The sequence below is a fragment of the Rhinolophus sinicus genome, linkage group LG03 (genome assembly GCF_036562045.2).
Source record: "Rhinolophus sinicus isolate RSC01 linkage group LG03, ASM3656204v1, whole genome shotgun sequence".
NCBI lineage: Eukaryota > Metazoa > Chordata > Mammalia > Chiroptera > Rhinolophidae > Rhinolophus > Rhinolophus sinicus.
This window is the reverse complement of record NC_133753.1, coordinates 158,318,134-158,596,446: the sequence shown is the minus strand read 5'-3', so window position 1 is coordinate 158,596,446 and position 278,313 is coordinate 158,318,134. Positions and strand designations below refer to the sequence as shown.

At 36.1% G+C, this 278,313-nt stretch overlaps 3 protein-coding genes across 6 annotated transcripts; 2 read left to right on the top strand and 1 right to left on the bottom strand.

Annotated features, from left to right (window-relative positions):
- Positions 1-38,690: 38,690 nt before the first annotated feature.
- On the top strand, positions 38,691-54,651 carry SHISAL2B (shisa like 2B). The gene is made up of 3 exons (XM_019743848.2): positions 38,691-39,175; positions 43,296-43,453; positions 54,483-54,651. Exons 1-3 carry the CDS (start codon positions 38,985-38,987, stop codon positions 54,605-54,607), a joined length of 474 nt encoding a protein of 157 aa, XP_019599407.1. The 5' UTR covers positions 38,691-38,984; the 3' UTR covers positions 54,608-54,651.
- Positions 54,652-54,711: 60 nt separating this feature from the next.
- On the bottom strand, positions 54,712-216,633 carry SREK1IP1 (SREK1 interacting protein 1). Of its 2 annotated transcripts, none has more exons than XM_074328901.1 (5): positions 216,504-216,633; positions 89,636-89,683; positions 75,632-75,775; positions 63,310-63,382; positions 54,712-61,001 (listed from the first exon to the last, which is right to left on the bottom strand). In XM_074328901.1, the coding sequence occupies exons 1-5, from the start codon at positions 216,529-216,531 to the stop codon at positions 60,812-60,814; spliced, it is 483 nt and encodes a 160-aa protein (XP_074185002.1). In that variant the 5' UTR covers positions 216,532-216,633; the 3' UTR covers positions 54,712-60,811. The 2 variants fall into 2 exon arrangements, with proteins under 2 accessions (XP_074185002.1, XP_019599419.2); XM_019743860.2 differs by lacking the exon at positions 216,504-216,633 and adding an exon at positions 97,196-97,372.
- On the top strand, positions 97,284-276,220 carry CWC27 (CWC27 spliceosome associated cyclophilin). Of its 3 annotated transcripts, none has more exons than XM_019743827.2 (15): positions 97,284-97,329; positions 97,811-97,878; positions 105,034-105,130; positions 112,087-112,199; positions 114,473-114,616; positions 116,038-116,136; positions 117,371-117,474; positions 119,320-119,389; positions 130,895-130,974; positions 131,939-131,972; positions 134,961-135,109; positions 192,623-192,723; positions 248,050-248,159; positions 252,261-252,364; positions 275,805-276,220. In XM_019743827.2, the coding sequence occupies exons 2-15, from the start codon at positions 97,837-97,839 to the stop codon at positions 275,965-275,967; spliced, it is 1,410 nt and encodes a 469-aa protein (XP_019599386.1). In that variant the 5' UTR covers positions 97,284-97,329; positions 97,811-97,836; the 3' UTR covers positions 275,968-276,220. The 3 variants fall into 3 exon arrangements, with proteins under 3 accessions (XP_019599386.1, XP_019599397.1, XP_074185001.1); XM_019743838.2 differs by lacking the exon at positions 97,284-97,329 and adding an exon at positions 97,420-97,486; XM_074328900.1 differs by lacking the exons at positions 97,284-97,329; positions 248,050-248,159; positions 252,261-252,364; positions 275,805-276,220 and adding an exon at positions 235,823-236,028 and having other exon boundaries at positions 97,577-97,878.
- The last annotated feature ends 2,093 nt before the right edge of the window (positions 276,221-278,313 follow it).

Genomic DNA, 278,313 nt, shown 5'->3' with positions numbered 1-278,313 from the left:
CTTTTTTCTACTCACACCCCCAACATGTGATACACAAATGGTCAGTCTTTCATTACCCTTTAAATGGTGGAAGATTAACATGACCCTGGGAACACAAAAACCAAGTCCAGTCTCTCAGGAGTTAAAGCTTTCTTTCTTCTCCCCAATAAATTAAGTTCTTAGGCAGGAAGCCATTATAGCCCCCAAAGAAAGGAGGAAGGGAGTGGGAAAGCTCCCTCAGAAAGAAGGATATGATGGAAAGGAAGTTCTAGCAAGCCAGGAACAAGTAGTGATTTTGACCCTTTCAGGCTCCAGGAAATGATGGAGAAGGAAAGAGGACAGAAGTAGAGAAAGCAAGACGAGATGTTTGCTGTCTGATTTATAAATTCTGGACTGATATCACAGAGAAGATAGGCTGAGAAGAGAGAAGCAGAGGTCATGGGGATACCTAAGGACCTTCATATCACACAGTGCCAAACAACTACATGAGCAGCCCTTTAAAACTTGAGGCAGCTGCTTTAGAGTAAAATTGGAAGGGTTATGAGATTGCATAGTCTTGCCAAGCTGCCAAATCTGCCAGCTACTGGTGGTATGGGAAGTTGCTAGTAGCTTCTCAGTGGCCTGTGGTAGAGCACTTGGATGTTGCCAGCTGGTAAGCTTTATGGGGTCAGGGAGAGCCATGTCTCCAGGACCATGACCCAGGATGAGAACCAAATAGGATTCACAGTTCTGTGAATCCCCCTAGTAGTCTCCCTGCAAATTAGAAGGAATATGCAGCATCACCAACAACTGAGGTGGGTCTGACTAGACTACTTCGAAAGAAACTGGATCACAAGTTCTCCAGGAACCTTAGCAGACTTCAGCAACAGGAGCCAGAGTTGGATCAGGGGCAAGATGCACAGGTGACATTCTTTCCACAGAAGCACAAGGATTTACTCACAGGTCGGAGCACTCTCCCCTCCCCTTCTCCCTGCCATTGCCACAAGAACACATAGGGCCATAACCCCAGCAGCCATCTTTGTCAGGGACAAAGTGGAGAGTGAAAAACTGTGAAAGAATAAACATTTACTGAAAAGGCATAGACCAAAATGAAACATTTGAAATCCGAATATAATGATAAATCCTTAATTTAAGTTCCCCTGGCCCACACTAACAAGTAGGGTAGGAGTTTGGGGGTGGGGAGGAGTGCTGCTAAGGATGATTGGATTAATTGTTGAAAATTAAAATAGCCACATTTTCTTTGCACTCGTGTGGTTGGAATGAGTGAATATGGCATTCTGCTGTAGTAGTCAATGGAATGAAGTTTTCATTGTACTGATAATTCAGCAAATAGGTCTTTTAATGAATTACTCAGTCAGCTAATTGCTAGTCCAGAAATTATGATTTTGGGAACTAGTACTCAGTAAATTGGTTTTTTAGCAAACTATTTGTTGATAAACTGTTGCTCAGTGAATTGATCAGTTTCAGCCTGCTGTCAAGAAAATAGAAAAAATCCCCACTTCCATGACGTTTATTTTGACTTTATATAGTCTTAGCAACTTAAAGTTTGCGCTCGTTGAACATACTTTAAGATACATTTATATTCTTTCCATATTAGCACCTGCAGCTTTAGCATTTTGGCATAAACACAAAATCTCAAGAACCATGCATGACTAGTCACAAAACTGGTGTGAGCGGCTCTCCAAATACACTTCTAGCCTTTCCAGAATCCTTCCAGGCATAATCAGAATGCAAACGAGGAAAGGAGAAAAATGGGGTGGGGGAGGAGGGTGGAGAGGTTGAATGATAAAAATAACCCTTAAGTAACCCCCACGGAAACCAAGAAAATCCAGAGAAAGAATACCATGCTCTCTCAGCAGGAACTCGCATGCTTTGTGCTTACTTTGAGATAATCTTCCCCACTTCAAGCCACTTTGTAGTTTCACCCCACACAGAATTCCTTCTCTTGGCTAAACTTTGTTGGTGCGTGTTATGCCACATTTTTTCTAAGGTCTACTTTGCGTAAGTGGAGACTTGAGAGTCTCTAACAAATCTGTAGTAAGATATTCATACAATAATAGTCATCCCAATGTCACATTCCACAGTGTGGAAGGAAAGCTCTCTCTGCCCGATTGCTCCTGGTTCTCTCTGCTCCAACTCAACACAAACAAGTCAGTGTCTTCGGTATCTCCCAGAGACCACAGGTCACTTCTGCCCCAGCAGTGTCTCCTGTTCTCCATGATCCTGCCCTGCCTACTCCCTGTTCAATTCCCTCTTTTTCAAGGCTCTCTGATCTCAACAACAGCATAAAACCTTCCATCAACTACGTCAACCCACACTGACCTCTCCATTCTTTGAAGACATTATAACCGCTGGCCTGCATCACTCCTTTTGGCTCTCAAACTTCATACTTCTCATATTTTACTTCCTTCATGTGTCACTTCAGACACCATAAACTCCTTGAATTGAGGTGTTGTGTCGGATATTCCAGTGCCTTGCGCTGTGGTGAGGACGTCCGCATCCCCTCTAATAAAGGTTTACGGAATCAAACGGCATTTTCAGCCATAAGTTAACACTTTGCTCTGATTTAGAAATAATTTTGCTTGTTCCTATGCTTCAAATGGACACTATATCAAATTATTTAGTAGAAAGAATGCTTTCAGAAAGATTTTTATAATGACAGGGAAAGATGGTATTCAGAAATGGAACTGAATTGATTCTTTGAAAAAACAACTTTGGAACATAATAATCTTCTTACAAATTTGTTGAACAAAGTATACACATCTAGCACATATGGACATTTCTGGGGGGGAAATAAATTTAGGACACAAATGAGATCATTGAGGAAAAAACTCAGTAATTCACTTAATGGGAAAAACTTTACAAAATTCAAGAAAAGAAAATAGAGAAATAAATTATCTTCATGTCACAATAGGTCATAAATTGAATGTAAGGGTACGTTAGAATGAATATGACATTGAGGTAGACTGCATAAGACATATAATACTAATGAACAGGGATTTAAAAACAAAATTTTTGACAAAGGGCTCATACATAGGTCTATCTTTTGTAAGTTTCTTTAAATGAACTTAAAATCAATTTGTTAATGTAGTTTATGCATATCTCAAGAATATACCTATTAAACACCTGGGGGCATTAAGATACATTCTTTATGCCCTGTTGCAATCAGTTAATCTATAAGGTATTGAATTTTCACTTGGGAAACTCATCCAGAGATGTGGAGAAATAAAGACTGAAAAAATAAAGCAGAGATTAAAGATTTTATAAGCATGATTTTTATCCATATCACTACCAAGAATATTTTTTATGTACATATAAGTCAAAATGTTACCACTATATATTTAGCAATATAGAGATAAATACCAGAAGAAAGAGGTAAAAGATTTGAAAATAATACCTCTATAAAATGGAATAGGATAGAGAACAGGGTCTATTTTTTTGTTGTCATTATAAGCTCTATAATATGAATGGATTCTAGAAACCATTCGTGTATTACTTTGAAAAAAAATTAAATTAAATATTTTGTTATGTGTAAGATGCTGAGGAGCTGAATGGCGGCTCCACAGCCCTGGTGGAGCTTCTCAGCTGGTGACCTTCAGTCAGGGTCATTGGGTGGACCGTGGGGATCATTGGAGGTATTTTTTCTGGGGCTATTTTTCTGAAGTAAGTTAATAATGTCTACAGTTGATCCTCAAATGTTCATGTGTAAGCATATTTTTAGAGCTATGGAGAGGATCACTAGAGTAAAACAGACTTTTCCTCTAAGAAGGAGGACAGAAGAGTAAATTGTCACTTTCCATTTCAAGCCCATTTTTACCATTTTCAGATACTATTGGGAACACTTAAGAGATTCAAAGCTTGGTCTGTGCTTGTGGGGGCTCTGAGCAACAGAGGGAGAGAGGGAGGGAATGGAGTGGTGGCAGTCCCAGCCCTGTAGCAGTGACCCCTCTGCTCCTCTGCCCTGACTCTTCACCCCACCTGGCCCTTCGCACTTAAAAAAAAAGGAAATGCTTTTTTGCTGCAATCCATTACGAATCATTTCCGAAATCTAAGTAACCACTTCCCATAGGAATTGTGCCATTTTCATATTTCTTTCACATTACTGAGTCCAGTGCTTTTCACATACTAAGTAATCAATAGGTGTTGAATGAATGAATGAATGAACCTTGCTATATACTCGTACATCTGCTGCATATTCTCCCTTTGCCCTTCCAGATTACTCTTGAACTGTATCACTCTCTCTGTTGGCTTCCAGTTGGCTCAGACATTAAGAGGCCCTTCCAGGAGATCTGATTATGGGAAGAGAAAGAGGTCCAGCTCCATCATCTGGTTCTCTCATCCTCTCTCTCTCTCTGCGAAGTCACAGTTTGGCAGTGGCTGTGTCCCCCACTCAAGTTCACAGCTCTTGCTAGGCAGCCTTTCTCCCACAGCTTCAGCTCTTGCCAGATTCCAGCAGCCACACCCTGTCTTGGTCCTTTCAGCTTGACAGCTTCTTGCTTTTTCTGGCCCTTAAGTGCTTCACCACCTTCCCTTAAATTAACCCACACCTTTGTAAATAGTCGTTTCTTTAAATTTCTTCTATTTTCATTTGATTCTTTTTCTTTTTGAATCCTCTCTTATTTCTGCTCAAACCTTGACAGGTTCAATACATACCTAACATTCTTAGTCCAATTCAATGCATTTTTAGTGTATAAAGCATTCTGCAAGGCAATACAAGGCATGCAAAGATTCAGTCTTGCCTTTCAGTTGTTCAATCCAGTACAAAACGAAAATGAGAGACACACAAATAATTATATATTCTACATAGAGATCAATTTTCTTCATCATAGAGAGACAATATATTAAAATAGAATAATTGGTTAACTCAGAGAGGGAAAACAGCTTTCAAGTTTGCTCTGGTCCCCATTTATCACCAAAGGAGCTCTTCAAAGGAGAGTGAATGAGTGGGCGTATAGCTCCCTTATCTTTTGTCATAACTAAGCTAGAATAATTACCTTAATATATACATTTCTGGACCTCAGACTCACTCCAGTACTTTCTGATATACATTTATGACTTTTGAGGGTTGATGTGAGGCAACAAGATGTATAGCAAAGGCCTAGATCCTTTAGTATTTATGAATCATATTTCTGTTGTTGTTGTTAAAAAGCAGAAAATACGAAGAACTCAAGGATTTACAGGATCAGAGATTTCCCAAGACGGGAAAAGAATATCAATTTCCTGATCTTATGCCCCTTTGTCTATCTTCCTCAGCTTTGTCATGTGAGTGGTTATGGTGCTTTGTTGTGGAGAGAATGGAATTTGTAGACCAGGATTTTTTAAATTATACAACAGGCAGTATGACTTACCAGTTTAAGGGCAGACCGCTTGGGTTCAATCTTGGCTCTGCTACTTCCTTAGAGAAGCTATTTAACGTCTCTGTTTTGCAGTTATCTTACCTAAAATAAGAGCAGTACTTCTAGGATCACAGTGAAACTTAGGTGAGTTAATATGCATAAAGAATTTGCACACAGGACATGCTATACAAGTATTCACTGTTGTTCTTGCATTTTTGGAGTTTATAAAGTCATTATGAAATCCTGTCTCTGAAATAGGTTTGGCCTGGCACATGATTGGCTTTCTTGATGGGAAGAATTCCATGTGGCCAGTAAAACTCTTCACATTTTACCCAGTATATGCTTCTGTCTCAAGATGTATTTCCCAAGATGAGTCCTGATTGGATATAACACTATGAAACACGGCAAAATTTAATATTAACTGAAGAACTCTTCCAACTGTAAGTTACAGAGGGCTCAAAGCAGGAAGACATCATTGATTGGGAACAGGTCAAAAGACACTTAACAAAGGTGGGTATTTGAGATAGGACATGAAAAAAATCAGTGGGACATAGAAGAGGGGGAAAGGAAAGGTACTCTTTCCTCTTAGAAAATGATTTTTAGTTCCCAGATTGTGCTTGTGTTTTGTTTATTCCAGGGTACACTTTCTAAAAGCACTTAATCTTCTCAAGGACAGCACTAATAGTCTCAGATGTTATCTATTCTGGGGATGGAGTGGAGTGGGGGAGGGGGTGGGGAGAAATAACGGTTATGTAACCATGTCATAAATTTAAATTCTTTGTGTTTCACTTTGCCAGAATTTCATTAAAGACTGTGAGTTTGCAATAGCTAGGTTCCAATTGTGTGTGTGTGTGTGTGTGTGTGTGTGTGTGTGAGAGAGAGAGAGAGCGAGAGAGAGAGCTCCCGATTCCAGCCCTTCCCTCCCTTCTTCTGTCCTTTTCTCCTAGTTTTGGGGAACAAGGAGGATTTGTCACTCCTTAAGGAGTGAATAAAGAGGAATAAGAAGGATACCTGTTCTGAGTCAGTTTCATGCCACAACTGCTTCTCTCTGTCTCTGTTAGTGTCCCCAGGACACTTGACCTATTACCCCCAAGAAAGCGTGTCACTAACAACTTTAAGTGTCAGCAAAAAGGTGACTATGGGGCTGGCATTTTTACGGCACTGACTTTTTATTTCCCCTTCACCAGCCCACAAGGCTGTTCTAACAAATTAAATTTGTACCGAAGACTCAGGGTTATAGGGAGTTTACTTCATAACAATACAACTTACAATTGCATATTAGATATCCTCAGTCTTAAATGTCTTTTGGCTACTCCACTATTAGGAATTTTCTTTCTTCTCTCATCTTATTGCCAAGTCTCTCTCCTCTCTCCTCTCTGAGTTCTCTACCCTTCTAGATTCACCACAGTGTAAAAATCTGTATTTATTATTATGCAGACCATTTTATCTATCTTTTTGTTTTATCACCTTCTTTAAAAACATGCCCTCAGGGTCTCTCCTTCCACCTTCAAATAGCTCATCAAGGCATTTTCCTAAACAAAGAAGCTAAGAAAACTCTGAAGACAATTCTGGCACCAGATGCTAAATGATAAATATATGTGATGGAGAAGAATTCAGACAAAGGAGAACTGTACAGGCAGACCTCAGAGAGAGTGTGGGTTTGGTTACAGACCATGGCAATAAAGCAAGTATAGCAACAAAGGAAGTCATGATCTTTTTGTTGGTGGTGGGTTTTGCCTTCAGTTCGTAAAAAAAAAAATGCAACATCGGTGAAGTGCAATGAAATGAGGTATGCCTGTAAGTGAGTACGAAAGGATCAGCCTGGACCCTTATCCCTCCATGGACGCGCTAGCTAATCTATATGCAGTAGCAAAGTGGAAGACCATCTTTGCTTAGTCAGGTTAAACGTTAGATGACTTTCTTAAGTTGGATTCCCTAGAAATAGAACTGAGATGGAAATGACTGTACAAGCGTTTCATTGAGAGAATGCCCTAAGGAAACGTGTAGAGGAACGTGGAAAGCAGGATGGGATCTGGGGAAAAGCCAGGTAAAGATGTGCGTTCAGTTAAAGTCTAGGCCTAGCCTGATCCTATGGGGAATTCTAGAGCAAGAATAACACCACAGAGTTATTCTAACTGGAAACAAGGGCCCAGGCGGTTGCACCGACATATCAGCAGACATTGACTGTGGGCCATCCTTGAGGGGAAGGTGTAAAGCATTTCCAGGTGAGATATTTCTTGTTGTCCTGGGCTGTTCTCAGAAGAAAGGTATGCCTGTGAGCTACTGCTGACTAACATGTAAAGCAGCTGGGGGACGGTTGCACCAGGCTGATGAAGGGGCTGGGGGCTGCGGCAACAATAGCATCTCCTACAAGGAGCGACACCTCACAGCAGAACTTACTGTCCTAGCGCCCAGGCCTGGAGCCAACTGAGGCAGCTCTGGAGCTGGGCAGACCCAGGAGAAGATCACACATACACCAAACTGCGTTCTGCCGTTCACTTTATGTTGCCTTTTATTCTTCTCTAATTCAATTCAAAATTTCTACCCCCCTCATATTTTTATTATGTTTCATATTTTTATTTTATTATGACTCACTAATCATAAACATTTACGTTCTCATGAGTATTGATTGGTTCTATAATAGGCACCACTACAGGTGAATTGCCAAAGTCTGATCGATCGCATGACTGGACATGTGAAAGGCTTACAGAAGAGCAAGGCATTGCTGTCTTCTGATTGGTCGACCCTTGAACATCATGGGGGTCAGAGGCACCAACCCCAGCATTGTTGAAATCCTACGTATAACTTTTGACTCTACAAAAACTTAACTATCAATAGTCTACAATTGATTGGAGGCCTTACCAGTAACATAAACAATCAATTAACATATATTTGTATGTTATATGTATTATGTACTGTATTCTTACAATAAAGTATACTAGAGAGAAGAAAATGTCATTAAGAAAATCATAAGAGAAAATACATTCACAGTACTGTACTGTATTTATTGATACCATAAGTTTACTCATAGGGCATCTATTTACAAGATGAAAAGAAAATCTACCTATATTCGGACCCAGGCCATTCAAACCCATGTTGTCCAAGGGACAATAGATTGATTGATTCAAATCTTAGCTGGAGAGGCACAGATTCACAAAAATTTGATTGCTCTTTCAAAAGAAGCAGATGTATTCACTTAATATTTTATATAGCAGTTTTTTTCCTAAGAAAGTATTTGACAATGTCCTATTCATCTGACAACTACAGATAAAAATAACCCAGAGCACAATTGTTCCCTATAACAAAAAAGAATGGAAAAAAGGATGTGCATAGTTATATAGTATAGTATTAAAGCCAATATTTATTTGTCAGTTGCAAAGAACAATCAAACTAATTCTACTAAAGAAAGAAGTTAATTTCAGGGACACAGAAACTTTAGACACTCCAAGGACAGACAATGACACAGAGGGCTGGAATCAGAAGCTCTCTATTTCTTAGTGATGATATGGTCTCCTTCATCCCTGATTCTCTACAGTTTAGTCCAATTGTCATGGCCTCTTAACCATCATTTTTAACTTCCTCACCTTATACAGAGCCATCAGCCCAACTCCACACTAGACCACTAATGACTAAAACCTCCCTCTAGGTCTCTTGGTTCAAATTCTTGAGAAAAAGAATCTGAGTGAGGTGACTATGTCTAGACCAGTGAACTTTGGACAGGATCACTGACTGTCCACTCAGCATGGCTGTAGCAAGAAAGTTTGCACTAAAAAATTAGATTGGGTACGAGAGATACATTGGTATTTATGCTACATAGAATTTATACAAACAACACACATTCACATTCTGTAACTGGGTATTCCACATTTTCCTGTTAAGACCAGAGGAAAGTTTATGCTGGTGTAGCCTAAGGCCTGAAGACTAATAATAATAAGGCCTTGAACAAATAAGCCTTTTACTCAATACAACTTAGAATGAGTGAATTCTCTGAGCAGAGTACGTCAGGAAATAAAGAAGACATCCAGAAGAAGTTTCAGTTTTGGACTATGTTTGTCTATTTTAATGACCCAGATGAGGTAGAAAAGTTAGGGTGGGGGAGGGAAGCCCGTATTTTTTTCCTAAAGTCATTTTTGTTTGAGGGCATTGAGGTTGAAATTAAGATGGTAGGTTCTTCTCTAATCACTCCTACTCAGTCTCATCCAGCTTCCTGAAGCTCCTGGCTCACAGGTCAGACTTATGTTTCTGAGGAACAATGTTATATACAGTGTGACTGGAGATTTCAGAAGGACGTGACTACTCCTGAAGTCCCCTTACAAAAATACTGATAGCAATGCCTGAAATTTCATCATTAAAGATTCATCTCTTTCCAGGTGAGTTTCTAGGTATCATTTCCCACTAAAAGGAATAGCCTGTCTTGGAAAATGGCTGATTCCAGATCAGGGGCAGGGAAAGATGAAGATTAGTCTGGGACATATTGTCTCACAAACAAAAAAATGCTTGAAAACTAATTGGGTCATGTCAAAGGGACATAGGAGCTGACTTATAGGGACTTTCATAGGTTAAATTTGGAACAATTTGAGCATTAAAGAGAATAATAATGACAATTCATTATACCCTCCAAAAGTCCATAGCTACACTTAAAAGAAAAAGGAAAGTTCTTCTTTATAAAAGAATGCAGGTAATAAATTTTGATGAAATAATAGAAGGAGGAAATCAACATTTTACAACTCTCAGTATAATAATTGTCTGAGACAAGGATCCTCAGTGGATTTTTCAATTATTATTATTATTGGTGGTGATATTGGTTCCTGGAATCCATGACTCCCTCTCACTTCTATAGTTACTCCAGAGTTGCTTTTGAGGGTAGGAGCTTGCAACCCAGGCTAGTTTGCCATCTTGGCAGGAAGCAGGAACTTAGACATTTTTATAGCTCTTGATCTATAGTGGATCCAATATTTTGGACCCAACATAGGGTCTAAGAATATTGAAGTAATTTATACAGCCACTAGACTGTACCATAGTGCCCACTATTTTGTACCCTCACAAGCAATGTGTATACTTATAATTTTTTCAGTTCCCGGGGAGGGGGCGGAGTATAGCTCATTGATCGGTTTGCATTTCTTTGTTTAAAAATGAAGTTGAAAGTTTTTCCAATATGTTTATTGAGTCCATGAATTTCTTCTCATGAGAATTTGACTATGCATAGCATTTGCTCATTTACTTTTTAAAGGCTTTAAGATAATGTTCTTTTCTCACTTATTCCATCTTCTATGATTTATTTCGGTTTATGATTTATTATGATTTATTGAGGATTTTTTAAAGTATATTATAAAAGGTCTTTATGGTATAATAAAAGCAATAATAGATCTGATGATATAACAGAGATGGGATTCTCCTCCAAGAGTTCTCTATGAAATAAAAACTGTAATTCCTTTTTGTTTTGTTTTTTGTGTAAAAATATTATTTGTATGCACTCAAAACTGTCAAAATTTTCTTTACTATTTTATATATTGTTTCTAAGCTTATAATTACAAAAATATTTCCGCAATTTTCACAGCTGTTAAATTATACTTTATTCTAATTTCTGAACTTTAACATTTTACTAGTCAATCTTTTAAATCCATATGAAATGGATTTGTGGGGTGAGAAAAAAATAGTTAAAAATGCAAAAATTACAAATTGACTTTCAAAATGGACTTTCTTTTTACCTTTTATCCAGCTAAATTTTTACTACAGTAGATGGCAGAAAACCATGAATCCAGGCATTGCAAAGAAGATAAATACACTGTTGTCAAAAAAGATTGCTCCGCCAAAATAGAATAATGATAGAGAAGAAACTCATAAAATGTTCTGAGAGACTGTTTTGGTTTCATTTTGTTGTTCTGATAGCTTGATTGTTGGGGGGAAGGGCTGGAAAGAGAAATGGAAAAGGCTAGCTGATTTTAACTCTTTTATCTTATTGCAAAATTGCCTGACTAATACAAAAGCAAGCTTGAATTGCTCCAGCTGGTGCAGCCTAGCCTAGACCACATGGAGTTTCAGGGATAAATTGAACCATGACTGTTACACTTTGCTGAGCTGATAATCCTTTTATTTCCTGAACACATTCAGTAGCTATGAATCACTTTTTCATTGTTTTCTGTTTTCCTTTGATTAAAATTTTAATGAATTTATAATATATACACTTTTATTCTTTGACGACCTTTATCATTTACAGATCGCACTCAGCTCCTTTCACCTTACTGAGACGTGTCTTCACCCCAGATGCTGATCTTGGCTTTAGGCAGTCTTTCTAAACCAAGGAAAAATCATGTGGACGCTTTTTGCTAATTGCCTGGAAAAATAAGATAACTAGGTGGCAGAAACATACTCATTACCCTTCCTGTGTGCTTTCCCCCTCTGGAAATAATTTGGTTTATTGAATTTATACAGTTCTTACCTTCGACCTGGTAGAAAGTATTTACCAAGACGCTTTCAGACTTCACACCTGGATAGTTCTGTTGCTAGAGCTCATTTTCACATTGGTTGTCAAATAATTTGAATTAAGTCTGATTCCTTCTTTGTACCTTAATGTTTTCATTTTCAATACCACGTAGCTCCTATCTATTGAGGATTCAATTATTCAAAACATTTGTATAAATGTTTGAGGCTCATAGTTGAATGACATTTCATAATTGCAAAGAAGAGGTTAGAAAAGAAACGAGGAAACTCATGGTTAGTTTTAGCCTATCAACCCTAATGAGGAACAGTGGCTGCTAATTTTTAAAGTGATATTATCTGGCCTTTGCTTTAAATGTATTTTTTTATTATTGTTGTTAAAAATCACAATGGTTAACATATGTAAGTATCCCTAAAATAAATGAATGAATGAAATCCAGCAATCCAAATTTTATACTCCAGAATTAACTAAAGACTATATAACAGCCTAAAATCCACCCATTACAGTGACTAATTTGAAGAAAGTACATTAAATCATTAGACAGATAAGTCTATGCCTCACTTGAAAAAATTTAATTCTATTTTACAACTTTAAAAGCTAATGCCATGAGAAGGCCATTATGAACAGCTCTGTGGTACTTTGATTTATTTTGGCCTGTTTTATTGTATTAGTAAAAGGTGATTAATATTCCTGTTGAATGTGTATAATTCAGATTAAATGAAGGAAAAAACCACACTTCCATATTTTCAGCTTCTCTTTCTTTTTCTTCTTTGTATTGTGAGATCTGGCGCCTACTGACCTTTACTATCCAGCGTTGGAATACATTTCTTACATAGATTTTACCCATTAAAATCAACTAAGAAATGCTAGGTTCCCAAATTGGACTTCTCAGATTAGATTACTTATCCTGTTTCTGAAGGAATAAGTTTAATGTGGGTAAATTGTGAAGCAGCTGAGGGGTAAAGGGAGGATGGGAAAAGCTGGGGCCGTCAGAAAGTAGCATCGGGCATCTGTCTGGGGGAGGGAAGGAAGAATTATAAAGAGAACAGGAGAAGACAAAAAAGGATAAGGAATATAAGAAATAAGGATAATTTCACCCTTAATGTTCATTTAGCCAGTCAGTCAACCAACATTTATTGAGTGCCTGCTGTATGCTGACACTGGCCAGCTTCCAGGGCAGCGATGCAGTTGTCAGACAGCTTCTTCCTGTCTTCAAGAAGTTTATAATCTAGAAAAGGAGATAAGAGGAAGACATAATGATGTTAACAGAAGGTAGAATGAGATAAAGGACATGGGTTCATTCATCTTGAATTCCTCTCCTCCCATTTTCTCTTAAAGCCACTCTCAAAAGGTTCTTACCCCCATCAATCCTCCAAAAGTGCTTTCATAAAAGTCACCAATGACCAAATGCTAAATGTAATGGTGAGTTCTCAGTCTTTATCTGACTTATTAGCAGCATTTATCACAATTCCTCATTCTTCCTGAAATATTGTCTTCCCTTGGCTTCTAGAACACTCTCTTGGTTTTCATCTTCTCTCTCTCCTGTCTCTTTTTGAATCCTTTGTTAGTTCATCCACTTCTCTTAGATGTCTTTATGCTAGTGTGTCCCAGAACTTGGTTGTTGGTCCTCTTCTCTTCTGTCTACACTCACCCCCTCAATGATCTCTTCTAGGCTTATGAGCCTAAATACCACCTTCTTGCTGATGACTTTCATATTTGTATCTCCAACCAAGACCTCCTTTCTGACCTTGAAATTCATATATCCAACTGGGTTCTTGATACCCCCGCTTGAATGTCTACTAAACATCTTATATTCAACCTGTTCCTAACTGAAATCCTGATTTCCACCCTCCAGCCCCCAAACCTACTTAACCTACAACTTTCCCATTCTCAGATTATGGCAAATCTATCCTTCCATTTGTTCAGGCTAAAAACCTTGGAGTCATCTGTGTTTCCTCTCTTTGTCTTACATCTAGTATGCAAACTGGCAGAAAATCCTGTTGGCTCTACCTTTTAAAAAAAAAATCCAAAATTTGATCATTTCTCACCATCTACAAAGCTACTACTCTGGTCCAAGCAACATGGTCCTGTCACGTTCTCTTCCCTTTGAAAGGATCTCTCCACTTCAACCTTTGCCCTCCTCCCTGTAGTCTATTACTAACCCAGCTGCCAGAGTAATTCTTGTAAAATGTAAGTCAGATCAGTCAGATGGTGTTCAAAACCCCGCAATAGCTTCCCTTTTCACTCAGCATAAAAGCCAAAGCCTTTAAAAATGGCCCTAAGGATTCCCAATGAGCTCCTCTCCTACTCCTTGTTCATTTGTTCCAGACACACTGCCTCCTGCTGTTTCCCCCAACACACCAGGGATTCTCAGGGCCCTTTCACTGGCCATCTCTCCTGAAACAGTCTTCCCCCTAGATGTCTGCATCATGACTTCCCTCAGCTCCTTCAAGTCTTTGCTCAAACGCCACAATTGCAATGGGACCCAACCTGCCCTCCATCTCATTTAATGCTGCAAATTGCATACCCACATTTTTCTTCATACTTTACTTTTTCATTTTACTTTACCTTGTCATTTGTCCATAGCACTTATCACTTTCTAACATATCATATAATTTCCATATTTAACATGTCTGTTGTCTGTTTCTCCTTGCCAGGATCTGAACTCCATGAGTGAAGGGATCTTTATCTTCTTTACTCATTGATACACCTAAGGAACCTAGAACACCATGTGGAATGTTGTAAGTACTTAGTAAAATTTGTTGAATTGAAATCGAATTCATTCAACATCCATATGGCAAATATATATTTAGCATCTATTATGGGCCAGGCACTGTGCTAAATGCTTAATATTCAGCAATGAAGAAAACACACTTGTCCTTATGGTCACAGAACTCACAGACCAGCAGGGATCACAGACTGAGCAAGTAATTGCAATGTGATGATTGGTGTAACAGAGGAGCAGAGAGCATTATGGCAATATATCTTGAGAATTTCACTGAGGCCTAGGAGTGAGAAAAAGCCTCCCTAAGGAAAAGATGGAAATTCAGACCTGAGTAAAATATGAAGGGGAACTAGCTGGTGGAAAGGGCAAGGAGAGAGTTCTAGACTGAGAACACATGTTGGGATGGTGTGATAAAGGCATGTCCAGACGGAATACTTTGCTTATTTATAGGGTGATGGGGGGAGGCCACGTGATTGAGATCACATTTAAAAGTAGATTGAATTAAGCAGGTAAGATGGTTAAGGATGGGTACGGGTGGAAGTGAGAGTGTGCCAGATGAAGGAACTTAAAATAAGCTTAAAATTAATAGGCAGGAAAATGTGAAGTTGATATGATTCCGTTTGCCTGGAGCATAGGGTTGGGTTCTCAAGGAAAACACTGAGAGAAGAAAAGTAGGTTGGGACCAGAAAACAGTGGGGGAAAGTCCTGGAAGATTTTTAAGCAGAATTGTAACATGCCCCAAACTGCAGTTGAGAGAGATCTAATGTGGCTAGCTGCAGGGGGTAGACAGTAGGAGCAGGTGAAAGGGGAGCAGAGGCTGTAGGCAAAGTCTGCTAAGTCTCACCTTCTACTTTGAAGGCCCCAGGCAAGGACCCTGTTTGCACTGAGGGGGTGAAAGACAAAACCATGATAATTAAACGCCACAGGAGACTAGAATGAACACAGGAATTCCAATTTATTTATTTATTGTGAGAAATATAACTGTCATAAGAACTGGAAATTCTCATGTTAATACTGACCACATTCTTTCTACGAATGGCAGGGAAAATCAATACAAGAAGCTCTTTTACAATGTGCAAGCACTTGAAGATTAGTTTGCTTGATGAGTGTGAACTCTTCCTATAGCTGAACTCCCGGCAATCAGGGCATGGCTTAATAAACAGGGAATCAGGATGAATTATTAGCTGGCTTGGGGCTAATGGCAGACATGAACCCAGGTAGCCTGCTAAGCCTGCTTAAAATTGGAATTTAGCATTTACCAGAGGTTTTCAAGCCTGGATTATAATCTCCTGAAGAGCATTTAAAAGATACCAACGCCACCCCCTCACCCCTCCCACACACACAATGAATGGTAACTATGTAGAGGTTGTGGATATGCTAATTAACTCAACTGTGGTGATCTTTTCACAATGTATACATATATCAAAACATCAAGTTGTACACCTTAAATACATACCATTTTTATATGTCAAAGTTATCTTAATAAAGCTCTTAAAAACTGCCAAAGCTGGGCACCACCCCAGGTGAACTGAACCAGAATCGCTGTGGGTGGAGCCCAGGCACTGGTCTGACAGTGGTAGTTGCTAAGAGCTCCCCAGAGCTATCCCTGCGGACTGGTCCAATCATGGACCTCGGAAGAGCACTTCTGCAGTAGCCTCTGGAACCTCCATGATGCCTATGATGCCTCCAGAGAAAACTAGTTTGGTCAATTTCGCACAGTCTGGTTCCCCACACTCTTTCTTGGGATATGTTAATTAATATTCTAATTATGTTATTTTTATGTGTTCAATAAATATGTTAATTATGTTTGGATATGGTAATTCATTCCAAGAGGTTCCAGAGGAGAGATTTCCTACAGGTTTTGGAGCAGTGCTGCTTTTACCTCATGTGTCTGTCTCTGCTCTTACTCATGCCTTGTTCACGGTCCTTCATTTTCAAATTCTTGGGGTGAGGGAGGTACCTCACTAGGGGACTAGATGAGCTGAAGGGAAACATGCCTGGAATACGAAGACTGGGTAGGAATCTGTGCAGTAGGAACTAGGTTGTAACTAGATAACAACAGTGAGACAGAAAGAGAATGAAAAGGACAGGGGAGGGGCAGGGAAAGGAATGGAAGATTAAATTAATTGTATTTGATTCAAATTATTCTCTTTATACTAAAATTAAAGAAAAAAGTTTACAGAGGAATAATTGAATTAGGAGGGGTGATTCACAAAGCATCATGAACATAGAAAATTATGTGGAAGTTGATCTCCATTACACTAATTCATTGACAACCTAACCACAGGTTGTAATTAACTGTTTGAATTTTTTTTCAAATGTAACTTTGAACATTTCACCTTTTCTGTCTCTAAATTACATATCATATAGCAATTAGACTATTATGTCACAGAACAGAAAGCTGAGCTACCAATAAATGAATTTTGGAAGAACTAGCAATCACTCCAGATATGCAGATTTAGAACACACACACATGCACAAGATATACCTGAATAACCCAAATGCTATACTTAAGATGATTTCTGATCCTGGTAGTATTTTAAATAATTTTTCAATACTTGGCTTTTCTTTGAATATGCAGGCAAAGGATTAAAAAAAAATAAATGAAACAATTTTTAAAAATTAACCTCTATGATGAGTGTCTCCTACATTGTTCAATGTTTCTTCTCCAGATAAGAAATATAATTGCTTGATGTACATTACTGTTCCGAGATACTTAAAGGCAACATGTTGTTTACCAATTCCCTTTCAGGATTTTTCGTCTGTGTTCAGGGGTCTAGCACAATTGCAGAACCATCTAAACAGCTATCCTGCTGAGTTAATAATACCACACTATTTCATTTTAGAAGTTTCCTTTTCACCATTTGGATTCAATGGCAACCATCTCGATTATAAAGTAAAACAAACTGAAAAGTTTTTGACAGAGGTAGAATATGATATCTGAAATTTTAAAAAAACTGAACATTTGCTAAGTTTTAAAACACAATAGCTTGACATGAATGGTTTTTTAAAAAAATCCTATTTTGCTAAAAACTTTACTGATGGTACTGAGAATTTTTCCAAAGTCAAACAGCAGGCATTGGGGACTAAGTGCTCTTGAAACACAGAATCCTCCAATACAATTATCTACGGGACTGGGCTTCAATCAGTCTCAGTGGGATTTGGAAACAGAATACTGACAGAAGTAGATACTCTTTGGGAACTTTGCTCTCTCACTGCTGTCCCCATTTGCATCCGCCAGCTTTTGCTGCAGCAACAATATACCCCAAAAACCTTGCAACTTACGACAATGAATATCTATTTCTTACTTTCAAGTTGGCAGGTTGATTGTGGCTCAGCTGGCTCTGGCCTGACTCTGGATGAGGTCTGTGTCTGTGTCTCATTCTGTGTTTTTCATTCTAGCAGGCGGGCATACAAGAGGGTACGTAGGAACACAGAATACCTCTTAAAGCTTCTGCTCAGAACTGGTAGTGCTCCTTCACCTCCTGTCCCACTGGTCAGAGCAAGTCACATGGGCAAGCCTACAGTGATTGAGGTGGCAACATATAAACGTGACAGGGGAGGGAGGGGAGGTCAAATGTGAAAAAAAGGAAGACCCACCATGCCATGTCTCTAAAAACTAACACGCTGTGTCCCCGGGGTTAGGGCAGAAATGTTTATCAGTACTGTTGGAACATAAAACCCAATTTTAAAAACCATTGTCACAATCATGATATTGTGCAGTCTTATCTTACCATTTGAAAAATGAAATAGTAAAGCTGCCTTACTTCACCACGTATGGTAGGCAGCCTCTAAAGTGTCCCCAGTAATCCCTGCCTGCAGGCATTTACACCCTGTGTAATTCCTTCTCCATGAGTGTGGGCTGGGCCTGATGACTCTAGGGAAAATACCCCTGTGTGTTTCTTTACTCACACACCTACAGTACTTCTGATAGCAGATGTGCGGGTTTTCCACACATCACACAGTTCTAGGCAACACCAGCTGGGTGTCCTATAATTCAATCAAATTCTGACACTATCTATCTGGAGTTAGTGCAGATCCCACAAGGTAAGAGCTCAATCCTTTAACGGACCCCACTTCAGGTGGCGATCGCAAACCCCAGGCTGTCGTCTGTACCTTTGACCAATCAGCGATAAATTGGGGTTCCCACAACCTCTTTTTGGGTTTGATAATTTACTAGAATGGCTCACAGAAATCAGGGAAACACATTTACTGATCTATTATAAAGAATATACTGAAGGATACAGATGAACAGATAGAGGAAGAGACACATAGGGCAAGGTGTAGGGGAAAGGGTGAGGAACTCCCATGCTCTCTCCAGGCACACACCTTTCTCCCAGCACCGCATGTGTTCACCAACCTGGAAGTCCTCTGAACCCTATATTTTGGGGATTTTTATGGAGGCTTCATCATCTAGGCATGATTGATCATTAACTCAGTCTCCAGTCCCTCTCCCCTGCCCAGAGGATAAAGAATAGGGTGGAAAGTTCTAAACTTCTAATCTGGTGACCAGTCCCCATCCTGACCATCCAGTTAGCCCACCCAGAATTGCCTCATTAGAACAAAAGATGCTCCTATAACCAGGAAATCCCAAGGGATCTAGGAGCTCTGTGTCAAGAACTAGGGTCAAACACCAAATATTAGGAAATTGCAAGAGTTTTGTTAGGTCTCTGAATGTTAGAGACCTTGACTTAACATTAGGTCTCTGTATGTTAGGTCTCAGAGACATTGACCGTGACCAGACAGAGCCATGTCTGCAAGAAAACAACAAAATATCTGTTGGCCTGCACCTGCAGACAGAGCCGAACTTGTGATAACAGAAGATGCCACAAAACAGCTACTGGCTTGCAGGCAGTCAGCATTTTCTGTTCAAACAATACTCCCTTGTCAGCACAGCCCCTACAAAACCCTCCTCACCCCCTTCTTCGGGGCTGCAAGTCTCCTTTAGGCGTGCAGCCTGGACAGTAGCGGTCTTTGCTCAGTCCGATAAACTTTTGTCTCTTACAATAAGAACTTTCTTAACTTGCCTGACCATGTGCGTTCCTCTACCGGCCGACCCATCAGGTTTTAGGCACTGTGTGCCAGGCACTGGGAGCAGAGAGCAATATGTATATTTTCCTATTACTTGGATTTCACAGACTCTTTTCTAAAAAATGAAAGATCGCAAAAGCCATGGGACATCACTTCTGAGATTAAGTCACAAAACATCTGGGGAAAGCAAGTTGCCATGTTGTGAGAGGCTGAAGTGACAAAGAACTAGTGTGCTCACCCAACAGCCAATAATGCCTGCCAGCAGCTGTGTGAGGTACCTTGGAAGCATGGGAAGGCCTTACGATGACTGTAATCATACATGCGACCTTGAATGCAACCTTTCCAGAGATCCCGAGGCAAAGACACTCAGTTAATGCTGCACCAAGATTCTGACCACAGAAACAGTGAGCTAATAAATGGTCGTTGCTTAAGCTACTAAGACTCCTTTGAGATCATTTGTTATGCAGTAATAAATAACTAGTACACCACATGAAAACATAAATACTTAAGTTGGTTAACCTTGTTGGGAATTTTCTGATTTATCAAGATAAATACTATTATTAAAAGGTGATATTTGAATCTAAGAAAAAAAGAAAACCAAATACCTAAGTTAAATTACAAAAAATGATATCATTCTACTCCATAGTTCCTGTAATAAATTTTGTTTTGTGATAATGGAATGAAGTACCAGTAGCTGTTTCACAAGGGATAAGAGAATGATGCTCATTATTGGCAAGATGATTATGATGCCACAATCAGCATTAAAAAAATTGCACATATTCTGACAGTGTAGCTAGAATGTATCACCTATGAACTTTCATTTAAATTCATTTCTATTTATTTAAACTTCATTACATTCTCCTGAAATTGGGTAGACAAGAGCTCCAGATCTTTAGGAGTCATTTTTAAGTTTGCAAATTTGTAAGTATTACTATTCAGTTGAGTTTTTTAGGGTTGTAGATATCACTTATCTAACAACCAAACTCTTCATCAGAAGTTTTTAGAGACACTTTGCGTTTACACGTCACAGGGCCCATCTGTGTTGGAAAACATGTTTCAAGGCCAAAACCAATTATCTACAGTAACAATGTTAATAGAATATTGCATGAAGTTTGTCTTTTTTGTATATGTCCCAGCAAAATATTTCAGTAGTTAACTTATTTAGTAATAATAAAAAAATACTGTATACAAGTTCGAATGAAAGTGTTTCAAAGGGTAAATGGTTCCAAATATATGGGAGCAGGCAGTAGAAGCAATCCTATGGTTTTGCTTTAGTTTAGATGAACTCATACTAGAAACTTCTACAGCTTTAATCACATAGTTCAAGCATTGTTCCTAAAAAAAGATCAGGTTCAGTGCATAAGAGACCCACGCAAAGAAGAAATGAAAGAGGCCAGTAAGCCAAGGACCAGATTGTCTCTGGATCTCCATGTGACTTCAGGTTCACTCACTTGTACAAGTAGAAGACCTAGCCCTCTTCGTTTTTCCTCATTCATTCCTTTATTTCTCCCTCTCCTATCTTGGGCTACAGGTCGCGACTGGCTCATTGTTAGTGTTTGCTAAATGCTTGTTGAATGAAGAAATCAAAGAATGAATGAAGGAGCCGAAGGTCAGAGACTGACAGGGTAAATTGATGTGGCATGCTTGACAGTAATCATTTTTTCTTTTTAGAAGCATACTCCTCAGGATCCTCACGTAAACTGTAAAAGTTGAACTATGAATATGAGATTTTTTTCTAAATAGTACTCAACATTCTAGTATGTACCTGTCTTCGTGTGTTTGCTTTCTGTTCTGAAATCGTGTACACTGTGAGTTCATTTAATTAGCCTCTGATAACTCTTTCCCTTGTTCATGCTACTCTCATTCCTTTACCTACTGGCAAATTCTTATTGGAATTGCCTTGGGTGAAAGTCATTCTTGTAAGAAAGTAAGTTTTCCTTAAAAAACAAAAAAAAAGTTAATAATGTTCTCGACAATCAGATGACTAGTACAAGCAATGGAAGATGTAATTCCTACACAAGGTCTGTAAGTTAAATATACTCGTACAATAGATCCTTAAATCGTATATAGCATTGCTATCAACCAGTTTCTGAAAAAGCAAAAAAAAAAAAAAAAAAAGTAAGAAAAGAAAAAGCCTGCCATACTAGATGGCCTGTGAGGTACTTGATTACCTTGTCCCTTTTACGAAGTTACTTTCTATTTCCTGCACATACCAATATCTGGCAGACTCCACACCGGGGAAAGAGTTCCCTTAACCTGGAATGCTTTCCCTCACCCCCACTTACCTTGCAGACTCCTACTCCTTTTTCTAAGCCCAACCTAAGGGATATCTTCTCTTGGACACTCACTCATTCACCTTCTACCGCCCAGATAGAGCTAGAACCCCCAGCCCCACAGTATACATGTCTCTATTAGAGTATTGCTAGTTTTTGCTGACATGGCTTTCTCTTCACGAGACCAAGAACTTCTTAAGGATAAAGGCTGTATCTCATTCAACTTTGTGTTGCCAGTGCCAGGTGTGGTGCTCAACATAAAAATGTTAAAGGACCGACAGAGTAACTTTCTCAATGTTGTTAGGAGTCCAAAATATTCCATCAGTATTCTCACTGAGGGAAAATCCTTGTAATATAAATAGTCACGTACGAAAAAATGTGATTACAAAAGCATTTTTAAAATATTTAATGGCTGGATAAGCCCCTCTTAACAGATCATTCTGGTAACTGAAGCGAGGCATGTGGCTTCGTAAAGGGGCCTCAGTGAGGCCTCTCTCTTCCTCTCCCCCCCCCCCCCATTGTCGTCTTTGCTGTTTTATCCTTCCTTTCCTCACAAAGCCAAAATTAGGACATTGCCACAACAGTGAGAAGAAAAGCCACTCCCCACCAGGTCTCCCCACCTCAACCAGGCTCCCTTGCCTGTGACTGGGGCATTAGGCTGGAGCCAAGATGCAAGTGGGAGGAGAGCAAACAGAAAGAACAGCCAGGCTTCACCCCAACTTCTCACAAGGGAAACACACCTTGACCCTCCTAATTGCCAGTGCCATGGATCCCGAAAATAGAACGCACAAAAATGTGTCACCCCTAAGCACCAATCTGTGGCATATAATGACCTTACCCCCTAGTAAAAATTGTCAGAGCTGACTCCCAGTCAACGTCAGAGCTGATCAGTCACGTTATCAACTTTCTCCCACAGGCAGGAGGCAATAAGGGGAGTGAGGGCTTAAAAAAAAAAAGAGGCCTGCAAGTGTTTATTCCCAAATTCTTCCCTGATGGTGTGTAAGTCCTTCAGGAAGCACAGGGAGGCAGAGTTATGAGTGTAACAGGAAAACAGGTAGGGGAGGGACAGGGCAACACCTTGGGAAAATACAGGAGAAGGAAGCAGGAATGGGCAGGAAGAATTTTTGGACCATGATTCTGATCGGATGTCTGTGAAAAGAAAGGGGGGAAGAATCAGAATTGTGAGGAAGACTTGGATTGCAATGCAGATTCAACAACCTCAGCCAACCCATTGAGGAATTCTAAAGGAAAGATCACTGTGATGGTTAATTTTAGCTGTCAATTTAGCTAGACTACAGTACCCGGATATTTGGCCAAACATTATTATAGATGTTCTATGAAGGTGTTTTTTAGATGAGATCAACATTCAAATCAGCTGACTTGGAGTAAAACATGTTACCCTCCGTAATGTGAGAGGTCCTCACCAAATTAGTTGAATGAAGCCTTAATAGAAAAAGACTGACTTCCTCAGAAGAAGAGGGAATTCTTCCAGCAAAATGCCTTTAGACTTGAAATTTATTTTGGTATATGTGAAATAATAGAAAAGGTATATGTTGGTCTCTGCCCCAGTTCCTAGCACAGAACTCTTAAAACCCTTACAATTTTCTAAATGATAAGAACATTAGGGGCATCTCTTACTCTACTTTTTGGTCTGCTGACACCTTGAATTCAGCACGCTATGAGAGAATTTCTACGAATTAGGATGCCCAATTTGTGGTAATTTGTTACAGCAGTCACAAGAAACTGATATGGCTCTTTATCATTTCCCCAAAACTAAAAAAGCAATCAGTAGTTTGGTTGGGGAACCTGCTCTGCCTTGCATCCAGATGATATGCTTAAGGATATGGGAGGAGATAGAGCTATTTCTCTGAAACAGCCAAGATGAGAAAATAGAAGTTTCCATCGGCCTATTCTTAAAATTGTAAGATTAACCATTTCTACTGTCATTATTTACAATTAGTCCTTAACAACAAATAACTCCCTAATGTATAATATGCATACACATTGAGATTATCATTTCATATATGAAATCCTGTGGTTTAGTCCATTAAGATGTATGAGTTCCTCGTAGTTTAATATCCTTTAGCTATTTATCTTTTTGGAAATTTCTGTTCTCCTTATTAATGTTTTTGAGAATTAAAAAGCAAAGTCCCTGTTACTGATTTTCTGGTTTTATTTGTAGGATGAAATAGAAGACTTTTCTAAACTTTATTTTAATCATATATTTATGAGAGATGGACTTTTTTCAAACCATGCTTATAATTTTCATTATATCGCATCCAAGATTTCATTTCTTATTACATTTTTATATGCATGTTTTATCATTACAATGTATTTCCTATAGTTATTTAAAGCCACAGTTTATTAAATCAGGAATGTAAGTGTGGCAGTGTTTTTTATTTACAGTGTGTATATATGTTACAAACACCATTCATTATAGAAATTGACTTTTATGTTTTTCTATTTTGGGGTGTATTATTTGTTTCAATCTTTAATTTCTTTGAGAATTATTCCTATGACAGTGACTTCTATAGAAAAATGAAACATTTACAGAAACTGATTTTCATTGCTGCATACATCCATATTATATCTCAGACTTTCATATATTTTATATATTAAGAAGTTTAAATTTGAGTTTCTAGTGTATACATTATTTTATTTATTGATATCAATGTGATTGTTCTCTGTAGCCTTTTTACTGTTTTATTTTTCATCTCCAATATTAAAAGCAAATTAAAATTATTTTATAAACACATATAGACCCACCCAATTTATTTCATTAGAAAAGTAGTGCTCACTTGTTTTGCACAGTTTTGATGTAAGGATCATCTTTTTACAGCTTTATGGAGATATAATTCACATACCATACAATTCACCCATTTAAAGTACATATTTCAATGGCATTGGATTGCATTTTCCATTCATGATCCTTATGTAGGACGCCCCATGAAACATTTTGATGGGAAGTGCATTGAGGATTGGAGAAGAAGTTAAGAAGAAGCTATAACCTAAGGTTTGCAGAGGGGTTACCAACCAGTAGTGATGAAAACACTCTCCCCTTAGACCACAGCCACTCACTGGAGGCATAGGTACTCAGGAGCCTGACACAGGACTCAGGTACCCCCTACCTGGAGGAGAAGCATGGATCTAAAAACAGGCTAATTAAGCACACTGAATGGTGGAATATGCAGCCTCCTTCACCCAATCCCCTACCCCAAATGGCAGCAGCCAGTATCACACACACACACACACACACACACACACACACACCTGGCACTTGTGGAGAATGAAAGAGATGTACAGTGAAGAACAAAAGAACTTCAATAAAACATTGTACAAGAAAGGAAGCATATTAGATAATTTACCTCAGTAGTGAACAATTATAATTATTATTAATTAATATATAATATGATTATTACAGTGTCAAAGCAGACTAAATAGGTAGATATGACTATATTGGGAGGGGAAGAGGAAATGAAGGAATATATTTGAAAAAAGCTAAATCATCTATGCCATAAAGTAAATTGACAGATAATGTCCAAAATGGGTAAACAAATAAATGGAAAATATGCTATTTTAAAATATGAAGAAAAGTATCAAAATTATCAAAATTAATAGCTAAGCCAATTGTAAGTTACTGCCTCCAGAAATTGAGATTGTATTAGGGTGAGGGAGGGGGCAGATAGGAAGGAAACTCGTTAAAGGACTACTGTTTTTCATCATAAGCCTTTTAGTACCATTGGAATTTTTACCTGTCCACATGCATTACTTTGATGAAGAAGAAAAATGACTATAAAAGAAAAAAAATCCAGGTATAGTATTTTAGTTGGCATTGCTTGATTTGTTTTCTGAATTACAGTTTTTAAACGGAGAGAGAAAAAACTTTTGGGCTAATTGCTATGCAAATTGACCAACCTTTCTAATATTTTTAAGTAAACTGGCTACATCCTGACATTATCCCTCAGGTGGGAAAATCTTAGTAATTTCTTGAAAAAACAAATTTTGACGTTTGAAAAAGAAATCAGGCAGTAATTTCTACTACAAGAAGGAAATAAAAACTTCCAAGGGTAGTAATAATAATAATTTTCTCAGACATATACCTGTGGTCTTGATCGCCTACAGAATGCGGGAGCCAGGTTACCTCTGCCCCTTTCACTCCAGTTTCTCACCCCCTTCCACTTTTTTTGCCTTCCTTTCCTTCCCCTCCCTTTCTCTCCTCCAGTCCCCTCTCCCCTGCTACAACTTTTACCAGCACTAGCCATAAAATGACCTGGAAGATTTCTCTTTTTAGGTATACCTCACTGAATAAATAAATGATGAGTGAAATGGCAAAAAAATTCTCTGTTTAAACAAAAATGATTTTTTAAAAGCCCACAAAGACCAAAAGAACTATGTACAATTTTTTTACTTGCTTGAGAATATTGATTTGAGTGGGAGCCTCCACGATATCTAATAATAAAAGATTCTACATCCCTGATTTAAAATAAGAAAAATGCATAGGCATATTTTCCAACGGGCTAAGGCTGATAAATACATGGTTTAAAGACTTTAATGGACAAACACAGAGACTCTTTCAACTCATGGTTCTTTTCCTAAGCATGGTACATCCAGATTCAAACTTGATCACTGGAGGTAGAATGTTTTCCATCTGATGATCTTTCCAGTGGGAATAGAACCTTAGATCTCTCCTCCTTTTTATTTTCTATTTATTTTATTTTTTTATTTTTGATCCCCTTTTCCCTCTTCTACCACCCCCAGATCTCCACTCTTGACTTTTCAAAACAGTCTGTGGCATTATGCTATCTGATTGACGATCTCGGTCCTGGTTCTATCTTTCAGAGAACAGAATTTCCCAACAGTTAAAAATGGTAGCATTTAATTTCTGCAATTCTTAAAAACCATTTGTGACCATTTTAATCTGGGAAGTTTTAACCTTTTGGAATGGCAAGGTATATGCTTTTCTCAGTGTTTGACAGAATTAAATAATCTCCATACTAGAAAGAGAATGATGAAGAAATTGTATTTTCATATACATTTAAAACATATATTATGATACTTAACATAATTGTATCTGATATTTTATTTACTTTCCTGCTTCATTCCATTTCTGATAACTCTGGGATTGATAGAATCATTAGGATTCCCTTCTTCCCTCTCCCTCTCTCCTGCTCCATATTTGGGGTGAGTGTGGAAGCAGCCTTGCTGCTCCCAATCTGAGCTTGTACTGAGAACACTTGCTGGTACTTTTAAGGGAGCTTGTATTTGGTTGAATAAGGAGGCCTTTGCCTTCTTCCTTGTAGGCCCCATGTACCCAGTTTCCGAGTAGATAGCTACAGAAAAACTATGACAACTCTGATAATCAAGGAGGTGGCTGTTGCTAGGCAACAGAAAGGCAAGCAAAATGCCTTGTACTTGGGTCTTGGCAGTGTACTAAGAATAAAGAAGACCAGTCAATCATTCTTTGTCCTCTGGGGACCAGTTTAATGTGCAGGTACAGGATGGGCCCAGAATGTGGAGATTCAGCACTTGCATCTGGGCTCTCTCTGAGGCCCTAGTTTGCTCATCACCATTCTCTACCCTAATGCCTCATTCTGATAATGGGCCTCTTGTGCCCAGAAAGCATCTCTTCCCCCCAATATGTTCTCCTTTCCCCTCCTGATACATTTTAGTTCGAAGGACCAAGCTTCTCATTGTTCCCAGTTGGAGATCCCATTTCATTCTCAAGATTCTGCTTGGGTTTCCAGTCTTAACCCCATCCAGGAATGCCTTGATAATGACAACTATACCTTCTAGCTATCATCACCTGCCCCAACTTCAATACCACTGAGCCAGACACCTGTTGGGGGCTTCCTATATTCTCCCAGGTCCATGACTGACAGTGACCATTGCCTAGCTCCTTCCTGAGTCCCACACCGGTTTCTGCCCTGCCTGACTAGAAGGGTCTAATACCAGGTCCCAGCCCTCACTATTGCAATCCTTTCCCCACATACACCCCAAATTCCAGCACTGACATCTCTTTAATAAACCCTGAGGTATGATGTTGCTATCTATTATATTTGTGCCTTGCTTTGATGTCCTTATTTTGAACCTTTGTTCTGAACATGGAGACCCACACTGTGCTTTGGGCATAGGCTAGAGCACATGGTCCAGACTATATATGAGATATCAAAGGGTTTCTCATTTATAAATGGTTTTTGTTCCCCAGAAAAGTCTATTCCTAAGACAATAATTGAGTCTACAGGAACAAACATTTCAGAGTTGATGTTTAATTGTAGTTGGGCTCTTATATCAGCCTATAAAAAGCCTACTTGATACAAAAATGCACCAGAGATAAGAGGTATTGCACTCAAGCACAATTTCAGCTCTGACAAAACTATTTCTGTGAAGAAATGGAATTTGGGTTTTAGTCTTCAAATCAAGCTCCTGAGCTTCAGCAGTTGAAAAGGGAACTTTATTAGTTTCTAACTAGGGTAAGTGGAATCAGAAATGCACTGATGGAATACAAAGAGTTAACTACAGTGGGAGTAGGAATGGAAGGGTAAGAAGCAAATAGACCTCATTAGTGCTACAGAAGCTGAGGAGTGGGGAGAGCTGGTGGAGAACGGGAGGTAAAGAAAACACTATCATTTGAGAATTCTCATGGCTGAGCCATCAATGTCATTGGTAAAGTAGAGAAACAGTGAACAAACACGACTCAGGATGGTGACAGGAGACTTGCTGTATCAAATCTGGGACAGGACCAAGACTGTGAGGAAGCGAGAGATAAGGAGTGGAAAAAAACCTATGGGAATTTCTGCCCAGAACCTCCTTTGAAGAAATTCTTCCTTACTCTCTATCCCTATGCATAGCCTTGTCATCCCAGCCTGGGGTCACTAGGGTAATTCAGTCACTCTGTCTGAAGCGAATAGATTAGACAAATGATGGACCTTTCACTCTCCCAGGAATTTGAAGATTGGCAGAATTGAGGTATTCTAAGTATGCCTGTATGTAAAATGAAAACTTGAGGGAGTAGATGTCAGCATGTTCTGCCATGTGGCCATGGAACAAAGAAAACTGGCATGCCCCAAGAAAGACTTCATTTGTTCATGTATTCAGTGAAGGGGAAAAGGAAAGACAGAGGAAGAGAACTAACGTTTCATGAGAGTTTATTATGTGCTACACAGCAGATCACACAGAGGTTGCAGAGGCAACCAGACGATGGTTCAGGAATGGGTGGTCTAGTCTAGGGAAATAATTTGGTTGTGATGGTTAATTGGGCACAAACCTAGAGTCAGAGCCTGAGGACATACCTTGGCTGTTTGGAGTATCCACCCACAGCTCCCAGTCCTACCATTAGAGGGAGATTTTCTTCTCTTGCCAAGTGTAGGAGACCTCACAGAATCTCCATGGATAATTTCTGAGGATTAGTGACTTGTGTTCTATATGCACACAAGAAAAGCTAACCCTTTAGTTGAGTAGCTGCGGTGTTGTAAAGGAAAACAGAGGGCAGTGTTGAGGAGAAGGGAGCATCCTGAGACAGAATCCCAGCAATCTGTAGGGTGAGTGAAGCACCTTGCATAACATTATCCACAACTGAGTGCTCAGTTAATAATGCATGGTTTAATTGATGAATTCTATTTTACAAAAATGTGATCTTTCTGCCACCTTCCAAGAAACACCATTAGCCACATTATACACAATAACATATTATACTATCAAGACTACAGAACAATAATATAATCAGTGAAGAACACAGCCATGTCCCGCAAATATAAAGCCAAACTGTAATTAACAACCTCAGTGACTCAAATGGAATTTAATATTTCTAAGCTTGTATGATTTAAGAGTACTACACATGCAGTCAGTTTTACTCCTTTAAATTGATAGTACTCACAAGAATTGCTGTTTAAATGCACTTCTGGGGTACGCTTGACAAAAGTGGCAAGATGACCAAAGAGGAAATTTAACTCTTTCATGTTTCTACTGTTCTCACGACAGAACGATGAGGTGTATTACTCCACGTTCCCTGTCCCCTATCCTACCCTATCTCCTTCTAATGACACACACAAAAGGATAGTTGTGCGTCTCTGCATCAGGGCTGTGTTATGAGAATTTTGTTTTCAAAAGCCTAAGCAACAAGCAGAAGAGTCCAGGAAGGGTAGGGTACTAAGGAAGGAAAGAAAGGGGAGTGGCCTGACCCAACACTGGAATAAGGAGTAGATGGCATTTCCTGATGGCCCCAACGTTGCCAACAGCAAGGCAGCAAGTGGCTATTTTATTGATGGACAGGACAGGAACACCCAGGAGCCACAGAAACTGTCCCATGACTCTGGTGGGTAGACCTGTCACCTTTAAACAGACCCTACTGCCAGAGCAGTGGCACCCACAACGGACTGAACACCAGGGCAGGGGCATAACTAGCACATTTGACACCAGGCGCTGATCGTTTTTAGGACATCCTTACCTCCATCAGCCAAATTTTTAAAAGAATTAATCACATAATAACGATTATTTTCTTGATTCATTTCTTAGTTTCAAAAGAGTTAACACTATAAAATATAAATTTTCAGTTTAAAAGTTACTGTGCAAACTCAACAGGATATTTCATGTAGGGATTAAAAGGCACTTATCAAACAAAAATATTATGCTCTGCCATTTGCATTCTGATTCACTGTTTTAAATTTTAAACCCGAATAAACATTCCAAGTTGACATATAGGATGGGAGAATTGAAGTGACTAAAGTTCTATTGCTTCATCTGTACGATGAGTGTACTATATTTACTTCTTTTGAATTGAATCTACTGTTTAAATGCAGGAGCATGTAGCACACGGCGATTCGTGCAAATGACTCCTTATATTTAGAAATGTATACTTAGATAAATGCATGTAACTGATGGCAGAGGTGGGAGTGGGGGAGCCGGGAAGAACTACATAACTGAAGATTCTTCTAATTGAAGTCCATGTAGAATAAAATATTTACTGAAGGATAAATAATAAAAGGCGCTAACTTGTAGTCTACATAAATATTATTAAAATGCACAGCAATTGTTTAAAATTTATAACCCCCAATTTCTTTTCACAATGGAATGTTTACCACTGTTTAAAATTGCCAGTGCGTGGTGATAATAAAAAGCAGAGCAACGCTTTCACCAGCATTATTATTATTCTTAATTACCTGCAAAAATGCACACTCTGTTTCCTGTACCTGGGGCACAGTGTTCCTACCAGCCCACTCTTGGTACTCACAAATTATTTGAAATTGCATAATCTCTCCAGACATTTGCATTGCCAGGAGAACAGGAAAAGGCTCCCTAAAATATAACTGAGATTAAATTTCCCTCTAGTTAGACTGGGGTTTGCCTCAGATTTCATTTGATTTTAAGAAATGATTTTCACCTGAGTGTTATAAGGTAAGTTTGTATCAGTTATAATAATATAATAATATTGCCATAATATAACTAGCATAAGGGATATACTACATGCTTAAACATTTGATTTTTCTAAATTAAAAATCTAAGCATTCTTGGGGGTTTTCCTGGTAACATATTGGAAAAGGCAACCAAATTTTCAAAAATTTATAAAACACATCAATCATGGAACTTAGTAACAATTTTTTTTTCTAGACAATTCTACCATAAAACCTTATATAGGTATGGTAAAAAAAAAATTGTTTATCTTTTCCCTCTCCAAGGTGGTAGTCGTTAAAAGCATTCCAGGCTTGAAAATTACTCAGCCTGTGTTTTTCCAGGTTGCACCATTCTAGTAGTAAAATGATGTATGAATGGTAATTAAAAGCCTTTCTTTGCTTCAGCTCCACCCACTATTTCAGCACTTCCAGTCACTTTCCATCTCCCAGTTACCTGCATTTATTGATAGGTGAATTCAAGAGGTAGCTAATTTTTTCAAATAAGCCCTCCTGTCCTTCATCAAGTCAGAGGTCTCTACTGCCCCCAAAGCTTTGGAGGCTTCTGAGGCCACCTGCGCTGCTATGATGATCCTCTGTTCCGCAGAGCACACCCATGTCACCTCCACAAAGCCGTTGCGTCACTGCTGTTGCCATAGCCAGTACTTGGCCCAGCTTAGACTTGACCTGTGAGGCCCCTACAGACATTTGAATATCGGTAGCAGTACTTGAAATTACATCCAAAGAATATGGACAGAAGTAGAACAAGGAAAGAATTTTCCCCAGGAGGAAAGAAGAATCTGAGATGGCCAAGAGGCAGCCTCAGGTCCCAATGTACAGAAGACAAGATCGTTTTTCCTGGTAGGAGCATTCCTCCCCAAGATATCCAAACTTTCAGACCAGCAGAGCCCATCCCCTCCTTGATTCCCAGGCCTACATAATCTAGCAGAGAGAAAGCAGACTCTTTGAGGAAATACTGGTTTAGACTAGTTTCTCCAGTCATATGTATCGAACAGAATCTTGGTAAACTGACTATTAATTTTTACACTGGTTCAATCGACCAAAGCTAAAGATCTAGATGTATTAGGTTACCGCACTTCTGCCACTCTCTGGGACCCCCCTGCGCCAGGACCACCCATTCTCATCATACTTAACAGCCTCAATTATGACAGTGCCTCTGCCATCCTTATACCAGACCCCAGGAACACAAACAACAAGTTTCACTTTAATCTGGGAGAAGGAGCAAGGATGAATTGCTCTTTATAACAGTACCTGATTCATAGGAAATGCTAAATGAATCAGAGCCTTTTTCTTTAGAGTGGGGAGGGCAGCTTGAACAGTGACTGTTAAAAGTAGGTTAATCACGATTAAATGCAGGTTAGCGCAGTAAGAGAAAACCTTTTAAAAATTAGAAAATAACATAGTGACAAATGAAACTCTAATCAAACTGCCTCCTCAAATGAAGGAGACTATTTTTCCTCTCCCCACATCCCTCAGGTACCAGGGAAAGAAGGTCAGAAATCAGTCGCTGGCTTGTGTTATGATACAGTAACCTTGTTTCACTTCTGCCCCACCTCAGGGACCAAAGGAAGACTGAGGCTCCTAGAGCTGGGAAAGGCTCTTCTCACAGTTCAAGTCATGAGTGTTACACAGTGTGCCGTGCTTTCCATGGAACATTCGTATCCCGATGAAGTGCTAGTTGTCTTCAAACTCACTGGCTGGGTCCCCTAACTCTCTCTGTTCAGTCACGTACTCGTGTGAGGGCACAAACTCTTTGAACATCTTGATACGGTGGTGCTCATCCCCAATGAGAGGACATAAATCAGCCACGTCCACTGGGCCGTGAGCCAGGAGCCCGTCCAGCTTACTCATGGGCCAGAATGTTCACCAGGTACATGCAGGTCTTGGATGAAACCTGACACTTCTTTCTTCATTTGGTTGTGAATTATAAGTTTACCTTGCAGCTTGTTCAGGAGAGGCACAGTGTTTCTTACCGTGTTTCCCCGAACATAAAACCTAACCAGAAAATAAGCCCTCGCATGATTTTTCAGGATGATATTCCCTGAACATAAGCCCCAATGCGTCTTTTGGAGGAAATATTATTATAAGACCCGGTCTTATTTTCAGGAAAACGTGGTAGGAAACTTCCAGTTGTAACAGAAAACCCAACTCAAACAGGTTTAAACAGCAGAAGCAATGAATGGGCTCCTGTAACAAAAGCCTGCTAGGGTTGGCTGATCCAGGGACTTAATGTGGGAAAAGAACCCAGTTTCTTTCTACCTCTCAGTCCTTCCATCTGCAGTGTCCGATTCATCCCAAGGCAGATTCCCATCATGGTTCCAGGATGGCAGATTACCAGCTGCATCGAGGCCTGTGCTTTCCTCCACAGCCAGGAGGTGACTGGCAGCTTTCCTAGCATTCAAGCAAGAGTTTGAAACTCACCCTGATTCGACATGCTTAGGGCTTATGTTTAATCCTTGACCTAATGATTGCAGCCAATCAGTCAGGGCCTGTCCCTGGTGCTCGGGTAGGGTCAACCACCTTTGAAGCTCAGGGGTTGTGTGGAGAAACTAATATATGCATAACCTTAGAAAGGAGGAAGGAAAGAATGGATGCAGGGAGGCAGCAACAAATATCCATTATAGGCATGATGTGGTTTGGAAATTGCGGAGGGAGGTGCGTCTTGAGGTTCTTCGACCTTAGTTGTGTGTTCCCAAAGAGTAAATGACAGCTGTTGTGTGGAACATATTAAGGAGAATTTCCATTCCAACCATGGGGCATTCATAGGAACCCAGGAATACCCAGTTCTCCTAGAGACTGCTACCTGAGGGATACAGCATAGCTCTAGCGACAGGGTTTGTTATTAACCCTTTCAGCAGCAAGAGCTCACCGACACCCTGCCCTCTGCCGCCATTATGTTCACAGAGTAACTCTCCTCTCTGCATCTAACCTCTTTTTATTGCCAATAAATCTTTTCACTCCTTTGGTCTTCCACATGTTTATGCATATATTCTGCTGCCTTATAACTTGTAAGCCACAATTTCAGCTTTCTTGTGACCCCTGTTTCCTCATGGTCTCTTCAGGTCTATCTTTTCAGGTTCTCCCCTACCTAGGTAGTAATTGCTCCATTTGATCAGTTGCAGGGAATTTGCGGGGAGTTACAAGGTGGGAAAATCCTGCAGCTGGACTTTGAAAACTGGCAGAGATTTCGAGAGAAAGAAGAAAGTCGTGGTATTTCGTGGATAGAGAAACATAACATAACGATGTTTCTGGGGCAGGAGGAAAACTGATTTGCCTGAGCAGGGAAGCATGCTACACAAGAGCAAGACCAATAAGGTTGGAAAAGTGGAGTGGCACTGATTACAGAAGGTTTGGAAATAAGGATCTATTGAAGGCTTTTGAGCTAAGTACCCATCTAGCCTCTTCATTATTTCTCCAGCCGAATCAGCTTCGTTTGAATCCTTATCTTGCTTTTATCCAATAGCCAGATAATCTTGTTCCTAACCTCTCTCCATTAATTCTATTGTGCCAGCTCATGGTGAAGCCTGTTTGCTACTCATTAGAAGTAAGAAGCGTCACTCACCTGTGAGACACACCATTTGCCACTGTCCTACTGAGACGTTATATCAGTAGTTCTCAAAGCTATCAGACTCAATGTTCCCCATTTTATAAGAAGTATTTCTATAATTCTTCTTTTACTATCTTGAAATAAAATTTATATATAATATGATGGATCTACATACCTAATCATATGGGATGAATCGTACCCCTCAAATTCACACAATGAAGCCCTAACACCCAGTACCTCAGAATGACTGTATTTGGAGATAGGATCTTTAAAGAGGTCATTTAGTGAAAATGAGGGCCTGTTGGTGGGCCCTGATCCATTATGACTTGTCCTTACAAGAAGAGGAAATTTGGACACAAGCACTTAGGGAGGGAAGAGAGTGTGAAGGCACAGGGAGGAGACAGCCAACTATAAGCCAAGAAGAGAGGCCTGAAACAGATTCTCCCTTCAAGGCCCTCAGAAAAACCAACCATGCTCACATCTTGATCTCACACTTCTAGCTCCCATAATTGTGAGAAAATAAATCTCTCGTTTAAGCCTGCCAGTCTGTGGTACTTTGTTATGACAGCCCAGCAAATTAGTACACTAATTATAAATAATGACTTTATTATAATGTAAAGAAGAAATAAATGGAATATAATCTACAATAAAATATGTATTTCCATTTATAAATGCTCCAGCACAACTGTCCCCAAAGCTATAACATTTACAACAATACTGTGCACGCAGTTAGCTATAAATCACCATGGAGTGACAGTACAAACGCAGGCTGACACAGATGGCATGTGGTATTGGCAACTCCAATGCAAAATTTCAAACAGCATTACCATTGGTACATCATTTTCTGAAAGAGTAAAAAACTCTTGGTAAAGTGCCAGAGAAAACAAAGAGTAATCTTCCCTCAATTTACATGGTAGTTACATTCCTGGAAAACTCAAGAAATACGTTGTGTTTATTTGTGTCACAGGAACAGGTGCTAGGCACAGATAATTATAAATTGGTTTTTCATCTACATGAATGTCCTCTGGAACATTTCAAAGTCACAGCCAGTTCTTCTTCTTTCTGTACCTGTTGCAGGATGTCAGGATGTCTGGCATCCCTGGCCCACATCCCTCTTTGCCAGTTAGGTACTCAATTATCATGGCAATCAAAATTGTCCGCTCATTTCCCAAATGTTCCCTAACTATTCCCTGAAGGGGAGTACAACCTTTGTAGAGAACCAGCAAGATACAAGAAAATAAAAGATGTGATTTATGGCTCTCTTTCGGTGTTGGCCCAGTCCCACCCTCACTCCCTGCCAGAACAGCTCCTGCCTGGCAGCAGAGACCTAGAGACTGGGTGATATGGGACCACACAGCAGGCAAGCCAAGCAAGTGACGTGCATCTTCTGAACTGGTATTGTTCAAAACCACAGTCTCGACACCACCCTTAAGCCTCATGTGTTAAAAGTTCCTTTGTTTGCTTGGACTTGAGAGGCCCTGAGGTACTTGAAGCTACCAAGGCTCTACCAAGAGTCTAGCAGCTGTGTGCCTGCCTTTCTCTGTGGGTGTTTTGTGTGTATTTGGGGTTTAGAAAGGGTTAAGGAGCTTTTTTGTGATTACAGAGGCAGTGGTGGGCCAGAGCACAATCCAGAGAATCATCCTGACAAATCCTGCTGTTCATTTCCCAGCCACGTTTCCTAGACTATTGAACATTCACTGTCAGAGAAAATGACATGAACCAACAAGTTAGTTCCACCAAAAAGCTATGATTTCTAACCATATCTGGACCCTCAACAATGTACCCAAGGCTTTGTTCCACTCACCCAGGCATGTTCCCCTCAGGGCTTACTCTTAACCTTTCCGTTCTCTTCAAGCACTCAAATTCCACCTTGTTGGCTCATGTTCTAAGGAACACTCTGTATAGTTTATTGAGACAACCAATATCATTGTTCAGAAGAATTTCCTTTCTTTTCATCTCAAAATTTCTTTTCCTTTTGCACAAGAAGCAAAGTCCGCTTGTGCTGCCTGTTGCTCCCCCATCCAAGGGAACATGCTCCATGGATTCAAGGGCTTCAGATTTTCCTTTCCAACTGCCTCCTCCCCTCACCTTGATCTGAAGATGGGCTATGTGAGCCAGATCCCTTTGGTTGCAAATAGAACCCAATTTGAATGCACTTTAGCCAGAAGGGATTTTACTCGAAGGCATGGATGGCTCAAAAAAACGCAGTGGTAGGAATGCCATGGTCTTAGGAAAGGACTTAAACAAGAACTGCAAAACCATCATCTCACTACCCCTCTTTTATGCTCCTCTTCATTTGCTTCAGTTTTCTCTTTCTTATACACTTGCTTCTTGTGGCTTCATGTCCACATGGCGGAATCCCAATTCCAGGAGACATAACATTAATGGCCTAGCTTGGATCAGGTCCAATCCCCTGACCAAGTCCAGCTAAAATGGCTTAACAGGGACTAGATTTATCCTCTAGCCAGAAACAAGTAAGTACACAAAATATAGAAACAATGGGTTTTGAACGTGGATATCAGGAGGTGCAGGACAGAGATCCTGAGAGAGGAAACAGATGAGGGGAGCCTAAGATTGCCCCATCTTGCTGCCTGGAGCTTCCAGGCTGCAGCACAGAGTGGGGGAACCCAAGTGGAGATCAGTGGTCTCCCCGAGTTGAGAAGACAGAGCTTGGAGCCCTGGAAAGCCACCGTGGCTAAAGATAGCAGGACAGAGTACCAGAGAGAAGAGAGCTGGAGAGAAAGAGACATCCAGATCACTAGAGGATCTCCTTGAGTCTGCAGCTGAGTACTGATCAGCACATTTCTATATGGAAACCACTGGAAGCTAGGAAAAGAGCCCCTTAAAAGGAGCAGAGGGAACACTCCTTGAATCTCTCACAGGGCTTGGAATAGTTTGTTTCTAGCAGTCCAAATGGTGAGCCTCACAATCCACAAGGTATCAGGTGGAATACTCAGAAGGGTGTCACCTCGGTCGTGGGGAAAAACTTACTCCTCAGGTCAAGTTTTTGATCCTGATCCTAACAGAGCTTAAAAGCAAACCTGAAGGAATCCAACTGTTTCCGAGTCTCTCAATTGCATCCCAGAACAAAGCTCAAGAATATTTACGGGAACACAGAAACACCCAGCGACCAACAAGGTAAAATTCATGATGCTGGCTTCCAATCAACCCTCTGGCCAAGGGAAGGAAGCAGAAAACGAAGAGGCAGGAACAACGCTCAATCTGTCTCAGACATTCTGTGAATTTTCGGGTTGCCTTCTCTCCCATCATTAGGCTATTATTATTTTCTCCTTTCCACACCAAAGTATTGGTTGACTTAATTACAACGAGCCTCCATTACTGTTGTTATTTAAAAAGACTTTGTGAACAAACGAATCACGAAATGAGAAAACCAAGCAAAAAAGGGAGTAGAATTTTCTGCAGCACTTTAAAATTGATGGTCTCTTTCTCCCTATTTCCTTTGCCTCCTCTTTCGGCTTGCCTCTGAAGAAGTTCTCATTTTCTTAACCTAATCTTTGGCCCTTCCTCCCCCTTCCAGATTGTTTAACTGAACACGGAGTGCATGGCTAGTTTTTGGAGGGAATTTTGTTTTTTGTCTTTGATTTTTACATTGGCAGATTTTAATGTTTCACGCGTACTTCTCAGAAAACAAGGGGTACTTCTCAATACCCCGTTGTTAGTAGTTCAGTTCCTTTTGTTCTGCCTACTAGCTCACTCCTTGGGTGGGTGGCGGGTAAAGGCTCCCCAGCCCTGCTCTACTTGCCTGGAAACCACCTGCCCTGCGCTTGGGCAGACAGAACAGCAACTTCAGCTGCACCTGTCCACGCGGCAAACATGTCCTACGTCTCCACTTTTCCCTCAGGCGAAATCTCTTTCTGTCATGGAGTGGGGACAGCTACGGTCCCCAGGCTGTTGATGAAGTGAGGGAAAGTGGAGAGGTGTCAGGTGAGCGCGAAGAAAGCAGACGAAGGGAGAGGGAGAAGAGGTACAGGGTCGGAGACCCGCAGATAAAAGGACCGACCACTCAGTAGCGAGAGGGAGATGCGCGAGTAAAGCGACCAGACACCGTGTGGACAAGGGGAGGAGAGAGAGCTGAGGAGGCGCGCGAAGGCTGCACGCCGACGCAGCAGACCCCAGATCGCAAGTGGGGAGCCCGGGTGGAGGGGGTCGGCGGGGCTCGGGAGCGCGGGACGTGTGCGGTCCGAGGACAGACCCGGGACCTCGCGTGGCCCTGCCCGCAGCCGCCCGCGATGGGCGAGGCAAGCCGGGTGTGCTCTGGCTACTACAGCGTCAACCACAGCTTCGTGGAGCCCTTCCAGTGCCCCCGGCGCGGCGAGGCGGCCTCTCTCCTCTACTGCTGCGGCTTCGCGGACCTCAAGTACTGCTGCAGCGAGCCGGGCAGCTACTTCCCCTACAAGCACAGCTACATGTGGAGCCTCAGGTGGGCAGGGCAGGCGGAGAGCGTGCCGGGGTCTGGGGAGGCTGCCAGCAGTGCCACACCGGGACCTGCTCAGGTCGCGTCCCTCCGGAAGGACGCGGAGCCTCCGAGGGCGGGTGAGGTCTCTGCAGAGAAACCTCCCCCGGCTCCGAGATGCCCCGGGAGCCGGGACTCGCCCGGCGAGGGTCTGTCTGTGGCAGCCAGAGGTGTGACTCCGCCCGGGGACCCCAGGCGAGGCGCGCGCGAGAGGAGGGCGGGCTCTGCGCCCCGCGCACACCCAGCTGCCCGGCTGGCCCGGCTCAGCTCCCCGCCCGCCTCCCCGGAGCGCACTGGTCTTCACTCTCGCCAGGGACCAGTCCCAAGGAGGCGGCTCTGCTGGCAGAGGCCAGACGCGTAAACTAAGGAGGAGGTTTTAATTCTCTTTATATGTTTGGGCATTTGCTGCATTTGAACAGAAAGCGGGCTCCTATGGGACCCATTTTAAGGCATTAAACAAGGATCAGAGTATTTTAAGTCTCTTTGGAGGGTAAGAATGAATTGGCTGTATTCTCTAAACTACCAAAAAGTTGTGTGTGTGTGTGTGTGTGCGTGCGCGCGCCTTCTCAAGTGACTGGATTTTATAATTTGCCCTTTTCATTCGATCTGCCCCTGATCCCGAACCGAATTGGAGACCCACAGAGAGGTAGAGCTTTAGGTGTTATGATAACACGTTCTGTAGAACATTTCCAGGATACTCCCTTTCTCAAAGCCTGAACCATTTGGCCATTGCTGAAAAGTGATGAGACTTTCTGAAGTGGGGTCTTTCTCACCTCTTTTTCCTATGGAAAATGTACTCATTCCAACTAGATATTTAAGCAGACATTTTTCATTATGAAGTGCTTTCTCCCCTTCCATTCCAAAGGATTGCAAACTTTGAACCTGATTCTTTCATTTTGCCTGGAGAACAAATGTTGTGTCAGGATTATAGGAAAGGACTCCCACACCACCTTAAATTGATGCTTACAAATCAGTTAGCTTATGTTTAGTTGAGAGAGAGAGAGAGAATGAAAAGGAGGGAGGGAGGGAGGAGGAGGGCGGGAGAGAGAGAGGAGAGACTGCTACTAAGCAGAAGAATATTATTTCTCCCAATCTCCTAAAATAATCCAGAATTTGGCACACATGCCAAGTGTACAGCAAAGAACTTTGTATGTTATTTCCTGAAGCAGTCAAATAACTTTTTTTACATATTGGTGAGCTTCAAAAAAAATCTCAGGAGTGACCGCTTACCAATGAGTTCAACTAACGAAGTTGTATTGTGTCAGAGTGGGGCAAAATCTCAAAATAATAATAATAATAATAATAACTTATCCTTATTATTTGGGGAAGCAGTCCATATGACACTGGCATATTATTTTTCCTTTTGGAAAATAATACCATAACCCAGCACTTAGTCTTTGGAGGTGTTAATAATGGTGGCAGCACCTCCAAAAGAGGCTGGCAACTCCTAAACCAAACTCGATTGAGAAGTGCCTGGGATTCTCAGATTCCTGACTCATTGCAAAGTGACAAGCAGCTATTAATTTTTCCTAAGATTTATGAGGGGACAAAGGAATGAACAGTTTGCTGGGGTCTCCCTTCCGCACTGACGAAATGGACAGTGCACCGCAGTTCCCCAGGAAAATACAAAAATCATTTCAACTGATCGCATCACTTGGCAATGCTAAATAAACCTGGGGGTTTTGTTAGTTTGAGCTCCGAGAACACACTGCGAAGGTAAAAATTTAGAGCTTCATTTCTCTCCTATTCTTTGCTCTCCATCCCTAATTTAAAATAGTCCAACTGGGAAAAATATCCCAGAAGTCACTAGCGTTTGTTCTGAGAGTCTGCAGCTGCTGGAGAAAGGGACAGGTGTGTAAATACTGCTAGGTACGTGAAGTTGCTGAGTAGGATAACTGATGCGTTAATGTGACTAAAGCTTCAGACCTTCTGTCAAGGATTGGAAAGCAAACTGCCATACGGTGCTGTGAGGAAAGAATAATTGGCCCTTTTCTGTCTGGCCCACTCCCATCTTTTCTCCTCTTACAGGTTCCTAACCTCTTAGGCTTTCCTTTGGTAGCCTTTTCAGGACCTAGGAAAGTAATGACTGTTGCTCAGGGTGACACATGAATTCAGTAAGTGTTTGTTGAAATGAATGTTTTAGGAGATTCCTAGAGCTCTATCTTTATCTAGAGGTTCGCATGCATAAAGCAACATTTGTATAAAGTGGAACTGTGACATTGTAACAGTCTGTCAAGATTATGAACAATCTCCTTTTATAACAGAAAGCAGAAAACAGCATGCATTGTTTTTGTTTTTCCTTCAAACTGTTTGGACTGGTTTTTAAATTGTGTACATTAAAAGCCCACAATATATATGTTGAATTTAATTAACCTGACAATTTTATTTTTAAATTGACTAACTTACTCTCTTACTTTGAAGATTTTTTAATAACTAGGTCTCATTTTAGGAATCTTTCCAGATGTGTGGCTTCGTAGAGTTCTTGTGCAGCAGATAATGTTAATTAAGTGGATTATGTTCCCATGTGTCTGTGTAGAGTCCTAACCCTCCCTGACATGTATGGTCTACAAAAGTCAACTCTGGTGCCAACAAGCATGAAAGAGGACTTGCCAGAGCCAGGAGTCTACCCCTTGGAAGAGAGTGCACCATGTGAGGGCAAACTCCATTTTAAGTATCTAACTATATACTGACTCTAGTCACAAAATTACCCAGTCTTCCCTTGTGTGCAGGTATAGGGAAACTGGGCTGACATTAATAAACCAAGCCCAAGAATCTCTGGAAGTCTGATTCCACATCTGCGGCAAAGCAGGCAATCTCTAAATTGCAAGGGTGATGTAGCTCCTTAAAACAGGAATAAGTTGGATGAGCTTAGCCCCTCACTTTCAACTCTGTTCTCCTTGCTCCCAAAGCAGTGACACAGCTAGCATCCCTACTCAAGTTCTCTCTTCCCTCCTTTTTGGTACATGTCAAACTAGTCAGGACCCTAATCTCTGGGAAACAGCAGAAGCCTACAGTCAAGCCTGGAAGATAATGAAGAAAAAGATCATTACTTTTAAATGAGGATGATTTTTCAATTGCTATAAGTGGATCAATCACCGGGAAATTATTATTTACCGCTATTTATGGAACATTTACTACAAGCTAAGTACTCTATTAAACATTTCTAATAAGTGTGCACAACACTATGGGAAATTCAACAGAAGCATCTGGTCTTGAGCAGGTTTAAATCTAATTTTATATACATAAACACACCCACACATACATATGGTTCATGAAAGTAATGTACATTTGCATGTTAGTCTTTGAAGATAATTCTCTTTTTGTCAAGCTCCATTTCCCATGTAAAAATATTAAGTTCACAGGTTTATGTATACTATGTTATTTCTCAAATGATTAGCCTTATAACTGTATCAGAAGGCATTATAACAAATTCAGTGCAGAGAAAATAATATCAGATATACACTTTATTTTTAGAGAAAAGTATAAGGGTTTCTTCCTTGATGCTAGAAGCCATTGGTGTTATGCTCTTTTAGAAAGCAAAAATTCAGACTGAAGGAACTTTCTATGAATTTCATAACTATTGCTTTCCTTTAATTAAACTTCTCTTTTGTAACAGTTGTGGTTTTGTATATTAGTAGACAATATATCTCCCATACATGTCTCCAAATGAAAAGTTCCACATTTCTGGTAAACATTTGCTTCACTACTTTTGTAGAAATAACTATTTTTCTATTAATCTTTTGTTGATGGTCCTGATCTTACCTCCTACAATATATTAATAACAGAGGTATATTTGATTGAGATGTTTTGAACTATCCCTAGAGAATTATGTGAACTTTTACCTGTTATATGAATTCACATGATATTCTATAGTAATATTAACAAATGTGTACACATGTTTAGAGAAAATATAATAAGAGTTTGATGATACAAAGGGGTGAGCTGTAGATTTCAATCATATACTGTTTATACTAAAATATAATTTGGTTATCAATGACTGAAGCAAGAATTAACAATATTTAAGCCTTTTTAGTTCCTATGTAAACCAGTCTGTTTGACAGTCCCAATTTTTCTCTTTTTTCCTCAGCATTGGTGCCCTGACTGGATTGGGGATTGCTGCCCTTGTTTTACTTGCCTTTGTCATCAGCGTCTGTGTCCTTTGCTATTTATTTCTGTACACAAAGCCTCAAAGATTAGACAATGGCCTTAAACTTCAACACCTAGAGGCTTCTTCCACTCAAGAAGGTAATCAGTATCCATTACTTGTGGCTAATTACCTGTCTGTTCAAAAAAATAACCTGTACCTGGGTAAGAGATCATAGTGTCAATGAATGCTTTTAAAAAAGTCAATTCATTATGCACCTTTATAAAAATTCACATTAAATTGGCCTTAGAGAAAATTGTGCCCAAGGAAATATAGTGGCAGGGTGTAAATTGTAAATGTGCTTGTGAAAAATAATACATTGATCCAATATATCCACTTTAATATATTTATATATCTCTCAGTTATAGAGGTTTTATACTCTTGGAATTTTTAAATTTTGTTTTTGATGGAGCCAAAGAAGTCCAATAAATAGAGGAACAAAGTATCTGATCATTAATTCTCAGCATTGCACTATTCCAGATGGGTTAGTCAGTGGTCAGTTAAGCATTTACTTGCCTTTACTTGCCTGTACACGTATGGTGTACAGAATTTGGAGTAGGCATATAAAATAATTCGGAGGCATATAAAAGAAATAGAAAAATAAATTAAAGACCGTCTCTATTCTTAAATAGATTAGGAACTAGTTAAGTTATAGTGGTGTGTGTAGCGTGACTACAAAGTAGAAAGAAATTTTTATGCATGAAATTGGGTCTCATTGTTATGTAAGTATAAAGTGCTACATAAATGCTAATTGCTAGCATTAAGAAACTCAGAATTGTTAAAATTTTGTGAATTTAAATTTCTATTGTATTTAAAAAGCAGTAATCATGAATTTTATTTTACATATATATTTAGAATATATTTTAATAAAAATTTAGAATATATATAGAATATATACCAGGGATGCCAAAAAATGTATACGCATGACTTACATTCTTTGTTATCGGTATATATCGAGTATTAAAATTTTAATACAGTTTTTCCTTTCTTAAAATGTGTATATATATTTTGGCACCCTCTGTATCTTAGAATATATACAATATATGTAGAATATATATATTTAGAATAAGACACAAATGCTCACTAACTTCCATTTAAAAAGTAAATGAACCACAATTGGACTAAGAACAACGGCTTGACTCGAAGTTGGGGGGAAGGGGGGTAGGGGAAAAAAAGTAAATGAAAACCGTTATTTTTAAAAATTGAGAAAATTATCTGCCCATATGCTCTATTTCAATCAAATCCTGAAACTTGTATTTATGGAACACATGCTCTGCGACCTTATCAAATACACCGCTACTGCATGATGGCATTAGCTGGGGTCTTCTCTGTACAGGAGAGAGCTCTCTCAGAGGGTATCCTGTGTCACAGAGCCAGAGGCCAAGATCCCTTTGGAGCTCTCCTTCTGAAGTTTGGAGATTGCATGGCCGAAATGATAGGTTGTTAGCCTAATTTAGTCCAATGGCTTAGACCCAATTTCTCCACAGGCAAAATGAAGCAGTGGATTAGTGATCATGAAATAACCAGATTGTAAAACCAATTTTTGTCTCAATTGCTTAGATAATTTAAGGTAGCAGTTCTTAAATTTTACTGTGTATAAGAATCACCTAGGGAACTTGCTAAAACTGCAAACTGGACTGTGCCTTTAAAAAAATAAGAGGTCCTCTTCCTACTCCGTCCTTGCTCCCCTGCTGTGTGTTTTCCACAGAACAGCCAGAGTGAGCGTGTTAAAACCAAAGTCAGGTCATGTCACTCCTCTGCTCAAAACCCTAATCACATCCCATCTCTCTCAGTAGATATGGCATCGTAACTGTGATCCACCAGGGCTTCTGTGCCCTCTCCACCCTTATTTCTCTCATCCCCATATGTCCAGCCACACTGGCCATTGGGCTGTTTCTGGAAATTCCTGCCTCAGGGCCTTTGTACATGCCATTACCATCGTCTAGACTGCTTTTCTTTTAGATACCTGTATGGTTTGCACTTTCACTTTCTTTGAATCTTTACTAAACGTCACCCTCCCAGGCAGTTCTTCTTTGGTCACTCTATCTGCATTTTTAACTCCCCTTCAACCTTTCACACTGCCTCCCTGCTTTATTTTTCTCCTAAGCATTTTACCACTCATATACTATATAGAGAGGGTGTCCAAAAAATGTATACGCATTTTAAGAAAGGAAAAACATTGTATTAGAATTGTAATACTCAGTATATACCGATAACAAAAGATGAATACAAGTCATGTGTATACATTTTTTTTGGCATTCTGGGTATAACTTATCTACTCTCTAACTTTTTCTCCACTCCAACTAGAAAGGAACAGGAAAGCAGCAATTTTTGTTCTTGTTTGCTCACTATTGTATTGCTAGTGCCTTAGAACACCTAACTGAATGTTTGTTTGCTGAATGAATCGAATGGGATAGCACTGCACCTGTATTGTAGGTGATCAAAGGATTGTTTCTTATCACCATGATAGTCATCAAACATTCATCGAGTGCCTCCTCTATACAATGCACTGTGCTAAATAAAAAGTGGTTATTCCCTGGTTTATCTCAGGGACTGCTCCAAATATTATTTCATGTTGGCTCTGAGAACCCAGCAACCAGAAGACCCCAGCTAATGCCATCATGCAGTAGCGGTGTATTTGATAAGGTCGCAGAGCCTGTGTTCCATAAATACAAGTTTCAGGATTTGATTGAAATAGAGCATATGGGTTAACCCTAATCTAATGCTGGAATTAGTTGGCTTGTTAATTCAAGTCTTGTAGTCTTATTGCTGTTTAGCTAAGGAGATCCATTAACGTACTTCCTAAGTAGTTAGATGAGGCTGCTTTCTTGCAATGAAATGTCCCCACTCTGCCCCTCTCAGAAACATTGTGTATAAGTCAGCAAATGAATTCAATACACCTTTCCTGAGGGCTTGCATTGGCAAAGCAGGATTTTATATGATCACTGCCTTCCTGCTGCTTTCAAATGAGGTGATTTTGGGGCCTTGGGTTGATTTTAACCAAATCAGACATAGCGGAGAGCCCAAAACAAAATAGGTAAACCAAATGTCACTGGAATAGTCAGAGAAAATGGTTTATATTTGAAAGCGCCCCTTTGAAGTGATAAAAACCATCGCTGTACCATTGTTAAATATGCTACTACTACAATGAGTCTCCCATCTAGGAATAGATGCCAGTGTTCTAACTATTGAGAAAACAGATCTACTCCATTTAAGGAATGCCTTCAAGATCAAGAACATGCTAAAATGTTTGCATAATAATCAAGTAAACATATATCAGAGGAAAACTGGTTTTACCAGTTACCACTCCTTTCTTTCAAAACTTTCTGTTCTTAAGAGTCAATCTCCCATTATTTTAAATTAGTTTTTATAATTGAGACTGCTTTCATTACAGGCAATTGGAATGACCTCAAGGGAAATAAATGTGTTTTTGTGCACATACGAAAACTGGCTTAGGACACTGGACTTCGTTGCTATAAATGACAATAAGTTTAAAATAGTCTAATCTTAAACCATTTTGCCAAGATTTTTCATTCATGTGTCGTTATTCTATTGGGTTTCATTCTTTTTTAATGTATATAATTTAAGGCTTTATACATTCTGAGTTGATCCTGAAAGAAGCAGGTCTCTGGTAGTGACTGTAGAGTTGAAGTGGACTCCTCCGGGGCTCACTTTGTGGAGAGGTCCTCTTGCTCAGCAATCAATTGGCCTTTAAATTGTGTGCCATAATTATTTTCTTGAATTATGCATGTTTCAAATGCCAATGTTTAGAAGAACACCACGGCTTATAAATTGTACTATATAGGACGGAAAGTTCTGGGCAGAAGATGGCTGTGTGAAGGGCATCTTTCTGAGGATGAGGGCTTAGCAAGATGTAGAAGAATGACTGGCTAACAGAGGAGCAATGACAGAAGTGAATGCCTTAGATCCCTGCTTCTCAAACATTTCCACTGGAGAATCCTTCAAGGTAGAGAAGAAAGGAACGCGTGCCTCCAGAATTCCAAGGCCTTGAGTGAAAAGGCCTACCTTACGTCTTGTGAGCTTTAAATTACTTGAAGTCACCTACTTTATTTTTTAAATGTATGGGAATTTTCTATAATGACTTATGTGACTTCTCCTTCCAATATTTGTGTAAAATAGAGGCTCCAGGAAGTAAAGCATATTCATCCTGTGGTTTGAAGTATCCACTGACAGACACCCTGCAGTTGAGGAGAGGGGTAGAGATTCAAGGAGAGAAGGGTTCTTAACAGCAGAGTTTTTTGGTGACATTTAGAAGGGCAGATTTTAGCAGAGCTGCCTGTGCAGATAAATAGTACAGTTGCATGGGAATAATAGACAACTCCAAGCCTGTAGTTAGTAGTTTCTTTTGTAAAGGCAGGTGATATAAATGAAAAAGCGTAAGCAAATCAGCAGTAAGACACAGTTGTCTAGGAGAAAAACATAAATTATATATGGAATACTGAGAAAAAAAGCAAGTTGAAGATCATATTGTTTATTCTGCCTGTCAGCAAACCAGGACTTGAAATGGCTCAGAATGGTCTGCTATATTTCTTCTTCTTAAAGGACAGCCCCATTAAAAACAAAAACAAAAACTTTCTTTCAATTCACTTTCATTGTAGGAAAATGAGAGTATATAGAGAAAAAATCAAATAACAGCATCCATGATCCCATCACACAGAGATAATAGGTATTATAATAGATATTAACATCATAGCGAATAGCCATGGATTTTTTTTCTATGCATCTATGGATATATATATATATCAATTGGCCTTTAAATTGTGTGCAATTGTGTGTGTATATATAACAAAATGGGGGGAAAATGATTTTTATAACATGCCTTTTTTTTCAGAGAACAATATTGATATCTTTGTATGCCAATAAATAAATACCTTTGCCATCATTTTTAATTGTTCCATTTTATTATCTTGATGGAATTCTGAGTTTTTGTTCTTTTATTTTGATACTTTGCACTTCCAGAACAGTTGCAAGTATAGAGAAGGTTGAATTCCTTTTCTCAGACTTACTAATAGTTAATATTTTGTCTCATTTTCTTCATCATTGACTTTCTCTCTATGAATATTTTCTGAACCATTTGAAAATAATTTGCAGATATCATGCCTTTAACCATAAATATTTCAGTACATAGTTCCTAGGAACAAGGATTTTTTTTTTCTTACATAATTACAGTGTAATTATCAAAGTCAGAAAATGGAACATTGATACAGTAATATTATCTAATCTGCAGTTCATATTCAAATTTTGCCAATATCTTTAATAGCTTTTCTTTTTCTTATCTAGGAGCTAGTCCAGAATTACATCTTGTAATTAGTTCTCGTATTTCTTAACTGTCCTTCAAGCCTCAGCCTTTCTTTGTCTTTCATGATCTTGGCTTTTTTGAAAAGTAAAAGCCAGTTATTTTATACAGTATCCTTCAGTTGAAGTTTGTCTGATATTTTCTCATGATTGGAAAGAGATTATAGATTTTGACAGGAACATCACAGAAGTTATATTCTCAGGGCATCATATCAGAAGCTCATAATATTGGTTTGTCCCATTATTAGTGATATTGACTTGGATTCTCTGAAGATTTTATTTGCTGGATTAATCTATTGCAAAGTGACTATTTTTCCTTTTGTACTTACTAAGCAATATGTGGGGAGGTACGCTGAAACTATGAAAATATCCTGTTCCTCCTCAAACTTGTACTCACCCATTAATGGTTAACGGATTTTTTTTTCATTCAAATTTCAAAATAACTTCAGAATTATTACGATACTTGTAAAGTGATGATTTTTCTAACCTCATCATTTCTTCAACATTTATTAGTTATTATTCATCTATGGGAAGAGCTTTCCCTCCTGCCCTATTTATTTACCTATTCATTCATTTATTAATATCAATACGGACTTGGATTCTTTATTCTAAAATATTCTACTAGTATCATTACTTATTGTGATCCTTGAATTATCTCAGATTAGCCTGTGGGAGCACTTTAAATCAGCCCGTGTCCTTTTAAAATGTGTCCATCATTATTTGAGCACTTTTTTGCAGTCACAGATGTTCCAGAGCATCCTATACCTTCCCTGTTCCAGCCCTGGAATCTGCCACTTCTCCAAGAAGCCTGGTTCATTTTAGTTGTGAATGGTGTTTAGAAACCAAAGTCCGAGTATACTATATCTTATTAAATCATTGACTTTGATCTAGCTTCCATTTTTTTCTATTACACACATACATTGAACATTTAAGTATTTTCTTTGCATAAATATGTGGCAGTGGAATTGTTGACCAAAGGATGGGTACATATTAAAGGCTTTGGGTACAAGTTGCTAACTGTAGTCCAGAAACATACTATTTCATGGGTATTATTACTTCAAAAGGTATCGAGTTTTACTAAGTTCATTGAAAGAAACAATGCAGTATTTTATCTTATCTAATTAGGAGTGAAAGTGGACATTTTAAAGTTTGTCATTTCTTTTGGGGCATATTGTTACTCATATCTTATACACACTTTTCTATGGGAGTGCTCATTTTTCATTGCTTTGTAGGAACTTTCCATACAGCAACTAAACTCTTTTTCACATATATTGCAAATGTTTTTCAGTTATTTCCTTTTTAATTTTGTATGTGACAATTTTTTCAATTTCAGTTTCTCCTTTTGTGATTTCTTCCTTTAGTTTTATACTTCGAAAGTTCTCACCTCACTATAAGATATAAATATATTCACCTATATTTTCTTCTAATTCATTTATTCATTAATTTTTAACATTTAAATCTTCCATAATCCTGAAATTTTAATTTTGGTGGAAAAAGTGAAGCATGGATCTGCCTTTATTTTTATTTTGCAAAAGCTGAGACTATTGTCCAAATATTTATTGAATAATCCATCTTTCTCTTGCCAATTTAAAATGTCACCTTTGTCATAAACTAAATTCTTACATATACTAGTATCTGTTTTTAGATTTTCTGTTCTGTTAAATTTATCAGTTTAGTAAGCTAGTAATATACTTTCCAAAACTTTTTATTTTGAAAGTTTCAGATTTACAGAAAAGTTGCAAAAATAGCACAAAGAATTATTGAATACTCTTCACTTAGAATCCCCAAATATTAATATTTCACCATGTTTGCTTTATCATTTTCTCTATTTTTAAAGATTTTTATTTTAAAAAATATATAGCTCACCTACACTATATCAGGTGTACACCAGAGTTGTTCAACATTTATAGCCCTAAAGAAGTGATCACCATGACTAAGTCCAGCAACCATCTGACACCACCCTATGCTATTAGACTATTATTAACTATACGCCCCATGCTGCATGTTACATCTCAGATTTGAACCTCTTATTCCCCTTCACCTTTTCCCCCCTTTTAAAAATTTTGAATTACAGTTAACATACAATATTATTTTGTATTAATTTCAGGTGTACAGCATAGTGGTTAGACATTTGCATCATTTAAGAAGTGATTCCCCAGACTAGTCTAGTACCTGCCTGGCACTATACATAGTTATTACAATATTATTGACTAGATTCCCTATGCTGTACTTTACATCCCCATGACTATTTTGTAACTACCAATTTGTACTTCTTAAGCCCTTTACCTTATTTACTTTTAAAGTTATTGTAGCTATATAGTTTTTAATATCTGATTAGGCAAGACTTTTCCTCCCTCCCATTATGCTTCTTTTTCAGTTTCTGGGCTACTTTTGTAAGGGTCAGGTTTCCAAATAAACATATGAATCACAATGTCAAATTTTTATTTTGTACTCGATTTATAGATAACTTTGGGAGCTATTTTTTTAGTAGGCTTAATACCTCCTTCTGCTTAAGATTCATTAATTAGGCTGCCAAATTATTTCATAACACCATTCTTTGTTTCAGAAAGGCTTTAAGAATTCATTAAGATATTAGGAGAGGACCAGGCAATTTGAGCTCAGTGGCAGAAAAGGCCACTTGTATCTCCTGAAGGGAACTTTCTACTTAAAATAATGAGCCTGGACCGTCCCCTGACTGTTTTGTTCCTAGAATGTAGAAAGTCACATTGCACAGCAGAGGTCCTGCTCCATTTAGCGTCTTTGAGTCCTCCTCAGGGTACAGGGTTAGGCAATTCTAGCAGACGCTGGAACCAACAAGAAAAATAGAAGCTAGTTTCTCGTGAAAACTCATTTAAAGGACTTAGAGTAACAGCTAAATCCCTTTGTTAGTTATGTGAGTCATCAATGTTTGGAAAAATTGAACAATGCTGAATAAGAAAAAAATGCCAATTGTGGAAAAAATAGGATAGGAAAAACATTTGTGGATAGAACTGCGTTCAGTAATTGATAGACAGGCAAAGCAAAAAGGCAAGTCTAAGATTCAAACTTTCACAATAAATTTTTAACTATATTTACGTAAGAGACCTGTGCATCCCTGAGGGGATGGCAAGGTATTGAAAAGAAAAGGTGAGCCCATCAGTAGGTTATAGACCTACTTATTTCATAATAGTGTTATGAAATAATTTTGTTCACCTCACTATTTACTTCAGATTCAGTCCTGTGTTTCATATTAAATTTTAAGGGAAAATGTCCTCTTGCAAAAAAAAAAAACACCAAAATCCTTTTACGATATAAAGATTGCTTGTTTCCACTACGAAGAACTGTGGGATGAATGGGATGTGTAGATTTTCTACTAAATGATAACATAAGCTAGCCGATTAGTAATTAGAAGCTGCTGTAGTTCTGCAGAATGGTTACACAGAAGCCAGGATATAGGCAGGCAGTGGCAGAAAAGCTTAAGTACAATTATGCCAGACAGCCAGGAGATGAAGACCGACAGAGGTCCTCAGTAGGTGTTTTTTTTTTGTTTTTTTTTGATATTTCGAAATGGCAGGCAAGAGCAGAGTTCATAGACGAGCTATAGAATAAATGGATCCCTGAGGAATGGTTTTGAAAATGAATGTAAAATTTAGCTCATCAGAAAAAACATATTGGCCGAATTTGTGATGAGGATAGATGGAAAGATCTTACTTGATGAATGATTTAAATGATGAATTGGATTTAAATAATGGAAGAGTCTAAAGCTTTAATTTAAATGCCAGTCTGAGAAATATAGGATTAAAGGACGGTTGAGATTTTCATATGAGCAGCCCCCCCACCCCACAGCACCCCCGAAGAATGAAAATGGGAAGTGAGCAGCAGAAAGAGCAACTATTGTCAACCCAGGAAAGCACAGTAATGTCGAATCTTTGCAATCTGCACTCAGGTAAAGAAAAGGCCTTCCGTGGGAGCTCAATGGAATGAGAGATTTCTTATTTTAAATCGAATCCAAATTGTAACCCAGTGACAGAAAAGAGGCAGCTGGTTTTATCTGTACTTTGTCAGTTAAGAAATTAGCTTTTATTTATGAAAGCAAAACTTGGAAAAGCTCAGGTTCCTGCTGCTTTACCTCCTTTCTCTTTTAAAATCCTTCCAAATGGATGCTGTTAGCTGGACTCCTGTCAGCACTACAGCTCCACTCATTGCACTTCACTTGTTTTTCCATAGGTCCCATTACTCTTACTCACCAGAGGGATATACATTGAAAACACCTTTGCATTTGTATTAGCCACAGGAAGAAAGTGAACATCATGGGTGTTAACTCGCTAATCAAAGCTCTTGCTTCAAATGATGTCAGTATTGTGTTTAACAAATCTCTTGTTTGTATAGTAAACTGGTTTTGTTAGGGGAACTGCCTTGCTTAAGAGGCCAATCTAAGAAATGATCTTTGTACCTACACAGTTCAGAAGGACCCAGTAGCCAAGGAAACAATGAGTCAGGGATGGAGAATGGGGATCTTGACACATCCTAGATGAAGAAAAATCTGTAATATTGGATGGAATGTACTTTGCGAGCCTTTAAATCTCAGAGGGCAGTAGATAGGTTAGAAAACTCTTTCAGTTGTTGCCAGAAAAATGCATAATGGAAACTAGATCTGTCAGAAAGGAGATGACAGAGAGAACCCCAAACTAAGTTGGGAAATAACTGCCTGAGTTTATTTACCATAAAAAAGAGAAAACAATGAAAACAGAATGTGACATGGTAGATTAAAAACACCTTGAAATGATTAAAATATTGAGAATTTGAGTATGTGAAAAGGAAACATGAAGGGCTTGAATTAAACATTACTTTTCGGACTTCCAGGAATTCTAATAAAATATTCAAAATTTAGATGTTTAAAGAAATGTTTATGTAAGGTACAAATTCTACCCAGATAATAAGAACTAATGCACATTTTATATCCTTGATCTGTAACCTTTACCTGCTATGATATTGAAGAGTACAAACAATACTAAACAAATGAAAAATAAATCTACATTTTGTTTTTCAAATATTATATGAGGAAAATAGTATCGAGCACTCATATAGATATCCCATTACTTAAGTATTTGGTAGTTAAATTTGAATCAAATACATTTTTTTAAGGAGTCTACTTTGCAAATAATCATCAAAAACTTATCAGATTATCAAATTTTCATGTCGACTTTCCCTACTACATTTATTTTAAACAGCTTTGCTTGGTGATTGGGCACAGGGCTAGAAAATGGTGTGCCTTCAACAAATTAACTTTTAAAAATCAAATTATATGGTTGAAACGTGATTGGATGTTTAGAAGTAGAACATTATCTTACCATCAAAAAAGTTCTCTAACCTTGTGCACTGTGGACTCATATTTATATATAGGTGAATGAGATTGTGATACAAATATGTTCTTTTTAAAAATTATATCTACATGGATGATGGCAAAGCCTTAAGAGTGTTGCAAATTATGAGTGGCTTTAGTATAGCTTTGTTCACTTTGTGCATAGGGACAGTTACACTGTTATTAAGCAACCCAGAAATTGTTATCTTCTTATTAAATGTGTAGTTCCCTCCACGGAAGCATGGAGAAAGAAAGGTAAGCATGGAAATAAAAGACTTCTGTTACTGAGTATTTCCCCCATTTAACTTCCAGGAGCAAATGCTTAAAGACAAATTTGAAATGATTCAATTCCCAATCATCTACATAGTATTTTCTGGACATCATGTTTTCAATATCACTACAAAGTTTTTTTTAAGTAAAATTTTATGTCATAATTTCACATAATTATTTCATTTTGTTCCGTGTATTTGCAGGCAACTCAAATAAGAAGACCAAAGCCCCCAATTCAAATTCAACAAATGAAACATCCTATGAAGCTGATGATGTAATTCAAGAAAAAACAATGGATACAACACAAATCAACATTGTGTATTATTAAAAATCCTGTGTTGTAAAAGCTCACTGGAGAGATGGAACAATAAAGAATGCATTTGAAACACTTTGTAATAATACTTTTCAAAAATTCGCCACTCACAAAGCAAGACATTTTTTATCATTCAATTAATTTATTAAACACCTAAGGTTCTGATAGCTTTTCATGTACATAAGTTTACTTTTATTTACTAATTAAGATGTGTGTACATTACACGAAATTATCCTAATACTTCAGGAGAAATTAAAAGATTTTTTTGTATTCTTATTTATTATTTATTTTTCAATTACAGTTGACATTCAATATTATTTTATATTAGTTTCAGTTGTACAACATAGTGGTTAGACACTTATATAATTTATGAAGCGATCCCCCCGATTAGTCAAAAAATTTATAACACAGACAAGCAAACCTATCTCAGTGAGGAACAATGAGGAATTTATGTCATATTACCAGCATTTCACAATTTTTTGGTACTTAGAGGCAGTTATTTTTATAAGAGATGGTCCTGGATAGGTAGATATCCGGGGGAATGGTCTTATAAACTAGAGGTGGCATGTTGTTAAGTCTTTTAGATTTCAACCCATGCCTTTTTTAGAGGATTTGCTGGGCACACAAACAACATATTGCCTTTATAAAAGCTAACATTCAATAACAAAATGCATCACAATGTATAATCAGCATAATAAATATTTTCTGCATACCAAGGGATAACCATAACAAAAATCCTTTAGTGATAAAGTTCCTAAGGAAGTTCTACAATAAAAGTTATCAAAACAAGTTCTCTTATCCCACCTAAGGCTATTGCAGTAATATCATTCAGACATCTAGAAATAAAACTACAGTTTCTGCAAATTATAATTGTCTTAAAAGATTTTTCTTTTAAGTATGATTTCTAGTATAAGAACACAGATGTGATTTTATAATGGAATTTAATAGGAAAAAAGGATTAATTTTAAACTGGCTCTGCTGAACACACCTACTGTGTTGTGCAAAGTTTCTATAGTTGGAAGACTAGCCTTTCAACATGTGATGAATACAGCTCCTCTGGTTTGATAGGGGGAAAAAAGGAACGCCTTTTTGCTCTCAGGCACGCAAAGCTCAGGGTTAGAAACATTTGATCATTAGGTTGTGAAAATTTCTACCAAGAACTGAAGATACCTTCTAAACCAGCACTGCTTGGTAGAAGTTTCTGAGAAGACAGAAATGTTTCCATACATGCACCGTCTGGCAGGACAGCCACTAGCCACATGTGACTACTGGGCACTTGAAATGTGACCAGTTCAACTGAAGAAATGCATTTTATTTATGTAATTAATTTAAATAGCCACATGTGGCTATATCGACAAAGTTCTAGATCATTATTGCAACATCCTACTGCCAGTGTTAGATTTCGCATTCAAAAAGAACACAATTTTGCCAATGATTTAAGACGAAAATTGCTTAGAGTACATGTGAAGTTTGAAAGTTAAAACGTTACCATTAGAAAAATGACATTTTATAATAGTCACAAAAGCAAAGAATTCTCATTCATTTTTGTGAAATTACATAAAATCATTTGTGGTACGTTTTGCTCTTTTATCTAGCTTGATTTTTAAAATCCGAGAAAAATCAGCTATCTTGATCCACAGACATTAACAATTACATTACTAATTAGATGTCGCCTCAGGTGAAAGTCTGGGCTGAGAAAGTTTAGGAAAGGCACTGGCATAGTTGTACGTTTGTTGCTCAAGAGCAAGGGCAGATGCCATAAATGCCACAAGGAGCAAGAAACTGGAGACTCAGGGCAACCAAATGCTCAGGGTCCTGAGACCTCCTCACCTGTGGGCCATGCATGGGGCCAGGTCTGGCTGGATGCATCGCGGTCGCGCTCTGGGGGAGGCACCCCAATTCTCTGGCACTCTGCACGTTTTGAGAGGAGTTGGGAGAAGAGAATTGAGGTCAGAAGACCCTGGATTCTGCAAGTGGGATTCTCATCATGCTGGCATAAGAATCTACGGCTCTTGGATGCCAACTGCCCAAGAAGACTGAACCCCACCACTACCGGTAGTAGCAGCTGGAGTCCTTGAAGCACTCCCAGCCACAGCAGGTTACCTGAAGGACAGCCATAGGCTCATCCAGTACAAACTGGCATGTGTCTCTGTAACTTTGAGGTTTCACAGACTGAGACAAAATGTTAAAAGCAAGAAGCCTTACCAAATTACCACAGTCTGTACACTGAAAAATATTTTTAAATGAGTTATTTGGACCTAACAAATGCTAACAGTGACCAAATTGTCAGTCAAAAATAATCTAAAATAAAATTAGAAACAAAACACATTTCTGGTCATAATCAGATCTCAGAAAAGTCGGTCTAGAAGAAGAGTACAAATAATAAAGCATAAGACATGCAGATTCAAATTATTTTCTACGTGGCCTTCTAATGACAGCAATTTCATCTTTTAAAACTTGTGGAATTGAATTATAAAATGGATGAAACCAAACCCCAACACAAATTGTTTCCTTAAAACTCTCTCATGACGTCTCACTCACTGCTTACAGATTCAAGTCCAAACTCCCAAACATGGAACGTAAGACCTCCTTCTTTTGTTCCTGAGAACCTAGACTGATAGTTTCAATTCTTACCACTTCCTGCCTTACATATTGCGTGTAATTCTTGACACACACAAAAACCCCCGAGTTTTCCTACTGTGGTCTTTGTGCACAGAACTTTCTCCTTCTTGAACTGTCATAACTGCCACCCTCATCCTCAGACAAAATGGACTCCAGGCATTACTTTCTCTAGGTAGCCTCTTCTAATTTTTCTAGACTAGGTTATGTACCTCTCTCCGTGTTTCTACAAACCCATGTTTGGATCAATAACTGCACTGATTACAGAACGATGTGTTCTGCTGTTTCTCCCACCCACTAAACTATGAACCTCCTTATGGAAGCAAATGAGGTTTTTTAATCTCTGTATCCCCAGTACTTAGCAGAGTGTTTGCCATTCTAGGCCCTCAACAAATGTTTGTTGAAGAAAAGATTCAATGGCGGTTTTGTCAACACGAGTAATAACTCTTCAACCTATTTAACTGAAGGTCACATAGGGTTATATAATTTTAGAGTAGTAAATATAGACACATACAGTTGTTTTACTCCTTATTTTCTGATGAACCAAAGATGTAAATAGGGATGTATTAAGTGTGAACAACCGGAGAATCTCTGAGAGATTTTAGCCAACAGATAATAAGGAGAAAAGAAACAGAGAATTGTGCAGGGAGAAGGTCCATCTATCCAAAAGCAATAGCTTCAAACTGTTTAGATAATCTGGTTACAGACACAAATCTAAACATAAATTCTGCCTGCATCTAGTGAAAATGACATACACTGGACGGTAAGCATATGAACTAAATATCAATTACCTACTTAAAGAAGTTGAATGTGTTTGATAGCTGTATCAAAAAAAAATCAACCTTTACCATCACAGAATGCTACCTGCTTATCTGTAGTAATTTCAAAAATGAATAATACCACTTGAATTTTACTAAAATATCATTACTCATATATTAACGGGCTGGAAGGGATCTCAGAGATAATGTGGTACAATGTTTTATAGATGAAAGACACCAAGGCCCAGAGAAGCTAAAATGACTTTGCTAAAGGTCACAGAGGTAGTTAGAAAGTACAGGACTTTTTGGATTTTTACTGTTCAATTCAGTTTTCTTTCTGCTACATACTGCCTGAGAGGAAACTTCATTAATTTTCTCCTAAAATACATCAGTGAGATTTGCATCCAATCCCAATAAGAAGAACAGGATCACTTTAGAAGAAAATTACTTTAGTAAAAATAAATGAATTTTATTCAGATGAGACATTCCAAAAACTAATCTCAAATGATGGAAAATTTACTTAAGAATAAATTCCAAGATTGTTTCTGGGAGAAAATAATTACTGAGCATTTATAAAATCTTTTAATTTGCATACTATATTAGTTAATGAGGGCTGAATTTATATAACTCTTCTGAACCGTTACTGTGTCACCATTCAGAAAACAAATGTAATGAGCCAAATTATAATCTCTACTACAGAAATAAAACTTACAATTAAACTTAAATTTGAAACAAAATTAAATTAACCCTGTTCACAATAATTATCATTTTTAACCATATTATACACTCAGTGGGATGAGGCTATCCTTTTGCATGCAGCATTCTCCAATCACTTTTTAAAGTTGTTTTTTTTCACTTATTTTTTTCATCTTGATAGCCAAAGAACTGTATTTCCGTAAAATAGTTTTCAAAAATACATAAAATACAGCAAAGGCAAAACAAATGCTTAAAAACCTAACAGCTCTGTGTTTTTCCCCCCAAACAACAGACAGAACTATTTAAACAAGGTAATTTCTTTTTGAGGAGGTCATATGACTAACTTAGTTTATGGAAAAGCTGGAAGTGTGAGAGCTCCCATGGCCATAATGCCACCATAGGGATGCGGGTGTAGCACTCGTAGGATTTGAGCACGGTGAGCATATGTTCAAAGGAGTTATGAGGGTCCTCCACTCTTACTGAGGTCATGCCAGATAGGGGTGTTGGGTGAAGAAAGAACCAGTACACCTTCCCAGCCTGTAAAGTTACATGTACTTACCATGTTTCCCCAAAAATAAGACCTAGCTGGACAATCAACTCTAATGCAGCTTTTGGAGCAAAAATTAATATAAGACCCGGTCTCCAAAAGATGCATTAGAGTTGATTGTCCAGCTAGGTCTTATTTTGGGGGGAAAAAGGTACCTGATTTCATCATAATAAACTCATCTACAGCCATATCAGTAGGTTACCAATTTGAAAATTTTTATTTGCACCACAGTGAGGTACTTGCAGTCTTTGGTGCTGTGCCATGATAACTGATTGACTTTTGATGCTGTTACAGTAAGTATTTAACTTATTGGGCATAAGGGATATGCAAGTGTTAAGCAAAATAACTAACACTGATCACTGCTGAAGTTAAAAACGTAAGAAACATTTATATCTACCAACATGTGTTTGAAAATGCTTACCTATATAAAATTTCCATGTTATAGAAAGACTTTCATGATGCAACTCCCTGGCTTTAAATTTTAAAAAGTACAGAATAAAATTCTTAATCCTAAATTTTTGTCACTGTTCCTGAGGTTTATGATTGAAGTAAAAGAGAAACCCCCCAAACTGGTCATTTATGAAATCATAAATTCAGTGTGAGACCTGCTTCAAAATTACAAATTATTTCAAATAAATACATATGTTCACATTTATAAAAATTTTCCACATTTCTCATAGAAACAAGCTTCATAAAATTTACATACTGAATACAATAAAAGTCAATTCTAATGAAGATTTAGCTGTCATTCTCCTAAATAAAAAGGTCTGTGTTTGAGGTATCATTTTAAGACATGCCAATATGGCACATTTGTACAACCCAGGTATTTATCCTAAAAATCCTGCCCAACACAGTATCATCTCTATGAGATTAATAGGCTGAACTAGACTCATCTTTTTAAACAGGAAGAAATATTTTAATTGCTACAAAAACAAAGGACGCAGGTACTAGAAACTCTGCATGTCATAAAACAGTGACACTTTGTTATATTTTCATTATCCTCTTCCTGCAAACACCATTCATTTAAAAGTCCTAATCAAGACCAATAAAGCAGCTTCATTTTCTGTCTCCTGTGACATCCAAAGAAAAGGCTAGAGATGTAGACACAGTGAAGAATTTCACTGTCTTCCTGCATTACCATAGGCTATAAAAAGGTATTAAGTTCATCAGTGTCAAGAGCAAAACATTATCCCCTACCTCACTGGATCATTGGAAGGTGGGCACTTGATTCCGCAATATCCATTGACCACTAGGTAGATTATCGGTGTTGACTTTAGTAAAGCCATTCACAAACAACTTATGAAGCAATAACACTAGTCAGACACACAGAAAACAAATACCAAAAAGGATGTGTTTTGTATGTACAGATATCCATACTTGTGGCATGGTTATTAAGCGATAACACTGATTCAATACTCTATAGTCATAACAATTAAAAATATATTGCCAGAGGATAATGGTCCCATATAAGAAAAAAAATGTCTATATGGAAAAGGCTGTGATTAACTGCAAAGCATAATTACATAGCAAATTCCAAGGAAGGTCAAGTGATTTTCAAAACCAAATTTTTAAATTTAATGACATAAGCCACAGTCTGAGTTACTTTTTGGAGATTTCAGATCTATCAGGAGTGGAAGAATGCTTTTCCTTTTTTCTCTTCTTTTTTTCCTTTTTGTGATGTTTCCCCTTTTTTGACTTACTCTTTTTTTCTTTTTTCTTTTCTTTCTTCTGATATTTTTGTTTCTTCTGTTTTGAAGTGTCGTCTTCAGTGGAACCAGATGAATAAGACCTATGGGCAATAATACATACTGACTGATAACTGCCTTTATAGCTGAGAGGTAAATTTAAATGGAATTTGAACTGCTTTAAACCCTTCTTGGAGCAAGGTGGGGGTATAAACAAAGAAACTCATGCTTTTACATTTGTATTCTCTTAAAATGCTGAATTTAGAATTTTTGTTACTTGGTCACAGAAACTAGCAAAACAAATATCTCTATCCTGCTTAACTCTAGTAATAAGTTTCAAATTTGGTAAGGATGAAATGATTTTTCTGATTTTCCGTTTTTCACCGCTTCGTACCCTTCAAAATCTTATAAGGCAAATACGAAGTGGCATTTACTGACCCTCATTATATACATAATTCACTTGCGTATGTAATAACTTGTTAGCATATTCTATTAAAAGAGCCACAAAAGGATGCAATTATATTAAAAGGGCTATAATTATACCTCAGTATAAATGGATGAAAGCTGAAAATTAGCAAAGTAAAAGCACTTTTGTTGATTCTTTTGATTTTTCAAGTTAAAGGACTTGATTCCTCTAGATACAGTGATACAGATGAACAACTGCATTCCAAAATAATTTCACTAGATACAGAAAAAATGCTTTAAATGAACACTCTATGTAAATGAATGAGGATGATTTATCATTATACTTTATTTTTCTAATGTCATTGTAATACTAAATTGGAAAAAGCTGTAGAATTCCTTCTAATATTAAAAAACAACACCACCACCAACAAAAAACAGAAAAAGCCATCTCAGTATTTTACATGGAGTGTGCAACAATCTACCCACACTCAAACCCAAAATATGTGTTACAAGACAGAAACTGAGCTAGTTTAAAATATAAAAAGCATCTCAAGAGATAGTTCAGTGATCTAGTCACCAGAAGTTAAAACCCAAGCTAAGAAAACCCGAGAGAGACATACAGGAGAGGAAACACTAACACGGGAGACCACAAGGCTGCGTCTGCAGAGTAACGTGTGTGAACTCCTGATTGCATCCCCTCCCCCCCCCCAGGTTTTCTGTGCTGTTGTGTTCCTTTCTCCTCTTCTCTACTTAGACTTCTGGCCATTCCCTGAGCTTATTTTCTCATGTATTCTCTTGCTCTCTCTTCAACTCTGTTATTCTCAACTCTGCTCTCTTTTCTTGTTCTCAAGGCGCTGCTTGACCTCAGGATTCTGACTAAAGCTTCTCTGCCTGCACATTTTTCTCTGGCTTTTTGGTCCTGGATTCTCATTTTTAAGACAAACTGTTAGACTGTGGCACAGCAACTCTATTAGGTGTCATTATCTCTGCTAAGCATGCCTAGAAAGGTTCATATAATTCCAGGCCAGAATAAATACTCTGTTACTATAAAACAAGTGTATTAGAATTTGGAAGAAAACAGATAATCTCACTTTTACTATAAGCAATCCACCTTACTGTGCTAATGCAAATGATTCAGCAACATACTAGTCAGACTACACGATACACTTAGCTCCAACTTCCTTTTAGTTTTTACGTTAAAGATTACTATTTAATTCCTAGCACTTGAAATAAGATAACTATTCCAATTTATAAAATAGTGGAGGTGTGAAAATGTATGTATTATTAAGTGCTCTATAAAAACTACAAAGTGACAACACCTGATTTGCAGAATTTACTGTCAAAGAACCAGGGTCTACGCCAGGTATTACCATTGCCAAGTGCCTTAAAAAATGTCTGCGTGTATATGTTTGTTCTAGTACAAATGAAACTGCACTCATTAACCACGGAAAAGTTGCTTCTTAATTATTTTCATCAATTTCTTTAACTATTTAATTGTTAAAAAAATTGATATAAAAATTCATAGGTGGCTGACAAAGGTTCTGAAAGACCTAACGGAATTTTTAGCACAACAAGTGAGTACATATATTCAATTAATAAATTAATTTCTTAGACATGGCAATGATATCGAGAATACAAATATTAGGCTCCAACTTCCTATATAGGAGGATCAAATATATTATATGAAGAATTTGAACATATATCCCATTAAAAGATTAGCTGATGTTCTAAAACTTAAAATAGAATACAAGTAGAATATATAAAAGAAGGGGAAGAGTGTTATTTATTTATACCTTAATTTGCTCCAAAAAGAAAATTTAAGGTGGCTGAGTGTTGACTTTATTTTTGATTCCTGACATGACAGACTTTATTTTATTGAAACAACAGAGCATCTAAGTCACATTAAAAAATATTAATGTTAAACAAACTGGACTATATATGAAAATATTTTATAATCTATCATGATTCACAGTCTTGCTTTTTAAAAAGTGATATTTAAAAAAATACCTTTTCCTTTTTTTTTTCAACTTGATTTTCTCTTTGCTTTTTGCTTTTTTCTTCTCCTCTTCTTCATTTATTCCTGTGTGTTGAGGGGAAAAAAATCATGTCATTCACCATGGGACTACATATAAATATGGTCTGTATACATTTTTAGATTTTGGTTGTGGGTAAATTTCACTGGTTAAGATATAGCACTTTTCTTGTAACAATTTCCACTTTCTTGATTTTTTTATTGAGTTCTAATTGACATATAATATTGTATTACGTTACATCAGGTGTACAACATACTGATTTGGTATTTGTACATGTTGAGAAGTGATCACCACAATAAGTCTAGTCACCATACTGTTGCAAAAATACTTTTTTCTTGTGATGAAAACATTTAAAATCTATTCTCTTAGCAGCTTTCAAATATACATTATTATTAACTATAGTCACCATGCATGACATTTATTTTATAACTGGAAGTTTCTACCTTTTGACTCCTTCACTTATTTCGCCCTCATTCCCACTCCCGGCAACTATTAATCTGTTCACTGTACCTATAAGATTAGTTTTCTGTTTCTTTTTTTTTTTTTTAATTTCACATTAAGTGAGATCAGATGGTATTTGTTTTTCTCTCCAACGTATTTCATTTAGCATAATTCCCATTGGTTATTTTGATTATGAACCTTATAGATTATAGGCTTTTTATAAAAAATTTCAAATACTACTACTCTCTTGAGTTTCTAAATTATGTTTGATGGTGGAAGAAAAAACTATAATACTATCTGATGTGGTCCTAAGTGCATGTGGAGGACATGCTTAAAAGAACTGTATTGTAAATGGGAGAGGGTAGAGGGACAGAAAGAGAGGTAAGGTGTCTACACTTCACTTGAACTGGTAAAATGACACCACCAATAGACTATGATAAATTATGCACATATAACACCTAGAGTAACCACTAAAAATACTATACAATCACCATAGAAAAATTTAAAAACACTATGGATATATTCAAAGACATTATAGATAAATCAAAATGGAATTCTACAAGTGTTCAAGTGACACCATAGATAAATCAAAGCACTACAGGTGCTTTGTTCAAATAAACCAAAGGCAGGAAAAAGAGGAAAAACAACCAAGAATGACAAACAGAAAATAAATAATAAAATGACAGTTAGCCCTAACATACAAATCTACAAGACTCTCACTTAAAATATAATAAAGGTACATTAAAAGTAAAATGATAGAATGGATATGTCACACAAACATTATCAAAGGAACATTTATGTGACATATTAATAACAGATAAAATGGACTTCAAAACAAAAAAATTAGCAGTGCGAGAGACGTTACATAATGACAAAAGTTTCAACTCACCAACAAGATACAGCAATCCTAAATGTGTATGCACCAAACAACAAAGCTGAGAAATACATGTAGCAAAACTGATAGATTGGAAAGGAGAAACAGACAAATCTACAATAGTAGTTGGAGACTTAATATCCCTCTCTCAACAACTGATAGAAACTATAGAGCAAGGATACAGAAGACCTTAACAACACTGTCAATCAACAGACTCAAAACAACATTTAAAAAAACACTCCACCCAACATTTTTCTTTCATGTGCTTATACATGAACTAAGATTTAATATACCCTGGGCCATAAAGCAAACGTCAACAAACTTGAATTGAAATAATATATAGTTTGTTTCTTCCACAATGGATTCATACGAGAAATCAATAAAAGATAACAGGAAAATCTCCAAACACTTGGAAACAAAACACACTTAAATAATCCAATGGGCAAAGAGAAAATCTCAAGGAAAATAAGAAAATACATTAAACTGAATTAAACTGAAATATATGAAAATTAGTGCAACACAGCTAAAGCAGTGCTGAGAGGGAAATTTACAGCACTAAATACTTAAGAAAAGAAGAAAAATCAAATTAATAATCTAAGCTTCCATCTCAAGAACCTAGGGGAACAAAGCTAAATAAAGCCAAAGTCAATAAAATAAAATAATAAAGATGAGGAATTAATAAAATTGAAAAAAAGGAAAAATGATAGAAATTACCCATATCAGGAATAAAACACTACAGACCCTGCAGACATCAAAAGGATAATTAAATACTATGAACAATTCTACAAACATAAATTTGACAACTTAAGACAATATAAACCCCTTTCTCAAAAAACAAATTGTCACAACCCATCTAATATAAAGTAGACAATTTTAATAAAATAGTCTGTCAGTTGTTTCCAAATTGATATATTTTCCAATTGATATATTGTTTAATGCAATTCTTATCAAAATCTCAGCAAGAATTTTTGTAAATATACACATCATTCTAAATTTTATATGAAAAGAGATTAGAATAGTTAAAACAATTTTGAAAAAGAATAAAGTGGGGAGAACTAATCCAGTTACATTAATCAAGGCTGTGTGGCATTAATAGAGGGATAGACATAGATCAATAGAACAGAATAGAGAACCCAGAAACAAATCCATACAACTATGACCAACTGATTTGGGGCAAAGTGAAAATAAGCAATTCAATGAAGGAAAGACAGCCTTTCAACAAATAGTGGTGGGACAATTGGTCATTCTAAACCAAATAATAAACTTTGACCTAAGTCTCACATCTTAAATACAAAAATCAACTCAAAATGGATCATGGACTTAAATGTAAAATGTAAGACTATAAAACCTTTAGAAAACAACACAGGAGATCATCTTTGGGGTCTAAAGATAAGCAAATAGTTCTTATACTTGACACAAAAAGCACAGTTTATAAAAGGAAAAATTGATAAACTGGACTTTATCAAAATTAAAAACTATTACTCTGTGAAAGACCTATTAAGCGGATGAAAAGATAAGCTACATATTGGGAGAAAATATCTGCAAACCAGATATCCAACAAAGGGCTAATATCTAGAATATATTAAGGACTCAACATTCAACAGTAATGAAATGATGGTTAACATTATTAGACATTAGGGAAATGTAAATTAAAACCACATTGAGATACAACTACAGAACTACCAGAATGCTAAAATAAAACAAATATTGACAATACCAAATGCAGATGAGGATGCAGAGAAACTGGGTCACTCATACATTTGCGGTAGGGATGTAAAATAGTATAGCCACTCTGGAAAACAGTTTGGCAGTTTATTAGAAAGCTAAACATGCAACCACCATAAAACTCAGCAATTGTACTCTTGGGTATTTATCTCATAGACATGAAGTTTTATGTTCACCCAAATCATATTAATAGAAGTTTTATTTGTAATAGCCCTAACTGGAAACAACTCAGAGGTCCTTCAATGCGTGAATGATTAAACAAACTGTGGTGTAGTTATGCCATATTATTCAACAGTAAAAAAGAATAGACTATTGATATATGCAACAACTTGAGTGAATCTTCAGAGAATTATTGCTAATGAAAAAAGCCAATTTGAAAAGGTTACATACTGCATGATTCCACTCATAAAACATTTTTGAAATGATAATTTTATAGAAATAGAAAGCAAATTTTTGCTTGCCAGAGATTAAGGTAGTAAGGTCAAGGGGGAAGTGGATGTGTCTATAAAAGGGCAATATGACTGATCCATGCTGTGATACAAATTCTCTGTATCTTGACTTTACCAGTGTCAATATTCTGGTTGTGATACTGTATTACAATTTTGGAAGATGTTCCCAGTGGAGGAAACTGGGTAAAGGGTACACAGTACTCTGTATTATCTCTTACAGCTGCATGTGAATCTATAATTACCTCAAAATAAAAAGTTTAGATAAAAAATAAATTGGCCATATATGTATGGGCCTATTCTGTTCCACTGATCTATCTTCATATCAATACTATCTTGATTACTTGTAGTTTTACAGTCATTCTTGAATTTAGGTTGTGTTAGTCCTCCCTCCAACTTTATTATTGATTTTCAAAGTATTTTTGCTATTCTAGGTTCTTTACATTCGCACAACAACTTTAGAATTGGCTTGTCAATTTCCAAAACAGCCTGTTGGAATTCTGATAATGAGTAGTTTAAAATCTATAAATCAAGTAGAGAAGAACTGACATCTTAAAAAGGCTGAATCTTCTGTGCCATGAATATGGTATATCTTTTGATTCATACATTTCTTTAATTGCCTTCAGCAATGTTTTGTATGTTTTAGTCTTGAACATCTATTGTCAGATTTATCCTTAAGTATTTCATATTTTTAATGCTATTATAAAATGTATTTTAAAATTTTTAATTTCTGATTGTTCATTGCCAGCATACAAAAATACAATTGATATTTTTTGCCTATTGATTATCTTGTACTCAACAACTTCATTAAACTCAGTTAGTAGTTCTAAAAGTTTGTTGTTTTTTTCTTTCTTTCTCTCTCCCTCCCTCCTTGCCTCCCTCTTTCCTTCCCTCCCTCCCTCTCTTTCTTTCTTTTTTTCTTTGGTAGTTTCCATAGGATTTCTACAGAGGTGATCAAGTCAACTGCAAATAGACAGTTTTTACTTTTTTCTTTCCAATCTGGATGACTTTGATTTCTTTTTCTTGCCTTATTGCATGGCTAGAATCTCTACTACAATGTTGAATAGAAGTGGTAACAGTGGACCTCTTTGCTTTGTTCCTTATGCTATGGAAATGTTCAGTCTTTTATTATTAAGTATGACATAATCTTTCAGGTTTTTTTTTATAGACATCCTTTAACAAATTGATGAAGTTCCCTTCTTTTCCTAGTCTGCTGAGAATTTTTACCAGAAATAGACAAGAGACTGCCTCAAATAACTTCTTAAAGTGTTGTAATTACTATATAACTGCTCTTTTTTAATCTGTTAAAATGGTAAACTACATTGACTGATTTTTGAATGTGAAATGAATCTTATATTCCTGGGATAAACTATACTTGGTCATAATACTGTATTATCATTTTTACATATTGTAAGATTCGATTTGTTAAACTTCTTTTAATTGCTTAAAATTTTGTCTATTTATAAAGTCTACTTTTCTTATAGTGTCTTTATCTGGTTTTCTTATCAGGGTAATGCTGGTCTTATAATTGAATTGGCAAGTATTCCTACTTTAACTTTTAAAAGATTTTATTTAGAAATGGTATTATTTCTCCTTTAAGTGTTTGGTAGAATTCATGAAAGATGCCATTCAGCTTTGGAGTTTTCTTTGTTGAAAGTTTTAACATTAAAGATTTAACTTCTTTAACAGATGTAGGTCACTCAGTTTACCTGCTTCTTTTTGAAAGTTTTGGTAGTTTGTATCATTCAAGTAATTTATCCATTTCATCTACATTGTCCAATTTATTGGCATGAGGTTAATAATATTCCCTTATTTTAGTATTTGTATACTTTGTAATATTGCCACTTCTTTCATTTCTGATATTGGTGATTTATGATTTTTTTTAACCTGATCAGTTTGGATAGCAATTTTTCAATTTTATAAATCTTCTCAAAGAACCAGCTTTTGGTTTCACTGATTTTCCTCTATTATTATCCTATTCTCCATTTTCTTGATTTTATCTCTGATCTCTATTATTTCATTTCTTCTTCCTGCTTTGGGTTTCATTTGCTTTTCCTTTTCTAGTCTGTTACAGTAGAAGTTTAAGTCATAAATTTGAGATATTTCTTCTTCTCTAATACAGGCATTTAGTGCTGTAAATTTGCCTCTAAGTACTACTTCAAGGGCATCCCATATGTTATGTTGTATCTTTATTCTCATTCAGTTCAAAATACTTTCTAATTTCCTTTGATCCAATGAGTTATTTAGAAGTGTATTAAATTACAAGTATTTGGGAATTTTCCAGGAAGCTGTTATTAATTTCTAGTTTAATTTCCTTGTGGCTAGAGAACATGCTTTGCATAACTTGAATCCTTTAAAATTTATTGAGACTTCTTTTATGGCTAGAATAAGGTCTATCTTGGCAGGTGTTCTGTGTGTGCTTAAAAAAAAAAAATGTGTATTCTGCTGTTATTAGATGACATGTTCTATAAATGTTAAAAAGGTCAAGCTGCTTTATAGTGTTACTCAAGTCTTATATATCCTTTCTGATTTACTGTCTACTTGTTTCATCAATTATTAAGAGACATATGTTGAAATCTCTAGGGTTCTATCAGGGTTCTCTTCAAATATTTTGAACTTTGTTATTAAGTATATAAGCACTTAGTACTTTTATGTCCTCTTGATTAACTGACACTTTTATCATTACAAGAAACCTACTTTATCCCTAGTAATATCCTTTGTTTTCAAATCTACTTGACCTCACATTAAACTAATCACTTTAGCTTTCTCTTTAGTAGCTGTCTTTTTGCAGCTACAATAAGTTCAGAATAACTATTATAAACATGTCCAAAAAAAGTTATGAGAAACTAAACAAATAACAGTAGCTATGGGAATAATTTCCTCTTCCATTTAGGAATTATGGATAATGAGACCACTAACTAGATTAAATAGAGAAATTAATTCTAATAAAAACAAAAAATAATCCTAGAATTCAAGAAATGTTTTTCCTAGCTACCTATCCTTAAGAACTAGCAGTACTGACAGCAACAGGATGTGAGAATTCAAGCACTGAGGACAAACATTTATTTTAGATAATTCAGTGTTTCTATACTGCAACGAATAAAGGTATTCCACCTCTATTTATTGAGGTTTCTTCTGAGATAGAATGTTGAAATGTACAAGGCATACAGGAAAAAGAATTTGAGGTTTTGCAAAATTATAATTTCTTTGGAAATGATACAACCAACCTTTGGAGAACAAAATAGAAGGCCAGAAGGTCCTTATGTACTTTAACATGCAAATTTTGTAATGATCAGCCAGAGTGGTGGTCTCTGTTCTTCTCCTCTCCCCTCAAAAGGGCAAAAAAAGAAACTGGATTTGATTTTTTTTCCTGGACACTCGGGCACATCTATCTACAGCAGCCATTAGATTTTATCTTGGACCTGCCCCCTGCAGTTTGGCTTTGGGATTGATCATTTTGTGGATCTAATCCTGATGAATCCCTTGCTGCTTCTTCCCCTTTACTCTCTCCTCTGGTTCTCAGTCTCAAAAAATTCAAATCAGTCATCCTTTTTAGCTCCCGTGGACCCGTTTTGTACCTGCTTCTTTACTAGTGTACCTTAGTGCACCCACCAGCTTCTCTCTCTCTCTCTCTCTCTCTCTCACGCACACACACACAATTTTAACTTGGTTTTTCTTTTTTGGTAACTAATCTACCTATTGTCAATTTATTAAAAGAAATATGCTTTGATATGTTAGTGTAACTGCTCTACCTTCTTGAGTATCATAGCTCTATGTGGCTTCAGATTTAGTACCTATGAACAGATGCAGAAGACGTTTATTACACTTTTCACCAAAGGTAGTTACCGTTGTAATACTTCTGTGTAAAATTTGTTTTCCTCCTTGCCCCAGTGTTTTTCGGTTTTTGTATTTTGTTGTTGTTGCTTTGGTAAATAAATAAAGCTTGGAACTTACGGAAAAAAAAAAAAAGAGCGGTGGTTTCTTATGTAAGATGCAGGAGTCAGTGATTAGGATCCGGTGCTTACACACAGCTTCCCCCCCCGCCCCACATTTGTCAAAATACAGCTTTTTTTTTTTTTTATTAAATTAAAAGAATATTATAAAATGTTAAGGGGTGAGGTATGAGAGAACTATCTCTTAACATCAGGCAAATTACTGCTTAATATTAAATATCACTAAGTAAAATAGAGTATGGAAAAAATCCACTTCCTTGAATTTCTTGGGTCCTTTGTAAATAGTCAAATATTTTTACCTTGATGTTATACATATTGTAACATAAATAAGTCTTCAGACATTTGCTACTACCACTAACAATTCCAAAGCTTCTTCAGGAAGTTCAAGACACAGCATAAAACTTTAACAAGCTTCCTGAAGTACTGTAGTGCTACTAGACAGTAAGCATGTTCACACACACAATGTCACACTGAGTCAATAAGACCCTATGATCCTTGCTATGCACTGATTGTTTGATCTTCCCCTGTTCATAGCACCAGTGATAATAATTTTCTAAGGAGGCACGCGTCCCAGGTTGTCACAGTATGATAAGACGATAATGCTTGTTCCCGTCCATGTCAAGTCCTACTCTCACATTTTCTAATTTGCATAAAAAATTGGTGTTAGTCATTTAGACTTTTGTTGGTTTCTAATGAAAAATACTAATCTTTTCAATCTTTAAGTGAAAGATATTAAGATACTAAATGCATTGAAAAATATTCAATATAATAGAAGCAAACATATACAGACGCAAAATAGAAAACAGAACCAATACAAAAATAAGTTTTGACTCTTGTTCTTTTTGGGGCGGTGACATTTCTCTTCCATTTTACATCTCCATTTCATAACAGCAGAACAACTATTTACATAAGTACACACAAAAATTCTTTCCTTTCTCCTCACTATTTTTATTCTGTCATTAAAAACAACAACAAAAACAATGACAATCTTATCATATTCAAGATATTTGGTATAAGAGCTCTCTATTTCTAAAGATCAAGAATTTAAGGAGTCCCGGGATTACTAAAAGATGAGGGATGAGAACTCACACGCAATAGGTAACTGCTTTACCTTCACCCCTTCAGAAGTTCTAGGCAGTAAAAGAAAGCTATCAATGGAATTAAAAACCACAGCCTCTACACTCCCTTTCTCTATGTCCTTAGGAACCAAGCTATTGTTTATTTGGGTAGGGGTCATTTGGTTTGTATTAGGTGACCATGAAATAATATGGATCTCTTTTATAATCCTGTATTATTGTAATCCGCATGATATATTGAAATGAGGACTGTTGTAGGTGGGAGTCATGAGACTTGGAAGGACGTTCAGAGCCTGTAGGTGACCATGGGCAAGCATATCTTAAATAAAGGAAGGAAAGAAGGAAGAGAAGGAGGGAGGGAGGGAGGGAGGAGAGAGAAAGAAAAGCTAGATGGAGTGAGTCAGTCATTCTCAATGTGAGGTTAGGAGAAAGCTGATTCTAATAAGGAAGATTAACCAACTATTCCCTGTCATGGAGATTATATTTAGTTAACCCTTTCCCCTTCTTCCAAGAGTGGCTTTGTCCCAGGTCTTCTGATTGAAAATCACCTCTAGAATAAACGACTATTCATGATGGGAGTGTACTTTATCCTTCAAGACTGACGTGGTGAGGATGAAAAAAGGTCAAGAACCAACAAACTGGGTGATCTCCAAGGTTGGAGAACAGCACATTATAATGAAAACAGCATAGGACTGTCATCAAGAAACCTGGATCATGGCGCTGGCTTTACTGTGATCAGTTAGTGACTCTGGGAAGTTACTCGTCCTCATTTTTATTTTTCTATAAAACGGTGATTAAACTATGTGTTCTCTAAGATCCTTTCTAATTCTAAAATTGTATGAATTTATTTATTTTTATTTTAGGGAAGTACAGATGGATGGGGTAGAACCGGTCTTATGGAATTGATGACCTGAGGTTTTCTCTCCTAGAATCTTCTCTTCTGCTCTCTGTGGTTTGGGGCTCTCTACGCCTGGTGAAGCTATCTTCCTGGGGTCTCCCTTTACCAGCATCCTAGGTGTTCCTTTGTTATCTCTTCTATTTCCTATATTCCAGGTCTTCCTTTTTTTAATCTACTCCCTTACTTTAGTAGAAAAACTCTGGAATAAGTGCTCTAAGAAAGGGTATGTGAGAGGTAAATTGTTTCTGAGGCTGCGAATGTCTGACAATGCCTTTATTTTACTTTCACATTTGGTTGATAATTTCATTGAGCGTATCATTCTAATTTGGGTATAATTTTCCTTCAAAAATCTGAAAGCATTATCCATATCTACTAGCTTCCAGTATTGCTTTAGAGAAGTACAAAGGTATTCTGACTCCCGATCCCTCACCTCTGACCTGTTTTAGCTATGACTCTGGAAAGTTTGAATGTTCTTCTTGTTTCTTATGATACAAAGATTCATAATGGTGTAACTTTGTGTAGGTCTATTTTTAACACTGTGCTTGGTACTTTTGAACCTTTTCACCTGGAACTTAATGTCCCTTAGTTCTTATATATTTTTTGTTTTCTTTTTCTGGGACTCATTTGAATGAAGTATTTTCTAGACTGAACGCTTCAATTGTCTTATCTTTTTTTCTTTTATTTTGCTCTTCTTAGATTTCTTGAACTTTATCTTCCATATCTATTGTTTTTCAAATCCACTTTTTTAATTTCTAAAAGTTCTTTTGTTTTCATTCTTTTTATAGTACCTTATTCATGTTTAATGGATGCTATATCTTATCTTTCTATGAGAGTGGATATTATTTCTGCTAAGTTTTCTTTTCCCTTCACAAATTCTGTATCCTTCAAGTTGATTTTGTTTGTTTGTTGGATTTGGTATTTGTATTTCATACTAGAGTCGTTCCTATGAAATTCAGTGTTCCTTGATTGTCTGAAAAGCTGACTGAAAGCTTTGAGCAAGCAAGCTTGGAAATCTGGACTTTACCGATAATATGGCTGTCTTTTAAGAATCCCTGATGTCATCCATGTATGGTATATACCAGTTTAAGGACCCTGTCTAGAATGTAGGCCTAGAGTAGTCTGCTGAGGTGATAGACGGAAGCCATCAGGCTTCACAGGGTGGGGAAGGGAACTGAAAGTCTTTAACCATCTTTCACTTTAGATTTTTTAACCAACCCCCTGTTTTTAGTCTTACATACATTCTCACTTACAAAAGTACCTAAGGATACTCATTAGCATCTTTAGTGGGGTTTAGAGTGTATGTGAGGTTACTTCTCAGCTAAAGGATTAATAGTTTTATCAAGTGTGCAGTCTGTTATCACTAACCCAACGGCTTTTCAGCAATATTGTTACTATTATTTCCTATCGCATTTTCTTTGTCCTTATGGGTTTATGTCTTTAAAAAAAAACTTTTTTTTTCTACTATCACTTTAGTGACCTTTCAGTAGGGAGCAAAAGTAAGTATGTGTATTCAAGCAGCCATCTTTACCTTGAAGCTGTACATACTCATATGTAATGTAACTCTTGCTTGCCCTCTTTGGGACATTCTCTCTCTTCTGCCTTGTCCTAGTACCCTGCCTGGCATTTGACTTCTTCACTTACTTTCTTGGATATAATGTGAAAAGATTAAAAAATTTTAGGTGTTTATTGTTACCTGATAATCTAAAAATGAGTTTAACCTTTTAGCATTTCTCTCATCCCATGTCTAAACCCATATTCAAATAAGCTGCATTTTGCTTCTGTGTGATACTTACCATATGGCATTTTGTAGTTCACAAAGTATTTTCACACACACACCATCACATTTTATCCCTAAAAACCCCACTGCAAGGATAGGCTATTTATACACAAGATGGGAAAGAAATGGTTAAACACCAGGTCTGCAATCTCTGCTCTCTTTGAGGGAAGAGGAGGGTGCCCCAGGAAAGAAATCTCTTTGTAGACATGCTAATGACAGACCACCTGGAAACAAATCAATGTGCTTGCTAGATAGAGAATCATTTTTTGGTGGGGAGGTGACTTAAATAACAGAAATTTATTTTCTCACAGTTCTGAAAGATAGAAGTCCGTGATCAAGCTGTTGGCAAGAGAATCCTTATTTAGGGACTGCTTATAGCCGGATGTACCTGGTTTGTCTAAGATTATTTACAGTAAATAGTCCTGAAATCTATGGATTTATGGCGCATGGATCCCTGGAAAATGTAACTATCTGGACATAAAATTGAGATGTTTCATGACTAAAATAACTTTCTTTTGTGTAAGTCAGGTAGAAACCTCTTATGTTAATCCTGGCCAGAGTGGGAAGTAGAAAGAAACTACCTGGGAGCTGCACTGGTGGTGCCAGAACTCTTGCTGCTTTGCCTATGCCTCATGATCACTGATATCCTTACACTATTACTACAGCCTGATACTGGCTAAGATCTCTGACTTGAATGAGTGTGATTTGATAATCCAATCCTCTGCGTTACCTCACAAGGAAATTGAAGTTCAGAGTAGTTAAGTGACTTACTGAAAGTCACATGCTAAAAAAATGACCAAATAAGGCTAGAAACCAAGTCTAAAATCGGACTCTTTGTACCACGTGAATCATCCTAGTGTGATGGAAAAATAACAACAAAACCTGGGTTATAGATTCAGAAACAGACCCGCCTCCCAGATCTATCACTTATCAGCTGTTTGATTTGGGGCAAATTACTTACACCGGTCCTTACCTATGCAGTACCTTTTACATTAAATAGAAAAGATAATGATAAATACGACAGAACAACAGATAAACGTGACACAATAGGGCAGACCATTTTGAAACATTTTTAAAGGATGGAGGGGAAAAACCTTACTACTTACTTTTTTCTTGTAATGCCTGTAATTTATTCAGTTCCTCATTGTCTTCATCACTCTCTTCACTGCTTGTGCTGCTGACATCCAAAACTATGTCCCTTTTGGGGTCTACTCGGAGAAAATTTCGGCATTCAAAAGTTAGGTGACCAGCTAGATAAAACAAAAAAATGCGAATGACAAAACAATAGATACACTACAGATGTTTTTCTTTCCTTGTGTCATGGTAAGCAACAAGTTACAATTTTAAGAATATAATGTTTAGTTTTAACTTTGATTCAGTGGGTGGTGGTTTTCTTTCCCTGAATGCAACACTCAGAGACTGAGAACTTTTTCCTTTCTTCATCAAGGCTTCTAATTCAATAAGCATTTTTGTCAGGGTACTAAATACCTGTATTTTCCCTTTCTATGTACTAAAGAAAATATTCTCATACTGGAGTTAGGATTTTATATTTAATTCCTTTCTAGTACCCTTTCCTTCTCTGCTTGACTACTCGTATACTCATGCAATTAGAGTTTTTGTCTAATTAAAGGTACATAATTAGTTAACATAACTGAATGTGCTCTTCTAAAGAACACCTAAACTTTTAATTCTGACATCATTTACCCCCTAAAGATTCTCCTTCTAAGAAAACTATAAGTTATCTACTTTAGCATGATACATTTTTTAAAAAAATCAATTACAAACACCAGAAAAGTACAGGAAATAATATAACCAATACCCAAGTGCCTACCACCCACAAGTTAACATTTTGTCATCTTCATCTACAATATTTTAAGGGAAATGCTGGCGTGTGCACACACACACAGACACACACACACACACACACACACCCCAAGTTGGAGCTCACCCCATCCTTTGGAACCCTGCCCTAATTCCATTCCACTCTTTCTGTCTTCAGAAGTTGGTTTCTGTCTTTATCAAACAGCATACTGTTTTATTATTTTTTAAATGTAAACTCAATTATACTTACCTATCATTCTGCAATTTATTTCTGCCACTCAATATTATGTTTTGTGATTTATCTATGTTAACATAAGTAGATGTAATTATCTCATTTTATCTGATAGATAATGTTCTATTGTATAAAAATATTTATTTATCCTTTCTACCGATAGAATACTAGTTTGTTTCCAGTCTTTTGCTATTATAAACAACGCTGAAATGAGTAGCTGCACATGTCTGTTTGAGCACACATGCTATAATTTCTCTAAGGCAGCAGCTTTCAAATTTTTTTGACCATGATTGAACGATGCTTAAAAATAACAATGCAACCATGTATACACATTCACATACAAACACACACTGACACACAAAAAGTAAACAACAGTTACATGGAGCATTACTACATTTGATATTCCAAAAGCCAGAGCTGATAGTGACCATATAATAGATTTCACAACCCACAAATGGTTCACCACAACTCTGTGCTAGAGTTTATTTCTAGTTCTCTCTTACTTTGAGGGTAAAGACTTTTGGAAGTTCTAGGTTTATACAAGGGCATCTCCTATTAGAACCCAATCTTGGCAGGGCCCCGTAGCCTGCTAACTCATGCAAATAGAAGTTCAAGAACGCTGAGTTCAGTAAGTATCCTCAAGACTTACCTCTTACACTTTCTGCTTTCCTTTGGTTGTTGGCCTCTGAGTATTCTTTAATTCTTTATTTACTTCCCAACTCACTAATATATCTGAAATATGGATTGCACATTTTATACATGTTTCTTAGTTATTTACAGGAAGGTCCCGTCCGCCATACTGCTGGAAACAAGTTTCTTCTTGTGATTTCCTTCCAGATGAATCATTTGGAAGTGTTTTTGTTTTTTTTTAGTTTCCAAACATATGGAGATTTTCAGGCTATGCTTTTGTTGATTTCTAAATTTATTACACTGTTTTCAGAGAATGGGGTCTATATGATATCAGTTCCTTGGTATTTGCTGAGATTTCTTCTGTGACCTATCATGTAGTAAACTTAAGAAGAGATTTGGTATGTATTTTTAAAGAATACATATCACTATTGGTTGAATAGGGTTCTATGTCTAATTTGTTGTGCAAATCTTCTCCATCATTTTTGTGTAGTAACTTCTGACTTCAATTTTTTTTTCTTTAAAGATTTTATTGGGGAAAGGGAACAGGACTTTATTGGGGAACAGTGCGTACTTCCAGGACTTTTTTCCAAGTCAAGTTGTTGTCCTTTCAATCTTAGTTGTGGAGGGCGCAGCTCAGCTCCAGGTCCAGTTGCCATTGCTAGTGGCAGGGGGCACAGCCCACCATCCCTTGCGGGAGTCGAACTGGCAACCTTGTGGTTGAGAGGATGTGCTCCAACCAACTGAGCCATCTGGGAGCTCAGCGGCAGCTCAGCTCAAGGTGCCGAGTTCAATCTTAGTTGCAGGGGGTGCTGCCCACCATCCCTTGCGGGACTCCAGGAATTGAACTGGCAACCTCGTGGTTGGGAGCCCACGCTCCAACCAACTGAGACATCCGGGAGGTAGCTCAGCTCAAGGTGCCATGTTCAATCTTAGTTGCAGGGGGCAGAGCCCACCATCCCTTGCGGGACTTGAGGAATTGAACTGGCAACCTTGTGGTTGAGAGCCCACTGGCCCATGTGGGAATCGAACCGGCAGCCTTCAGAGTTAGGAGCACGGAGCTCTAACGCCTGAGCCACCGGGCTGGCCACTGACTTCAATTTTTAAGTACCTCTATCTTTATAGATTTGTCCTTTTCTCCTTGTGACACAGTTTTTGCTACACATTTTGAGATTATATTAGTAAGCAAATTCAAGATCATTATTAATCTACCTTCTTGACTGACTGTTCTTGAATCTCTTTGTCCCTAGTACTGCTCTTGCCTCAAGTCTGATATTAAAATTGCACTACTAGTGCTTTTTCTGTTATTAGTTGAATCATATGAAGTTGCCATTTTTATGAGTAAAACAGCTGAATATTTACAGTATTCAACCTAATATCTGCTCTTTCCCCCTCATCCCTTTATTTTTGAGAATTTCTATCTAGTTTTTTAGTTTTCCATGCAGCTTTTTAAGTAATGGCATGTAGCTGGACATAAGTTTCTTAACCTAATTTGATACCAGACTAATATTTAATGTTAATTTCTTAGCTTGGAAAAATAGTTCCTGCCTCACTAGAGGCAGTGTAAATTCACTCCTCGTACACTTGGTGTAAGCTTGCATTCCCAATTCTTGACTATTCTTGATTATTCCTTTTCTTAATTATAATTTTATAGGAACTCAAACATATAGTAAATGTTTTCACCACTTTCCCTAGACAGTGAACGGCATTTTTCTAATCGCTGTTTCTCAGCCTTTTTGAGCATCCTGGCTTTATGCAAGAGCCTTCACGCCAGCCACGCTGCCAACCTGCAGGGCTCTAAAGGCTTCACTCCATAGTCCATGAAAGTCTGCCCAGAAGGCCTGCGGGTCTCATTTGTTTTCAGTGATCATTCCGTGCTCTTGCTGTGAGCACCTTTTCATTTCCAGCACTAGGGGATTTCCCTTTCATTCTTTTGAACTGGGTTATTTTTGTTATTGTGATGCTAATGTATTTTTCTGTAGCATCTCTACGTGTTTGGAGCAGAAAGGAGGACTTTCTACGTTGCAGCTTGCCATTTTTCTTAGAACTACTGATGATTCAATTTTACCTTTACTTAAGCCAGCTTTGCACCCAAATACGTGTACCTCATATTGCAATGAATATTTAAAATAAATAAAATACTTAAATAATAACCACATGGTCAGCAGGCTCTGTCTCATTCACACTTTAGCTTTGCATCAATGAAACTGACCCTAAACTGATAATAAGACAAGTTACTTGTTAAGTTACAAATAAAGTTTCCTATTTTTTTTCTTTTGGGGAATAAATGAACAAAGTAAGAAAATTATTGTATTCCAAATTATAATTCTTGTGACTTCTTTTCTAAATAGACTCTAAGTAGATAATGAGCAGAAAATTCTTAGGTGACTAGAAGCTTAAATTTTTGACCACAGATATGTAGAAACTGATTATAAAAAACTGATGTGTTTTTTTCATTTCTGATCCTCAAATTCATATAGAAATTCAAGGGGTCCAAGAATAGCCAAAACAATCTTGAAAATTAACAGAGGTAGAAAACTCACAGCAGCTGATTTCAAAACTTAACACCAAGCTACAATAATCAAAACAGGGTGGTATTGTCACAAGGTTACACACATAGAACAATAGTACATAATTGAAAGTCCAGAAATAAACCCATACATGTACGGCCGATTGATTTTTGACAATAGTGTCAAGTCCATTCAGCGGGAAAGAACAATCTCTTCAGTAGACTGCTGGGGAACTGGATTTCCACAAGCAAAAGAATGAAGTTGGACACCTCAACTCACAGAATATGCAAAAATTGACTAAAAATGGGTTAAAGACCATGACCACAACAATATAAAAGCTAAAACCATAAAATTCTTAGAAGAAAGTATGGGGCTAAATCTTCATGACCCTGGATTTGGCAATTGATTCTTAGATATAAAATACCAACAGCACAAACAGCAAAAGAAAAATTGATAAATTGGACTTCATCAAAACTTAAAACTTTTGTGCAAAGAAATTATTATGAAAGTGAAAAGACAACCTATGGAATGGGAGAAACTATTTGCAAATATCAGTGACACCTTCAGTCACTCAACCTCTTCATTTTCTCCTAGTTTCTCAAACCTCTCATTTCTAATCATCTGAACACTCTTTTATAAGCCTTTTCAACTCTTTCATATTCTTGTTCTACTGTACTTCCCTGTAAAACCACTAATCTGGCTTAAAGCTACCCTTTCTTTGGGCTGTGCCTACCCCTGGGCAGCCAAACTGATCATTTCATTTCTTATTCATCCTTGGTCAACTTCCTCTCCTATTTCCCTCAATGACTTTTCCAAACCTACACCTGATTTAAATCATTCTTCAACCACCTCCCTGTTCCACTCAATGCCCCCTCCCCAGAGAGACAATCCTGCCTCGTAACTTACAGAGAAAATTAAGACTATTAGGCAACATGCCCTTCTCCTTTCATCCCCACACCTGAAAACAGCCATACACATTTTCACCTGTATTTCCCCCAAACAGAAGAGGCGTCTTTGACATACCTCTTAGAGAAATTTAGCTTAATCTTCTATCTCAACATCTATAGCATCTCCTCTAATATCCCCTCGGTCTATAGAAACATGTTATATAGTAGTCTCTCCGTATCTGAGATGTTCCTTTCTTTGGTTTCATTTACCTGCAGTTAACCATGGTCTGAAAATATCAAATGGAAAATTCCAGAAGTAAACAATTTATAAGCTGTACATGATGTGCTGATCTGAGTAGCGTGATGAAATCTTGCACAGTCTGTCTCCATCAGGTCCCTGATGTGAATCACCCCTTTGTCTAGCATATCCACACTGTATATGCTATTACTCACTTAGCTGTTCACTTAGTATCGACTTGGTTATTAGACTGCATAGCTTGTGTTCAACTAACCCTTGTTTTACTTAATAATGGCCCCAAAGTGCAAGAGTAGTGATACTAGCAATTCAGATATACCAAAGAGAAGCTACAAAGTTTTTCTTTTAAGTGAAAAGGTATGTATGTTTAGGAAAAAAGTATATATAGTATTGTGTATATAGGATTCAGTACTATCCCCACTTACAGGCATCCACTGGGGATCTTGGAAACAGCCCCTGCAGATAATGGGGGGACTACTGCATCTTAAATATAAAATTCTCCATTTATCCCACATTCCCTTCTGGGAAGTATTCAATATGTTCCTGCTATGATCTGAATGTTTGTGTCTCTCTCCAAATTGGTATGTTGAAATTCTAAACCCCCAAAGGCTATGGTATTAGTAAGTGGGGCCTGTAGGAGGTGATTAGGTCATGAGGATGGCACCCTCATGAATGGGATGAGTGCCTTATCAAAGAGACTCCACAGAGCTCTCTAGCTCTTTCCCCCATATGAGGAGAAAACAAGTCTGTGACCTGGAAGAGGGCCCTCCCCCAACCATGCCGGGGCCCTGATCTCAAATTTCCAGCCTCTGGAACTGTGAGCAATACATTTCTGTTGTTTACAAGCTACCCAGCCTGTGGTATTTTGTTATAGCAGCCCACAGGACTAAGACAGTTCTCTACAGTTCTCATGTAAATTTCTTGAAAATAGACAACACAGGCTTTCTCCACTTTTTGTTACTCAACATTGAGGCCTGAATCTACATAGCTTATTTCATGACCTACAACTCTACTTAAACGGATCTAAGGTCAGCAAAGCATCCTACTTGGCAAATCTAATGAACATATTTCAATCCATTTCTTACAAATGAAATTTGTCTGTCACACCTGACAATTTCTCCTCAATTTTGAAAATCTTTACTCCCTTGGCTTATGTGACGCTGCCCACTCCCACTCCTCCTAGCACTGCAACTCCTTGGTCACTTTTTCCTCAGCTAATGCCTATATATTTTACTCCACCTGTTGATAATGTACTCCACCAAGAGTCTGTTATTGATTGTCACAAAATTTGTTTATATAATATTAGAAACACCAAAAACTATTAGTATGGGGAAAAAAAGGAATGATTGTTTCTATGAAACAAAGCTATACTTTAGGAAAGATTTGATTTAGATGAATTGCTTTAAAAAAAAAGCAGCTTTCAAATTAGTCATTGGACAGATGAATGTGAAAGATAGAGGGAAAAAGAAGTCTCAAACAACGAGAAAAGAGACCAGTTTCTCAAAGCAGACAACATTGGCATTTTGGGCCAGACAGCTCTTCACTGCCCAAGAGTGTCGTACACACTGCAGGATGTTCATACTCCCTGGACCCTACATATTATACTGAATGTCTTACTGCTCTCTCCATCCCTGTTATGGATAGCTCAAGAAAACCTCCACAGATTTCTGGAAGGTAGTATCACCCCTATTTGACAACTAATGATAGAAGGATTTTGCATTCAGACTTCTTTACGAGAATCTTAACAGCTTCCCCATCTATGAAGAAACAAACAATAAAAGTAAACAACGTATTCTGGATATGATTTGTACTCAAAAGACAATGTGTAACACCAATTCGCAGACCGATAGGCAAAGAAAAGGTCATGACTGTATAGCAATAGACTAGCATTTTCAGTCTATTGAAGGTATTTAAGTATGTCTTTATTTCCTGCTGCTGCGACCAAATGCTCAATTATAGTCTACGGTACCGAACTTCTTTTGAGCATATTTTCTGAGAACTACCATAATTATTTAAAACATTTATTCCATGCACAAAGGCTTGGTGTCTTTGTAGCTTTTAGTATTCAGAAGTTATTTTTAAAAAGTCAAATAAAAACTCATTATAGAAATAACCATTTTTCTTACCTTCTATAGCAATCTTACTAGCTATAGAAATAAAAGGCATCCAAATTGGAAAAGAAAAAGTAAAACTGTCATTATTTGTAGATGACACGATACTATATATAGAGAGGACCCTAAAGATTCTACCAAAAAACTAATAGACCTGAGGCACGTTCAGGTTGAATACAAGAACTATTTTTGCCACTAGTTTTTGATGACCTAAGGGAATTGAGGTAATTTCTGTACCAGTGAACCAGAGGTTTAGTGCTTTTATACTCATTTACTTGTGTCTAAAAAACATGAAAGCTTAAGAAACTATGTGAGCTTAAAACTAGTCAAGCAGTTTAGAACCAAAGATCGATATTAATAAATACAACTATGCTAAAAAGTTTAAAGTAGTACAGGACATTGTTCTGTCACAGTTTATTACAGTCTCAGTATTCTGTACATACATTTATTACATTTTTAATACTCACATCAGCTTCTGCATGAAATTTAACTGTGACATTTGTGCTGTTCTTAATATATGCAAGACACTCGATTTTACTGTTTTATTCTTGTACATAAAAAAGAGCAATATGGAGATGTATACTCTTTTTTCTATGTTGGATTTATAAACTGTTTTAAAAAGTTCATCTTTCTGCCAAAGTGGTGGAATATGTAACTGGTAAATCATAAATCCTGTGGTGAACAGTGATGTGATTTAAAGCTTTCACTGTGGTATATTTTCTTTTGAAACATTAATTTATTAATTTTATATTGAGGAAGACAAAGGTTTTTAATTAAGAAACTATAAGAACTGATAAATGAATTCGGTAAAGTAGAAAAATGCAGAATCAATATTCAGAAATTGCTTGCATTTTTCTACACCAATAATGAACTATCAGAAATAGAAATTTAAAAAAACAAGCACATGTACAATTGCATAAAAAAATATAACAAAATACCTAGGAATAAATTTAACCAAGGAGGTAAAACACCTGTACTTGGAAAATCATAAGACATTTAAGAAAGAAACTGAACAAGATTCAAATAAGTGGAAGAATATACCATGCTCATGGACAGGAAGAATTAACATCATTAACATATCCATACCACCCAAAGCAATCTATAGATGCAATGCATCCCTATTAAAATAGCAGTGGCATTTTTCCAGAACTAGAACAAATAATCCTAAAATTTATATGGAAACATAAAAGATCCAAAATAGCCACGCCAATCTTAAGAAAGAACAAAGGTGGAGGTATCATGCTCCCTGATATCAAACTGTACTAAAAGGGCATAGTAATCAAATTAGCATGGTATTGGCAAAAAAGACACACATAGATCAATGGAACAAAATAGCCCAGAAATAAATCCACGTCTATATGGTCATTTAATCTATGACAAAGGAGACAAGAATATACAGTGGAATAAAAACAGTCCTCAATAAATGGTGTTGGGAAAATTGGGCAGATACATGCAAAAAAATGAAACTGGTCCACCGTCTTGCTCCATATACAAGGATAAATTCAAAATAGATTAAAGACATAAAAGTAAGACCTAAAACCATAAAACTCCTATAATAAAACATAGGCAGTAACTCTCTGACATTGTTTTTAGTAATATTTTATCTAATATATCTCCTTGGGCAAGGGAAACAAAAGAAAAAATAAACAAATGGGAATCATTAAATTACAAAGTTTTTGTACAGCAAAGGAAACCATCAACATGATGGAAAGACTGAATGGGAGAATATATTTGCCATGATACATCCGGTAAGAAGTTAATATCCAACATTTATAAAGGACTCATACAACTCAACACCAAAAAAACAAACAATCCAATTTAAAAAAGGGCAAAGCACCTGAACAGCCAATTCTCCAAAGAAGAGATATAGATGGCCAATGGACACATGAAAAAATGCTCAACATCGCTAATCATCAGAGAAATGAAAATTAAAATCACAACGAGATATATCACCTGACACCTGTCAGAACAGCTATCATCAGTAAATCAAAAAACAAGTGTTAGTGAGGATGTGGAGAAAAACCTCATGCACTGTTGGTGGGATTGTAAGTTGGTGCAACCACTATGGAAAACAGTATGGAGGTTCCCCCCAAAAAAAACCACAAGACTATCATATGACCCAGCAATTTCACTTCTGAGTATTTATCTGAAGAAAATCAAAACACTAATTTGAAAAGATATATGCACTCCTATGTTCATTGCAGTGCTATTTACAATAGCCAAGATATGGAAGCAACCTAAGTGTCCATCGACAGACAATTGGGTAAAGAAGATGTTGTACATATATATAATGCAATATTACTCAGCCATAAAAAAGAATGAAATCTTGCCATTTATGACAATATGGACGGGTTGGACCTAGAGGGTATTATGCTAAGCAAAATAAGTCAGACAGAGAAAGACAAATACCATATGATCTCACTTATATGTGGAATCTAAAGAACAAAATAAACAAAAAAACAAAACAGAAACAGACTCATAGATGTAGAGAACAACTGACGGCTGTTAAATGGAGGTGGGTGAAAAAAGGTGAAGGCAATAAGAAGTATAAATTGGTAGTTACAAAAAGAAAAAGAAATAACAATTTTTCTAAATTTGCTGAGGAAACTCTGACTTAAAAAAGGGAAATTCATGTTATTTGGTAATACACTAACCCTTAACTTGAAACTTTTTAAAACAACAGTATAACCACTATGGAAACATACTGACAAAATATTTTACAATCAAGTATTAACGTTGTTTACATTGTACCATCTAAATCACTATTTTCACAACAGAGAGGCAGTACTCTTTTGTAACTGACTGATGAATATCCACATTTTTAGGCATTAAAAATATTTCAGAGTTTTGTTGACCTTTTTCTTACCTCTACAAATAACAGATAATTTAAAAAATGTAGTTTCTTCATTAAAATGTGTAAATAGAGAAGTCCTTTATCTCCAACAGCTATAAGATATAAATTTAACCCAAAAGAAAATAATACTAAATTTTTCCAAAGACAAATTAGAAATTGTTTAATAACTTAATCACTAAAATCAAAGATCTGAATAATAAAGCCGAAGAAACTAAACTTGGGGAGACTGTCAAAGCTGTTTCCTTATTTGGCTTCTCCAAAATAATTCTAATTACTACAGATGCTTCTATTATTGTCTAAAATAAAATAGTAATGAGGAGACTAGGTCAACAAATAGTCTATTAGACTAGATCAACAAATATTCTACTTCCAAAAAACGATTTTGATTGCTTTCCTATAAGTCTTAAGTTAAAAGAAGTCCAAGTAGATAATTGATACTATTAGATTGGGAAATCCATTCTGGATTTTGAAGTAAATGCAGCATTTATACATACAGTAAGCTCTTAAGTCTTGAATAAAGAAATGAAGTGTGGACATTAGCAAGGATTAAAAGAAAATAAAGCAGAAAAAAATATAAACAACTTTAAACAACTGAAAAGTTTTCCTTGCTTGCATGCAAATACATTCTTCAGGGGTTTTTCTCTGCATGAAGAATATGTGTACTTATGCACTCACTTCGCTAATTGATGAAGCTTTTCTTGAACCAGGTTTCAGCATTTGCTGGGAGGCATGTGACTTGCTTCGCCCAGCATGCTTTTATTCGGGGCCCTTCTAACAAGATCTACAGCCAGAGTGCTTTTTTGTCACATGTTCTTGCATGGAAATTTTTTTTAAAATCACCTTTATTTTGTTAAAAAGTAACTCTTCTAGAGGAGAGGATCAAAATGGCGGCGTGAGGTGAGGTTGTGTAAAGCTCCCCTGGAATTTACAACGAATCGAACAACAATAACTCCACAAAGGACTCCCAGCACAGCAGACAGGCAAGACGAAGAGGCCCACTACTGAATTCACCTAAAGGTGGGTGAATCGCGCAAGCGGGGGAGGAGGGAAGGGAGAAGTGCCGAGATGGAGCTGCGCAGGTGCAGGACGTAGACCTAGCTCAGTGCTCCAAGCTCGCTGCTTCCCGGAACTACGCAGCTGCGGGAGAGGGAAGAACTCGGACTGCTAGGGCTCCGCTTATGGCCCACAGGGCTGAGGGGGCAGCATATAACATGGCTGAACCCAACGCTCATGGCAGAGACCTCAGAGAGGGGACTGAGGGAAGATGGCTGAAAACGGTCGTTTAAGCCCTCACTGCTGAGCAGAGAACGGAAGCCTTAGGCACTGAGACTAGCCGCCCCCTCCCTACCCTCCCTGAGCTCGCCCCGCCCCCACCTGACCGGTGCTAGAAGCAGAACAGTAGCAGTGTCAGATCAAAAGAACAGAACATTTGCTGTTCTGAGAACTGTGGACCGCAGACACAGATTCGCAGCCCAACTAGTTCCAGCAAAAAGGAGGGAGCTGTGGAAGCAGGACCGGCTGTGGTGGTGGTCGCAGCCATTGCTCTGGGCCACCTCTCACAACTCACCCTGCCCCTGACCCCACCTATCTGGGCGGATCCCTGCAGGAGTAAACAGAACTGCTGAAACATACGGGCTCTGAATCTGGTGCAGGAAGAGCTTTGGCACTTCGAAACCTCTCGGCATAACCACACGGACACTGCGCCCTATGACCCAGGTGAACTATTAACAGAGGAGAAGCCCATCTCCCAGAGAATTCCCCCATTGTGTGAGAAGCTGGAATAGTGCAGAGAAAACATAGCACTACCGTGTGAGAGAGAAAAAAAAGGCTGCAGTTGGAGATAAATTAAAATATTCTACCAACAAGTACTGGAAAACAAAAGAAAGACCTCTTCCTATCAACCTGTTGCAGAAGCCACTCCTGTAGATGTCTAGGAAGAGAAATAACAAATCAGTAGTTGCCATGAATAACCAAGGCAACAAGACAGCTCAGAAAGAAAGTGAAAAGTCTCCAGAAAAGGAACTTAAAGATATGGAAATATGTGACTTAAATGACCGAGAATTCAAGATTGCAGTTCTGAAAAAACTCAATGAGATGCAAGAAAACACAGAAAGGCAGTTTAATGAACTCAGAAACACAATCAAAGAACAACATGAGCATTTTACGAAAGAGATTGAAATTTTAAAAAAGAACCAAATAGAATTTCTGGAGATTAAGAACTCAATAGAAGAAATTAAGAATGAAATAACCAGCTTAGGTAGTAGAGTTGACCAGATGGAGGAAAGAATCAGTGACATCGAAGATAGAAACCTGGAAATTACACAGATGGAAGAAGAAAGAGACTTGAGACTTAAAAGAAATGAAAGAACTCTACAAGAACTTTCTGACTCCATCAGAAAGAGCAATATAAGAATAATGGGCATACCAGAAGGAGAAGAAAGAGAGAAGGGAACAGAGAATATATTCAAACAAATTGTTGATGAGAACTTCCCAAACTTGTGGACAGAACTGGATCCTCGAATCCAAGAAGCAAATAGAACACCTAATTACCTCAATCCCAACAGGCCTTCTCCAAGGCACATTGTATTGAAGCTGTCTAAAATCAATGACAAAGAAAGAATCCTCAAGGCAGCCAGGGAAAAGAAGACGGTAACCTACAAAGGAAAGCCCATTAGATTATCATCAGATTTTTCAGCAGAAACTCTACAAGCCAGGAGGGAGTGGAACCAAATATTCAAACTATTGAAAGAGAGAAATTATGAGCCAAAAATAATATATCCAGCAAAGATATCCTTTAGATATGAAGGAGGAATAAAGACCTTTCCAGACATACAGAAGCTGAGGGAATTTTCTAATACACGACCTGCACTACAAGAAATACTAAAGGAGGCTATTCAACCACCATCAACAGGGACAATTTGTGGCAACCAAAACATAAAAAGGGAGAGTAAAGGCCTGAACCGGAATATGAGAATGGAGAAAGTAAGCGTGCTGAAGAAAATGGAATACTCTAAATATCAAACTTTCTTTTACATAAACTTAAGGGTAACCACTCAAAAAAAATCCAGAACTGAAATATATACTGTAATAAAAGAAGAAACAGAGGGAAACATCATAGAATACCACCACACAGAAATAATAGACAACAACAAAAAGGCAAAGAAACAATGGAGACACAGCCTTACCAGAAAACTAAAGATAGAATGACAGGAAATCCTCACATATCAATAATCACCCTAAATGTAAATGGACTGAACTCACCAATAAAAAGGCACAGAGTAGCAGATTGGATCAAAAACTAAACCCAACCATATGCTGTCTCCAAGAGACACATCTCAGCTACAAGGACAAGCATAGACTCAAAGTGAAAGGGTGGAAATTGACACTCCAAGCAAATGGTACCCAGAGAAAATCAGGTGTAGCCATAATGATATCAGATGAAACAGACTTCAGGGTGAAAAAGATAACAAGAGACAAAGATGGACATTTCATAATGGTAAAGGGGACTATACAACAAGAAGACATAACAGTCATCAATATTTATGCCCCCAATCAGGGAGCACCGAAATATACCAAGCAACTACTAACAGAACTAAAGGGAGAAATTGACCAAAACACAATTATACTAGGGGACTTAAATACATCATTGACAGCTATGGATAGATCATCCAAACAGAAAATAAATAACAAAATAGCAGCTCTAAATGACACATTAGATGAAATGGACATAATTGACATATATAGAGCACTTCATCCTAAAACATCAGACTATGATTCACTGTACAAAACATTATTTTTTAAAATGTACTTACGGTAGCCACATTTCTTACAGCCTGCTCGGACACTATCCTTGTTGCAACCTACGATACAATTGGATAACATTTTAGGAGACATATAAACAAATAAAAACGTAAAAAATTCATCACATGAAAAAGCTAAGAAAACCATTTGTAGAATTTATTTCTTAAAATAAAATCATCTTGACCCAGCTAAGTAGCACGACTCAATTATTATGATTATTAGAAATTATTCAAAAAGCCATTTACTCAAATTATTTCCTTTGACAAACACTTTAAGAACATATTTTTTTTCTAATTCAAGAAATGCAATATTATAGTCAAGAGCTTAAACATTCCAAAATTCTACAACACTGTAGAAGGAATTCCAGGGTACTTCAGCCTGTCTCTCAAATGTAAAATAATTAATTTGTTAGGTATATATGTGAACATTCAGGTTAACATCTTTTTTTCCGCTTTCCCTTGAAAGAAAAAAACTGACTCTCTTAAAGAAATTGGTGAAATTCCAGAAAAATAATTGCTAGGTATTGTAAAAAAAAAAAAAAAATCCCAATTTAACATTTGAATTTTGACAAGAGAAGACAAACTAGTCAGTCACATATTCAGTCTGATCAATGTTTAGAAATTAAATTTACAGTATCACTGCATAATTACTGGTACATGCAGGTAATACTGAAGCTATAAATAGCAGATGAAATAAATTGAAACCGATTTTATTATGACAAAATAAACATAACATAAAACTTAATCATACCATCTTAATCATTTTTAAGTGTACAATTCAGTGGCATTAAGTACATTCACAATGTTGTACAACCATCACCACTGTCTATGAGTATTTCCAAAACTTCATCTTCATCCCAAACAGTAACTGTACCCATTAAACAGTAACTGCCCTCTAGCCGCTGGTAATCTCTATTCTACTTTCTGTCTCTATGAAATTACCTATTCTAGGTATCTCAACTACCTAGAAATCACACAATATTTGCCCTTTTGTGTCTGACTGATTTTACTTAGCATAATACATAATATTTTCAATATTGTAGCACATACCAGAATGCCATTCCTTCTTATGGCTGAATAATATTCCACTGTGTATGTGTATATACATATTCAGATATATATATACATATATATATATATGCACACACACATATGTATATATGTATATATATACAGCTGAAACTGATTTTAACCTCTGATAAAGGCTGCAATCAACCAATCAGAGGGCGCAGTATCAATCTATTTCCTTAATGAAAGGTATCTAATTCCTAAACCCTTCAAATGGAGATATTATCCCAATTTACTAATAAAGTGTATATAGTACAAATATTAAAGTGTTAATTTTAAAAGAAAGATCATTTTCAAACTATTTCTTTAATGTTATGAAGTCAAAACGTTAGTCATTCCCCCCATCCCAATTTTGCTTTAAAATGTAATCATTGAGTTGTTCTAGTAGAAACAGTTCTGCTATGCTTGTTTTAAAAACATAAATTTGTTTCAGTGCAATTGATATAAGAGAACAATTTGAGCATAACATGATTTTTGTCCAAGAAAAACACTAGGTGAATGCAGAAAACTTCATCCAGTTGCTCTGAGCCTCAGGAATACACCAAACACACAAACAGACACACTTCAAAACATTTCCGGCACACTGAGATCACTGTGTTGTGAACACCGCCCATCCACATCTGGTGTGACAACTTTCCACCTGATTTCAACTATCACCTTCCTACCATTACCTCAGAACAACTCACAAGCTGCAATTCTTCTGAACTCCACTCCACAGCAAACCAGGTCTCTTAAAAGACATAGTGCCCTATTTATTATAGTATTTATGTATCTTTTAACCAATTAACATGTATAAAATGTATTAATGTTTTTATCAGGTCCCTATTTTTTTAAAAAATGTATCACTGATGAAGTTTTTGAGTGTTGTGCCCAATCTCATTTTTTCTCATAAATATTGTGGGCTTTATTGCATAAAGTAGGAACACATATGCTGCACTGTAGCAGAACTATGGAATAAAACTGGATTAATAATAAAATCAGAGGCTCTTTCAATCTGAAATAATTGAAAAAAAAGCTCAGAGAATCCAGGTCAACGTTACATCTGTTTCCACGGAAACTGGAGACGCTGAAAAATACTAAATAAAACCGTGCTAACGGCACCATTAATTCCTACAATGAACTAAAAATGTTGTAATGGAAAGATCCAAAATGATCTCATCTCAGCATGTATTAGGAATTAACTCATTTATGACTAAAGACACTGATAAAACTCCTCATTCAACTATCTCATATTTTTAGAATGAACAAAATATGAAACTTCTTCAGAGCAAGTCATCTTTAACATAGTTACAACTTTTACAAGTAGGGGAACTAAACAAGAACGCTAAATAAAGTAACTCCATATCAGCTATTTCCTCAGCAGCCTTTGGTTAAATTAAGATTTCAAGCTTCATTTGTCTATAAGTTTCAAGACTGCATGGTTAACTAAACGCTTCTACCTGAGACTTTGAAGCTGATGCAACTGGCACAACAAATCTGAGATAAGTGACACAGTGAACTGGGGACAGTTAATCCATTCTGCTATCAGGATCCATCTTCTAGTGACAGTGGTGGCACCGGCAGCCGCAGTCCTTACCAGGTTTGGGCCTGTGCAGGATGTCGGCTACAGGTGCCCTTGGTCTTACCTATTTTCTGAGCCTTATTATCCAGACTTTGCTTACACTTCGTGAGCTCCTTGATAGCTTTCCTCGTCTGCTTAAATTAACTTAGTCAGTTTTTGTTGTTTGGAATAAGAACTCTGCCAACACAACTGTACGTACGCGAAATGCACATCAAACTGAACAGTAAGGCTCTATTGCGAGGCCCTTCCTCCAACGCTGTCCGTTGTTCCGCTCCTCTCTAAAGTTTGCTAGGGCTGTTCAGAGTAATAGAGCCCGCCTCCCTGCAAATGTTCCTTTATAATTACGACCGAGAATCCAAAAGACATTGAATAAAAATATAAATTTGACTACCTAAAAAACTTTGAATGATGAAGACCACCAAAAGCAAACTCAAGACATGAAAACTTGGAAAATGTATTTGCAACTCACAGTACCAACAAAGGGGAATTACCCCTACTATATAAAACCCAACAAATCAGGAATGAAAGTAACTCAGAGTTGCTTAAACGACTGACATGAAAGAGCTAACATTTAAATAAATGTATAAAATGCTTCCGTCCACTTGCTTCAGAAAGTGCAGATAAACTGTGATGAAGAAAAGCTATAGGAATTACCAGTTTAAGAACATTTATTATCGAATGAAACAGAATCAAAAGTGTGTCTAGTTTAGTCTATTTACTTGACTACTAGATTCTGCTCAGCAGCAATTTTAGTGATCAACCCTCTAAATATTATTTACCGATTATGTGCATAGTTATCACTCTCACATCTGAAATGATATGACAGAAGCCATAAAGATGAATAAAGTTCCTACATTAAAGGAACCCACCATATACTAGGTTACCTGGGATAATGTACCCATGGCTGTAATATCTGCTAGAACGTGCCAGTATAAAAAGACACACAGCTCTATTAATATGCAGGAAGAACTGGCAGGCAAGACTTTCAGCTAAGAGATCAGGAAAGCTTCCCGCAGGCAGATATGGCCAGTAGTAGAGGGACAGTGATGACAAAAGTGTGTAGGTAGAAAGGCACAGGAGCACTTCTGGGAATAGTTGGCCACGGCAGCAGAACGCAGGATGCACGAGAGGAGCAGTGGGAGGAAACGGCAGCAAGAGTGATTTGGCCATGCTTAGGAGTGTGCACTTCATTCTTGCAGCGATGGACAGCTTTGGTGTTACAGTAGTTTAGAAATGAAAGCAGGCTTAATCATCAACTCCGTCTTCATAGAGACAAGGAAACTGAGCCTCAGAAAGGTTAAGTCGCCTGAAGACAAATACAAAAATTCACAGATACGAGTCAAGAACTAAGTTGCTGCCTCCCAGGAAGGACAGGATCAGATAAATGATTTAGGAAAATGATTTCAGCAGCCATGTGCAACATAGACTAGAGAGAAAGAAATTATGTGTAGTAAGATTTAAGAGTGAGAAGAAATTGGATGTAGTATAATTCAGAATTCTCCTATTACTAAGATTTTAACAATTTGACTCCTTTGATACGCTAGATGTAATGTTAATTTGGCTACAGAAAACCCTATCTTGGCTACATAGATTTCCCTGAAGGAAAGAAAAAAAAAAAAAAGAGCGAGTTTTTGTGCCAAACACATCAGTAACATACGCTGCCACTGTGCCAGGTCAACTCTTCCTGGGCAAAGGAGAATCATCAAAATGAATGTCAGAACTAATTTCAACTGCGAATGGGAAAAGCAGCCTTTAAAAGAAAGTAAACTCTGAAACCCATGTTTAAATGTAATTTCTTTAATAACAACTAAGAGTCTCTGATTTCCCTTACTAAGAGGGAACACACTTCATTGTTCCTACATAATGGTGGAAGCTTGTACACAATGCAGTGGGAAAGACAGCTGAAATAAGACGGGGCTGATTTTCATTTGTGGAAAGCAGCTTCCTCACTTTATAGTCAGACCTAATCGTCGCTAGTACGAACGCCCAAGAAATGACATGCTGAATCCATATGAGCATTATACCTAAAAATAAAAAAGCATACCATAATACTTGTCCTTCTTGATGATTATCTCAAAAGGTTTCTGATGGAGTCCTATTTTCCTTTAATACACCACCTGGATCAATCATCTAAGAAATTATCGTAACACTTTCTGTATCTGTATTTTCTAATGGCACTTGCATTATGCATTTACAGTGCTCTCATGATTATTATCTCAATTTTTGCTGGGTTGCAACAGCTTATCTCTGTCTTATCATCCTAGCTTAATGGCACAATTTAAGATTATTACACTTTGAAGCATTCTGAATTGAAAGAGGGTTAACATGTCTATAATACTGGCCTCAGTTTAAGAGAACTTCAACAAGGACATTAAAAAAAATCACTTCTGTCCTCTTTCTTACGCAGCACATTTTCATTACCAGACAAGTTTTATGAGGGCACGGACTGTGACATTTTGTCCTCCAGAATGCCTGTAACATGTAAGTGTTCAAAATGCTTGCTTCAGTAATGAAATCAACAATGACAGCAGGTCAACTGTGGATGCAGCTGTGTGACGCAAAGCTCAGCAGGGCTGCCTTGGCGTATCAGGACGCCTAAGCAATCTGCTGTGCAGACCGGCCTTTCTCTTATGGCCCCTCACATGTTTATACTCTCTAGGCTTCGGCCACAGACCTTCCCTTCACGCTCTACACACTCCACCTGAGCAAAGGCATCCATTCCCATGGCCTTAACTCCTATGACATGTGTGGATGTCATTAAACTGTTGTCTTTGACTCTGGCTTCTTTCCTAAGCTATAAATTGTATCTCTATTGCTTATTAGATATTTCCATTCCTATGTCTGACTATACCTCACCACAAGCCCCAAAATGAAGTCGTCATCATCCCCCTAAATCTGCTCCTTCTCAGTTATTGCCTGTATTAATTAGTAACTAGTCCCCACCCAACTGCTTAACAGTGAAACCCAGGTATACCTCATTTCCTCTCTTACCCACCTACGTTGAATCAATCACTGATTCCTAGTAATTCTACCCCCCAAAATATATCTTCAATCTGCTTCTCTCCTTTCCTACTGAGACCACACCTGAAGCATTATCATAACATATCAGAATTACTTCTAACTGGTGACTGTGCTTCCAAACTAGCTCCCCTCCATTCTACCGTGCAGCCAGAATGATCTTTCCAAAATGTGAACCTGCTTAAAAACCATTACATGGCTTCCTATGGTCTCTAGGAAATGTCCAAATTCTTTGTCATGGCTTTCAAGGTCCTTTAAGAGCTGGAAACTACCTTGTAAATTATACTATAACATGGCAAAATGGATAAGCACATGGGGTCTAGAGGAGCCAGACTGACCTGTCACTTGCTAGCTGTCTCATAATAGACAAGTTACTTGATTTCTCTGTCCCTTAGTATCCTCATCTGTAAAATGGAAATATTAATACCTATCTCACAGTGTGGTTGTGAATGTTAAATAAATACAATGAGTGACACAGTGTCTGACAAATCTGACACATAGTAAATGCTTAATAAATATCAGCTATTATTACTATCTCTCTAGTGAATTTCTCACTTCTCCCATTTATATTTAGTTCCATTCATAGCAAACATCTTTTGTCTCCTCTTTTCACACATTTCCTCTTCCATTTACATACCAGTCCCTCTGGCTGTAACCTCTCCTTCTACACTCCAACCCTCCTGCAATTCTTCAGGTCTCATCCTAAACAGCCGTCCTCTGGAAAGTGCTCCTGACTCCTCCTGCCACCTACTAGGGGTCCTTATTATGTGCTCCTGAAGGTTTTGTATTTTCCGTGCCATACATCTGTCTGACTTTCTGGTCACTCTTCACTGCTAAATTATAAGTACTGTGTGAAGAGCAATGTCTTGCTCACTACTGTACTCCCAAAGCCTGGCACAGTGCCTAGCACACCGCAGACACTAACAAATATTACGTGTACGAATGAGTGTATCTTTGCTCTCTCACAATTCTCCCTGTGATCTTCCCAAAACTGAAGTTGGTACAAAAGCACAACCGTTCCATAACAGCTATCTGGAAAACACCGTTCAGAAAAGGCTGCCACAGAACAAATGTGGACAAATAATATGGGGAAGAGAAGGATAAAACAAAGTTAGGGCTTCGGAATCACAGCACTTCTTGGAGTCTTTTCTATGCTAAAGTGCATTCTGAATATCCAACTTGTGTGTGTGTGGAGGGGTACATTTTTCAAAGTAGTGTTCTGCAGAACACACTGTGGCCAAAGTGGTTTAAGGAGATGCCCTCCCCTACTAGAACTTCCAAGTAAGTTGGTAGTTGTGGATGGAAAATCTGGGAAGCACTTATTTTGCAGGGTTCATCGTTTTTTTTCAGGCCGGTACCCACTGGATACAGAACCTGAGGGCTGGAAAGAACTGCAGACATAAATCAACACATCTTTTACAGATGCAGAAACTGAGGCCCAGAAGGACAAAACGATCGGTGCAGGGCCACCCAGCAACTACATACAACAGGAAGAGAGAGAAGTGGAACCTCAGAGCTCTTCGGCCCCAGCGACTTCCATTGCAAACAATGCCTCTGGCGAGCTGGATATGCCAAGCGTTCCCACCCCAAATGTTACTTTCAAGCATTTCAAAGTAAGGTCCGTTTTTCTCGGCCACCCGCTCCCCTAGGCCTACAGGGACCGCCTCCCACCCTCCTACACTTTGTCCTATAATCCCATCCAGTGCAGTTGGTGCTCGGCTGGGGCGGGGGAAAGAGTTTCTTTCTTTCCTTCTGAGTTTATTTTTGGAGTGTAAACTTTTTCTCGTAAACCAAAACAGACCTGTTAATTTTAACGCCTCCGCCTAAATCCTCATAGGCGACACTCAGTACCCCAGAGCACCCCACTCCACCCCACCCGCTCCCTTTCCTCGTTCAGACCCAGGAGCCCTGCCGTTGGTTTTCACCTGGGACTGCCATGGCGCTGGCAAGAGAGGTCGCAGGAGCCCTAGGGTTTCGAGAGCACGCTCGCTTCCCGCCGGCCGCGAGGACAACGCACAGCGAGGTGGCCTCCTCTTCCCACCCGCGCCGCGGCACCTCGGTGAGAATCCGCGAAGGCCCTCGGAGCCTTTAGCTGTAGCGGAACCAAGTAGCAGCAGGTGCAATTTCCGGGGGAGTGATAATGCAGAGCACATATGGTCGGAACCATTGCCGCCAACTTCGGGGAGTGAATGAGACCTGTTCATGCATGTAGTGAAGTAAACAACACCAAGACTTAGAAATCGTTCTTTTTAAAGTTGTAATGTAAATTTAAATTATCTGTAGGAGCTTACTAATTTTTTCTCGTTCCTTGGATGCCATTGGAATTCCCCTTCTCGGGGTTAGCGGTGCTCCGGTCCGGGAGCAACATGGCGGCGTCCGTGGGGACTAGTTTTGGGGAAAGATAGTGTTTGGTGTCACTGTCTTGCGGGTTATTGACACACTGGAGCTTTCCGCGACCGCCCGACTTAAGGAAGCGTGTGCTGATAATCTATCAGCTTTATAGCTTTAGTGATCGGCCGTTCTCTCTCATCCCTAATTAGGAGCCGAGTTCTGATCACTGACCAGCATGAGCAACATCTACATCCAGGAGCCTCCCACAAACGGGAAGGTAAGGTCCTCATCTGGGATATCTGGGTTCCCCAAAGTGATACCTCATCAATTAAGGGAGTTCTGGGATCTTAGGTTTGGAAGAGATCACAAGAAGCCTTGTCCTAACCTTGTCTCTGATCAGGATTGCATCGAAAACCATATATTGGTAATTTTCAGCATATACTTGAAAAAGTCAAGTGGAGATTTCTCCATCTACCAGCCTTGTAGCCCCATTTCTTGCTTCAACTAACTCATGCAGGTGTTTTCTAGGGTCCTAGGTACAAAAAGCTAAGTACATTTTAAAATGTGACATTTTTCTTTGCTGAATTTGGAGATAGGTCTTTCTCCATTCGTTCTACAATCATTTACTATAAATGCCTGCTAGACACCAGGCACTGTACTCGGTTTGGGGGATACAAAGACTGATAAATAGGGTCTAGTTGTTGCCCTAGAAGACCTTATGGTTTAGTTTGGGAGGCAGGCAGGTAAAGAGCAATCTTATGTCTGGTAGGCATGCCTATGGAGAGAGGAGTATATTGCTATGGTAGTCCTCAGAACTGAGCAACAGGTAAAGAAGGAAAGAAACTTCATTAGGAGGTATCTTTTGAGCTGATCTTAAAACATTAGATGATGTGAGTTAGAGAAAGTGGGGAATGGGAAATGTTCCCACGTTGGAATGGGAGAATGATTTCCTGATTGATTTGATAGTTAAGGTAGTTGTGGGGACAGAGCCAAGAGTGCAGTTTCCAGGCTCTCGGCCTCACGTGGGAAGGTGCTGGCTTAGGTAGTAAATGGCCATCATCTGTGATTGGATGGCCATTAGCTGTGGCTTGTTGGCCGTTAGCTGTAACCAGTGAGCCGTTGGCCACTAATATAACGGCTGTGGCTACGCTAGCAGCAAAATGGGGGCTAGCAAGAAGATTGTGGCTGAGCTAGCAAGAGCGCATTGCAGTTAGCATGGCGGATTGCAGCTAGCAAGTGAGGTTGGTTGGCAGAGAAAAGCGGACAGCAGATTGCAGATCATGTGGCTCCTGCTTTCTGTGTCTCCAACCCAGCCGCCAGCGAGAATATAGTGGTATGACTCCCCCATCTATGGCTCTGTGGATGTTCCTTTTTGGCCTCACCATGTCCTGCATTCTTATTTGGGGACTGGGACTAGAGACCCCAGAAGAGACCCCGCATGACCGTAGGTCACCTCTTTCAAGGTGTTTATATGCAGTATGAAGCAGAGGAGTCAGTAATGGAATAAATATCACCTGAATTAGACTGAGACCTACCATGTTTCCCCGAAAATAAGACCTAGCCGGACAATCAGCTCTAATACGTCTTTTGGAGCAAAAATTAATGTAAGATCCGGTCTTATTTTGCTATAAGACTAGGTAAAATATAATATAATATATAAGTATAGTATAATATAACATAATAATTAATATAATATAATACCGGGTCTTATATTAACTTTTGCTTCAAAAGACACATTAGAGCTGATTATCTGGCTGGGTCTTATTTTTGGGGAAACACGGTAGTCTGTATCACATATGAAACATAACGAAGCAGTGTAATAGAGGAAATAGGGGACTGAAGCTATACAGTTGAATTAGGGTAAACTAAATTTATGTTAGATATAATTGTGTTGCTTTACTGTATCATAAATATGTCTGCAGTCTTTTATTGACTGACATTTGTTAATATAATGAGGGCAATTTGAAATCAAAACCAAAAATGTTGTAATTGATATCCCTAGCAAAAATTTTAGTATTTTGGGTGGAGCAATTGTTTCAATTCTTTGTTATTTGAAGTTTCCCCCACTCCTCATTCCTATCCCATATCACTGTGAAAATCCAGAATACCTACCTCTTTATAGTTATATAAACACTAGTAGAGATTGAATACATTGCCCATCCAGATGGGCAGAATCTTCGCACTTGCTGTTCCTTTCTCTAGTATGCTCTTTGGGCTGCTCACATGTCACCTTAGCAGAGAGGCCTTTCCTATCTACTGTCTATAAAATAGCAAATCTCATTCATGCCCTGCATCTCAGCATTCCCTGGGCCCCTTCACTTTTTTAGTTTTTTTCTACAATACTTATTATTTATTGCTTATTATATCCTCCTCTTCCTCTTCTCCCCCCATGGAATGCAAGCACTATGAGGGCAGAGACAAGCATCTAGAATGGTGCTTGACACATGGTAGGAGAAGTTCAAATATGTACTGAATGAATGAATGAATGAGTGAATGAAGAGATGAATTACTACTATTTTTCTCTTCTGTAAAGTATTAAGCATCAGTGAGTTTGAAGTTTTACTGCTGCTGGACAAGGGCAGACTTAATTGCTTTACCGTAGAGGAAGATTTGACATGGTCATAAAGATGAAAACCTTTAATAAAGATACACACATGTCCGAATAGGAGATATTTTGTTCAAATATTTATTGAGTACCTAGCACATGCCATGCTTTATGCTAGGTTTTAGGGATACGGTGGAAAGAAGTCAGCCTTGTCCCTATTATCATGGAGTCGGTTGAGTGAAATATACACTGACCAAATAATTATGCAAATAAGTGTGTGCAAACTGTGATAAGTACTGTCCTTCTTTCTGCACACAGTTGGGCTGAGGGAGAACATCAATCATGGCCCAAGACTTACATCAAAAGCAATTTGGAACTTTTTCCAGCATAAGGCTGATTGACGATATTGAAACTTTAAAGCTCTGTACCACAGAGAGCATGGCATGAATTTTGGCCTGGAATGAATTTAAAGCAGATGTAATAACAAGTTTGCTCAATGAATATTTGTTTAATGCTTATAATGTCTAATGCTACATTAAGAACTGAAAAGAAGTAGAGATATTCAGAATAAATGGGACAAAATTCCTCCTTTTAAAGACTATAATATCACCTGGGAAGTAATTGTCACGTTACATCACTGGTTGACCCCTAACGATGGTCCATAAATGTGCTGTGTTTTGCTGTGGTATGTTGTAACTCTGGCCTCTGAAGATGACGCCCAGAAATATAAAGCTTGATAGAAATTTCCTTATCCACTGAAGATTAAATTTCCACATATTATAATCATTTAATCTAAATCGTATATTAACATATTTATTCTTAAGAAACGTTTTATTATCAAAGTATTGTCTTATTTGGCAACTTTAACAAAAGGAGCTACTGACACCTGATGAAATAGTGATGACCAATAGGAACGTATGGCCAAAGGAGATCGCCATGTGCTTTCTTTTTTAATTCAGTAGCTTATCAGTGAAAATATTAAGAAACCCTGGTAAGCAAGGTGGCCCAATCACATATGCATTCTTTTTAGTATGTTAAGTGACCTCTGTCCAAAAAAATTGGATAAGAATAATAGTTGCAAAAATAATTACCATTTTTTGAGCATTTACTATTTGTCAGGACCTGTTCTAAGCAGTCTATGTATAATAACTCATTTTGTCATCACAGTAAACCTATATGGTTATTATCCCTTTTTTTAGATAAGGAAATTGAGTCACAGAAATGTTAGACATCATGCCCAAGGTAACGAAGCTACCTTACCCTTCATACGTGGAAGGGTCAGTATTTGAATTTGGGCAGCCTGACTTCAGAGCCTGTAGAGGAAAGGATGGTGCATTAATTTGTTCTTCAGAATAGTGGTTTCTAAACCAGTGAGTACGTACTTCACTGGTGTGCGAAACCATTCATGGAGAGCAGGAAAAAAATCTACATATTTCCGTTTGTATTTATTTTCTCCTTTATTTGTTTATGTGCAATGTTTTATATATAAAAGGAATATATAAATTCAGTTATTCAATCACATTCTATATATCATGTTGTAATTTTTCCTACTGCCTTGGTAAATGGAAGTACATTCCATGGTATTTAGGTTAATTAAACCAACCCTCACAGTTTCTTATTGAAAATAATATTAATAATGTAAACATAAGCAAACCATAAGAAAATGGTAGAGCTGAAACCTGTGAAAAATTAGAAATTATGAAAATCACTTGAAGTGTGGTTTTCCATTTTTTAGTTTTAATGGTGAACTTTGTCTTAAATATATATTGTGCCTTCACATATTTATTAGTAAGAATATAATGGCATTTTGATTTTCAAGACATTTAAAAACTAAGTATATAGAACCTGAAGATAGGCCTCTGCAATTTGAAAGCAACATTATGCTAAGTGAAAGAAGCCAGACACAAAAGACCACACGTTGTATGATTCCATTTATATGAAATGTTCAGTGAGCAAATCCATAGAGACAGAAAGTAGATTAGTGATTGCCTGGGGGTAGGGGTAGGAGGAAGTCGGGAGTGACTCCTAATGGGTATAGGATTTCTTTATGGGGTGTTGAAATGTTCTGGAAATAGTGGTGGTGGTTGTATAATTGTGGATTATACTAAAAACCACTTTAAAAGGGTAAATTGTTTGATATATGAATTATATCTCAATAAAGCTATTACAAAAGTTTCATTGTACCATTAGTAAAGTAAGAATTAAAATAGTGTTTTTATGTAATCCTTTCAATTTTTTAGTCTGACTCTTATAATAGAGCAATATAGTACTACATGGATTTTAATGTCATATTTTCTCTATGTGTACTCCAAATTCTTACTTCCCTTCCCATCCCCTTTTGCTTCTTTGCTAACAGTAGTGCACACTTATAAAAAGTTTGGAGATCACTGCTTTAGAATTGCAAGAAAGAGAAGACATGCCTAGGTTCCCTTAAACAATCAGGCTTTATTTCAAGTGTACAAGGGGATGCTGAGGCGGGACAGGATATTGTCTTTTTACGTGTATGTACTTTTAAGATTGGGATATCCATCAGGCGTCATGGAAAACCAGAAGGTGTTACACTGTATTGTTCTAGATACAATCTGAGGGAGAGGGAGTTACTCAGCCTTTCTGTTAGCATCCCAAATGTTACTTCCCAGGAGAATGAGAATTCAGTTGGGTTGGTTTGTCACCAGCCATAAAAGATACGATTACCTCTTTTGGACATTGTTTTGTGCCAAGCCCAGTTAAAAGGCCTTGCTCATGTCCAGCCAATATGATTGCTTTTGATTTAGGCACTGTTCTCTGTTCAAATCGATTGTGACCAGGGTAACCTGGGGATTTCTAGGGCAGGGCCCTGGAGCTTGATGGAGTATTTTTTTCCACTAGAGTACGGAATTTATGGAGAACTTTGTGGGGGCAGCACGGTGGTATGAAAAAAGCATGGGCTTTGCAGCCTGGCAGCCTTTAGCTTAAGTCATTCACTGTGAGACCTTAGATAAAGTTACTTTATCTGAGTCTCTGTTTCTTCATAAGTGAAATGGGAGTAATGATAACTACCTTGTAGGTAAAGATTAAATGAGATAAGATATGTAAAGTATTTGGCACAGAAGCTGGCACATGGAAGGCACTCAACAAATGTTCCCTTCTTTCTTCAGAGGAAGTATAATGGATTGATAAAATTATGCATATTTGCATTTCTAGTTATTTTATGTTTCTTTAAGAGTTAAGGAAGCCAGTTTAAAAGCAACCATAATATAGATATTTTCACCTCCTTCACCCCATGGTCATTAAAGAATAGTTATAAAATAACTATGTAGCTAGTAAAAGCCCAAAAAGATTCAATAAATTTATCAATATCGTGTAAATTATGGCAATGTAATCTGGGCTTCTGAAACAAATTGAAAGGTAATTTTAGCAAAATACAGTGGATGAGGAGGGAGCAGAGAGAAATGCTATTCTTGCTTTGCTATTAACAAGCTTCCTTACTCCAGGCAATTTACAATTTCTTTGGGGCATCTGTATAAGATGGGGACTTCACTGAACGATTTTAAGCTTCTTTCCTGTTTCAAAAAATTTGTGGAAATTAGCCAAAGGAGTTTTGGAAAATAAAAAGTGTGACTTATCTCAATGACACTGATTTCCCATGAGAATCAGTCTCATGTTTTTACATACATAGCCAAACTGCATCCACTTTATTGCAAGAGCATTCTAAATGATTTTGATGGTCACAAATCATTGCCTATTGATCATTGACACTGATCACTGATCTACTTAGGTAGACTGCAGGAGAAAAAGTGATACTAGAGAAGTTGGCCTTCTGCAGTGTTCAAATTTAGAGTCTAACATTCTTATTGGTTATTAATAAGACAGTTATCAGCTGTTTCCTCCTGTAGGCTCAGTGGGAGTTCCCGTTGTTGCAAGATAATTGGTTGCACCAAGGAGTAACCACCTTCATGAGGTGGGAGAAGGGAGGCCATCAAAAGATTCCATGGCATGATTTTGAATGAGAAAGTAGAGTGTTTATATTTAAAATGATAATGGTAAAATTGTCTTACAGTGGCACAATTTCATGCGTTCATTGTTCTTTAATTTCTTAACTTGCTACACCAATTTTATTGGAAGAAATGCATGGGAAACTTTCTTGATTAAAACAAGTTCAAATTGCGTGGCCGGATGGCTCAGTTGGTTAGAGCACGAGCTCTGAACCACAGGGTTGCCGGTTCAATTCCCACATGGGATGGTGGGCTGCGCCCCCTGCAACTAAAGATTGAAAATGGCCACAACTAGATTGAAGGACAACGACTTGAAGCTGATGGGCCCTGGAGAAACACACTGTTCTCCAATATTCCCAATTTAAAAAAAAAGTTCAAATTATTTATTTTTATTAGTTTCAGGTGTACAAAATAATGTACTAGTTAGACATTTCACCCCTCACAAAGTGATCACCTTCCTCCCCCAATCTATTGCCCCTCTGACGTCATATATATCTATTACAATTACATTGACTACTCCCTATGCTGTACTCTGTATCCCGTGACTATATATATATTAAATTATAGTTGACATACAGTATTATTCAGTTTCAGCTTCAGGAATACAGTGCAGTGGTCAGGCACAAATTATTTATTTTTAATGAATGAGTTTTTTTCTGTGATTAAAAAGTGATATATGCTATTTTTTGTTAAATCCTAAATTATTTCTGCAAATGGTATTCAAAAGATATAAATGTATAACTTATACGGAATATTTGAAATTTTTTTAGTATAAAAACAAAAGCCATGCAAAGTTTCTAATTTTTATTTTAAAATTGAAAACTCATTAGTGAATGCTTCAAGTTGATAAGCCATTCAGCTGATTATCAAGCAAATGATAATTTGATATAAAGATGTTATTTTCTTTCTACAGGTTTTATTGAAAACTACAGCTGGAGATATTGACATAGAATTGTGGTCCAAAGAAGCTCCTAAGGCTTGCAGAAATTTCATTCAGCTTTGTTTGGAAGGTAATCTTAACTCTCGAGTTTTATTCGGTAGGGGAAATGTTGTTAATTTAGAAATAAACTGCTGTGTATTTTTCTACAGCATTGAAGACTGGTGTTAAATAGTGGTAGTGATTGACAGGAGTTCATATGAGTGACATGGTATGGAGCTATGTGTCAGGAAATGGAGAAAGGAAATAAAATTTCTCCCAAATAAATCTGTACATTTTTAACAGAGAAATTTATCTCACCAAATAATACTTTGATCCTTTTGGGTTCCTTGGCTATTTTCCACTTCTTTCTCTCATGCTGTAAATACCGGTATTCCCTAAGATTGCCACTAGTTATCCATTGTCTTTACTCTTCAGGTCTTACTTCCATCCTAATGACTATCAAATTTAAAATTCCAGTCATTTCTTCTCTTCTTAGATCTAATTTACATATCTAATTGCTTAGTGGACTTTTCTACTTGTAACTTCCACTGTCAGCTACAACTAAACCAGCACAAAATCAAATTTACCAGGTTCTTCCCCAGACTACCTTGACTTTTACCTACATGATTGCAATTGCCTTTTGCCTTGTCTTCCTTTCTCTCACCTTTAATCTTTTTACCTTTTATTTATTCATCTAGTAGTTGAATCTTTAGGCAGCTTGGCTTCCTAGATTTCCAGCTTTATTTTTCATTGCTCTAAATAACATGGTTTTAGTTGACGATTATGTTTATTTCCTGAGCAGTTCCTTCCAATTCTCACTTTCACACATGTCCTCATACCTTCTTCATATCCTCAATCTCCTCATATCCTCAGTTTTCTTTTTGGAATACTTCCTCTTCCCTTTTTTACTGTTCAAGTCTACCTACTTTTTACTGTCTGTCTGAAGTTCCACTTTTTCCACAAAGCCTTCCATCCAGTATTTAGTGGTGTTATCATCAATCTCTCTAGTATTTTTTTCAGATTTGAGTCATAAAGTGACATTTTTTCTTTTTAACAAACTTTACAGAATTATACATTCACTTGAGTGTTTTCCCCTTCAGAATGTTCCCTCATAGAACTAAACATTCCAAACAGTTTTTGTAACTTGTTGGCTTTTAGAATCCATGGCATGCGGTTTCCAATATTTCCAGTGATGGCAAATCATTGTTCTACTAAGTTATATTTGATTTTTAGAGACAGACGATGGTTAATCAGGATATCAGAAAAGAGCATTTTGAGTCAAAAGCAAGATGTGAAAGAGAACCCAAAATAACCAATAGTGGGTACAGCGAAAGCTCTCCGAGTAGATAATTAGACAAATAGATAATTACCAGGAGGAGACTTAAGGAATAAACATACCCAGACCAAAAACAAACAAACAAACAAACAAAAACTGCCAAAAAAGAAAAAAGACGTCTGCAAAGACCATCACTGATAATTGTTGTGTAAGGCAGGAAGGAAATTGAGTCAGACAGGTAGGTTGTTCAGTCAGAGAAGCCTCCAATGACTGTCAACAGAGACAAAAAACACAGTAGACACAAAAGTCAGACTTGTTTCTGGAAAGAAGTTTTGAGGAATCCAAAGCTCAAATTTTACAGTAGAAGAGTAAAAGTATAAAAACATTAAAAAGGATGAATGCTAAATTACAATCCATGACTAGGTGAATGGAAAAAACAGAAAACATCTGGATATAATATGACCATGAAGAAGAAAGAAGGTTCTTAAGTTAGGTGATGATGAAACTTAATTCCAACAACAAAAAAATTATTCCCCTATTTATAAGAATACAAGAAGCAGAAGAAAAAAACAGAATAGGAAAGTAATAAGAAAAATAACTCGAGCAATTCTGTTAATTGAACACGTGAGGGAATTATTGCAAAGGCTAACAAGAACCCTGAGCAACTAATTTAAATGAAGATACTCCTAACTGAATGAAGTCAAGGTTTTAAAAATGTAATTCAGAGGACCTCTTTTTAATTTTCTGACTAATGATTTATGATTTATTTATATAGCAAGTCATGATATTTCTAGATCTTGTAACATGTCAATATTAAAACAATATTAAGATCTTGTAACATGTCAATATTAACATGAGTGCAGAATTTAAAAAAAGCAAATGAATGAAAACAGGTGGGAACACCACCTCATATATGGCTCTCAGCTAAAATGGTGTTCACAGTTAGAAGGAAGTTCTTAGTCTTTTTTTTCAGCTTTATTGAGGTATAATTGACAAATAAAAGTTGTATATATTTAGGTTGTATAACATGATTTGTCAAAAGATGTATAATATGATGATTTAGTGTACATATACAGTGTGAAGAGATTACAGTGTGAAGAGATTACCACGATCGAGTTTAGTAACGTATCCATCAGCTCGCATAGTTACCTTTTCATTTTTATTTATTTGTGTGTGTGTGGTAAGAACACTTGAGATCTACTCTCATTGCAAATTTCAAGTCTACAATACAGTATCATTAACTGTATTCACCATGCTGTACATTGGATTCCCAGAACTTATTCAAATTATAATTGAAAGTTTGTACCTTTTGACCAACATCTCCCCACCCCCCAGCAACCACCATTCTACTCTCTGGTTCTATGAGTTTAACTTTTTTAGACTCTACATGTAAATGAGATCATACAGTATATGTATGTCCAGAAGGAAGTTTTTAGTTTTTTACTAAAACAAAAGATCTGTAATTACACAGACTTAATCTTGGATTATATGTATTTGCAAGATAGGTGAACATTTAAAAGTGAGTGAAGATTTTACATCACTGTAAGTTTAAAAGGTAGGTTAAAAAAGATGTAAGAGATGGAAAGGGAAGCTTATTAGCTTTGATGATTTTATTAGTTCCTCTCGAATATGAGGAAGGAGTAAAATTATAGGTCTGCAAAACAAAGTGGGGAGTAGAAAGAGAAGTAGATAAGAAAACTGAGTTTTTTATACTTTATGTAACTATTAATCTCTTCTATTTTACCTCAGACTTCTCTCTTTAAAGTCCGTGCTTTATCAGTTATCTTTTATCCCCTACTTCTTTTAACAATTTAATAATTCTTTATAAGTAACAAACAAAAGTATATATTAAGAGGTTAAAAGAAATAACTTTACAAAATTAAAATACTGGTTAGGAAAAACAGGCTAAAGTAAATAGGGCAGACTGATCACAAAAGTTTCTAAATAAAGAATTGTTCATGATAATATTTACAAAATTAAACATAAAACACAGGATTCTAGAAGAAGAAAAACATATACATGATTTAAAAATGCAAATAGTCTTGGAATATGATTAGTCAAAATCTATCACGATACCCATTCATTATACAGTCAGATATAAAAACTACAGTGACTAATACCGGAACCAGAGCAGCCAAATATGAACTTCATTTCATATTTGAGATATTTGTAAATTTCTTTTTCAGTAGTGGAGAAAATTCAGGAGAATATTATGAACATGCATAATGACATAATTAAACCTCTTTCTTTAACATTATATGTGCTGCCAAAGTGAGCGCTCTTTCTTTAAAATTGCTCATGGGAATGGTACATAACAATTTAAGAATAAAGTCAAACATTGCAAACAGTGCATCTATATAGCACATGGATAGCTATAAAGACAATTGTCAATGCATAATTCAACAATGATTATTAATAAATTGCAAGGAAGTAAAAATAGTAGGTATGGAAATTTTGTGGAAAATTGAAATTCTAGCTTTCATGCTATACAACATTATGGTGTAGAGAAATTATAGAAAAGTCCTACTCAATACATATAGTTATTTTAATAATTCTATTCTTCAAACAAGAATATAATTAGGAAAATAAAAAAGAAAAGTTTAAAGTGAAAAACCAGCATCACTGAAAGACTTAGTAAGAAATAGGAAAAAGAAATAAATAGGTAATTTTAAAATTTGAAAGCACAAGTAATAAAGACCTCTTTCATGACCCCTTCTCTCACATCTAATAAATCTCTAAGTTTCATAGATCCTGCTTTCTAGAGAATTCTTGAGTCTGAGCATCTCTAGTAAGCCATAGTCATGTTTTAGCTCTTGAGACAGCACTTGTTTCTCTCTCTCTCTCTCTCTCTTTCTCTCTCTGTCTCTCTCTTTAGTCTGGTCGCTTCCCATCCATTTTCCATACTGGAATCTTTTGAAAAAGCAAATCTGATCGTGTGCCTCCAAAAATGTTGATTGACTGTACATAATGGGCCTAAGGGATTATTTTCATTTTCTGATATCGACTGGGGTATGTTTTATATCAGATTTGAATGTGAATTTGTAGAATTAAGTAAAACTATTAAAGTTGACCTCACAATTTTAATGAACTTGAAAATGTATAGGGTTCCTCCACATTACCTTAGTTAATCTTTAGAACAATTTTGGGAGTTAATTTATATTGTTAATTTTATAATGACAAAATTACATATACAGCATGGTGACTATAATCAATAATACTGTATTGCATATTTGGAAGTTGCTAAGAGAATAGATCTGAAAAGTTCTCATCAGAAAAAAATTTTTGTAACTATGTATGGTGATGGATATTAACCAGACTTATTGTGGTGATCATTTTACAATGTCAAATAAGTAACTAATCATTATGTTGTTGACATATTGACATATAACACGTGAAATCAATGTAATGCTATATGTCAATTATATCTCAATATAAAAAGAAAAAGAAAATTGAGTTTATGGTTGCACGGCTAACAAGAGGCAAAACAGAACTGACTGCTGCATACAGAGTTAATCTGAGTATATGTTTACTTAGGGATACAGGAGAGATATTCTGTACGCCTTGGTTTTTACAATTTCTGTTTGCGATCAAGTTTCTATTTGTCTCCTTGTAATTAAGGAGAACTTGTCTGCATTAGGGAGCTTTTGTGAATATAGCCCAACTGCTTTTCACTGGGAGAAGGGACTAAAAAAATCAGTTGGTCTTCCTTTCTACTTTTTCCCCCTCTCACCGCTGTTATTCAACATAGTACGGGAAGTCCTAACCAGAGCAATCAGGCAAGAGAAAGAACTAAAACGCATCCAAATTGGGAATGAAGAAGTCTAGTTGTTACTTTTTGCAGGTCATATGGTTCTTTACATAGAAAACCCTATTAGAAACAATAAACAAATACAGTAAAGTTATAGGATACAAAATCAATATACAAAAATCCATTGCAGTCCTACTTCTTCCAATCCATATGGATATACTGGATATAGTTGTTAGATTACAGAATACAATTTTTTTAAATGGATTTTATTTGTTAATTTTTTAAATGAAATTTATTGGGGTAACATTGGTTAGTAAAACCACATAGGTTTTAAGTCTACAATTCTGTAATACATCATCTATAGATTATCACATTTTGTGTTCACCACCCAAAGTCAGTTCTCTTTCCATTGCCATATATTTATTCGACCCCCTTTACCCTCTGCTACAACCCCTCTCCCCCCTCACCCTCTCGTAACCACTTAACTGTTGTCTGTGTCTATGAATTTTTGTTTGTCTTGTTTGCTTGTTGCTTTGTTTTATACCCCACATGAGTGAAATCATATGATTCTCGACTTTTTCTGACTTATTTTATATCCAGTTATATCTTGCAAATGTAAATAATTATGAGGGTGCCTACAAGTCCCTATATTACAGTATTAGGTTGGTGCAAAAGTAATTGCGGTTTAAAAGGTTAAAAATAATTGCAAAAAGCACAATTACTTTTGCTCCAACCTAATACTTGGTGAATTGCGATAAACCATAGCCATGTTTTGACTCATAAAGTGTCGTAAAGTACCTGTGTAATAGGTACTTTATCAATTATGTCAGTAAATGTATCACTATTTTTCCACAGTAACTGTACCATTTTACAATCCAACTAACAATGTATAAAGTTCCAGTTTCTCTACTTCCTTACTGATATTTGCTATTTTCCATTTTTCTGGTGATAGCCATACTAGTGGGTGTGAAGTGGTATTTCATTGTAGTTTTGGTTTGCATTTCCCTAATGACTAATGATGTTGAAAATCTTTTCTTGTGCCTATTGGACATTGTTGCTCCTCCTTAATATTAATTCTTTGGTTCAGTCAAACCCTAATTCTTGTCCTTCCACCCCCACCAAATTCTTTGCTCATGCTTTACCTCGCTGAGATGCCATGCTTCTGCCATACCCAGCTTCCTTCTCCTCTGTAAAGTCTCCCTAATAATCTAGGTTTCAGATAGTAAGTACTATCAGGAGATTATGTATGATCTCTATTGTATGTTTATGGCTTCCAAATAATATATTTATATGTAAATATGAATAATTTCTTTCAATCATTTAATAAACTTACTGAAAGTCCAACTGGACTCAATTATATAGTATGTTGATTATTTTATATATTGAAAGTTTCTTGGGAGGGTGTATTGATGGTGCTATATCTATAATCAGTGAGTAATTTTGATGTATTTTGGGTTTGTGTATTTTTGGTGTGAATTAATTTTCTATGGGGAGAAGAGGAAAAATTAGGAAATAAGGCATTAATCTCTATAGGGTTTCCCAACCTTGGCAATGTTGACGGTTTTGGAGCCAGTAGTTCTTGTTGGTGTCTGTCCTGTGGTTTGTAGGATGTTTACTGTCATTCCTGGTCTCTATTCACGAGATGCCAGTAGCATCTCCTATGTGTGACAACCATGAATTCCTAGACAGTGACAGATATCCCCCAGAGAACAAAATTGTTGTTCCTCCTCCCAGTGGAGAACCTTTTATCTATACCAAGATTCTCTTTTTTTTTTTAAACTGTAATCCAGAGTTTGAGGGAATCCTGGAATTAAATAAGAAAGAGCCACCACCATGGTTTCTGTAGAAATGTGCTGTTTTCCGAAGATGTTTTATAACAAGTAGAAAAGAAAAGGTTTTGGGTTAGGAGCCTATTTAACATCCTGGGGGCGGGGGGAGTCCTTGTGATTCTAGTTGTATTAACTCTAATAACTATAGATAGGCTTTGCTTTAGACTTTGATAAATTATTTTTATTTTTTTCAGCATATTATGACAACACCATTTTTCATAGAGTTGTACCTGGTTTTATAGTCCAGGGGGGAGATCCTACTGGCACAGGCACTGGTGGAGAGTCTATCTATGGAGCCCCATTCAAGGTGAGACTGAATTTTTATTATCATTTATTTATAAGTCAGCTTGGATTACTTAATCGAAAATGATTGTATTCCACAAGAAGTAAATGTATTTACATTAGTCCACAAAATCGTGTTTATTACATATTTAGAATTATACAGGTATAAGAGTAGCACTTTATCAAGCATTCTTTCTAAGTTGTCTTATTGCAAACTTTTATGCTAGATTGAATTCGGGTGGAGCTAAACGTAGTGGTGAGGAAAATGTGAGTCAAAAAAAAAAAAAAGACTACATGACATATTTCCTGATATCTAACTGTATCTATCTCTGGAGCTCTGTAATAAAACATCTTTAGAACATTGCATATGCCCTATTATTTTAAAGTATTTTATTTAACACTTTGTATTAATCTGCTTGGACTGCTATAACAAAATACCAATGAAAGGTGGCTTAAACAACAGGAATGTATTTCTTACAGTGCTGGAGATACTAGGAATTCCAAGGTCATGGGGCTGACATTCAGTTCCTGGACACGCTTCTCTTCCTGGCTGGCAGATGGCTGCCTTCTAGCTGTGTTTTCACATGGCAGAAGAGAGAGCTCTTGTGTCTCTTCTTCTTCTTATAAGAGCAGCAGCCCTGTTGGATTAGGGCTTCACCCTTATGACCTCATTTAACTCTTAGCGTTTCTTACAGCCCCTATCTCCAGTACAGCCACACTGGTGCTTAGAGCTTCAATATATGAATGGGGGGGGGGGGGGGGACACACAATTCAGTCCATAGCAGATTTCATTTTTAAAAAAATTTTATTCTAAATTTTACACAGTAGACCCCTGTAACACAAAATGCATACCACAACGGGATAATCACAAGGGGAAGAGAAGAAAGAAGCAACATAAAACATGTTAGAAAAAGGTGTGAATATTAATCAAGGATAGGTCAGTGATTTGTTAACTGCCAACAAAGATCTAAAAAGAAAAAAGTTAATGTCATAGTTTAGATACTAAGAATAGTAGTGGGTTCATGTGAACACTAAAAGTTGAGTTATTTATCCATCTGCTGGTATCAGTATCATGTCCTTTGGATGAGTAAATATTAACAGCTTTTAAGGTGTGGGCATTTTTGAAGTCTTAGTGCTTATACTCATGGAAAGAAGTGTCTTGAGTTTCCTTTCATTTTTTTCCTGGTCTCTGTGTGATTCTCGAGAAAAATACTTGAACTGTTTGCTTTCATTTCCAGATAAGGGCCTTAGAAACTGTGGAATGGTTACAAAAAAGTCGCCAAGTGTCACTGTTAAACTGTATTTATATTTTACCAAATTTAGATGTCTTATGATTTTAGAGCCTCCATCGAGTAGGAAGCGTTCCTTTAGTCTGTTATTTGGTGTAACAGAATAGTTCTTTTTTGACACTTTCATTCTAAATTGAGAGTTTTGCTTATTATGTTAAGGCAATGTAGTCATCTTGTTAAGTTTTTCAATTAGGTCATTATAAACACAGTGTACAGACAGAGTTAGGGCCCTTAGAGTTCAAGTCTCTTGAGAATTATTTATTACATGTCATGTAATAAATTATGTATCATGGCTGTATTATAAATGAGTCTAGTATCAGGTCTGGATAGAAATTCTGTTAACTAAGAGATGAGCTACATATATGTTGTGTAGCCCTATCATAGCAAGCAAGCCACCTTAGGAAGGCTTGCTCCTGATCTTTTGAAAACTGGCAACTGCGACCATTGCCAGGTCAGAGAAGGTTCAACTTAGGACTTTAAAAAATACAGTAAAACACATAACACAATCATAGTAGATTCCTTAAATTACAAAAAAAAAAAAAAAAAAAAAGAAGAAGAAGAAGATGATGAAGAAAGCAATTGTTCTATGATATTAGGAACAGGGTGGGGAGGAGTAATAGTTGAAGACTCCACAATGATTCAAAGGTAGTTTTCTTGGAATAAAAATAGAAGGTTCTAAAAGCTTAGATGACTGAGGGATGGGAAGAATAGGGGTATGACTCTTAGATATCCATTCTCCTTTGAGTACCCTTTCTCTGTGTAAGTAGGCAGCTTTCCACAAAATAGGCTAAATTTGTAGCTGAGTATATTTAGAAGATACAGGCTAGTGAAGTTAAGTCTAATAGCATTGAAGGAATAGAAAATACTAGGTTTGATTATACTTGAAAATCAGTTAAAGAAAACTTCAGCGTTTTTTATTAGAACTTGTATGGGACCTTGCTGGTTAGCTGAATATGAAAAGCCTTATGACTGAGGTCATTCACTCAATCTTTTCTTTTTTATGCTTCAGGATGAATTCCATTCACGGTTGCGTTTTAATCGGAGAGGACTGGTTGCCATGGCAAACGCTGGTCCTCATGATAATGGCAGCCAGTTTTTCTTTACACTGGGTCGAGCAGATGAACTTAACAATAAGCACACCATCTTTGGAAAGGTTAGTGTCCGTTATCTTAGGCCTCTGTGGTACGGATGATCAACTTTTCCAAGAGCTGCCTTCATAAAAATGGTCCCTAGGATATTTATTTATTTCCAGAAGGAATGGACTATATTCTTGTTATAATAAACTATAAAGGGCCACTTGAATTTTCTGTGTGTTTCAAATAAGTCATTGGTTCTGATTTAAAAATTTTCTTTTTTCTAAAATCATACTAATGGTATTACTGTTTTTATGTTTTTAGAAAGATACCTAGGTAATAAAATTCAGTAGTTTAAAATTTATTTTGTTAATGACGAATTGCCTTAAGTTTAAAGTGGAAGTTATATTAACATTAAAACTTTTTACCTGATATATTACTTTTCATAGTACCTATTATCCTGCTTACATTTAACATCATATCGGGTAATGTTATTTCCGTAGAATTTTCAACAGTTTTTTTTTTAAGGGATTCTGAAGGTTTTCCTTTCTTTCTCTCTTTTCATAAGTATAGCCCTCTGTGTTTTGTCTTAGGCATGTTAGCCATCACTAGTGTTTCAGCTCCCTCTGCTGGTTCAGGAAGAATGGTTTCTCTGTATCGTAGGCAAAATTTGATTTTGTGATGATGAAAGGGAACAAACTTAGCACAACTCTAAAACTGGTATTATTGTAAAACTTTTAAGAAATGTTGAATGAATGGAGTCATTGCTAAAAATATGCAATGCAATATTGTTGCTTAATACTTGACAATATGGGTTAAGAAATGTGCATTTGCACATTTCAGCTACTCCAACACAGGTTGTCTGGTATTCGTCGATTTTTACTTCTTATTATTTAAAATAAATAAAAGTGTATAATAAAATGAGGTCGGGGTTACCATTCTGAAATATTGTTTACAGTTGATATTATATAACTTATGTATTTAGAGAAAGCGTATAGCATAATGGTTAGAATCCTGAAAGGCCATCACTGTTGGCTCTTTAACTTCTTCAAACCTCAATTTTCTCATCTGGAGAAGGAAGATAATGACAGTAGGATATTTGTGAGGATTAAGTGATATAATATGTGCAAAGCACTTGCCACCTTGTTGTTGTTGTTTGCTTGTTCTACCTTGTTCTAAAGTCTAAATTTATTTATGATGTTCAAATGAAAAGGTGTCATTCAGTAGGAGGTTATTTGGCATTATATTTTAATTTTTAACAAAAGATGATATTAAGTATATATTGGAAATTTCCCAAAAATTTTACTGAGGGATTGAACTACATCTGTACTTTTACCTCTTAACGTTGAAGTTGCTTTATTTGCATTATTTAATGCATTTGCTCTTATATAACCATATGAAATTCCCTTTTAATTATTTAAAAAATATTTTCAAAAGTGTTCCCTTATTTCAAAGAATGAATGTTACAATTTACAATTAAATTTTTGTTTTTATTTGGTAGATTACAGGGGATACAGTATACAACATGCTGCGGCTGACAGAAGTAGACATTGATGATGAAGAAAGGCCACGTAATCCACACAAAATAAAAAGTTGTGAGGTAAGAGCATGATTATTATGAGATACAGCACTTACATTGTCATATAAGAGTAATTGATTACTAGTATTTTTAAACTATCCGATGAAGGCTTTATACTAAATTAGCATCACAACTCAGATTTTATCTCTATAATTTAGGCTCAGTTTCTGATTAAGATTTTTTTTAATTGAAGATTTTTAATTCAAAGATGAAACTTTAGCTGATAATGAATGAAAAGCTCAACTCATAACGTAAGGTTAGAAGAATTAGGTTTATTTAACCCATTGAAGTGACTTCCTAGGTAATTTAAGAGTTATTCTTCATTGAGAAAGCCATTGAGAATGGTCCTTAAGAGCATTTGGTTTGGAGTCAAAACAGCTGATTTCACCTCTCTTACTATATATTCAGTTTTCTTGAATATTTTTCCCTTATGTAAAATAAGGATAACATATCCTTTAATTAATAGCACATAGGAGGGCCGGCCCGGTGGCTCAGGCGGTTGGAGCTCCGTGCTCCTGAATCCGAAGGCTGCCGGTTCGATTCCCACATGGGCCAGTGGGCTCTCAACCACAAGGTTGCCAGTTCGGTTCCTCGAGTCCCGCGAGGGATGGTGGGCTCTGCCCCCTGCAACTAGGATTGAACATGGCACCTTGAGCTGAGCTGCCTCCTGGATGGCTCAGTTGTTGGTTGGAGCGCGGGCTCTCAACCACAAGGTTGCCAGTTCAATTCCTCGACTCCCGCAAGGGATGGTGGGCAGCGCCCCCTGCAACTGGAATTGAACGCGGCACCTTGAGCTGAGCTGCCGCTGAGCTCCCGGATGGCTCAGTTGGTTGGAGCGCATCCTCTCAACCACAGGGTTGCCGGTTCGACTCCCGCAAGGGATGGTGGGCTGTGCCGGCTGGCAGCTAAGACTGAAAGGACAACAACTTGAAGCTGAACAGAACCCCCTACAACTAAGATTGAAAGGACAACAATTTGACCATTGTTCCCCCAATAAAGTCCTGTTCCCCTTCCCCAATAAAATCTTTAAAAAAAAAAAAAAAAAACAAAAATAGCACATAGGATTATTGGGAGAACTTCCAGTGAGGCCATGTAAATGGAAGCACTTTATATGGTATACATTCTCTATACTTACAATGGTTCTGTGAGGAACAAAATATACGTAGATACCAACGTCAATGCAATGAAATGTTGGTTTTAATTTTTGTGAAATTTAAAAAATGAAATAATATTTTCAAAACATTTCTTTTCATAGGTTTTGTTTAATCCTTTTGATGACATCATTCCAAGAGAAATAAAAAAGCCAAAAAAAGAGAAACCAGAGGAAGAAGTAAAGAAATTGAAACCCAAAGGCACAAAGTAATCATAGTAGAAAGATTTTTCTTCAGCTTGAAAAGCAGCACTGATTCATTTAGTTCACTTAATTTCCTTCTGTAAAAATTGTTTACTGGTGAGGGGGAGGCCAGTTTGGGCCAGAGAGATATCTAAATGATGAGTGTCTGTGTATTTTTCTTTTTCCAAATGCCATTTCCTGTATTCAGATACAGTATATAACTTAAACTTTAGCTAAAGAAGCATTGTCTCAGATGTTCATATAAAAATCTGTGTTAGTAAGTAAATATGATTACTATAGCAATTATATAAATTCGTTATTAAGAAATTTTTTGTGTTTTACTTGTTTTTCGATTAATATATGCTCAGTATAAGGAACTTGAAAAGTAAAGTATGAAGGATATAATGGCTGTATGTTTACATAACTTTTCACTCCTTTTTTGGTGCTATTAAAAATAATCCTATGATAAATATTTTTAAACATAAGGCTGTTTCTGTATTCTATTTTATTTCCTTAGGGTAGTTTTCAAAGAAATACAAATTTCTTTTTTAATAAGTTTCCAGTATTTTATGAACAGTATTTTTTACATTATTAATTTGTCTGTTTTATTAAAATAGATATTAGAGTTTGATTTTAACTTATTCTTTTATTGAATTGTAGTCTGCATATTAAAGACTTTATTGTACTTATAAGTGTTAAATTCAGACAGTTCTAAGTATAATCCTGCCTAACCCAGTTATTAAGATGCCAAGTTTATTAATCTTTTTGGCCTTTAGTTTCCCCATCTTGTAAAATGGAGATTATAATAAATACGACACCTAGTTGTTATGAAGATAAAATGAGAAGGCAAATTTGAAAACGCCCAGTTGAATACTAAGTAGTTATTCAATATATACTCTTTTCTTTCCATGATACCCTACAATATAAAAATGAGTTGCTTTTATCAACTGTCAAATATGAGGCAGACACTTTAATAAGCAGTTGATGTCTTGTGGCAAAATAACTTCTTATATAGCTATGTACTTGATTTCCTTTTATTTTTTGATTCATATATTTTGAATAATTTATCGCTAGGCGAAAGGTCACTCTCACTGTGTTCCAGTACAATATTTCATCACTATAACTTATCTCATCAACAAGCCCCAAATTTGGGTGTTTTTTATTTTGTTTTTAATTCGTAGTAAATATATTAGGGATGATGGGTAGTCATTGATTGCATCTAGGTTTTGAAATAAAAGTTCTTTTTTTGCCAAATCTTTTTTATTTTTTGAATATTTAAAAGAGAGTTTTAATAACTTATTATTTATCTTCCTTGGGATATCTTTGGTTTGAAGGCTAAAGAAGACAGACGGGTCGTTTTTTTTCTCCCAATGAGCTATTTTTTTAGTTAAGTTTATTGCTTATATTTTTCTATTTGACAATTTTGTGTAACTTTTTAATTTTAAAATATTAAGCCATATTTTGGCAGACACTAGATTGTTTCCCATTTGTAGTGCTCTTGGGGCTATATATTTATTAGTTTTTCAAAATTGTCCATTTTGCAAACTAATTTTGATAAATATAAAAAGCTTAATTATTTCTGTCATGCTTGACTTAGTATATTTATATTAGTGGTACTACTCAGGATGGATTTTTGGTTATTAGTTTAGTCTAATATGTGAAACATCTGTGGTCTGAGACCAAAACCTTACCATTATGCTGCAAATATAGATCTTTAGTGTATTTCTACTGAATACTAAGTAGACTATTGTTAAATAATCAAAATTTGCTTCTTCTCGTAAATTCTATTTTTTTGAAAATAGCATATTTATAAGTTTTAACTTTTTCTTCCTTATTTTCTTTCCTTTTTTTTTTTTCCTTATTGTGATTAGAAATTTTAGTTTACTTTCATTTGGAGAGGAAGCTGAGGAAGAAGAGGAGGAAGTCAATCGAGTTAGTCAGGTAAAACTTTAATTTGCCCTTTGTTCTGAATTATTAAAGAAGGGTCTATATCTCACTCATTTTTGTATCTCCTGCTGTATGTGGCATGTTTTACATGGTACACATTCAGTAAGCATTCATTGAACTAATTCATAAAATGATTTGTGGTCAGTAAAATTTGCAACTTCTGAGATGATTTGCCCATTTAAAATTATAGTGTGTTTTTTTAAACCTGGCATTTTTTTTTATAAGTTAGTTAGAACTAGAGTTAAAGAATGATTCAACTTTATGATTCAGAATTTAATTGATATTTGTTTATTTGCTATTTGTTTAATTGCTATTTGTTTATTTGGTTTGCTAGATGGTAATGATTATTATAGTAAACAGTGACAGACCAAAGTTCTTAAATTCATTTTAATATGATTTATATATATTTATTCATTAATTCTCACCACAGCCCTTTAAGATAGGTATTATTATTATTATTACCATCCCCATTTTGCCAATGAACAAATTAAGGTATAGATAGGTTATAATTTGCTCAAAGTCATAGAACCAGTAAGTAGGTAGAGCTGCGATTTGAACCTATGTCTGTCTTACTATAAAATCCATGTCTTGGGATTGTACATTGCCTCTTGTTCTTTTACCCCACCAGTGCTTCCCACAGGCCTTTCAGTGTGGTTTTTGTCAATGTCACTTTCATCCCAATAGTCATTGCTGAAACACCTTCCTTGCCCCGCCATTGTTTAGAGCAGTGAGATTCTGATAAGTATACTCCAAGAAAATCATCTAAAGGGTGTTCACTCCCAAAGATTCCATGTCTTCCTTTCTTGAAAATTAGTGAACACAAACCTGAAGGATTAAGTTCAAAGTCTTTATTATAGTAATTAAAACTCTATATCCTAGCAGTGCCTTCCTTGCTTAACATAGTCACCCGTTTCTCACCAGCACTAACGATAGCATTGACTTAGAAGCATGTTATCGGTACCCTTGTCTTTACTTCTTTGTCCATGTGCTTTGCTGCCCTCACCATGGAGCATGGTTTTGTTAGGCTAAAGTTGGGCATATAGTAGCCACTGTAACCCCTTGCATTAAAACTGAATTAAAATGAGCATATATAGGAAATAGTTTAGTCATAATCTTTTTCTTGCTGACTTCAGTATTCTTGCGTGATCAATTTCAGACCCTGATTCAATTATCACCTGTATTCTATAATAACATTCTGAACTAGGAGACAAGACCGAATATTTCTTCTGGGCTCTTATCCCTCCTTCTGAGTTTCCTTTAGGAAGCATCTCTACTTTAGTTGTCAAAATTAAATTCATCTTCACATAAATCCTTCCTTTCCCTTTTCCTTATCAGCATCTCTAGCATCTCTGCCCCCTCGATAAAGCCATCTTTTTTAGATGTCAAAGCACTAATGTTGCACTATTCATGATTCAAATTTGTGCCTCATTAAAATGAGAGATTTACTCTGTGTCATGATCCTGTGGGTATATTTATAAATGGACAAAACTACAAATATCAGATCTGGGAATTGCCAAGATTCCCTTTCATTGATGTTTTCGTGTATGCTTTTGCCTTCCCCACAGTCCTCCTGCCCCCGTTTTGCCTTTTATTTTGAGTGTGCTCTCTCCTTTATTTGGCCTATTTTTGTTTTTTCCTTTAAGATTTAGCTCCATTATCAGCTCCCAACTTCCTCTACTTCCCTCCCCCACCCAACTCCCATCCAGGTGGAGCTTAATTTCTTTCAGTGGCAATCTGTAGCCTTCTAAGCACTTATTATACTTCATTATAATGATTTTTTTAATCTGCTATGTGTGCTCAATATTTATTTTATGTAATCTCTATAACAACCATGAGACATGCGTGTTGTTATTTCTATTTTGTAAATGAACAAACTAATACTCAGAGAGATTAAGTTGCGTGTCCAAGACCATGTAATTAGGAGATGGTGGAATCAGAAATTTGAACTTAAGTTTCTATAGCTATTTAAGTCTCTAATATGATTTTGAATGCTGTAGAAGCTGCCTACTTCAAACCCAAGCCATCTCAAAGGTGGCGATGAATTTCCCTGGTAGCACAGCATTCTAGGGTACAATTGGCCTACTGCCCTTCCCAAACTCCTGTAGGTTTCCAGATTCTAGGATGAGCAGCCTTGATGAGCAAGGGTAGGAGAAAGGAGTTTTCCTGTTAGTCTTTATGTTGAATTAAATGTCTGGTCTAAAGTAAGTTTCGTTCACAATTACTTTGAGATTGACTTTACTAGTTTGATTTTTTTTCTGTTTGTAACAACATCATGTGGTAAATAAAGCTTACTTTCTTTCTGCTGCTTACTATTTCACAAAGTTAAAAAAAAAGTAAGTTTAACTGAGTATAGTGAACTCAATACTCCAGAAGCGATTTGTGTTTGCTAAAACGTTGAAAAGATAACCACCATAGATAGTGTTAGCTTGCTGTTTACATTTGCTCTTAATCCTGAAAAACACTTCAAACAGTAGAAAGACTAAGTAAATTCTTCCCTCTTTGCCCAGAAAATTGCAACTCCACAGTCCATTAACAAATTAGTAACCCTAGTATCAAATGATACTATATAGCAAATGATAGTATAGCAAATGATACTATAACCCTAGTATCCTGTCGTCATATTTCTCTCATTTGACTCTTTCCTGGGGAATGCTGTGTGATAAAGTTATCAAATGTTTGTTTTTGACTCTCATGACTCTCAAATCTCTATCTCTGGGCTGGCTTCTCTGCTTTTCCCCAGCTGCCTACTGGGAATCTCTCTATTTGAATATCCCACTAGTTACCCAGGCCCTAGCCATGGCTTAACTCATTACCTTTACTTTTCAAATTTCTTCCTGTTCTGTGATTTCTCTTTCTATTCTATCCCTTTATATCAGTATCCCCTAAAGAAGAATTTTAGATGTAGTTCTTTCTTCTTATTTTTTCTCTGCACAACCAGTTAGTTGCACCATTGTACCAATTTTTAATCCATGATGTATTTCAAATCTGTTTTTTCCTCTTAACTTATTTTGCTACTACCCTTGTTCAGGCCTTCATTATCTCTAGCCTGGGCTTCTGTCAGTCTATAGACTGGTGTCTTATCTTTTTTTCTTTTCTTTCCTTTTCACTCGTTACTGTCAGAATAGTCGTGCTGAAGCCTCATTAAGATGTTACAGTTACTCTCTGGTGACTGTAGAAATAAGACCAAATCCCTTGGCCTATTATTTCAAGCCTCTGCTTTCATGACTCCCATTCACCAACTCTGTCCTTTAGCCTAATATAATACTTCTTAAACTTCCCTGCCGATAAAAATCACTTACAGTATTTTTAAAAAAATTAAATTCCTAGGCCCCATCTCAGATGTACTGATTGAGAATCTCCAAGTGAGGGGCCTGGGTATCCTTTTGATGCATTCCCTGGAATTCTTATCAGGGAAATGCAGGAACCGCTGCATTAGCAGATCTGAACTATTTGCTGTTCTACGTAAATGCCTTGTGTTTTCCCTTTTTTGTGTCTTTGTTTATGTTCTTTTACCTGCCTGAAGTGTCCTATCCCAGTTCTGGATGTCAAAGTCGTATTTCTTTTCAACACTTCTTAAAAAAATCATATTTATTTTCAACACCTAAAATAGCATCTTTTCTAAATGTCTTTCCCAGTTTTTCTTAATCTTTTCTTTTTCTGATCTAACCCTGGTCTTTCTTGGGATACTTACATTTTCTTTTCAAAAACATCCATCTTGCTTTATTACAAAAGAAACATATGACTGTGTCCTCATTGTATACCATTGAAACATGATACCCTTCTCTTTCTGCCTTACTGTGTAGAGTTCTAGGCTGTGAGCTCCTTGATGGTCAACTTTGTGGCATCTTTGAGTGACAGTGTGTTGGAGTAGAAATAGTATGAATTTGGGACCATACAGACTTATATTGACACTTCACTTCCCACTGATACTCTGTGGCCTTGGATGTAGTCTCTCTGAGCCTCAACTTTCCTCTTTGTAACACGGAAATAATATGTACCATTTAGAGTCCTGGAATTAGGATATGGATATCATTGCTTTGATATATTATGCAATCTTGAAAATGTTTCTGAACATTAAATATCTTAAACAATACACTCCATGTTATAATTTGTATTTATTCTCAGAGAGAGCTAAAGAATATCAGACTATCTCTAATATGATCATAACCATCCTGCAGATGCTGCCACCCTCATGCTTAAGCAGTTTAGAGGGTGGGGAGAAACTTGCGAGCATTTCAGCGCTCTGGGCTGGGCAGCTCAGCGTGCTGGGCCCAGTGCCCCTCCAGAGCACTCTCAAGGGGTCCGGGCCAGTCACTTGAGCAGCTTTGGAGAGCATGGGTGTCCACCTGGACATCATGACCCACCAACAACCCATTCTCCACATGTGAATGGGTCCTGGCACAACTGTGCAGAATCTTTGGTCTGCAGATTTTAGCTGTTTTGTCTGTTTCTATAATGGAGTCATAGATAAATTTAGCTTGAGATAATAGAACAACAACAACAACAAAATCACTGAAATCTAATGGCTTAGAGTAAAGAAAATTTCTCTAAAGGGCATGAAATAAATTCTAGAGAGAATCAAAATGGAAGTGGTAAGTTTATTTTGCTTTTATACTGTTCTTCAGACTATGAGCTCCCTTTGAATACATTTTACCTCATGGATAAATTGAACCTTGGTAAGAAATGGGAAGGCAAGCCTGAATATTAGAAAAATATGACTGATCGAATATATATGTTTTAAAATTTAGCCTTACTGTTTTGTTTTGTTTTGTTTTTGTTTTGTTTTATATTAGCTGAGGGTTTGTCATATATGGCCTTTATTATCTTGAGGTATTTTCCTTCTATGCCGAGTTTATTAGGTATTTTAATCATAAATGGATGTTGTCTCTTGTCGAATGGTTTTTCTGCATCTGTTGATTTAATCATATGATTTTTGTCCTTTATTTTGTTTATGTGATATATCACATTGATGGATTCGCATATATTGAACCATCCTTGTGCCCCTGGGATGAACCCCCACTTCGTCGTGATGTATAATCTTTTTAGTGTATTGTTAGCCCTACTGTTTTTAAATATATGTAATGACTAGAGCCAGAGTCAAGTAAGTGTCTTTTACAATGACTAAGAACAATTTGCAGTTTCAGTGGTTGCATGAAATGAAATATTTCTAGAGGACTTGAAAATAATTGTTTCATTATTCATTTCCTTATCAAGTTTCTTTTTTCAGTGACTTCACACTGTTAAGCTTTATTCCAGAACCAGTCTAACATCACAAGTTAATAATTGGTAAAGTCTGAATTGAGGCTTTACTTTATGTGAAAGGAGAACTAAGATAGAGTCCCCTCTGGTTTATGGATTATCAGTGTGGGATTACACCTACTGTTTCACCCCACTCATTTATTCATGACAAGGTGCCTCTCCCACGTGGGTTAGCTTTCCTTCTTTATTTATTTCAGTATCTTTCTACGACCTGATAAAAATCTCTTTTAGAATAATAGAATTTTATAGCTCAAAGGGATCTAGTCCAACTTCCTTTCTTTATAGATGAGGAAACTGAGACTCGGGTTAAGTGACTTGCTAGACTGAGTTCATTTCCTTTTTGATAGGCTCGCACGATAGGAGGATGCCGTAATAACGTATCCTGAGTTCAGGAAAGCACATTGTCAGAGCCTCTCCTGATATCCTTGTGGACACCATGAGGAAATGTGATCTGGGAGATAGTACGGTCAGGTGGATTTATAGCTGACTGAATACGTCTGTCCAGAGAGTGCTTTGTTGTTGATCTGTGCCTGATTATCTGAACTACTAAGTTGAAATGTAATAGGAGTACATGTCAATTCTGTACTTTAATGAAATCAGCTGAATAGGTGTAAGACTTAGCCTGTAAGCCCTAGTTGAATTATTAAGAGTAAGGTCTCTGGAATAAGAAATGTTACATTCTTTGCATTTTGGGGGATCATATTTGCAGCATTTTGTTCAGTTCTGCACACATTTAAGAAGGATACTGACAAACTATATGCATCCAAAGGCTGGGAGGGTTGCGAGGAGGTTGGGGATGATGCCAAAACCATCTCATATGGGGAATTGCTTGAGGAACTGGATATACTTTGGAGAAGTAAAAACAAAGTGAAAATGTGAACCTAGACTTCAAATATTTGAAAGGCTTTATCTTAAAGATCCCTTCCTTCATATTGTTTGCTTAAATAATTGTTGCATTCAAGTTTCTGTATCGGTGTAAAGTTTACTCCTGCATCTTTGTATATAACTTAAAGACAAATGTCAGACAGTGTTTTTCAAGTGAAAGCTTACAACCAGACAAGTAGTTTTCATGAAGCAAGTTAAATGGTAGGTTTATAATAAAAGTATCTCAATAACTGGATTTTAAAATAGTGTTTAAATTATGCCACATTCACAATAATGATATACACAGTATTTCTTTCACTTCAAGATATGTTAACATTTTTACCTCAAATCCAATGTTATGAAAAGACTTTTTTCTCACCCAGAAAAAGTTATATTCATAGACAAATATACCACTTTTGTGAATAAAGTAAAAATGTTTTGTCCCATTCTCGTTTCTCCTATGCAGTTCAAGTTTCCCCCAAAGTTGGGATGTTAGTTAGGACTGGTACGGCCTGGAGGGTGCTGCTAGGCCATTTTCACGGAGGCTGTCAGAAGTGGTAAACAGTCTGATATAGCAAATGTTTTCGCCCCATTCAATTGTATAAAACTTTAATTTACTGAGCTTGCTAGTTGTTTCTATTTAACTAATTTTAAAAAGATGTTAATATATTTGTATTAATTTCATATTTCCACTGTAACTAATTACCATAAATTTAGTGGCTTGAAGCAAAACAGACTTAGTATTTGAGAGTTCTGGAGGTCAGAAGCCCAAAGCCTGATTCACTGGGCCAGGTCACAAGGTAGGAGCAGGACTGCTTCCTTCTGGAGGCTCCGGGGAGAATCTGGGACCGTATCTTTCCCAGCTTCTAGAGACTGCTTCTATCCTTTGGCGTGTGGACCCTACCCCACCTTCAAAGCCAGCCGTAGCTGGCTGAGTTGTTCTCGTGCTTCGTCATTCTGAAACTGATTCTTCTGCCTTCCTCTTCCACGTGTGTAAGGACTCATGTGATTACATTGGACTCCCACCCTCTCAATAATCTAGGATAAGCTCCGCATCTCAGAATCCTTCATTTATCTGCAGAGTAACTTTTGCCATGTAAGGTAACAGATTCACAGGCTTTGAGAATTAGGATGTGACCATCTTTAGGAGCCATTATTCTGCCTACCAACCTTTTTGTATCTAAATTGAACTATCTGGCATACCTGAAAACAGGAACTGTTTGTAGCTCATTTTTAGTTCGAGAAGGTAGAACTAGGATTGGTTGGAGGGTTGGAAATTACACATAGATTTTTTTCCTCCCAATTAGAGAATTGTCCAATAATGGAAGCCATTTAAAAAGGAGTGATTTTCATGTGTGTGTGAGGTTATAAGCTTCTTTTAGGTGTTGAGACACTGGTTGACTAGTCAGCAGTGATATCAAGGAGATTCCTGCATTGGATGGGAGATTAAATTAAGTGGCTTATAAGATTTTTCTTTTTTTTAACTGCTAAGTTTTTCTGGTTCTGTGCTGAAGGTCACAGAATGTAATAGTTGGGGTTCTTCATTGAAACAGAAATATATATACTGGGGGTGCCAAAAAAATGTAAACACATGTATTCATCTTTTGTTATTGGTGTATATTAATATTATTATTTTAATACAGTTTTTTCCTTTCTTAAAATGTGTATGATTTTTTGGCACCCTCTGTGTGTGTGTGTGTGTGTGTGTGTGTGGTGTGTAGGTGTAGGTGTGTAGAGAGAGAGACTAATAGGTGGATACATTTTTAGGAATTGCCTCATGCTTGTGGGGGCTGGCAAGTCTAAAATTTGTAATCAGGCCAACAGGCTGGAGACTTAGGAAAGAGTTGATATTGCAGTCTTGAGTCCAAAATCTGCAGACTGTAAATTCAGGCACGGTTTCTATGTTGCAGTCTTTAGGCTGAATTGCTTCTTCTGGGAAAACATTAGTCTTTGCTCTTAATTCCTTCAGCTGATTAGATGAGGCCCACCAACATTTTGGCAGATAACCTGCTTTACTCAAAGTCTACTGATTTAAGTGTCAGTCACATTTGAAAAATACTTTGTAGCAACATCTAGACTGACTTTTGATCAAACAACTGGGTACCATAGCATGAAATTAACCATCACACACAGCTAGAGGTTGAGACCCAGACATTCCAACTCCTTGACCCATGTGTTGCTCCTCTGTACCACTGTGCACCTTCCTTCCTCCCTTGCTCCCTCCCTCCATCCCTCCCTTCCTCTTCCTTCCTTTCCTTTCTTCCTTTCCTTCCTTTCTTCCTTTCCTTTCCTTTCCTTTCCTTTCCTTTCCTTTCCTTTCCTTTCCTTTCCTTTCTTTCCCTCCCTCCTTCCCTCCCTCCCTCCCTCCCTCCTCCCTCCTTCTCTCTCTCTCTCTCTCTCTCTCACTCTCTCTCGCTCTCTCTTTCTTTCTTCTTGTACTGTATTTAGTTCCCACTGTTCCACTGCCTCTTTGTTCTTGTGTATGAATTGCTAGATAATAGTGTAATTTTTGCATATCCCCTTTGATGTTCATTTTTAGATTTGCTTATAGACAGTTTTGAATTTACTGTGGAGTTTCTTATACTGAATTCACCAAATATATTTAGTACTTTGTTCAGCAGCTTTTTGTTCAACCCTTTAACTAGCCAGCTACTTTTATGTAATTTTTTTAAAAAATTATTTTATAATATATTACGTGTTTGTTTTTCCTCCAAAGTTTTTGTTGCCTAGTGGTATAAATAAGAACTTTAAAATAGGTCATTCAGAAATAATAGGCATTAAAGAGAAATATCTGAATTCATTTTTACTCCCTTTGGGACTATCTGAATTTCTCCAGTTTTTCCACAATTTGTTTTTTTCTGCCTGCAGGATGCAAAGTCTACTATATAGGTGGAAGGGACATCTAAAAAATTGCTTTTGATCATACATTTATTTCTATTCTAATTTAATTTAAAAAGTTAATTAAAAATTGAAATGGTAATGATCATTCAGATTAATTCACAGGTTCCTCCTATTATTAAATCTTATTTTAAATTGGTATTCAGACAAGTTTCTTCTTTTCCCTTCAGGCTATTCTGTTTTAGGGAATAAACAAGAACTTATTTTTTTTAAATGTTAAACTAACAGTTGTAAACTAACTTTTACAAATCAGTGAAATGGGGTAGCTCACAAATGGACCAAGAACCTAGTGATGTGAATTCTAACCTTCCTCCTGCTATTTATTAGCATCACTCTCATTTTCTGATCTAGGAACTAAAGAGCTGAACTAGAGGGCCCGAGGCTACCCTGGCTGTGACATTCATGATTGTGACTCCAGGGAGCAACACGGGGAGAATTAATACAGGAGTATTTTTAGAGTAGAGGAAGATAAACATTGATGGGTAGAGAGGCAGGAGGAAGAAATTTTAGAGAAGGAAAACCTGAACAAAATACATTCAACTTTTATTCTAAGGTCATTTGATGTTTACTTGTACACTGTTGCACATATTTAATTCTCTGTTTGAAATAAGCAAGGCTATCATTCTTTTTTCCATTTTGTAGGCAAGGGTTCTGGGGCCTGATGAGGTCATTCTTCTTTCCTAAGTGGTGTAAGTTTTGGACTAAAACCCTTAGAATTACTGAATATTAGGCTTTGAAATTCATTTGGTCCAAGTACCATCTTTCTTCTTGTCCTGTCTTTTTTCTACTACACCATCTTCTGTTTTTTAAAGTTACTTATCAATTTTCATTGTTGGACAAACATATTATCAAGTAATTAGTTGACATTTGGTCTTTTCATCACTCCTTGGTTTACGTAAGGCTATGGATTTAGAAATATAGATTAATTGTATAATTCAGATTCTATGACTTTTTAAATCTACAGATAAATAGCATCTTTAGATTAACTCTTTGGGAAAGGATTTTTGTTTTGTCTTGTGAAACTAGACTATTAGCATGTTTTAATTGATTAAATCTTTAAAAGGTGGAGAATTCCATGTTAATACAGGAGTTAATTTTGTGACCTATTTATTAAAAATTAATGACCTATTTTAAGGTTCTTATTTATACCATCAGATAACAATAACCTTGGAGGAAAAACAAACACCTCATATATTTTAAAACTCTATTATTTTCATCATGGAGATATATTTCAAAAGGTATATATCTGCCTCAAAGTAAAACCTGTGAGATTTAGAAAGCTGTTCTCAAAATTGTAAAGCAGTGGTAAATGGGGCTTAAGGGAAAGAGGTATTTTCACCTCTCTGTAGCTGACCTTTAAACATTTCAATTAACACATTTTGTAATGAATTTTTCAAAACAAAATTTTCCTTCAAATTAAATGGAAATTATTACCCTTTCTTCCTCAACTGTAACCGCTTAGTGTTCACCCTTAGTTGATTAGTTGACGGGTGGGGGTGGTGAGCAGCTTCTCCCCTCAAGAGACAAGGTATACATTTGAAGTTTTAACACCCTGTGGTGGGGGAGTCCGTAGGATAGTCTGTAACTCCGAAACACGGCCAGCGTTTGGGGCCCATAGGGGACTCTAGGAAAAGAAAAATGGATACATTTGGATTTTTGGTATATGGTTGTAAGACAGGCCCAGAATTAAATCCTGGATCCTCTACCACGGACTTGCATTGTGACCTTAGTAAATTACTGTGTCTTTATTTTTCTTCCGTAAATATGAGGAGAAGAGGAAGTGAGGGGTAGGAATACTGTATTATAACACAGTGCCTGGCACAAAGTATATACTTCATAAATAGAATAATAGTTATTTTATAGTTGTAATTTTCTTTATGTTCCTATGTCTTATTTCTCTACTAAAATATGAATTTATTGAGAACATGAACTTTGAAATTAAAGCATTTAATACATATTTGGTCATTGATGAATATTGTCATACTTGAGTGGCTTGCACATAATATGTTTTCGATTTGTTAAATAGTACCTCATAGTGCAATCATCTGGTTGCTTAGGTACATTTTTAAAGTGATTCTGTGTAGTATAAACAGTATATTTGAAGAACAATAGTGTGCATTTATTTCAAATTACTCTTGTGATTTATCTTCTAAGTTTTTATATATGGGTCAAAAATTGATTAGGTTAGCTGTACGTAAATCATAATGAGGATTTAGAGTTTGGAAATAGTAATCAATGAACTTATTTGTAAGGATGTCACTTTTTGAAAGAAAAGTTATTTCTAAAATAATATTTTCAGTCAGTGGGAGAGTAAGATTCCTATTTATAAAGCTTTAGTTGCTACTGGAATTTTCAGGAACACGTTTCTTTTGCTAACCATGGTATAATTGTTCGAGATTTTGTGTAAATTGTAAATGTGTCCTTTTGGAAGACTGTTTCCTCCGCTCATGATTGATTACGTTACGCATTCCTTTTCAGAGCATGAAAGGAAAAAGCAAAAGTAGTCATGACTTGCTTAAGGATGACCCACATCTCAGTTCTGTCCCAGTTGTTGAAAGGTTAGTATGGTGCCAGTGTGACCCCAAGTCCTTGTTGTCTGGGTCAGATCATGTTCTTGCTTCTTTTGTAAGTAAACAGTCAGTTCTCATGAGTCCAATTTTTTCCACCGAGCCAAAGCACTACAGCATTTTGATAATGGAGGCAGTAGAGCCTCTAGTCACTCACTTTTCTTGCCATCTGTCTCTATTGTACTAATTAAATTTAAAATTAATTGTTAAACTTAAGTTTTGGGATACTTTGAATACTAGGAAACTGTTTGGTTTAACAATTTAATGTTTAATTCACATTTGCTTTGCTAACATTTTCCCTGAAGCATTTTTGTCTCAGTTGGTATCATGGGTAAGCAAATCACAGTTGAAGGATTTTATGAAGAAGTTGCCACAGCTTGGACCAATCTGAGTATTATTTCTTACATATTTCAGAAATTAGCAAAAAATCACCTTACCATCTTTGTTGCTTCTCTTTGAGAAGGGAAGATGTCTCACTGTTACATATAATTGAACATGACATATTGGGTTATCATCTCAAAGGGGGACTAAAATACTATTGTACTGCTTTTAGCTCATTTCTAAAAATTCTATTTCGAAACAATCTTTTCTTAATATCTTTGGATTTGAAAGATTTGGTTTCTTCAGCTTGAATACATCAAGCCAATGGAAGAAATTGTTTTCTATAGCCTTTTGTTCATAAAAATAGCATTGTTCATTATTGTTTGCATTTTTTTCTTTCTTTTCTATTGATTTCATTTATGTGTTAATGGAACATACCTCTTCTGTTTATAAAAATGACTCCTTTTTAGAATGTTTTCATTTGCTCTAGAATGACAGTCTGAAATTCTTATGTTGAAATAAAGTTTTGAACTATTAATCAAGCAAAATACTCTAATAAATTTTTGGATTATTGAATAATTTTATTAGTTTAATTTTGAAGCTAAAATATGCTTTTTCCCTTTAATTTTTATAGTGAAAAAGGTGATGCAGCAGGAGATTCAAATGATGTGAGTATTAATTTTAGTATTAACACAGTTTGAACAATTTATAGAAAATTCAAAATTTTTGTGCAAAATTAAATTGTTTTTCTTAAAAGGTAATATGTATTACTTTTATAATTATACATCTAAAATTTTGAAAAAATTTGAAAGATTTGAAAAATAAATCATTTATTTTGATATTGTAATACTTTCTTCCAAGTATATGTCTACGTGTGTGTGTGTGTGTGTGTTTCCCTACAAAATGGAATCTTATGTATGAATTTCCATCCTGTTTGTTCTCCCTCTGATATAACATTACTTGAATACTCAAAATTCAGATGTCATTGATTTGATTTTATTATGTTCAAAGTTTAAGTGTTGGTGCACGGGCATCCTACATGATGTATGGGAAATGTTTGGATCAATCATTTATAGTAGACAATTCGAAAGATTCTTTCATGACTGTAGTGATCTTTATTATTTAGTAGTTGTACTGGCTATTAAAACTGATAAAACAGAAGGCAGAGTTTCCTTTTTGTATAAGAGATAACGTTTTTCAAGTCATCCATTTGCCACTTTATGTAAAAACCCATTTTATCTGTGCATTGTATAATTCAGTTAGAAGTACATCACTCTCTATGCGTGAATACCGCTTCATCTGTTACCACAGTCAAAAGAGAGGGTTCTCTCTGACTATATGTAGTAAAGGTATGATCTATATATCTGACTGGTCAAGAAAACCTTCCCGGAAGAGATGAGTGTGTGTGTCATATAGGAATTAGGAGTTAACGAGATCAGAAAAAAACATGGTGAAGGGCAGGGTTCCTCTAATTCAGAGAGCAGCACGTGCTGAAGCATGGTAACAAGGAGAGATTACCCCTTATTTAGGAAGCACAAGCTGGCATTAAAGTCTGAGAAGGAACCTGCCTTATGTGAAAAGCAAGGAGGAAGAGTGTTTAAGGTAGAGGGAACTACATGTATACAAGACTCTGAAGCACGAAAGCGTTTGGTGTGTTCTAAGCAGACCAGTGTGACTAGAGTGTAGCAACAGGAGTGAGTGAGATGAGGTTGGCGAGGCAGATTGAAGCCAAATATTAGACAGCATCATAGGCCATGGTGAGGTGTTTGAATTTCACCCTAAAACGAATGAGGAACAGTTAAAGGATATTCGTTAAAAAGAAGAGTGCTATATGGTCAACTTTGCATTTTAGGAAGATCACTGTTGGCAATGTTAGTAGAGGACAAATGAGAAGAAACAGACTGGAATCAAGGAGACTATGGCATATCAGGAAGCTATGGCAAGAGGAGAGTTTGATGTAAGACCACAGCTGTGAGATGGGAAAGAGAGACTTGAAAGTGGTCTAAGAGGTGACTGATTTCCATACTAGGAGGTGAGGCAGGAGGAGGAGTCTAGGATAAGCGCAAGGTTTCTGACTTAGGCGATTTGTTAGAAGGATACAAAAGAGTAGGCTTGAGGTGGGGAGAAAAATGAAAAGTAATTGCGGTTAAATGTGTAGATTTTGAGATTCGGAGTTCTTAGAGACATCTGTGTAACAATAATATGGGTCTGGAAGATAGGATCAAGGCCTGATGTAGAAGACACGTTCTTATGGTCTTGATGAAGGTGAGGTCATCTAAGGGTAGTGTACGGCCTCTAACCTGTTCTGTGTCCCAGATCCATGGCAGTGACTTAAACTACAGACCTCCTTCCCAGGAAATATACTACATCCACAAACAAAATTTTATGAATTTACAGGGGATTTGTTAGCCCTCCTGAGGACTAAGCATGGAAGACCTACATCAGTGTCTGTCAACTTTTAGGGCTAAAGAATTTCTTAATCATCTCACTGAAAACATTCACAATTTCTATCCCTAGAGACTTGGTGCAGAAAGATTGGGATGAGGGCTAGGATTTTATATTTTTTGACAAATAATCCATGTTATCAAGTCTGAGGACCATTGCTCTAAGGGTCCACATTCTCAAGTTAAGAATCCTGCCTCACCGTTACTCACCTGATCAAAGAATCACAAGACAGAAAAAACTCTAATTGGGGTACTTTCTTCCTCCTTTCCCCTCTTCTCTCCCTCCTTCTTTCTTCTTCTACTCCTCTCTCTCTATTAATGCAGGGAACTATTCCAGATGTTCAAGATAATAGCACTGAGCAAAACAGTCCAGAATGTTAGCCCTCATGGAGTGCATCCTCTAATTATGGGAGAGAGACAGTAAACACATAAAAATTGAAATATATAGTATATCAGATGGGTGATAAATGCTTTGGGGGGGAACAGGAAAGATGAATAGAGTACTGGATGTGGGTGGGGTGGGTGGTTTGCCATTTTAAGAAGGTGACCAAGGTAAGTATCACTGAGAGGGTAACATTTGAGCAGAAATCTGAAGGAGATGAAAGAGCGAGGAATGCAGATATATGAAATGAGAGTGTTTCATGCAGAAGAGAGCAGCAACTCCAAAGTTGGCTAGTGTGGCTAGCCTGGAGTTGTAGGAGATATTGTCAAGGAGATACAGATATTCTTGCGTGAGTTTGGGATCCACTGAAGGTTTTGAGGAGAGGAGTAATTGCTATGATTTAGGTTGGAAGAAATCACAGCTGTTCCACCTCCACCTCTTCTACTTGTATTAATCCCAGGTTGAGGTCAGTGTGCTGGCCAACTGCCTTCTGAAGCCGTATTTCCCACTGAGAAAGAATGGGAATATAAATATACACAATATCCAGGGTGACACAGAGGGAGCCCCTTCTGTGCTGCAGAGAGGGGCTGGGTGTGAAATGAGCAAACAACCCTTAGTGGGGTATCCCATACTTACATACTCTGCCTGGAGCAGACCCCAGGGGTATTCCTACCTATAGCAGATTCTTCAGGCCCTCACTAATTCAAAATAAAATAAAACAAAACAAAAACAAACCTGGCCCAAAATTCAATGACGGGAGTCTGAGATGGATCTTTGGAACTGGAAGGGGAAATGGAACGCCCGCAAATCCTCCATTTCAATTTCTACAGGATGGAGAATTTGAAAGTGCAGAGCATGATGATGGTGATGAGAAGAACCTGATGAAAGAAAGAATTGCGAAAAAGTTAAAAAAGGAACCAAGTGCAAGTGTTAAATCAGCTGGAGAGGGAGACGTGGAGAAGAAATCAGCTAGCCGAAGGTGAGTCAATTATTGTGCTTCTACATAACAGAGTATTTGTCTTTTTATACTTTATTTAAAATTAAGATTGAGTCCTCTGTGAAACTTATTTTTTTAAATACTATTTTCATAACATTTAATGTATATACCAGTTGTCCTAAATTAGCCCATTTGGAAGCCTAAAAGAAAATAGACCAGTTTTAAAGTAATTACATACATTAGTGGTCCGATGAGTCTAATTCTACTTCATTTCTCTCTGATCTCTTCTTTACAAGCTTTTGTAGATTTTTATAGATGGGGCAAGCAATATATTAGCTTGATGTGGAAAGCTGTGTTTGTTTAATATCAAGGAGAGCAGTAGAGTAATTGTATAGAACAAAATAGATAGCTTCAGAGTTAGGTGAGTAAAATTTGTCAGAACTTGTTGAGGAAGTATGTGGGCCTGAAAACATTTTCAAATACCTTTTCAAGTCTGATTTATACTATATACCCTTCCTAATCTCAATGGTGTCATATTATAAAAGAAATTTCAGCAATTGTCTGATGATAAAGAATGTTAAATTTTGTGACTCAATATTTTATTCTTTTGAAATTCAACTTAATTGAAAAACTCTCTTTTGTGATTTTTTACAACTTTGTGGTATACATTTTAAATAATATTGCTTTAAAAAGTCATAGTATTTGTTTTGTTTGGATGGCCTACATTTGGGGATAAGATAGATGGAACTGCATATAAACATTCTTTTTTTGTTGTTATGTTTCTCAACCTCATAAAGAAAAACTGAAAAATAAAAAATATTTCCATGTGGTCATTGCTTAGCTCACTCAACTTTTTTCCTTTATGTAATCAGAAAGTAATTCCCAGAAATTTCCACTGAAGGTATAACCTTTTACATTCAGAAATGGTACTTAGAAGTTACCTTAAATATCTTTTTTTCCTGCAGCACCATTCATCTGAAACTCAAGTAATTACTATTGCATAATTTAATATAGTAAATTAACTTTGGGGCACTACAGACAAGATTTTTAGTGATCATGTATATGCTTATACATAGATGGAGCTGATGAGCCTCTCATCAGCTCTGTAACTTTTAGTCAAATCATGAATATAATCAAGGTTACTTTTTTTCTCTATCATTCAAGACACATGTTTTCTGATTTTTAAGAACTATGCATTTTTAAAGATTACATTTATAATCTGACAAAAATACATTTGAATTTTAATAAATGAACCAAATATTTATGTTTAAATGTTTCCTTAAGTCCTCAACTCTATCTTGTATACAATCTATCTTAATACAATTTCAAATACTTATGTAACCTGTAACTAATAGAACTTATAATTTAGCAAAGCGGAATTTTCTTTCAGAATGAAAGTAAGCTAATGTGGAAAAATTTGCCTTAATAAAGAGTGAAAACACCCAACATCTATTTGTAAGTGTTCTCCACTTTCCAGAATTTTCAGTATTTTCACGTCTCCCTCCTTCATCCTATTTCTCCTACCTACAAAGAGAAATCAAAGAAAAATGAGGTCAGGAGAAAGTACAGAATTTCTAATGGAAAATACAGTTTTTCACCCTTATTTAGAAATTTCCATGATTGTCTCATGACTCCTTGTTTTAAATATAAAAAATTCTGGAAATCATTAGTGCTTTTGGTCAGTTATACCAGCTTCACTATAGTTTACGTCTCAAGTTAGTTTTATGTTAAAAACCAAACCAAACCAGGAAACCTCTAAGAGTCTTAAAAAATTATAATGTGGTGAAAAGGATTAATTAAATAATTATATTTGCTGCTCAGTCTAGTTGAATTATAATGGATAGCTGCCAGCTGGAGAGGATGTCAGTGTGAAATCATTATCTATTTCAAAATCAATGACCTTGCTAGATACAAACTTTTCATCTGGATGTGCTGGAAGTCCTCTATTATCCTTCGGTCATTTTCTTATTTGAGCAGTAGGGATTAGGGACTAGAGTAGCATACCAGCCCTTTAGGCAAGGAGCCATTCAAAGTCTAATTTTACTGAACATTTTTGATATTGCTTTTATTGGTAAAGAAACATCTGGAATCTGTTAAAGCTGTTTATCACTTTGGATGTTAGACCTACAAGCGGGTTTGTTGAGTATGTAATATTTAAGCTGGGAAATGGTGTTTAACAATGTCATTTGCAACAGGTTTACATAGAGTAGAATTTTCCCCTAATATGTGTTCTCAGCAATGTCTTTAGTATTTAGGGGTTCAGGAGAAAAAAATCCAAAGCTCTTCTTACCTTCTCTCCTTTCTTTTCTCATGATACTCATCCTGGCTTCCTTAGGGTATCCGTCCCTTGCCTCCTTCCTTTTCTAAATGCCTCAATCTCACTCTTTCTTATCCAGCCCAACTTCTCTAACCCTATCCGCTTGACTACTGGTTTTTATCCTTTGCCTACCATGAGCTCCTCAGAGACCATCTTATTCATCTTTATATCTTCTGCGTCCATTATATTATGCATATAGTATTGGTCATTAAAGTATGTGTAATGAGAGAATGGAAAAATGAACGAATGCATTTGTGATTCATGGTTTTCACTCCCTACTGCACATTAGATTCACTGGGGAAATATTTTTAAAAATACTGATGCCTGGGCCTCACTCCCACAGATTCTGAATCATTTGGTCTGCAGTGAAGCCCAGGCACATCCTCCTTTTACTTTTTAACTTTTAATTGAAGTATAATTATATACAGAATATATCTGTATGAACTGTATTTTGTGGTGCATGCGCATAATATCCTAAGTACACAGCTTGCTGATTTTCTACAAACCAAATACACTCAGATATCCATCACACGGATCAAGGAACAGAAAATTGCCATTACCTAGATAGTCTCTCTCTTGCCCCATTCTGGTTACTTCCCCCCTCATCTCCTCATAGTAACCACTTTTCTAACTTCGAAGAACGTACATGAATTAATTTAGGGCAATAATGCTTTATAAAAGCTCTCCAGATTGTCTAATATGCATCCAGAGTTAAGAACCATACTCCCCACCAAACATACACTCCCTTGATTTCTTCCAAGGTTTAGAATAACATCAAAGTGGATTTTTAAAAATTCTAGTGTCACCTCAGATTTTTTTTTTGCAGTCTAACAGGGATAAGACATTTATATCAACTAAACTTAGTTTTAATCTTTAAAAAGGGTAAGGGTCAGTATAGTGGAAATAAACTAACTTTAGAAAAAAGTTCGATATTTGAGTATTCCTAATGTTTTTAAAAGACATGTGCTGGTCAGGATTTATTTTTTCATTAGTTTCAGGTGTACAAAACAAAATAGCGATTACACACTTACACCCCTCACAAAGTGACAGCCCCCACAAGTCTACAGCCCATCAACACCGTACATAGTTTTTGCAGTATTATTGACTGTATTCCCTATTCTGTACTTTATATCCCTGTGATTTTATTTAAATTATAGGTGACATTCAATATTATTTTATATTAGTTTCAGGTGTATAGCACGTAGTGTCTCTCAGCCTTTACTGTACATTTTAGTTACCTGAGAACAGGTCCCTCACCCGATCAGTCAATCAGAATTTTTGGTATGGGACCATAGAAGTTTTAAAAAGTACCCCAGGTGCTGGGATACCCCAGGTACTGGCAAAAGCCATGTTGCAGAGGTTGAGGAGATGAAGATGTACAGGGAATCTCCTTTCTGAAATTCAGTAGGACCCAGCATTCTTAACACCAATCTTTTCATCCCTCAGGCTTATTTCTCAACCAATGGTATGGGAAATAATATTTGCTCAGAAATCACTGGTGCCATCACATCAAAAAGCCAACAAAAAGAAAACTTACTATTGCCACATCTAAGCATTCATCTTTACTGCATAGATGTCAGTGAAATCACTTCTATTTGGAAGGGCACAACTTCTTTAAAGCTATCACAAAATAAAAATGCGAAAAACAAAAAATAAAATAAAATAAAAACCAAAAATACCCCAGGTAATTCTAATGTGCACTCAAGCTTAATTGAAAGTTTGGGGATAGTTAATTGTAGCTTGTCTTTTGGAAATTCCTATTTTAAAGCTTATTGTAAAGAATAAGCCTTTCTTTTTGCCTGTAGGTGGAGCTCAGCTGCTGCAAGTTAATCACAGTAAACCAAATTGAGTTGTCTGCCCTACTTGTTTTTAGCATCTGTGTATTGATTCATAATAAATGGCCAAACAGTAAAATCAGATGTAACAAGTAGACCAGATAGTGAAAAAATCAGTGGTTTGTTGTGATGATTACAATCATTCTGGACATTCAGTCTTTTATTGTGTAATTTGTATTATTTGTTATTTTATTGTAATTGCTCTTCTAAATTATTTTTATCAAATTGAAATATAAGTAAAATATCTTGACACTTCCCATCAAATAGCAATCATTAAAGATTTGATAGTCATCTTTCAAGGTTAACTTGATGGTATTAGTTTTGGTGTTCAAACGGGTTCTGTTTTGATTAGCTGTGTTGTTTACCTGTCATATTTAGTTGACTGTGGCACTACCCCTTTTCCATAAAACAACTGTCATATTTGGTAAAGTTAATTAGAATTTGTGTTTTCCTCAGCTGTATTAGGTTGGCTGAATATGAAATCTCTTACTATAATGATAGCATAAGGAATTTGGATATGAATATTGCAGTTGATTGACATGGGAGATGTAATGAGTGGGATTGAACTTTAAATTATAACTTTAAATTCTAACAGTCGCGAAGCCCAAGGCCTCCTGAGGCCTTGGTGCACACCCGGATGAGCTGTTTCTAATTTTAGTCTCTCACATCTCCCTGTGGTGGGTTTGAAATATGTGACTAGGATTTCTTACGGAACTTTGAATAATTTTTTCCCCAGTATTTCCAGCCTTTTCAAAAACATTAATAATCTTTCTCTCAGCCTTCGGGAATTTTTGAGTCTTAATATACTTTGTATTCTGGTTCTCTTACTTTGTGATTAGACTTATGAAGTACAGAGTTGTCTTTGTACATAAACTTTGTTTGCTTTAGCACATTCAAAAAGGTAGTACATTTAAATTTCAAAAATTTAAAAGAGAGTACACAGTTTGAAATGATGGTACAAATTTTAAAAGAGTACAATAACAAAGACAAATGGAAAGACTTTCTCACAATCCATTTAAAACCATTAGAATCATCATCTCTAAGAAGCCCCCTCTTCCTCTCATCGAAACATTGACAAGCAAGGAATGAAATTAACCAGTTAGAGCATTTCTTCTTTCTTTCACCTTCTTTGCCTCAAGATGTTGTATTGAAGCAAACAGTAAAAGACAGTTAGAAAAAGAAACGTAAGATCTGTGTACTAGGTAATTAATCTCTGAATAAAGAAAATTTGCAGTGATTGTTTCTTTGGTAAGGAGTAGTAGTGGTGCAGATACTGTATTTTCAAGAAATATTTGGGTTTAACAGCAGATACGAAGCTTTGGAACAATCCTGATTTCAATGAAGCTTACGTTTACTAGAACTTGATTTCTATTTTTTATATGTTCTTTCATAACCAATCATTCTAATTCTCAAATATATGCTACCCTTGTTGCAAGTCATTGTGCAGGAACTGCTACCTGCCAGGCAGTGCCAGGCTCCAGGAACGTGGAAATAAAGGAGAAATGGTTTCTGCCTGCGAACTTTCATAAATCGTGTAAGAGTAAGAATTATAAACAATTAATTACAATTCAATATGGCAAGTGCCCTTATAAAAGTGCATGCAAAGAATTATGGAAGTTAAGTAGGCAATATAGATTTCCGGAAAAGTTCAAAATACCAGGTGAAAAAGAGCTAAATATAAAATTGCTATTTTTGTAGGTCAAGAACAGTCAAATATCAATTTCATAAGTTTCACCCTAAAGCTAGTAAGATAAACCATTTTTAAAGCCATTATTTAAAAGAAATAACATTTTAGCATTAAGTCCAACCCTTTAATGTCACATCCTCTCCCACTGTAGACTAGACGGTTTGTTTATTGCCTTTACCTGTTATGTATAAAATTTTGGAATAATAACAATTATAATATAAACCATACCATTATTTGGCATTTCTGGCAAGCTTCCATTTTTCTTCTGATTGGATCTTTATAGCAAGAATTTTAGATATTCCGGACAAAACTGTTTCTTGGGCTGTTTGAAATAAAATACCACTTTAAAAATATCCTGTTAGTTCATTGAGAACCTTAATCCATATCCAAGGAATCACCTTCAACATAAAACAAAAAAATCCTTGAATTTCAATTATACGCTTCAGAAATATGACAACCCTACTGCTTTTACAATTAGATTTTGTATAGCAGACAGGAGGCAGTGAAATGCACATGTGGGGGAGATTCTCCTGTCAAAATAGGGAAGAGGTATTTGCATCTCTTTAGAATGTATTGATTCGTCTTATCCTTAAGAGTTACATTCTGTTGATCTTGCAGTACCAGTTGTTTCAAGCAATGGAATTGTACATTTCAAATGTAGTATTAACATTATGTGCAGAAAAACATTCTTTAAGTTGTTCAGCATTTGAGGAAGTGTTCTCTATCCTGGAATATAGATAGTCACGTTGAAAAGTTTTGAAATCTTCACTATTTTCCTACCTTCCTGGTCTTCCTAATGAATTCACCTGTAAATTAAATTAGCAAGTATAGTTTGGGTAAAATAAAGAAGAGAAGGTCTACCCAAGACGCAAATTTCTTTGTTTAGCATGACGTTAAAAGCACATGAAATTACACAAAGATATGACAGAAAAGTATAGTTAGTGATTTTATTTTGTTTTATTCCTAGACTTTTTTTCTGCCCCCTTCCCCTCTAACTGTTCAGGGATTTTACTACTTTTCAGATATTACTTCACTTTTGCACGTTTTGAGTTCCTCCTTTGTCCTTCCTGGCACAAAGGAGGTTCCAGGATGCTCAGATTAGTAAATCTCAGTCTCTACTCAAGTTGCTGAGTGTCTCCCTTCGTGTAAAGGTAAAGGGAGACACTTGTGTAAGCAAATAAGGGCTGTGAAGTGTTCGTAGATGCTCTATAGCCAGAGAGTTGTTCTGTTGTTCTGCAAATATCTATTGTTCTTGTACAGTGTGACTAAGCACTTTGGCAAATCAGTTTATTTCTCTAGTTTAACTCATACAACAAATCATAATTTGTATTATTATTATCATTTCACAGGTATAAAAAAACTAGACTTAAAGAGGTTAAGGGACTTATGGTTAGAAAGTGGCAAAGCTCGAACTCGCAATGGTCTGACACCTGTACGGAGCCTAGGGAGGGGTTGGCCAGGGCCAAGTCGTATGTGTCCAGCTAAAGTGCTACTCTCACAAGGAATGTTTCCAGCAAAGCTGTGACATCATTTTAGAGATATTACTTGATATTAGTGTCAGGGTCAATTAGAGGAAGGAGACAGAAACAGAAAGACAAATTAATAGATTACTACATTAACCCCAAGGGAGAGGCAATAAGCGTCTAGCTAACAAAGGTACTATCTGCCGAGATGGATTTGAGAAATAGTAAGGGGGTAAAAGACTGGATGTAGGAGATGTGAAGGAAAAGGATGTATTCCAGGGGACCCGGAGGCTTCCGGTTTGGATGACTGGTGACGTGGTGGTGATAAGCATTGAGATAGGAACGCTGGATGTCTTAGTGCTGCCTGCAGACATTTTTGTCCTGTTAGTCCTTTCTGATATACCTCGATGTCCCTACACATAAACATACATCCTGAATTGTTTCTTATCCAATTGCTTCCTTTATTAGTCATCCTAGGCAAGGTTATGCTATGTGAACAAACAGTCCCCAAATCTCAGCTAATGTCTGTTTTCTTGGCTCTCACTACTTCCTGGTGGGATCTGTGAATCCGCTCTGGAGCATCTTTATTCAAAGTTCCAGGATGAAGAAAACAGCCTCGTTCTGAGAGGCATGGCAGAGGTGAAACAGTCATGATGGAATCATATGCTGGCTCTTAAAGCTTTGACTTAGAGGTGGAATACATCACTTCATCATTTCATGGGCCAGAGCAAGTGATATGGCCAAGCCTGATGTCCATATGGTGAAGTATAAATCTTTCACAGGGAGGAGCAGTAAATGGTTAGAAGCAATAGTGCAATCTACTACAGTCTCTGTGCTTTAACCAAGAATTGCTGTGGACATCTGTGACTGTAGTAAATTTAATTGTCAACTTCCTAGCAGACAGGACAAAAAGAGATACAATAAAGAATACATGATTATATTATCTGAATTTTGAAAAGAAGGATACCAATTCCTAATTATGTCACTTTTAAAAAGTACAAAATTCTAAAGAAAATTCTATCTTATCAGATAGAATTATCTTATCTTTACATGAGAACACAGTGCATGCCTTCCACAAGTTTCACAGAAGATGCAAAACACTTTATATGCATAGAATATTAAATTACAACTTTCTTGTTAGATATTTTAAGGCTCCTTTGGTTATAGGGAATAGAAACCCACTCAAATTAGCTCAAGTAAAGGGAATTCTATATAACAGCATAGAGGAATTGCATAGAATCTAGATGAAAGAATTGCATACAGGCCTCACAGGAAAGAATGTTATCAGAAACTTATATTTTCTCCCTCGCTCTGCAGCCTCAGACTTTCTGCTATTCTCTGTTCATTTGTTCCATTATCTTTTACAATCTTGTGTTTTCTCTAGAGAACTCTAGTCTGTTCCCTCTTGCAATTCAGCTCTTCAGAAGTAAATTGACTTGATTTCTGTGTTCCAAGTACAAATTCTCAGGAGAGAGAATTGTCTTGGCTTGGCTTAGGTATCCATTTCGTTATGTTATCAGAGAGGATGATGATAGTGGCGGGGGGCTGGAAAGCCATGAGGTATATGAGTGTGACAGAGATGGCGAGTCCTTCCGTCATCTAGCTTTCCCTTCCTACTTAGTAATTTGAACCCCCATTTTTTACTGGAAGCATGACTGCCTAGCTAAAAGACATTCACCAGTCTCCTTTGTAGTAAGTATGGCCTTGTGACCAAATTCTGGCTAGTGAGTGTGTCAGACTTTCAGGCAATCTTTGTTAATGGAAAGAAGGAAGAGACTAGCCCTCTTCCGTCCTTTTCTCCTGCCAGGCCACATGCATGCAGAACATCGAGGCTGAAGGAGCCTGGGGCCTTGAGGACTTTTCGGCACCACTATTCCACGTTGCATTGCCTATCTCTGGACTTTTTCTGTGTGAGATAAAATAACCTTCATGTTGTTTAAGCCACATTATTTGGGGTTTCTATTATGTGTAGCAGAACCGAAAACTATCTGCTACAGTAAGGCTCTTTCTTCCGGGGCTGTGCATGTGTATGATAGGCTCTCTAAAGTGGGAACGTGGGCAGACAGGGAATGAATAGCTGTTACTTTATTTCTAATACCTTTCTTAATTGATTTTCTTGTTCCTGGAAGACAGTCACATTAATTAATAACGCCCAACATCTTCACCCCTCTTCTCACTTCTGGCTGATCACCTTTATTCCTGATTTCATTAGGAAAACAGAAGTAGCAAGAGAGCTTCCTCATTTTCCTCCCACCAGATCTATCCATCTGCGTCTGAATCTGTATTCTTCTAGCAAAGACAACCCCTTCCCTCTGTGCTCTGGTCTTCACACCCTTTCGCTCTATCACACACTTCGGCCAGGTATTGCCCACCTTACTCTTGTTACTCACTTCGTAGCAGGCATATTTGTCTTTATTGTTGCACAGCCCCACCAAGCACGTTCTTCTTTCAGGCCTCTGTACTTTGAGATACCTCGGCCTGAAACTTTCTTTTCTGTGATTTTCTTAGTAACCAGTCCTTCTATTCATCCAATTCCTTGTTCAAATATCTCTTCAGAGAGACGTTTTCGGACCACACTATTTAAAACAAGAACTATCCAAATGACCTAGAGACACATTTTTAAATTTTGTTTGACTTTTACCAAATGCGTGTCTAGGATCCACTCCTCCCCCAAACACAAAAATCTCATTCATATGTCTGGCATGTGATTTGCTCCCAGTTTTTGTAGCCAATTAATTAGTGATAAAAATACACATTATTTAACCTTTTCCTGTGACTATTGGGAACATAAGATTAAAAAGCAAGTTTAGATCTCGATTATCTGTCTTTTTCGATGCTAGGCTCAGAAATTTGCAGAAGACAATGGTCACTCTATTTTAGGGAGACGAAGTGAGAGGGTCCCTTCTCGTAGCCAAAATCAGCTTTTCTACAAGTTCTACAACTTTTGAAGAATGACTGTAGTACGTCATCGACATTAATCTTCCAAATGAATGGATTTCATTCTGTTAGTTTTATTGAATCTTTGCCTTTATTTAAGCTCATTCTTTTAAAAGTAGACACAATATAAACTATTCAGTAATGACGTACTTTGAAGACAAATCTCACAGAATTCATTGCAGTTCTTTCCTACCTTTTTGCCAATTTTGATATGTTAGTAATATTTGATCTCCCTCCTTAGTCTTTATTTAGATACTGCTATGCTATATATATCAGTTCATTAAATATATGTGTACATTGATATTGATTTCAATCTGTTTACTATTTAAATACATTTATGTGAATGTTAAACCATAAGTGGGATTGTCATTGTTACTTTGGAGTATATTGGTGGCTTCTTCTACTCAATTTTTTAAAAAAGATCTTTAATACATTTTCCTGATATTGTTCATTGCTAATTTTGTGATATCAACTTAGTCTGATTTCCTTTCTAAAATTTATGGTGTTGATTTAGCTGCTTCTTTAAAGACTTGTCTTGTTTAAACAGTATCAAATTTATTGTATGATAATGGGTAGGTTTCTGTTGCTACTGAAAAGTACTTGTGGTCAAAGGCAGATACTAATTGGCATATGAGCTTAAGTACTGAATCATTTCTTTTTAATTTGTGTTTTCATTTTACTCTAGAAATTCATTAGATCAAAGGTATATATGTACTCAACAGATAGGAAGTTAGATTTGTCCTTTGCTGTATATTTGATTTTCTTGATTCTGTGAAAAAGAATGTTTTCTTAACTTTCAAAGTTATATAATGACTTCCTGCCAATTTCTTCTTCCTTTTAGATAAGAATTTACTTTTTTACTTTTATTAATCATTACAAATTAATGGAAAAAATTTCCAGATATGCCTATTTGTTCACAATATTGACAGTAACTTGAAATACCTTAAAGACAGACTTTGTTTAAGGGAGTTAAAAAGAAAACCCTTGGCTTGGCTTCAAAGAGTTTAGAGAGATACCGTGTAGGCCTCAGACAAAGACTGGAGTGTTACAGTCCGTGTATGTTATGTCCTGCTGCTGTTTGGTACGACTCAGCTAGTTTTAGGTACAGTGTGTATGCATGTGCCCAGTCACCTAGGAAAAAAGACCTGTGAAAGTACATTTTGTGAGCCAGAAGATGAGAATATCTAATCCTGATGCTGTTGGAGAGTAGCCCAGAAATTAAAGGCCAGGATATCACCAGCCTGAATTATTTGGCTTTATGCTCATTATTATATTCTCAGGTTGGATTTATCAGTATTCCAGTAAAGTTTTAAAAATTACGTTTTATTGCTTTCATTTTTTTAGCCTATGGTTTGTAGTATGGAAGGAATGTTGGAACAAAGTGTGTTTACATTTTAGTAGATAAAGGTCTTTGCACATAGTTTTTGTAGCAAATTAATTTTGAAAATGCACATTTTACTTAACTTCTTCCTACATGTTAGAAGCATAGGTGAATAAAGGTAAATAAGGTTAAAAGCAAATTGCAGCTAGACTAGCTCTTTTTCAATGCTATATGCAGACGTTTGCAGAAGACAATGGTCCTTCTACACTAAGAGACCAAGTGAGAGGATCCTTTCTCCCAGTCAAACTATCCTTGTTTCTAGGCTGCGTCAGCGAGTAGCAACAATTTTCAGTAGGAAGAAAGGGACATAACACCTGTTATGGTACTTCAGCATAGCCTGCAACAAAAATGAAGCACCTGAGTGGGGTTGCAATCTAAGGATGGTTGAATTGCAGCATCACAGCTTTGGGCTGTTGGTGTTATGGCTATAATATTGAAGGGTGTTTGAATTACCTTAATTCATGGAACGTAAGTATAAAAGTTCCTACTGACTCAACTACTTTTCATGAAACTCTCATTAAAATAATGTTTATTCCAACAAAAAAAATATAAAAGGCATATTTGTGTAAGAAAATTAATTTCAGTCTGTTCTTTTAAAAAGTTTTTAAAGTAACTTTTTAAGAATGTAAGTTCATACTGTATGTATCTTTGAATTGTCCTTTGTTAAAACTTTGTAACTGCTGAAGTTTAGTATAGATAAATGAACACCTGGCACCTACACCAGGTTAAAACAAAATGTAAACATTACAACCCCTACAAAGCTATAAATCTGACATGGAAATAGATTATGCCAAAAGGATTCTCCTCATCTGGGCTCTTAGATGTGGAGAAACTCCCCTTTTCTAGGCAGAGCAATTGTCTAGCCGTAGTAGAGACAACATTCTTTTTCTGCTTTACATTAGTCATGTTCCGCTTAAGTTAACTTTTTTTGTTGTTACATTTCCATTTCTGATTCCTAGAACAGAAAGAAATCCTTATATAGAGTTGTGATACCTTGAACTAGAGGCCTACTTAAGTATAAGCTTTTCCATAATCTAGAGCATTACATACTTATTAAATCTTAAAGAGGAGAAAAGAAAATAGATAGAGAGATAGATCAATGGAACAGAATACGGAGGCCAGATATATAGATCCACACAAATATAGTCAACTAATTTTTCACAAAAATGCAAAGACAATTTGAGAAATTATAGTCTTTTCAACAAATAGTGCTAGAACAATTGAAGGTCTCTATGTAAAAAATGAACCTTGACACATACCTCATGCTTTGTACAAAAATTAACTCAAAAACGATTAAGCTTCTGAAAGAAAACGTAGGAGAAAATATGTGTGAACTTGGGTTTGATAATGAGTTTTTAGACATAAAAATCATGAAGTCCACTGATAAATTGGACTTCATGAAAATGTTAAAACTTTGGCTCTGCAAAATATTCTGTTAAGGGGATGAGACAAGCCACAGACTGCAACGCATTATTGCAAATCACATATCTGATAAAAGACTTGTATCCAGAATATATAAAGAACTCTGTTGTTTAAAACTTAAAAATAAGGAAACAAACCAATTTAATAAATGGACAAAAGATTTGAACATATATTTCACCAAAGATAATATGAGGCAAACAATATATGAAAATATCTTATATGTACATCCTTGCTGAGATAGAACACACTGTAAGCAAAAAAAGACTTAAAAATGTCTTTGTATTATTTCTTCACATGTTAGTGTATAGTGAATAAGGAGCTAGAAAAACACAAAGATTAAAGCTTATTTGTTTTTAAATCTGGAACTTAATTAATTCCACCTATAGAGAACCTAGAGCTTAGTTTCTAATGCTGGCTCTTAGTTTTTTTATTTTACATAAAATGCTGAAGTTCCCTACCAAAGCATAGGAGCAGAGTGGTATTGCAAAGAGAGTAAGGGGAAGAATGGCGAAGCTTGAGCGCTTTCCAGTCTTCCCTCAATTGCATTTGCAGACTTTAACTTACTCAGGATTACTCTCCATGTAATGGACAATTGAGGATTTAAGTATAGATATGTTTGACTTAACTGCCATTTTATATCTCCTGTGAGATGAATTATAAAGAATGAGATATTAGAATGGTGGACCAAGGATGCAGATAGTATATGCAAGGGGATAGGTGAAAGTTTGGTATCCTGATAACTGTGGGAACTTGTGTACACATGGACACATATAGGTAGGAATTGCACTATAAAGTATTGGAGAAGTAGTCTGGGGCCAGATCAATTTGGGCCTTGCATGATATATTTAGAAACTGGACTTTGTCCTTTAGATGGTGGGAAAAAATATAAAGGTGTAAAATTGGGAAGTGACATGGTTAGGATTTTTGTCTTAGAGGGATCACTGTGGTGATAATATGGACAATAAACTGGAGGGAGCAAGACTAGATGTTGAGGAGACTGACTAGGAGGCTGCTTTAATGGTCCAAGTCCTGGTGAGATATGATGAAAATCTGAATAAAGACGGTATTCCCTTTGCTAGGTAATTTGCATTCGGCAAACACTTTTTTCAAACATCTACAATACACATGTGGTAGATATAGAGATAAAGAAAGATACTACCTTTGCCTACAAATAAAGTTCTCAGCTGAGCCAGATAGATAGCCATCTGTACACAATGAACTCTATATAAAATAGGTTCAGAGAAAGTACAGTAGTTTCATGGAGGAGAGAGAGAGATTAATTTTGACTTTCGGGATCAGGAAGTCTGCATGTATGCAAAGTAGATAGCATTAGTACTAGGCCTTGAAGAAGAGGTAGAGTTTGAATAAGTGGAAATGGGTGGGGAAGGGAATGGGTGGGAAGGGAATTTCCAGTAGAGGAAACTGAGAAAAGTACAGAGTGTATTTGAAGAACAATCTGTTGTGACTAGAGAAGAGGATATCGTTAGAAATAAAGCTGGAAAGATAGGTTGGGACCAGATCGTGAGGGACCTTCCAGGATAGTAAAGTACAAATATTACTCAGTTGGTTTGATTTATGTGTTATAATTCAAGTGTGCAGATAAATGTAGATCAACTTCTTTTTTTCAACTAGAGTAAATCAATTTGAAAGATTCAAGGTTGGGTGAATATTGGATGTCTACATTTTTGGAGAGGAGTGAACGGTTTGGTGAGATTACTACATTAGATAATTATGTTTATTTTACTTTTCACAGTTTGAAAATGAATACTAAGTCCCTATGGTAAATGAGGTGGTAGTTTTAGGGAGAGGAATGAATCTACCTCATGGCAAGATGAAAACAAATTTTATTTCGAGCAGTATGCTAAAAATGTTATTTGTGTAATGAATCTTAATCAAGTGTAATGACACCTGTGATCTATGAAGACTTAGATTCTGATACCAGCATCATTTACTTTAAAGGATATCTGAACATTTCTGAATCTGTTTCCTCATCTGGAAAATGTGTTAATACCTGCCCTTCCTTTCTCAATAGGGATGTGGTCAGGTCAAAAGAAATAATGTATGAGACTACTTTTAAAATATGATGCCATTGATGGCCTATGGTGATAGAGTTTAAAGTGCCTTTGATGACGCACAATGCAACTCTCATTTAACAACCATAGAAGAGCTAACTTTCTGGTACCCCCTTCCAGCGACGGCATATTTCATAAAATAAAATGAAAAATTAATTTGTCCGGTAAATGACAATAATTATTAAGTATGTATGGCAACCAGAGTAATATTTAAGGGAATGTGTGTATTTATGATACCAGTGAAGCAGAAGAGATGAATCCAGTCCACAGGGACAATTTGGGGAGACAAACCAAGCCTCCGTGGAGAGTTAATCACTGCTGTTCTTCATAAGCATCCTGCTTCTTCCACCTCCTGTATCCCATTCCCTCTCTTGACTACAGAGGATACTCTGCATAGATGTAATTATTGTCTAAATCATGCTCTGTAAAACATGAGCACAGGAAATTACTTAAGAAAGTAATACATTAAAAAGTATCAAATGGCGTAGACAGACTGAGTACTCTAAATACATGGGAAATTCCAAGTAAAATGTTGTTAAGTCAGATGAGGTTAATTGGTATTCCTGAAGGTGTGTGTTAAGGCACGTTTATACTGCCAACAGCAAGAACTAAACTGGCGTAAGATTTGTAGGGATAATTTCACGAGTAAAAGAAATGGTCTCTTCTGAGATAATGGGTTTGCTAATTTGTTGTATTTTAAATTGTTCATTACTATTTTTATTTGTTTCATTTTGAATGTTTATGAAAAATGAAAACTTTATTTTTGAGAACATCCTGTTTATAATAAAAATCTAATGACAACTTCATAAAACAAAAATAGCATGTGTCTACAGATGTGATTATGGACATGTTCACTTAAGGAAACAAATTTAAAAGATAAAATTCTAACTTTAGCTAGTGAACGCAACTGTTTTATTTTAGAAAGATAAATGCCCTGCTGAAAATTCAATGATGACATTTATTGCTTAGGAAAACATGTTGCTTTATTTTTTCCTTCTATGTGTTTTTTAATATAGCACTTAAAATCTTATTAAATAAAACAAATATAAAATGACACTTTTTAAAATGACTTATTGGTAGTAAAGTTTTCCTGTCTATTCTTAACATTGTGATCCTGCTTGAATATTTACAATATTAGAACTTTGGTATGCCAAGAGTTTTAAGATACAGCTTAAGAGTTTTAAGATATGTTTTTTAAAATATGTTTTTCATATTTGACTCATTTATGAATGGAATATTTTTATAGAATGACATTACTTGATTTTCTGCATTTGACAAGATGATTGAAAGCAGATTGTGACCTGTAAAAGAGAGCTTAGCCATGGAGTCTGAGCTGGAGCTCCACTCCAAGCCTTGTGCTCTGGTGAACGGCCCCATTCGCACCAGGAAGGGGTGTCTTTTTCTAATCTCTCATCCAAGAAAAGGTATTTATTTTCTAGGCGGTTCCTCTAGAGGGGTGCCCTTTTCTAATTCACGTAAAGGTACCTCATGTGCTAGCCTATGGATACATTTAAGAAGTAAAAGATAATGAGCTGGTAGGTATGGTGATGTGTTTTCCCAGTGGTTACTATAGCACAACGGCCTCAGTGTGGCAGATTTTTAGTGATGTGTAAGGGTACGTGGAGATATTGCAGTAGGAAGAGCTCTGGGGAGGGGTTTGGAAAGCAGGGCTCTATCTAGTCCTTGCACAGCATTTTTCCCCCGGCTGTTTGACCTTGAGTGTTCTTTTCTTGGAAATGAAGGGATCGAACTACCTTCCACCTTCAAGGGTACATCCAGCTCTCAACTTATATGTAAGTTTTATCTAAAGCATGGTAAGCAAGGAGAAGTTGGAGCTGGGAATTTTCCAAATTGGCACCTCTTACATGTCTTTAAAAGTTCTTGAAGTATCTATTTGTATAATCTATAATATACTTGAAATTCAAGTAATCCTCCAACTTTCTTCTACTTTCTGTTTAATTGCTACTTCTTTTTCTTCTTTCTGTTTTGTTGTTGTTTAGTTTAGTTTAGTTTTTTAGCTTCTTATGCTCGAAACTTAGTTGATTTTGGACTTCCTTCTGTTCCAATGTAAGCATTTAAAGCTCTAAATTTCTCTGTAAGCACTGCTTTTTCTGCATCTCACCAGCTTTAATATGTTATGATAGTCCATTTTATGCGTCACCGTGGCTGGGCTATAGACCCTAGGTATTCAATCAAACACTAATATAAGTATTGCTATGAAGGTATTCTTTAGATATGATTAAACTCCATAATTAGTGACTTGAAGTAAAGTAGATTATCCAAGATAATTTAGGGGCCTGATTCAAGCAGTTGAAAGGCTGAGGAGCAGAGCTAAGGCTTCCATGAAGAAGAAATTCCAATTGTGGATAGCAGCTTCAGCTTATGCTCTGTGGAGAGTTCCAGCTTGCCCTTCTAGATGGCCTGCTTCCTCAAATGCTTGATCCAGATCTCTTGGATTTACTGGAGATATATATATATATATATATATATATATGTATATGTACACATATATATGTATGTGTGTATACACACACACACACACACACACACACACACACACACACACACACATATATATTCCACTGGTCCTGTTTCTCTGGTTGAACCTGGACTAGTAGAAATGTGCTTTCAATTTCACTCAGTTCAGAATATATCCTAATTTCCCTTGTGGCTTCTTCTTTGACCTATGGGTTATTTGGAAGTGTGCTGTTTATTTTCCAAATATTTGGGAATTTTCCAGATATTTTTCTGTTACTGATGTCTAAATTGATTTCATTGCGGTCAAAGGACATATTCCGTACAATTTCAGTTATTTTACATTTATTGAGACTTGTTTTTTGGTCCAGGTTATGGCTTATATTGTTGCGTGTTCCATGTGCACTTGAAAATAATGTATATTCTGCTGTGATTGTTTGGAATGTTCTATAAATGACCCCATTATTTTTGATGGCACTGTACACTTGCATTTTAAGGCTTAAATTATACCTGACAGCTTACAAATTTCCTTGATTAATCAGATTTTTTTAAATGAGCTTACTTCTGAAAAACTAAAAGACCAAGCAGTAAGTTCTGACTTTATACTTCATTAATTATTTCAATTAATAAGTTAATAGTTATTTTTGTTTCTTGCTACTTGATTATTTACATAGGTCAGAATATAAGACAACTGTTAGTTCATATCTGTTGCTTTTAGTTTTATCTTGTATAACACTTAGAAATCTTTCTCAGTTTCCTCTTGATTATCCAAGAATAAATTGTTAGTTGATAAATTTTCTTGGAGTTGTCCTACTTAATTTTCTTCAGAAAAAAATTTCTGTGTGTGTGTGGGGGAGCACTTTTGTTGTCTTATCTTTTGTTGTCTTAAGAACAGGTAAAGTACATGGGAATGAAAAATCAGATCAGTGTACTCTTCTCTGGAGCAAATTTTTCACATCTTTAAGAAAGCATTATTAGCCAGGGTTAAAATGGCCTTTTGAATTTTCAATGTGTTTTTCTTTTAAACAAACTCAATGAAAGAAAATAGTTAAATAAAAGCAAGTCTTTGTATCCTTTTCTTAGAAGACTGCCCATATTATTCCTTTCAATTATATGCTTACTATTTGTGATTAAGGTAAATTTATGTAATGTAAGTTGTAAATTTCTGTAATGGGTGGAAAATAGGTTAGATAACCTGTTTAAGCTTCAATGAATTAAGAATATTTTTTAATTTGAGACTTAGAAGGTGCCTGAGAAGCCATCTGATACAGAATCTCACCCAGCCCCAGAACTCATTTTACTGTAATTTATTCCATGTCATAAACTATTATAACATGTTTGTGTGGGATTTATTTTTCCATGTTGTTCCTTTTCCCATTACCATTAGTAATTGAAACTTGACTATAAAAAAGAGACTCATTTGTAGGAATCAACATGTGTTATGTTGTTGTAGTGGAAAGAGTATTGCTTTGGAGTCAAACAGACCCAGTCTGGAATACCAGCTGTGCCGTTTTTTAATTTAGTGTCTTTGGATGAATTATTTAATATAGCTAAGCCTTGGCTTCTTCATTTTAAAATAGGAATAAAAATACCAATTTTACCAGATTGTTTTATGATGAGTAGGTAAGCATTCGATAAATCATAGTTATTAAAAATTACATCAGTTACAATATTTTCTTTTTATATTTTCAAGATAATGATATTCTGTAATATAATTTCAGAATCTTTCAAGTGATTCTTTCAGAATACTGTTTGCTATTTGAATTTCTTAATTTAAGGAAAAAAATGATTCAGGTTTAATCCATTTTTTAAATAGCTAGGATGTGTCATCTACACTATTTTTGTTTTCCCAACAAGTAGCATTTAATCTCCTGCCCCACTTAATCCTTTTATGCCAGCTATCACAGCACCTAAATAGAATTGTGCAAGTATGGAGTTGGAAGGCCTATACCTTGGTATAACTGTCAACTCAGGTACCGTGTTTTCCTGAAAATAAGACCTAGCCTCACAATCAGCTCTAATGCGTCTTTTGGAGCAACAATTAACATAAGACCCGGTCTTATTTTAATGTAATATAAAACCAGGTCTTACATAATATAATGTAATATAAGACCAGCTATAATATAATATAATATAATATAATATAATATAATATAATATAATATAATATAATACCGGGTCTTATATTAATTTTTGCTCCAAAAGATGCATTAGAGCTGATGGTCCGGCTAGGTCTTATTTTCGGGGAAATATGGTAGTAGTCTCAATGAGTCTGAATGTGAATCTGGCATACTTTTTTCTGTGCTTCACTCTGAAAGCTTCCAAACCGCTCACCTGTCTTTAATAACATATTAAATTGTGTAAGCAGCTATTCAATTCACATGTGTCCTCCACTCAATAAAAAGGGTACATGCAAGCAAAAGGCCAGGAAGCCATTTAGAAAAGTGGTCACAGCTTCTGCCAATCATTCTCTAGTATATGGTAATTACGAGTATTCAACCATTGTTAAAGAATGAGTGAATGTTGAATCTATGATCATGCAAATGGAATACCAGTGATTGTGCAAAATGAAAGTTTCAGTTTTAGTATTTTTAGAATTATTTAAGACAAATTTGATTACAAGAGAATAATTAGGCTATTAATGTCCTTTCTTATAAAATGATTTTTCTTATTTGGGTTTTCTAAAAACAGGCCTTACCTGTACCTTTTGAGATTCACATGTTTTATTTTTTTATTGTTATGTTTTGTGTTAGATCCAAAATATTTAGTCAGTTTCCAATCTTAGAATTATGGGCTCAATGTCAGAGTGCTTACTGACTCATAAATGGATCATACTTGCAATTTTATTTGTATGTTATTTAGAACTAAAGAAAAATTTCCTATGGAAACAGGCTGTAATTGATAATTGCTTTTCCCTAATTTAGAACATTTAATTTGGGATCCATTGGAACGCAATAGGGAAAAAATGGTATCAAGAAATAAATATGTAACCTATATTTGGATACATATACAAAAGTGTGTGTATGTGTGTGTGTGTGTGAGAGTGTGTATGTGTGAGTGTGAAATACCATTAGAAGTACACATAAGGCCACACACGCATGATTGCTAAAGATATCCTGACAATAATTTCAATGACAGGTCTGAGCAAGGAGAATCATGTTAGTCAGTTTATTCATTTAGTTTTTCAGTTAAGAGTTCACATCTATTAAGCATCTGCTGTGTGATTAAGGCATATTTTAAAAATCTTGTATCTCAGCTGGATCTTTAAGGATAGATAGAATTTGAATAGGTAGTATATTACATTATGTTGTGCTTATATCAGTATTTGCCTTACATTATAAATATGGTCTATTTGTGAATCACACATTTAATTTTGTGTTCTTTAAACATTTAGGAGTCCTCAAATAGGTTTGCTGGTTATTTGACCTTCATAGCTTTTTAATTTATTTTTATTGTTCTCCACATTGTCAAAAGACTACTTTTTTTAATGCTGGGTAACAATTTCTTGCATTATAGAATTATAATTGTCAAGCTAATTTTCATGTTTGTGCTCAGTACATTTTCTTCCCAGTAGGGAAATAGGGAATCCTACTTCAGAAGCAAAACAGAGCTCCAGAAGATGAGTGGTGACTAGAGAAGCAGCCAAGGGCTATTTTGTCACACAAAATTAATAATTTTTGCAACTTCATCAAGGATATTCTTAAGTGAAACGTTTTCTGACTGTGAGTGCCTGGCAGTGACGGATGCAGTGACTCTAGCACAGTGCGCTGCCCCTGCCTGGGTCCATGCCACACCGTTTGACCCAGCATTGCTTTTGTACCATCATGTACAAATGTTACAACAGTGAAAAGGGGAAAATCGCATCTGAATATTGTTATTATTAAAATAGCTTTTACCTTGTGGACTCTCCTGAAATGGTTTCAGGATCTTCCAGGATCCACAAACCATACTTTGGGAACTGCTTTCAAAGTGATTTAAGAGCAGGTAGCACAGCCTGTAGAACTAAACGAATCTGGCCCTGCCTAGCTGTGAGATCTAGAGATCTAGGGCAAGTAATTACCTCAGCTTTATTTGTACAGCAAGCTTATAGTAGTACTAGAGATAAGATTTGTGTGAGCGTATGAGTTAACATATAAAGCTCTTAGAGCAGTACCTGACATAGAGTAAGCCCGTGTGTTTGCAAGTTACTATTTTGTATTATACAGATTAATTATGGCTATTTCAAAACTCCATTCAAGTTCATTTCACGGCTTTCAAATCAGCTCCTACTTAAACCAGACCAAATAGATGACATATATTTTAGTTCTGAAGGCCCTCAAAGACAGGTTTTTATATATCTTGTTTATACTATTTCAGGTTTCAGAGTATACTTTGAATTGTATTGCTGGCAGTGATAGAGGAATAAATGCTTTCATCTATATTCTCTAATTGGACCCTCTTATTGATTAATGTGCGCTTTTGAGATGATTCCTTCTAGAGTTTAAATGACCTTGAGAGGTATTTTCAGTGTGATAAAAGGGGTTGTTGGATTGTTTTGGTGTTAAATGATGGCACAACTTGTCTTAAAAGTTAAACAACCATTTGTATTCCTTTCTTAGGCTTTTGCTTTCAATTCATACATTTTTTTGCAACGTGGATTTATTTGACAGTTGTTAGCTCTATGACATACTTAAAGTGTTGATTCTCTTTTTCCTGTGGTCTTTACCCAGAGCTTCGTGCTAAGACGATAGTTACCATCTTTGCCAACACAGGGTGGGAGGAAAATGCTGAGTCTCTGAATTGAGTCCAGGTTAATGTTTACTTAAGTTAAATCCATCGTTTTGATTGCTTCTATCTTTTTTGAACATACTTGCCAGAAATTCTGTTTAAATGTTAAGGTAGCTTAACCATACTTTTGGGGCCAACAGGAGCCTTGATGCTGTTGATCAATCACACTAAATGAAGTTATGCTATTAGAATAGTAAATGACTATTATCTAAATTTGTGAGGTATCACTAAACATGAGATGGAGAAAACAACTAAATTTTTTGGGAAGCAACCTCAAAATTTGCCCGCCCCTTTAAAAAAATAAATCATGTTGCATCATTAATATCTAAATTATATTATACATTCAAAAGAAAGTAAAACCAAATAAATTCTTTGAAAAATTTCTGTATATGAAATCACATCTGTTTGCATAAAAGGGTAATAAGTACAATTTTTTTTCTGTCATCTTTGTAACCAGCAACAAAATTCTATTCTTTTCTGATTCGAACTTTCAATGAACTCTTCTATAAAACTCTGATATCATGTCTCCTCATACTAACTCAGTATTCTTCTACATGTCATAAGCACTAAAGGAATTTTTTTTTTAACCAATGGAACTTTGATGTAATTTGCTAATACCCTGCAGAAGATGTGGAATAATTTCATATTTTGTATTAACCTCATGTTTATAATTTGGTTTTTGGAGTTCTATGAAACGCCTTTCATGCTAAGTTAGACTAGATGATAATCACTGTTCTCAGCCTGGCCAAAAGGTAATGCTCAGTTCAGTGACACACTCAAAAGGAAAATGGAGAGATTTCCAAGCATTTTTCTTAACTTTGTTTTTACCGATGTATGTCCTTTCTTGTATTTTCTGCTGTTTGTTTTGATTGAAACTAAAGTGTTCCTTCGGAAAGGCCAAGGACACATGTGTATACTATACCTAGTGCTCAAAAGTTTCCCATTCATATGCTTATACTGTGTTGTTTCTTCAAACTGTGTACACCTAAGCTCTTAATCCTTTCCCCTGAGTCATCTCCAAAAGTAAGTTTCATATTTGGTGAAACAAGAATTGTTTCTAAAGATTGTCCTTGGATTCAGTTGTAGAACAGGAAAAGAATTTGCAATTCTGGGAGTTCCCCTGGCTCCCAGACAATAACTGAAGGTTTCTGGAGCCTGCATAGGCCCTCCTCTTCATAGTGCAGTGACACATCTTTTAAGATCTGAATTAACAAAACAGAAATGGTGAACACTGTAATGCAAGCGTATTTTCTTACGGTTTTTAGATGTGTAAGTATAATTTTATTTGATAAATAAAAAGCTACCCTTTCAGGCACATAACAGTAGACTGAAGAAACTTACCTAACAATGGGATATCTCCAGTCCGCATCTTCAGTACGTATTAATACAGTGTTTTTAAATAGTAAACATTTTCCAACATTATAATTGGAGAATTTAGTTTTCAAAAAGTTACTAAATAGATGAACAATTATTTTCTACGTAAAGAAAAGTCTAAATCACATATTTAGAAGATTATAGGCTAAATCTATGTTCCTCCTTCCCATCCATGCATGTCCATAAAACAGAAGTAAATCCTGGCTATGGGTATCTCCTGTAGATTGCTGAACATTTGGCAGAGATGATTATATACTTTGGCTTGGGATGTGGAAACAGCAAACTTTTCCACTTTCCATTATGTAAATTAGCAGTGGAAATAGCTGTATATTTCTTTATGATGTTATCTTGCTAAATATAGGTAATACAGATTCATTTCTATTTGAAGGAATAGTTTGCCACAAATTGGTCAGGTTTTTGGTGTAACTTAAATTTTATAATATTCTTTCATTGTCTGTAAGATCCAGTCTCTTCCAATAATTTCTTTTTTCCTCTAAACGTCTATAGAATTATAGCCTCTAGCAAAATTATTCAGACTTCTCTGGTGACTTACTTGTTTTATAGGATATCTTTATATTGTAAGTTTTTTTTTGTTTGTTTTTATGAGGGAGACCACTGTATTCTTGCCTAAGGAAAAAAAGACTTGTTTTGTCATGATATATATTGCTGCTATATCTTTTTTCTTTGTGAGCCTGCCTTAATTTGGGGACTGTTGAAATGTGGGCAATCAAGCCCAAACAAAGACTTTAAACTTCCTAGTGTAATTTTAATGATAAAATAGACACTGGTAGATAAAATAGACAAAAAGAAAACATTTAATGAAGAAGTAAACTAGTTTACAAATTTATCTCACACCCAGTTTAACAAATATTAGGAAACTATATTCAAATAAGTATTTACTTATCGCATTTAAAATACTTGGCTGAGAGTATATTATTCTTATCAATTTATAAATAAAAATGGTATCTAGTGAAGCTTCAGAAAATGGCTTGCAATTAAATTTGAATATTGCTGAGGCCCCACTTTTTTTTTTCCCAAGTGTTTATAACTCCCCTCCCACACTTTGGAGGTAACCTAACATTCATTGGTGGCTGTAGGAGACAATGAACAAGAAACAGAAAAGAGGTGAATCTCAAGTAGTCAGGCACAAACAGCACTGATTGTTCGTTGTGGCTTAGCAGAGCATTCTGTGCAATGCTCTGTTTTTGTATTTCACTTGACTATTATATTTTTACTTTCATTCAATTGGTAATCAAGAGTTTCTTCTATGAAGGTGTTTTTGCCATTCTTGGAATCACACGGAGTTTTCTCTTTAACACTGTTTGCTGAGGTCCCAGGCATGTGACCTTTTTCTTTAAAAAAAAAAAAAGACAAATCCTTTTCCTACTTTTAGTATGTGGTTAGGAGTGAGTTGGCCCATTCACATCCAGTTTAATTTGATGTACGTTAGTACTAACCTTTGACAAAATCCATGGTTTAAAATTTAGACTAGAAGTAGACAATAAATCTTACTGTTTAAATGACCCAACAGGGTAACAGTACTGTTTGTAACATTTCTCCGGTCTTCGTTCCTAAATCTGTTATTCTGTGATGTAAAGCCTTGGTTGCTTTTCAGTACTTTTAAATTTGTTTGCAGAAGGTGGAGCCCAGAAAATGTGCCCATCATTGAATGGTCTAAGTTTAGCTGAGGAAAAGCAAGGCTGCTGTAATGTTTCTACCCTAAAAAGTTGTATTTATGTGAGTTACAGGACTGGTTTACATAAATGAGAAACTAAGATTTTCCATACACCAGGAAAAGTTTCAAAAGGATGGCTTTTGTGCTTGCCACTTCGTACCCACCAAGTGTTACAAACAAATACTCATGTCTGCAGTAGGCCATTTGTGGGTGTGCGTAATTGCGGTTCACGAGTCATTCAAGCTCAAGACTTTTCCAGGTACACATGAAAAACCCTCAGAAAATTAGCCCTCCTTCTGTATTTCTGGAATGAGATTTATCTTTTAAAGTTTACATTTTTATTTTTTTGCGTCAAAGTAGATGTATTAAGGCACACTTCATTTCAGGAAGGAATTCTAACCCCTTTGGTGTGAAATGGCACTATTGTAGTCTTTATCATATGTAACTGCATTTTTGGTTTGGGCCCTGGGATAAAGATGTTAAAATCCTCAATAGCTTACTTTATGTTAGCCAACTTTTAAAAAGAACTTTGTACACTAAGTTTTTAATGTGACTCCATTGCTTACTTTGGCTACTGAAGTGCCAAATTTGGTTTCAAAACTCATGAGATTTTAATCAGTCTCTTTGTCATAAGGAATCCAGAAAAGATTTCAGTGAAGTTGTGCTTAATACTTAGGATTAGTTTTACCTCTTATACAGCAAAATGGCTTGTCCGTAAGCCAATAAGAAAGAAGTCCAGGTGTAATGAAACCCATTTTAACACTCTTTTTTCCCATTTTAGACTTAAAAAGCAAACAAACAAACAAAACCAAAACAGTGAACAGGAATCTTTCTTATTTAGAGTCTTACAACTTTACAACTTACTAATTTAGTGTATAATTTTACCAAACTTGTTCCAAAATATGAAATCTGAAGTAGCTGTTGCTAGTTTTAGGAACCCCTTTCCTTTCAAAGTAATTTTGAAGTTGAAAACTTTTAACAGTATTTCCTTTGGAAGGCATTTTTAATCTCTTTTGTCTTTTGAGGTATCATCTTTAAAAGCTGACATCATATCTCTTAAATTAAAAGCACCTTACTAACACTGCATTTTTCCTAGAGATTTTTTAAGTATCTACATATTGTTTTCTGATCAAGAGTTCTTTCTTAAAAGTGACTCTCCAGTTAATCAAGTGAGCATTCTCCACAAATACTATTGATCACATAATTGATTTATTCTTTAGTAACTAGCATTATTTAATCAAAGTGTTTAGGTTGCCTTTGCTATCTTAGTTTTTCTCTAATTCAAGTACAGTGATTTGGGTGGGTTATAGATTGACAAGAGGAGAACATATAAACATACATATGTGTGCCTTTTAGCTTTAGTTCCCAATTTCATTAATCAAAGATTCAGTGTTTTATAAGTGAAGTCGAGGCAGAGGCAGATGCAATATATCTCAGCATAGTACTTTCTTAGGCCACTATGGCCCCTAATAGGTACCAGCAGTTGCTAATAACAGTGTACATGTAAGATAGGGTTCCTACATTCGGATAGTGCATTTCTTTTCATGTCACCACCCTTTTACGAGCACATTCACTATTCTAAAAGAAGTAACAACCTGTGGGTTATTCCATTTTCATAACAATTTGAGAAGAACTTGAACTACAATCTGTAGGCTTCCTTTTAAGGGAATGTTTATTATTATCAGACTTTTCTGGTTCTTGAACCAATCTCAGTGTCAGCAGGGACACTTTCTCATCCAGAGGAAGAAAGCAGAATTAATACCCAGGTGTCCTCTGCCTCTTGACTTACAAGTGTTCTGGAAAGACCATTTCCCCATAAGTATTAAATCTGAAATTTATAACTTTGAATCTTAAAATAACCTAGTAAACCCTTGATTTTTTGCCTCAAAGAAAAGGAATCTAAATTGACCAAATTTGTAAAATCATTTCTGTTTGAATTTAGAATGATTTTCTTATACTCAGGTTTGATTGTATGTACTTAGGGTATTTATACAAAGTAATGAATCATGTTATAAAACCTTGATTCAAGAGGAACTGAGAAACCATCTAGTCTCTCTTCTTTAATAGGAAAAGAATCTTTCAAAAAATGCATGGTTGTACCATTAAAGAAAAAAAGAAAAAAGATTTCTCTACTCACAACACTTCTGATACCAAATGTGTGCATTTTCTACACCAAGCCATTCTCCACAGATACCAAGTAGGTGTCCTAGAATTTAATGTAATTGTGATATGCACTACCCAGAGTTAGCGTATAGGTTTCATACATACTTGCTCCTAACTTCTGCCCCCGTCCCATCCCATACCCCCTTATACTGTAGCTTTTTAACCCTCACATCCCACAAGACTGCCCCTTCCTTCAGATGCCAATCGCTAGTATGTGGTGGGTTCCCAAGTTACCCACACTTCTGTCGGACGTGGCTACAAATCGGGGATTTCCACAACCCCCTTCTCAGTTTTGATCATTTGCTATAATGGCTCAATAACTTATGGAAACACTTTTGCCTACTGGTTTATTAGCAAAGATTTTATAAAGGAAACAAATGAACAGCCAAATGAAGAGGTACATAATATTAGATCCCGAAAGGTACTGAGCATAGGAGCTTCTGACCCAATGGAGTTTAGAGTGAACCACCTGAACTCCACCAACCCAGAAGCTCTCCAAACCCCATAGTGTAGGAATTTTCACGGAGGCTTCATTACACAGTCATGGATGATTATTAACTCAGTCTCCAGCTCCTCTCCTCTCCCCAGAGAATGGGGTGTGGGGCTGAAAGTTCCAAACTTCTAATCGTGGCTTGGTCTCACTGGTGACCAGCCCCCATCCTGAAGTTCTCCAGTTAGCCCACCAAGAGTGACCTCATTAGAACAAAAGATGCTCCTATCTCCCAGGGAATTCCAAGGGATGTAGGAGCTTTGTGTAACACGCTCCTATCACCAGCATCACTCAGGAAATTACTAGAGTTTTAGGAGCTCTATGTCAGAATTCAAGGGCATAGACCAAATATGTATATTTTTTTCTTATGTCACAGACTCTTTTTATCATTTTAGTTCAGCCCTTTTTGTGAATTCCTGACTTCTGTGCCTGACATATACTAGGTGCTTAAGAAGTGTTTATTGAATTAATGAATACGTAGTATACTTGTATCTAATATCTACTTTCATTAGGCCCTTAAATGTATTAGGTGCACAGAGGTTAATGATGTGAGGACAGTCTTGGTCCTTAAAATACTTGTTGAGAAGAAACATTTGGTATTCATCTACTGTACATTGAATTATGGTGGCCTCTGTCAAGATTCCAAGAAGGAAGAAGATGAGGGAAAGAAAGCTGTGGCATAAGGAAGCATGGCATGAAGCAGGGGATGGAAGTTGGCGAGCAAGTATGTGTGATATAGGTAACAGTAAAGGAATTCAAATGGACTTTTGTGAACAAGGAAAGCTTAACAGAGTAGGGAGCATTTAAGCTAGGCCTTAAAACTGAGTGGGTTAAAGACAGGTAGACAGAGGTCATTCCTTTTCAAAGGGGATTTGAGAAAGTACCTGGAAGCTAGAAAGCACAGGGACCTGGTGAGGGAACTGGGAGAGGTACATCTGTCTCCACAGGCAAATCCTGGTGGTTTGGAGTATGGAGGTCTTGAGGCAGACTATTTTGGCTTTTTTCCAGAGGCCTGTTTAAGGTTTCTGAGCACTAATGTTAAGATGGATTACAGTGGTGGAAGACAGGAGGCAAAAAGATCTGTTAGGAATCTGGGGCAGTTACACAAGGTAGAGATTAGAGCACTTGAAAAGACCATGGAAAAGAGAAGATGGGAAAAAGCTGGTTGCGAAAGAAGAAATGGCAACTAGGTATGGCACTGACCAAGTGACCACAGAGGGTGGAATCCAAGAGGATTCCTGACACTTCTTATAAGGAGCGTGGTAACTGCCTGAGCAAGACCATTTTGGCCAGAAGACTGCAAATTATAAATTCCCTTAGAACTAATTTCTAAGTGCTCTCTTTGGGAGGAAATTACTGCAGAGAAGCTCCCTGCCCGGGACATAGTCCTTCAGGCTTGCCTTCTCCAGAGCCAAATCTCTACATCTGTGTCTGGGAGTCACTTTGGTGGGAACAAGTGGCTCAGAGTGGCAGGCAGAGAACCGAGCTCTTCAGGATGCTCAGGAGGACGAGCAGCAGGAGTCAGACAGGGGAGGGAGGACCGCACCCAGGTGTCCTCAGGGATAACAGATACGAAGACGAAGCCTTCCCAAGAAGTGGTCAGGAGTTAGCAGAAAAGGAAGTTTGTTATTCTGTGCGTTTTTAATTTTAGAAGACAGGTAAAAAGGAAAAAAAGGTTTTCACTGCCTTATATAGAGCTGTTAATATTTTAGTATAGTTCCCACAAGTTTTTCTCTGAAGGAGGTTTCTTCAGCCGAAGGTAATGTGCACCATGTAAAGGCAAAAGAGAGCTGCTGTGGTTGCTCGTTACTGTTTGTCAACAGTAAGTAGCTAGAAGTCAGACCATAAAAGGGCTTATGCATTGCCGGGAGCTGTTGAAGAGAAGCCTGGTGGGAGCATGATCAGATTTACATTTTAGAGTGGTTCCTTGGCCATAGTGTAGACAGTGTGTTAGAGGGCCCAAGGCTGGATGCCTGGAAACCAGTTCCGAGACGATGTCAGTAGCCCAGGTCATAACGGGCTAACCGAGGCATTGGGAATGGGGGGTAGGAAAGGAACTTGAGAGTTTTATGAGAAAAAGTTGACAGGATGTGGCGACTGATAAGGTATGGAGGTGGAAAAGCATGCTCTACTTTCCTGTTTCTGCTTTATTACATCCCTCACTTTAAAATTGTTTCAATTAGATGCCTACATGAACTTCAGAGTCAACATACCCAAAACAGAAATTTCACCATTCTTACCAAACTCACTCCCCATTCCAGAGTCCCTCTCTATGTCCTCACCCACCTCCTTGCCCAAACTAGAAATTTGGAAGTCATCCTAGACTCTTATTTCTGTATGTCTACCTCACACCTCGCCAGTCACCAAAACCTACCAGATCTTCTTCCACTTGAATCTTTAAGATCAATTACTTTACATCTTCATTGCCACTGTATATGCCAAGTTCTAGTTTTTATGTTTGACTTAGAATAGGGGTTGGCAAACTACAGCCTATAGACCAAATCCATCCTGCACCTATTTCTTGACTCACCTGTTTTTGAAAATTTCAATAGAACATAGCCAGACTCATTTGTTTACATTTTTGTCTATTTCTGCTTTTACATCACAGTGGCAGATTTGAGTAGTTGTCATTGTGACCGTGTGTCCTACAAAGTCTGAATATTTACTGTCTGTTCCTCTATAGAAATATTGCTTATAGTGTTGTATTGTAACTGGTTTCCCTGCTTTCCATCTTCAATCTGGTCTTCACTGTGTTGATGGAGTGATTTTCCTAAAACACTTTCTGTTCATGTCAAACCCCCTTGCTCATATTATTTTAATGGCTCTCAACAGCCAACAGAATTAAATCTACAACTCCTTACAGGTGAAGAGTTCTAGGTTTTCCAATTCCAACCCTTCCTCAAAATGGCTTTGCCAGTAAACCCTAGATTTCATCCTTCAGGTCCTTTGTAATTATCACTTTAAAGGGATCAATTACACAAGAACAATCTCCATGATTGTTAATGTTACGAAGTTTAATCTTTCAAGGTGCTGTATAGGGATTCTCTGATGAATCTGTATTTTTATGAGCTATTTCTTGGAAAACCCTGGCTCACTGCTTGTCAAATGTGTATGTCAGTAAAAAGGAAGAAAGTAATTATTGCCAGACATTAGCTTACTTGTTTAGCAATAATCTGAGGCTTGCTAAGATTTTCACATCTCTACTGTTTTCCTTTATTTTATGATTCTGAAAAGACCACTACTATATGTTATCAGGAAACTCAGCCTTTTATGGACTTCTAAATTGAACACAATGGAAAAGTTAAAGATAGCTTTCTATGCAAGAGAGAATAGAATCAAAGTTTTGCTACATATATGACAGAGTATTTATTTTAGCATCTCAATTCTAATTAAATCGTGTGTGTGTGTGTGTGTGTGTGTGTGTGTGTGTGTGTGTGTGTGTGTTATTAAGGCATTTCATTTGTAAATTTAGTCTCAGGCTCCATTAATCGGTCCCAGGAATGATTGGCAATACACAGAAATTTATCTTAGCTCATTTTTCTCTTCCCTTTTCAGGTGAAGTCCAACCCTTTTAGAAGCTAATAAAAATTTCAATTAAGTACTTAAAACCAGACTTTTCCAAAAAGTTTATAATTATTTCAGTGCATGACATAGCTTATCAATATAATTTAGAGAGCATAGCCTATTGGTATTATTTTTAAAGCTTGATACTGTTACCTAAATTACTTTTCGTATTTCCTGAAATAACTTTCACTAGTATTTAAACACAACAGATTGCCTTAGAGAGGAAAACATAAGTAATTAGTTAGAGTGCTTCAGTAACTTTGTATCTGCTACTAAGTAATGCCTGGTATTAGTTCATGTTTATGTGTGCTCAAGTGAACCCAGTGATCACAGTGACTAAAGACATTTTAATCACTTTAGATATTAGTGCTGAACAGCTAAAATCTTCAACACAAATGGAAATGAAATAACCACTAATCAGATATGCTCAGTCATAATCTTCAGCCCAAAGCACTTTGCTGACTGCATTATTAGATGTCTGAGAGCTACTTGGGGGAAGGAAAGAGCCAAGTGGAATTTCAGAGTCTGACTGCAGTGATTCAAGAAGTAAAGCCCTTCCGGTTATTAAATTAAAGGCTTGCATTTTCAAATAGAAAGAAAACCTAAAATTGTACATGATTTCAAATGAATTATCATTATGATTCATTTGAAAATATCTATTCAGAACATTTTAAACTCTATTTTAAGAGAAAATGACTTAAAATTATATGGGTCCTATTGCCCATCCTTCAGGGCAATGAAACTAGCTAGACACTTGCTGGCAAAGGAACTAGAGACTATGGTATTATGGCATTGTCCCCTAACGCCTTTACATTAAAAGGTGTTCAGATGAAAGAAGATCTAGATTATCTCTGTCCTCCCTAGAGTTCCTAAAGACAGAACCACAATCGATGAATGGAAGTTACTAGGAAGCAGATTTGGGTTCAACAATAAGGAAAAACTTTCTAACAGTAGACCAGGCCCAAAATGGAATGAGGCAGCCGTATCACAAAGAAGTACAAATGTTCAAATGGGAGTTGGTGGCCTTTTGCTAGAGGTGCTAAGGGAGTGGATGGAGTTCATTTTTGAGAAACTTCAAGGCTCCTTTTGACTTGAATGCCCCTGCATTCCTCTGAGGGAGCCGTGTAAAACTTCTGGGCCTTTTTTCAGCATATCATCAAGAATTTAATATATTTAATATTTATTGAGTACTAATATATGCAAAGTATTGACATAATTTCTGCCCTCTTTTTTCACCCCTGAAATTCACTTTTTAAATGTATTTTTATTTTTACAACTCAACAACAAAAAAACAAACAATCCAATTAAAAAATGGGCAGAGGACCTGAATAAACATTTCTCCAAAGAGGACATACGGATGGCCAACGGACATATGAAAAAATGCTCAACATCACTAATCATCAGAGAAATGCAAATAAAAACCACAATGAGATATCAACTCACACCAGTTGAATGTCTATCATCAAACAGTAACAAGTGTTGGAGAGGCTGTGGAGAAAAAGAAACCCACATACACTGTTGGTGGGAATGCAGATTGGTGCAGCCGCTGTGGAAGGCAGTGTGAATGTTCCTCAGAAAATTAAGAATAGAATTATATGACCCAGCAATCCCTCTCCTGGGTATCTACCCAAAAAATCTGAAAGCGTTTATCCATAAAGATATATGTGCTCCGATGTTCATTGCAGCTTTATTTATGGTGGCCAAGACATGGAAACAACCAAAGTGTCCTTTGTTAAATGATTGGATAAAGAAGTTGTGGTATAGATACGCAATGGAATACTATTCTGCCATAAGAAAAGATGAAATAGTGCCATTTGCGACAACCTGGATGGATCTAGAGATTATTATGCTAAGCGAAATAAGTCAGACAGAAAAAATCGAGAACCATATGATTTCACTGATATGTGGTATATAAAACTGAAAACAACAAAGGAACAAGACAAACAAATGAAGAAACAAAATCTCACAGATGAAGACAATATTTTAGTGGTTACCAGAGGGTAAGGTGGGGAGGGGGAATGGTAGATGGATGACGGTAAAAGCGATCAAATATATGGTGATGAAAGGAGAACTGACTCTGGGTGGTGAACACACAGCATGATATAGATAATGTATTATAGAATTGTACACTTGAAACCTATGTGACTTTACTAACAGTTGTCATCCCAATTAACTAACTTAAGAAAAATTATTTTTATTTTTATTTGTGGTAAAAATGCAGATAACACAAAATTTATCATCCTAACCATTTTAAATATACAGTTCAGTAGTGTTAAGTATACTCATGTTGTACAATCAATCACCAGAGCTTTTTCATCTTGTGAAACTGAAACTATATCCATTAAACAGCTTCCTGTTTTCCCTTCCTCCCAAGCTCCAGGCAACCACAATTCTACTTTATGTTTCTATAAATTTGACTACTCGAGATACCTCATATAAGTAGAATCATACAGTATGTCTATCTGTAAGTGGCTTATTTCGCTTAGCATCATGTCCTCAAGGTTCATCCATGTTGTATAATATCTATCCAAGTTTCCTTCTTTTTTAAGACGGAATAATATTCCATTTTATTTATGTACATTTTTTTATCCATTCATTCATCGATGGACACTTGAGTTGCTTCCACCTTGAGCTATTGTGAATAATGCTGCTATGAACATGAGGTTCAAGTATCTCTTTGAGATCCTGTTTTCAGTTCTTTGGGACATATACCCAGGAGTGGGATTGCTGGGTAATAACGTAATTCTACTTCCAATTTTTGGAAAAACCGCCATACTGTTTTCCCTAGTAGTACACCATTTTACATTCCCACCAACAGTGCACAGTGGTTCTGATTTCTCTGCATCCTTGCCAACACTTGTTATTTTCTGTTTGCTTTTTTTGATAGCAGTCATCCAAATGGGTGTAGACTGCTGACCTAATTTTGACTCCGGTGCCTTGTGCAATACCCTACACATAGCAGCTGCTTTATAACACCTTATGGTTGAGATGTACTAAAACTTTATGTTATGTTTTCATGCAGTGTTTGCTTTATAACGTTGATCTTGGATAGAGATTCTCAATAGAGTCAATATTCTGTGCTTTAGGATAAAATAAAGGCACGTCTTAGAAAACGCTCTTCTTACTGCTGTTGCTCTATTAACATTCCAATTTTCAGCACTGATGTTGACATTTATATGTTATTCTCATAAATACCCGTCGCTGTCCTAGCTTAGGGTCATAAACTATCCATGGATTTGGTAGTGTGCTTCTCTCTTTGATTCCAGCAGTTTTTGAATACACTTGTTAAAGACAAATATGCTGATTCCTCTACAAGAACACTATTCAGTGTACCTAGGAATTAGGGCTTTTGGAGTTGTTTTCTTTTTTTAAGAACTTGTCAAGAAAAAAAATAGAGTCTAGTTTACTACATTTAGAGTCATGGTGGTTAGTGTTTCTCTTCTCCTCTCCTTCCCGGCGGTGCCTACAGGCCGCTATGAGATCACTGGTGCTGGGAACCAAGTCTATAGTTCGTGTGGTCATGTTTAAATTTTTGCTGTCTTGAATAAATGCTTGATAACCTCAATATTAATGGTCTAACGATTAGCAATTCTTGGCCTTTTGAAAAAGAGATTTATTGTTATCATATTTGAAAAAAAATGATTTGGGAATAAATAAGAAAATAAGAGAAGAAAGTTTTCACTCCTAAGTAATGACTGCAGAAGGATGTTTTAAGTAGTATTTTGTCAGCAGTGAGTGAAATCAGCATTCTTAGAGACTTTGTGTTTGCAGCTGGATAATATATATCTTTCTCTGAATGTGTTGGTGTAATGAACAGTCAGGTGCTTTGTAGCTGTTTCACCTTGTATAGTGTTGATAGAGAGCAGGGCTCCATTCTTTGTTTAAAATAAGGAGGTTTCAATTAACTTACTGCTTCTTGACAGCAATGTAAGAAATAATGTAAGGTATAGTTGTACTCTGTTTATGAATCAAAACCAAGTGCTACAAGGCTCAAACAAGTAGAACACCTTCTTTTAACCTTACAGAGATAAATGTTTCTCGAATAATGACCAAAGCAAGTCCACACAATGAGCAGTTAGGGGTGATCTGGTAAGACTGTACCTACTTAAGTTATGTCCCATCATGACCATTTCTCAAGTGATATTTGGTTGAATACAAAACGATTGTATAGAAAACTTCTTCGGGTTCTCCTTTTTGCTTAATAGGAAAGACAGATGAGAGTATGGAAGTATGAATAGCTATCAGATTGAACACAGGGGAGTAACTTTTTTCATTCAGACAATTTTCCTCATATTTTCTTTTCTAGAATAAATTTCTTTCTTGATTTAGTGCAGTCTTATTTTAGCCCTCCAAGAGATAAGCAAAGAAACCAAATGACTGTTTATAAGAAATCTATAACAGGAGATAAAACATAAATTCAGCTATCTAGAGGAAGCTTGGCTTAAGGGGAATTATTATTAGTATCACCATCTTCTTTAGTCCAACAACTTACAGATCATTTTTTTTGGATGCAGATTTTGTGGTGTGTGTGTGGGTGTGTGTGTGTGTGTGTGTGTGTGTGTGTGTTTTTAGATGACTGAAATCTTCAACACTAGTGATATTTTAGAATATATCCCACATTTTATTAAAAAAGCAAAAAGGGATCCTTTGATGGACCAATTACATCACTAGCACTGCCACCTAGTACCAATAGTTATGGACACAATTGATTTGTTCTAATTGTTTTAGTTTTTCAAATGTTAATATATTTATTATTTAATTAAAGTTTTTGTAGAGTATATTTTCAAAGTGAATGCAAATAGTTTTCCTAATTAGAAGAAATATTATAAAACATTTGCTGTAAAACTAATAGAGTTAGCTTTTTAAATTTTTCTCAAAACTGTTTCCTGTATTTATATTTTGAGAGCTGTTGTACCACTTTCATACTTATCTTAAAGAAATTCAGTGTATATATCTATTGATCAATGAATAGATAGATATGAAAGTTTCCTAGAGTTTAATCTGAACTTTTAATAGTTTAGCTTTTCAGCAAGTTTTTATTATCTAGAGGTGACTTTTGGGGTAAGAAATTTATGAGGTTCTCTTATTGCTCTAGTTGCAAAAAGTAATTCCAGAAAGAATTTAGGGACTTGGATCATTCAGGAATATTATGTTCATTAGAAGAAAAGAAGATCATATTAAGTCAGTGCTAGTTTTAAGGGATAGAAATTGTTTGAGTTTGAGAGAAACATTTGAAAGTATATTTGGAGGCAAGAGAGGCTGAATTATTTTTAGTTGTCTTTTCATAGCTTTTCTGTATAATAAATCCCATTTTTATAATTCTGAAAATCAAACCTGCATTATATATTATTTCTGTAAATGATCTCTATACAATAACACTTTGTGATGAACCAGATGTGGCTAGCTAATGTAACTAGCCCAGTTTGAAAATATAAGTATATTGATCAAAATCTGTAAATGTGTAAAAGCCTATAAAGAATAGTAACATTTTAGGAGCAAAAAGAAAAGTGTCAGTTGACAATGCATTTTCCAGTCCATTCTCCCTGAGAAGGTACCAGATTAGAGATGTTGTAAGCTCTTATTTGATTTAAGGTTTGAGTAAGTTAACAGCTGGGCGATATATTGTTTTAAATAATAAAGTTTAGGCAGCACCATTTATTACCAGTTTAAATTTCAGTATTCAGTTCATTTATCACTGCCTAATAAACACTGTACTTCCTTTTTCACCACATTTACTCACTCTCTGGTGTTCTTCCATGGCCCAAAAAAAGACAAAGACAAATGCCTATGTGTGGGCAGGATATGCTCAGTCAGGATTTCACCTGATGGCTACCAGGTTTAAGAAATCCAGCAATGCAAACCTATAAAAGTGGAACCCCTGACAGGGACCTACTGTTAGGTAATTTAAGAATCACACCCACAAAGGACTTATTAGCAGCTTTTGGCAACATGAGGGCATATTGAGTGCCTGTTCCATATTAATACCCAATTTGTTGGCCTTGAAAAAAGGAATCATGATAATAGTGAATATAGTTGCATAAATAAGGTAGCATTGCTGAAATACTAGAAGTCAGGGAGTCATTCAACATGGCCTTAAAAGTCAGAGGGAAAAAAGACTTAAAAATGGAAAGCCATTAGGTCAGATGTATCAGAGTAGTGGAAGAAACCATAGATCAAAGTCAGTGACAGATTTAGGTCTCTTACTAAAAACTCATTTGGGCCTCATTGTGTGTTCTTCCCGATTTACTAAATGATTATCAGAATTGTGATTGCACTTTACATCATTTCAGTATCAATTGTACTTTAAAGGGATAGCAAAGACTTCCACAAGATTAAAAATTTCAGCTTATCAAAAGACATTTAAGAAACGAATAGGTGGCCACAGATTGGGAGAAAATATTTACAACAGCAAATATTTACAGTATATTTGATAAAGACTTGTATCTAGAATCTTACCATTCAAAAATAAGAAAACAATTTTTGAAATGGGGAAAGGACTTGAATGGACATTTCACAGGATGACAAATGGGTGGCCAATAAGCACACGAAAAATTCTTCAATATCATATTCAGGGAAACACGGTTTAACCACTATGAGATAACACCCGCTAGATTGGCTAAAATTTAAAAAAACAAACAAACAAAAAGCCTGGGAAAAATCTAATTTTAGTAAGGATGTAGCGAATCAGAACTATTAAACACCAATCACTGGTGGGAGTGTAAAATATGACAAGCAATTTGACCATTTTTCATAAAGGTATGAATACATGTACCCTGTGACCCATCATGCCTAGGTATTTTCCATGTCCAGGTATTTATCAAAGAGATATGAAAGCATTTAGCGCAAAAATACTTGTGCATGCATGTTTATAACTGCTATACTTATAATTGCCAAAACTAGAAGCAACTCAGATGTATGTCAAAAGGATAATGGATAAACAAACTGTGTATATTCATTGGCAGTATAGTAAGTAGTCAGCAATAAAAAAATAAAATAAAAAAAACTACTAATACGTACTGTAGTAGTTTCTATGATTCTTAAAAAGTATAGTGCTGAGTGAAAGAAGCCTGCCACCAAAGAGAACATACTGTGTGATTCCATTTATATGAATTTTTAGAACATGCAGACCTAATATATAGTGATAGAAAACAGAGCAGCAGTTGTGGGCAAAGGGAGGGGAGGTGGTAGGGATGGCAGAGATCATGTGCCAAGGGGGATTAGGGAACGTTCTGAGATGATGAGAACGTTCTAGGGGTTTGGGTTACGCAGGTGTATACCTCTGTCAAAACTCATTGAATTATATACACTTAAGATACATTACATTGTATGTAAATTGTACCTCAAAGTAAAGAAAATTTGAAAAGGTAGACAGACCTGATTAGAATTCAGAGTAAACATCACTGAAGTGGTAGGAAGTAGGCTTCTCGGGACTGGTAAAATCACTACAGTGTTTTGAGCAAAAGCAAAAGAAAACACTCCGCTGTTATCAGAGTTTGTCTAGTGAAGGTACTATGTTCTAGGCAATAAGGCAATATTCTAGATGCAGAATTAGATGATTTCTTATGATCGTTTCCTGTTAGGGTTCTATTATTATTATGAGTGTTTATTATGTCCCAGGGACTGTACTGAGTCTTTTGTGTTGATTTTCTCATTCTTAGTGAGACCTTTACCGGAGAGTGTGAAAGTTTAAAATGTAATTGTTGATTTATTTTGACTTTTGAAACTGTAATATCAGCATTTTATTATTGGTGAGGTTAAAATGTAACAATAATATTTATTAGGCACATCTTATGTACACACCCTTCTATGTTAATTCATTAAATGCTCTCAGCAACCTTATAAGGTAGTTACTACTATTATTAGACCCATTTTTGAATTGAGGAACCATGGTCAAAAGCTTAAGTACCATGCAAAATTTCAACCCACGTAGTCTCACTTCAAATAACCATGCATTTTTAACTGCCATGCCATGCTTGCTGTACCGTTACATTCTTAACCATAATAAGCAGCACTTTTTTAGAGTTTTTTTCATTTGTTGATATTTAAATGAATTAAAATATGAATTCGTGGAAGAATTAGAATATTTAATATGATGATACTAGATTTTAAAATCTCTTTAAACCCTCAATGTGAATAAAATGCAGAAGTAATTACATATGTAGTAAATAAAACATCAAAAATCTACATCTGTCTAAATACAGCATTTGCCTGCCAACGCTGTTGGGGCCGAGTGCATATATCACCCCATGAATTGCCCTGCATGTGATTGTGAAGCACACTACCCTCCTGTGATAGATGTCATCAGAGAACGCTGAGGTGCTAGCCCAGACTCCTGATTGTCAGGCTAGACGTTAAATGTTTTCTGTAGTTGTTTTGACTGTGTTTTATGATGGGTACCCATTCCACACAACTAATCGTGGTGTTTTGTTTTGGGGGGGTTTATTTTTTTATTTTTCTGTTTTTTTTAAGCTACCTAGTTTGTGATATCAATCTTGATGTGATTTCTTTTATATGCTTAGTTATAGGACTTCTGTTCAGCTACTCTTCAGATGGTTCTCCAGGTTGATTGTTCTATAATTTAGTTGGAGTCTTTTTTTTTTTAAAGATTTTATTGGGGAAGGGGAACAGGACTTTATTGGGGAACAGTGTGTACTTCCAGGACTTTTTTCCAAGTCAAGTTGTTGTCCTTTCAATCTTAGTTGTGGAGGGTGCCATTCAGCTTCAAGTTGTTGTCCTTTCAGTCTTAGTTGTGGAGGGCGCAGCTCAGCTCCGGGTCCAGTTGCCGTTGCTAGTTGCAGGGGGCACAGCCCACCATCCCTTGCGGGACTCGAGGAATTGAACTGGCAACCTTGTGGTTGAGAGCCCACTGGCCCATGTGGGAATCGAACTGGCAGCCTTCGGAGTTAGGAGCACGGAGCTCTAACTGCCGGCCACTTAGTTGGAGTCTTGATGTGGTCATGGGAGGTGGCAAGTGCAGTGTTTACCTACTCTGCCATCTTAAATGACCAGGACTCGTGGTTTTGTGGTCTTTAATGTTGTTGCTACAATAATACGACAACATTAATCTTTCTAGCTTAAAATTTCCCATAAAATTTTTTGAGTGGGTATTTTGCATATTAACAGTATATTTTATATTTACTTGAAGTTTTTTAAATTTATTTTTTAATTATATTCAACATACAGTATTATATTAGTTTCAAGTGTATAACATCCTGATTAGACATTTACGTATCTTACAAAGTGATCACCCTGATAAGCCTAGTACCCATCTGACACCATCCATAGCTATTATGTTTTTGACTATATTCTCTGTGCTGTACTTTATATCCTAGTGACTATTTTAATAATTGGCAGTTTGTATTTCTTAATTCTTCTCATCTTTTTTACCCATGGCCCCAGCACCCCTCCCTTCTGGTGATCACCAATTTGTTCTTTGTATCTATGAGTTTGTTTCTGTTTTGTCTTTTGGTTCATTTTGATTTTTTTTTTAGGTTCCACATATAAGTGAGATCATATGGCATTTGTCTTTTTCTGTTGGACTTATTTCACTTAACATAGTACCCTCTAGATCCATCCAGGTTGTCCCAAATGGTAAGATTTCATTCTTTCTATGACTAAGTAATATTCATCGTATATATGTGCTACATTTTCTTTATCCAGTCATTAATTGATGGGCACTTAATTGATGCCTGCCTATCTGGGCTATCGTAAATAATGCTGCAGTGAAAAAAAGGGTGCATATTTGCTTTCGAATTAGTGTTTTGGATGCAATCTACAGATTCAGTGAAACCCCTAACAAAATACCAATGGCATTTTTCACAGAACTAGAACAAATAATCCTAAAAATTAAATGAAACTACAAGAGACTCAGAACAGCCAAAGGAATGTTGAGAAAGAATAGCAAAACTGGAGGTATCACGCTATCTGATATCAAACTATACTACAAGCCTATTGTAATGAAAACATCATGGTAGTGGCATCAAAATTCACACACAGATCAGTGGAACAGAATAGAGAGCCCAGAATGAAACCTACGCCTATGTGGTCAACTAACCTTTGACATAGGAGGCAAGACTATATGATGGGGTGAATACAGTCTCTTCAATAAGTAGTGTTGGGAAAACTGGACAGATACATGAAAAATAAAACTAGACCACTTTCTTACACCATATACAAAAGTGAACTCAAAATAGATTCAAGATTTAAATGTAAAACCTGAAACCATAAAGTTCCTAGAAGAAAACATAGGCAGTAAATTCTTTAACACTGTTCTTATCGATGTTTTTTTGGATATGTCTCCCCAGGCAAAGGAAACAAAAGAAAAAATAAACAAATGGGACTACATCAAACTAAAAAGTTTTTGCACAGCAATGTGTGCTTTAACAAGTCCTCTGGTGATTCTGATATGTGCTCAAGTTTTAGAACTACTGTTTAAACTATATTCTGTTGAAAACACCCACTTTCCCCCATTGTTTTCTAAACCATCTTTAAGTTCCTATGTTTAATCAAACTCTGTTGTTGTGGTGTTAAGAGTGCATTATGTGCACTCTTTATTACATCATCTTTATTCTCCCAGGTTTATAATTTGCCATTCTAGTTGTATACTATCCTCCAGGTAAACTGAAATGTTACCACATTTGCTTTGCTGTTTTATGCCTCCTTATCTTCTCATATACCATTTTCTCTGTCCAATTCCTCACACCTTTCTTTCCATCCAATTCCCACTTGTATAATAAAAATAGAACTCCTTTAGAGTTTGATGTGAGGACTAAATGAGATGGTATATATGGATATGCGTATTGGTACACTACTTGGAACATTTTGGGAATAGAGAAGAAGCTGAAAGTAACTATGTGAAATTCTGATCATATTACTTTATTGATTATAATTTTTTAATAAATATACTCCATAAAGGAAAATTCTAGTTTATTGACAGAATTAAGAACAAATATTGAATCTTGCCACATATCTCATATTAGTTTAACAAAAAGCAGTAGGGGTACCAGAAGGCCAAATGTGCACCTTATTCTATAAAATGGTAGCTTTTATTCATGAAGCATGAATCAAGCCTAAATTAAGAACTCACATAAATATAAATAAAGCATCTTTTCCATTTGGACTGAACTAGTTTGGATTTCACATTAGCTAAATTAAAAATATGTTTTTATTAGGTGCAAGTAGTTTCCAAAGTGCTTTTCCTGGCTCACATCTTGTCCTTATTTTCTTGAAGGGTTGGTCTCGCACAGTTCAAGCAAATTTTTTGGTTGTGTTTGTCTGCCAGGTGGTAACAGAGTAGGAAACCCACAGAGAGGTTGTCGACATAGACTTATGGAAAAGAAAAACAGGCCTTTTCTGCTGCAATAGCCTGGGAATTAGTCAGTTCTTGCATCCGGTCACTAATGTCTCTGACGATGCTACTTGTTTTCAGCTAAATGCCAGCCAGACTTCTAGAAGTAGAGAATCTGTAGATTATGTAGAGCAAATCTTTAAGCCACAAGGTAGGTGAGAATTTAAAGTCAGGAAGAACAAACTGACGGCCCCTGCTGTGACTTAGTGCCTATTGTGTCCGTAATGCATTTATACTGTGTTGTTTGTGCTTTGTAGCTACAGAGGAACGACAGCTATTTTTTCCTCTAAATTTGGAGCTTTAGTGTTTACTGTTGAAAAAAATTGTAATACCTTTCCTCTTCCCTTCTCACTGTCTTGTTTCTTGCCTCTTTCCCTGTCTCCTGCCCCCATGCCTCTTAGGATAGGAAAGAAGCTTTAAAAAATGTAAAGCTTTGTATTCATTCTCCAAAATACCTTCTTAGTGGTGTAATGGCCATAGAACAGAAGCATATATCAGCATGGTTCCAAAAATGTTTAGTTTTGGTATGTGAGATCAAATTTGAACAAAGTGTTTTTGAGTGACTTGAGCTTGTAGTTTTATCAAATTCATGCGGTGAATTTATTTGTCCAGGTGATGGATAATAAAATAACAATGGAAATTTTAAGAAACCTTTGCTTAAAGTCTCAATACTGTTGTTATGGGAATAGACTTATTACTTAGTACAGTTTGGAATATACCCTATGATAAAATTCATTTGTCTTGCAAATAGAAAAATGTAAGCATTGTATAAGCAAGCATTCAGTTATGCCACACCCTCTTTTCTTTTCTTGACTTAATATACTCTATTAAAATACTCTAAAATATTTGAGATTATTCAGTGATACCATTTTAAAATTTTAAAAATCAAAATATTTTAACAACTGGGTTCTTAAATCTTTAAAAATGATGGATTAAGTATCCTGGACATCAGAGTATTTTTAGTTGATTAAATTTAACTTGTTAATTATAATTTTTTTCTTTTTAACTTTAAAGAAGGACACAGAAGGAACAATAAACCATTATACCCACCAAGGATGTTCAGGGAAAATCATTTGAAATATTCCACCTAACATAGAAACTTTTCTAAACAGAAATAAGTTTATTTTATAATCAGAATTATTAGTTTATAAAATCATTAAGTCACATGGTATTGCACTCTACAGAACTAATCTTTTTTTTTTTTTTTGGTAAACCTTTCCAATCTTTCTCTGTTTTTTTGTATGTTGGCATGTACACACATTCACAAATATGTGGTTTTATATGAATCAAATAATACTCTATCTTTATTATGTAATGTAATTATTTTAAATAGACATTTCCCTTTATAAACAATGTACTGAACAGCCAGAACATTTTTTTTGCATTTGTCCAGGTGCTTGAACACTTTTGAGTCCGTAGGATGAATGCCTGGAATTGCTGAGTTGAAGGGTATACACATTTAGAATTGACACTTTGTCAGTGCTTTAGAGAAGTGAATTTTTTAGTGTTAAATGTACTTTTTTGTCTACCAAAATGGTGAAAAATTGCCACACTAAGCAATCTAAAAGAAAAATTAGCACTACCAGCAATTTAGCCTGATTGGACATATTCACTGGACACTGAGTATTGCTCATGTGTCAGATTCTGTGTTAGTTATTAGATTTGAAAAAAAATGAAATGACTGTTATATTGGACCAATGGAGATTGCAAAGAGGTAGCAGGAAGTTAAAATATGATATGGTAACTATAACGGTAAGAATAAATATAGGGAGCTTGTGTACCAGTATTGGGCATTCGGAAGCCTTTGTCGAGAAAGTGGCCTGGAAACAGATGTGAAGGATAAATGTGAGTTATGAGGAGAAGGGCAGTGGAAGGCAGGAGGGTTTAGGCCATGAGGAGTAGGTATCAAAGATTATGATGCATTCTGAGAACTAATATGATTTGAGAATGTATGGAATGCATACAGAAGGTGAGGCACCAAGGATAGAGCTAGAGAATAAAGCAGAGCTGAAACTGTGAAGAACCTTGTAGAGTTTGTGTGTATGGACTTTGAGAATTAAGGGGTGCTGTCGCAAGGAAGCAATGAGATCAAATTTGAGCTTTAAAAAATTACCCTGGCTCTAGTTTGAGAAGTAACTTGAAGGCAAGCAAAGCAGAGTCCCAGGGTCAAACAGATGTGGTGAACTTCATTTGGGAAGGTATCTGTACCAAAAAAGCCCAAGCTTGTCAATTAGACAAAGCAGTAAGGAAAGGCAAATTTCAAAGTCAGGTAAGCAAAAGTACCGTTTATCTAATGGGTCTTCTGTTTTGAAAAAGCAAGCAAACTACTTCCCGGGGGACTTGAGAACTCCCACCCACCCACTCTTGTCTGAAGTTAGAATTAGAAAAACTAGGTATTAAAATAATAATATCATCATCATCATCTTGTAGTCATTGTCAGAAAGACTATACTTAGATATACTTGATTATAGACCTAAAACAGAGTGATTCATTCTTGAGTGGTATAGAAGCTCATTATATACTTTTTGTCCTCGTTACAAATGTCCTCGTCACAGAAGCTATATGGAATGGCCTGCAGGTAAAGAAGGGTCCTCAGGGTGTCTGTGTGCATTAAGTGCGAAAGGCAGGGCCATCGGTCCCTACACTGAAAATGTGAAGTTTCCGTGATTTAACAGTATCACCTACATGCAACTCCATTTGTGAAACACTGTGTAAAACTTTATGATCCTCTGGAAGCCAATTTGTATAATTCTAATCCATACTGATAAAAGTCTAGCTGAACACCAGGAAAACTTCTGCGTCACTTTTTTCCCCTATTTAATCCATACCATGTATTGTACTTAGAAATCATTTATTCACATTTTTGTTTTTTGTATATAATGTTGAAATGATTTTTATGTCAAGAAAGCAAACTTAGCAAGGCAAGAACACTGTGGGAAATGAGAAATCTTTAATAAATAATTTATATAATGGTTATCTGTCACCAAGTATGACCTTCACAAAAATGACCTCAGGCTTTTTAGGTTTACATTATTTTGTCTGATTCAGTTTCTTCGTGATTTTTATTCTATGTGCTACATTTGAGATGTCTGTCTTCTCACAAAATTCTTCCTCTTCCCTGGCCCCCACACCTCCCTCTGATGGTTTCCAGAATTGGTATTCTGATACCATTTCTCTTTTACTTCATGCCTACGTTGATTTAACATGTACTACATATTGAATCACAGTGTTAGATAACTGTGATGAATGTAGCTCGTTAAATGTTTTTATCTAAATGACTTTAGTTGTTGTAAAAATGATGCCCACTGATAAAAATTGAGGCAGTATATCAGAAAGAAAGGAGAAAATAGGAAATCCAAAACAACACATCTGAAAACATCCAAAAATAACTATCATTAACATTAAGTTAATTATTCCAGATATATCTTGAACTCAGGACAGAGGTAATGGGATAAAAGAGATGGTGGTAAACAGTGATCCTTTCAAATATAAAACTAAGACTATACAACTGTGAAAATTCTGCAAATAAATGCTATGAACATTAACAATGTAAAACAACAATAATATAACTAATTCAAATTGGAAAATGGTAAAAGGAAAAAGTGGAAAAAATGTTAAGTATACTAATTTCCTCAACCTTTAGGGCAGGAAGTTAATCAATACAGCCTAAAATGGAATCATGTAGTTTTTAAAAATTGACTTTAATTTCTTAATATTTTCATAACTTTTTTTTCATAAAATGGAGGAATTTCTTAGGAAAGCTCTTAGAGACAAACATTATTATGCAATTTAGAACTTTCTTTAGTTTCACTTCTATTTGATATTTTTATGTTCAAGTAAAATAAAATATAATATTCTCTTAATAAAATTATCAATTTACTCTTGCTTTTTCCTCTTTTTGGATCACTAAGAGAAGTGAGGACACAGGGCAAACCTCTCCCCCCAAGTCTGGAGAGAGGCAGACGGATACAGGGAATTGCACCTTGCCTGAACACAAGCAGAAACCACAGTGGGAACAGTGCTGGGATAGAAAACTTGAACTGTGATTGATAAATTGCTGAAGGCTCATTGTGGACAAGTCTGAGAGTTAAAAACCCGGTTATTGGGGGGAGCCCACAATATTGAGCTTTACTTCCCAGAGCTCAACTGGGTTCTCACAGTAAATATCTCAGAAAAATCCCCTAGTGCTTCCTCCAGTAGTGGGGCGGGGGGTAGAAACCACTTTGAAATATGCCACAGTACTCTGTTCTTCTGGTTTGCCCACAGGGAAAGCTAGCTAACCAGTGCCTAACCTGTGGTATTATCAGAGCCTGACTGACCTGGGGGAAAGAAATAGCCAACTTCAGCTGGCTATAGACTTCCATGTGGGAGAAATGAAATACCCAACTCCAGCCGCTCTAGCCTTCCACATGGGAGAAGGGAAATACCAATTCCAGCCCATCCTAGCCATCCCTCCCCACCTAAGTGGGGAAGAAAAAAACCTGAGAAACACTGGTGGGGTTCACAGTCTGGATACATAGAATCCCTAAAAGACAGACCCAATAACTGTAGGATGCGTTCTCTTCCCCCACACCTCACCTCCCCGTTATTAAAGGCCTATTTACTGCAGTTCCTTTTACCCAGTACATCATGTCTTGCTATCAGGAAAAAGTTATAAGGCATGCCAGAAGGCAAGGACATAATTTGAAGAGACAGAACAAGCATTAGAACCAGACATGGCAAGGATTTTAGAATTATCAGGCTGGGAATTTGAAACAACTATGATTAATATACTATGCTAAGGACTCTAATGGATAAAGTAGACAGCATGAAAAAACAGGCAATGTAAACAGAGAGATGAAAATTTTAAGAACGACCTAAATTGAAATGTTACAGATCAGAAACACTGTAAGAGAAATAAAGAGCACTTTTGACAGCTTATTAGTAGACTGGACATTGAGGGGGGAAAATCACTGAGCTAAAAGACAGACTCTTTGAAAACCAAAAAACCAAGAGAACAAAGATTGAACAGAACAGAACAGACTATCTAAAACTATGGGACAATTACAAAAAGTGTAACATGCGTATAGGAAGTACTACACTTCTCTTAATGAGACCTACGACCATGCACACTTGTTTAGCAGTCACGTCACAGTGTTGACTCTGATTGTACTGTAATCTAAATCCCCTTAGTCTTTTCCATTCGTGCTGCTGCTATTACTCCTCCTACCTCGTAATTCCATCCGTATACCCTACATTCATAAATGCTTTGTCTTCTGTTGTATACTTAATGCAGCATCATATGCCAGAATATGGGTAGAGACCTAGTTTACAGTATCTTAGTAGAAATAAATCTCAAGCTTAGCTTTGACCTGTTATTTAGCATTCTTGAATAGTTTAGTTTGGACTAATCCATAATCATTTTTGTTTAAGTACACAGCCATTATTTGTTCTTTGCTTTAATGGCTATAATGAAAGACATCATTCATGTCTTGTTTTGTAATAAGTCCTTGATTGTTTTCTTCTCACACTATGTCAATTTACTTTCTCTGTCAAAGAAAGTAGTCAACTTAATTTTAAATGATTTGTCCTTATTAATTTATGGTGGTTGTTTTGAGATCACTTGTCTATGGTGCTCTGTATTTTCAGTATGATAAGTCTTCATTTAAATTTTTGTTTTATTTATCCTCCTTGGATTCATTGAGCTTCCTGAATTGCTTTTCGTCAATTTTGGAAAATTCTCAGACATTATTTTCTCAATCTCAGTCTCCTTATTTTCTCTTTCTACAATTCCACTTATACATGTAGTGGACCTTCTTACTTTGTCTTCCATGACTTTTAGCCTCCTGTAGTTGATTTTTCGTTCTGTGTTTTGTATCCTGTGTCATGCATACTTTCAATATATCTCCTAATTCACTCACACTCTCTTTTCAGCTATTCAAATTTTCATTGAGTTTAACTAGCTATTCTATTTATCCCTTGTAAAAGTTATTTTGATTATTTTTCCAGTTATTGTTATAGGTCTTATATTCAAATTTTATTCTCTTTCATTCTCTCCATCTAATAAATACACTTGTTTTATTTTTGCATTATCTGAAGTTTTGAGAGTCAGGTTCTGTTATTGTTGTTCCCCTGGTTCTCATCCATAATGCCTTGTTTCCTTGTACATTATGAAATATTTTTATTAGGAGCTATTTTCTTTTTTTAGAACTTTTGAGAGTTCTGTGAAATCTGGATCAAGGATACCTTCCTTCTGGTAGAATTCGCCTTTGGTTCTAACAGTTGCAATGGAGTGCTATAGATCACTGCTGATTTTAACTAAAAATGTTCCTTAGATACCCTAAGAATATGCATTAGCTTGAGAACCTGCTTACTTACCTGCATGAACCCGAGACACACAATGTTTTTGTGGTCTTCCTTTGTTTTTATAAGCAGATGTGTTTATTCCCACCTTCCCAATGAGTGGCGAATCCTTTGCTTTATGTGTAGGAATATCAAATCCTAATCATGATTAAAACCTCATGTTAAAACTCATGTTCCTAGGTTACCAACACCAGTAACTCAGAGTATCCCAATAACAGTTTCAGTGCTTTTTGCTCTGATTTTCAGTCCTCTCCTTTTTTTTAAACCCCTTTGTTTTTAGTGAGCTAAGCTATGCATTTAAAGGCTGTTGGGTTTTGTTTTTTGTTTTTTGTTTTGTTTTTAATGTACTTATTCAACATTTCTAGGTGTTTGATTGCAAGCGAGTTTGCAGGTTACCTGGTATACTGCCTTACTGGAAATGGAAAACTCATTTGTTTTTCATACTGAGTTAATATCATTTATAAAGTTGGATTGAGGAAGCGGCATATGGCTAAAGACCGCATTTCTGCCACAATGAATTTGCTCCACTTCTGTGAAATATTGACAAAGCCAAGTTCTTGCTGTGTAATAACATATTTGATACTGAACTTTTTACTTGGTGTTTAGACAGAATAGCAATATCAACTACTGTTGTCATGGACATTTTATGATTTTATGCAGTATCCATTCTTGTTTAGTCTGTTTTGGAAAAGATGACACTATTTTTTAAGATTTGAAAGAGATCTTACAAAGATTAATAGCAATCTACATCAGATGTCTAAACTTTTTATTTAAAAATAAATGTGATCTTTCGTATGAAAGGAGTAAGATTGTAAGTCTACAGTTATATGCAGGTACATTCAGATTTCTCCTTCATTCTATATTGCAATATACTTACTGATAGGTATATAGTCTTTCTATTCTTACATATTGATCTAGCATATTATAAAGGGAATGTAGAACATTATCACTCAAATTAAATTTTATTTGCTAATAAATGCCTTCCAGGATCACTTAGACTAAACTAATGTAGGTTCCTGTTACCCTCCCTCATAGATTTTGTAAGTATATATACATTTTTTTGTTGACTTGTTTATTTTTCACCTTCTAAATTAGATTAGAATGAAAGAATATAAGTAATTGAGTTCCATGTATTACTGACCAGAATGAGGATATGATAATTTTGTAATTTTTAGTTTTTTTGAACTGTTACATTTCTTATTTTCATAGCTTCTGGTATTTAATCCAAGCAGTGTATCAAATGCAAAAACATGTCAATAAGCTTGTGAAATCTATGCATCAATGAGAAAAATGGAAGGATTTGCCTTTTTAATCTTTTGAGTTAGCCAGAGTTCTCATTTTGTCAGTAACTAATTCTGTAGATGGTAAGAATAGAAGTAGTGTTGGTGGTGGAGATGGGAATAATAATGGTGATGGTGATAATAATAGAAGCAAACTAATGTTGAGTACACATTCTGGGCCAAGCACCATGTTAAATATGCTAAGTAATTTCCATGGAATTGTATTTCATTCTTACAACCTTATTATTACTCTCATTTCAAGATGAACTGAGACTTAGATGGGTTGTCTCAATTGTCTAAGGGCATACTGCTAGTAATAGGTAGAACAGAGCTTTGAACATACAATGGATTTCCCTGATTTAATTTGGTTAGATATTTCCTGGATATATGCAAACATTTTCAAAATTTTTATATAAACTACAGCATATTCTAATACTTTCTGATATATGATAGACCTGCATCCCTGCTACTGCTGATGATACCAAAGTCTAAAAATCATGCCATACATCGATAGTTTTAATGCCTATGATGGGCTTTTGTTACAGCCATTTTATGATTTCATCAACAGCGAAACTATTGTTTCATTACAAACATATTGGGTATCTTTGTGATTAAAGCAATAGACTAAAAACCATGAAGGGTGTACTGTTTGGTTTTCAATCATTTCCATGTGTTATGAATTCTTATCAGATGTTGGGAAATAGCAGACTTTAACTACAAGTATTACATCCATGGTCCAATAAACAATGATCTCTAATGGATATGTGTTTAGCTGTCAGTCTGCTTACCTAGGTCTCTAAGCAAATGCATTTACTGTATTATATAAGACATTTATACATATTCCATTCATTTTTGTAGATTTAAATTCTCTTCAAAAACATATCACACACTCAGGTCTTAACAACTTTACTTCTTGGTTTTTTTTGAAGGTGAATATTAAAGAAGGTCAGTGTTTGAGTTCACCACCTTTATATTAAGATAATATTTCTCATGCCATAAGAAAAAAGAACAAATATAACTCAAAATTTTCCTGAGGCACATTCCTGGAAACGGGAGGAAATGAGAAAAGCATCTGGGAAAAAATAAAAACTGACTGAAAATTATGCAAGATACTCGTCATTGCCATTTTAAATCTTCAATCTCAAGTTGAAAAGCTGCACAATTAAAAAAATGGCAAGATTTCTAAACTACTTTTATAAAGTAAATTAAAGTCTGATAAAATTGTAAACATACTGTAGTTGTAAAAACTTTCCTGTGCAGTCACTTATTCATAGTGTCTTCAATTGTATAAAAACATGTTCAGCTTAAAAATGTCTAAGTGTACTTTTCATTTAGTGGGTAAGTTAGCAAATTAAGTGAAAAACTGCTTAAAGAATTGGGATGTCTGTGTCACGTTTGCCACTCTATCATTGACTTGGGCAATATTGAAAAAAAATATTTTACTATCTCTATACTTCAACTTCTTTGTGTCTAAGATGAAGATGGCTATATTCAGCATCTCACCATTTCCTTACGTAATGAATGGGCTTTAAGATCATAAATCCAAAGGAATTGTAATAAATGATCTACAGAGTATACTCACTTTTGCATTTATATTATAATTATGATTATGCATTTCAGAAATACTAATTTACACCTTCCTCAAACTAGTCTTAGATGGTGAGAAAACTGAAGCAAAGAAGGAAGTTTAGTTGCACTCTCATGGCCACTTGATGTTGGGTCTAGGTCTTCTGATTAACACCTCTGCTTTTTACCCAAATGCTCTGTTTAATCTTTTAGAATGGACGTTAGTTTTTAAAAGAAAAAAACAATCCATCAACAATATTAGAGTAGGTATCTTTAATAGTATAGGAATTAGTATCATTTTTTTAATATAAATATTATTGAGGAATATATTGGAGGACAGTGTGTTTCTCCAGGGCCCATCAGCGCCAAGTCATTGTCCTTCAGTGTAGTTGTGGAGAGCACAGCTCAGCTCCAAGTCCAGTGGCCATTTTCAATCTTTAGTTGCAGGGGGTGCAGCCTACCATCCCATGTGGGAATTGAACCGGCAACCTTGTTGTTGAGAGCTCACACTCCAACCAACTGAGCCATCTGGCTGCCCCTCTGGAAGCTCAGCAGCAGCTCATTGTCTTCAAACTAGTTGTGGAGGGCACAGTTTACTGGCCCATGTGGGAATTGAACCAGCGATACTGTTGTTTAGAGCTCGCGCTCTAACAAACTGAGCCATCCAGCTGCCCCCTGGTATCATTTTATCATTTTTACTTAAAATCACTGATTTTTATTTACTGTTTAAATTATTTAAACTGATTATGTAATTTAACAGTCATGAGTTGATAGTAATATATTTTGTCACTAAAAAAATGTCTTCTAAACGTGAGATAGTGGTCTTACTCATATTAATTATTAACCTTTACATTAGTCTTATTATAATCCATATGCTGAACATAGCGACAATTTACAGATGAGAAAACTAAGGCTCAGTGAGATTGACAACTTTGTTCCAAGGCTGTGCTCAAGTGCCACTTTCTCCATGAAGCCTTGAAAAATTAGGAAGATTTTAGTAGACAGAAATAGGGAGGAAAGACCATTTTAAGTAATGGAAATGGCATGAACAAAGGGGTATGTGTGCTGACGCTTAAAGTTTGCCAAGGTAATTATGAGTAGTATGTTTTGGCTGAAATTTAGAGTAACTGTAAAGAATATGTGAAGATAAAGTTGAAAAAGTAGTTTGAAGGTAGCTCATGAGAGAGACTTTAAATGCTTGGAAAAGAAATTAGAGCACAATTCAGTAGGATTTGGAGAGTAATGAAGATCAGGGAGTAGAAGTGTAGGATTTGACCTCAGTGTGCAAAATGAATGGAAGGAAGTTCAGAACAGAGGCATGTAGACCACATAGGAGATGGTTGTAATAGTCAATCCCAGAGAGCTGTCATTGACCAAAGAAAGAAAGAGACTTTGTAAAGGAAGAAAGATGTGACTACTTATCAGATGTGAAAAGTAAGGAAGTGATACCAGAAGTGGGCCTGACACCCAGCATTCTGGTGGCTTTACCAAATACAGGAATCATAGAAATAATGTCGTGTTTTTGAGAGCCAAAATGATCAATCTGACTTTTAAAATTGTAAATTTGATGCATTTATGGGATATCTAATGAAAGTGTCCATCCGGCAGTTAGAAAAGGGAATTTAAGCTTGAAAGTGGAAGTATGTAAAAAGCATCAGGCTTATTTATGTATTTGATTTTACACACTGACTGCATTTAGATGGAATTGAAGTCCTAAACGTGGATGAAATTTCTAGACAGAAAGAGAAGAGGTTAGGACGAGGCTACTGAGAAGCACCTATATTTGAGGAGCAAGAAGTAGAAAGTAAACCCACTGGAAACAGAGAAAGGATATCAAAAGGGAGGAGGAGAGCTGCCCTGGGCAGTATGTCTGAGATAGCAAAGGGTCAGAGGTAAGGTGGTCCACGAAGTCGATTTGTTCTGAAGGCCTAAGTTACGATCTAAAGGGACGCTGCTGAAATTTTTGATGAGGAGGTCGTAAGTTACTTCTTAGATGATAGCAATTTAAAGAGTGTACAGGTTACTAGTAAGATATTAAAATAGGTGGATAGTGGGTAAATGATGACAATAAGAGCAGTTCAGAAATTGGTTGTAAAAAAAAAATTTGGAAGCACAAAGGTGTGGAAAAATTGGAGGAAAATGTTCTTACCTGGCCACTCACAAATGCTTGGCGTTTAGGCTTTGCCCCACGTTCTCTCCCTCACGCTATCTTTTGTTACCAGCCCTGCCACCTCTTTTTAAAACAGATGCTTTAGCATAATATTTTAACATGCACCTATATTTTCCCTACTCTCTGTTCTTGGTTTAGACACACTACTTAGATGCTTCTTCACTGTATCTCCACATGCTAACTCCTACTTATCTGTCAGGGTCCAGTTAAATGCCTCTTCTGTGAAGCCATCCCTTATTTAGTCTGTGATAATCTTTCCTTCTCTGAATTTGAAAATGCTTTAGTCATTTCTTTGTCGTGGCAATTACCGCTTTTTATTATGTACTGTTATTATTTATGTACTTTACTTACGTCCCTCCCTTGGAGACTTTCTCAAGGTATCAGTGTACATCTTGGAAAGAGCAGAGACTTAGAATTCAGACAATCCCATTTGTAGTTTCTAGCTCTATCACTTCCTGATAAAATGTGTGATCTGAGGCTAAGTATTTAATTTCTGTAAGCCTCAGCCTTCTTACCTGTAAAATGCTGTATCGCAGGTTTTTGAGAAGATTAAGTGGTGAGGGAGGAAACTGATTTAAAGAATCTATGGAAGTTAGGTGCTTTTCCCTCCTTACTCATCTTGATTTCTGTGCCCTCAGAATGGTACTGAACAAATATTAGATGCTGTAGAAATTGTTGAATAAATTACTAATTTCTTTGCTATTACTAAATATGTAAAGGGTACTGGTATAATTTTTAGGCTGCTGCTATTTTATTGGGCTGATTTTTTTTTTTTTAAGGAATCCTTTTTTTCCCCCATTGGAGCAGAGCTAATTACAGATTTATCAGGTTAAAAAATATATAGGATGCAGAATTATCTGGTGGATAATGGTGATGTCATACAAACCACATTAAAAATCAGATGACTTCAAATTTGAAACATAATATTAGAGAAAAAAGTTAATTAGCTTAAAGTTAATAGCAGCTTATAGAAGCCATTTATTTTACCATACGAGCAGAAACTAGGCTATGAGGGAGCCAAGAATATATTGCCTGGACTCTAAAGCAAGCCCATAGTTTGTATGCTTGCTTTGTAAGCGGTATGTTCCAGGCTTACAATTTTCATTCTCATCATATCAGATTTAAATATATTCTAGTGTCAATGGATAGGATTATATTCCAGAGAATATAAAATTGGGAACCATAAAACTAAACTGTGATCTAAAGACTATTCTAAAAACTTACACTTCATTCCAAGAGTTATGGATTCCACAAGTACGGACAGATGGTGTTTGAATAGTCTGAAAGATTTTGACAGTGTTGTAAATCCTTAATCACTTGAAGAATTCAGAATAATGAAGCATATTTTAATAATCTTTATAGACAGACACCCCTCTCTATCTCACTTAGTCTTTTTCGAGTTTTTATTCATCATTGTTCATTTTGTATATTACTATGGCTACTTCAGTAGTATATCTAGATCTTTGACTATTTAAGGATAGATTTTTAGAAGCTAACGTTATGCACTCATTTTCCTTTTTAAAAGATAATGAACCTAGCTGATCTCCAAATGTAGTAGAGGTGGCATACATTTGTAATAAATAACATAATAAATATTCCTACATGGCAAATAGCCCTTAACTGTACTCCTGTTTTGAACATATGACCTAAATAATAATGGCTTCCATTTTTTGAATGTATACTGAGTGCCCAATATTTTAAATATCTTACCCTGATTTTATACTTAAGGAAACTTAGTCTCAGAGAAGTTAAGTAATTGTTCTTAGGTCACCCAGATAATAAGTGATGGAGTTGGCTTTTAAATTGGGACTTTCTGAATTCAAAGTTAATCCTTTTAATAACTATGCTCTACTGCCTCTACAATAATATATACTTTCATTGCCTCTCATTCTTCTCATACTTAAAATTATTCTTATAACAAATTTCTTCAAGCATCATCATGCAGCATTTCCTTTTCAACTTTCAAAATAATCATCCCCTCAAAGACCTTAGTCTTCAGAAAATATCATCTAAAATTTCTGAATTACTTACCAAAGTAAAAATTTTGTAAACCAGTATAATAAAAAGATAAGGGTATTTAGTGGACAAATGTGGTTGCTATTCCCTGAGCTCAGGGAATAGGAAGTGATTATATTCACCTAAGAAGTACATAATGAGAGCCGAAACTAGGCATTGGTGGTCAAAGTCAAGAAGAGCAGTTATATGTGAGAGAGACTGGAAAATGATGTACTTCTACAGTGATTCAGTGAAAGGGAGATAGAAGAGTCCCACAGCAAGTTTAAACTCTGGTCATTAGACGGAAAATGATTCCACGATCCAATAGGAACATCAGAAGAAGGAACAGATCTAGGCAGGAAGGAGATGGCTTCAAGTTTGCACGTAGAGTGTTTGTGATTTCTGAGACATGTAGCCGCTGCTGTCCATCTAGATCTGGGCCCTTGAAATGTGGATAGTTTGAATTGATATGTATAAATTCACACCAGAATTCGAAGATTAGTACAAAAACTGAATGTAAAATATATTAATATTTTTATATCGGTTGCACATTGGAAAAAATATTTTGGATATACTGAGTTATTGAGTTCAACGAAATATGTTAAATTAATTTGACTTGTTTCTTTTACCATTTTTTAAATGTGGCTGCTAGAAAACTTAAAGTCGCCTTTATATTTCTGTTGGGTAGCGCTAATGTACATGAATATTTATAACAGAAATGTTAAGACCAAAATCAGGGCAAAACATCTAGATTTGGAAATAACCTGTGTGAAGTTGATAGTTGATGTTATGAAATTAGATAAAACTGCCAGGGTATAGGAACAAGAAAAATGACAACAATTATAAGATGAGAAGAGAAAGAACAACTAGGAGAACTGGAAAATCAAGGCTCTAAAGTGGTACATAAGTCTGATTAGGATAGAATTTCAAGAAGGATGGAGTGGTTAATGTTGAATGATAGAGAAGCCAAAGAGGAAGAAGAGGACTGAGAAAAGGCCACTGAATTTGGTCGATACAGAAGCAGTTTCAGAAGCGTATAAGAAGGATAGATTGCAGGAGATTAACAAGTTAGAGGTTGATGAAGTAGGTTGTATATTATAAACTCTTCTTTCAGGCCGGGAATCCATGGGGAAGATAATAATCACTTGATTGAGCAGATATAGTTGCTTTTGCTAAATATCTTTCTCTCAGTATATTATGTACTAATGTGATATGGTTGTTTTTGCTTTATAGTGAAGAGCTCAGAAAAGAAGCAAGGCAATTAAAGCGGGAACTCTTAGCAGCAAAACAAAAAAAAGAAAATTCAGCAAAACAAGCAGAAGAAAGAAGTGAAGGTAAGGGCATTTATCAGGCTTATATTTTTACATAGTTCTTCTCCTCTTCTCACCCTCCCCTCTTCTCTCCGTCTTTCCTCCTTTTTCCCGCTTCCTTCCTTCCTAAGTTGAATTTTGCTTAAAAAAAAAAAAAGAAAAGAAAACTACTTTCTTTGGACAGTGAGCCAATAAAATAAATTTCCACGTAGGACTTTAGTCTGAGAAATAAATTCAATCAAACATAATAACTTTTACTCCTAAATTTAAAAAAAAAAAAAATACTTGACATCAGGCAAAACTTAAATGTTGCCATCCTATATATCTAGAAGTACACAGAATGGAATATTTATTTTTTATATTGCATGCCCTTTAAAACTTCTAAGAAAAGTGTTTAGGCCTTATGTTTGAGACTTGTGTAAACATTTGTGCATTGGTTTGAATAGTACTAAATGCAAACTAATTTTTATTTGTTTTTATTTGACCCTTATGTTTAGATACAGAAAATCTAAAATATTGATAAAACTGATCAAAAGCTGCTCAAAATTATACATTGCTTTTTTATACAGGTTAAATATGTTCCTTATTTCCCCATGATTTTTATAAAGCTAGAAACTTCAAAAAAGCTATTTCACTGAAGAGCTTTAGTTTAAAACTTTTAGCTTTAAAGCATATAATATTCAATTTCCAAATTGCAGATTAGAACTCTCAAATTTATTTCCTTTTTATAATAGTAAATTACATGGGGATTGTTTCTTATAATTAAAAGCATTTTAAATATATGAAAATAATTCCCTTTTACTAGAGAGATCTTTTACTTAATTTCTTTATCATTTTGAGCTAATAATTGTTAGTACCCCATGTCTTAAGAACCATGCTGAACTAGAAACGTGAAATTGGCAATAGATTGATGGATATTTCTTGCTTTCGTAGTTCATAATCTAGTAGGAGTGAGAGAATTGCAAATTGATAATTACTGTAATAGTGCTGTATGGTTAAGGCCTATATTAGACATAAACAGTGCTGTGTTTATCTGCTTTTGAAATATTACATACAAAATTAGGTGAAGAAAGATTTGAGCCTTAAAGAATGATTTCATAACACACAAAAAAGATTCTATATGGAGCTTATTTCAGTCTATTTATGCGAAAGTTGGCTATGTTAAAATCTTTTTTTCATTTTTTTTTTTTTGCCATGACTAGAAAGAGAATTATGTTAGTAATTACTTTTCTGAATTTAATCTCCCTTATGTCATCTAGTAATACCTGGATATTCTGTAAGTCTGAATAATTTAGAGAAAGTTAAAATTAGCTTCCAAAAAAATTGGGTCATATGGTTGCTATCATTTCTTCTAATCTCAGAATGAGCCAGTTTATTTATTTATTTTTGATTGTTTTATTTTGAAATAATTTTAGCCTTACAGAGAAGTTGCAAAAATAATAGAGTTCCCTTATACTTTTAATGTTAAGGCCTTGTATAACCATAGTACAATGATTAAAACCAAGCAATTAATGTTGATACCGTACTATTAATGAACTGCAGACCTTATTAGAATTTCACTCGTTTCCCACTGATTGTCCTTTCTCTGTCCTGTGATTCCATCCAGAATTCCGTATCGCATTTTGTTAGCATGTCTCCTTGTACTCGTCTGATCTGTGACAATTCCTCAGTCTTTTCTTGTCTTTCATAACCTGATACTTTGAAGAGTTCTGGTTAGATATTTTGTAAAATATCTCACTTTGAGTTTGTCTGATATCCTCTTGTGATTAGATTGAGGTTATGCATTTCTTGGCAAGATTGCCACATAAGTGATACGTCCTTCCCAGTGCATTATATCAGAGGTAGCAAGCTGTCTACTGTGTTTTTACTGGTGGTTAAAGTGGTATCTGCTGAATTTCAATGCTATAAAATTACTCTTTTTCCTTTTAAGATTATAAATCTTTTGGGGAAGATACTTTGATACTATATAAGTATTCTGTTTATTTTTAAGCTTCTCCCCACTAATTTTAGCATCCATGGATGGATCAGGCCTATAGTCAAGTTATTTACTGTGGTGTTCTAATGATGATTCTGTTTCCCTAATTCCTGTTACTTTTTTGTTGCTTGGAATTATTCTGTAAGAAAGAGCTCTCTCTTCTGTTATTTAGGTATGTACTTATTTATGTCAATATACATTTCTTTTATTCTATGTGTTATAATCCCAAATTGTCATTATTTATTTTGTTGTTCAAGTAATACCATTGTTGGCCCCTAGTAGCTTTTTCAGGTTGGCTTCTGTGTTCTTTCATTTTGCCCCATCCTCTGAATATTTTCTTACTTTGTGGCACAAGATGCTCCAGGTTAATCTTGTGTTTTGCTTTCTTCACATTTGGAATCAACTGCTTCTCCAAGGAACTCTGGTTCCTCTTTTTGGAGTTTGTATTTAGAAACCAAGATGTGGACACTTAAGTTGTCCATTTTATTCTGATTGTAATATTTTTAAGTGTTATTAGGAGCAATATTGTATTATCACTATCTTAGAATGGTTAACAAAATTTGTTTTTAGCCCCTAACTATGATACATGATGGATTACCTTTTTACTGGGATTGTAGTTCTTCTAAACTTACTACTTTTTTCTTTTAAAATTGGCAAGTATTGCTTATAAGATAATAGAAAATTATTTCATGTCAAAAATTTGTGAATTTCAGTAAACACTACATTTGTTTGATATTCACATTTGATTTGATGTTCAACATTTTATTTGATATTCACGTGTCCCTATGCAGTTTTCCAGTGTAGTAGTGCTTCTTTCCCCATGATTAAAAACTATGCCGTGAGCCATCTCACTGCAGAGCATTATGGAAACAACGTAGAATTTTAGGCATCCTTGAATGTATGTCAGAACTTAGCTTATCTTCTCAGCCACCAGATATTCCAAGGTTAGAGCTATGTAAACTCTGGGAACAGATCCAAAGGTTCTCGTATGCATTTGCATAGTAAGATTATCACATGAAAAGAATTTGGACAGTGTCATTTGACCATGGCTCTATAACTTCATGCATCAGTTGAGCCGAATACCTTCCTGAACCTATTCAGGAAAGATTTCTTGATTGGGCTATATGGCTACATATCAGGCTTTTCTAAAGCATTTTATTTTAGTCCAAGACTAAATTATCTGAGTATTATGGCAACTGTGAATGATTTGGTCTTTTGAACATGATATGCTGTATCTAGCAATTTAATATGCCAATAAACTTAGAAATAGAATCAATATTAAAACAAGCCTTGTGGGTATTTTGGTGTGTGGTAAATTGTGTAATGTAGACCTATCTTCCATATGAATTTTCATCAGGATGCATATACCCCATCTGCTAATAAAAAGAAATTGAAAATACATTAATTTTGTTATTTTTAATAGCAATTTGATAGTATTGCTTGCTGTTTGTCATATATAACACTAATAATCATAAGAATACTTTAGAATATTATATTTTATCAAAAAATAAATGAGAAAGTATTAAGGCTCTTAATTCCAATTACTGGCAGTGAAGTTATTTAAGCCTTTGTTACTCAGTTTTCTTATCATAAAATGCCTTGTTCACCCCTCACGTTTCTTTTAAGAAGTAAGTTAGATAATGAGAAAACCTTAAATAAATTTAAATTGCTATATAAAAATAATAATTTTAAATTTGCAAGAGAAAAATATAGTTATCATGGTTCCATTTTGTTTCCCATCCAAATCCTACAAATTGAAAATAAGAATTTTAATACTGTGTTCATCGCAGTCAAAGCCTATAATCCATATGGGTACATATAAATATGACAAATTAAAATCTCAAAATAAACTTTCATGCATTCTCACAATTGCCTTCTATAATCACATTTTCTTAAAAGGTGTATGTGTGTGGTCTTGTATACATTCTCAAATAAAACTATAGTAGTAGTGTTTCCTGGTTTTATGAATTCATCTGGCAAGTCTAATACTTGCTGACCATTGACACTTTGTTTTAGAATTTAATGTATCATCCTCAAATTAGAAACACTTGGGAAGAAAGCCATAAGAACAAGAAAGCTTTGCTTTCTCATGTCCATGCATCAGTAATCTAGTTTTGTCCTTTTTGTGTGAATGAAGGTCTCGCATTTGTCCATGTGTCTAATAGGCATGATACTTTCTTCAAGGCTTCTGTTATCTTAGGAAATCACCTTTGATCACGAAGTAATATCCCTTTGGTTTTATAGTTTTACCCAATTTCCTGGGCTAGATACTTATGTCAAATTTGTAGAGATAATTAGGAATTTATATTCTAAGAATAGAATATAGAACTCTCCTTCTAAATCTATTCTGTCACCTTAGGCAAGTTACTTTAAAATCAGAACCCATCTATTTCTCTATTATAAATGTAAAGATAAATAAGATCTGCTATTCCTGTTTTTAATGTTTTACTGTATTTTTATTAATTCCTTCGGTTCCATTATGACAAAATAAAATAATTAAAAATCATTTGAAGGAAAGAATGTTACTTTATATTAATAAATACTTCAGGATCCATGCAATTGAACAATCCTAAATACATAGCAATTTGATATTACCTGATTGTGGTTCTAGTACCATGGGTATTTTATATAAGTTTCAGATGTACGACATTATAATTTGATACCTGTATATACTATTGGGTGCTCATCACCATTCATTTGACCCTTTTGACTCATTTTGCCCTCCCTCACTCCATAACCAACAATCTTTTGTCCATATGTATGAGTTTGTTTTTGTTTTGTTTGTTTATTTTTTGTTTTGTTTTATATTCCACATGTGTGCAAAATCATATGATTTTTGTCCTTTTCCATCTGAATTATTTCACTTAGCATAGTACCCTCAAAGTATATCCATGGTGTCACAAATGGGAATATTTCATCTTGTTTAAAAGCTGAGTAGTATTTCATTGACTATATTTATGACCTCTTCTTTAACCATTTATTCATCCACGGACACTTAGTTTGCTTCCATGTCTTGCCTATTATAAATAATGCTGCAATGAACTTAGGAGTGTGTAGATCTTTTCAAATTACCATTTTCATATTCTTCATATAAATACCCAGAAATGGAATAGCTGGATCATATGGTGATTCTATTCTTAATTTTTTGAGGAACCTCCATACTGTTTTCCATGGTGACTGCACCAATTTACAATCCCACCAGCAGTGTGTAAGGATTCTGTTTTCTCTACATCTTCTCCAACACTTGTTATTTCTTGTCTTTTTGATAATAGCCATTCTAACAGATGAGAGGTGATCTCATATTGTGCTTTTTGATCTGCATTTCCCTAATAATTAATGATGTTGAACATCTTTTCATATATTTGTTGGCCATCTGTATGTCTTCTCTAGAAAAAAAATGTCTATTCAGATCCTCTGCCCATTCTTTAATCAGATTATTTATTTATTTTTTGTTGTTGTTCAGTTATATGAGGTGTTTTTTTTTTACATTAACCCCTTATCAGAAATATCATTTGCGAATATCTTCTTCATTTAGTTGGTTGGCTTTTTGTTATGTTGATGGTTTCCTTTACAGTGCAGAAGCATTTTAGTTTGATACAGTCCCATTTGTTTATTTTTGTTTTGTTTTGTTTCTCTTGTCAGTGGCAACAAATCCCAAAAACGTTACTATGACAGATGTCTAGGAGTTTAGCGCCTGTGTTTTGCTGTATGTATTTCATGGTTTCAGGTCTTATATTCAAGTCTTTAATCCATTTTGAGTTAATTTTTTTGTATGGATGGTATAAGGTAGTGGACTGTTTTCATTCTTTTGCATGTGGCTGTGCAGTTTTCCCAGCACCATTTGTTGAAGAGACTTTCCTTTCTCCATTTTGTATTCTTGGCTCCTTTGTTGTAAATTAGTTGTCTACTCGTATATATGTGTGGGTTTATTTCTGGGCTCTCCATGTGTTCCATTGATCTGTACGTCTGTTTTTCTGCCAATGCCATACTGTTTTAATTACTATAGCTTTGTAGAATAGTCTGAAATCAGGGAGGGTAATACCTCTGGCTTTGTTTTCTCAGAATTGCTTTGGTTACTTGGAGTCTTGTGTGGTTTCATACTACTTTTATAATTTTTTTGTTCTATTTCTTTGAAAAATGACATTGGGATTTTAATAGGGATTGCATTGACTCTGTAGATTGATTTGTAATATAGACATTTTAATAATTTTAATTCTTCCAATCCATGAACGTTGAATATCTTTCCATTTCTTTGTATCTTCTTCAATTTCTTTCAACCATGTCTTGTAGTTTCCAATATACAGGTGTTTCAGCATCTTCATTAAATTTATTCCTAGGTATTTTATTCTTTTTGTTGTGATTGTAAATAGAATTGTTTTCTCCATTTCTATTTCTGATAGTTCATTGTTAGTGTATAGAAATGCAAAAGATTTTTGTATATTGATTTTGTACCCTGCAACTTTACTATATTTATTAGTTTTATGGTGAAGTCTTGACGGTCTTCTATATACAAAATCATGTCATTCACAAATCATGAATTTTTCCAGTTTGGGTACCATTTATTTCCTTTTCTTGCCAAATTTTTCTGGCTAGGACTTCCAGAGCTATGTTGAATGGAAGTGGTGAGAGTAGGCATACTTGTCTTGGTCTTGATCTTAGAGGAAAAGCTTTCAGCTTTTCCACTGTTGAGTATGAGGTTAGCTGTCGGTTTGTCATATGTGGCCTTTATTATGTTGAGGTACTTTCCAACTATACTCATTTTATTGAGAGTTTTACCATAAATGGGTGTTGAATCTTGTCACATGCTTTTTTCTGTATCTATTGAAGTGATCATGAGTTTTAACCTTCATTTTTTTAATGTAGTGTATCATTGTGATTGATTTTATCATCTTTGTATTTCAGGAATGAATCCCGCTTAATCAGGTGTATGATGCTTCTAATGTATTATATTCAGTTTGCTAATATTTTGTTGAGGATTTTTGCATCTATATGGTCATCAGAAATATTGGCCTGTAATTATGTGTGTGTGTCTGTGTGAGTGTGTGTGTGTGTGTGTGTGTGTGTGTATGTGTGTGTGTTGTACTTGCCTGGTTTTGGTAGCAAAGTAGTGTTCGCCTCATAAAATGAGTTAGAAAGTGTTCCCTCCCTTTCAGTTTTTCAAATATTTTGAGAAGAGTAGGTATTAAATCTTTTTTGAATGTTTCATAGAATTTACTAGTGAAGCCATCTGGTCCTGGACTTCTGTTTTTTGGGAGGTTTTCAATTACTATTTCAATTTCCTTATTAGTGATAGATATATTCAGATTTTCTATTTCTTCATGATTCAGTCTAGGAAAGTTGTATAATTGTAAGGACTTATCTATTTCATCTAGATTTTCCAATTTGGAGCATATAGCCTTTCATATGCTTTCATCTTATGATCCTTTGTATTTCTGTTGCATTTGCTATAACTTCTTCATTTCTGATTTTATTTATTTGCATCTTCTCTTCTTTTTTCTTAGTGAATCTAGTAACTGTTCACTTTATGTTTTCAAAGAACCGGATCTTCCTTTCATTAATTTTTTCTATTGTCTTTTTTACTCTATTTCATTTAGTTCTCTGATTTTTATTATTTCCTTCCTTCGACTGACTTTGGGCTTTATTTGTTCTTTTTCTAGTTCCTTAGGGTATAAGTTAGAGTGTTTACTTGAGACTTTTCTTACTTCTTGCGGTAGGCCTGTATTGCTATAAACTTCCCTCTTAGAAATGCTTTTGTTGGGTCCCAAAGATTTGGATTTGTCATATTTTCATTTTCATTTGTCTCCATGTATTTTTAAATGTCTTTGCTTGTTTGTTGACCTAATAGTTGTTCAGTAACATGTTGTTTAATCTCCGCATATATGTGATTTTTTTCAGCTTTCTTGTAGTTTATTTCTAGTTCTATACTATTGTGATTGGAAAAAATGGTTGATGTAATTTCAGTCTTTTTAAATTTATTGAGACTTGTTTTGTGTCCCAACATATGATCTATCCTTGACAAGGTTCCATGTGCATTTAAGAAGAATGTATATCCTGTTGCTTTTGGATGGACTATCATGTATATGTCTATTAATTCCATGTCATCTAATGTGTTATTTAAGGTCATTGTTTCCTTGTTGACTTTTTGTTTGTATGATCCATTCATTGGGGGGTTAAAGCCTCCTACTGTTGTTGATTTGCTTTCAAATTCTCTCTTTTGGTCTGTTAATAATCGCTTTATATATTTTGGTGCTCCTAAAATGAGTGCATATATATTAATGAACGTTATGTCTTCTCAACTGATTTCCCTCTTTATAATACAAAGTATCTTGGAGATAGTCTTTTTACATTGAGATAACTAAGTGTTCTATTAGGTTCTTGTACTTGAATGTCCAGCTCAGTTTTTTGAAGTTCTCATGTATTATATCTTTAAATAAGCTCTCTGTTCCCTTCTCCCTCTCTGCTCCTTCTGGAATACCCATTATCCTTATGTTTCCCTTTTTAATGGAGGCAGATAGTTCTAGTAGAGTTCTTCTGTTTAAAAAAATTTTTTACTTCTCCCTCCTCTTTTCACCTGAGTCAATTCTAGATTTCTATCCTCATGTTCACTAAATCTCTTTTCCGTGTGGTCTGCCCTGTTTCCAGTGCTTTTTAATGCGATCTTAATCTCATTTATTGAGTTCTTCAGCTCCCGAATTTCTATTTGGTTCTTTTTTGGAGTTTCAATCTTTTTGGTAAAGTACTGTGTCTGTTTATTAATTTTATTCCTGAACTCATTGAACTGCCTTTTTGAGTTTTGTTTTATTTTGTTGAGTTTCTTTCTGACAACTGCTTTGCATTCTCTATCATTTAGATCACAATCTTCTGTGATTTTGAGTTTGGTTTCTGGAGAACTGTCACTTTATTTTTGTGATACCCTGTTATTGTGATTATTCATGGTGCTTGATGGGTTTTTCCTCTGCTGGTGCATTTGAAGTAGGAACAATTTTCTTATTTAGGTACAGTGTTGTTTTAACTTTAGCAGTTCAGCAGGTTGATAATGAGATGCCTTTCTCCCCGCACCTTCCCCACCCCTAGTAGGTGGTACTTGCTATAGCACAAGTTTGTGGTTTCTCTTACCTGAGCTGACTCAGTTATATTTGAGAGCCAGCACTTTCCATCTTCTATTACCTCTGCCAGTAGTGTCATAGGTGTCTTCTTCATTGCTGTTTGTGCCTTCAGGGTCGCTTCGCTGGTGCCTTGCTACTGGCTATGTCACCATGGTCTCAGGTATTGGCACCAGGTCTCAGGTATTGACACCAGGGCTACAGGGATGGCGTGTGCCCCCGCTGCATCTGGGGTTGTCTGGATCTTGGGCAACTTTGCTGTGGTGGGTGGTAGATCAGATGGCAGGGCATTGCGAAAACCCAAGTTATAAGCACCACATCTGCTGCTGCCCAGTTCCCTATGGCTGCTGGCGCTGCTGTGGCCAGGAGGCAGGAGTATCATGTACCTTTTCTACTTCTGCTGTGGGGCTCTCTGGTGGTGTGGAACCTCTGCAGCTAAGGGAGGGAACTAGAGTCACGGACACTGATGCTGCTGCCGTCCTTTTTCTGTTCTAGGATAGTAATGGGGGCAGAGTTGCGAGCCCTGTCTTTGCTGCTGCTACTGTGCATGCTAGAGCTGCAGGCTTAGCCACCACTGCTGAGGAACCAGGGCAGTGTCCTTCCCGTTCCCCCAGTTCCTCCTCCCCTGTGCATTTCATCCAGCCACCTTAAGCTATACAGATGTGTGGTTCTCTCAGACATTCTAGTGTGTTGAGCAGTATAATCTTTGTTGAGTTATAGATGTCCCACTAGTTGTAGATTGCAGTGGAGAGACAAAGAAAGTATCTCACTCATCCACGATGCTGATATCATTCCCCCATAAAAAAGCTTTCCTATGTAGTAAAAATATACGAGGATATGTATTTGGGACCATTTTCCCTTCAATCTTCCCATTAAAGTTCAAGATCTGATATTCCTTACATCACAAGGATATTGTCAGATAATGGATATAATTATACCTCTGTATAAGAAAAAATGTGTTACCTAAATATAACCTCATGATTTTTGCCATAGGTTTGCCATCTATTACTTTTTAAAGGCTTCAGATAATGTATACAAGGAGGCTTTAGTAAATTAAAGAAATAGACTGTCAAGGAATAAAACTATTGTGATAGTTATATAATTAGAATTTTTTATAGAAGCATGAAATTTGACTCTAAAATTCAAAAGAGTTACATTTCTTAGCTGAATACAGAGTTTGCCGTAGGCTCTCACACCTCAATTTAAACAATAAATGTGGTGTTTTACTTTAGATACCAGCAATGTCAAAGAGATGTACCGTAGGACAATCCTGATTACAGCCTGGGAGTCTCTTTAGTCCGACTGTAAATCATCCAGGTCTGTGCATAGGATTTTTGTGGGAGGTAATAGATTTTGAATAAGATTGATTGTTAATTGGAGATAGAGTTGCTTTCTTGTGTTGGTTCTGTCAAGTTCTTTAATAAACCATATAATCCTTTTCCTTAAATTATATGTCCGTCTTTTCCAGGTTCCTTTAAGTTTCATCATCTCAAAACTAGTACTAAACTGAACATAGTCACATAAAGATACCGGTTTGGACATATTCTCTAATCAGCTTTAGGGAGATAAGGTGTCAGATCCTCTTTTCAAAGTTCGAAGCACACAATACCTGCTCTATGGTTAGTGCCAGAAGTTAAAGGAGGAAGGGCAATCTGAGCTTGTAAATCAAGAAAAAATTTTAAAGCCTATTCGTGAAACACATCCCTGAATTGCTCAGTACTTCTCAAATTGCACTAGACAATTTCAGGTTTCTTCTATCTTTTTAATGATGGATTAGGTCAGACTAGGGCCCCTCCGGCTTGATAGGTTGTGAAAGTGTATAGTTTTTGACTACTTTTCATCTATCTAACATATAATGTTAAACTCGCTTAATCTTGGTTTTTATAAGAAACAGAAACCCTTTGGGAATGTTAGCTCTGTGTTGTGCCTGATACGATAGAATTAATTTCTCTCTTTGAGCAAAGTAAGCAAAAATTCTTTTTTCCAAAGCAGTTCTCTTTCTTCCAGTACTCTTGAATCATCATTTTTTTCTTGGAGGCCAGAAGTATCAGACCTATTTGTCCCATCGTCTACTTTTAATCTAACTTTTAGTGTAAACTTTTGTTGTTATTTACGTAGAAAAGTGAAAGCATATATGCCCTTGACTCCTAGAAAGCCTCTCAGGCCAGCCATTAATACTTTGGGCATGGTGCTGACAAATTGATTATCTGGTTCTAAGTTTAAAACAGATTAGAGAATAATAAAAGTGAGGGAGAATACCCTTTAAAAGGGCAAATTCATAAAAGTTTATAATATAACATATAAAGTATATCTCAAAAATTAAAAAATAAAGAAATAAACAAGCAAAAGAAAAACAAGGGCAGGAGCTGACCTGTGGATCTTTATAGCCTAATATTTTATTGGGATAAAAAATTAAAAATAGAAACAAGAGAGAGAAAGGCATAGCTACAGATATTTGTTCTGGCAGCAGCCAAGAGGTAGATGACTGCCTGACAGTAGGGAAGGAAACACAAGAACAAAGGAGTGGAACATCAGGGATACATTTGCTGTAGAAGATACTTTATTCTATTCTGAGAGAACATGTCAGATGCTCATTATAAAGACCCTGATTGATTATGAAAAGTTCAGATTGTGTTTATTATTGTTTAATAAGTCAGAATGGGCAATGACTCTATCTTAATTGGTAAAAAAAAAATTTTTTTTTAAATCATTTTAATTCATTAAAGATAAGATTCTCTTATCTGAAATAGTCAGTGTGTGGAACACCTCATTCCCTGGAAGTCCTGGAAAAATAAAACTTCCCTCTGTAGTCAGGACAATCAGTCTCTCAAGTAAAATTTTATTGAATGCATTTTGCTACCTTCCTGTGCCAGAAAGCACACTATATTTTTAACAATATGTCTTTCAATAATAATTTTTTTTAAATTGTAAAGACTTTCAAAGGTACATAACAAGTGTAAAGATGTGCATACAGTTACCATTAGACAAAGAATTTAATCTTTTGGGAAGGTGGATAAGAGATGATCATCTTTAATTTGAGAGTCCATGAAGCACTTTGTTCTTTTTTGGACAATCCATCTCAAACTTTTTCACTGGCCATCAAAAGCAAATCTTGTTAAACTTTATTTTAGAACAATACATTATGGGCATATTTAATTTTATGTGCAATGAAAAATAAAGTCTTAATGAATTCATGTATTTTATATGTCTTGAATTCTGTACTATCTTGCCGACTTCCTAAAAGTAACTTAGGACTCATCTATTGCTCCTTTTAAGAACCAGTGTGTTAGGGGTATCTCTTTGCAGCCCTTCACTGTCTTTATATAGTTTCTAAATAAGCCTTCTTTCTGCCTGCTGATTGATGTCATTCCAGTGCAGGAAATTTGACAAGAGCCTTTAGCTTATATTTGTCATAACTGCAATGTGTCTTTCTGTTATTGATATCAGTGCTCTTCCTAACCCAGTAAAAATAGGTTTGTTAATTGATACGGGTAAGTATTAATCTTTGGTCATAACTGTCTGTTTATTTTTGAAAAGCTGTATTATTTTCAATTATAAAAATAACATATGTCCTTTGTAAAAATATCAAAAATGTAAAAAGGCATATAGATGAAAAGAAAGATCACCCCATATACTTCTGCCAAAGGCTCCCAGAGTTTACTTTGTGATATTTATTTTTCTGGACTTTTTAATGTTAATGCCAGAAATACAAGTGCATACTATTTGCTATAGTGCTAGTTCATTATCATCTTGTTTGGAATACGATTTTTAAAAAACTTTTCAAGTGAAAGTGACCGATAACTCTTAAATGGACAACTTGCTTTTAGGGATATTTCTTCCTCTTAATTCCCTCATATCAGAGTAAGGTACAGAAGACAATGGATGTAAAAACTGTATAAATGTAGTTCAGAGATGAAAAATTCCCACCATTTTCAGCTCTAGAGTTTAGAACATGTTGAGGGCACTGACACCCAGGACTTCATCTCCATTGCTGATAGGAATTATTTATACCTCTTATAAATTAAAGCAAAACAATAATAACAACAACAAAACTGACTGGCATTGCCTGGTAGCCTGCCACCTTTTCATTTCTCAAGTGGCCACTGATTAATCTGCAAGGAAACATTATATAGATTACATTAAATATTTGGAGCCTGAATTGAAATAATTACAAATTTGTCCACTTTAAAAAGTAAAAGAGGTGAGGGGTGTGAGTGCTATGTTGTTTTTTTATTTTCTTTTGTTATTTTCGATTGTCTCAAGGTAGAGGGACTAATATTGTCATTAAAATTTTCATTATAACCAGCATTCCCATTTGGGAATGGAGTTGTTAACTATTACAGACTGCCGTCAAGACCTTATTTTAAGTATGATGTTTTTCTTTTTGTTAAAGATTTTTATTAAAATATAGCTAACATACAATCTTATATTAGTTTCAGGTGTACACAACAGTTATTCAACATTTATAGACCTAAAGAGGTAGTCACCATAATTCCAGCAACCATCTGACACCGTACCACACTATCACAATATTATTAGCTATATTCCCTATGCTGTGCATTACAGCCCCATGACTTATTGCTTTTATACCTGGAAATTTGAACCTCTTAATCCACTTCTCCTTTTTCCCCCTTTTTAAATATTTCACTTACAGGTGACATTCAATATTATTTTGTATTAATTTCAGATATACAGCATAGCAGTTAGACGTTTATATAATTTAAGAAGTGATCCCCTTGATTAGTCTAGTATCCATCTGGTACTATACATTGTTATTACCATATTATTGACTATATTTCCTATGCTGTACTTTACATCCCATGACTACTATGTAACAACCAATTTGTACTTCTTAATCCCTTCCCCTTTTCCACTCACTCCCAAGCCCCCTCCCATTCGGCAAACCATCAAAATGTTCTCTGTATCTACGAGTCTGTTTCTGTTTTGTTTGTTTATTTTGTTATTTAGATTCCACATATAAGCGAAATCACATTGCATCTGTCTGTCTCTGTCTGACATATTTCACTCAGCACAGTACCCTCCAGGTCCATTCATGCCACCGCAGATAGCAAGAACCATCCTCTTCTCTGGCCAAACAATCTTCCATTGCATATATGTACTACCTACTCTATCCATTCCCTCAACAACAGACACCTGGGCTTCCTCCCTATCTTGGCCATTGTAAGCAATGCTTCAATGACCATATGGATGCATTCGTCCCCTGAAGTAGTATTTTGGTTTTCTTCAGATAAATACCCAGAACTGGGATTACTGGGTCCCTCTTTGTCTCTTGTTATAGCCTTTGTTTTAAAGTCTATTTTATCTGGTATAAGTATTGTTGCCCCAGCTTTTGTTTGCTTGCTTGTTTGTTTGTTTGTTTGTTTTCCATTTTCATGAAATATCTTTTTCCCATACCTTTACTTTCAGTCTGTGTATGTCTTTCAATCTGAAATTAGTCCTTTGTAGGCAGCATATATAAAGGTCTTGTTGTCTTATCCATTCAACCCTCCTTTGTCTTTTGATGGGAGCATTTAATCCACTTACATTGAAAGTAACTATTAATAGATATGTATTTATTGCCACTTTATTATTCATATTTTTCATCTTTTTTTTTTTTAACTTAAAGAAGTCCTTCTAAGATTCCTTATAATTCTGGTTTGGTAGTGATGAACTCCTTCAGCTTTTTCTTGTCTGGGAAGCTTTTAATCTGTCCTTTATTTCTAAATGATATCTTTGCTGTGTAGAGTAATCTTGGTTATAGGTCCTAGCTTTTCATCACTTTGAATATTTCCTGCCAATCCCTTCTGGCCTGCAAAATTCCTGTTGAGAAATCAGCTGACAGTCTAAATGGGAGCTCCCTTGTAGGTAACTAACTGCTTTTATCTTGCTGCTTTTAAGATTCTCTGTCTTTCAACTTTGACCTTTAAATTATGATTTGTCTTGGTGTGGGCCTCTTTGGGTTCATCTTATTTGGGACTCTCTGTGCCTCCTGGACTTGTATGTCTATTTCCCTCACCAGGTTAGGGAAGTTTTTCATCATTATTTCTTCAAATAGGTTTTCAACTCTTTGCTTTCTCTCTTCTCCTCTGGTACCCCTATGATGTAAATATTGGTATGCTCGATGTTGTCCCCGAGGCCCCTTAAACTGTTCTCATTGTTTTGGATTATTTTTGCTGTTCTGTTTGGGTTTTTTCTGCTACCTTATCTTCTAAATCACTGATTCAATCCTCTGCTTCATCTAATCTACTATTGATTCCCTTTAATATAGTCTTCATTTCAGTTATGGTCTTTATTTTTGATTGGTTCTTTTTTATGTTTTCTATCATCATTTTTATGTTTCCTATCTGTTTGCTGAAGTTCTCCCTGAGATCATTGAGCATCCTTATAACTAGTGTTTTGAACTCTTTGTCTGATGCATTGCTTGTCTCCATTTTATTTAGTTCTTTTTCTGTAGCTTTGTTCTGTTCTTTTCTTTGGGACATGTTTCTTTGTCTCCCCATTTTGGCTGCCTCCCTGTGTTTGTCTCTATGTATTAGGTAGGGCTGCTATGTCTCCTGGTGTTAGTAGAATGACCTTATGTAGTAGGTGTGCTGTGGGGCTCAGTGGCAGAGTCTTTCTGGTCACCTAAGCTGAGTGTCCCAGGTTTGTCCCTTGTGTTAGTTGTGTGTGCCCTCATGTTGTTGTTGAGCCTTGTTTGCTATTTGCACATCAATGGGAGGGATTGATCTTTGGGCTGATAGGACTGGCCATGGCTACAGTGGAAGAGCTGCTGTGCAGGGGCTGACCTTATGGAGCATGATTCACTTTAGCAGGGCTCGGTGCCTGCCCAGTATGTCCTTTGGGTGTGTCATCCCTGGGGGTTACCTGGTGATGCTCCAGCCTGGTCTGAAGCGTGCCAGCCCCAGGGCCTCCTGGGAGGGACCCCATTGCTGGCCAAGTTCAGCCACAGCCTGTGCCCTGCCCAGGGCCACCTGACATGAGCCACAAAGCAATTGCAGATGGCCGCCACCCACACTTGGCTTGGAGGTTCCTCAAAAGGCCAAGCCGTGATCTGAGGACAGCTGTCACTAGTGCAGGCTTAGGGCTGCTCAGTCAGAGGTATGGGACACAACAAAGCTAGATGCTGCTTATTTGACTTTTGTGACATTTGGAGAAATTTTAGGACAGTCTGCAACACGAGCCAAGTCAGATCGTTTACTCAGAAAAGACACTGGTAACATCTTGGGTGGGTCCAAAAGTTGGGTGGGACAGGGTCTCAGGAAATCAAGGCAAAAGAAATGGCGTCAGCCAGGTTGATGGAAACTTAGACATGGCAGCCGCCTACATCTGCACTCAGTAGGGGAGAACTCAACAATGAAATAATGGCTTCAACCAGCTCCTCCAGCCCGGTAGAAAGCTGCCCCTCCACTTTCACCCTAAATTTAGCCTGACAACTCAGTTCCTTCCCATATGTCCCTGGTGCCTTTCAAGCTGCTGCCCCAACACTGGAGTTCAGAGTGAGTGAGTCCATCCGCAAGTAAGTCCGAGTGTGGGCCCTGTAAGAGGAGCACCTGGGACTGCAGCCGCCCTCCATCTCACTCAGCCACAATCTCTGCTGTCTTTTACTGCCAGAATTTATGGGGACTTCTCTTCCTGTATTGAAACCCTGGGCTGGGACTGGAACCCCTCACTCCCCTGGGGGGGACCCTCTGCCGCCAGGATATCCCTCCCGATTTGTAATGGTCACACAGAGCTGTGGAACAAGCTTGATCGACATCTCTGCCCCTCCCACCAGTCTCGAGGTGGCTTCTTCTGTATGTCCTCAGTTGTATAGCTTCAGTTCAGCTAGACTTCAGGCCAGTTCTCAACGATCATTGTTCTTTAGTTTAGTTGTAATTTTGATGTGGTTGTGAGAGGAAGTAAGCCCAGCATTTACCTACTCTGCCATCTTGACCAGCTCTCATGATGTTTTTCTTTTATGTGACATTTTCTGAGGCTTTGCCAAAAATGACATCAAACATTAATTCATTTGAGTGCTGAGTTTCTTCAACATCTTGTAGCACTTAATCAAATTTGAAAAAGATATTCTTTTCACACCTTCGTAGTGTAAACCTGTGAACATGTTCCATTAAAACTCACTTTGGACAATTTAATCTGTATGGTATTAGGTTGATTTTTTTTTTATATAATTAATGCAATATGCTGACAGTTTAAATGGTTGTATTTTCAAAATTCTTCACATGGACTCCTGGCACATGGTACAGATGCAGCTTTGTTAGTAGTGATTTTTCATGCAAAAACCAGGTAATCCCTACATTATATTAATAGCTACATTAAAGAATTTGAAATGCCAGAAAGAACAAAGGGAATAATGAAGTGTTCAGAACTAAAATGATGTCAAACTATTAAAAATCATTAAGAATCTATTTTGAAGTACAAAAGTAGTTTATATTCTTTTTTTTAAAATGGCCACATTTGATGAAGCTTATTTAAAACATTATGCTGCAATATGTTTAAAATGTGAAAGTAGGCTAACTTTGAGAAATGTCTTGAGCATCAGAAACTCTGATCTTAAGTGTGCTCTATCTGTAGTACATACTTCTGTGCAGTTATCACAGAGTTTGGGTCCTGAAAGGAGCATCCAGCCCTATCCCTTCGTTATATACATAGGAAACTTCAGGCCAGCCAATTAAGGGGCTTATCCATACTCACACAGAAAAGTAGTAGAACTAGAACTTTTCAGTTTGATCCAACTTTGAATAGATACAGTCTGTAAAGTTGTAACTGGTATTTATTAAAATCTACTTTGGCTTTGGTGAGAATAATTGTTTGTAAAACCCCCTCAACAAACTTAGAGCCCTTTAGAGACCCCATTATTATCATACTTGTGCCTTTTCAAAGACTAAACATGTAATTTTGGAATGGATGACAAAAATTTAAATGTTATAGAAAATCAGTTTCTGGCAACATAGCAGACTAGGAGTCCAACCTGATCCTCCCACTGTAAACAACTGAAAATGTTGGCTTTCAAAATATGAAAACATCTTCTCATGTGTTCCTATGAACTTGGGGGAAAAAACACACAAAAAAACAAGGATTACTCAAGCCAGGGAATAGGTATGAACTAAGAGATGTAAGTGGAGCACTAGGTCTAGCTTTAACTCTAATGACATTTGCTAAGCTGGCTGAACTGGAGTATTTTTTTTGAGGTCTCACAAAGAGGGAATGTAAAATCTAAGGTCTTCCAAGGTAGGGAGGTTCTAATAGAAGACTATCCTATATAGCTGGGGGAGCAAAGGACCTCATCCTTAGTAGCAGGGAGAGTTAGAAATAAATAGACACCTTACTGCTATCAGAGGACTAGAAGGAAAGTTGCCTGTCTTGAATCACGGCACAGAGTATTTTGGGGCGAGAGCATTTCCTAGGAACTATAGCCACAGGGCAGCCTCCCCATCAGTTTGAAGTCCCAATTCATCCTGCCTGCCTGGCCTCAAAATTCTCCAGCCAAGAATTTAGTTGGAAATGTTCCTGGATCCTTAGTGCCCCCAGAAATGTGATACAGGCAAATATAAATTGTTTCAGGAGGAACCTATTTTCATTCCCTGTCCTCAAAGAAAGTTCAAAAGAAAATAAATAGCACTGAATGAAAGCGCGCACACACACACGCACACACACACACACAATTCAGGCACTCTGACAAAAAACTAATAGAAACAACAGAAAACAGAATCAGACTCACAGATTCTTCAGATTTTTTTAGGCATTAAATGTTAAATAAGTATGTATATTTCAAGAAATGATAAGTTTAAAAATATAAAGAATAAGCAGATTTTAAAGCAAATTATGGAAATATAGAAATGAAAAAGCTAATAGTTGACATTAAAAACTCAATTGGTTTTATAGCAAATTAAACAATGCTAAAAAGAGCATTAGAAATCTTTAAGACATTGGAGAACTAACAAAGTACAGAATTTCAGGGCTAAGAGTCATTGGAGAATGGAGGTCCAGGATTTGGGGCAACTCTTCCCTTATGAAAATTTGCTGAATTCATAAGGCATAATGGTAGGGCTGAAAAGTAGTGCAGTGATTTTGGCAGCCTCTTAAGGGAGGGGGAAGGGAATGGAGTCCAGGGCCTAGAAAGGGTATGTTTGTGAATACCTCTCACTTTGGGTCTGGGTGCCTTAAACTTTTCTTTGTCAGTAAAGGTTAACTGGAAGTGGACAGGCCTGTATAGGTATACAGCTTCAAATCCTATAAGTCTCTGAAATTAGTTTAAAGTGATCCTGAATTGCTAGCAACTTCAGGCACTAGCAGAAGCCAGTGTATATCATCAGTGGAGGAAATTACCATCATCGTAGGCATTACATTTTTTACAAACAATTCAGCAAATGCGGTATCCAGCATACAATAAAACATAGGCATACGAAGAAGCAAAATCTGTTGAGTAAAATCCAGCAGAAACAACAAATAGAAACAATCCTAAAGGGATTCCAGATACTGAAATGATCAGGTACAGTCTTTAAAATAAATATACTTACTTTGTTCTTGAAATTCAAAGGCAAGACTAAATGAGTATCTCTTTTATTTGAAGTTAGAAAAGAGAACAGTAAAGTAAACGCAAAGAAAGAAGAAAGAAGGAAATAATAAAAATACAAGCAGACATTAGTGTACTAGAAAACATACATAATAGTATAGGGGTGTCAAGGAAAAACACTCGTTCTTTTAAAAAACTAATGACATTGATAAATTCTTAATGAAATTGGATAAGAAAAGAGGTGTAAATAATCAACGATCAATGATTTTAAACAGGACATAATTACAGATCCTTCCAACACTAAATCCTTTCAAGATGATGTTATAAAAAAAACACTTATGCTACTAAGAAATATTGCATCTTATGAAGACTAATCTAGGAAAAAGAAGGATTCTAAATATTAGTCTTAGAAAAATCAAATCCATAATTAAAGACTTACACAAACAATACAAATCTTACAGAAGCTCTTCCAGAGAATAGAAAAAGAGAGAGCACTTTACTTTTCAGTTTACAAAGCCAATGTAACCTTAATAAGAAAACCTACTAAAGACACTGCAAGGAAAGAAAACTATAGACCAACCTCCTTAAATTTTTAACAAAATGCTACTATATCAAAGGAGGCAGTATTTTTAATGCATAATACATCCTGATAAATTTGGATTTATTCCAGGAATGCAAATTTGGCTTTACATTCAAAAGCAACCAATATAATTTACCACATTAATGCAATCAAGAGAAACATCATTTTATTATTTTGATAGGAGAAAGAGCATTCAATAAAATTCAACATGTATTCATTATTTTAGTAAAACATTCCAGCACACTAGAAATAGGATTGTACTGTTATAAAGGGTATCTTAAAAAACATACAGAAGATATACAGAATAGTGATAATCTGGCATGAGATAAGGATGCATGTTATAATCTCTTTTATTCAACATTATTACATTCATAAAGATTTACTGGAGATCATAGCTGGTGTAATAAGGCAAGAATAACAAATTGAAAGGTATAGAAAGCAAGGAACTGTTTTTTTCCTCTGGTGCAGTTATATGCATACAAAATCCAAGAATCTACAGGTAAATTTTTTAAATTAATAGGTGAGTGTATAAAATAATGATATAAATTAATTATGCAAAAATCAAGTCTATTTTTCATATACAAGCAACAAAGATTTAGAAAATGAAATTTAAAAAGATCCCATTTACATTAGAATAAAAATGGAATAAATGTTACATACATGTTCATGACACAGAAAACTTCAAAACCTCACATAATGACATTAAAGATGATCTAAAGAAATAGAGAGCGGTACCACAATTTTAGAATGGATAATTCAGAACTGTAAAGATGTCGATTTTCCCCAAACTTCCTTAGTTTCAATGCAGTTTTAATCAAAGTCTAACAGGTTCTATAGAACCTGATAAGCTGATTCTAAAAATGTGTGGGGAATTCAAGTAGCTAAAACAGTTATAAAGGAAACAAAGAAGGTGAGAATTCTATGTCTACCTGATACTGTCTTATTATAAAGTTAAGTAATTAAGATGGTTTGGGACTAGTGCAATGACTGGCAGATGTCTGAAATAGAATAGGGAGCCTAGAAAGGTGGCCCAGCAAAGCAGTGAGAAAGTGAGAGTCTTTCCAGTGATGGTGCTGGAACTATTGGGTTATTAATTTGAGGATAGAAAAATATTTGACCCCTAACTCATGCCATACATAAACATCAATTCCAGAAAGGCTATAGATCTAAATATGAAAGACATTCCAATAAAACTTCTAGAAAATATTTTAGGAGAATGTCATTGGTCTAGAGATTAAAGGATTAGGACACAAAAATAATCGCAAAGGAAATGTTTGCTACGTTTTACTATATTCAAATTAAAAACCTGTTATCAAAAGATACCCTGAAATGAGTAAAAAGGCACACCACAGCAAAGGAGAAGATATTTACAACATAACCAGAATATCTAAAGAACTGTTATTAATTGATGAGATAGACAAATAACCCAAAGAAAACTGGGCAAAAAACTTCAATAGCCACTTCACAAAAGAAAATCCTAAGAAAATGTGTTCATTAAACTCAGTCAGGCTATCATGGTTAGGAGACTGACAGGAGAAGGCTTCTGAGAAGAATCTGGGAATAATACATAGCTGGAAACCAAAAGGATGAATGTAGTATCTAATGGACAGGGATTTTTAATTCTTTGTTAGGATCTCTTGCGTGTGTGTTTGTGTGCTCGTGTGTGTGTGTGTATGTGTGTGTGTGTGTGTGTTCAATCTTGTATTTATTGTGAAATGTAATACATATAAGGGACTTGAAAACTTTAATGACAGCTACAACAATAATAGCAATACCATTTTATAAATGCTGATTATGTGCCAGGCTCTCTACTATAAGCTTTATATATATTATTTACAGTCATCCCTCGGTGCTCATGGGGAATTGGTTCCAGGACCCACAGATAGCAAAAATTGTGGATATTCAAGTCCCTCATATAATGTCCTAGGATTTGCACATAACCTATATTCGCATATAGGCTACAGCAGCGTATGTCTACACATCACGTCATTCGCATGGCTTCAATGTAGTGCTCAACATGGCAAATTCAAGTTTTGCATTGGGGAAATTTCTGGGATTTTTTTCCCCAAAATATCTTCAATCTTCTATTGGTTGAATCTGCGGGTGCAAAATCCGCAGATATAGAGGACAACTATAATTAATTCTCACACAGTGATCCTATTTAGAATAGACATTACTATCCCCATTTTATAGATAAGAAAACTGAAGCTCAGAGAGATTAATTTAGCCCAGTTTACACAACTGTTGAACTAGAAGAATCTGAATGTTTGAGTCTTTCCATTATATTAACCTGCAAGAGAAAGTCTGTTCTCTTTCCACTGTTCATCTGCTTCTCTGAAGGTTTTGTTTTCATTTCTTCCCACTGATTGAGAAAAAGCACGATTCAAGTACCATTTACTTATACCTTTGGCTGTCCTTTTTATATAATATCCAAATATCCCAACTCAAATATGCCCACTAAAGATTTTCCCTTTCAACAATGAAATTATGTTTTATAGAGTAATTTTATAAGATTTTCCATGTTAGCTTAACTACTTTCAAAAAATTTACTAAAGAAGCCAAGATATAAAATCAGGACTATGTTATAATTTCTTTTGGTGACAGATAATACTACAGGATCCCAATTTTCAAAAACCACTGAGGTGTCATGGTTAAGAGCACAGCCTTTGATGTCAGAAAAGTCTAGATTTGAGTCTTATCTCGTCCATTGATGGATAAATTATATAATGCATCTGCATATTTCTTCAGGTTTTTGGTTACAACCAAATACAACTTAAGCCACAGGATGGGCTACTGAGCTAGTATACAAAACGGAACAAAGCACTGCATAGCGAAGCTTCAGGAAGGGTGGGAAGACCCCTCAGGGGCCACTCCGGAGCCTTGGATGCAGGAGCTCTTGTACTCTTTCTAGGATCTATCATCAGACAACTCACCCTAGATTCTTTCTAGCTTTCTTGAGCACCCAGGAGACAGATACTGATTCATTGATCATGTTTCACTCTGTCATCAGGGGCAGGATCTGTTACCAGAAGAAGGGATCAAAAGCACGCTAGGTAAACAATAACATACCTGCAACACTTGGCCTCTCTTTGCCTCAGTTTCCTCATTTGTGAAATGAGTATTTGTTTATTGTAAGGTTTGAGTATGTAAAGTGTACAGTATTTTAAGAAATCATACATATGTGTGTGTATATATATATATATATATATATATATATATATATATATATATAATCTTCTTGGTCCTCTTTCTCTAGAGAACCCTGACACATACACCTGATAAATTAAAAACAAAAGAACAAAATAAAACCTTTATAATTTTTTAAATTGACTGTTTGTTTTTTAGCATCCCAGTCTCCGTCCAAACGGGAAGGAAGGGGAGGGGAGGAGAAGTGTGTATATGCATATGCATAATTACTTATAATTTAGCATCTTAGATGTGGTTGACAGTTGGAAAACAGACACTACCCACACAAAAAGCACAATAGAAAATGGAGTTCCTGATTTAGCAGATAATCTCGATTTTTTTAATCTTGAAAGTATCTGTACATTATTCTAGTAAAACACAAAAATGAGAATAAGACCCATGGTATTAATTTTTTTCTCAAATTTAACAAGTGTAATGCAATCTTACCTTGGATCTTTTCTGCTTGTTTCTTCATGGTTTCAGTTTAATAGTGTCTTTCACTTCCTTCCGTCAATGGTTGTATAATGTTACTGCTGTGTCCCACAGAACATTACCGCAGCCCCGTCCACTTCTCTACCCACCCACCCCACCGCCGTCTCTCGGTGGCTGCGTATTGAACATGAGCAAAGTCATTCTTCCAGGATTTGTAAAGCCCTTTGGGATTATTGAAAATGAATGGTGTTATATAAATGTCAGATTGTTTCATAACAGTTCTTAAAACAATGAGATAATGTCTGTTAAAGAATTTTAAGTTCCATGGAGAAATACAGGGCATAAAAACAAGTCCTTTTTTGTGTGTTATAGCCATGCATTTTTGCTGTACAATTTAAAGCATTATTATATCCTTTAAAGATATAAATGTTTGAGTGAGTGAGTGAGTGTGTGTGTGTTGCTAACTATACAGAACTAAATAACTACATTTTGTTGTTCTATTTTGTCATTTGGGTCCAATAAATTTGTCACCATAATACTGGCCAGAGTAAAATTAGAAATCTAAAGCAATCTCATTTTAGAATGAAATGTAGTGGTTTCTCTTCATTTAAAGCTTTCTATATATGCAATACTAGATTTTTTTTCCCCTGTATATTTAATGGTTTACTGAGTTCTATAAAGACCTAAAGTGAAGTTACTTCTTTAAATTAATTCCCGGATCCCTTTTTCTACCTCTGAGCTTCAGGCTTACAATGCCAACTCCCTTTTTAAACAAGTTTACTTAAAAGTAATAGTGACCAAAATTCAATGTATTTTCTTCCCCACACAAAAAAGCCCCAGACCTAATTTTTCTACTACTGTCACTAATGGCACCACTAGTCTTCCAGTCAGGTAAATTAAAAACAATTTTAGTATCACCTTTGACTTCTTCCACTTCTTTACTCACCCCTCTTCCCTAACCCCGTAGACAACCCTATCCATTTTCACCTGTCCTTTCATGTCTGTTACCTCATCCATTGCTCTAGGTGTGTTTTTCACTATATTTTCCTAAAATAGTATAGTCACTTTCTAATGGGCTTCCTTGTCTCTAGTGTTTCCTTATTCCTGTTAGTGCTAGACTTGTGCAGTTAGGACATGCAGATCTGGGCTTTAATCCTAACTTCACCTTACACTAATCATTTCCCTTAGGAAATTTACTTAAACTCTCTGAATCTCAGTTTCTTTACCTTGAAAATAACCATCTCATGGTTAATTCACTGTGATAATTCACTAAGATGATGTATTGTTCTGGTTTGTACTTTATTGCTTTTATTATCCAAGAATGATTCAAGTTAGTTTAAGGTGAAAAAGATTCTTGTAAGCATGCAGTGGAATCTCACAGGCACCCAAAGACATGAACCAAAGAGTATATATAGAATGTGATCAGAAACTGAGGCTGTTTGCCTTCAAAAGCTATGTGATCTGCTTTTCTCTTCGTATATGCTTCTCTTTTCACATCTGCCCTGTATTCTTTCAATGCCATCTTCTCTTTCTATTCTCCTTTCGAATTTTGCGTTATGTATGGTCTCCAATGACTGAATGTCCTTTTGCATACCACCAACTAGGTCAGTCTCACCATATTTTTTAAAAAAGGAATCTGATTCGTCTATCTCATATTTTGATTAGCTTCACCAATCATAAGCTCTCGTGAGCATACATGGCTCATATGCCACCCCTGGCCCCAGCTTCTGAGGCTAATAGAGAAAGCAGCAATTACAGATAAGAAAGAGTCAATTAGAAGTGGCTATGGACAAGCTAGTAATTATTGGCATCTGTAGAAATTTTATTGAAGTACTTAGCATAGTGTTCAGTGAGTAGTAGTTACTGTTTTTATATACCAAAATAAACCAGCCAAAGTTAAACTCTGATTTCCTCTTCCCCTCCCTCTCTTAGACACACATACACATATACATATGAACACTCACACACACACAAAAACAATTGTAGTTAGCAACATGGGCCTGGGGCCAGGAGATATGAGTTAGAGCTATAAATCTGTTATTTAAAACCTGGTCTTGGACAAATTATCTACTTTTTCTGTCCTTCAGTTTCTTCATTTGTAAGCGGAAATGACACTTATCAGTTAAGAATCTTACGATTTCAAATAGCTAATCAGACTGTGATGAAAACCTGACTTACATTGGGGCTATTGGTAGAACTGACTTCAGGCACAGCTTTCTCTGAGGCTAAAGTGATGTCAAGTGGACCTTTCCTCTTTATGTCTGCAACTCTTGATTCTGTTTTCATATCCCTACCCCATGTCCACATACACACCCTAATTTGTGCCATTCAGGCTTTTCCCTCATGTGTTTGAATAGTCATAGGAACTTCTCACATATTCCCAGATTCCTATCCACTAGACAAGGATGTTTGCCTTTGTTCTGAAGTCTCAACAAAAATCTTTTAACCATCTCATTGTTGCTGATACTGTCATGTGCCCATCCCTGAATCCGTTATTGTACCTGTAGAATTAAAGGCTCTGATTGGCCAGTCCTGAGTCACATGCCATTTCTCAAGCCAGAGATAGAATCAGCACCACTTAGAGTCACATGGATTCAGGGGTGTAGGGAGAGGTGTGTCTGCCAACTTCACATGATTGTCCAGAGAATTAAATCAAAAAAAGTAAACAAAACCCTGGATCTTTGCCCATCCTGTTCTCTAGCAAACTACTGAAGAGTCCTGAGGATCTGCTGTAATACAGATAATCAAGTCCTTTTTCCCATTACTTTCCATCCCCACCCCCCCACACACACACACGCAGATTCCATATTCTCCCCAAATGCCCTCATGGGTCCTTGACCACACCCCTCTCTTTCTTGTCTGTATCATGTTGCTGATGCAATTCCATCGGCCTGGACATCTTCCACCATTTCAATCTGGAATTATTGTCCTTCATGTCCCATGTCAAACATTCAACCTCCTATGAACCTTTCCCTAGCTCTCTTAAATTCTACCGAAAATCCACAAAAGATGTGGTTGCTGATTACCTTGCCAGATGATTCACTGTTCTTCATTTCTAGCTCTAAGCCTCAGACGTATTTCAAGACACATTTACTTGAGTATCAGTGAACTTCTTATGCTACGTAGCCATGTACTGCCTTGTATTAATTTTATGTATCAATCTATATCATATATTCTGAAGGCTCACAATAAAAATTTCATTGATTTAAACATAATTTCAACTAAATATACATAATTTATGAAGCTTGCAACCATTTATTTTACTTAAGACAAAACTTAATCTTACTTGAAAGAGGAATTTATAAACTCTTGAACTCTAGTATAGCTTAGATATTTAGCAATGATCTACGAAACCACATATATAGTCAATTCCTAGTAGTACACAATGTTGATATTTTTATATCATAAAAAACTTATTTTTCATAGGCTTGCTTTTTCTTTACATGCATTAGGATTCTGTATTTAATTTTCTGTTCATCAGTCTATATTTATTGAGTGCTACTATATTCTGTGGCACTGAGATACATTATTCAAGGCACTGAGGATGAAACAGAGAACAAAATGATGAAGTCTGTTCCCATGGGGCTTACGTTCCATTTGGACATAGGATAGGTAGGATAGGCAGTAAAGAAGTAAATACACAGTAAAGTAAGTCCTCACTTAACGTCATTAATAGGATCTGAGACGTTAAGCAAAAAGACATTTGACAAAACCAATTTTACCATAGGCTAAGTGATACAAATGAGAGTTAAGTTCCAACAGCATCTCATCAGTGTTATAATGAAATGAGGTTGAACAAAACGATGTTGTTTGAGGACCTGCTGTATAACGTTTAGTACTGAATTCTACTGGTTTTAAGTTGCCAGAAAGTTATAATAGTTTAATTGTTGGTTGGTTGGTTGGTTGGTTGGTTGATTGGTTGGTTTTTAAAATCTATGTGTTTTAATATTAGTGTTGGAAAAGAAAATTATTAGGGAGTGGTTTTCAAATAAATGGAGGGAAAGAGCATATTATATTACTTTCTTCCCAGAATTATCCCAGAAAATGATTTCTCAGCTTCTTTAACTTTCTTACTTTTTAATCTCTCTCTGAGCTGGGATTAGCCATCATTTTATATTATGAGTATTTATATAATGAGTATTTATATTATGAGTATTAATTTGCTCTAAAAATTAAGAGACATTCCAAAAACTATTCTGCAAAAGAAAAAAAATGGTGAGTTTCACTGTGTAATAGCAATGTTTACTGAACATCAAACATTAAGTCACTTCATTCTGCTAAGTACTATAATGGTGAATAAATTCTTTATACAGTTAATATTATTACTAGCTTTAAAATAACATGTAAATATAATGTGCATATAATCATAAATGTATACTTTTTGGAATTCTTTTTTATTTACATCATATTTATTTATTTTTAATTATGTTTTTTCAGTTATAGTTGACATTCAGTATTATTTTATATTAGTTTCAGGTGTACAGCATAGAGGTTAGACATTTATGTAATTTGTGCAGTGATTCCCCCCCAATTAGTTTAGTACCCACCTGGCACTATACATAATTGTTGTAACGTTATTGATTATATTCTCTATGCTGTATTTTACATCCCTATGACTATTTTGTAACTACCAATTTTTCCTTCCTAATCCCTTTACCTTTTTCACCCAGCTCCTCAACCCGCCCCCCCCGCAACCTGCAGTTTGTTCTCTTTATCTATGAATCTGTATCTGTTTTGTTTGTTCATTTACTTTGTTATTAAGATTCCACATATAAGTGAGATCATGTGGTGTTTTTCTTTCTCTGTCTGACTTATTTTACTTAACATAATACCCTCTAGGTCCATCCATGTTGTTGCAAATGGTAAGATTTCATTTCTTTTTATGGCTGAGTAATATTCCATTGTATATATGTACCACATCTTTATTTCATCATCTATGGATGGACACTTAGATTGCTTCCATATTTCGGCTATTGTAAATAATGCTGCAATGAATATAGAAAGGCATTTTTTTTTAACATTTATTCTATTTTATTGGGGAACAATGTGTTTCTCCAGGGCCTATCAGCTCCAAGTCGTTGTCCTTCAATCTAATTGTGGAAGGTGCAGCTCAGCTCAACTCCAGTTGCTGTTTTCAATCTTTAGTTGCAGGGGGCACAGGCCACCATCTCATGTGGGAATTGAACCAGCAACCTTGTTGTTGAGAGCTCGTGCTCTAACCAGCTGAGCCATCTGGCCGACCCACATATATCTTTTTGAATTAGTGTTTTGGATTTCTTTGGATAAGTACCCAGAAGTGGAATTTCTGGGTCATAAGGTAGTTTTACATTTAATTTTTTGAGGAACCCCCAAACCATTTTCCATACTGGCTGTACCAATTTACAATTCCACTAACAGTTTAGGGAGAGAGGGTTCTCTTCTTCCACATCCTCACCAGCACTTGTTGTCTGTTGATTTATTGATGATAGCCATCCTGGCAGGTGTGAGAATATCTCATTGTGGTTTTAATTTGTGTTTCTCTAATGATTCGTGACATTGAAAATCTTTTTATGTGTCTATTTGCCATCTGTAAGTCCTCTTTGGAGAAATATCTATTTAGGTCCTCTGCCCATTTTTTAATTGGATTGTTTGTTTTTTAGGTGTTGAGTTGTATGAGTTCTTTATAAATTTTGGATATTGACCCTTTATCAAATGTATCATTTGTAGATAGCATCTCCCACTCAGTAGGCTTTTTGTTGTGCTGATGATTTCCTTTGCTATGCAAAAAGTTCTTAGTTTGACGTAGTCCCATTTGTTCATTTTTTCTTTGGTTTCCCTTGCCCGAGGAGATATATCAAAAAAATATTACTAAGAGCAATGTCAAAGAATTTGCTGCCTATGTTTTCTTGTAGGAGTTTTATGGTTTCGTGTGTCTTATATTTAAATCTTTAATCCATTTTTAGTTTATTTCTTATGGTATAAGCAAGTGGTCTAGTTTCATTTTTTTGCATGTATCTGTCCAGTTTTCCCATCACCATTTATTGAAGAGACCATGTTTACCCCATTGTATGTTCTTGCCTCCTTGTAGGTGTGAGCTTATTTCTTGGCTCTCTATTCTGTTTCATTGATCTATGTGTGTGTTTTTATGCCAGTACCAAGCTTGTACCATGCTATTACTCTAGCCCTGTAGTACAGTTTTATATCTGGTAGTGGGATACCTCCAACTTTGTTCTTCTTTCTCAAGATTGCTGGGGTTGTTCGGGGTCTTTTGTGGTTCCATATGAATTTTAGGATTATTTGTTCTAGTTCTGTGAAAAATACCACTGCTGTTTTGATAAGGATGAATTGAATCTATAGATTGCTTTTGGTAGTATGGGCATTTTAATGATGTTAATTGTTTCTATCCATGAGCATGGTATATATTTCCATTTATTTATGTCTTCAGTTTTTTTCTTCAATGTGTTATCATTTTCTGAGTATAGATCTTTTACTTCCTTGGTTAAATTTATTTCTAGATTTTTTTTTGATGCAATTGTAGATGGGATTATTCTCTTAATTCCTCTTTCTGTTAATTCATTATTGGTGTCTAAAAATGAAACTGATTTCTGAATATTAATTTTGTATCTTGCTATTTTACTGAATTTATCAGTTCTAGTAGTTTTCTTGTGGAATCTTTATGGTTCTTTATATATACTATTAAACAATCCAATTTTTAAATGGACAAAGCATTTGAATAGACATTTATCCAAAGAAGATACACAAATGACCAATAAGCACATGAAAAGTGTTCAACATTGCTAGCTATCAGAGAAATGCAAATCAAAATCACAATGTGATACTACTTCATACCCACTAGGACAACTATATTTAAAAAATATATTTAAAAAGCGTTGGCAAGGATATGGAGAAATTGGAATCCTCATACATTGCTGATGAAATTGTAAAATGGCACAGCTACTTTGGAAAAAGTTTAACAGTTCCCAAAAGTTAAACATTGAATTACCATATGATCCAGCAATTCCGTTCCTAGGTATATAGCTAAGAGAATTAAAAACAAAGTGGTCAAACAAAAACGTGTACACAAACGTTCACAGCAGTATTATTCATAATAGCCAAAAAGGGGAAACAACCCAGTGTTCATCAACTAATAAATGGATAAATGAAATGTGGTATATCCATACAGTAAAATGTATTTAGTCATAAAAAGGAATGGAGTGCTAATTCATGCTATAACATGGATGAACTTTGTAAACCTTATGCTCAGTTAAAGAAGCCAGATAGAGAAGACCACGTAGTGTAGAATTGCATTTATATGGAATGTCCAGAATAGGCAAACCAAAAAGACAGAAAGAAGGTAGTGGCTGCTAGAGACTGTGGAGAGGTGAGACTGACTACTAACCATGTTTCCATTGACAGATACACTGTTTCTTTTGGGGGGTGATGGAAATGTTCTGGAATTAGACAATGATGGTTGTACAGCATACTAAAAACGAGTGAATTATACACTTTAAAATGGTGAATTTGATGTTATGTGAATTTTATCTCAATTTTAAAATGCAAAAAGAAATGTTTAAGGACAGAGATATAATTTTAACCATTGGGGGAAAAATAGAAATTCTTGAGTCCATAGTGATTCAAATGAATGAATACTTAGAAGAGAAAGGAAGAGTCCTCCTTACACAACCAGTATATGTGAAAGGAGGAGTAGAGTTGAAAAATTACTATTTTCATAGTAAAGATGTTTGGCCAAAAAACAGTGGATTCTAAATCTAGGGAAAATGTTTGATGAAGAGCAGTATATTTGTATGATGGTAGTGTTCCCTTATTGGTTGCAGTGTGAAATATATGCATTGTTCTCTCTACAGTAGAGAAACCATGTAACACCTTGATTGGCTGATCAGAATTAACATCAGCAATGAAGGACACCGTGTATCTCCTAACAGTACCCTGAGGACACAGAATCATTTCTACAGTGTTCTAGCTAGTGGTGCCTAACCTGAACCTAACCATAAGGGAGCATCAGACAAATCCAAAGTTGTTTATTAGAAAAATGTCCATGTTATAAAATACAAAGAAAAGTAGAGGAAACCAAAGAGACATAAAAATTCAATGCTATGTATGATCTTGGGTTGGATCCTGGAAACAAAGGAAAAAATAATGCTAGGAAGGAAATTATTGGGTCACTTGATAAAATTGGAATATGGACGGTACATTAAAGCATTGCATTAGTATTTTCTGAAGTTGATAACAATGCTATAGTTTCATAAGAAATTATCATTTTCTGATAAATTACAAACTGAAGTATTTAGGAGTAAAGGGCCATGATGTATGGCAAACAATTTTCAGGTGGTTCAAAAAAGAAATGGATATGTGCAAAGGGAGAGAAAATGATTAAAACCTGTCACAAAATATTAAAAGTTGGTGATTTTGCATAAAAATAAGAATTGTCATTCTACAACTTTTCTGTAAGTTTAAAATTATTTCAAAATAAGTAAAAATGTTAAAATGTAGTGTGTTTTTAAAATGTATTCAAATTGAGGGACAGTCACGATTTTTGCTTTACAAAATATTTTAAATATACATAAAAGTACAAGGATTTAACCTTATTTTTACCTAACTACTCATAATGTTTTTTTCATATTTATTGTACATTCTTTTTTCAAATGTAAGCTTTCCAGATACCATTTAAGTCCTCTCTATATGCTCCAGTTTCATTTCTTTCCTCCCAAAAGTACCTACTACCCAGAAGTGAGTGTGTTCCCTTTCTGTGCCTGTTTTTATCTTTTACTACATGTGTCTATAGGTAGCCATTAAAAATAATATATCGTTATTATGCCACTGATATGAGTGGTATCAAATGGTATGTATCCAATTGCACCTGGTTTTTCACTTAACATGCTTTCCTCACTTACCCATGTTTTATTGTGTAGTACATATTTATTCATTTTAAATGGTACAAGCATTCAGTGAACATGTCAGTTTATTTTTCTCCTGTTCACAGGCTTTGAGGTTATTTCCATACATGCTCTATTTTAAACATTTTGGGGAACAGCATCCTTACCCATGTCTCCTGGGCACATAAACAAGAGTGTTTCAGGGGTTTGTCTTGAAATGGCATTGCTGTGTGAGTTGTCATCACCATCATCATGATCATAGCGGTAATTTGTGTGCCACTGCTCTGTGCCAGGAGCTGTTCTAAGTGCTTTGCATGTATTAATTTATTTAATCCTCAAAACATTAGGTAAATGCTGTTATTTTCCACATCTTACAGATAAAGAAACTGTGTTGTAGAGTAATTAAGTAAGTTGTCCAAAACCCTGCAGGTAGGAAGTATCAGAGCCCTGATTCAACTCATGTATGTTCTTAGTAAATACACTATACACAAACCATATTCTGTGGCATCGGCACGCTTTCAGCTCGTCTAGATTTTACCATTTTTTCCCCCAAAGTGGTTTTACCAATTTCTATTCTCAACAGCTAATAGAAGTGATTTTTAAAGTTCTTAATTTGTAAAATTAAAAAGCATGTCATCCATTAAGGTTTGTTTGGAATGTTTACAGATCTCTGAAATCTGCGAGTCTGAAAACCACTTCCTTACATGACACTGTTTAGAGGAATATGCTTTATAGAATCACAGGCCAGAATTACTGCTTCCTTACTTGACACTGTTTAGAAGAACATGCTTTTATAGGATTATAAGGCTGGGATCCTTAGCCTTTAAAAGGCCCAGCTATAGGAAGTTTTCTTCAATTCATCTGAATTCAAGCTGTTCTATCAATGGTCCACTCTCTAAATTTCAGTAGCCTTTGATTGTTTGTATCACTTCATCACCTCTTCCCCTGTCCTCGCCCCGATTCCTTACCTGTGCCATATTCAGATGACAGGTCTTACACACTCACCCATTGTGGAATTTCTTATCTGTCCTGTTCTAGTGCCCTAGTTCGGGTTCTTAACACATGTTTCTTAGCACTACTATAAGGAAACTTAAACTGTGTTTTTCTTCTAGAATCTCGCACAAGTGATCCATTCTATACACTGCTTGATCAGCTTGTTTTTATTAGGCTGGTGCAAACATAATTGCAGTTTTTGCAATTATTTTTAATCTTTTAAACCTTAATTATGTTTGCACCAACCTAATAGCTTTTATGCTTGTAACAAAAAATGTATATGCATTTTAAGAAAGGGAAATACTATCAAAATTGTAATACTCGATATATACTGATAACAAAAGATGAATACAAGTTACATTTGACTTCTGTAATTACAAGAGGTGGTCAAAGTGGTTACCATCAGCATCCAGATACTTCTGATTACGGCGAACTACTGCTTGAGCCACATTGACCAAAGTGTCCAATTGTATACATTTTCTTGTCATCCCCCGGTGTGTGTGTGTGTGTGTGTGTGTGTGTGTGTGTGTGTGTGTGTCTGTGTCTGTGTATAATATTTATAATTTAATTTTTTAAAAAGGATTGAGAATTAAATTGCCAAATGCAAAAGCATACATCTGCGAGATACTTTAGCCCCTCAGCCACACTATCAGGGATATGATTTTGCAGAATCCTATCTCAGACAGATATGGGCTTCTTTACTCACTCTGATTTGGGGAATGGGCAATCTTAGACAAGTCATTTCTGAGCGTGTTTCCTTATCTGTAAGATCAGAGTAATAATAATTTTCTTATAAGATATTAAACAATATATGTGTCACCAATTACAGACTTTTTAGCATAGCAAGCATTCAGCAATTTGTACCCATGTTGCGGATTATCAAAGCAGTTATTTCCATAGTAGATAAATAGTTCATTAAGTTTGTTAGTATATTACACTAGGTTAAAGTACTTTGGAGGGAAGGAAGTATTGTATCTTATACCAGTCTCAAAGAAAAATTTGCAATAGTTCTTTTTAAAATAAATGGACAATATGAATATATATGTATATGCATAATAGCATATGATATATTTAAGGCAAAGTTGGTTATACCTTCATTACATATAAATCCATAAATTAGGAGTCACAGTTTTATATACACCAAAATATTGATGAATACATGTGTTATTTGCTGTCAGAATGTGCTTGGTCAGCCTGTTTTTAGCTTTTATGCTTGTAACAAGTAATGAAAACATTGGCTTTCCACAGTCAACCAAATATTTGTTTTGCTGCTACTTACTTGTTACTGTAGACTAAATAATTTTTCTTGCCTTCAGCAGTATAAATATGGTTTTAGTCCAGGCGTTGGACACTTCTGCTTTAATTTTATTTCTGTGCATATAATGCCACATGTGTGCTCCTATAATAAAATTGTAAATACTTTATCTTCTGGTGTATAGTGAAGGAGCTCATTGTACTCAGGTATACAAAAATGATTCTAGAAAAAAAAAGATAATGGTATCTGCTAAAATGAAAGGAGGAAAAAGCATGCTGGCATGGAACATAGAAATATAACTCTTCTGAAGAAAAAAACAGACATTGAAACTCTTAAATGTTTAAAACAGGGCATCCTGTATGCTTTTCTATAAAAACTGTTGATAGCTGTGGTAAAATGTTTCATCAGTATGAGTGTACTCCTAGGTCAAAAAAAGATGGAGACCAGGGGAAAGAGTGAAGTTAATGAATAAAACAAATGTGACCCAAGATCATGGTCCTATTTGTGTCTTACCAAGGAAAATACAAGGATTATGTAAAATATATTTATTTTTTATATATTTTTATAAAGAAATTCAAGAAGTTACGGAAATATTGATATGGGAGCAAAACATTTTATAATTAACATCCAAACAGGGAAGAGCTGATTTTCAGTCAGCTAAGTTGATTGTATTTCTGAGTCAAGATGAGCTAAACTTGCCTCGGCTTCCTAGCATCCTGTACGTAGCCCTATCTTACAACTTGGAGCATGCTAGTGTAATTATCTCTTTTGCTTGTGTATATTACTTAACTGTGAATTCCTATAAAACATGTTCCATATTGATCATAGTTCATTTATTCAACAAATACTGATTGAGTGTGTACTATGTGCCAGGTGCTCTTTGGACACTTTGAATACAGCAGGGAACAAAATAAAGACCTCTGAAATCTTTTCACAATGTGTAAGCGTATGTATAGCCTATCCTTATATTGCACTTCAAACAGCTTACAATTTTACTTGTCAATTATACCTCAATAAAGCTGGGGGGAAAAAACAAACACAAACCTCTGTCCTAATGAACCTCACATTTCACCCATATTTGCAAAGTTACTGGACCATTGTAGATTTTCCCTCACAGTCATAAGATGTCTACAGCAGCTCTAAGCATCATGTCTTCGCAGAATGGCGTACAAAGCAGGAAGGAAAGGTAGATGCAAAAAGCCTTTCACCTCTTGGACCTTTTTCTTTATGGGAAAAAAAATCTTTCCCAGAAACCCCTACCGTAGACTTCCCTTTACATATCATCAGCCAAAACTGGGTCTACTGAGAATGAACATGTGACCTGGACCAATCACTGGCAAAGAGGAGTGGGATTTCTTAACTGTGAGCAACCAGAAGAAAATTCCTGTCACCACAGCTACCAGCTCACCTGCATCTGGGCCATTTTTGTGCCTGCCGTCCTGTAACTACAGACGAGCTGCTCATACTCTGAGGCCACCGCTGCCTCTGCCGCACTAGATCCTGCTGCCTCTCCCCTCCTTGAACACATCCCAACAGTCCTCTTCTTTCTCTCCTGCATCCTCAGATTTCCCTCTTTGCCAGATCGTTTACCATCAGCATGCAAACGTGCAGTATTTTCTCTGTTAAAAATACTTCTCTTGTCCTCACATCGTCCTCCAGCTACTGCCTTGTTTCCAGAAAAACTTGAAAGAATGTAAATGCTTGCCATTTCCAATTCCTCTCCTCCTACTCCCTCTTAAATATACTCCTTACACTTCCATCTTCACAGGTCAGCTGCTTACTCCTCTTAAGTGATCTGTCACCAGTATTTTGTACTGCTGCTCGCTCCCTCTTCTTTGAATCACCGTCTTTACTTGACCTCCAGTTTCTTCTCTGTTATACTTCTTACACTTACTTCTTCGCTCATGTCATATATTTAACTTTACTCTCACGCATTTAAATATCTATGTATTTATAATGTCCAAAGTGTTTAGCAGGCATCTTAACATGTCCCAAACTGAACTACTTATCTTATCTTCCACACCTGCTGTTCCTGAAATCTTCCCTAACTCAGTTAATCTTAGAGTTACCCTTTATTCCTCTCTTTCTTTTATACCCCCAATCAAACTGATCAGCAAACCCAGGATATACTCGTATAATCTGACCACTTCCACTGTTATACCCTGGTGGGAAGCCACAGTCATCTCCCATCTACATGGTGCAGTTGTCTCCTAACTGATCTCTGTTTCCACCGGCGGCCTATTTTCAACATAACAACCAGGATGATCCTTTAAAAATCTAAGTTGGACGTTGTCACTCCTTTTCTTTTTTAACCCACCAATGATGTCTTAAATGCCAAAGACCCTATGTGTGCCTACAAGGGTTTACATACTCTGCCCCTCACCTTCTTTTAACCTCTCTGATTTCATGTCCTTGAAATTCACTTTGTTCTGGCAAGTAATCTCTTTTGTACTGATTTAAGTACATATTGGCGTGCTCCCTGCCTCAGGGCCATTGCGCATGCTGTTACCTTGTCTGGATTGAAGTTCCTCCAAATACAAACATGACTCATTCCATTACTTCTCAGGTCTTATGCTCACTGAGGCTCTTTGACCACCTCGCCTTGGCACTCCGTAACTGCCCTTCCCTACTTCGTTCTTCTCTGAATTATCTTATCATCTTCTGATATACTATATATTTAACTTATTTATTGTTTCTGTCTTCCTAGGTTTTCTTTGTCTTCCTAACACTTAGAATAGTATTTGGCATGTGATGGGCATTCAAAAAAATATTTGGAGAATGAGTGAGTGAAATGAAAGATGGAAGATAAACTAAATGGCTTAAAACAGAATTTGTCTTCTGATACTGAGCATTCTGTTGCCTAAACCAAATCTGGATTTTGTTAGCAAAAAAGAAGATAGAAGAATCATTACTTGGGCAATCACCTGTGTCTAACACAAGCACATACCTGTGAATAATGTTAATGCCTGTTTTCTTTTCTCCTCCCCTCATTTCTCTTTTACAAGAACACATGAGAAAGGTAGAACAAGTGGTATTTTACAGAAGGAAATTGTTGTGGCTCAGATAAGTTAATTGATTTTTTTTTCCCCATGAGCATCAACACAGCTGGTAGGACTGAAATTGACTGATAGCAACTGCAGTCCTCTGTCCATAGCAGTAGCAGTCAATATAGTACAGGGTTTTGTGGAATACTGTATAACCCTGCACGTGAGCCAAGAGAGCCGTTAGCTCCAGAAAAGTGATTATGAATCTGCTGGGTTTTGGGGTTTGTTTTTTTTTGCCTATCATCTCAAAATGAAAAAACAAGCACTGCTTATTAAATATAAGAATCTATTCTTTTCTATATCTTAGATTGAAGTCCTTTTGAAATAATTAATAAATTAGTTACTGATATCTTATTTACTGCCAGTATGTACTTTTTACACAATGGAATGCAGGATATGTTGCTTTGCCATCAGATTCCTCCATGTTTTACCCACATCATTTCCTCTCTTCCCAACCACAAATTATCTCTTCCAGCAACTATGCAAGCCAAAACCACAGTCAAAATATTTCAAATGCTAGATAAAATTGTTTTTAATCAGTCAAGTAAGGTTAGGAGGCATGATTATCACCTGTTTTTGTTAGGTGGTAGAGAAAACGATATTTATAAACTCTTTTACCTAGAAGGAATTATTTGAAGTATTCTAGTATGCTGAGATACTAGCATAACAGCTATGTAGACACACACAGACATACACCATCAATGTGTACATCTTATCCAATGCATGTAATAAAATAATCTAACACTGAACTGTCCAGAATGTGATTTATTTCCTCTTTAACATTTCAATATGCATTTCTGGATTTTGTGGCTCCATTTGGTGAGTATCAGGGACATCATTTATCATTTGCGTTGTGGATAAACATGTCCAATTTCACAAAATTTGAGGAGAATAGAGTGATAGACATTCAGGTTCAGAGTTCAGTGAAGAAAATACAGTGGCTGCCTTTGTGTTGTAACATGAAATTGGATGATGGAGCAGATGAAAGAAGTTAGCTCGTATTGGTCTGGACTTGAGAATGAATACATCTATGCTGAGTTTAAGAAAAATGTTTGTTAATGAAACTACTGTTGCCATTTGCCCTTGTAAGCTTTTACAGTTATAAAATTTAACTGCCTCAAGTTTTACTTCTTTCCTGCAATTAGACAAAGAATTTCTTTTCCATCTCATTTTTATATTGGCATCGTAGGTTGTCGGTAGTTTTTGGTTGGCATGGTAAGTAGTCAGGCCTCTCGGCTGACTAGGACTTATTCTTATCGTTACTATTCTTCTCAGGCTTAATCTGCTGATGTAAAAGGACCAAACATAATCCCACATCAACTAGAACTCAATTTGGTTGCTAGTATGCTTATCTACGTGGCCAGTTATTATTTACTTAATACTTTTCATCTCAGTGTTTGAGTGCCTTCTTGTATACATTGGCCACTTATTTGACTGTCTTTGAGCCATTGTTTTCTAAAAACTAAAAATATGTCTTATATCAGCAACCTGCGACAGTCCATTCCAACCATGTTTTCATATATCATCTTACTGCTACTTCCTAAAAAGGAAACATTCCCTCCAGCCAGCAACTGTTCCACCTTGTTCCTCATCAGTAGGGCTGGCAACAGTTCAAGTTCTGTCAACACTGTTCCATCAGATAAAGCTGTTGGTAACATGAAGGATGAGAGGGGGTGGTATGCAGACACACGATTTGAGCTCCAGTGAGCAGGCTAACAGCATTCTTCCTGCTCCCATGTTAGCCTGTGTGGATGCCTGCGCTCTGGCTTGAAGTCTAGTCTCATTTAGCTGCACCTGAGTGCTGACAGTGCCACTCGCCCATGCCTGTATCAGCATCTGCCTGCTCATACTTAAGTCATTTGGATAAGAGCTCATGTTTTCTGTGTTTCACTGACAAAATGGTTAATAATTAAACACCTGTACAAGATCTTTATATAAACATCATTTTTAATCAACTAAAAGCCTAATTAGAATATAAGCAGTACGTCGGCAATCTGGTATCATCTGTACCGTTTCACTAGTGATTAACAGAACTGGATAAGCTTCACTTTTACAAAATGATATACGGCATGCACATGTTATACAGTTCATTTTGCATAAAGATGATCTTCTAGAAAGCAAGAAAAGAAGTGCCAGAAATATTCCCTATGTGCTTCCCCTCTTTATGCAGAGAAATCTGGCATACGTGTAAACTTGTTTTGGATTCAGGGAGAGCTTTGGAGAGAGCCTTATAAAACCTGTCACTGCGCTCCAAGCACTAACCCTCATTCTGAGCATCACTAGTCAGCCGTGTGAATCACATTCCAGTATGTGATCAGTTTAGCTGTCAAATCAGAAAAGATTTCATCAGAATCTCCAATCTCTGAATTCCCTCCGTTTAGTATGATCCTTGCCACTTCTGCTAAGTGTACAGATTATTTTTCTAGGCAGTTTCATCATCCGTATTTCTTACTACATCTTTACCCCGCTGCGCTGGGCTACTTGTGAGTGTCTAAGAAGCCTTTCATCCTGTTAGGTGAAGGCTGGTGCTAGAGGTGCACTGAGCATATAGGTTAGAGGTTAGGGTGAGATTTTTCAAATTGTAGCCAGTAAGTCTCTGGTGGATCACGAAATCAGTATTGTATATTAATCTCAACATTTTTTATTTAATGGACTGGCATAGACAAGAGAACATCGGCGTGCATCACATGTAGTGAGGGTAAAGAGTGTTGTATGAAATTTTAAATTTTTTTCATTCTATTTCGTTGAACAATATGAAATTATTATTTTGTAGATAAAATAATACAATGTCAGTAATTTTATATGGTTCAACCTTGTATATAAAATTTTTCCTATTAGCTATATACTAAACATGTATGTGTGTAGATTTCAGATGAAAATTTATATTTCCTACAATAGGTCTTGATCCAAAGAGTTCAAAAACCATTGGGTTAGAATAAATGTCTAATAACACTGTGCTAAGCCCAGAAAAAACCCTCAGAATGCTTCCCCCTTGTTCTAAAATAGCCTCTACTGGGTAGAATGAGACTATTCACATGAAACATTTTATAGTTAATAGTCAAGCAGTATTAATAACTAATAGTCATAGTTAAACGGTATTAATTATTAATATTTCAAGTGCTAAATTTAGTGTGCAGATGAACCATAAGACTTCATGAGATTCAGAGCAGTGAAAACTACTACCCTGTTTCCCTGAAAATAAGACCTAGCCAGACAATCAGCTCTAATGCGTCTTTTGGAGCAAAAATTAATATAAGACCCGATATTATATTATATTATATTACATTACATTATATAAGGAAGACCCAGTATTATATTATATTATATTATATTATATTATATTATATTATATTACATTGTATACAACCTGGTATTATATTATATTGTATTATATTATAAAGACCCAGTCTTATATTATAGTAAAATAAGACCAGGTCTTATATTATTTTTGCTCCAAAAGACACATTAGAGCTATGGTCCAGCTATGTCTTATTTTCAGGGAAACACGGTATGTCAAGAAAAGCTTCCTCACTGAGGGAGATGAAATGACGAAATGGGTCCGACTACAGGAGAGGGCACATCCCTGTAACATGGGCATTTCTGTAATGAGTTCAATAATTCAGTAGTTTATAGAACCTCGATTCCATAGAAGAAATAATCTATATAGGGGAGAAATCATGAATAATACATACTTTTGATGAAATAGAATCAGACAACAGTTTCACTTTGACAACCACTAACTTTAATGTGTGCAAGGCCCTACTGTTTGGGAAGACTTTTTAAATCTCACTTGAGAGCTTATGGTACTGTACAAGACAGCTTTAATTTTACTTAGTTGGTGTTTTAGGGGATTTTTCTTTTTTTTTTTTAGATTTGAGTTTTAAGAACCTTGGTAAATGTGGAAATTACAACCTCAAGGAAATGTATTATTTTACTTAGGAAATGAAAATTTTCTTAAGATTTCTTAAAATAAATGTGAAATCCAAGACCTCGGGGATAATTATTTTGGAAACTTTTATTGTCTAGATACCTAGAGGTATTTTTAGAGAAAAACATCATTTATCATGTGTCAGCACAGGATTAGTGTTCTCATATTTTTCTGAATGAATGGCATTAAATTCAGATCTCTACGTACTGCAATATCCTCAAAACAAATCTGTTCTTTGAACATTTCTCTTGCAAACTCCACCCCTTTCCTACAAGTTTCTAGTTTATGCCTTATGCCCTACCGCAACTGTTTTAGCCACAGTTTTGTGTGTGTGTGTGTGTGTGTGTTTTCTGTTGGGTTATTTTAACAACCTGCTAACAGGCTGCCAGCAGATCTCTGTTGCTACTCTCAGATCCTGCCAATACATTCTGTGTGTGGCTTTCCTTAAACACAAACTTGATCATGTGTCAATCCCCTTCATAAAATTCTTTAATGGCGTCTCATTTCCTCCAGGATAAAATCCTTTGCATGCCTTAGAAGGCCCTAGATGGCCTCGACCTGGCCTGCCATAGTAGTCTCATCTCTCACAGTGGATCCTATGTGCCGTGCAGCCTGCGTTTTTCTACATAGCACCTATTTCCTATCTCAGCCTTTACTGTCACAGCTCCCTCTTACTGCAATGCCTTCCATATGTAATGAATCTTGCCTCCATATTCAAGTCATTTTTTAAGATCATTTCTCTAAGATGCCTTTCTTGATCTCTCGTTCATCACAAGACCAGTGGTTCTCAAACTTTTCTGCACATTAGGATCACCTGTAAATTTGAAAGCTCATGAGGTGAGGTCCAGGTGTCAGTACTTTTTGAAGCTTCCCAGGTCTCTGGTCAAGATAGTTTAAACATTAATCCCTATCTTCCTCTAGTTCTTTTATTATTGTACTTTTACTTTTCATTGCTTAAGCCACCTGAAAATTATTTTAATTCATAGTGTGGGGTGAGACTATGAGGTTTGTAGTTTAGCAGGTAAAAGTGACAAACTACCAGATATTAATACAGCATGGTACATATTCTCATGAAGATTTAGGGGAGCAAAGGAAAGACAATGAAATCTAGACGGCAACATATCTTTCTAGATACATTCACCCAAGCAGAATTATCAGTTATTGAAATGAGTAGTCTTCAAAAAATGTTTTAGTGCACCAGTATAATAAAGTTTTTTGTTTTTTAATTTTATTTTAAACAGTTTTGCTGAGAGTTCATATAACATACAGTTCACCCATTTAAAGTGTGGAGTTCAGTGGTTTTTACCATATTCATGGACATCTTCAGCCATCACCTCAGTCAAGTTTAGAAGTTTCATCATCTCAGAAAGAAACCCTGCCTTTACTATCTGCTGTATAGTGTCCGCCTGCTCGCCTCCAGCCCTAGGCAACCACTGATGTACCTTCTGTCTCTATAGATTTCTCTGTTCTGGATATTTCACATAAATGGAATCATATAATATGTGGCCTTTTGTGACTGACTTCTTTCACTTAGCATAATGTTTTTAAGGTTCATCTATGTTGTAGGATACATCAAGTACTTCACTCCTCTTTATAATTAAATAATATTTTATTTTATGGCTAGACCACATTTTGCTCATCTGTTTGTCAATTGATGGACATTTGGGTTATAAAATAAAGTGAATATTCTAAGATATGTATTTTTTAAATGTGTAATTCATATGTATTATGTATTATATATGACATATATACACCAAAAATAAATAATAATAGTTTCAAACATACAACAAAACATAAACAGAATTCTAGCATTTTGTTTTCACCTCTCAGTGGGTCATTTTATACACTAGACACCTCTCACTTTTACAGATTTTTGAGGCTACTGGTTCAGGTGAGTAAGTTAGTTGAATAAAGGTGTTCTGGACAGAGGATACAATGCGTGCAAATGCATGGAGATAAGTGAAATCATGATACCTTTTCTTATCTTACAAGTTGTGTGTCTGGAACATAGAGTGGAAAAGGTATGGAGTTTTTCATACAGTCATTTTTACCCTCTCCCTCAAGTCTATAGTTGTATTATTACTATTTGACAGTGTATATTAGATACTATATTGCTGTACTTTCTCTCTAGAAGCAACCTTACAGTTTGGGCTTCTTCCATGTAATCCCAACCAGGAAATAGCTGCATTGATTTCCTTTTTATAAGCTGCGTTTATTTCCTGTGACTTAAGGAGACTGGCTGAGTCTGCTATAGAAAAACAACATCAAAGATAAGTCCTCTGTACTTTTCCTTCTACAAAACCCACGGAGAAGTCCCTTGGGTTTATTCCATACTGGGTTGAGTTGCCATATGAGGTGTATATATAGAAGAATGATTATGTTTATTCTTGCCAATTGGTTGTAGTTGAAGAGACAATGTTGTAGTATTTACTCCAGTCAAAGACTTTGCTAGTCTGTTGTATCTGGTGAAGATGCTGGGCAGACTATTGGGATAGAATCCAATCAACTTCTTAGAAATATTTCCCAATATTGACTTGCTTATTTTCCTCTTCTTCACACTCTTATTATTCTGGGTATTTTTAACAGTGTATTACACTAATTAATTAACTACATTACATACCTTTAAGGCAATAGTAATTAGTACTGAATTTACCATGTAAGAAAATAGAGACAGAGCATTTGTGGGGTGGACTTAAGCCTTTACTCCAGCGAGTGACGGAGCTGGGAATAGAATGTGAAGTTGCTAATTCGAAATATTGAACTCAATCCATTCAATGTGTTGACTTTGTTTTGTGACTAAGCCAAAGATTTTTCAAAAATTAATCAGTGAGAATGTGTCTGTAATTACATTCTAATCCACAATAAGAGGGTGAGAAATTTTCCACCTCACCAAGAAAAAGTGTAAGATTGCTTTAGTAACAATTTCAGTTTATGAAATTAATCAGACAAATAAACCAAAATAATCCCTCTTCATTAAAGGTTTAATTAATGCTATTTCAAAACTAAGGCACTTAAAAAATAATTATTTTTTTTCTTTTTCCTAGCGAATGTATTTTTGTAACATAGAGTTCAGAGACTCTAACTTTAGTTGACAAATCACCTTGATAAGTATTATATTTCTGTTGTTTCCTGATCACGTTTGGCTATATACCACATAAAAAATGTTCAGAGACATTAAGCCTGGTACCTGATGATTACAGCTCTTCAAGATTTGGGACAAGGAAAGCCAGTTATGCAGCCTACTTTGTCCTGACCTTCTCCCTATTCTCTTTCAATTCCTTTCACTAGGGATCCTTTTTCCCCTGAAAAATCACTTACCATTTTTTTGTTGTTTGTTTTGTTTGTTTTTTTTAAAGAAAATTAATTCATTCAAATAATATTTATTGAATGCTTGAAAATGTGTAGGTACTGTTCTAGGCTCTGGACATCAAATGGCAAATAAATCAGAAAAGTCTCTGCCTCAAGGAACTCACATTCTTGGGTCCAACTTTGGTGCCCTGCTAAGTCAGAGCTCACTCACAGTCACTCATCACATGTTTTTTCTAGTTTTCAGCTTTTTTTCTGAAAAGATAGGTTTCCAAGTGTAATACCCTGATCTTTTTAGTGGCAGCAACTATCCTACTTTATTTAAAGAGTGATTATTGCATAGGCACTTGGGATACTGACTGGCACATCAAAAGCACTATTTGTACAAGTATTAGCTATAGTAGAAGATGGCAACAGCAAAGCATTTTCCATCCTATCAATGTACCAGCAGATACTGCTTATTCTTAAGCAAATTCAGAATTATAGGTAAACGTCATAAGATTGCTACATTTGAATATCCAAATGTGTAGAAATACAAATTAAACTTTGATAATTCACGTCACAAAAGCATTTTCCACATTCCATTATAAGTTTTATTGGTGCTTTGAATTTTTGATTTAATATACAGAAATATTTTTAATTCAAACAAATATGTTAATAAAATGAAAAATAGTGCATCTGCTCCTTGCTTCATCAAATGAGATTTGATCATTTGAAGGGAACCATAACTAATAAAGTAGCTTATAGACAAAATACAGTGCCATGTATTCACTGCCAGGTAATAATACCTTTTATTTATATAACATGAACAGTTTACAAAGTCCTGTCACATGCCTCATTACATTTGGTTCTGTAACAGCCCTGAGAAGTAGATTAAACAAGTATTATAGTTTCCATTTTGCAAATGAAGAAACCAAAGCATTAAAGATATTTAGTACTCATGCTAACTTAAACAGTAGATTTAAGGAGTCCTATCTTCTGTCCAATATTCTTTCCACTATAAAACTGCAAACCATTGTTTCCTTAAAAAATAAAATAAAATAAGCCACGAGCAATATGACCTGTTAACTGGAAGCCAGAATCAGCAGACTGAGGGCTGGCCTACAATTCACAGCAATACCACTAAGATTGAGCAAGATGATCCCCATCCAACTCACCCTCCACCCCTATTTTCCAGAAAGCACATTTGGACACAGATCAACTTCAGATGAAGCATGGTTTGGTGACCTTTTTTCCTACCCTCACATCATCTCAAAATGTAGCTTGCTAGAGATATCATTAAAGATGGGGATTGGGGAACAGAGGTGAAGTCTGCATCAGAATGTGTGTACCTGTAGTAGAGAACATGTTCTAGGCAGGTAAAAAATTCTGAGACGGTGAACAGCCAGAAACAACTGGGCATGGTGCTTTCAAATAATTGCACATATTTTCACATTTAAATTAGAATGTTCTGATAGATGTGGAAAAATAATTTTACCAGGATATTTCTCAAAGTTTCTTCCAAAAGTAATTGGTGAAAATCTCAACAAGATTTTGGGAGTCAGACTCCCTCTTTGCCTCTCTCTCCTCTTACCGCCTTTGTTCTCTTGTTCACTGAACTACTGAGGAATGCATTGTTTTCATTGATTGAAAGAGGTATGGGCATCAGGAAACTTGGAACTTTGCCCCCCCATTTTATCTACTAACTCAAGCCAGTACCATAAGAAAATACCCTTTCAAAAAAATTCTTAGAAATGAGTTCAAACAACATAACAATCTAGGGTGGTTCAGCACACCTCATTTAGTTTTATAAAAGGTTCACAAACATTGTGAATGATTTCCTTGCAGTTTAGACCTGAAAGATATAAATCATGGCTGCTCATTGCTTACCAAAAGAAAGTTAAAATTCCTTTATCTGGCACTTAGGGACTTTCATGATCAGATTTTTATCTTATTCTCCTTATCCCCCATCTTATTCACCCATTCCTCATTTTCCAAAAATGTTTTTCCTCTTCCTCATGTGCATCCTGCACTGTGTTGCCTTCATGCTTTGGTTATGACTGTCCCTCCTACCTGCTATGGCTTTGTCTTCTTTCTCCTTCACAGCCTCTCCCCAGCTGTTCCTCTCCCTCTTCTGCATGGATTTCATAAGTATGTATCCGGACCTCTTATATCATTTGTCCCACCACACAGTTAGAGACTATGTCTTATCCCTTTTCTAGCCTATAAGCTACTTAACAGTGGAGCTCCCTTCATTTTCCTCACTCCCACACCTAACAGGGCCCCTCTTCCCCCATGACTGTTTGCACTACAATGGAATTTTTAAAACGCATGGGCTTTGAAGTCTGACAGCTTGATTTCAAATCCTTGCTCTTATCATTTATTACCCATATAACCTTCGGCAAGATACTTAACCTCTCTGAACCTCTGTTTCCTCATGCATAATATAGAGATAATAATACCCCTTCTGTTATTACAGTATTAAGTGAGAAAGCATGCAGAGTTCTTAGAATTACATCTCAGATGTGCTAGGTCCTGAAAAATGGTGATGGTGCCGGTAGTAGTGGTCATACTTGTATTTTAGAAGCCCCTGTATTGCTTCAGTTTCCTCAGCCATTTAGGGGATGTAAAGGATAGTCTGCCATACCACACATGCAAGTATTTAAGGACTATTTTGAACCAGTTGGTAAACTTTTATAACTACTTGGAGAAAAATACATATGAGTTTACTACAAAACAATAGAACCTACCTTAGTACAGTTAGAAATACAGGTCTTCTGCAGTGTTTAATTTGCTAGGGTGATCACAGTCACAGGAAATTTTAGGTAGCATTCTTTCTTTCATAGTCTCCCTTATTGGTTTTATGAAATCTTTTTAATCTTCAAGAATTTTATATTTCTTTTCTTATTGCTACAAGGCACTGTATGTAATTTGTAGTTGCCACATCCAGAATGACAGGGCAACATAGGGGTGTTGTCAAGGTGGCCATCAAACTACAAGAATTGTGGGTCACACCACCTGGAGAAGTACAAAGTGTGCTCTGTTGAGGGACCGGAGGCAACATCAATCAACCTTTGTGCTAGTCCCGAGGTCCATGTGAGGGAGAACGAGGTAAATTCGAACAGGAGCAACACATTGCAGCTGACAGGTGGAAAGCTGTCAGCTGACAGAAGAAAAGCCATCCTGTACCTCAATAATTTTCAGTAATCATTTATGTATTGTAATTGGTTTTTATGATCATTATTAAGATGAATGGAGAAACAACTGCTAAAAAGCTTATCAGATATAATCTATTAATTTATTAGTAAAAGATAAGACAAGCCCAATTTAAACAGATTTAATGTTTAGTGTTCAGAAGTTGTCTTTACTGATCTAAGTTCTCTTCATCTCTCAGTTTATTAGATAAGTTCATTTAAATTCGTTTGAATTGGTTTTTAGTATAATACTTTGTGTGCTATTTTTAAACTAATTGATGTGCTATTATGACTGTAAGATATTACCAACATGACTGCTATCTGAATTATAAACTCAACAAAACAATGCTCTGAAAAAAAGCAAGATCAAATTTTGTATTTGGTAATAGTGGGGCTTTAAAAACAAGTTTTTAAAAATTTCTAATATCTTCAGGGAAAATACAAAAGTAAAAATTAAGAAAACTAATTAGAGAATTAAACCTATTTTGAGGATTCATGCCATTTCCCAAGTTGTCACACGGTACCATAAATGTGTATAATTTCAAAGTGATTATTAGATTGTAATGAAATATACCAACAGTAATTATGCACTACAACGAGAAAAGACACATAGTACTGTATAGAGAGGAAACAATATTGGGTTGTCAGAAAATCTGGTTGTTGTTTGTTTTTTTCAATTCCCAGCTTAGCACAATTATTTAACCTCTCTGAACCTTAGATTTTTCATCTATAAAATGAGCAGGTCATTGCTGCCTAAGAACTTCTTAAAACTAATATTTTGTGTTGTGATTCTGGACATACTCCTTTTAAACTGAATTTTAAAATTAAGATTAAGCTGTCATTAGAATATAAATGTAGAGAACCCCTAGATATGAACTTTCATAAAGTCACAAGCTACCCTATCTGTAAATGTCTAATGGAAAATACAGCTAAAAATCAATGAGTATTTTTACAGTTTAAATTCCAAAACGGAATACAACTTGAAAATCTGAATAAGTATAATTGTATTATAATTTGTTACCTTCACATTTTTTAAATATGTTAGTAGAAAAAGACAGAGGAAAATATTCTGTTACTTCATTTTGAGAATTATTTTAAGACCCAAAATAACATGAAGCAGTGAATCTAGGATGAACAACAGAGAAAGAGAAATAAACTCCATGTAAATGTAGACTGAATTCCATTAAATCAATGTCAATGTTGAAGTATATGCCAACATTCAGTGTTCAATGTTCAAACATACTTCCCAGTAGTCCCTAAATCACTTAACCACATTTGACCAATTTTCATGAAACTCTAGGGGCTTATTTTGACCACCAGATGGAGCCAGTATTGTTCAATTTGTAAAATAAAAAATACGCTGAGAATTAAAATTGCTTAATAAAATGAGTAAGTTGTAGACTTCTTATTTTAGTTCATAGTACAGAAAAAAAATATTGAATTTTTAGCCCAGTCTTTGACTAAATTTCTGCATAGTCTTTGTAAGTGTGCATCTAGACACCTCCATTAAATAATTTCTTTATTGTGAATAAGTTTTTCTTTGGCTCTTTCATTGGATAGAGAGATCAGTTTTCTTCTTCTTCACTTTTTAAAGATATCATCTAAATAATTTTCGATTACCTTTAAAATAAAATTAGTACCGATTCAAGCTATAGTCACTCAATAAATATTATGGATTATAATTCCAAAAAACGGTCATAAAGAATATATTACATGTAGGCCCTCATTTTAATATCATAGAATATTCCCATTGATATCATTTCTATAAAGGATTTTTTTTTTATTTTTTTTACAACAAACCAAAAAACAGGCTTTCTGACTTAGGGGGAGGATATGTAATCTCCCCAGTAGCTCCTCAAGGAGAGGCAAAGCCTCAGTGAATAGCCGCTACTGTTACAGGGATTCTACCCAGAAGCTCAGTGCTCAGAGGCTTTAATCAGGAGTGACTGCCTTAAAGTTGACTTCTACTCTTCTCACCTCTTTAAAAAGTATCAGAAATTACTTAATTCCTTACAACTCAATTTATTAGGCAATTATCTATTGAAAAAGTATTTGTATGCTCCAAACCCCTGCAGGAGCTGCTCCATCTAGCAAGAGCAATAAGCCACTATGGACACTGTTGTAATCCAAGACCTGAAAATGATCAGTCTGTTCGTTAGTCCATTCAGCTACTACTTATTGAGTACATACTATATACAAGGCATAATGCTAGGCCACAAACAGGGCATCGTCTCTGCTATGTGAGTTTATAGCCTAGGGGGCAATACAGACAAAGAGACAGTTATGATGTAGTGTGGTTAGGAGCTACGAAGTGTTTAAAGGTTCACATGAGGGAAAAATAATGATTACTGAAGGAGAATCAAGAAAAAGCCATAAAGGATTCTGTACTTCCCATTTGTTATAGTTTGAGAGGAATTTAGGACCTTTTTTTTTAGGATTTTATTTCATCACCACACCAGTTGGTGACCTGATGCCTTTTTATGTCAAAGTTGAATATTTTCTTCTAAGTTTTCTTGTATCTCAGACATGAAGAAGGAAAAAAAAAACAATCTGGTTAAGAAATTGTACTTTAGAACCAGACTGCATGGGTTTATATTCCAATGTTTATAATCCCTGAGATAAGTGATTTAACCTCTATTGCATTAGTTTCCTTATTGGCAAACTGGGACTAATAATATGCCTTCCTCATAGGGCTGTTGGTTATAAGGATTAAACAAGTAATTCAGGTACTAGTTTCTGGCACATAGTGAGTACTTGAAATGTTAGCTATCGTGTTAGCTATTTTCAAGTCTGGTACTTTTCCTGGACTTAATTTAAGGTCTGGTATATATAAAATTTGATAAAAACATACTTTGTAGCTTTCAGAATGTATGACGAGATTTCAGTAGCGCTGTTAGTTTTCTATATCCATTAAAATCTATCCCTTTGCAAATTCTGTTTATTATTGGTAACATATCACCTTTATATAAAAGTTTTCATTTATTATGGGAATTTTTCAAAAATTTCCTTGAGGTAGTGGATCCAGATTTTTTAGAATCATTTATAAGCAGGCTTACAGTTTCTGACATATAATAATCACTCGATATGCTTTTTTTTTTTTTAATGAATGAATGTGTAGTTACTTGAATCTGTTAGCTCTTTGAGTTCTGGCCCTGAGACAGTAGAGGATATAAGCCTTTTATCTATTAAATGAAATTTCTAGATGGATACCATTGGTTCATAAGCTAAGTAACCAATAATTGACAGTATTTACCCCTTTATTCTCAGAACAAAAAGGTTTCATAATGAAAAGGATCAATGAAGCAAGGATTAAGTTTCTGACTAGCTCTTAGGGGAAAGGTTAGAGGCATTCTTTATGACATGTAGGAACAAAAGTACAGTACTTAATATTCAGTCTTACTACAGATTGTCACCTAAAAACTAAAAGTCAGAACACCAGTTTTAGCCCAGGCTCTGCTTCTGATCCACAGTGGATGCTAGCTAAATAACCTCACTTACCTGGACCTTGGTTGCCTCACCTATAAACTGAGAAGTTAGATTAGAAAATTCTCAAGGTAACTTCTAGCGATGGTGCTCTAGTAAACGGATGCTCTAGTAGTAAACTGATGGTTATAGTGGTGTTGGACATTCTCTTCACCAAGCCCTTTCATATAGATTACCTGATTTTATCTCAGAAAAAGCTAAGATATTTTTAATTTTTTTTTTCTAACACTGAAATATAGGGAAGCTTTTAAGCCCTTTAGAAGGCTGGTATTCTATCCAAGAATCAGCAGTTCAACATTTATAATCAACGGGTGATTTCTTAACTATTTTCACATATGTATGTTCATTTTACCAGTTTGATTAATTTCTAGAGCAAAAAGTCTGTATCATGTATGTTTTAGATATCTTTCATGGCATTTTTCAGAGTGCCAGGTATATGGGGGATAGATACTAAATTTTATTTTCTGACTTGAAGTTTTCATTGAAGACAGTAGGGCATAGTGTGGGCCTTTGGTATCATACAGACCTGGGCTCAAATCCATGTTACTGTATTCTGATTGTGGTCCAATCCTGATCCCTCAAGATAGGTAAACACTTTGTTCATAGATAATCAAAGCACCTTAGCATGGTGCTTAACATATAGTAGGTCCTTCATAAATGCTTTTTCCCCCCGTTTTTCATTCCTATTTATTTAGCATATGTTTTATAGAAATTTCAGTTAACGTCAAATAGTCATCATATTGCATTATTCTTTATGAATTATCATCCAGTCTATATTGAGATTTATAAGAAGAATAAAAGAGTACAGAGCATGTTGTACTTAGAGAAACTGAAATTTTCAAACTCCTTGTGTATTTTATTAGTCAGTTTTATGTCGCTGATTCAATTTTTGTTTATTCAGGGGGATTCAAGCACATAAGAAATGAATGTACTACTTTCTGTTCTGGCAACATGGACTGAGTTAACACATAACTTCCTTCTCCTACAAATATATAGAAATACTGGATAAAATACAGTACAGCCCAATTTAAATACTTAGCTAAGAAAGAGGGGGAGAGAGAAAGAGACAGAGAGAGAGAGAAAGAGATTGAAAGAAAGAGAGAAGAGAAGAGAAAAGAGAAAATTCCTAGGTACCAGAATCAAAGAGGAAACATAACCAGAGCATTAAGTGAGCAAGCTGACACTATAGTTGCCCAGGGGGATATTGGAACCAGATGTAGGCTCTAATAGCAAGAAGCTGGGGTTTCAATCTCACACTTGTATAGAGATGTGGCCTTGGGTCAGGAGAGGTGGAAACTAGAAAAACTGTTCACCTGGTCAGGAAGGCCACAAAGAAGCCTGTCATTTTTCAGAGCTATGTGTGGGAGGGGAAAAAAAAGTCTGTCATAAAAAATCAAAATCAAAACTCTAAACCTCTACCAGGCATGGCTATACAGCCTTAATGTAAACTACCTGTATGGTACAGGAATCCTAACATAAGAAATTAACTTGGAAAATAAATGGCTCTGAACCAATGGGGCCTCTTAATGGCCTGGTGGAAACAAATGCGAAAGTTCTCTAGAAATTCTTACACAGTCCTGGGTGCCTAGGATTCCTATGGCTGAAGATAAACTCACAATGAACCATTAGAAAACACATAGAGAAATGACCACTCTGGGGAGAGAGTCAGAAGACATAACAGAAGGATCCCCCAAGAACAATCTGAAAGAGACAACAAGTATATTTTAAATAGATTTTTAAAGGAATAAAAAAATCATAGTATAAGACTAAGGCTATCAAAAAAGAGTGGGTGAATTTGAAAAAGAATCAAACAAATAATTATTAAAATCAATGACTCGGTTTATATCTCAAAAAATGATTAGATACAACTAAACAGAGAATTCGCAAACTGAAACATGGAGCTAAGGAAATCAGCTCAGCATGTGTTGCTGAGAAATAAAAACATGAAAATGAATACACTGTGCTCATTTATAGTTGACCACACTATAAAGAAACGTATACTAATATGATATGCTCATTAGGAAATAGAGTTGACCAGATTTTTCACACGTTTGGGTTTGTGCAGCAGATGTCATTGTTTTTGGCTGTGTGTACCATATAAAAGTGTTTGGGTTACAATTTCCATGCAGTCAAGATGGAACCTTAGCAGGCTTAATCCTGGTATCACAAATGTATGTAATAAAAGACCAGCCAACCTCACAGCTGTTCTAAAGCTGTTTGCCTGTTCATTAGGGCTAGAAATTAAAACAGCAGGAGAGGAAAGATATCTTTAAAGTAGGCAATAAAAATCTCAGGAAACTAAGAACTAGAGAAGGCATTGTGAAATGATTGCCACGATCAGGCTAATTAATATACCTATCATCTCAAATAGTTGCAGTTTATTTGTATTTGTGTTTGTGTGTGTACACGTGTGTGTGGTGAGAACACTTCACATCAACTCTCTTAGCAAATTTCAAGTATACAATACCATATTATTAACTGTAGTCACCATGCTATGCATTAGCTCTCCAGAACTTGTCTATCCCACATAATTAAACCTTTGTACCCTTTGATCAATATCAAAATCATGATATTAAGTAACGTGAAAAGACTACTTGTTTCATAGTTCAAAATGTTATTAACTAGAAAATCTCTTGAACAAAATGGCTGGTTGTTAATACACTGCACATTAACAATATTCTTTAAACTAGGTAACAAACAGGCAAGTAACAAACCCAGGCATGAACAGAACGATTACTGGCACTCTTGATTACATGTAGCTCATTTTTGTTTGCCAGCCAAAGATGAGAAAAGATGGGTTGTTTTTTTTTTAAATCACAGATTTTCATTAATATGTGTACATGTAAGGTATTGTAAAATGTTAGTACAAGTACTTGTTTTGCGGGGGGCAAAACTGTACTCTATGAACCGAGATGTTAACTAATCTTCATGTGGAATTATCGTAGGATCAAATCCATGCATTTGTTTTCTAATTTGTAATTTAGTGAAAATTGTTTTTGTCTGCTTCTGGTAACTGTCCTAACTGACTTATTTTTTAGATACATTTATATTTTATGATGCCATCAAATGGAAGTTGTTTGTTGTTATTATTATTGTTTAAACTGGGGAACGAAAGTGGCAGGTAATTGAAAAATCAACCAATATTGAAAGATTATATCTTATAAGGCAAGTCAATAATATTAAATGGTATTGCTGAATTTTAGGAAAATCTTAATTGTAAAAGTGAGATAGGTGATTTATAGTTACATAAGTACAAGCGAGAACAACTATAATCATCCAATATATAATACAGATGTTTATAAAATTGTTTGATAAATTAACATCAGTCACTTTCTGATCTAGGAAATAGTTGGGGAACTGTGGAGTTTATTCGTTTGATTTTTTAATTAAATGGAGGAAAACCAATCCCAGGTTCTGACCTCCTCTTCAGAGATATGAGCATAGATATAAATATGAATGCACAGCCTTTTCACTATTTATTCTAAGAATATTCTGTTATTCTTCAGAGGAAGAGACTGCTCTAGATGGTGCTGTTGCAGAATACAGGAGAGAAAAGCAAAAGTATGAAACTTTGAAGAAGCAACAGTCACAGAAGGGAACATCCCGGGAAGAACAGGTAATTTCACAAGCAAAAATCCATACGTAATTCATTGCCTTTTAATTGTCTTCAAGTGTTGTTAATGGAGCCAGATTTGATTATACATCAGGGGAAGCACTACTTCTTAAAAATGAAAAAGGATGTATTTATATGGGGTGAGATGGAAGGAGTGTTGCCATTCATGAAAAGGTCCAAATGATAGAGTTCTTTTCAGACATAGATAAAAAGCCTAAAACTTGCAGGTTTCAACCTTTTACTCCCATATCAAGCATAGGAACCTTGTAAAGCCACATATTATCAGATACTCGGGTAGAACCTTTGCCTAAGTAAATATTATGAAATAGAGAAGTGGTGATTATAAATGATGAAGGGATCTCTTCTGGCCCAGCATCTCACATACTGACTGGCCAGCTCCACTTGAAACTGTACATTGCCTGTAAATAAAGCATTTGGTTCAGTAGTTGACTTCTACTGTGAATAATGTTACAAAATTCTGCTTATTGCAAGTAATTCCTGTACCTTTAGTAATTTAAGAAGATTGTCAGAAATCAAGAATCAAGGGATAGGAAGCTAGCTCAACAGTTTGGAAGTCAGTCATACACAACACGTGGCACTCGGCACCAATAAAATAAATCTGAGTACCCCAGCAGTCCTTCATGTTGAAGAGCTAGGAGGGCAGACCAAAATCTTTTATTTTTGGTGCTGCCATGTATAGGTGAGAACATGCCATTTTAGACATATGAATAAAATAGGCAAACTGAAAAAAGTTTAAAAGCCCACCCATATTTGGATAAATTAATATTATAAATGACACCTAATTACTAATAAGGAAGGATCATGCATCAGTACTCAGCATGAAAATAATCATAGGGAAAGTTCAACAAGAAGTCAGGTATAGGAAATTATAATTACAAAGAACTAATTTGTATGGTTTTCAGAAGAAATGGAACACCAAAGAAAATTAAGACAAAGTACATTATTAACTTGTTTTCATGGAATCACAAAGTCCTTTGAATAGCAACTGTAGTGAATATACTAACAAAGATAGTAAGGATCCCTCTTATTCATGCGGTCCTCTTTTTTCCCCTCCCAGCAAATAATTATTAAGAAACTAAACTACCATGTACGAATTACTGTATTTGGTGGTAAACAAGGTAACTACATCTGTCCTCTCTCTGAGTTATCAGGAAAAGGAGCCAGTTAAACAAGTACAGGAATACCAATAAAAGAGAATGAGCATTATGACAGGTTAGGTACAGGGAGGGAACTATGATGTCCTAAGAATCTGGGGAGGCCATGAGAAAACGATTTGTCAGCTGAGCTTTGAAGGTTGAACAGGAGACATGTGGCTAGACAAAAGGAACAGTATATCAGAAGTCTTTGATCTCTTTGCAAAGAACTAAAAGATCTTAAGTGTGACTGGAAAATAAATGAGAGAAAAGATGAAGCTGGAGAGGTAAGCAGAAGCCATCTCCTGCAAGGTATTTAATAAGTTAAGATTTTTCTCTATGGGCAATGGGCAGCCATCAAAGGAAGGAAGTATTATGATTTCATTTGCGGTTTGGGAAGATCCCTCCCACCTGGCTGCAGTATGAAAAACAGACTGGACTCAGGGCAGGATGGAGGCACAGAGGCCAGTTGAGAGAGTCTTATGTGTAGATGTGCATGCACAAAGCCTCCCAAGGCAGGGCCCCTTCAAAACAGCTTCTCCACACTGGGAAGGTTCTCTCTCACTGTGCTGGAGAGCCATGCTATGCTGTAAGTGGTTGGCCGTGCATTCCTTCAGCAAAAGCCAGAAGACTAATTCTCCTGTAAGTGCCAAACAGAAATGCCTCCATGCAGATCCTATCTTCTTCATCCTATGTTGTGCACCATTATTTCTGTGATATTTGCTTTTCTGCTTAGTGTCTTCTCTTGCCTTTAGAATGGAGCTAGAGAAAGCCCAATCTTGAATAAAGCTAAGCAAGGCCAAGAGGATATTTTTTGGTGTTTGTTACAGACCCCTTCTCTGAGCAAATGCCAGTAGCACATTAACTGGCTCTAAAAACAGACTGCCTTGCCACTTACAACTCAAGGAAAAAGATCCAGTGCTAGCGTAAATTGCTAGGAAGTTTTAAAATTTCATTCCACTAAGAACTCTCCTTTGTTTTCATTTTTCTATATGCCCTCAGAAAAGACATTTCCAAGTGTACAAAAATCCACCATTATAAATGGATGGAGTTTACTTTTAAGCGATAGATAGATAGATGATAGATAGATAGATAGATAGATAGATAGATAGATAGATAGATAGATAGAAACAGACATATTCATATGGAGATGTGTATTTATATAATATAGGCATAGGTATGTAAGCACATACCTACACACAAACACACATAACACGCCATGAAGGATATATACCAAAATGTCAACAACGGTTATTCTGAGTGGTATAATAATAGATATTTTTGTTTTGCTTCTCTTTATTTTCTAATATTGTAAAACTTTTTTCTTATGGTAAAGCAAATGCAATTAAAGTTGGGAAGCAAAAATGTTTATTTTAATGAGTAAGGTTTAAAAACAAGGGATGCCTTCTTTATCTGTTAACATTATTTGAAGAGCTTTGCCCTATAACCACTACTCTAGAAACGGGTAAAATATCTAAATCCTAATACACTAGGCAGCCCTTAGAATGCCTGTGAGGATATTCTATAGGAATGTCTAGGTTTTTCCCCCCAAACTCTTCTCCTTCAACAGCTGTGGCCATGTGTGTATTTTCAGCTGTTGTTTTTGTGAGCATTAAATTTTGCAGAAACATACAAGGCACGCTTCACTATCATTTTCTAGCAGTAACTGCCTTTGTGTCTTGCAGTTATTTTGGCACCCCCTGTCTTTATTGAGCTTAGGTTCTAGATCACCAAAAGCTACTTAATCTTTCCGTGCACTGTGGTCTTAGTAATATTTGCGAGATTAATTCTGAAACCTAGCAGTTTATTGTGACTCCTTATTATACCTGTTGTTCACAGACTGAATTATCACACAACTTTTTCCTTTTGAAATGTATTTTAGTACTGAATTCAATGTATCAATATCTTAGATACTTGATTTTTATATATAGGTAGTACTTTATCCCATTTTATAATTATGTCCTTTTTTTTAAACTGTAGAATAAAAATCTTTTTTCTAACTTCTGTTCTCTGCTCAAATTCTGGAGGAGATTGTTCAGATATAGCCAGGAGACAATGTGATTACCAAAATTGTAAGCACTTGTTTCTTCTTACCTACAAAGGGCATGGAGCCAAACAAGAATCACGGGAATGCTTCCTTTTTTAAAAAACATACTGAGCATGATATTTATATACTACTTCTTTCACTTAACTATACAGTGTAATGCTTCATGTGTAGAATTTTTAATAACATATTAAAAAGCATATTCATTGCTTTTTACCAAATTTATCTAGTTCCTTATTGATAGACATTTAACATGTTTCCATTTTTCCACTTGTGTGACTATAGCTACAGCGCACTTCTTTCCCATCAGCCATTTTCTGTGTTTTAGATTTTTTTCTACATGTATTCCCAGGATTGGAATTATTGGATCGAAGGGAATGATCATTTGAAAGTTTCTAATACATATAAACAGCTTTCTAAATCACTCCAGTGTACCCATCTTCCAACAGTTAATGTGTTCATTTATTTCACCTTCCCCAACATTTTTACATTTTTGGACATTTGGTCAATGAAATATGCTATTGGTTGGTGTTTTGTTTTTGATTTCGCATATCTTAATGAAGTACCTCCCTGTCTTGTGGACATTGAAAAGTTAGCTATTTATAAAAGCATGCATTTTAAAATTTAAGTGTCTTCTATATAAGCAAATTTATGTTCCCCAAATAAGAAAATAGTCATGTGTCTCTGAGGTACAATGTCAGTGCAAATGCAAACCGAGTAATGTCAAGTTTTGTGAATATCAGTCACTGTTACAGCTGGAAGGCAATTTTGTTATTTTCCTTCAAAATTAAAATTTTACCTAAGTGTTTTACATCCTGGTAGCATATTTTGTAACAAATTTAAATATCTCTTCTAAAATTATACTTATCCTTATCAGAAAATTTAACAGTCTTACTCTTATTTCAGACCCTTGCGCTGCTGAACCAGTTTAAATCTAAACTCACTCAAGCAATTGCTGATACTCCTGAAAATAATGTTTCTGAAACAGAAGTAGAAGATGATGAAGGATGGTAAGTAGATGATAATGAAGGATGATTTCTTTATATGAACCATGAAAAGATAGCCTCCGAGCACCATTGTAGGGCTCCAGCACCCTTTACTTCATTTCATTTCAATAAGCATGTATTGGATGCTTAGTGGGTTCCCAGCATTGTGCCAGCCAGTGGGAAATATACAAGACATATATGACCATATCCCAGCCCTAAATAGCTTTCTAATATTGTGGAAACGATAAGACTCACATCAAACAACTAAAAAACAGATTTAAAGGATTCTAAATTACTAATTTCTGCACTTTCCCACAAATACTTTAGAATTCAGCAATCCATTTCATAATCCTACTAAGTTTCTCTTCAAATTTATGACCTACAGGAACCTAGAAATACATGCATAGTTAACTTATTTTTATCTTTGGATATTTTTCAGCTTTTTAAGACACTGATAAGAAATAAAGGAATTAATGACTTGTGCATGTCCTGTGCTTAGCACTTTATCCTATACTGGCAAAAAGAAAGAAAAAAAGACTAAGAATTGTGTTTTCCCTTATCACACTCCTCTGTCCTCCAGCTGACTTCACATGTAGTATATTAGGCCTCCCCACACCTCGCTGCTTCCATCCCCCACTGCACCCTGGCTCAGGCACATTGCTGCAAGCAAGCCAGTGGGTCACCCCCCACACATGACTCACCCTCTGGCGCCTCTGACCTATCACATGTGCCATTACCCCAACCCGCATCACAGCTTCACTCCTCTCTGCCAAACAGCGTCGCTGCCCTGTTTCAAAACCGTGTGCAGCTCTCGCATCCTCCAGGAAACTGGTCAGCAAGATTTGTTGAACAGTCACAAATGTAGAAGGTGGAGGAAGGAGTACTGGGACACACATGAGGAAAGACATGAAAACACTCATTAACAAAACAGTTAAGCAAGTAAGACTCTGAAACGATATATAACTTTAATCAAAAAGGCTGAGGACGTGATGATTTGAATGGAATAAATCCTACCTACCCTAGGACCCTGGAAATACTTGTGTATTTCTCTGAATATAGTTCTGTACGATCTGGGTTATGATGCCAAATTCTTTGTGAAACCCTGGGTTTCTATTATTATGTATCTTTGTTTCTATTATTTATGTATATTTGTTTATACTTAAATTCAAACTTGCTTAAAGACAGAAGCTGGCTGCCCCTATAGTTCTGTGCCAAAGGCGAAGGTTCAGTGAGTATTGATTGACCCACAGAGATAAATGCACATTGCATAGAACTTTCTGGGTTTTATGTGACTGGACAGGTTTAGTTCTGTTTTGGATTCCTTGAATGTCTCAAAATATCTTTCAAGTGTTTTGGGTTCAGTCACCACACTCAAAATGTTTTGCCAAGTCGTCTTCCCCTTATTTTTGAATCCATATGCGTTTTTTTAAGGAAATATGATCCATGTGTTTCTGATTCATTTACACTTAACTCATCAACAGGGTGTTTTGTAAGAGCAGTGTGATGCCCAATAAGTTTTTTTAACCTTTTTGTAAGCCATTTAAGTCCTTTTTTATTGAACAGGAAAGTCACCAACAAATTTAAACCCAGAAGTTCTATTTGAAATTCATAACCCACAGGATTCAAATTTACTTTCAACTTGGCAAGACAACTTAACTTCCCAAGGTTCTTCCTAGCCCCTTGTATTTTCTGATTTTGAATTCCTCATTAGCTTCAGGTATCAATTAGTGTTTTTTTAAAGTGTCGTTCTTGTTTTTGATATGATTTCACAATACAATCATTGTTCTAACATTCTCATTAGAAAGTTAAACAAATGGGAAAACTTCACCAGATAGGGGAGAAAATCGCTGGTCAGTGATGTTAGCCAGTTCTCCATCTGGGGAACAAAAATAAGTGGTAAAGGAAGGGGAAATATGTTAAAGGAACTATTACCAGGTTTTTAAGGGGTTCGTTTTGCCTTTCGATTGCAGTTTCCCAAACAGAAAGTCAGAACTGTATGCTATGTACCTGCACATTTTTTTTTTGTATTTGTTTTATCTAACATCTAATAAAATCCTTTAGTGTTTAAGGCACTTACAGAATCATATATAATATCGGGGGCCCTTATATAATGCCCTTTTATTGTGATATAGACTATTGAAATTTTGTAACCTTATAAGCAACACTATTTCTGTTCGTAAATAAACCAGTTCAGCTTTATCAAGTCTCTGGTGATTTAGATCATCTCTCATAAAGTATATTCCACTCAGAAAAGAAGTCTTGTATTCAAGATGATTTATAGCAAATACTATGAGTGCCTGGCATGTGCACGTGTGTTATGCATAAATTACATGGCTCCCAGACTGTTTTGTAGGTCACGGTTGCCGCTTTTCTAAGAAGTAGAAGTCAGCCAGTGCTGTACTACTCTGTCAGGGTCTGTTATCTGAGGTAAAATGATTGCTTCTAAGACATTTTTATGTGTCCGCATGAGTGACCACACATTGAGGGATCATTTTCATTTTCTGTCAAGATAGAAACCATTACCAATTTGTTATGTTTTCTTTTACTTGGCAAACTGTTCTGTTCGCATTTTTGGCGAGGCTGCTGTATTGGCATGGTATACAACAGATATTTGGGTACCATTCAGCAGCATTCTATTTTTTATGCAAAAAAAAAATGGGAGGGGACGAGAAAGAAAAGAAATATGATTCTATTGTAAACACTATATATGGTGTTTGATAATTATTTCCAGATTTCACTGTCTAACAAGGCATTTAAAGAAGTGTTATTAGTAGATCTAAGCTGAAATGCATGATAGAAATTTTTCACCCAAAATTATTAGGATTCTCCCCTTTGTTGGGATATATACTGCCAATACTGGTGGCAGTGGTGGGCACCGGATTTCAGGGTAGCAGCTTGGGTCTCTTTGCCACTACATTCCTTTGCCCCACACATTACACTCTCATATATTATAGAATCCTTCTTCAAGCATGGATTTTATAAAACCGATTAGATACATGGCTGGAGTCATCAGCCAAAGGATTCATATGACCATGTGGATGAAGTCCATATGCCATTTTGGGTTTGTTTAGATAAAGCTTGGTTAGCTCCCAAAAAAGTTTTGAGAGAGCTGTGTCTGACAAGGCAGTCGAGAGACTTATAAAAAAGAAAGCCACCTGCTCCTTACGCAACAAACTCAGCATTCCAAGAAGAGGAGAAAAATTGAATCTATGAGAGTATATTGTGATCGTGTGCAGCTTAACTATTCACTACTATGTTCCATCAAAAATTCTTTCCAGATTGTTAAAGCTAAGATTAACCCAAAACTTCATAACAAATATACATGATAAAATAATACACAATATAAAGGCCTGTCTGCCTTTATCCCTCCTTCTCTTTTTCTCTCCCCTCCACCACTTTCCCATAGTATATACAGTATTCAGTATTATAAGAATTAGGGAAACACTAACAACTACATGATTGCCTCAAGTAAATAATAATTATTTCTATTATATAAGGAAAGGATATTTACTGTAGAAAAAACAGAATACAGACTTCTCAAAAAAAGTAAATAAAAATCACCTGTGATCCAAAACTCAACAATAAATATTACTTTATACATGTGTATACCCCACCAGATATTTATATGCATATACATATTTTAAGCAGAAATAAGAACATATAATACTACAGTTTTATAACTTGCTTTTTCCTTCAGCAATATATAGTGAATATTTTTCCTTGTCATACATTATTATATAATTTTTATATTTTTTTATTATGGCCATGTAATATTCCATTATATGGTAAACTACAGTTTACTTGATCAGCTTCATGTTACTGGATATTTGGGCTCTTTCCGGTTTTCTAAATTACTATTATTATATATACAACACTGTAATAAACATCCTTGTATCTTTGTCATTGCTAATTTTCTCAGGATAAATTTCTAAAACTGGAATTTCTAATCTGTGGGTATGTATGTTAGACTCTTGCTAAATATTTTCAAATGGCCCTCCCAAAATGTCAGTCCAATTTATACTCCCAAGTAAATAAATCATTTTTATGACTTGCTTTTAGGGCTGTTAGAATCTCAAGACTTATTTAAAGTACTTTGCAGTGCTTAGTGAAAGAGAATAGATTTTAGAAAAAATGCTTTGTCTTTGTAAATTTCTTAAAAATACAGTCTTGTTTGCTTCTGTTTTTAATAAAGTTGGTATCAATTTCAGTGTAATTCTTCAAGATCCTCAGCTCTGAGTAATCTTCTTGGTTCTGAAGATTGGTTCTTGGTTCTGAAAAACTCTCCTTCTAAGATTATCCTATAGGTTTTTTGTAGATACTTTTTATTATGTTGAGGAAGTTCCCTTCCACTTTGTTTGCTCAGAGTATTTCACATGAATGACGTTGAATTTTGTCAAATACTTTTCTGCATTAATTGATACGATCTTGTGTGTTTTTCTTCTTTGACTGCTAATATAGTAAATTACACGCATTGATTTTCAAATATTGAATAGCCTTGCAATCACATAATAAACAACACCTGGTCATGGTGTATTTTCCTTTTTATTTTTGCAGAATTGAGATTGCTAATACTTTGTCAGTGGAATCTGTGTCTATGTTCATGAGGGGTACTGCTCTACAGTTTTCACTTGTGCTGTTTTTTGTGTAATAGGGATATCAGGGTAATGTTGGCCTCATAAAGTGTGTAGGGAATATTTCCTCTTCTATTTTCTGGGGAAAAAAGATAGTGTAAGATTGGTGTTATTTCGTCCTTAAATATTTGATAGAATTTGCCAGTGAAACTAAATGAATCTGGAGACTTCGTTTTTAGAAAATAATTTTAAATAGACTGTTTTTTTAAAAACAGTCTAAAACTTTCTCAGTACAGTTTTAGGTTCATAGCAAAATTGAGCAGAAAATACAGAGTTCCCATATTCTCCCTGCCCTCCACCCCCTCCCCCAACACAGCCATCCCAACTATTAACATCCTGCACAAGAGCAGTTCATTTGTTAAAATTGAGGAACCTACATTTACACATTATTATGACTCCAAGTCCATACATTAGGGTTCACTCTTGATGTTCTATGTTCTATGGATTTGGACAAATACAGAGAGTGCCAAAAAAATGTATACACATTTTAAGAAAGGAAAAAACTATTAAAATTGTAATAATATATACCGATAATAAAAGATGAATGCAATCCAGACACTTCTGATTATGGCGAACTACTGCTTGAGCAACTTTGACCAAAGTGCCCACTTGTATACATTTTTTTGGCACCCCAGTATATAATGACATGTATCCACCGTTACAAAACCATACAGAATAGTTTCATCACCCCAAAAATTCTCTATGCTCTAACTATTCATCCCTCCCTCTCTTCCTAATCCTGACAACCACTGATCTTTTTACTGTGTCCATAGTTTTGCCTTTTTCAGAATGTCATATCGTTGGAACCAAACACTATGTAACTTTCTCAGATTGTCCCCTTTCATTTAGTGTAATATGCATTTAAGGTTCCTCTGTGTCTCCTTATGGCTTTATAGCTCATTTCTTTTTAGTGCGGAATAATATTCCATTGTCTGAGTACAGCACAGTTTATCCATTTACCTACTGAAGGAATTTTTGGTTGCTCCCAAATTTTGGCAATTATGACTAAAGCTGATATGAACATCCGTATGTAGGTGTTTATGTAGACTTGTTTTTGGATAAATACCAAGGAGCATGATTGCTGTTTCATATGGTAAGAGTATGTTTAGTTTTGTAAGAAACTACCAAACTGTCTCCCAGAGTGGCTGTACCATATTATATCTCCACCAGCAATGAACGAGCATTCCTAGTGCGCTACATCGACACCAGCATTTGGTTGCCAGTGTTTTGGATTTGGGCCATTCCAATGGGTGTGGAGTGGCATCTCATTGCTGTTTTATTTGCTTTCCTAATGACTTACGACGTTGATCATCTTTTCACATTCTATTTGCCATCTGCATATCTACTTTGGTGAAGTGTCTACTAATGTTTTTTGCCCACTTTTCAATCAGATTGTTTATTTTCTTATTGTTATGTTTTAAATGTTCTTTGTATATTTTGAATAATAGTTCTTTATCAGTTGTTTCTTGCAAATATTTTCTCCCAGTCCATGACTTGTCTTCTCATTGTTTTTCACAAAGCAGAATTTTTTAATTTTAATGAAGTCAAGCTTATTCATTATTTCTTTCATGGATCACCCCTTCGGTGTTACCTAAAAAGTCATCGCCATATCCAAGATCATGTAGGTTTTTTCTTATGTTATCTTCTAACAGTTTTATACTTTTGCATTTTACATTTAGGTCTATGGTCCATTTGAGTTAATTTTTGTGAGAGGTGTAAGGTCTCTGTCTAGTTTCATTACTTTTGCTTGTAGAGCATTTCTATTTTCACAGACATATTTTGTTTTTGGATGTCTGCCAAGATCCTTTAATGTAAAATTTCATTGTTTCTTTTAAAAGCACTGGTTAAGTATATTTTTAGCCAATTATCAGTCACTCAGATTAATTAATAAGATTATACAAAATAACTGACAGAGTACAAGTCACTTATACTTGACTTCAAAGTAAATATACACCCTTTCTGTGCTTTGTTTACTCTTACTCTTCTGCTGGTAGCAGGAGAGAAACGTGGCTCAGGATCCCACCAATTCATTCTTGAAGCAGTTATTTGCATGTGCTATCCAGTTGACCTTTGAACAGCGTGGGTTTGAACTGCAGGAGTCCACTCATAAGCAGATTTTTTTCAAGAAATACAGTCAGCCCTTTTTATCTGTGTGAGTCACATCCTCGGATTCAGTAACCCCACATCAAAAACCCACGGATTCCCAACCGTGGAGCGAAAATACTATTTTCCATCTGAGTTTGAATTTACAGATGCAAGGGGTCAACTACAGTTAAGTTTTGGGGGAGTCAAAAGTAATATATAGATTTTTGAGTGCATGGGGGTTGGCACCCCTAACCACCCCGCTCACCATTTTTCAAGTGCCAACTGTATTTCAGGTACCCTGCTAGGATCTTTATGTTATCTTCTCTCATTAACCCTCACAAGAGCCTCATGGAGCTCATGGATTGGGGACCAGTTGTGGTAGATATGTTTCTTAAAACTCCATCGGATAATTAGTATTATTCCCATTCTATAAATGAGGGAACTGAGATTCAAAGAAATTAGGTTATTTGTCCATGATCTCACAGTAATAAATGGTGAGACTGTCGTTCACACATAAGAACCTATGCTGCTTCCATTAACCCAGCTTTTACCAACAGGGATTTCATCATAAAGTAAGAATCAGGAGGATAAGAACAAAAATTTAACGTAACTTTCAGAGACCTTTGATTCTAAATAATGTCTGTCTTCTGGAGCTGGTTACAGCATATATCTCACCTGTTCTCATCTTTGGCGTATTTCCACATTCTTTTAAAGAAATGCACCATCATGGATGCTCTCTACAATCCCACCTATTGGATTATCTCCTAATTATAAAGTGGGCTGTTAAATCAGACTGCCTGGTTCAAATCCCTGCTCTGACAATGACTCCTGAATGACCTGAGCAAGCAGCCTCTCTTGCATGCCTCAGTTTCTTCATCTGTGAAGTACAGATAACAATACCTACCTCAGAGTTATTGTTAGAATTAAGTGAAATAATTCATGCAAAGTAGTCAACACAGCGCCTGACTTTTAGGCAGTGCTCGGGAAATATTAGGTGTGAGAGACGGAGGAGGGTGCATGGTACTTGGGTAAAATTGGTAAGGCTTGACAAATGACTCAAGCAGCACAAACTAAACATTCTAAATTAAATTGGCAGAATGGTAGTTATACAGTCCTCTTGTAATAACCTCAAAGAAAAGTATATAAAGAAAAGGTGAATGTTAACGTACATCAGTTATGTTATCTGTGACCTAGAAGGAATGTATATACAGAGGGTACCAAAAAAAAGTCTACACATTTTAAGAAAGGAAAAAACTGTATTAAAATTGTAGTACTCAATATATACCGATAACAAAAGATGAATACATGTTATGTGTACACATTTTTTGGGCACCCCCGGTATATTCATTAAATTTGCTAGTAGTACTCAATGGTTCTATTAGGTTGGTGCGAAAGTAATTGCAGTTTTTGCAGTTATTTTTAACCCTTTAAACTGCAATTACTTTCGCACCAACCTAATATTTTAAAATCTGTTGAGAAAAAGAGAAAAGTGTAGTAAAGCAGGTGTTTAGCTGAATCCAGAGTGGTGAGTATAAATTTAGCAATCATACAGAAAGGAGGAGAGTAGACAAAATTACCTTTTCTGTTGGGAATATACAGTCATAGATTGTGGACTCTCTCCAGAATCTTTTTTTTTTCTTTTTAGCAGACAGCCTTTTGGAACAGATAAAAGCTACACAGGCATAAGTAGTTTATTTCTATTGGAAAGAAAGTTTAAAGAGCAAAGGTCCTTGGGATTAGCACACTATATAGTAAAAAGTCATTTCACGGTGGTAGTTCCAGATAACAACAAAGCCAGTACAAAATAAAAGTTGCCATTGTACACAGGCAATCAAGAAATTATCAACAAGCACTCTGACACTTGAACCATATCTGAAAGCTAAATGATGCTTAAAGCAGGATGGAAAAATCTAAGTAGTAAGATTCCAGGTGGAATTTAGTGAAGCAAGGTGTATAATTTATACATAGTTGTTTATATTTCTTTAAAGACAGTTTTAAATAATATGTCATTTTCTTTCATGGAGTTATTAGGTGAAATTAATAGTAATTGTCATACTGATTTTTCAAATAACCTAATTTGTGTTTATAATATATGTTCAAGATATAAAGCATTGAAAAACGACAGGAAAGGAAAAATCATTAGTAATTTTATATCTCACAGATAAACATATAGATGCTTTTATCTATCCTTACTTTTTCCAAGAATGGAAAAATTCATCTTTTTTTTTTTTATTATAAACCTTCATCAGTGAATAATCCAAAAGTTAAATATTTTGCAAATTCATGTTGTTTCCTTAGGCTAAAGGAAGTTAAACTGCTGAGTTAAGTCTGTGTTTAAAACAAATTATTTTAATTGAGCAAAATTTAAATATAAGAAGATGCACAATTTGTATCTCTTCACTTTTGTGAGTTTTGACAATTGTATACACCCATGGAAACCCCACCAAACCAAGATGTAGAACATTTACATTACCCGCTGATTCTCTCATGCTCCTTTTCAGCCAGTTCTCTCCCATCAGCCACTCTGATTTCTGTCAGCTCAGGTAGGTCTTTGATGACATTTTTGCTAGATTGCATTCCAGAAAGTTGACTCATTTATACCTGTACCAACAATGTATGAAGTTGCTGGTTTCTCCTTACTCTAGGTATTATAGGTATTATGTGAGCATGTATGTGTTGCAATATGTCACAGATAACAGATTTAGATATACTGATCTTTGCCAATTTCTACTTTGTATTATTTCATATTTCTTTGTTTACTGGTCAAGTTGAGCTTTTTAAATATCTTAATTGACCATTTATATTTTTTTATTGTTGTAGTGGTAGTTGTCAAGTATGTAGTCTAATGTGATTATATATTTGTTGATTTACAAAAGCTCTTAAATATTAAGGATATTATTTTTTGTTTTAAATATTTTTACCAGTTTGTCATTGCCTTATAATTTGTTTATGGAGATTTTTGTTTTGTTTTGGTTTTAACGCAGAGTTTTAAATTTGCATTGCCAAATCTGGCAATCTTTTTCTCCATGTTTTCTGCCCAGTGTCATTCTTTAGCTCTTCATAACCCCAGGATTATATAAATACCTAGCTGTATCTTTCTGTAGTCTTTGTATTGTTTTGTTTTTTATTATTAATTTATATCCGTAATCCATCTGGAATTGATTTGTTGTATTGTATTAGGTTAATATTATAACTATTTTTTTAATTGCTAACCACCACAATTGAATAATCCTGTTTTCCCACTGATATTAAATGTGTCCTTTATCATAGAAGAAGGCCTTATGTATATTTTTCAGTCAGTTTCATTTTCTTACATGGATCTTTCTGTCATTTCCTGGGTCACTACCTCACTGCTAACTTATTGTAGCAATATAATACTATATAATATCTGGTAAGCAACTTGGACCGTTATTGGTCAACACATTTTTTCCTCTAAAGCTTCAGTGGCTGGATAATATGCTATAATTATTTTGTTAGTTAACCACACTTGGAAGAAGTTTAGACAATTGACCATGGAGTCAATAAAAAGACCCTATTATTTAACAGGTGGCCGCTACCTGAATTGTAGCCCTAGTGCCAGAAAGGAAATAATCAGTCTTTAGACAAACCCCCTACCTTCAAAGTGATGTAAAAGATCACATGTGGAAAATAAGTAGCATGAGGAATAAAAAAAGAACAAAATCTAGGATATTTTATTGCCATTTTCTGGTATAGGTATATAAATATTTTTATGAGAAGTTTAATCGGAATGTTTTCCATCTCTCTGGTACTGAACAAAAGCACAAAGGTTTAACAAAGTCATAGAGTGGACAACCTCTCACTTTTATTTTATATGATATGCATCCCCATGACATCTAGAATGCCTACATATAAATAAATACAAACCATAAAATCCTTTTCCAAAGACATTCATTAATAATCTTTCTACTACCTGCCATTTTTAATTATTAATATCCCTTCTCCTCTCTGGTATTAATGCAGATAATTAAGTTAAATGTAATAATAATGTCTGTTCCTTGTGTGCAGATAATTCAGTTGACCATGATAAGTAAAATGTTGGGTTTGAGCTGTTTTTTAGTAGAAATAAAAGTTATAGTAAGAAGCTAACTTTTAATGAACATTTATTTAAAAAGCACAAATCAATCTTTTTTAAACCTATAGGTTAGATGATGTTCTTATGCCCAAATTATATGGGAAGAATCTGAGGCACAGAAAAGTTAAGTAACTTAGGTCAAGATACATAGCTAGGAAGTTGTAGATCTCAGAAATTAGACAATCATGCTTGGCTCAATAGTTTAATTCTGTTTTGGAAGACATTATCTCTTATTTGTGATTTTGTATTGCAACAATTTCTCTAACTGAGCTAGCCTGTATATTTTTTATTTTTTCAAATAAAGTAGTGCTGTTCTTTCAAACTGTAGTAATAAGGCCAAACAAGTGACTTCAGGACTTTATTAAATCTTAGTCAAGAATTACCTAGCCCCTTTAAATCATGGGAGATACTAAGTCCATATTCCTAATATTATAATACTTGTATTATTTGAAGATTTAAAAATCAAAAAGTTACTTAAAAATTTGTTTAACTTGAACAAGAAGTTCCTGCCGTATTTACCCATAATTTTTCATAGGAATATAATGGAAATAAGTAGAGTGGTTGTGATCATGGGATTTGGAGTCAGACCGAAATCCCAGCTTGGAATTGACTAGCTGTGTGATATTGGGCAAATTATATAACCTTTCTAACCCTGTTCCTTAAAATGTAAACTGGGGGAATAATATTTGTACCTTCCTGGTAGATGAGTTTGTAGATTGAATGAGATGCTATTTTTAAAGGATTTAACAGGGTGTCTAGAACAATCGGTGATCAATAAATGTTTTGTTCTCATCTTCAGTGTTGTCATTGATATTTTTAAGAATTTATTTCTCTAGATTTGACTACTATCTATTACAATGATTATTAGAATTTACATCATTTATATAATGTTTGACAGTTCTTATGACCTTTTCTTAGTTAGCCCATAATAAGTTGCAGTTGTTAATGTTAGTTTCTATCATAATTCTTAACATTCTGAAATAAAATAAATTTGAGATTTGAGATTGTTTACAGTGAACAGTAATGCCTCATTAATGAAATATTGGTTTTTTTCCCTTGAGGCTAGTACCAAAAAGAAAAGGGGAGGGGGACATCAATTGGAAGTATAATTTAAATAGAAAGCAAAAGAATATCATCTCTTGGAGAACAGCATTATAAGCTCAGTGTAATGTAAGTGTTTTGCTTCCATTTCTCTCTTAGCCAAGTTCTAAGTTCATGATAAAAATGAAGAAGGACTGTGATTATACACCACGTTCCCTAGTTAGTGTGTTCATTTTATACAGGGATATAAATAATGCTGCAGAAGACCAATGTGGTCCTTTTATGAATAGATCTTGTCAGAGTTGCTGGCCCTGGAAAGGTGATTATTTTAATTCTAAGCCCTCTATTCAATCCCTGATGTCACTTCTTTTTCTCCTTTTTTTCTTCTGAATGAAGAAAACTCTTCTGTATTGACTCTGTGCTTTCATACAGTTTGCCCTGAAATAAGTTTCTATCACATTAAGGAAGTTTGCTCTGTTGATGGATTTGTTTTGAGAGACAGGCAGATAGCCATGTACCCCAGCTGCTTAACAGGCCTTTTTGTTTGGGGTCTCCATCTTCCGCATGTTGTTTTGTCAGTTCACTGGCCATAGATTATTTGTTATTGGCTGAGCAGTTGGTGAAACCCAGAGCAGGTGTAAGAATAATTATTCCTGATTTATTCTGGAAAGGCTCTGTAATCTTTCCACCTGTGTCTTGCTGACTATTAAATATGTTAGATAGGCAAGAAAGCTGAGAAACTGTATTCCCATGTTGCTGAAGATATTTTGAAAATTACATCTTTTCACAGTTGCTCCAACAATACTCAATATTTATTAAAGACACTCCATAATGTGAGGATTTTTTCTTCTTTTTAACTGAGGGGGGGGAAAAGGCAATTTTAAGAGTTGGCTTTTCAAAACCCCAAACTGAGGGAAAAATATTAACATTCATGCAAAGTTCAGAACAAAGGAGGTTTTTCCCATGTTAACGGTGAACAGTAAAAGAAAATCCACAGGTTCTCATCTTTGGTTTCTTTTTCTCAAAGGCCAGTGTCCATTTTGTTCTGTGCTTGGTTAACCTAATGCTCTGTTTTCCTGTATTTGTTTTGTTTGTTCAAATATTTTTCATTTTCTTATTCCTATTTTTCCACTGTTAATTATTAAATCTCTCTTCTGAGGTCTGGCCATTTCTGTCTGCATATATTTTTGTTTTGTTTTGTTTTGCTTCCTTTAAGTCGCTGTTTCTGTTTCCCATTTTGAGACTTTCCTTCATTCTTACTTTTCCGCCTTGATTCCTTTCTGCTCTTCAGCCTTTTCAGCTCCTCGCAGTCATCTTTGTGCTGCCCTGATGGACGTGAAGAACACCAGTGACTTCACTTTCTTAGGCTTTTTTTACACACTTTGATCTCTGGACTCATTCATATTTTGTCTGTCTGTCTGTCTCTTCAGATGAATTACTGTCATCTCTACTATCTACTTCATGTTGAAAAAGGATTCACACTTCTTTCTTCATACGTGCTGGTACTTTAAACATTTACCTTCGTAATTCCTAAAGAGCTTTGAAAATGTATGAAAAGAGAACCCTACATTACTTGTAATTCGTGATGGAGAAAAGTCATAAAATTAAAAATTCATAACGTTTTCACTTAAATATTACATTTTGATAGTTAAAATACAGAAATGAAAGAATCGTTCAATTGTATTTATAAATATATTCTAGAGATCACAGGAAAAATGTCAAGAATTTTAAACAAAAATGTCATTTATGTTTAAACAGTATCAAAAGTGAACTGAGAATCATAGAAGAAAATATGGTTTGTGATATTTGGGGTCCGTAATGTCATTATTCTCTCTATGGCTAGTTTATGACCTCATCTAATCTTAATTAGCTCCTGAAAGACCCTGTCTCCAAATACAGTTACGTTGGGAGTTAGGGCTTTCAACATATGAATGGGGATGGGGGAACAAACTAGTCCATAGCACTAAGAAATTAACTATAGACTAAGTAGTTAATTAACTATAACTAAATTAACTATGGAGTCTACTTAAAATAAGATATCAGTATTGATTCATTAAGTGTAACAAATGTACCATACTAATGTAAGATAGTAATAACAGGGAAAATTTGTTTGAGGGTATAGGGGAACTCTATACTATCTGCTTAATTTTCTTTAAAACTAAACCTCTCTTAAAAGTAAAATCTATTTTAAAAAGTAAATAAATTTTGAGAAATATTTTTTAAAAGGGTAATGATCTACCCCATCAGATGCCAAAATTATGATAATTAAAGCAATGGGTGCATTATTCAACAAATAAAGTTGGAACAATTAGGTAGCCATTTGGGGAAAATTATTAAATTAGAACTTTATCTGACCCGGTATACCAAAAGAAGTTTCTAAACTGACAAGAGGTTAACAAGTGAAAAAAGAAGTGTAAAAGTGCTAGAAGAAAATATAGATGGATATTTACATGGTCTTAATATGAGGAAAGACTTCTTAAGTATGATTTTAAAGACAGAGATCATAAAAGAAGAGACTGCTCACAAAAATGGTAAAGTTCTTTATGGAAGGGAGGAAAGAAGGAAAAGAAGCAGAGATGGAGGGAGGAAGAAAGGAAATAGGTAGGTAGGTGGAACTCCATAAAAAACAAAATTAAAGGACAAATGACAAACTAGAAAAGATATTTACAGTTTATGCGATGAATAAGGATTTACATTCTTGATATACTAAGAATTCTCACAAATCTATATGAAAAAGAATGAATGTGCCATTTTTTTAAATGGACAAAGAAGACAAGCATACATATCACAGAAGAAGAAATACAAATAGCCAAAAACATAGGGAGGAGAATGAAAACAAAATTAATCTAACTATATTAATCAAAGCAAATTAAGGCATTCAGATGACGAGACTGTGAAATGGTGTATCTTTTCTGAAGGGAAGTAAGACAAAATATATGAAGTGCCTTAAAAATGCACCATTCTTTGTCCTAAGATTTCTACTAGTAGGAATTTATCCTAAGCATTAGTAAAGATTCTCTATTACAAATGATACAAATACCTTAAACAAAAATGAGGAATGTATCAGCATGGGAAGCTTAAGGAGTGGAGCTACGAGAGAGTTCAACCAGTGTCAGGAATCTCTGTCTCTTTTTTCTATCTCCTGTTCTATTTTCTTCTCAGTTGGCCACATCTATAGGTAGGCTTCCTCAAGTGGGTGGCAAAGACGGCCTCCGGAAGCTCTAGGCTTATGTTTCCATTATGGCCAACCAGCAGTTCCAGAAAAAGTCCTGAGTCAATGCTGTGTGAATGCCCATGCCCTGATCTAATCACTGGTTATTCTGGACAGCCCTCTACCAAGTGTCCCCTTCCTGGGACAAGGACAGGGGGTGTTATCACACTTCATCCATATGGACTGAGAGTTGGAAAAGATTGTTTCTGAAAGGAAAAGAACTACCAAAAGAAAGAATGCTGAGCCAGGCCAAAAAACAAAAATTTACTACAAATTTAAAAATCCAAATATTTATTATTCACATAGATGTTATTTGCAGTGTTATTTATAAAGGTGGAAATTTGAACAAGCCTAAGAATCCTACAATATGGGATTGATTGTAAATTACAGGATCAAATACTACACGATGAATAAAATGATGTAGTTTAGTTATTCATGTAAAAAGATGTTTGTGGTGCACTTGGGCATGAAAAGCAGTTATAAAATATATACATTATGATACCTTCAAATATATACATACACATGTATGTATACATACTATATACATACATAGATACATAGACATCCATAGAAAAAGTACAAGAAGCAATTTATCTGTGTTTACAGCAGTTATTGATGAGCTATGGAGTTACAGGTAATTTTTTTGTTTGTTTTATCTTGTTGCCTCTCAGGATTGTTGCACTTTGCACAAAGAAAAAGCACACAAAACAGTGACTATGTTGCTCATGCTATAAAAGTTGGAAAAACAAAATTTTTATAGTTCTTTGATTCTATAAATAGTTTCTGCTTTTTGAATGGCTTATGCTTGGTATAGAGGGGACATATTTTAAAATATATGTATAAGCCTTCAGTGTTAGGTAGGATCAAAAAAGTTATGTGTATGATGATGTACCTGAAAACACTTTGAAAAAGGCTATGCAGTATAATAGAATATTATAAAAATGATAAGCATTTATGCAAGCAGTTTATATGTAACATGTGCACACAAAGTGCAAAATAAATTGAAATGATAATAAGTGTTTGGACCACACTATTGCAGGCATGATGTTTGAACCCCACTCTGACTCTGTGAGGTAAGTAGGGTTCATACTACCATCCCCTCTTCACAGATGAGGAAACAGAGGTCTGAAAAGCAATGTGACTTTCCTACAGAAACATTTAGTGACTGGGTTGTACCTCAAACCCAGGCCTTCTGACTGCAATCCACAAAAGTTTCCATAGAAAGTGTTACGGAAACTCAAAGGCAAGAGCAGGTCCTGAGGCCCGTAAAAGATTTTTTGGAGGAAATGAGAATTAAACTCGGCTTTGAACGGACAGGGGGCATAGACCAGTGGGCAAGAGGTGGCAGGGCATTCCAGAGAAAGGACACGGCCAAAAGTATTCTGCAGCCCATCGATGATACAGAACAGGATATGGTCCCTTCAAAGAGTCAAATGTGGGCAAAACTTGAAAAGTGTTTTGTCTTGCTGAGATTTTTCTTAAAAAACAAAAATGACTGTTTTTGCTTCTCAAATACAAATCTTCTTTCAAGCTAGTCCCACCCCCACCCCTCCCCCAAAAAAACCTTAAACCGGATCATTTAAGTTTCTAATGCATAGTCCCATAGAGTTATTTACTTGGGTTTCTTAAGAATTCTAACTGAATGGAGAAATGAGAAGCTATCAACACTGTTTACTAAAGACAAATTATGTGGATGACAAAATTTCACCAAGGATGGCAAGGCCTTTCAAGCCCAGTAAAGGAAGGCTGTCTGAGGATAATATATACGTTTCCCGCCCATTCCATACCTCACAGAGACTAAGTGTACAGGAGACAAATGTCAATCATTAGGCAGTATTAGGCAGTGTAACGGGCCCATTTGAGAAAGATAAGTGTTGGCTTTTCATAGCATAAAGTTGGTGGTAGAAATACTTTGTTTTAGCTTTGTATTAGACTATACTTCTCTGGTATTGTGGAGTACTCACCTGGAAAATTGAAACGTTTATAAACATAATCACCAAATAATTTGGAATTGTGTGTTCATAATACCAAGGAGAAAGGTGAACAAAACCCGATTTCTAGCCAAAGGTTTTAGAGGTGACTGGCAACCCAGAAACATTTATTTCTTCAGCAAACATTTATTGAGGTCATCTTCTTGCCCAGCATTGGTCTCTGGTGCTGGTACCAAGGCCAATAAAACAGAGCCACCTGCAGCCCCATGAGGGAGACTAACCTAGAGCATTGTACAGAAGAGCATCTTGACCCTGCTGGAAAAAGAACGTGGCAGGCCTGTTTCCCAAGGAGATGACACCTCGGCTAATGGGACAGAGAGGAGAAGTGGATCACCATAGAGAGGCAGCAGTGAGGCAGGAGAGAGCAGTTTTTGTTCAAGAAACTGCAAATAATTTGGGATGTCTGGAGCATAAGATGTGATGGAGGAAGGTGACATAGGAGCTTGAAGAGAGGAGTGAAACCCAAATTATAGAGGCCATGTAAGAAATGCGGGTTTCATTGTTTAGACAGTGAGGAGCCACTAAAGGATTTAAAACCGGAGCGTTTTCATGGCTGCATCTGCATTTTTGACACACACACACACACACACACAATATCATTGACCACACATGGGCCCTGGGCTCTGCCCCTTGTACCTCCAGCCGAAGGGCGTGTCCCTACCTAGCATCCTCATTTTAGGAAATATTAGGAGAAACTGGGACTGAGATTCCGGAGAGCACTGGTTAAAAGCAATGCGAGGATCAAAATTGACAGTGAAAATTAACGCTTCTTTGTTTTTAAGCAACCTTTCACCTAAAAAAGAGGTACCTTTTCCTAAAAATGCTTCCACATTGCTCAAGACATTTTTGGAACTTCTTTTTTGGAATGCTTTCAAAACCATCCTGGGAGCCACACAAATAATCATTCTTATCTCTTTAAAGTTGCAATTTTTTTTAAATAAAAAAGTAAAAAAAAAACAGAGTTGTATTTTTTAAATTTTGTATTCCAAAGTAAGCACTACCCAATATCATTTTTTCTATCCTGCTCACTAGACTTAGCACTGAGTTAACTTTGATTTATTCCTAAAGTTAAATCCATCTTCATGAGATGAAAATTTGTTACCTCTGAAGACATTCAAGAAAGTATCTAGCCAACTACTTACTTACCAGCTATAAGTTGCTTGACCACGAATCTTGCAGGTTGCCTATGAAATGGGGGTGATAACATCTTTCCTGCCTAGCCCATGCAGTTATTGTGAAGATAATACCAGACAGCATGTGAAAGCTTTTTGTAGAGTGCTATCAATGGACACTCTTACACGTGTTTCCCCAAAAATAAGACCTAACCAGAAAATAAGTCCTAGCATGATTTTTCAGGATGACATCCCCTGAACATAAGCCCTAATGGGTCTTTTGGAGCAAAAATTAATATAAGACCCAATCTTATTTTCAAGGAAACACGGTATTATTGTTGCCTCACACTTTGCAGGCAGTTCCAAAATATGCATTTGTTCTGGTGGCTGTGTGTTCATTCCCGAATAGACTATTCACTTTAGGAGAGCAGGGCTTGGGTCATATTTGGCTTCGTGTCCCTGCTGTCTGACATTGGGTCTCACATGTAAACAGCACTCAGATGTTTGTTGAATGAATAATTGAATCTAGCCCCTTGCCTCATCCTCAAGCCATATATAAAAGTGGATAATACACTTGAGATTATTCAGTTAAAATAATAGGCTCAGAGGCCACTTAAGCTTCTTTAAGTGTGTGACTAGTTTGTCATTAGGAAGCACCTGTTCTTCATCTTTGAAGGGGCCAGAACAAATGGCTGATGAAATCAATCGACCTGAAAGTGTAAAGGTTCTTCAATTTAGTGCTCAGGTCTTAACTTTGGCTCTATTTTAAAATCACCGGGAAAACATTTTCAGTGACTGATGCTGGGGTCCCATCCTGGGACCATTGAATCAGCACCTTTGGAGGTGGAGGTCTGGCACTGATAGTTTTCAGAACGACCCAGTGGATTCTAATGTGCAACCTGCATTTGGTACGGGGCTCTACGGATTAGACTTTGAGAAACATTGCTTCAGGACACAGCCTGTCTAGTTCCGCATTAGGTACCAGAGGAAATGGAGAAGAATGGAACGTATGCTCCCAGTGCAGTCTCGGAGGAATAAAAACCAGCCGTCACTGAGGGAGTGCCGTGGAAAAGCCACACTCAGTGTAAGCCGAACTAGGAGAGGTCGTGAGAAGGTGGGCGTGTACTGAGCAGGAGACTCTGCAGATCCTGTTAGACATTTTAGAAGTTTAGCACAGAAATAAAGGACAGTCCCCGTACACAAAAGGAGGGTCAAGTGTTAGTTTAGCAAACGAGCCAGTACAGCCAGCAGGCCTGGCCAGCACAAAGGGGCTGAAGGCTTTGATTCACAACACAAATCACCATTTTTGGCACTGGGAATACAACTGTGAACAAGAGTCAAACTGTCTGGAATAACTGACAGTCTGCTCACAATTAAGTAAACAGGCAATTACAAAATGTTGAGAATTGATGAAAGAAACGAAATAAGGTCAGTGAGGTAGGAAGATCCAGTTGTTAGGGGGTTTTAAGGGTCAGGCTGAGGTATTTAAGCTTAATATAATAGACAATAGTTCCTGCTCAAAGGAATGCTATAAAAGAAATATGAAAGATTATTTTAGAACCTTTGGAGGATTAGAAGAAGGAGAAACAGTACAGTGGTAGAACAGTTAGGACACCTATAATTTAAGAGTTGGGTAATCAGTTCCTAAATTAGGGAGACTTGGAAATGGGAAAGCATGGTTTATAGAATTCCCAGTGAAAAAGATAGCTGTTTTCATTATATAAGCATAAATAATTTAAATGCATTTCAGTTAGAAGTAAATTATTAAAATTGGAATTCTATTTTGAGTTACTTACTATATGTCTGAGAATGAGTACCTCTCTAGCATTCCCCATCACTATGAAGTGCTGTCAGATCTCAATCTATTTCACGGTTGTGTGAGAACTTTAAAAACTGGATGTCAAATCAGTGTCCAGATTCTTTTCAACAATCAGGTATTTACTTTTGTTTATAATCCCACATAGTCTCATACAAAAAAAAAAAAAAGCTTACCTGTCAAACATAACCTCTGTGAAAATGGTAAGCCTCCATATTTCTGTAACACACTCAAGTCGGTGTTCTTATTGAGAATCTGAGCTTATATAAAACTTTTTATTAATCAGAACTAAATTTTTGTCTTTGCCTTCAAGTGAACAAATTCTAAAATTTTCATATGTAAATGATCAGTGTGTAAATATTCACTGCTCTTGTTGGGCCAGTTCCATGACCAGCCACAGAGTGGCTAGTACTGAGTTATTGGTACATACAAGATTGTAAACGACCAGACCCTTATGTACTCAAATTAAGTCTGTATTATAAATCTGCATGTGTATTCTCACAGGAGACTGTAAAATGTGGGCATGCTTTCAATTCATGCAGTCTGTGATTTATGGAGGCACACAGGTCAGGAGTTTATTATGCCGAAAATCTTAATAACTGTTTTGTTTGCTTTTTAAAATGAAGTGATTGAAGCATGTTGAAAGATAAATGGGTGAAGCATTTTGATTATGCTTTTATTTCTATTAAAGATTAAATATTATTGCTGAGTAACCAGCCATGCTAAGTATTAGGATATTAAAGCTGAAGGAGTTTGTAAGCTGATAGCCCCTTCTTTCCTCTGGGTTTAGGTTTGTTATTAATCACAGTGTTGGATTTGTTTAGTGCAGTGGTGTATGAAACAAACAGTTGAAGAAGACAGCTACTTTAATTTATGACTCTGTTTTTTCAAATTTGCAGGACAATCTATTTCTTTCTGTGGACTTTGTGCTGTGGTTCACATGTCTAGATGTCATTTCTTATACCAGAGCCAACTAAATCCAATAGTTGCAAGATTGTCTCATGGCATAGGAAGGAGAAAGGGGCCTTTTTATGGTTTTAATTGACAAATTCTGGTAAAGTCATTTTGAAACATGGATAGGCCCTATTAGAAATGGATGTTACACCAAACCTGTCTGTATTTTAGGGTAGAAAAAGGGATAGTTTTTTAAATAGAAGAATGTATATATGGAAAGGTATTAATAAGTTAACTGAAATGTGGTTTTTATTTTTTGATATCAATATAGGAGTATTGAATAAAATTACTTTAAGGGGCATATGATTCCAGCTCCTTCCTAGTTTAGGCTTGGGTGTCTGCACAAGAGTCAACTTGGAAGGTTGCTAAGCACTTACTGAAATGCAGTAGGGGCTGGGCTCCCCGTGATGTACGGTAAAGGACTTTTAACTGGACAGTCTTGCCACTTTTCTAAACTGGGACCTCAACAGAGGTAATACATTTCAAGTTTCTAAAAAGTGTACTTTGTGGGACATGCAGCACAGATTGTAAGAAGTATCAAAGAAAAAGACCACCTATTGATATCTGAAACTGAAGTAAGGGAGAGTTATGCTTTTAGGCACAGTCTCTCTGAGCAAAGCAGGTTGCAAATCTTTATATAAATTTGGGGGTTATGGATTGTTTAGGGGTTGACATCAGCTTCAGAAGTCGCATTATTCAGGAGAGACTGTCCGTGATTGGCTGGCTTTCCAAAGCGTGTTCACTGGAATGAGTCGGCCACTGGCCAACTCTCAAAAGCATAAGTCTGTCACTGGTTAGTTGGCTTTCAGAGGTGTATTTAATGAAGTGAGTCGTCGCTGATCATTTAGGCCTAGGCAAATCATCATTAATTGATTAAATCCGGTTTGATTGTGTTTCAAACTGGTTCTAGGGGTCACTCATTCCCAAGGTTGTAGAATAACCAGTCTTTTTTCTAGGAATTGGGGGCTGTTTTATTCTCAGGAGCTAATACTTAAATACTATAGGGAATTGAAAGCACAAGAAAATCAGAATCTGAGGAATCCATCTAAGCAATGATCCTACAATGCATTTTCTAAAGGTGTTCACTAAAGCAACAGGAAGTATGAAAAGTCAACAGTTCTCGTGTGTGAGAGGACATGTTTATGTATTATTGAGACCAGTTATGAATTTGATGCAAATAATGTTTCATTAATAATAAACTATAGAAATGTGAATGTGATTTGCCTCTTTTAGTAAATTAGACTCTAGGTCATCCATATAATAATATCACTAGTACTCATTGCATTCCAGTGAGCTGTATCTAGGATCACAGGGGGTGGGAATGGTAGGAACACTCAGCTTTGTCAGCCCTGGTGAACAGTCGCTACTGAAACCTTGTCACTAGTATCACTGATATTGTAATGTTTCATTTCTCTCCCAAAATCTGTTTAGGATTCTTTAAAATCCAAGTGTATCCTTGGGAGTTTGTCACATAAGTAACCTTCACTCAACATTTGTGCTACTGCAGGGATAAAGAAACTACTGTAAGATTTGGGTTTCATCTGCAAGTTACAATTGGTGTGTGGTATGGGGACTGTTAATCCTTTAGGCAATTTGGCCCTATCTGCTGTGATAAAGAAAAGTGCTGGGTACACCTATTTTAAAAATTGCTTAAATAATTAGTGGGGGGAAGCCTTAGTACATTTGTTTATATATTAAAAAAATGAACTTTTTCTTTCCAAATTCGTTCAGCTTCCCTGAAATCTGGTCTTTTGACATCCCCATTTATTCCTAACACCTCCTAGTGGGGGCAGAGCCAATCACTTGCATATTTCCCTACTGCTAAGGATAGCCGGCTTATGACCACTTAGGATTCAAGCACATGTTGATACCTTAAGACCAGTAAGCATTTGATAAAGAAGGAAAGCAGGATGGTTAGATTTGTTGTAATCAACAGTAAGAGGGAGAAATTAGTCCATGGAGCTGTGCCAAAAGCTTAGTTTCCTTTCATACCAAAAAAAAAAATTCTTTTTAACCCAACAACTCCACAGAAAAGGGAGTCATAACACTATTTGAACAAGAATTTGCTTGACAGATTCCCCACTCTTGACCCATTTAACCACTGAAAATAACAAAAAAATCATATAGGGCTGGTTTATTGTCAGAAGTTTTGCTCTGCAACCTGGCTTACTCTGGCTAAAGTGAGTGTGCTCTTTAAAGGAAGCTGGCCGAATGTTCCCCGAGTTTAGTTTAAGGAGCACTTCAGGGTAGCACTCTTTTAACCTCCCATCAGGGAAGGAATTTCAAATGAAGAATGAAGCAAAAAGACTCACTACTAGAAATTCAAGCCAACAGAGCAAACTCCAGACATGTTTTTCAAATTTGTGTGTTTTCTGAGAAGTTCGTTTCCATGTGGTATAAGCACCAGTAAACAATAAACCCCTCTTTGTGTTCTGTACCCTTAGCATCCATCGTGCCAGGGATAGTGTTGTGTACAATTTCCACTTTCCATTTTTATGCCAAAATCACTGAACCATCTCTCTCCCTCTAGGATGTCACATGTACTTCAGTTTGAGGATAAAAGCAGAAAAGTGAAAGATGCAAGCATGCAAGACTCAGACACTTTTGAAATCTATGATCCTCGGAACCCAGTGAATAAAAGAAGAAGGGAAGAAAGCAAAAAGCTGATGAGAGAGAGAAAAGAACGAAGATAGAGTGAGAGTAGTGATACCAGAACTAGCTGCAAGTGCCTGCAGTAAATGGCCTTAGAACAGTCATCGCTCCGACACCATCACTTCAGGGTGTGAAAAGAAGTATTTTTGAACCTGTTGTCTAGTTTTGGAAAACAGTTATCTTGTTATGTAAATTGTGGAATGACATAAGCAAATGCTTTTTGTTACTGTACATGCTTTTCTCCCTAATTGACCTTTTATATTGCTAAATCTGAAATAAATCACTTTCCTTCTAGTTTTCATGTTAACCATTTGCAGACTGTGCAAGCCTATAATATGTGAAGGCTTCCTAGTCAAGATTTTTTATAAGAAGTTCTTTAAGAAAGACTATATGAGGAAAACCTCCCTGGCATTCTGTTACCACAGTACTAACTTTGGAATATTATTTTTTAAATTATATAAGATATTGAATTTTTTTGATTCGCATATAAATATCTAAAAATAACCCAGTCAGTTAGACTCAATAGCCCATGCCTGCAATCTTGAGGAACCCCAAGCGCACATCCACACCTGCATGTGGGCTAACACCTGGGTTGCTTGGATGCGGTCAAGACACTAACACACAATGTCAGCCACGCTCCTTGCACCCCCTGGCCTGACCCCAGGCCACCTGCCCAGTGCTGTGCCCTCTCAGCACAGCAGTGACAGGAGCACAGCAGAGGCCCCAACCTGACCGGAGAACTCATTAAGAATTGAGAATTGGATGACAGTTACTCAGAGTGGTTATTTACTATTAAGTTGGTGCAAAAGGAATTGCGGTTTTTGCAGTTACTTTTAACCTTTTAAACCACAATTACTTTTGCACCAACCTAATGTATAGCAGCTGCATTTAGTCAGTTTTTTCTAGAATTTGAATGCTAAAAGTACACCACAGGCTGACTTTCAGTTACCTAGTAAAACCTCACCAGCCACATCTTTTCACGTAGTGTCTCATCAGCTCTCACTTTCAAAATGTGATCCAACAGGCTTTCTTTAGAGCACTGTTCTCAAAATATTGCAGTCCCAGGCACTACACTGCAGCAGCAGCAGCAGCAGCGTCCCCTGAGGACAGGTTAGAAATCCAAATTCTTGCTCTTCTCCCCACCACCACCCCATTCCAAGTGAATGAATCTGAAACTTTGAACCCAGAGGGCTTGGTAAATAGACTGCTGGTGATTCGATCTTTGGAGATTGGCAGTAGCTAGCAGTAAAGGTAAAGATGTGCATATCCGTGATTCAAAAATTCTAATCCTAAGTCTGCACCTTAAAGAAATGTTCACACATTGCTAAAGGAGAATTGTCTTAAATATAATCGAAGCATGAACTAAAAAATTGATAAATAAGTTGTCGTATAGCCATACTATCAAATACCTTGTATTGGTGAAGATCAAGAAACCAGATCTATGTATTAGCTTATCTTAAAAATCATGTGAAAGGGGTGGCCGGTTGGCTCAATTGGTTGGAGTGCAATGCTCTTGGCAACGAGGTTGCCAGTTCGATCCCCACATGGGCCACTGTGGGCTGTGCCCTCCACAGCTGGATTGAAATGACTGCTGATGGGAGCTGATGGATCCTGGAAAAACACACTCAAAATAAGTAAAAGTTAAAAAAAAAAATCATGTGAAAACAAAACAGGCCATCTATATAAAAATTTTAAACATGCAACATACCATTATATATTATTTAAGGATGTACACATATGTAGCAAAAACATAAAATGTATGGAAAGAGTGGTGACCTCTGAGAAGGCAAAAAGAAGAGAGGGAGCTTTGCTTATATTTGTAATGTTTTACATCTTGAGGTAGATGGTGAGTACTCGATCCTCAGACTATTCTCTATATATTTGGGTCTGCCTGATACATGTCATATTTTCTTCTTTATAATCATATCTAAAACCTGAAGTGAGAAGACAGAACTCCTAATACTAACAACAACCCTTTTTTTTTTGCTTCAGGAAGCAGGAGAAAATTTCAAAAAGGAAGAGAGGGACAGATTGGAGGTGTCAACCCATTCAAATGGAGGGTGATCAGACTCAAAGCCACCAAAAAAAAAAAGCCAGTGTTTGGAAGTGAGCCCTATCTTCCCCTCACCACAAAATTGTAAGATCAGTCACATTACAGATATTCACAAAGCAAAATTTTGTTTTCCACGTTCACAGAGTCTCTCATCAGTTATTATGAAATGCATTACCAGTAGATGTGTTTTTATTGAAAGACCCTACGGATTTCTCTACCGTTCCTCCTCAAATGTGTCCCCCTTTACCAGTGTGGTCTTGTCTCAAGAACAGAGGAAACCACAGGCTTCCAGAGCACAAACCTTGTAGGTTTAAAAGGATAACTGAATGACAAA

Excerpts from the sequence above, each read along its gene's own strand:
- SHISAL2B (XM_019743848.2), top strand. The coding sequence starts at position 38,985 with ATGGGCGAGGCAAGCCGGGTGTGCTCTGGCTACTACAGCGTCAACCAC. Across the intron at positions 39,176-43,295 it reads AGCTACATGTGGAGCCTCAG|CATTGGTGCCCTGACTGGAT; the intron begins GTGGGCAGGGCA and ends TTTTTTCCTCAG. Across the intron at positions 43,454-54,482 it reads GGCTTCTTCCACTCAAGAAG|GCAACTCAAATAAGAAGACC; the intron begins GTAATCAGTATC and ends GTGTATTTGCAG.
- CWC27 (XM_019743827.2), top strand. The coding sequence starts at position 97,837 with ATGAGCAACATCTACATCCAGGAGCCTCCCACAAACGGGAAG. Across the intron at positions 119,390-130,894 it reads AAGTCAATCGAGTTAGTCAG|AGCATGAAAGGAAAAAGCAA; the intron begins GTAAAACTTTAA and ends ATTCCTTTTCAG. Across the intron at positions 135,110-192,622 it reads AAGAAATCAGCTAGCCGAAG|TGAAGAGCTCAGAAAAGAAG; the intron begins GTGAGTCAATTA and ends TTTGCTTTATAG.
- SREK1IP1 (XM_074328901.1), bottom strand. The coding sequence starts at position 216,531 with ATGAAGAAACAAGCAGAAAAGATCCAAG. Across the intron at positions 89,684-216,503 it reads ACAAGCAGAAAAGATCCAAG|GTTGCAACAAGGATAGTGTC; the intron begins GTAAGATTGCAT and ends ATTGTATCGTAG. Across the intron at positions 63,383-75,631 it reads ACAGGCATTACAAGAAAAAA|GAATAAATGAAGAAGAGGAG; the intron begins GTAAGTAGTAAG and ends CTCAACACACAG.